Source organism: Heterodontus francisci, chromosome 7 (assembly GCF_036365525.1).
Source record: "Heterodontus francisci isolate sHetFra1 chromosome 7, sHetFra1.hap1, whole genome shotgun sequence".
In the NCBI taxonomy this organism is placed as follows: domain Eukaryota; kingdom Metazoa; phylum Chordata; class Chondrichthyes; order Heterodontiformes; family Heterodontidae; genus Heterodontus; species Heterodontus francisci.
In genome coordinates this window covers 80,595,045-80,883,402 of record NC_090377.1, presented here as the reverse complement: position 1 = coordinate 80,883,402, position 288,358 = coordinate 80,595,045, and the positions used below count along the sequence as shown (strand labels likewise).

The following is a 288,358-nucleotide window of genomic DNA, read 5'->3' as shown; positions in this document are numbered from 1 at the left end:
CTTGCTGAATTTGTGGAAGCACTTGGTGTTTGGAGGAGTTCATATAAGTTGGTAAAGTCTTCAGGGAGTGTACTGAATGTGTCAGAACGCCAAGACCACTAGAATTATAGAATGATTACAGCACAGAAGGAGGCCATTTGGTCCATTATGTCTGTGCCAACTCTCTGCAACAGCAACTCACCTCGTTCCACTTCCCCACCTTTTCCCCGTGGCCTTGCAAATTTTTTCTCTTCAGATAATCATCCAGAGCAGCAGTGATGGGAGCACAAATGCTATCGTCCTGCGAGACAGCAGCTAAACAGTGCCAGTGCCACTACCTTGTGGCAGTGCCTTAGCAATCCGAGCAGTATATTGGAGGAGAGTTTGCTGGACTGCTGCAAGACTTTCACGCCTCTTTGAGCACTGGTATCCGCAGCCATGCTGCCAGCAGTCTGGGAGTGTGGCTTCTGCTTGTGCTGCAATTGAAGCTGAGAAAAGAGCAATCAGATGCTGCATCACAGTTGGGTCTGCAAGTGTTCTTATGCAATTGGCTGCCACTTCCACACTTCAAAGGATGGGCCCTAAGCTCTGCTTCATGCTCTTTGACAATGACAATAGGTAATCTCTGGCAGGCGTGCCAATTTACCAAGCACTTCGTGCGCATGTGTCCATCAGCCTTTTTCAAGTCGCCGCCTCATTGAAGTTCTCATCTGAGTCCTTTGCAGCAGAACTCGTGTGAACTCAACCCCTGAAGAGCTGGCACCCACATGATCCTTCCCCCCCCCACCCATGTCCTGGCTGCAGCCCACTTGTGCCCCATGACTCATCACATGTATATCCTGCCTCAAAGATTCACTAAGTGCCAGTATCTGAGCTGGTGGCTGTGACTGTCTGATTGAGTGATGATGCTTTTTGCTCCTCAGTCTGCGCTCTCTCTAGGCCTTCAGCCTCTTGCACCACTCTCTGGCCACGCGGAAGTTTCTGGGTATCAGAAGGCATAAATGCACAAGGGAAGGGCTGGGATGAGGGAACAGAGGGGTGATACGGTTATACCGTATCGTTATACCATCTGCAGCTTGTGCATCATAATAGATTGTGGAAGAAGGATGAGGTGGGCTTCAAGAAGGTGCATTATGCAGGACATACCATCATCCTCAATGGTTTCAGCACCATTTCCTCCAAGGGGATCAACACATGCAGCCATGCCTGCCCCCACCCTCACCGGTTAGCTGCTGCTTTCATCTATTTTAGCTATCTTGTCCTACAAAGGAGAGGGAAGTGTGTCAGTGAGTGTGGTGACATGTGTTTGGGTGATGTGCCTGCAGCAGTTGAATAGCTGCAGTGTGTGCAAGCTGTGGCAGTGCAAAGTGTGTGAGGGTGAGGTGAAGCATGTGAATGTGAGATTTGCGTCATGGTTGATATTGACAGTTGGTAGGTGAGTGAAGGGTATTCAGTGAATGAAGCTAGTGGTGTAGTTGTTAGGATATGGTATGGAAGGATGCATTCACTGACCTTGGCAACCTGTGTGAGGTCTTTAAACTCTTGTGGCACTGCATCCAGATTCTTAGGGCTAGACTGGTGGCTTTGTCCACCATGGCCGCCTGCTCCCCACTGCCTTCTCTACACTTGTCTGGAGGGCCTCCTGGCTTCCTGGGGGAAGAAAACCTCTCTCCTCCTGTCATACTTTTAGCATGGCATCCCAAAAACCTTGGGGTTGCTCTCCAGCCTGTTGTGACATTTCTGTTGAGCCCTCCAGGTCTTCCACTGCTCTGCAACCAGTTTCAGCCCCTGATGCAGCCAGCATGTACTTCGTTTTTAACAGGTACAGTCTGGCTTTAAGTAATGCAGGCGAGCTTTAAGTGGAATAAAAGCAAAACACTGCAGATGCTGGAAATCTGAAATAAAACCAGAAAGTGCTGGAAATACTCAGCAGATCTGGCAGCATCTGTGGAGAGAGAAGCAAAGTTAACATTTCAGGTCAGTGACCTTTCATCAGAACTGGCAAATGTTAAAAATGTAATAGGTTTTCCCGTCGGAGAGAAGAGCAGAACTTCCTCGAGGCAGGCATTCCTGAAACAGAAGTGGCAGTGAATCAAACACTAAAATAAAAGCAAAATATGGCAGATGCTGGAAATCTGAAATAAAACCAAAAAATGCCTATCTTGAAGAATAATTCCCAATAAATAATTATTTTCCAAAAAAAAAGCAGGAATTGCTTTGTTGGGGTCTAGCTATTTCCCCAAAAGCTCCTTTAAACTGTGGTATTTGGAGCTAAACAGAGTGGTGGAAGCTCCCTTTAAACATCATGTAAAATTCAATTTCAATGTAATTTTTTTTTCTTCTGCTCAGTGTCAATAATGCAATACCTGGGACCATTTAAGAAATAGAAAGCTGCTATAATTTGGAAGTAGCAGGATTGGTACCTTGGATGAAATGAAAAAGACTGCAGAACCACCTTCATGTGAACTTGTGATTCTGTATGTTATAGCTACTGATCACCATTGAGTTATCTGTGGGCAGAATCAAGTGGAGACAATGTACTTCGCGTGGCAAGGAAGCGCAAGTCAACCTATACTGCTTTTGTGCACTTCAGTTAGAGCAGGGGTGTTCAAACTTTTCGCGTCGGGGGCCGCATTACAATTTTTGTCCTACATAGTGGGTCGGTGAGAACATTTCAGAAAGATAAAGGCATTGAAAATCTATCTTACTATCAAAACAACAAAAAATGTACATTTTTGTGAAGAAGCTTTAAATGAAAAGACTAATTTATTGACTTACTTTCTCATCACAATGTTGAACACTGATTTAGTGACATACTTGGCATTGTTTTTACTTGCATAAGTACTCAGTCTCTGCCCACGCACTTAATGTAGTGATGTGGAGTATTCCAGATAGATGTCCATCTGTCAGGAGTGATCTTGATCACTTTCTCCCCTCTCTCCCCCTCTATCTCTCTCTCTCCCCCCTCTCTCTATCTCTCTCTTCACCCCTCTTTGTCTCTCTCTTTCTCCCTCTCTGTCTCTCTTCTCCCCACGGTGTGTCTCTCTTCCACCGCTCTGTCTCCCCCCACCTCCCCACTCCCCACTGCCTGCTCTCCACATCCGCTCCTCACCCTCTGCTCTCCACTCATCGTTGCCTGCTCCTCGCTCTCCGCTCATTGCTGCCCACTCCTCGCTCTCTGCTCCTCGCTCTCCACTGCCCACTCCATGCTCTCCACTGCCTGCTCCTCTCCACTCCCCACTGCCCGCTCCTCACTCTCCACTGCCCGCTCCTAGCTCCTCGCTCTCCGCTGCCCACTCCTCACTCTCCACTGCCCGCTCCTCACTCTCCACTGCCCGCTCCTAGCTCCTCGCTCTCCGCTGCCCACTCCTCACTCTCCGCTGCCCACTCCTCACTCTCCACTGTCCACTCCTTGCTCTCCGCTCCCTGGGCCTCGCTCTCCGCTGCCCGTGCCTCGCTCTCCGCTGCCCACTCCTAGCTCCTCGCTCTCCGCTGCCCACTCCTCACTCTCCACTGCCCACTCCTCACTCTCCACTGTCCACTCCTTGCTCTCTGCTGCCCGTGCCTCGCTCTCCGCTGCCCGTGCCTCGCTCTCCGCTGCCCGTGCCTCGCTCTCCGCTGCCCGTGCCTCGCTCTCCGCTGCCCGTGCCTCGCTCTCCGCTGCCCGTGCCTCGCTCTCCGCTGCCCGTGCCTCGCTCTCCGCTGCCCGTGCCTCGCTCTCTGCTGCCCGTGCCTCGCTCTCCGCTGCCCACGCCTCGCTCTCCACCCCCCATAAACGTGCATTGTACAGGCAGGCTGTGAACCCCGCCTCTCAGCTGTGCACAGACATATTGTGTGGAAGCAAGGTCCTAACAAACCTAAGGTTGCCCGCCGAGGTGCCTGACATTCCAGCAGTCTACATCTGCAGACCAGATGGAAACCTTTGGAGGGCTGGAATGTGGCCCATGAGCCATATGTTGCACAACTATGAGTATCATGACGAAAACCTGACAGAGGGATGTATGTCCAGTTCAGGTGGAGAATAATGTGTAATGCAGAGAATCTACAGAGAAACAGAAAAGCAGAGGGTTTAAACTAACTTGGCAGGAATGTGGGAACCAGGAGGAAATATCAGAGAGGAATAACAATGTGCACCGAATACTCGGAGAGATAGATAGCACTAGAGAAGGGTTATTAGGTAAGTTATTAGGTGGGGTCAGAGTAAGGGGGAAAGTAACAAAATCTAAATCAGGGTTAATGTGCATGTATGTGAATGCATGAAGTGTGGTAAATAAGATTGATGAGACGCAGGCGCAGATATTCTTGGGAATGAGGTGGGCCAAGTGGATCCAATATCAGTAGGAGAACATATAGGGGACAATGATCATAGTATCATAAGGTTTAGGTTGGTTATGGAACAGAACAAAACAATTTAGAGTAAGAATAATTAACTGGGAGAAAGCCAACTTCAATGGGGTAAGAGTGGAGCTGGGCTGAATAAATTGGAATCAAAGATGGACAAGAAAAACAGCGTCTGAACAATTGGCTGAGTGACAGGAAACAAAGAGTAGTGGTTAATGGATGTTTTTCGGGCTGGAGGAAAGTTTGTAGTGAAGTTCCCCAGGAGTCAGTGATGAGACCATTGCCCTTCCTTAACAATATATGAATGACCTAGACCTTTGTGTGCAGGGCACAATTTCAAATTTGTGGATGATATGAAACTGGGAACAATTGTGAACTATGAGGAGGATAGTGTAGAACCTCAAAGGGACATAGACAAGTCGGTGGCATGGGTGGACAAGTGGCAGATGAAGTTCAATGCAGAGAAATGTGAAGTGATTCATTTTGGTCGGAAGAACATGGAGAGGCAATATAAAATAAAGGGTACAATTCTAAAGGGGGTGCAGGAGCAGAGGGACCTGGGTGTATATGTACATAAATAATTGAAGGTAGCAGGACAGGTTGAGAGAGTGGTTAATAAAGCATACAGTATACTAGGCTTTATTAATAGGGGAATAAAGTATAACAGCAAGGAGGTTATATTGAACATGTATAAGATACTAGTTTGGCCTCAGCTGGAGTATTGTGTCCAGTTCAGGGCGCCGCGTTTTAGGAAAGTGTGAAGGAATTGGACAGAGTGCAGAAAAGATTCACGAGAATGGTTTCAGGGATGAGGAACTTCAGTTGTGAAGATGGATTGGAGAAGTTGCGACTGTTCCTTAGAGAAGGGAAGGCTGAGAGGAGATTTGATAGAGGTATTCAAAATTATGAGGGGTCTGAACAGAGTGGATAGGGAAAAACTGTTCCTACTCGTGAAAGGATTGAGAACGAGGGGGCACAGATTTTAAGTAATTGGCAAAAAAAGCAAAAGTGGCATGAGGAAAAGCATTTTACACAGTGAGTGGTTAAGATCTGGAATGCACTGCCTGAGAGTGTGGTGGAGGCAGGTTCAATCAAGGCTTTCAAAAGGGAATTAGACTGTTATCTGAAAAGGAAGAATATGCCGGGTTATGGGGAGAAGGCGGGGGAATGGCATTAGGTGAATTGCTCATTCGGAGAGCTGGTGCGGACACGATGGGCCAAATGGCCTCCTACTGTGTTGTAACTATTTAGTGATTCTGTGAAAATGAATTAAGAATGTGTGGGTTACTGGGGCGATGGAGATAGTGAATAACTAAAGTTTCACCTTTTCTTTCAGAAAAGGAAAAAAATTACTATTTAATACTATATGCAGATCCCTTTTTCATTGTGAACTAAATGATTTATAGCCAACGTTCTACAATTTTAAAGTTCTTTCTTTAAATTATTTGTGTTTCAACAGGTCTCATATATGTAGATGGGGATTGATTGAAGTGAGTCATTAACAGTAGTAGGTTTACACTGATATTGCAGGCTAAGAGTTTGTTGCAAATATCAGCAGAAAGACTTACTAGTAGATAAATGACTAAGTAAGCCTTTCTCTTGGATGCGATGAAGTCTCCTATATTTTATTTATCAATATAGCATGTGTGCTACAATTATGTATAATCTGGGCTGATGAATGCCAACTGCAGTATTAACATGGACAACAGATTAGCGTTTTCTTGTCGTTTTATACCTAATTGTCCAACAACTGGATTTTTGTATAAATTAAAGCAATACACTGATCAACGCTTTACACATTGGATATTACAACTGACAATGCTGCTGCATATGTGTAGTTAATTTCTTTTTCACCAAGAAGTAATTTAGTAATTTAAAACTAATCAATTGTGATCCTAATGCTGCAGACCTCTTTTCTCAGAGAAGATATCTATTCACAACCAAAAAGACTTTGTTTTGTGTTCCCTTGTTTGTGCAATCTGTGTCTACTGTTTTCATGGCTTGCTTCACTATTGCCAACACAGTGAGCTGTATCCAAGATGGCTAATTGGAATGAAACAACCATGTGTTTTAGATACATCTTTGTATGTACCAGCCAAATTTTTCTCATACAAAGTATATTTTTACCAGTAGCACTGTGGTCGACACAGTCACTCTGTATCGTTGCATTAGTGGCATGCTTCCTGTAAGTTTCTTTTGTTTGAGGAGAATGATGTTATTAACTAGATGAGTTAATACATATCTTTCAATAGAGGCACCTACTTAGCATTTTAATTGCTTAAAATATCGCTAGTGATTTTCTGGCATAGGCTGTTTGTGGCTGGTGCCTATTATTGAAAGTTTTTCTGTATTATCGCCCATAAAGTTAGTGAAAGTATGAGAAATGAGCCTGATTGCACGGTTCATTTGTTCTCCTTTGTAGAGCCAAGCCGAGGCGCACTACAAAGGCAGTAAACATGCCAAGAAGCTCAAAGCACTGGAGGCCACGAAAAATAAGCAGAAAACTGCTCCTACCAAGGACAGCACAAAGGCCATCACCTCCTCCACCACAACCACTGCAATCACTCCCAACAGCTCTGAAAAAACAGGTTAAAAGAAACTTTTGTTCTTCTCATTCATGTTATTTCTTTATTTGTGTCGTATGTTTGCATGATACTGCTTATTTCTGCTTTTATTGCTACATGTTTTATTAATGCTGTTTGCTTGATCACAATGAATGGCTGACTAATTATTTAATAATGATGGAACAAATGGCATTTTAAATACGACCGTAATTAATTGCAACTGTAATTTGTTCCATTGAGTCAACTGGTTTGGCTTTATTCAATAAACTATTTTTGTTCTATTGAAATGGCAAATTATACCTCAGGCTACATTTCAAAGACATTGTGGTTCTTTGCACAATATATCAAGGTAGCTCCACTTTTTGCTTCTTTTTCCAGTCACTCATGCTGGACAAAGCAATCTATTAGAGAATCAGAGATGAAGCCTATCCAAAGTCTGGAGTGTTGCAAAATATGTCAGGAATGTTCATTGCCCTCTGTGGTATTGGAGTGGTTCCTTAAACAAACTAAGGGTAATTTTACAAGACATTGTGGTAGCACAAACTTTGAATGAGGGCCAGCTGATCTAACGTAGTTCATTGAAAAATCGTATTTAATATGAGTAAATATGTCTAGTTTCAATCAGTTTAATGTGGCACAGTTGTGATATATTATTTGCATGGATCTGCTAAAAAAAATTCCTGAATGATGTATCAAATGTGCTTAATTGTTATATTGAAAAAACAAGCAAATTAAAAAATAAATTCTGAAGTTAATGTAACAATTTATACTTTCAGAACTTTGTTTTTTACTTTTTCAATTCAATTTATCAACAGTTGCATTCTTACAATCTGCAACTAGGAAAATAACTTGCAAATTTTAATTAACAATGGCATGTTTAAAAAGTTAAAACTATACAGTCAGCTTTTTAATGTTATTCTTTAAACCCCCTTCCGCTGATAGTGTTTTACAAGAATTCTCGAGCACAGTATTCTGTTACACTTACTTCTGCCTGATGAGGTTTCTAGCTTAGATTCTCAGAATAGCTGGTGGATAACTGAATATTTCTAGCAGCAACTCTAACTTATTATTCAGCAAAGAGATTCTACAAGGAATTAATAATTACAATGTTTGAAAATTCCATTGTGATTGTACTTTCTGATATCTTTAATTACAAAGATGCAAGATGAGAATATTATTAACCCAGTGAATGAAGTGCAGTTTTAATTTGATTGTCTTCCTTATTTTGTTTTTGCTGATAGTTTATTATTTTGCACTTCACAGAATACCAATTTTCTTGAACAAATTATTATCCTAAATAGGAAATAAGGCAGTTCTTTAGTGATTCTTTCTACATTCTATGGAGGATAATGGTGATGCTAAGCCCCAGATGCCCACAGATGTTATTATCACAAAATTATACACAGATGAGAGAGGTCATTTGACCCAATTACCTTATCCTTCTGTAGAAACCTACTTTTCTTCCCTCCTTCCATCACACTGTCTAATTGCCTTTTGAATTAATCATTTTTTTTTGCTCTCCTCCTGTAAGAAAGAAAAAAGTATGTTAGTGATGGTCTTGTGAGCTGTTTTGAGATTGTGCTTAAGATGATTGAATAGCGTTGATGTTGGGTACACGATGTGAACTGTGGAGAAGTGAGGGATGCCATAGTGGTGCAAGTAGGATATACAGAATGTGTGAGTAGGAGGAGAGGGAGGTGGAGTGAAGTGTGATGCAGTGATTGTTGGAGAGTGAAGAGAAGTGGGTGGAGAAATGTTATTCATATAATGGCTGCAGGTGTGAGGAGAGTCTAATTGAACATAGGACAAGTAATAGGAGCTGGAGTAAATCATATGGCCCATCGAACCTGCTTCATTCAATATGATCATGCCTGAATTTCTGCCTCGACTCTATTTTCCTGCCCACTCCCCATATGCCTTGATTCCCTGAGAGACCAAGAATCAGTCTATCCCAGCCTTAAAAATACTCAACAATGGAGCATCCACAACCCTCTGGGGTAGAGAATTCCGAACATTCACAGCCATTTGAGTGAAGGGGATTTTCCTCATCTCAGTACTAAATGATTGATCCCTTATCCTGAGATTGTGCCCCCGTGTTCTAGATGTCCCAGCTACGGGAAACAACCTCTCAGTGTCTACCCTGTCAAGCCCCTTCAGAATCTTGTATGTTTCAATGAGATCACCTCTCATTCTTCTAAACTCCAGAGAGTATAGGCCCAAATTACTCAGCCTGTCATAGGACAAACCTCTCATCTCAGTAACCAATCTAATAAATCTTTGCTCTATGTCCAATGCAAGAATATTATTACAACCAGGTGAGAAAGGTGTCTAGGGATCCCTTTTAGCCTTCACCTGGTCTTACTCTAACAGGATTTTATTTTTTAAACACTGTGTTTTGAGCTCCCCCTTGGTGAATCCTTGTTCACCGCTTTCCAATTATAAGGCAAAGAAATGAGCACAAAGATGCTTTCTTAGGTTTAAAGAAGAAAAGTGAAATTTAGTAAAACTTAAACTCAAATTTGGTTAATGCCTACGGATACACGCCGTGCGCACATTGGCATGCACACCGCGATACTCGTGCAAATAAAGACAGAAAAGAGCAGAAGAAAAATAAAGTAGAGGTTTGAGGCAATCTCTGAAGAGGGGTTTTTGTTACTGTGCTTCGAGGTTGCTGTAGTCCTTGCTTGTAAATAGATCTTGCTTTTCATTGGGGCCCAGTATTCTTCTTAAACCTTGTTCACTGTAGGAGACTTTTCTCTTTCGGGGTTCATATGTTTTTAATTGAATCCGAAGCTGGTGAGAACGAGATGAGAGCAAACAGGAGAGAGGTCATTTCCAGTCCAGGAGAGAGGTCATTTCCAGTCCAGGAGCAAACAGGAGAGAGGTCATTTCCAGTCCAGGAGCAAACAGCTTTCTGTCTTCAAACACTGTTTCTCCAATTTAAAACTCCCCTAGTTGGCCAGCAGGTAGTCACATGACTGACTGGTTTGACCAGGTCTCTTCTGTGTATTGGGAGCATCTTAGCAGTCAACCTGGAATGCTAGCTTTTCCACCTTCAATCTGAAGTCCATTGTGCATTAAATTGGAGCAGGGAGTGGCCCCTTTGTTCTTTCCAAGTACTGTCTGTTACTATTCAAATGTTCTTCCAGTCAAGGGTCTGGTGTTTTTTTTAAAGCAAGTTCTTTCTTTACTCCAGTAACAATTTAAAAATCAATGTTCATGTAGCGAAATTAATGTGCCTGATTCTTGGCAGGTGTGGGCCTGCATGACACCTCCACACCCAGGGGAATGAAATGCTATTTGAAAAACAACAGCGCATTTCATTAAAAGGATTGAGAGAAATATAAGTTGCAAAAAGAAAAAACATGCAGTTCTCTCATTCATTTCCATTCATAACTCTTAATGCTGTCTAAAATTGTCTTTTCTGGGTGCCAGGGCTGCTTTAATTTCCTCTTTTTAGCATCCCAGTAACCATGTGGCTCTTTGGGTAAGCTTTTCTTCATTTTGACCATTGCCATGAAGGGTTTGTTCCTATTGAGGTAATGTATTTTTCCAGGAGAGTTAGTGGGTGGGTCTATCCTGAACTCTCTTTCAGTGCTTTGCTGAGTCATGCTTCAGGTGGTTCCCTTTTTCTCTGACTGTGAGGGAGTATTCTGTTAATCTCTCCTTTGGTTTCTGGAACACTCCTACCTACAGACTTGACTGCACTCTCCTGTGGCACTTCGGCTAGGTGAATCATCACCTTCACAGTTTCTATGCCCCCTAGAGGTCTCTCTTTGTCTCTGCAGGTTCCTATAAATACAGTTAGCAACTCTGGTGGGGTGCTTCTAGAGTCTGCATTTACATTGGAGGATGTGGGGTCTAACATTTCAAATTTTTCAGAGTTGGCTGACCAGACAGTAGGGGTCTTCATCCAGGATTCCTCCCGGGCTTCCTTTAATCTGCCCTCTTGGTCACTTTTTCCCCTTCTCTTTTGCCAGCCTTCTGCCTGCCTGTCCCCTTTTATTCTCAGTGGGTTTCCCTTGCAGTTCACCAGCCCTTTGCTGGAGGTTCCTCCTAACACCGGTACAGGACTTAGGGATGCAGGTTTCACTGTAGGTTCGGGTTTCCCCTCAACCTGGCACATGTGGCAACTCCTGCAGTACTCCACCACATTTATGTGGAGTTTGGGCCTGTCAAACTGCTGTCTTATGCGGGCTTTGGTCTTTTGTAGACTAGCATGTACAGCCACTGTAGTCTCATGGGCCCTTAATATTTCTCCCCGGTACCTCTGTGGCACCACTAACTAGTGAACTACTATCCACTCCTTGCCCTCAGGTCTGTGAGGAGAAATCCATTTCCTCATCAGTGCCTCATTCTTTAAATCGTAGCAATCAAGGACTCCCCCTGCTTCACTTTAAACCTGTACTAACTCTCGCAATACTGCGTCGGCTCGCTGAGCCTCAGCCAGGGAAAATCCATTTAATTCATTCCCTGGGGTCTCCTAACTTTCCTAACTGGGGTCTCGGACAGGCAGACCTCATGGTCATCTGCCTGCAGTGCCAATGCAGTCTCCTCTCGGGGAGCTGGTTTGATCATGGCTTGACCCACTACACATTCAGGGACACTGCAGGGGGCCGTCTCCTGCCACTGCCCTGTCTCTCTGACCACCTGCGGTCTTTCTTTCACTATTGGGTGGGCTACTACCTTCACCCCGGCAGATCATTACCTCGGAGCAGGTCACCCCGTCCGCAGGCAAACTCGGGACAATCCCTACAGTCACCGGTCCCGAAACTAGGTCGCACTCCAGGTGCACCCGGCATACAGCTACAGGCATACACTGCCCTCCAATACCATTCACCATCATTTTGGTGTTTACTGCACTCTCTGGGGGAATGGTCAGGCCTTTTCCCAGTAAAAAAAGATCTAGTGGCCCCTGAGAATCACTGTGGGCTTGCTTGCCCTGCTCAAAGGGTATGAGGTTACTTTCCCTTCAGACACGAAACCCTGATAACCTTCAGGAATCTTATTAACTTTTCCTGCACTGGTCATAGTAAGCTTCCTGGGTTGCATTCTTACTGCAGTTAAAGCCACAGCTTGTTCTGTGCTTTCCATCAGGGTCCTGTCTTCACTGAGTGGATGTGCCCTAATTAACCCTACCAGTTTTCCCTTTAGTTTCCAGCAGTCAGTTTTTAAATGCCCTGCCTTATTACAATAGAAGCACACAGGTCTCCGGGTCTCACTTTTGCTCACAGCACCTTCCTTTTTCGCTGGAGGAGTGCCCACTGTGTCTCCTACTTTCCTTTCTCTTCCAGGACTGCCTGAGCGGATATCACCATCCCACCCTTTGCCCTTTTCGGATTTGTGGGGGTGATTAGGAAAGGTTCTCATCGACCAGAACACCCGCTTGCCGGGCTCCCTGAACCCGCGGCTTTTCTACATGGGTCTATATTGAGAGTGGAAGAGAGTGTTTAAATCCCTCTAACAGAATTACTTCTCTGAGAGTCCCATAGCTGAGTTGTATTTTAAGAGCCCTCGCCCACTGGTCAAGAGCCAGCTGCTTACTTCTTTCAAACTCCAGATAAGTTTGATTAGCTTGCTTTTTGAGGGTTCTAAACTTTTGATGATAGGCTTCGGGTACTAATTCATATGCTCCAAGGATAGCATTTTTGGTCAGTTCATAATTTGATGAACTCTCATCTGGCAACAGGGAATAAACCTCAAGGGCTTTTCCAGTTAGCTTGCTTTGCAGTAAAAGAGACCAGGTCTCAGCTGGCCATTTTAGCTGCCTTGCCAGTTTCTCAAAAGACACTAAGTATGCTTCCATATCTTCCTCATTGAATTTTGGAATTAATTAAGTGAGTTTTAGCAATTTTGTACCCAGCCCTGAATTCTGCTCCTCAATATCGGCCATGCTTTCACTGGAGTTACTCTGTCAACCCCCCGTTAACTCAAGCTGCTTCAACTCTCTCTCTCTTCACATTCTTTCTGGAATATTCTTTCTTTCTCTCTCTCTCTCTCTCTCCTGCCTTTCATTCTCTTCACATTCCTTTTCAAAGGCTCTTTCTTTCTCCCTCTCCTGCCTCTCTCTCTCTTTCCCTGTCTTCTAATTCAAGTTTCCTTTGTTCCAATTGTACCTTTGCTGGCAGTACCCTGTCTGGGTCTACTTCTAACACTGCTTCTGCTTCTTCAGATTCAAGGGAAAAATGGTTGGCCACAAGACTTAGGAATTCAGACTTCCTAGCCTTGCCATGTACAGTGATCCCACACTGTTCAGCCACTTTTCTCAACTCCTCCATAGTCAGTGCTTTTAGCTTATGCAAAGTTACTTCACCCTGGCTTGGAGAGCTACTCGCTTCAGTTGCAGACATGTTAGCATTCAATCACACACAACCGCAAGAAACCTGTAATGATCTTGCTCTTTTTTTGATTGGGAACAATTTGGCTTCCCACTTCCAATTTCTCTTGTTTGTCTGTGGGTAAAATCCCGGATGCTAGCACCCAAATTTCTGTTACGAACAGGTGAGAAAGGTGTCCAGGGGTCTTTCTCAGCCTGCACCTGGTCTTATTGTAACAGGGTTTTGTTTTCAAACACACTGTGTTTTGAGCTCCCCCTTGGTGAATGCTTGTTCACCGCTTTCCAATTATAAGGCAAAGATATGAGCACAAACAGGCTTTCTGAGGTTTAAAGAAGAAAAGTGACATTTATTTAAACTTAAACTCTAATTCGGTTAATGCCTACGGATACATGCCATGCCCACGCTAGCATGCATACGTGATGCGCACATTCAAATAGAGACAGAAAAGAGCAGAAGAAGAATAAAGTAGAAGTTTGAGGCAATCTCTGAAGAGGAGTTTTTGTTACTGTGCTTCGAGCTCGCTGTAGTCCTTGCTTGTAGGTAGATCTTGCTTTTCTTTGGGGCCCAGTATTTTTCTTAAACCTTGTTCACTGTAGGAGACTTTTCTCTCTCGGGGCTCATATGTCTTCAAAGGATTCCGTAGTTGGTGAGAACGAGATGAGAGCAAACAGGAGAGATGTTCTCAGCCCAGGAGCAAACAGCTTTCTGTCTTCAAACACTGTTTCTCCAATTTAAAACTTCCCTAGTTGGCCAGCAGGTGGTCATGTGACTGACTGGTTTGACCAGGTCTCTTCTGTGTATTGGGGGCATCTTAGCAGTCAACCTGGAATGCTAGCTTCTCCACCTTCAACGTCTGGTAATAAAAAGTCCATTGTGGATTAAATTGGAGCAGCGAGCCCCTTTGTCCTTTCCAAGTACTGTCTGTTACTATGCAAATATCCTTCCAGTCAAGGATCTGGTGTTTTTTAAAAAGCAAATTCTTTCTTTACTCCAGTAACAGTTTAAAAATCAATGCTCATGTGGTGAAATTAATGTGCTTGATTCTTGGCAGCTGAGGGCCTGCATGACAATATCCTCCCTTAAATATGGATACCAGAACTGCACACTCCAGATGTTGTCTCCCCAAAGCCCTGTACAATTGTCGCAAGACTTTCTTATTCTTGTATTCCAATCACCTTGCAATGAAGGCCAACATGCTGTTTACCTTCTTAATTGCTTGCTGTACCTGCATGCTGATTTTCTGTGTTCCTTGTACGAGTATACCTGAATCCCTCTGAACACCAACATTTACAAGTTTCATACCTTAAAAAAAAATACTGCTTTTCTGTTCTTACTACCAAAGTGAATAACCTCACACCTTCCCACATTATACCCAATCTGCCATCTTGTTGCCCATCCATGTAACCTGTCTATATCTCTTTGCAGCCTCTTTGTGTCTTCCTCACAGCTGACACCCCACCCAGCTTTGTATCATCAGCAAACTTAGATACATTACTCTTGGTCTCTTCATCAAAGTCATTAATATGGATGGTAAATAGCTGCGGCCCCAGTGCTGATCCTTGTGGCACGCCGTTGGTTACAGCCTGCCAACTTGAAAATGCCTCATTTATCCCTACTCTTTGCTTCCTGTCTGTTAACCAATCCTCTATCTGTGCTAACACATTACCCCCAACTCCATCTGCCCTTGTCTTGTGTATTAACATTGCGTGTGCCACCTTATCGAATGCCTTTTGGAAATCCAAGTATACTACATCTACTGGTTCCCCTTTATTGACCCCACGAGTTACATCACCAAAAATTCGAATAAATTTGTCAAGCATGATTTCCCTTTCATAAAGCCATGTTGATTTGTCTGATCATACTATGATTTTCTAAGTGCATTGTTGAGACTTTGTTAATAAGTGGCGCAGTGGTTAGCACCGCAGCCTCACAGCTCCAGGGACCCGGGTTCGATTCTGGGTACTGCCTGTGTGGAGTTTGCAAGTTCTCCCTGTGTCTGCGTGGGTTTCCTCCGGGTGCTCCGGTTTCCTCCCACATGCCAAAGACTTGCAGGTTGATAGGTTAATTGGCCATTATAAAATTGCCCCTAGTATAGGTAGGTGGTAGGGAAATAGAGGGACAGGTGGGGATGTAGTAGGAATGTGTAGGATTAGTATAAATGGGTGGTTGATGGTCGGCACAGACTCGGTGGGCCGAAGGGCCTGTTTCAGTGCTGTATCTCTAAACTAAACTAAAAAAGATTCCAGCGGTCAGAGTTAGGATTCTTACCTTTAAAACTCTTTTGAGGTCATGAAATGTATTTTTGGCATTCAGTCATACCCTGGGAGCTAAATTTCGTGAACTGATCTCCTCAATCACCTCTTCCCACTCCTGCTGAAGAGCTTTCTGCCCCACCGTCTCCTCCCTCACATCCACCACCCACCCCCCGCTCCAAAAAAGGTGGGGATTGGGGAGGCTCTTCTTCATCCTGCCCACTGCCTGGACCAGAGCCTTCGACATTGCATTGGAGAATTGGGTTGTCCTCTCTGAACAGCTTGCAGCCATTTTGCACCTTTCTGAGCCTTCCTGCTGTCAGCAGCCACAGTGCTCCTTTACGAGAACACGGCTGCCTTTAAGTGGTGTCAGAGATGCCAGATTTGTTTCCTACCCGCTCCCCTCCCCCCACACCCCAAGGCGTGTAGCCAATAGACAGCATGCATCCACAACACACGATAATTAGAGCCCACTACAAATTTTACATGGTCCCTACACCCATATGTACAGGCACATACAGCTTGTGTGTCTCGCTTAAATTGAATTTGTTTTATATATATATTTGTTCATGGGATGTGAGCATTGCAGGCAAGGCCAGCATTTTATTGCCAATCCCTGATTGGCCTTGAGAAAGTGGTGGTGAACTACCTTCTTGAACTGCTGCAGTCATGTGGTATAGGTATACCTGGAGTGCAGTTAGGAAGGGAGTTCCAGGTTTTTGACCCAGCGACAGTGAAGGAACAGCGATATAGTTCCAAGTCAGGATGGTTTTCCCCTGTTGTTGGTTCGCTCACCACCTGCCTCGGGCCCAGTCTGACAGGTATGTCCTTCAGGATTCGACCAGCTCAGTCAGTAGTGGTGCTACCGAGCCACTTTTGGTGATGGACATTGAACTTCCCCACCCAGAGTACATTCTGTGCCCTTACTACCCTCATACTTCTTCCAAGTAGTGCTCTGATTGGAGGAGTAGTGACTCATCTGCTGAGGGACGACGGTAGATGGTAATCAGCAGGGGTTTCCTTTCCTATGTTTAACCTGATGCCATGAGATTTCATGGGGTCTGTAGTCAATGTTGAGGACTTCTAGGGCAACTTCCTCTTGACTGTATACCACTGTGCCATCGCCTCTGGGATGGCGATGGAGGAGTCTGGGACATTGGCTGTAAAGTATGATTCTGAGAGTATGACTGTTAGGCTGTTGCTTGACTAGTCTGTAGGACAGCTGTCCCAATTTTGACACAAGTCCCCAGATGTTACTGAGGAAGATTTTGCAGGTGTGCTTTTGTCAATTCTGGTGCCGAGATCGATGCCAGATGCTCTGTCCGATTTTATTCTCTACTCAACTTTTCTGTAGTGGTTTGATGCAACTGAATGGCTTTCTAAGCCATTTCAGAGGGTAGTTAAGAGTCAACCACATCTGGGTCTGGAATCACACATAGCCCAGTAAGGACGGCAGATTTCCTTTCATGAAGGATGTTAATGAATCAGTTGGGTTTTATGACAATCTGGTAGCTTCATGATCGTGATTAGTGATACTAGTTTTTTAGCGCTGATTTATTAATGAATTGAATTAAAATTCCCCCCATTGCAATGGTGGGATTTGAACTCTTATCTCTGGAGCATTAGTCTGGGGCTCAGCTAATATTACCACAATGCTACAATTCCCATTTCTAGGCCAATCAATCAACTACCACTCTCTTATTTCTTTCAATCTCTTTCCGAGCTAGTTTAAAGTTATTCTTTGAGAAGTATGTTAGTATTTTTTCTACCAATGTTCTGGACCTTGTACCTGTATTGAATTTGATCTGACATTTTTGTAATTTCCAGCTGCTTCCTTAGAGTCTATTATCGCTTGCATCAGTTTAGTGTTAATTGCAAATCTGATCACTTTACTCTATTTTTCTGAATCCAGGTCATTTATGTAAATCAGGGGCATCAGCAGCAATCCCTTGGGCAATTCTTTTTCCTAGCCTAACCTTATTTCCCTAACTAAAACATACTGCATCCTTTCAGAGATGTGAAAACTGTTAATCAGTATCTTTGAAGAGTTGTGGGTTTGGAATGTAAGGTGCAGGAACTTACAGAGGAAAAGAGAGTGAGTCAATTTTTGAGGGCAAGTGGATTCAGAAAGTGAATCATTTCTAGTAAGTGATTTGGCCAGGTTAGCATCAGAATACAAGAAAATCTAAGGGATTGGAGCTGGAGATCAGTACAGTCAGGAAGAGAACTGTCATGCAGAGAGATAAGTGTTGAAGGAAGTCAAGGAAATGGGGATACTGGATGAGCTAAGGTTCGTAAAAGTAGCAAGAAAGATAGGAAACCCTATGAGATCACTTAATTTATATTAGTGAGAAGTTATCAGGTACTGTCCAACACTACAGAGTATAATAAAGTCTCAGAAGTAAAAATTAGTTCAGAAAACCAAAGACGAAAGCCCGTATGAAGGCACAAGTTGCATATTAACAGGTGATTATTTGTTTCAGAAAATAGACCATGTGCATTGTGAAGACAATATTTACTGGATGATGAGCTGTCTACCTTAGACTAGAGCAGTACATATTGACGAAAGGTTAGAAAGGATACTCCAGGGTTCAGATAGGGTTAAATGGCATACAGAGAAATAACGTAGGTTACCTCATATTATTCTCCTGCTCCTCTTTATAGTTCACATCAAGAATGGCATTACAGTCTCCAAATAACATGTCAACTGCACCCTCTCAGTCAGAGAATGGTGATCCAAAGAGAAGGGAGGAAAGAAAGGAGAGGTCAGAATAATTCTTAGGGGTTTTCATAAAACAGGAAATTGAAACGGTCCTTCAGGCAAAGAGATTAGCTGTACTGAAGCAATTGTTACTTTGCACACAAAGAAATGTATAAAACTAATGAGCTCACCACCAATCTAGATATGAAATATTGCTGAATAATAAGAAAAAGTGTACCAGTTCTCTCAACTTTTTAATTATGATGCCAAAGCTGACTTGAAATAAAATTGTATCATTTCCAGTTGTCCTAACAATTCAGTGGTCATTTGCAAGTGTCATCTGATGTTTATTTTAATATCTGAAACTTGCTGTGATTCCAGCAGATAGAACCTACTTTGTGCAATTTTAGATTAAAGTAATGCAATTAACAAAGTTTCCATTTAATATTTATATATATGATGTTCCATGACTCCTTTTCTAATGCACCTAATCTGAAACTAGAAATTACCTGTTAAGTGTCAGGAATCATGTATCCAATGGGATATATTGGAGTCTGTTAGTTTTTCATCCTCTTAAAGCATTTCACCCTTCCTTCCTTCCCTCCCTTTCTTGCTTTCTCTCCAGGTTTAAAGGTCAGGGAAAGAAACAAAGGCCCAATCAGCTAGATATCCTCATCCTTATGTTGCTTCAAGGTTTTTGGGGTTTACAGGAGGAAGGGAAAGGGGAGCAGAGTTGGGCCTGTACCAGCAGTAAGTACAGAGCTGTTGTACTGTTGCAACTGAGGCAGGAGAGGGTGTTCTTGGGCTCCTGCCCAATATACTTAAGCCAAAGTTAATGGGCTCCAAAATAATATGGTGCTATCGGCTGTCCTCAGATTTTCACTGACTGGAGGGTTTGAGGGGGACTAGGGGAAGGCTGGTAGAAACCAAAACAAGATAGTAGGTTAATTTAGGAACACTGACAGGATGTCTGCATGCAAAGGTGTCCTTGTAGCTACTGATCTCCATTAACAGCAAGAAGACCCTGAAATCAGTGGACCAATACGTAGTTGCAGGTTTCTTAGGAGAGCAGCTGCAATAAAATTTTCTGCCGCTTCTGTTGGTGCTCCATTCACATGACAAGAAATGCTTGTACTCCTGAACCTTGGGAGGATGGGTGAATTTCAAGTCCACAACTGATGTCCAGCCAGAGTAGGGGCCAGCCAGAGAAACTAGTCCTCATACTTTTTAAGAACGCCTTCAACTTTCAGACCTGAATTGAATCCATCTGGTACCCAAATGAGATCTTGATTACTCTCTTTCGCTCTCTCCATTCCCCATTTTTGGCGTATCTAATTATCAATCATAGTACAGCTCTCAACATAAATTTACAAGTTAACTGATCCTTTTCTGTATCAGCTCAGCAGTTTTATTTAAAAATAAGACAAGGACAGCAATTATGGATAATGGAATTGTTATCCATGTCCTCTGCCTGAAGTATATTATCAGGGTATTATATCTGATTTTCTGATTTTTCTATTGGATGCAAAGTGAAAAGAATTCTTGACAAGCAGATTATAATAGTCTGCAGGTGCAACACCTCATCTTTGAGTTCACTGTTATCAGTTTATTTAGACATTAATAAAGTACAGAATTTACTTTTTCTACTGTGGAACCATATTCTTATGTATAAAATTAAACCAAAACCTTAAAAAAAAAATTCATCATGAACACACACAAATAACTTGAACCTGATTGCTTGACCTATCATCATAAAAACTAAAAGCCTGTTTTATGCCCTGTGAAAGCCTGACACGATTTAGTTATAAGACTAGGATGGAATTATGACATGAAGCAGTTTCAGATAGCAGCAGTTTTATGTGTTTTCATTGTATGAAGGCGATGTAATCTGTTAAATCACCAAGATCCAAAAACTACAAAATTCTAAATGTTATGCATGAAGAAATCTATACATTTGCGATTGTATTTGATGAGTTTTTTGCAATGAAGTTCCACTTCTGTCTTGTTATGAATGGTGGAAAACTATGTGGATAAAGTTTTAATTCATCATGTAACTGGAGCGGACTTCAAGATATCACAACAGAATAGTATGGCAGAAATTGGCTGCTTTAGACTGCCAGCAATAAGCAGTTCTAAAGAATTAAACTGCATAACAATGAGTGACACAGTGTTACGACCAGGTGAGAAAGAGGTCTAGGGGTTCCCTTTCAGCCTTCACCTGGTCTTACTGTAACAGGGTTTTGTTTTCAAACACACTGGTGAATTCTTGTTCACCGCTTTCCAATTATAAGGCAAAGAAATGAGCACAAACAGGCTTTCTTAGGTTTAAAGAAGGAAAGTGAAACTTATTAATCTTAAACTTAGATTCTAATTCGGTTAACGCCTACAGATACATGCAGCGCCCCACGCTAGCATGCATATGCCATACGCACATGCAAATAGAGACAGAAAAGAACAGAAGAAAAATAAAATGAAAATGTTTGAGGCAATCTCTGAAGAAGGGTTTTAGTTACTGTGCTTCAAGCTCGCTGTACTCCTTGCTTGTAGGTAGATCTTGCTTTTCATTGGGGTCCAGTATTCTTCTTGAACCTTGTTCACTGTAGGAGACTTTTCTCTCTTGGGGTTCATATGTCGTCAATGGATTCCGAAGCTGGTGAGAGAGATGAGAGCAGACAGGAGAGAGATGTTCTCGGTCCAGGAGCAAAGAGCTTTCAGAGTTCTAATTCTCTGTGTCAAGTTCAAAAAAACCCTCCAACAGCCAGTTAGTCATATGACTAAACTGGTCTGACCACGTCTGTTTATGTATTTGGCCATCTTAGCAGTCAGCCTGGAATGCAAGCTCTGCCATCCTCAAAGTCTGGTAATCAAAAGTTCAATGTGTCAGGGCATGGTCTTTTGTCCCTTTGAAGCACAGTCTGTAAATATGCAAATGTATTTCCAGTCAAGGGTCTGTTTTTTTTTAAAAGTTCTTTCTTTACTCAAGTAACAGTTTAAAAATCAATGTTCATGTGGCGAAATTAATGTGCCTCATTCTTGGCAGATGGGGGCCTGCATGACACACAGATACCCAGGTAATTGTCCACAGAATTATGTCACCAAAATATACTTGCCTTTTAACCAAGTGAATCTTTGCAGTTTTAACTGTCTTCTGGAATTGTTCAAGATTAGCAAGTTAAAGGGAGAAGACGCATCTTACAGAAAATGTAATACTTTGCAAAGTATTTCAAAATCAATAATTTTGTCATTTGTTGGAATTTTAAGTATTTTTGCTTAGAAACAATATTGTAAAGAAAAGTTAAAGACAAATATTTACCTTTTTCATTTTTAATTTAGCAAACATTAATTATAGGGAGACTGTGAGGGGGTAGGGTGATTTTCAGTTTACAACTTTTTGTTTTGGTCTCCTAATTTTGTTTGGGATCTGGTACACTTAGTGCCCATGAGAAGCCAGAAATGCTCCCAACACCATTTTGAGTTGACCACTCTTTAGTTGTCCAAGGTGCCAGCTTGAAACTAGTGGATGCCTGATGAGTAAGGATCCTGCGCCTGTTTCAGCACCCTATTTCTATTTCTACTTCCTCCCATTCACCCATTCTAAAACCTGGCTACAAATGCTGGGTGGGAACAGTTGGGAGGGATACTGTACCAGTGTTACTTAAAGGTATCTATAACTACAGTTAGATATGTACCTGGTTAGTAACCGATAGTGGACTTTTAGTGCCTATTTATGGCTCTGTTGGTTACTTTAACTGGTTTAAAACTTTTTGGTTATTTTCTGAAGCTTTCCTTTGGCAAAATGAGTGTGCTTCTCAGCCCGCTATTGTGGCTCGAGGACCAGGAACAACAAATAAGAATGAAGAAACCTGCAGCTGCAAGGTGAAGAGGAAAGGAGGTCTCAGGAAGCTATATGCCATCTGAATTTACAGGACAAGAAAATCATATCTCCAGTTATGAGAGATGCAATGCTCCCAGAGCTCATGTTTACCAGGGAGGCAGCCACAGAGCTGTATCGCCTGCTGTGGTAGCAATTGGAACTCAGCACCAGGTCATATGCTTCAATGTCTGTGGCTCTGCACATCTACACCTCAGGGACATTCCAGGCTACAGTAAGTGAACGGCACACCAACATTAGTCAATTTGTGGTTTGTGCTTGCATCATGCAGATTACAGGTGCATTGCCAAAGCAAACAACTTTACTTCCTTCTCAATGGAAATAGGGCTTTGGGCTTCACTAGAATCACAGGCTTCCCCCAAGGTCAGGGCATAATTGACTGCCGTTACACAGCCTTGCATGCTCCAAATCAGCACACCAGACTATGTATAAACAGGAAGAACTTCCACTCACTGAACATGTAAGTGATGTGTGACAATAGGCAGCAAATTATGCAGGTCTGTGAGTTGTCATGATGTCTTTATACTGTACCAGTCCTTAACCCCCCTTCTCATCCATCAAGTGACAGGCTGGCTATTTTGGAACAAGGGATATTCCCTGAAGACATAGCTTGTGACACCTGTCGGGAACCTGCTCATAGATGCAAAGGTGCGATACAATCGGATCCACACCTCTACCAGAACTCTTATTTAGCAAACCATTGACATCTTGAAATAGAGGTTCCACCAATTGGATCAATCTGGATGCATCCTGTAGTACTGGAAGAATTTCCACATTCACTGCATTTTGCTGCACTTTCCATAACTTTGCCTTGCAAAGGGGAGAAGCCTTGCAGCCATCGGTGGAGAAAGATATGAAGATACAGGAGCAGGAAAAACAACAGGACAGTGAGGATGGCAAGAAAGAGCAAGGACCACCAATCCTGGCATATATGAGAGATCTACACCATTAGATCATCAAGGAATGCTTTTGCTGATTCAACCCTCTGCTCTGCTGCTCTATCCCCAAACTATTTTTCAGCTACATGCTCCTCACCTCTGGACACTCCAAACAAGCAATCACCTGCCTGCTGTCCTGTATTATCACTTCTTGATTTTGTTCTTTGTTGATTTGTTCTCTGACTCCTGCTGACTCCCAGAAACACTCTCTCCCGCTGCCTCCCCACTTTTACCTGTTGGTCTCCAGCACTGTTTCCCCTCAGACTCGCACTTTCTGACTCCAGCTGACCCCCACAGGCTTGCTCTCTCGATTGCACTGCATTCGACAAGTATTTGTATCCAAGTTTGTATTCACAAAGGCAATATTCTGAAATATTTAACATTTAAACCTAAACTTCAGGTTTCTATATAGAATTAAACTTAACTGGCCTATGATCTTTGAAATATCAGATGCAATCTAGCAGTTGTCTTATTTATTGATCAACACTGAGAGAAACACTGTTGTGTTATATGAATTAAACATTTTCTAGTCATCTTGGGGAACTTGCACAAAATTAGATTTTCTGGACTACATTGTATCATTGTTACTGTTCCAAGAAAAATAAATCATTATTTTGATCTTTCATGGCATGGATACACACAGGAACAGTGCGTGTTCAAGAATAATGAGATAGGTCTAAACAGTGTTTGAAATAACTACAACAACTTCTTTATTTTTTTATTCTTTTCATGGGATGGGGGCATCACTGGCAAGGCCAGCATTTGTTGCCCATCCCTAATTACCCTTGACAGGGTGGTGGTGAGCTGCCTTCTTGAACCGCTGCAGTCCTGGGGTGCAGGTACTCCCACAGTGCTGTTAGGAAGGAAGTTCCAGGATTTTGGCCCAGCAACAGTGAAGGAATGGTGATATATTTCCAAGTCAGGATTATGTGTGGCTTGGAGGGGAAATTGCAGGTGGTGGTGTTCCCACATGTCTGCTGCCCTTGTCCTTCTCAGTGGTAGAGGTCGCAGGTTTGGAAGGTGCTGTCATAGGAGGCTTGGTGAGTTGCTGCAGTGCATTTTGTAGATGGTACACATTGCTGACCCTGTGTATCAGTGGTGCAGGGAGTGTATGTAGATAGGTTGCTGATCAAGCGAGCTCCTTTGTCCTGGATGGTGTTGAGCTTCTTCAGTGTTGTTGGAGTCGCACTTATCCAAGCAAGTGGAGCATATTCTGTCACACTCCTGACTTGTGCCTTGTAGATGGTGGACAGGTTTGGGGAGTCAGGAGGTGGGTTACTCGCTGCAGAATTCCCAGCCTCTGATCTGCTCTTGTAGCCACAGTATTTATGTGGCTTCTCCAGTTCGGTTTCTGGTCAATGGTAACCCCCAGGATGTTGATAGTGGGGGATTCAGTGATGGTAATGTCATTGAATGTTAAGGGGAGATGGTTAGATTCTCTCTTGCTGGTGATTGTCATTGCCTGGCACCTGTGTGGTGTGAATGTTACTGGCCACTTACCAGACCAAGCCTGAATGCTGTCCAGGTCTTGCTGCATATGGACACGGACTGCTTCAGTATCGGAGGAGTTGTGAATGGTACCGAACATCATACAATCATCAGCAAACATCCCCAATTTTGACTTTACAATGGAGGGAAGGTCATTGATGAAGCAGCTGAAGATGGTTGCGCCTAAGCTTTCCTCTGTATTTCTATACTCAGCTTGGTTCTGTATTGTATAATGAACCATACAATTGCCAAAAGCCTCCTTTTTCTGTCTCATTTTACCCTATATGGATGGACTTTTCCCAGGCAAGGAGAGGTGGAATTGCATGCGTGTGGGTAGATAAATCCTGAACTTGGTGTCAGGTTGGGATCCCCACATTATCCCACCCTCTTCCAGGTCTTTCCAGATTGAAGGCAAGCAGATTGGATCTGTCGAGTGAGTAATTAAGGTAATTAAAAACCCAATTAAGAGCTGAGTTTATATTCAATTCTGGATTTCCCAGCAGGGAACCTGTTTCTCAATCTGTCAGCAACTCGCCAGGGTCACCAAGTAAAGTGCACAGCGGGAAGAGCTCCTTCAGTAAAACTGACAAGTTGGGAAGACTTTGATCAGTGAATCTGAACAGCTCCAGCCATGGCCAGGTGAGAGGCTGGTGTTCAAAGTTGTTCTTCTTTGCTAGTCCTCTGACTACTTGGCAGGTGTTTGCCAACTTCTTGGATGGCACTTCTGTGGTTAGCACTTCACTCACCTTCAGCTGCAGTTCCCTGCTGCCAGCCTTCACCACAGCATGGGAACAGCTTATGTAGCTGCACCTTGCACTTCTGATGAGGGGCAAGAGCAGAAGCGACAACAGGAGCAACACCAGTGGCAGCACAAACTATCTTTCACTCAGTCGCATGCCCCTCCACATGGCAAAGGAATGGACACCACGATCCAGCTGGAAGGAGGCAAGACTCCCATCACATGCTGTACAAGTAGAAGATCAGCACTCTCGACATGGTTGACTAATGCCACAGGAGGCTCAGGCTCTCATGACAGGTCACTGCTGTTACCTGTAGCCTCCTGGAACAAGACCTCCTTCCCAGTGGAGTAGATGGGAGTACATTGCCAGTAGCCGATAAGGTGTCTGTCACTGGAGGGCCATTGCAGCACTTTGCCCCACACCGCCCCCGGGTCTCTGTTTCATGTTGTGTGTTCTCTTCTGCAAGGAGAAAAAGAAGAGAGGTGTGAGCGTTCATTTAGGCTTATGTGGATAGTAGGGAAGGACAACATTTGTGGAGGGTGACACTGAGACATGGGTGCACAAGGGCAATAGGGTGAATGTGAGTGTTGACTGTTCAGATGGGGATGTGTGGTGCTTTGGAGAGAGAGCGGAATGAATGGGGCTGTAAGGTTTGTTGGTCTAAGGAGTGTTGTGTAGGAGAATGCTGAAAAAATCAGAGTGTGGAGCTTGGCACATGAAAGTGTTATGTCACTCACCTATCCCGTCTTCCTGAGGTCCTGCATCCTCAGTGCACTGTCACCAGATTCGAGGGACCACACTTCGGGCTACTGACTTCCTCAGTCACTTCCATCCACGCCTGCTTGGTTGGAAAGGTTGACCTCTTCCTTCCATACTTGGGAAAGATCACTTCACTGCAGCCCATCAGATCCCACAGCAGGATCTGCTGGTAAGCGTGAGAGATATGGTCAGCAACCTTCCCATGTCTCCTCTCCATTCCTTTGGCTGCTGCACCCTCAAAAATCCAAGTGTTGTAACCCATGCTGTGGTCCCTTTAAGTAGAAATCCCTCCTTTGACAGAATGGACACGTCATCCTGCCTGGCCTCCCTAATTGGCCAGGGAACCCAGAGGCAGGATGCCTCTGGGAAAGAGCCTTGACAAAGCCTGCCGATTTGTGAATGGATTCCCAACCCACAAGTGATCCTGTGTGCAGAAAATCTGCCCTATATCTTTAGTCATCCGGCGAGCTCTGGCTTTGGATGCCCTTCCTTTCCCCCTCATGACAATGTATCTACTCCGTACCCAAACCATCCCCTCTTTGAAGGCCCCCTATTGTTCAATTACTGTTTTGCCTACTAATGTTTGATTCCAATCCACTGGGCCAGGTCACTTTTCAATTCATTGAAGTTAGCCCTCCTCCATTTAAGTGGTTATATACTTTGCTATCAAAATTAGGATATAAGTGCTGTAACTATAAATGTTGTGTAAATGCTTTATGTAATAAGATTAGGGAAAAGTGTAAAATGCTTGCAAACTAATATTTTGAGTTTTTTTCCTTTATTTATTGAGTACAACAACAACTTGTTGTAACAATATAGCACCTTTAGTGTAATAAAATATCCCAAGTCGTCTTTCAGGAGTCTTATAAAGCAATATTTGACACCGCGATATGGAAGGAGACATTAGCGCAGATGATCAAAGAGGTCAGTTTTAAGGAGTGTCTTAAAGGGGGAAAGTGATCTAGAGAGGTGGAGAGATTTAAGAATGGAATTCCAAAACTTTAAGCCTTGGCAGCTGAAGGCATGGCGACCAATGGTGCAGCAATTAAAATCATGAATCCTCAAGAGGCCAGAATTAGAGGAGCACAGATATCTCGGAGGGTGGTATGACTGGTGGAGATTACAAAGAGGGAGGGGTGAGGCCATGGACGGATTTTAAAACAAAGATGAGAATTTTAAAATTGAGTCTCGCTTGAGCGGGAGCCAGGATCAGTCAGCAAGCACAGGGGTGATGGGTGAATGAGACGTAGTGCGAGTTAGGAGATATGCAGCAAAGTTTTGGATGACCTGAAGTAAACAGAGGGTAGAAAGTGGGAGACTGGCCAGGACTGCATTGGAATAGTCAAGTCAAGTGGTAACAAGGCATAGATGAGGGTTTCAGCAACAGAAGAGCTGAGGCACATATCAAGTTGAAATACTGAGTGGAAATAAGCAGTCTTTTTTTTCCTTTTTATCGACTTTGTAACGGTTAGATACAATTGAATGGCTTGCTAGGCCATTCCAGAGGGCATGTAAGAGTTAACCACATTGCTGTGGGTCTGGAGTCACATGTCCAGGTAAGGACAGCAGATTTCCTTCCCTAAAGGTTTTTACAACAATCGACAATGGTTTCATGGCCATCATTAGACTAGCTTTTTTAATTCTAGATTTATTAATTAAATTCAAATTCCACCTTCTGCTGTGGTGGGATTCGAACCCATGTCCCCAGAGAAATACCCTGGGTCTCTGGGTTACTAGTCCAGTGATAATACCACTACGCCACCGCCTTCCCCCTGAGTCTTAGTGATGGCGTGGATATGTGGCCAGAAGCTCATCGCAAGGTCAGATATGACATCAAGGTTGCAAACCGTCTGGTTAAGTCGGTATCTAGGGAACAAAGATTGTAGCGCGGCAGGAAGACAATGGCTTTTATTTTCCCAATATTTAATTGGAGGAAATTTCTGCTCATCCAGTACTGGCTGTTGGACAAGCAGTCTAACAATTTAGAGACAGTTAAGGAGATGAGAGAGAGGGTGGTAGTGAAGTAGAGCTGTGTGCTGTCAGCGTGCACGCAGAAACTGATGCTGTGGCTGGGATTTTGCGTGAATCAGTGAGGAGGAGAAGGTGGAGCTGGAAGCGGGTGGTGCTGATGCTCCCACTCTGATCTTGGCAAAATTTCAAGCTGGCAGGCGGGAGTGGTGTGAGGGTTGGGAGCAGCCATTCAGTGGGCTGGAGGCAGGGACTGAGGTGGCAGCCATGTCGTTCGCTGACGCCGGCAGATGTGCTGCGCCATCTTTAAACAGCTGCCAGCACCAGAACACAACCAAAGGCCTCCTTCAGACCTGCTTCAACCAGCCCCTCAAGACCTGCTTCAGCCAGCACCTGAAGACCTGCTTCAGCCAGCCCCTGAAGACCTGCTTCAGCCAGCCCCTGAAGACCTGCTTCAGCCAGCCCCTGAAGACCTGCTTCAGCCAGCACCTGAAGACCTGCTTCAGCCAGCCCCTGAAGACCTGCTTCAGCCAGCCCCTGAAGACCTGCTTCAGCCAGCCCCTGAAGACCTGCTTCAGCCAGCCCCTGAAGACCTGCTTCAGCCAGCACCTGAAGACCTGCTTCAGCCAGCCCCTGAAGACCTGCTTCAGCCAGCCCCTGAAGACCTGCTTCAGCCAGCCCCTGAAGACCTGCTTCAGCCAGCCCCTGAAGACCTGCTTCAGCCAGCCCCTCAAGACCTGCTTCAGCCAGCCCCTCAAGACCTGCTTCAGCCAGCACCTCAAGACCTGCTTCAGCCAGCCCCTCAAGACCTGCTTCAGCCAGCCCCTGAAGACCTGCTTCAGCCAGCACCTGAAGACCTGCTTCAGCCAGCCCCTGCAGACCTGCTTCAGCCAGCCCCTCAAAACCTGCTTCAGCCAGCCCCTCAAGACCTGCTTCGGCCAGCCCCTCAAGATCTGCTTCAGCCAGTCCCTCAAGACCTGCTTCGGCCAGCCCCTCAAGATCTGCTTCAGCCAGTCCCTCAAGACCTGCTTCGGCCAGCCCCTCAAGTTCTGCTTCAGCCAGCCCCTCAAGACCTGCTTCAGCCAGCCCCTCAAGACCTGCTTCAGCCAGCCCCTCAAGATCTGCTTCAGCCAGCCCCTCAAGACCTCAGCTAGCAATGCAGCCCTGCCAGTAGGTAAAGGCCAAGAGGTCAGTGAGGTAGGTATAATGAAGGCCAGCAGGGAGAGGTGCAGTCTTCGCCGACAATGCCACTCTGACATCTGGAGGTATCTCATCATGTGTCTGTATATCCTTGCTACAGGGGAGCTTCTTCACTGCACTGGCAGCTGCTCGTGGTCCCTTCTGCCGCTTCTCCATCCTGAGGTTATCCTTGCTGCTGGCCATGAGGTTGCTGCTATCTGGATCCCTATGGTTGCCTCCCTCTGAGGTTCTCCTCCTTGCTGGAGGACCTGCCTATGGCATGTGGGCACTACCAGATGCTTCCTCCAAACATCCCACCCCACCCCCTCTAAGCTCTCTCTGAATGAACCCATGTACCAGCAACCAGATGGTAGTCTGGAGACTCGAACCCAAAACCCTGGCACCTAACTCCCCCTTCCTGATGCAAATTGCTCTGGCTACACTGCCCCAGCCGTCCTGTGAAGGCACACTGCCTCACCCCACAGCTTCCGAATGCAGCAATGACCTCAGCTGTTGCCCCATTGCCGCCCTTATACCTGCTAAGGTCCCGATGCTGCATGGCCCCAGTGCACTTTCCAGAAAATTTGAATAGGCCCATAAAATACCATTCAAATACAACTTCAGTTATCTTAACTACCTTTTAAATGCTGTTTTATCCAACAGCACGCGCTGTTCACTCTTGACTTGCCATGTGCCGCTGGTAAAATCTGGACCTGGCATGATGACGTTAGACGTTTGTGCCCATGCACCCATTGCGATTTTTGACCCCCCAACCCTCCATGCCTCCAAGGCCATCCTCAAAGGCTCAAAGGGGCTGGAAAACCCTGGCCCGTTACTTCATATGATGTCACCAAAGGGCAGCATGTAGATGAGAAATAGGAGTACTCATTAATGTATATTGTATGAAGCTATCCTACATGCATACGTTCACATTTTGTGAAGCCACTGTAAAAGTAAATGTGTAATGACGTTTTTTATGAGATTGTACATTTAGGTGTATAATCACACATGCTATAATGACTTTTAAATACATAATATGTCCCTTTGCATCTTGACTGCAAGGTGCCTTCAGGAGGAATGCACTGCAAAGTCAGGCTGCTTGCACTAGTAGAGTTGCAGATCAAAGGGCCGAAGCAGCTTGCTTGGCCTCAGTTCTGAGAGTTATTTAAGTTTAGGGTCATGAGGAGTGCCCTGGATTCTGGTGGTCATGTTGGTTGGGTAGTACACCTCATGACCTGTGGGTGGATTACCGCACTCGGGTAATTTGTGTTGAGTGGGTCTCCAAGACTGGGCTGCAGGCTTGTCTGCAGTTCTGTCAGTTCCAGGCAGAGGCCAAGCATCAACTGCAGATATTCCCACATGTTTCCGATTTTAAGACTTTTAAATTTATAATGCTTTTCCATATCATACAATAGACTGGTCTTTGAAGTTATAATGGAATGTAATACATTGTTGTGAATTTTTTTTGCCTATTTAGATTTCTACGTGCCAGGTGTTATTCTCAGTCAAAGATGGCAAACAGACTATACATTTTTTTATTGGTGTCCACTAATTATTTTCTCTCATAACAAAGTGTGTCATCTTTGTTCAGTTTCTCCTTTTGGCAGCCCATCTAAGATTGAGTGCTTATCAGGTTGGGAATGTCAAACATGAACTTCAGTCCTATTACTTCAAGATTTTGCAAAAAAAAAAAATGGCCCTGTTTCATCCTGTAATACATTTCTGCTTTTCTGCCCTTTGTTATCAGCATTTTTAATTCGTTATATTTTTACTCATAGTTCTTCTGTGGACTCATAGAACTGAATCTAAAGTCTAGTTAAGGAAGGATTGTGACCTTTGCAAGGAGGTGGAGATTAAAAATCACAGCCTAGTAATCTGTTTCATTCATAAAACTAAATTATGCTGGCTGATGGTGGAAAGCAAGAAAGCTTTCTTAAGATTTATGTATCATTTCACGAGTAAATATTACAGTGCATTTATTATTTTCAATATATTTTATCTCTGATGCATTGCATGCCTTTAACACTCCACTCACTACCCCCACCCCACACATTTCTCACTGCAGCCAAAATCATTGTCCACATCTTTATTGCTTCAAGGTTTGACTTTATTGGCTGTTTTATTCTTGTGTGCAAGTTTATGTTTGGGATGAATTTTGTCTTGAACAGTATCGCAAAAAAGGTGACAGCAATTCAGTTGCTCATTTTTCACTGCAGTTGAAAAATATTCAGCCAAAGTGTTAAATGAGCTGGCACTTCACTCTTGCCCATTTTGCGATACCACCCAAGTGGAATTTCACCCTCATTGTTTCTGTCTTTCCATGAATGTTTGCTTTGTGTGTAGTTTGTTTTTTGAGAAATATGCAGAGTTTACTTTGGTTAGATGTGGGATGATCATGGAGAGGGGAAATGAAAATAAAAATACCTTGCCCTTCTTTACTCTTTGACCTCTTCAGACAGTGGCACCACTGAGAACCATGTGTGCAAGAAAGCACCAATAATTCACTGTAAATTATTTAATTGCGTTTCAGCTGGATGTTCACTCTTTTGCCACTGTAATGTGATATCAAAACATAAGTACTGTAACAGGATGCTATACTTAATTATTTTCCATCCTTAGCTGTGGAGTTCAATTAAAACATTTTAAATACAGAGTTCTTTAAAACAATGATAATTGTTGATTGACAAATACAATGTTAGCATTAAGCTTGAAAATATAATCGATTTTTTATTGTTTAATGATGGAAACAAGGCAATACAAATCATTATTTTCGAATGAATTCAAGTTACCTGTCACGTGTTCTCAAGGTGATGGAGTGTTTGTGAGAAGCATATGAATAATGGAGCTTTCAAATAAGTTGAAGGTCAAGATGCAAAAAGCACATATATAGATTTAAGCAACTTCTGGTTCTAAGAAAATTTAGTTTTTACACAGTTACTTTCTTTAAATACATGCATAGAGAATTTAATTAGACTTGATCATGCATGAAATAGTGAGGTCATAAGATCAGTTGCTGTCTGTTAGTGACTAGGAATTTATGTTCAGTGCTGTTACAATTATTGTTCAAAATTAGCAGAACTACTTTTCTTTTACTCACAGATGCAGTCAGGCTGGCGTTCAACAGTGTAACTGTGAATAATGTACTGATACATACGAGTGTAGGCACTGAGCTGCCTAAACCCACTTCAGTTATAGGAGAAACTGGAAATCTGAATGCACATGCAACAAAAACAGTGATATCAGTGGCAGCAGTAAGCGTTGATGGCACTGCAATCACTTCCTCGGAGTCAGAGGAAGAAAAAGCAAAAAAGCTTCTCTACTGTTCACTATGCAAAGTAGCTGTAAATTCATTGTCACAGCTGGAAGCACACAATACAGGTTGGTACTATCATGATAATCAGTTTGGCAGCAAAAACTGCCACGCTTTCTTGTTACTTTTTGTAATTGTTCCAATGTGATCCTTGTAAAAGAAAAATTAAGGGGAGATATTAATTATGTGGCACCGACAATTTGCATCGATGGAAAATGTGTTGTTTCCCAGACACCATTGTAAATTAAGGCACAGTGCCAGCTTAAGTAAGAAAAAAAAATTCCAATTACTGTCAGTTCAAATAAGTACAAATGTGCCTGTCAGCAGACATGCCAGGGAGATTACCAATGTACATAGCTATTCCGAAAATATCTGTGTTGGCATATTTTAGACTTTTTTCTAAAAGCATAGCATCTTGAAACAATCTCTGCTTTTTAAGTTAGTGTTTAGCAGAAAAACATTTATATTCACAAAAGGATTGATGAATCTTTCATGATGCTAGTCCAGAAATCATTCATGCTAATAATTGTTTAAAAAAAAGCTTCCATAAAATTATCTATTCCTCCCTGTGGCCTTTCCTTGCAATTCACACATAGAACAACCTATACTTACCCATTATTCACACACAGCACCACATATGCAGTCTGCTGAAAATATTCTCTTTGTGCTACATGGCACTTGGGTATCATTGTACCCAGATCTGGCACTAAGGTTTTGATAAATAAGTACACCGTTCAATTTATGTGGCTCTCTAAATTGCAATGTGTGTATTTGAAGTATGCACTCATTCTCTCCTTGCCTCCAGGAACTCATGCTCTTTTCCCCTTCCAACTGCTTTATTCCCCCTTCCTATTCCCCCTTCCGCTCAGCTTACCCTCTGTAATTTGTTACTCAATTCACCCAGCTGCTATTGTTAATTGCTAGTGCCAGAATTCAGCATCAACACGGTGGAATTTTTATACTTATTAGAAACTTTTCAATGTTATTATAGCAGGTGGGATATTCCTACCTTTAATTGCATTTCTTGCTTTGCCTTTCTGGAGAATGAAAAGCAGTAATGATGTTTCTGAGCAATGACAGTGAACAACAGCAGTAAGGCAGCAACCAGATAGACAAAAATGGTAAATTCTCACAAAATGCAGGAATAATGGTAGCCCTAGAAATACAACAGCACAGCTGTATGTTGAGCTGGGAACCGTCAGTTTTTAAACCTAGATGTGCTCTATATTTCCCATACACCATGAATGATTCTTTCCTACCACCCGTTTCCCCCTCAGCCCCGCAACATAAAGCCATGTAGTATACATTAACAGATAATTTATAGAATTCTAAATTTGTTATGTTATAAACAGGTTCCAAGCACAAAACAATGGTTGAAGCTCGGATTGGAGCTGGTCCTATTAAATCTTATCCCAGACCAGGATCAAAAGCTAAACTTCAAAATGGTACAAAGGGTTCAGGATTGCAAAACAAGACTTTTCATTGTGAAATCTGTGATGTTCATGTCAACTCAGAAATTCAACTCAAACAGGTAAATAGTAAATTATATCCAAAAAAAAAAAGCTACTTACAAAATTATTGACTTCTTTTCCATTATGCAGATCAGTGCCTTATAATTTACTGCAATCTTGATATTTTATCTGTTGCAGCACATTTCCAGCAGGAGGCACAAGGACAGAATAGCAGGAAAACCATTGAAACCTAAATATAGTCCCTATAACAAACTGCAACGCAACTCAACTATCCTGGCAGTAAGTCTATAACAGTTCCATTTCCATTCAATGCCGAAAATTGCAAGGTCTTCCACCTTTGTTAGTGGTTTGGGTATAATGTTAATGAAACTATAATCAGTGAACCTGTAAACCCTACATTTAAGGTACTTCTATTTGGCACTTGTCCCTCGCTATTACACTCAAAATGGAAACCAGGTCTGCAGGTACACTGGATTTTACTGTTAATACCAAAACCGAGAGAAGAAGCACACAGAACCAGCTCCCTATATTTACATTATAGAAAGCAACAGCCTTATCCAATTGCAGAATTGGAGATCCAGATTGTCCTGGGTTACTATCCTGTTGGTACCAAAACCTGGATTTGTTTATACTGTGAAGTGCCACCAATAGCCTGCAGCTATGCAGTTGGTTGCACTAATGTTGTACAAAAGTTCCTTAAAGATGCAAATCTGTAATGCTGACAGCTCATAATATTAATAGTCATTGAATATTCAGATTTCATATGCTTCAGAACCAAAGACCAACTCCACATGTTTTCAGTCAAATTATTAAAAAAAAATTTTTTTTAATTCATTCATGGGATGTGGGCATCGCTGGCCAGGCCAGCATTTATTGCCCATCCCTAATTGCCCTTGAGAAGCTGCCTTCTTGAACCGCTGCAGTCCATGTGGGGTAGGTATACCCACAGTCCTGTTAGGAAGGGAGTTCCAGGATTTTGACCCAGTGACAGTGAAGGAACGGCGATATAGTTCAAAGTCAGGATGGTGTGTGACTTGGAGGGGAACATGCAAGTGATGGTGTTCCCATGCATTTGCTGCCCTTGTCCTTCTAGTTGGTAGAGGTCACGGGTTTGGAAGGTGCTGTCCAATCGTTCAAAATGGCAACAACTTGTCCGTCAAGCTGCATTATGCTTTGAGTCCAAATGCCTTAATGATGAGGCAGAGCCTTGGTGCGTTGCTGCAGTGCATCTTGTAGATGGTACACACTGCTGCCACTGTGCGTCCGTGGTGGAGGGAGTGACTGTTTGTGGATGGGGTGCCAATCAAGCGGGCTGTTTTGTCCTGGATGGTATCGAGCTTCTTGAGTGTTGTTGGAGCTGCACCCATCCAGGTAAGTGAAGAGTATTCCATCACACTCCTGACTTTCATCTTGTAGATGGTGGACAGGCTTTGGGGAGTCAGGAGGTGAGTTAATCGCTGCAGGATTACTAGCCTCTGACCTGCTCTTGTAGCCACGGTATTTATATGGCTGTTCCAGTTCAGTTTCTGGTCAATGGTAGCCCCTCAGATGTTGATAGTCGGGGATTCAGTGATGGTAATGCCATTGAATGTCAAGGGGAGATGGTTAGATTCTCTCTTGTTGGAGATGGTCATTGCCTGGCACTTGTGTGGCGCGGATGTTACTTGCCACTTATCAGCCCAAGCCTGGATATTGTCCAAGTCTTGCTGCTTTACTACACGGACTGCTTCAGTATCTGAGGAGTTGCGAATGGTGCTGAACATTGTGTAATCATCAGCGAACATCCCCACTTCTGACCTTATGATTGAAGGAAGGTCATTGATGAAGCAGCTGAAGATAGTTGGGCCTAGGACACTACCCTGAGGAACTCCTGCAGTGATGTTCTGGAGCTCAGATGACTGACCTCCAACAACCACAACCATCTTCCTTTGCACTAGGTATGACTCCAACCAGCAGAGAGTTTCCCCCCGATTCCCATTGACCTCAGTTTTGCTAGGGATGTATTAAAATGTATTTTAACAAATCAACCAAAGGTTTTTACAGAATATCACCAGTATTATTTTAGGGTAGGGAAGTAACTTTCTGAATCACCACACTATTACTAGACAAGAACTGCTTACAATTGGTCTGTGTTTATTATTAATTGTGTCAAGTGAAATAGTAACTCGCACTCATTACGTATATGATGTAAGAAATAGGTTACAATTGTATTGAACTGTATTAGTCACTTTGAAACTTCAGTAAGACCTTTTTTTGTCTTTCTTATCACCAGGCAAAGATAGCATTTCAAAAGGATTTAATAAAGCCGTTGGCACCTGGTTTCCTATCAAATCCTTTTGCAGCTGCAGCTATGGCTGCTCCACTTCCTCTCCACCCACGACCTGCTACCTCGCTGTTCCAGACCACTGCATTAACACCTGCCCTTTTAAGGCCAGCACCTGGACCCATCCGTGCATCACCTGGCTCAATTCTGTTTGCACCTTATTGATTATTTCCTTTCATGGGACAACATGAGGCCAGTAGAGACAGAAAAACAAACAGCTTTTTTTTTCTTCCTTGTGTTTGTCCATGCTGTGAAGTGTACAGACTGATACCTGATCATAGGATCTTCCATGGACAGTTTTGAACTCAGTGCTGGAATTACTAGATTTTTCGTTAACTTACCAATGCCAGGTTGTGATTTACAAGGGAACTTTAATGGGGTTTTTGCCCTTAAAATATATAATTGTTTTTATTTGGATTGAGTCTGTCCACAGATGGAATCCATCTACAGACCAAGAGCAAATAATTGATTCCTGTTGCTGCAGACTTGAAATCGAGAGTCTTCCTAATAAATAGAGGTATACAAAAATATTATTGATGTAAATGAACATCTCCTGGTACATAATGTAATCCATTATGTAGAAAATTGTGAATAACATATGAACAACTGATTCTGTAGTTTGAAATAATGTTGTGCTGTCAGGGATTGTGAAATGCTGTTATATAGACCTGAGTACAATACTGTTGTAACTTGTGTAGTGATAGAATTGTTTCAGGTCTAATTTAAAACTCGAACAGTAATTTATGTTTAGTTGCAGTGTAGGCGCTTGCAGATATTTACAAAACTTTCTGTGAACATTTTCTTTTCGCTCATTGTTTTGTCAGGGTAACGTACCCCAGTAAGTTCCTAACATGCAGATAGTATTGGCTAGTGAGATATAATTCACATTTTGATGTTTTCATTTTCGCTCTGTGCTAAATTTGTTTTAATATTTTGGTAGCAATTTTTGACCGTTTTGCTGCTAAATAATGTGAACGATGCATTTGAAGTATCAGCTCAGTGTATTGCACAATTTATGATAATTCTCTTGCAAAACTTTTCAAAGAAATATTTAGATCTTTTTATTTTACACGCTCTTTGAGAATCCCTTCTGCATCGCAGACTTCTTCCATTGTCATGTTTAGCTGTAACGCTGCTGCATTAATTTGTAGCACTTCAATGCAATAATGTACAGAAAATAAATACTTTTAGAGAAAATATAATTTTAGGCTTTACTGAACGTGTTGCAATACCATTTGCCTTGAAAATAAAGGCTAACGAGATATGCAGTGCATAAAATAAGTTGCTGTTTGTATTTTTCAATAGTCAGAAGACATAACATATGATGCACATCAATCAACTCTCAGTAACTTTCATCAAGTACTCCTTGTAAAATGTCCAGTGCTTAATACATGTCGAAATAAAACTAACACTGTGTACCATTTCAGAAACAATTGATTTTTTTAAAGATCTATTAGATTAAAAATTGTTCAAGAATATTTCTTGTAATTTTCAAAATAGTGCCTGTCCCAAATACTTTGATTCTTTGTTTCAATAGCAGATATTTATAAAGAACTATACAACTACAGCCTATGAAAGTTAAACAACTGACAGTTTAAATGTATCGAACTAACTTTCCTTTAGGTTTGACATCTTGGTCCCTCTGTAATAATGCATGCAGAAGAAGTGAATTCCAGTTTTTGTCATTGTTTTAATGTGCAGTTCATAAACCTGGGGATTAAGCATTACACTGCATTATTTCAAACCCCCACTGCTCCAGGTGCAGAAGGCATTAACAGTTGGCAGAGGCTCATCTACTCAATTAACAGTGAGTTTCTCCCTTTTAGTAATTAAGGAAAGAATGGTACAATGACTTGGTAATAGCCTTTAAGTTAAATATGTATTGGTTCTACAATAGCAACAGGTTAATTAGACAAGGCACCTCCAAGGTGGGGTGTACAAATTGTTCTGATGGAACAGTGTAAGACTAGGATGGGAATTAACTGAATTTATTAAAAAGATTTGTCAAAATGTGTTTCTAGAAGGCAGTCAGGTTTAACAGTTGCATCAGTTCTCTAATCTCCCTGTCCTTCATTTAAAAACAAACTAAAAGGTTGCAACTAACCTTCAAACTTCAGGCTTATTCAGCTTATTTTTTTTAAATTCATTCATGGGATGTGGGCGACGCTGGCCAGACCAGCATTTATTGCCCATCCCTAAATGCCCTTGAGAACGTGGTGGTGAGCTGCCTTCTTGAACCGCTGCAGTCCATTTGGGGTAGGTATACCCACAGTGCTGTAAGGAAGGGGGTTCCAGGATTTTGAACCAGCGACAGTGAAGGAACGGCAATATAGTTCCAAGTCAGGATGGTGTGTGACTTGGAGGGGAACTTGCAGGTGGTGGTGTTCCCATGTATTTGCTGCCCTTGTCCTTCTAGTTGGGAGAAGTTGCGGGTTTGGAAGGTGCTGTCTGAGGAGCCTTGGTGCATTGCTGCAGTGCATCTTGTAGATGGTACACACTGCTGCCACTGTGCGTCGGTGGTGGAGGGAGTGAATGTTTGTAGATGGGGTGCCAATCAAGCGGGCTGCTTTGTCCTGGATGGTGTCGAGCTTCTTGAGTGTTATTGGAGCTGCACCCATCTAGGCAAGTGGTGAGTATTCCATCACACTCCTGACTTGTGCCTTGTAGACGGTGGACAGGCTTTGGGGAATCAGGAGGTGAGTTACTCGCCTCAGGATTCCTAGCCTCTGACCTACTCTTGTAGCCACGGTATTTATATGGCTACTCCAGTTCACTTTCTGGTCAATGGTAACCCCCTAGGATGTTGATAGTGGGGCATTCAGCGATGGTAATGCTGTTGAATGTCAAGGGGAGATGGTTAGATTCTTGTTCGAGATGGTCATTGCCTGTCACTTGTGTGGCACGAATGTTACTTGCCACTTATCAGCCCAAGACTGGATATTGTCCAGGTCTTGCTGCATTTCTACACGGACTGCTTCAGTATCTGAGGAGTTACAAATGGTGCTGAACATTGTGTAATCATCAGCGAACATCCCCACTTCTGACCTTATGATTGAAGGAAGGTCATTGATGAAGCAGCTGAAGATAGTTGGGCCCAGGACACTACCCTGAGGAACTGCTGCAGTGATGTCCTGGAGCTCAGATGATTGACCTCCAACATCCACAACCATCTTCCTTTGTGCTAGGTATGACTCCAGCCAGCAGAGGGTTTTCCCCCCGATTCCCATTGACCTCAGTTTTGCTAGGGCTCCTTAATGGTTTCATGGCCATCATTAGACTAGCTTTTAATTCCAGATTTATTAATTAAATTCAAATTCCACCTTCGTCTGTGGTGGGACTCGAACCCATGTCCCCAGAGAAATACCCTGGGTCTCTGGGTTACTAGTCCAGTGATGATATCACTACGCCACCGCCTACCCTATTGAACAGATGAGTAAGATAGCTCATATGTCTCAAACCCCATCTTCTCATCCCAATAGGATATCCTAAAGAGAAGGCCAGGATAATCTTTTCCTTATGTATTTTGTAAAATAGAATTACACTGCTAGCAAGCTCCTAGCTTTGCTTCACCATACATTAGCAATTTCCTCCATTCCTGTCTGCCTCACTCTGTGCATTGTTCACTCCTCTGACAGGTTTACTATTCTGTCAACTTGATCATCAATGGGTGCTCCTTCACACTCCTGCCCTCTGAAACTCCCTCCCCAAACTTCTTTGCTGCATCCCAGCCTGCTTTCAAAAGACATCTTGGCGTGGAATCTCCGCTTGGTTGCATTGGTTTTTCGGTGCAATTGCCCTGTTTTCGGTGTAACGAACGCAAAAGATCACGGAATTTTAAGCACAGATTGCATCCAGCACAACTCAAGTTTCCACAATCTTTTGTGCTTGTAGCAAGCCCCGCCCATAAAACTGACCATGTGCCCCAGGGAGATTTACTTACCACTGGAAGTTTCTGCTAATTGCGCTCGTTTGCAGCCTTCAAGGAGGCTCCAGAAATTAAGCTGCAACTTTTAGGCGCAAGGACACTAATAGATACATTTTGAAAAGTTTCAAATTTTTTTTTTTATTTGTGATGTGAAGGAACTGAATTATGTACCCAATCTAACTAGGAAGTAGTCTTGCACATTTTTTTAAAGTAATTTTTAGCAATTTAAAATTGGGTTACCCACAGATGGTAGATGAACAGTGATTTAAAATGCTTAATTTTTTGTGATAAACCCATTTTCAGCTGTACTAATCAAACTTTCTGAAGTTACCACTGTTTAGTGTATCAAGGAATTATTTTTGAAGCAAAACCTTTTCCAAAAATTTTGCAGTTTAAAACATTGCCGGATTGCATTGGTTCATGGCAGATTTTGTGTTTGGTGACATGTAAATGTTTGAGTGAAAACTCTGGTGAATAAAACACTTTCTAAAATTTTGGCCGCAACTTGTCTCAGAGTTGCCAATTACACCCATAGTGGAAACTCTACTCCATTCTCTCTGCCTCTCTGACTGACGTTCAAAGCATTAAATATATACAGACTATCTGGAACGCATAAGAGTAGATCTCCGCAAGAAGTAAAGTTTTGACTAGTATTTTCAACAGTTGTATTAACATAGTTATTGCACCTGGGGATTGGAGAGGTTATTACATACTATTGATTTTTCTACTCAAAGAAAGTTTGAGACAAAGATGATGGACTGTAGACAAGTTATTCAAACACACATTTTATGAGATATTATTACTGTTCATCTGAGGAACAAAGAGGTTATGAAAGGCCACCTAATTTTAAAAGCAATACACCATGTCTTGCTCATCTACTGAAATTGATTGAGTAGGTAACTCTTCGTCCTTGAGAAATAAACAGTAGATACAGAGTGGTCTTGAACTTCAAGCAGCGAGATGCTGTTATTTATGCTACCCCAGCCAAGTCCTTAACTCTACCTGTTCCTGATATTAATTCTACCTGTTCCTGCCTTTATCATTGTCATTTTGCAGTTGCCTGCACCTATACAAAATATAGAGGAAGAGGAAAGTCTAGGATGTTCCTCAGGGAAGTTTGATCAAAACTCTTTGTAATACTTTGGTAATGCGGTGTTTGAAATACTTCAGTAAAATCTTGTACATCCTTTTAGGATGCATTTCAACATCTTTCTTTCGTTACCTTCTTTAAATTGTGAATCAGATGATTTTGTTATTTTGTAAAAAAAAAAATGTCCAGAATTTTGCCTTGATTTCGTTGCTTGAGGTTCAGGGAGAAATTTTGCAGTGTCATTTCTGGCAAAAAAAATTTCAAAATATGGTCGTACCTTGCTAAAATTGTTCTTTCCTCTTTTTTTTTTAGCCTCCTTCCATTAACAGTCCAGTAGGTTTGGCCGACTGCATCATCTTGTTCAGTAATCTTGACAGAGATATCTTCCAAGATAATTGAGTCTTGGTTGTTGAGCTGTTGATCTCAAGCATGAACCTATTAAAACATACTATAGGCTTCAGTGTAATTTAGATAGCTTTAATCATTTTGATCAAGGTAGTCGTCTCAAAATAAGATAAGCAATGGGTTGTTGGCCTAGAAAAAAGAAAGTTAGTGAAAGGAGGAACTGCAGATAGATATGCAACAGAACATTGTGTGACTGCACATTCAATGAATACTTGTTGAGGCACCAATTTCAATGACAGTGCCCTGAATTTCAATCTCCTGTCTCTTGGTAAGTCATTACATTGTGCATTGGGCTGTGACAGAACTGTCACTAGAGATGCAACATTGGAAGAAGATGTGACATACACCATTTCCTTTTGTTCCGTACAATATCAGGCTGAAACAAGACAAAATGTTATTCGCAGATCAACAGCTCTCCAATAATGCTTCTGATAATAACTGTTCTACAACAATTCAATTGGATTTTTCTTAAAAGCACAGGATATTTTTACACTCAAGCTATATGATCCCATCACTTGTAATACAATCATATTATACAGTCTTCCATGTTTTGTTCTGTGATTTGGGTGGCTGATTGCTGAGTACATTCAAAGGAAATATGAAAATATATGAAAAATTTTGTCTTTTTTTTTTGCCTCGTTACAAATTAAGGTCTGCCATAGGTACTTTTGCAGTTCAGATGCAGCCTCATGGGAGTGGTAGTGGTAGTGACGTGTTGATCTCAGGATATCATGTTTCCTCTTTTCTCTCCCTTTCAACTAAGGCCTGACCCAGTGCCAGAAAGCCAACTTGGCTGACTGCCCTGGCAGCAGTCAAGAAGCAGCAGTTTGCAGCCAGGCTCAAGCTCCCAGAGGTCAACAACCATGAGATTTCAAGGGTTCTCGCTTGAGTATCAGCCGCCTTTCTGAAATCACTGGGGGAGCATCTCACAGGATGATTTTTTAAAAATTGAAGAAAACGACTGTGAATGACAAACGATAAGGTTATTATTGTGTTAGCCATTAAAGAAGTCACTTTTTTTGACCTTTCAACTTTTCATTATGGTTTCATGCTATGTCTCATATATATGAAATCTGGCTCAGAGATTGGCGGTTCTTCACTGCAAAGTACAAAGATAGTGGTGGTACTAAGGACTGTTAATGTGAAGGGGAGGAAGGTTTGAGGGGAATGAGTAGATCAAGTGAAACAATTATCTGTAGCATCTCTGGCTGAAAGCTGTTTCTTTTCACATTCCCACTACTGCACCTTCTTCATCAGATGTGGGAAGGACCCTTGCTGTTCTGACTGAATGTACATTCCATGTTCCATAGTGAGGCTATGCACAATTTTTTTTAAAATTTATTCATGAGATGTGAGTGTCACTGGCAAGTCCAGCATTTGTTGCCCACACCTAATTGCCCTCGAGAAGGGGGTGTTCAGCCACTTTCCTGAACCACTGCAGTCCATATGGTGTAGGTACACCCACAGTGCTGTTAAGGTCTAGGATTTCGACCCAGCAACAGTGAAAGAATGACAATATATTTCCAAGTCAGGATGATATGTGGCTTGGAGGGGAACTCGCAGGTGGTGGTGTTTCCATGTGCCTGCTGTCCTTGTCCTTCTGGATAGTAGAGGTCGCTGGATTGGAAGGTGCTGTAGAAGGAGCCTTGGCAGGTTACTGCAGTGCATCTTGTAGATGATGCAGACTGCTACTACTATGCGCAAGTGGTGGATAGGCTGCTGCTCAAATGGGCTGCTATGTCCTGAATGGTATTGAGCTTCTTGAGTGTTGTTGGAGCTGCACTCAACCAAACAAATGGAGTATTCCATCACACTCCTGACTTGTGCCTTGCAGATGGTGAACAGGCTTTGGGGAGGCAGGAGGTCATAGAATTTCCAGCCTCTGATCTGCTCTTGTAGCCACAGTATTTATATGGCTGGTCCAGTTAAGTGTCTGGTCAATGGTAATCCCCAGGATATTGATGCTGGGGATTCAGCGATGGTAATACTGTTGAACGTCAAAGGAAGCTGGCTAGATTCTCTCCTGTTGGAGGTTGTGAGGTATGATTTGATGAGTATGACTACATCATGCTGTTGCTTGACTAGTCTGTGGGACAGCTGTGCACAAGTCCCCAGATGTTAATAAGGGTGTGCCTTTGTTGTTTCCAGTGCCTACGTCGATACCAGATTGTCCGTTCAGTGTTGTTATTCTTTGACTTTTCTGTAGTGGTTTGGTACAACTGACTGACTCGATAGCCCATTTCAGAGGGCAGTTAAGAGTCAACCACATCATTGTGGGTCTGGATGCACATGTAGGCCAGACCGGGTCAGGACAGCAGATTTCGTTTCCTAAACAACATGAATGAACCAGATGGGTTTTTACGACAAAAAGGCAATTTCATGGTCACCATTACTGAGACATGATTTTATTCCAGATTTATTAATTAATTGAATTTCATTTCCACCAACTGCCAGGGTGAGACTTGAACTCATGTCTCCAGAGCATTAGACCAGGCGTCTGGATTATTAGTCCAGTAAAATTATCACTGTGCTATCAATCCCAAACATTGCAGCACACAACTACAATGTGGAGACTCTGTAAGCTGTATTGCAGTCAGTGGCCAGGCCTATCCAGGTACCAAAGGCTCTGCTTGAGAAGCCTGATAATTATTTCCATGTCTCTACTTGTATCTCATCTCTGTACGTGAACTTGGATTATGGAGAGATGTCATGAGCCATGTTTGAAAAGGGTAAGCCTTATCCCCTAGCATCCATCCTCTGATATTCTGAGCTGTATGAAATAGTGGTGAATAAGTTGACTAGCACAGGATAATAACATTGTGATAGTCGGCATGAAACTGGGCACAGGCCTGCATAATAATATTGCAGTGATCACTTTCCAGCTGCACATTGATTAAAGGGTAAACATTTCTTGTGATGGAGGCTGCTGGCTCCAACCAACAATCGTTAGTTGACCAAAAGATACATGTATGGAGTATATGAAACCTTGCACTGGTGGGAAGTCAGCCCTTTCATGCTGTCTGCTGGCATCCACTGATAACCTGATGTGAATAGTGGCTGTAGCAAAGATGGTATTAGTGAGCTGGTTTATACATTTATGGACTGTAGACTGATGTTAGTGATGTCACCTGTCGAAGCCTTACCTTGGGGGTAAATAAATTAAGGACCACGGTGACGTTTACTGTCACGGGCAACATGTGGCCACCTGTCTAGGAACATAGGAAGATAGGAACAGGAGTAGGCTATTCAGCCCCTCGAGCCTGTTCTGCCATTCAATGAGATCATGGCTGATCCACGGCCAAACTCTATATACCTGCCTATGGCCCATATCCCTTAATATCTTTGCTTAACAAAAATCTATCTATCTCAGATTTAAAATTAACAACTGTTCTAGCTTCAACTGCTGTCTGTGGGAGAGAGTTCCAAACCTCTACCACCCTTTACATGAAGAAGTGCTTCCTAACATCTCTCCTGAATGGTCTGGTCCTAATTTATAGACAATGCGCCCTAGTTTTAAAATCTCCAACCGGTGAAAATAGTTTATCTTTATCTAGCCTGTCTTTTCCTGTTAATATCTCGAAGACTTCAATCAGATCACCCCTTAGCCTTCTAAATTCTAGCGAAAACAGGCCTAATTTGTGTAATCGTGCCTCGTAACTTAACCCCTGTAGTGCGGGTATCATTCTTGTAAACCTACCTTGCACTCCCTCCAAGGCCAATACATATTCTTCCTTAAGTGTGGTGCCCAGAACTGTTCGCAGTACTCCAAGTGGGGTCTAACCAGGGTTTTGTACAGCTGCAGCAAAGCCTCTGTGTTTAGTTTAGTGATACAGCACTGAAACAGGCCCTTCAGCCCACCGAGTCTGTGCCGACCATCAACCACCCATTTATACTAATCCTACACTAATTCCATATTCCTACCACATCCCCACCTGTCCCTATATTTCCCTACCACCTACCTATACTAGGGGCAATTTATAATGGCCAATTAACCTATCAACCAGCAAGTCTTTGGCATGTGGGAGGAAACCGGAGCACCCGGAGGAAACCCACGCAGCCACAGGGAGAACTTGCAAACTCCACACAGGCAGCACCCAGAATTGAACCCGGGTCGCTGGAGCTGTGAGGTTGCGGTGCTAACCACTGCGCCGCCCTCAGTGTCTTTATACTCCAATCCTCTAGATATAAAGGCTAGCATTCCATTAGCTTTTTTGATTATTTTCTGCACTAGCTCGTGGCATTTTAAAGATCTATGCACCTGAATCCCCAAGTCTCTTTGGACATCCACTGTACTTAACCTCTTCCCATTTAGAAAGTACCCTGCTCTATTCTTTTTTGGTCCAAAATGGATAACCTCACTCTTGTCCACATTGAAAGCCATCTGCCGCAGTTTTGCCCATTCACCTAGTCTGTCAATATCTCTTTGCAATTTTATGCTATCATCTAGACTGTCTACAATGCTGCCTAACTTTGTATCATCAGTAAATTTGGATATATGACTTCTTATGCCATCATCCAATTCGTGAATGAATAATGTGAATCATTGAGGCCCCAACACAGATCCCTGCAGGACACCACTAGTTACATCCTGCCAATCGGAGTATTTACCCATTATCCCCACTCTCTGTCGCCTACCACTCAACCAACTTTCTAACCATGTCAATAATTTGCCCTCAACTCCATGGGCTTCTATCTTAGTTAATAGTCTTTTATGTGGGACTTTATCAAATGCCTTCTGGAAGTCCATATAAATAACATCCATAGACATTCCCCTGTCCACTACCTTAGTCACCACTTCAAAAAATTCAATGAGATTTGTCAGGCATGACCTTCCTGTCATGAATCCATGCTGGCTATCCCTGATTAACTGAAATATTTCTAGGTGTTCAGTCACCCTATCCTTGATTATAGACTCCAGCAACTTGCCCACCACAGATGTCAGGCTAACTGGTCTGTAATTTCCTTGGTTCCCCCTTTCACCCTTCTTATAAAGTGGAATGACGTGCAACTTTCCAATCCAGAGGGACCACTCCTGAATCTAGGGAACTCTGACAGACTATAGCTAGGGCATCCACAATGTGCTCCCCTACTTCCTTTAACACCCTCGGATGGAAACCGTCAGGTCCTGCGGATTTCTTACTCTTTAATTCCATTAATTTCCTTATTACTGATGATCTACTTATGTTAATTGTATTAAGTCCCTTTCCCCTATCGGCAATTAATTTTTTCGGGACTTCCGGCAAGCTATCCTTCTTTTCAACTGTAAATACTGAGGCAAAGTAATTGTTCAACAAGTCTGCCATTTCCCCATTATCAATGACAATATCTCCAAATTCAGCTTTTAATGGGCCTACATTGCTCTTGACCACCTGCGTTCCCTTTATGTAATTATAAAATTTCTTCTTATTGATTTTGATGTCCCTTGCAAGTTTCCTTTCATAATCTCTTTTAGTAGCACTTATAAGCTGCTTTGTGACCCTTTGCTGGTCTTTGTATTGATCCCATTTGACCGGATCTGTGCTGCATTTTGCATTTTTGTAAGCCATTTCTTTTTGTTTTATGCTATCCCTAATCTCTTTAGTTGTCCATGGCTGTTTTTTTCTGTGAAGTGGAGCTTTTTCCTCTCAGGGGTATATACTCGCTCTGTATTTTGTTAAATGTTTCTTTAAATATTCTCCACCGTTCTTCAGTCATTTGACCCATTAACAGATCTACCCAGTTTACTGTGGACAGTCTCTGTCTCATCCCGGTAAAGTCAGCCTTACCCAAGTCTAAAATTCTAGTAGCTATTAGTGCTTTTCACTTTCAAACGCTACCTTGAATTTGATCATTTTGTGATCACTATTTGATAAATGATCACGCACAGCTAGGCTACTAATTAAATTTGGTTCATTACTCGTAATTAAATCTAATATTGCCTGTCCCCTTGTTACATCTAGGACATATTGCTGTAGGAAACTATCCCGGACACATTCCAGAAATTCACTACCTTTCTGACAGGTGCTAGTCTGCCTCTCCCAATCTATGTGTAAGTTAAAATCCCCCATTAATACTGCTCTGCCTTTGTTACACACTTGCCTAATTTGTGCATTTATACAATCTAACACCTCAGAACTGCTACCAGGGGGTCTATACACAACACCTATTACAGTTTTCAATCATTTTCTGTTCCTCAGTTCCACCCATAAGGTCTCCACTGGATGCTTTCCCCTCATTATATCCTCCCTCACCAATGAGGTGATATTATTTCTAATCAGTAAAGCTACTCCACCCCCTCTGCCATTTTCTCTGTCCCTCCTGTAAACTTTGTAACCAGGTATATTTAGTTCCCAGTCCCGACCATCCTGCAGCCACATCTCCTTAATGGTCACCACATCATAATCTTCCATTTGAACTTGCGCCTGCAGTTCATCTCGTTTATTTCTTACACTCCGTGCATTTGTATATAGAACTCTTATTTGGGCAAATCCCCTAACCTGTCCCTTAGCACTGATGCTTTATCTGCCTGTTTATTATTTCTCTCTTCTGGTTTAACCAGTATACTTCTTGCAGTTTGGTAACAATCAGCCTCACCACTAACCTGCACTCCTACCTTCTCCTTTAACTTCCTGTTTTTCCATGCAACTGAACCCTCCACCGCACTATTTAGTTTAAAGCCCTATCTACAGCCCTAGTTATATGATTTGCCAGGACTCTGGTCCCAGCATGATTCAGGTGGAGGCCGTCCCATCGGAACAGCTCCCTCCTTCCCCAGTACTGGTGCCAATGTCCCATGAATTTGAACCCATTTCTCCCACACCAATCTTTGAGCTACTTTAGGTCTTGTTACAGGAGGCTGCACAGGTCTATGACAGCCTGTTTGGAGAAGCGCAGATTCCTCACTCACTACTCCTTAGGTAAGGGACGCCAGGTCTGTAGACCATATGGGGTGTGTAAGGCCTTCTCTGAGTGGCCAACCTCATGTGTTATTTCCTGAGAGGACCAGCTACTGCTCCTTGTGGTTGCCCATACTGCTGTTGCTGCTCCTGTGGCTCCTCTTTCTGCAACCAAACTGAAGTGCCCAGGATGACACCTCTCTTGAGCCCTGTACTTGTTGAGGGTGTAGAAGCAGAATAAATGTTCAGGAAACCAATCTTCAAATCAAGGTCTCTTGTGGGAATTCAAACAAAGCTATAGGAAACAGTGCTTGTAGGCGAGTGGCACTTTAAATACAGTTTCTGCTTTTTTTGGGTGTTCAGAATTTGGTGGAACATCCACTCTGTTGACTTAAAATGGACTTAGGGCTTAAATGGCACCTAAGAACCCCATTTTGAATGCTCGAGTCACTCTGAACAGGCTCCAGAAGCTGGCCGAGCGCGTCTACCCTGAGGCACAGTGTGGCTTTCGTGCAGAGAGATCGACCATTGACATGCTGTTCTCCCTTCGTCAGATACAGGAGAAATGCCGCGAACAACAGATGCCCCTCTACATTGCTTTCATTGATCTCACCAAAGCCTTTGACCTCGTCAGCAGACGTGGTCTCTTCAGACTACTAGAAAAGATTGGATGTCCACCAAAGCTACTAAGTATCATCACCTCATTCCATGACAATATGAAAGGCACAATTCAACATGGTGGCTCCTCATCAGAGCCCTTTCCTATCCTGAGTGGTGTGAAACAGGGCTGTGTTCTCGCACCCACACTTTTTGGGATTTTCTTCTCCCTGCTGCTTTCACATGCGTTCAAATCCTCTGAAGAAGGAATTTTCCTCCACACAAGATCAGGGGGCAGGTTGTTCAACCTTGCCCGTCTAAGAGCGAAGTCCAAAGTACGGAAAGTCCTCATCAGAGAACTCCTCTTTGCTGATGATGCTGCTTTAATATCTCACACTGAAGAGTGCCTGCAGAGTCTCATCGACAGGTTTGCGGCTGCCTGCAATGAATTTGGCCTGACCATCAGCCTCAAGAAAACGAACATCATGGGGCAGGACGTCAGAAATGCTCCATCCATCAATATTGGCGACCACGCTCTGGAAGTGGTTCAAGAGTTCACCTACCTAGGCTCAACTATCACCAGTAACCTATCTCTAGATGCAGAAATCAACAAGCGCATGGGTAAGGCTTCCACTGCTATGTCCAGACTGGCCAAGAGAGTGTGGGAAAATGGCGCACTGACACGGAACACAAAAGTCCGAGTGTATCAGGCCTGTGTCCTCAGTACCTTGCTCTATGGCAGCGAGGCCTGGACAGCGTATGCCAGCCAAGAGCCACGTCTCAATTCATTCCATCTTCGCTGCCTCCGGAGAATACTTGGCATCAGGTGGCAGGACTATATCTCCAACACAGAAGTCCTTGAAGCGGCCAACACCCCCAGCTTATACACACTACTGAGTCAGCGGCGCTTGAGATGGCTTGGCCATGTGAGCCGCATGGAAGATGGCAGGATCCCCAAAGACACATTGTACAGCGAGCTCGCCACTGGTATCAGACCCACCGGCCGTCCATGTCTCCGCTATAAAGACGTCTGCAAACACGACATGAAATCGTGTGACATTGATCACAAGTCGTGGGAGTCAGTTGCCAGCATTCGCCAGAGCTGGCGGGCAGCCATAAAGACAGGGCTAAATTGTGGCGAGTCGAAGAGACTTAGTAGTTGGCAGGAAAAAAGACAGAGGCACAAGGGGAGACCCAACTGTGCAACAGCCCCGACAAACAAATTTCTCTGCAGCACCTGTGGAAGAGCCTGTCACTCCAGAATTGGCCTTTATAGCCACTCCAGGCGCTGCTTCACAAACCACTGACCACCTCCAGGCGCGTATCCATTGTCTCTCGAGATAAGGAGGCCCAAAAGAAAGAAAGAAAAGAAGAATGTGGCTTCAGGATCTTACATCAGGTGGGTGCCTGGGTTGCCGATGAAAACCTCAGAGGCAATAGGGAGACAGACAGGAAACAAGCAGGAGCAGGGTGGTAAGTCAACAACTGCAATTTTAACGCCACTACCATTCCATTTCCACCAGACAGAGGGAGTTAAAATGAACACTTCTGTTTCTTGGCCAAAGGAGCCCAACTGACAATGACCTCCAACTTATGTAGCCAGGACTGAAAAAGAGTCCTACTTAGGAATCGTTATGCTTACATTTACCCTAATTATTCCAATAAACAACTATTTTAATCCTTGAGGCATCAGCTACTTATTAACACAGCCCTCTATTATTTAAGTGAAAAATGAAGATTATGATCAATTCATATCTCACCAATGCAACTTTATAATATCTTCTACCATCTTCCTGATGTTCCTCAAATCTGCCCTGTAACCTAAAAGGAGAAGAATGCAGCCTTACTATTTTAGTCAAATATTAAGCTTGTGATGAAACTTAAATAAATCCTAGAACTTTGACTGAAATATTTGTGTCTTTGTCTTCTAATTTTAATTTAAGACTGTTATTATAGAATAGCGTCTGCAGATTCCACAGATGTAATATATAATTTCACTTCCCATAATTATTGGCTGCCTGTAAAAGTGTCTAGGCGTTCCTCTGATGGGTTTCATTAGTTGAAATTTAGGTTTCTATTTCTAGTTCAATACACCACAGACTGAAGATTCTGAAATGCAGTGCAGTGGCAGTCAGGAAAACTGCAACACAACCACTGTTTCCCCCTGCAGGAATACTGGAACAGTGTCAGAGAGCTTCTCTGTTCACAGCAACTGGAGAAAAAAAATTGGTCCATTAATCACTGGACTAGAACATTGGCTTGGCTTTTTGAAGCAGTGTGCTGAATCAGTTCAACTAAATTTTGAAATTGAACCTTTTTTTTAGTACCAGAATAGCTGAACTTAATTGGGAATTAAAAAAAGAAAACTAGTTTATTTAGGTTTGTGCCATAAATGTACGATATAATTTTTTGTTAATGAACACAGTTCTTGCTAAATTTCAAATTGGCTTAATCTCAGACAGCTGCACTGTACATTAAAACTTTAACCCTCAAATATCTTGATACAGAAGCTAGAGATCCTGGCCAATTCCTTTAAAGGTTAGCTGGCTCAACCTTCTTCATGTGATGCTTATGTAAAAAGATAGTGTCACTATCTTGTATAGCATACCAACAACCAGAGCAGATTTAACAGATGTTATTGTGATATTCTTCGAAAAATTATTACAGAATGGGTCCAATTTAGGCAAAAAATTATTAATTTTTCATTAACATTAGCACTAAAGACATACTACTGTCCTGACATAACCAATTGTATGAAAAATGGATAGTAAGGAATTTCATGTTGTCAGAGGAGATCTCTACGGCATTCACTTGAGTCCTACCTGCTCTTCTTGTATCCATCTGAAATGGTACAGCTATTTGCTGATCTGTTGAAAGTTAATACCCGTGGCACATGGCACTATTTTAAGAATCCATGTCTGTAAGATTGTCATGTAATGTACAATGTGTAAACTAAGCACACTACTGGTGTTTGACTAGAAAATTGGATCAGCTCATTTGAATATTTCTGTGATACTCCTGGTGCATAGCATATGATACATTGTGAGTACCAAAGGATCAGAAGACAGGGCTGCATAGCTGCTCTTGAAGTGCTAACGTTTTTTATTAACGGAGTGGGAAACTAAAGGCCTCCTTCAGGAAATAGCCATTGAAAGTCAAGTAATAATAAGGCCAGTGAAGAGTTATAGAGTCATTACGGCACAGAAGGAGGCCATTCAGCCCATTGAGTCCATGCCAGCTCTCTGTAGAGCAATCCAGCCAATCTGATTCCACCGCTCTATCACTGTAGCCTTGTAAGATTATTTCCATCAAATCCCCATCTAATTTCCTTTTGGAAATCATTCATCGTCTCTACTTCCATCACCCTTGTAGGCAGCGAATCCAGGTCATTGCCACTTGCTACATAAAAAACTTCTTCCTCACATCCCCCTGTATCTCTTGCCCAAAACCTTAAATCTGTGTCCCCGAGCCCTTGTACCATCAGCTAAAGGGAACAGATTTTCTTTGTCCACCTTATCTAAACCTGTTATAAACTTGTACACCTCTATCAAATCTCCTTGTACACCTCTATCAAATCTCCCCTCAAGCTCCTTTGCTCCAAGGAGAACAACGCCTGCTTCTCCAACCTAATCTTTTAGCTAAATCTCTCATTCCTGGAACTATTCTGGTAAATTTCCTCTGCACCCTCTCAAGGATCCTCATATCTTTCCTAAAGTACAATGACCAGAGCTGGATGCAATATTCTAGTTGTGGCCTAACCAGAGCTTTTTAAAGATTCAGCAAAACTTCCTTGCTTTTGTCAAGACCTCTATTTAGGAAGCCCAAAATCCCATATGCTTTACTTATTACTCTCTCAATATGTCCTGCCACCTTCAAAGATCTATGTACATGAATCCCCAGGTCCCTCTGGCCCTGCACACTCTTTAGAACCATCCCATTAAGTCTATGTTGCCTCTCCCTATCCCTTCTGCCAAAATGCATCATCTCACATTTCTCTGTACTAAATTCCATCTGCCACTTGTCTGCCCATTCTACTAGCCATGCAGGCTCTCCTTAATGAGCTCAAACTTTTCCAAGTGGTTGTTGATTTTTTTCCCTGATGATTGTTTCTAAAACCTTACCCACCACTGATGTTAAACTGACTGGCCTGCAGTTACTCGGAATGTCCTTACACCCTTTCTTGAATGAGGGTGTCACATTTGCCACTCCCCAATCCTTTGGCACCTCCCCCGTATATAGGAAAGATTGGAAGATTATGGCAAGCCCTTCTGCTATCTCCACTCCCACTTCCTCGAACAACCTGGGGTGCAAGCTATCCAGACCAGATGACTTAGCCACTCGAAGCATAGCCAGCCTTTCCCATACAACCAGCCAATTAATTTTCACCCCTTCCATTATCTCTACCACTTCCTTTTCTACCGATATTTTGTCAGCATCCTTTTCTTCAGTAAGCATCGACATAAAGTACTCATTATGTATTCTAGCCTTGCCCTGCATCTCAAAGCATGTATCACCATTTTTGTCCCTAATAGCACCCACCCTGCCTCTTACTACTTGCTTACTCGTTACATGCCAGTAGGAGATGTTAGGGTTCCGTTTTATGTTAACTGCAATTCTTTCTCATATTCTCTTTTTGCCAGTCGTATTTTTCTCTTCACGTCCCCTCTCAACTTATTTATTTATTTGATCTGGTTCTCGCTTGAAGAATTCACTTGACATGCATCATGCATCCTCTTTTTGTTTCCTCATATTCACTATCTCACTTGTCATCCAAGAAGCCCTGGCTTGGCTTCCCCTACTTTTCACACTTGTTGGAATGTACCTAGCCTGTAGCTGAACTATCACTCTTACCCAAATGTTCCCCCACAGACACTTAGCCCACCTCATTGCCCAGCACCAGATCTAGCAATGTCTCCTCCCTGGTTGGATTGAAGACATACTGGTCAAGAAAGTTCTCCTGATCACATTTCAGAAATTCCTCCCCCACGGGTGCCATTGAGTGGTTAGAGTTAGCGGAACAGGAACTCAATGAGCGCTCGGGCGGGGTGGGGGGTGGGGGGGTCATCACCCTCCACGTATTGTGGGGCCATTAGAAAGGGGTCCAGTAATCATTGTGAGTGCAGCTGACTGCAAACAAGAAAACAGCTGGATTTGGGATTAAGGTATCCAGAGATGGGGTCGAATAGTGATGAGGATCTACATCCTCAGGAGCAGATGCAGAGCTCCGGGCATGAAGAGGAACGAGGGTCAGGAAGGCGATGGAAGCCATACCCGCAGTATCAAATGTACCGCTGAACAACAAGCTACCTGGACATATCAAAGAATCAGTGCCACAGGAGACTGTGCTTATCTAGGCAGCTGGTAGCTGAGATTTGTGCTTTTGTTCATGAAAACCTTAAAGACCTCACAGTACTGATTGGCATGCCGTGCCTGTAAACATGAAGGTCACTGTGGCATTGAAGTTCTTCACCTCTGGCTCCTTCCAAGGACCAGTAGCAGATCTTGGTGGCATCTCTCAAGTGGAAGCACACCAATGCATTTTGCAGGTCACTGACATCCTATTTGTGAGAGCTGAGCAGTTCATACAATTTCAAATAGATGGGGCCTTACAGGCACAAAGAGCAGCTTGATTCACCTCCAACACTGGATTCCAGCAGGTGTAGGGTATCATTGATTCATATGGTCATTAAGGCACAGAGTAAGAGGCCAGTGAGATTCATCAACAAGTAGGGCTTCCACTCCCACAATGCTCAGCTGACCTGCAATAAGAGCTTTATGCATGTGTTCACTCGCTATCCTGGCTCTGTCATAATGTCTTCATCCAACGGCAGTCCAGAGTGCTGCAGCTCTTCATTCCACCACCCAAATTTTGTGGATGGATTCTAGAGGACAAGGGATAGGCCTTGACGACATGGCTATTCACCCCTTTTTGTGATCCTGAGACAGAACCACAGAGGTGCTACAACCGAAGGTACTACAGTTAGTTACATTTTTTCTGCACATTTGAATGCTTTACATGCAGTGAGATAGGCTTTTATCAATGTTGAGGATTCGGAGAAAATTCGGAGAGCATTGAGGCACCATATAAGACCATCTGTGACAGAATTTAATTTATGAGATCTGGTGTATTATAAAAGAGACGAACATAGGGAATGGAAAGGCCGTTGTAAGGTAATAGGTCATGATGGTAAGACAGTACTTAAAAAACGTGGCAATCAAACTGTTAAGGTTCATTTATTTAGAGATACAGCACTGAAACAGGCCCTTCGGCCCACCGAGTCTGTGCCAACCAACAACCACCCATCTATACTAATCCTACATTAACCCCATATTCTCTACCACATCCCCACCATTCTCCTACCACCTACCTACACTAGGGGCAATTTACAATGGCCAATTTACCTATCAACCTGCAAGGATTTGGCTGTGGGAGGAAACCGGAGCACCCGGCGGAAACCCACACAGTCACAGGGAGAACTTGCAAACTCCACACAGGCAGTACCCAGAATCAAACCCGGGTCGCTGGAGCTGTGAGGCTGCGGTGCTAACCACTGCGCCACTGTGCCGCCCTAAACATGATTAATTAAAATGAATTACAAAATCTTGGACTCAAAGCAGCTGATAGAAGTAAACGAGGCATCTTGTACCTAAAATGCTTATGTGTTCTGTGATGAAGATTCTGAGCAACAGAATATGATCGATCAAGGGCTGGATAGTCGTAATGTGAGTGATCGTGACACACATGACAGAGCTATCAAATCCATCGGCCAATTTCCCAGAGTGAGAACTCAAGTAACACATATTCCAAAGGGGTCTCGTGAATGGAATGATGCAACAATTATAGGATGTGCAGGAAAAGTGACTGGCAAGTTTAAGATAGTGGGTGAATGTTCAGAATGATGGCCAAGAAGCGAGGTCTAAAGGACCTGCTGTAAAGGAGCCATTAGGAAATAGTGACCACAATATGATAGAATTTTACATTAAGTTTGAAAGAGATACAGTTCATTCTGAAACTAGGAAACTATAAAGGTATGAGGGGCAAGTTATCTATGACGGATTGGGAAAATACATTAAAAGATTTGACTCTAGACGGGCAAAGGCTAGTATTTAAAGAAGTATTACTTGGTTGACAACAAATACACATTCCTCTAAGACACAAAAACCCAACTGGAAAGGTGAATCAACTGTAGCTAACAACAGAAGTTAAAGATTGCATTTGATCAAAGGAAGTGGCTTATAAGGTCACCAGAACAAGTGGTAAGCCCAAGGATTCGGAGCATTTTAGAATCCAGCAAAGACGGACCAAGAAACTGATAAAGAAAGGGAAAAGAGAATATGAATGCAAGCTAGCTAGAAGCATAAAGGTGGCCTGTAAAAGCTTCTTTAGGTATGTGCAAAAGTTAAGATTATCAAGGACAAATGTGAGTCCATTACAGGCGGAGACAGGAGAATTTGTAGTGGAGAATGGGGAAATGGCAGAGAGACTGAACAATTACTTTGTGTCTGTCTTCACGGAGGCAGATGCAGAAAATCTCCCAGAAATATTAGGGAACCAATGGACTTGTAAAAATGAGGAACTGAGAGAAATTAATATTAATAAAGAGGTAGTACTCGAAAAATTAACTGGATTGAAAGTTAATAAATCCCCTGGACCAGATGAGCTACATCCCAGAGTATTGAAGGAGGTGGCTGTCGAGATCGTGGATGCATTGGTGGTTATCTTTCATAATTCTATAGATTCTGGAAGGATTCCTGCTGACTGGAAAGTAGCAAATGTAACCCCACTATTTAAGAAGGGAGCGAGAGAGAAAACGAAGAACGACAGACCTGTTAATTTGATGTCAGTAGTAGGTAAAATGTTAGAATCTATTATAAAGGATGTGATAACTAGACACTTGGAAAATAATGATGTGATTGGGCAGAGTCAACATAGATTTATGAAAGGGAAATCATATTTGACAAACCTGCTGGAGTTTTTTGAGAATGTTACTTGTAGCATAGATAAAGGAGAGCCAGTGGATATGCTGTGTTTGAATTTTCAGAAGCCTTTTGATAAGGTCCCACACAGGAGGCTAGTGACCAAAATTAGAGCACATAGATTTGGGGATAATATACAGATATGGATTGAGAATTGGTTAACAGACAGAAAGCAAAGTGTAGAAATAAACGAGTAATTCTCGGGATGGCAGGCTGTTACTAGTGGGGTACTGCAAAGATCAGTGCTTGGGCTACAGCTGTTCACAATCTATATAAATGATTTGGATGTGGCGACCAAATGTAATATTTCCAAATTTGCTGATGACACAAAACTAGGTGGGAATGTAAGTTGTGAGGAGGATGCGAGGAGCTTCAAGGAAACTTAGACATTCAAGTGAATGGGAAAAAACATGGCAGATGGAATATAATGTGAATAAGAATGAGGTTATCCACTTTGGTAGAAAGAACAGAAAGCAGAGCATTTCTTAAACGGTGAGAGGGTGGGAAGTGATGATGAAGTGCAAAGGGGCCTGGTTGTCCTTTCTCATGAGTCACTAAAATCTAGTATGCAGATGCAGCCGGCAATTAGGAAGGCAAATGGTATGTTGGCCTTCATTGCAAGGGGATTTGAGTACAGGAGTAAAGATGTCTTGCTGCCTTGGTGAGACCACACCTGGAGTATTGTGTACAGTTTTGGTCTCCTTATCTAAGGAAGGATATAGAGGGAGTGCAGAGGAGGTTCACCAGATTAATCCCTGGGATAGCGGGATTGTCTTATGAGGAGAGATTGCAGAAACTGGGCCTATATTCTCTAGAGTTTCAAAGAATGAGAGGTGATCTCATTGAAATATACGGAATTCTTACAGGGCGTGACAGGGTGGATGTGGATAGGATGTTTCCTCTGGCTGGTGAATCTAGAACCAAGGGACACAGTCTCAGAATAAGGGGCAGGTCATTTAAGACTGAAATGAGGAGGAATTTCTTTACTCAGAGGGTGGTGAATCTTTGGAATTCTCTACCCCAGAGGGTTGTGAAAGTTCAATCATTGAGCATGTTCAAGACAGGAATCAATAGATTTCTGGATGCTAATGACATCAAGGGATATAGGGATAGTGGGGGAAAATGGTGTAGAGGTAGATGATCAGCCATGAGCAGGTTCAATGAGCTGAATGGCCTAGTTCTGCTCCTATTTCCTATGTTCTTATGCTCCTATGTCTCTGGACAGGCAGAATGATGTGAAAGAGTGGAGAGTAAGAAAACACAGTGCAAGTGTTGATAGTGGGTCTGGAAGTGATTTTCAGAAAGTGGGTCAGAAAATTGTCATGTACCAGAGAAAGATCCTCCAATAGTGCCAGAAGGAGATCTCGCAGTAGTAGTCCCAACTAAGTCAAGGCCATCCGTTAAATATATTAGACAATGAAATAAAAGCTACAGAACAGTGTCAGAAAAGGACTAGAAGCAGAAATTCTCATGATCATGAAGTTTTTGTGGCTATCAATAAACTTGAGGATAAACTAATAAGAGAAGCAAAACAAAGGGAATTAAATTGTTGGAGAGAGTTTGGAGTTTATTCTGAGGTACCAGATCAGGGGCAGCCAGCCTTGTCACATAGATGAATTTGTACTGAAAAAGTGAGTCTAGTTGCTAGGGGGTTTGAAGAGCAAATGGGTGATACTGTTGTAAGAGTGGACTCTCCCAGAGCTGGAAAAGTAATTTTGAAAATCTTTTCAGTTCTTTTGGCCACATATTTACAGGAGTGCAGATCAATCAACATAAGAGCCACATTTCTGCAGGGTGATATTTTTCAGAGAGTAGTGTTTCTGAAACTGCCCAAAGAGGCAGCAGAAGGAAAACTATGAAAACTAAACTAATGTGTCGATGGCCTGAATGTTGCTTCTAGGTTGTGGAGATCTGTTTTGTTGAAAATAGGTTGTGTTCAACTCAAAGCAGATCCTGCAATGTTTTATTGGTATAATAAAGGAAAGCATTCAGGCATCTTCATGATGCATGTTGATAATTTCTTATGGGGTGATACTGTGGAATTTGAGAAATGTATTATTCATAAGATTAGAGTAGAATTTAAAATTGGGGTTCAGGCTTGTGGGGCTTTTAAATATGTCACTTTAGGTATTAAGCAGAGTAGGTCTGGAATAACTTTAAATCAACATTCCTATTTATAGTTTTAACTGCCATCCCAGTTAATCACACTAGGTCTTGACAGAAAGCTGATGTTATATCTAAAGAAGAGACAAAGCAATTGCAAAGCTTGATTGGTCATTTGAACTGGTTGGGCACTCAGACTACAGCAGATGCTAGCTTTGATGTGTTGAAGTTAAGTACTATGATGAAACAGCCTAAAGTCGAGAATATTTTAAAGGCAAATAAAACATTTAAAAAGTTAAACTTGTAGCAATGCGTACTTCAGTTCCCATCCATAGTGGATCCAAAGACAATGAAACTAATTATTTCACATGCTAATCTTTCTGATGGATATTCTAGTGCAGCTGGTTTCATAATATTTCTTTTGGGTGAAAATTACAAATGTTGTCCTTTGGCTTGGGAAGCTAAGATAATAAAAAGTGTTGTTAAAATTATTTTGGCTGGTGAAACACTGGCTCTTGTGGAGGCAGTGGATATGGGATTCCATTTGTCAAAAATTTTAAGTGAGATTCTATGCAATGGACGTACTGAAGATAATACACCCATTGAATGTTAAGTCGAGATTGTTCATTGTGAGTTAATGTATACTCTACGAAAAGTGTGAGTAAAAGACGATGGGAACAGCACCCCCCCCCCCCCCCCCGACCCCCCATCTCCCACTCAATTTGATGCTCCCTGCCCCCACCTCCTCACCTCCAGCCCACTCCTGCAGGGGGTGTAAAATTCCGGCCATTAACTCAGTTTCTCTCTCCACAGTTGCTGCCAAACCTGCTGAGTATTTCTAGCACTTTCTGATTTTATTTGTATCTGAACTTAATATTCTCTCCTTACCACAAACAAAGCGTACTCATACAATATAGCTCATATGATGCAGCTGTCAATTATTGAGATAGTTCACCAAATTCTACTTTGCACAGACTACAGTCTTAGACTACTACTAATGTTATGTTTACTTAAGTTAGTAACATGTATTGTTAGTAGATTTCCCATGGGTAACTGTCACAACAAGGAGTTGTTAATCTGGCAACAACAACTCCACTCAGATTCAGGCCTGCGTAGTCTTTAAACATACAAATTTTATGCATTGACTCATAACAATATGAGGTTTTATATAACTGTTCTACTATATCACATCAAATGGTAAGCAATTAATGCAACCTGCTTATCTTTCCATGAAGTCTTGTTCAAGTTGATAAGACTTGTAAGGGGGAATTTTAGGCTGTCCGCTGTGGTGGATTTGGTGGCGTGCGGGGTAATATAGTTAGGGGGGAGGTTTTTATCGACTTCCCAACGGCAGGATATTTTAGAGGAATTAAGTCAGCGTCAGGTTTGTGGCGTTCCAGGGATCCCCCAGAGCAGTGGCAGATTGTAGCTGTGCATTCATTTAAATTAACATGAATAGTCATTACCCTACGCATTGTTACAATTTAGTACAATCTGTCAAATTAAGTGAATGGCGAGTGATATTCCCATGCCACCTCGTTCATGAATGGTTCAACGTGGCGTGCAGTAGTCGGATTTGTGCAGTTGAGTCTCAGGACTGTGCTCTGCTCTCTTTAACTCATCACTAAACTAACGCCAGCATTGGAATGGATGTTTACTTTCATACCAGCATTTGAATGGATGCTTGCCTCCAGGCTCAGCACTAGCAAGGGTGAACCATCTCAGGGGATGGCAGCTGCGGCATGGGCGGGGGCAATCTGGAGGAGCAGGGCAGGATAGTTGGAGAGGAAAGGGTGGGGTTGATCAGGTGCGTGGAGGAGCAGGGGAGGGTAGTCGGGGAGGGAAGGGTGGGGTTGATGAGGTGCATGGAGGAATAGGGGAGGGTAATTGGGGAGGGAAGGGTGGGGTTGATGAGGTGCATGGAAGAACAGGAGAGGGTAATCGGGGAGGGAAGGGTGGGGTTGACCTGGTGCATTGAGGAGCAGAGGTGGTTGGAGTGGAGCATCCTGGTTATTGAATGGTTGATATTGATAGTGAAGATGCATTTTGTTGGCCGCATAGGTGGTGGGTGGATTAGCTCAGTACTTTGTAAAGATATTTGGCAAGGGCCTAAAGGTATGGATGAGTGCTGTTGACATCAGGGAACTGTGGGGCAAATTGAGGGTATTGGCAACAGAGGGAATGGTCGAAGTCATGGGGAGCAAATGGATTTGATAGGGGGAAAGGTCAAGACTAATGGGTGGGAAATCAATTACTTCAGATAGAGGGGAATGGAACCGGGCAACAATGGTCAGTTTCATGTGAGGAGGTTCAAGGATAAGAGTCGGCATGTCGATAGTAACAGGAGTAGAAACAGGGGGAAGGATGGCTTCAATACGTTGATGATTACACTGTGCACGGCAATGGGGAGAGGCTCAACGGTAACGGAGGGAAGAGTAACGATAACATTGGGTGAGTCAAGGGCGATGGGTTCAAGCTTGAAGGTTGCAGGAGGACATTGGAAATTGGGGAGACTTGCCCTGAATTCCATGTGCACCATTTTCTCCAACAATAATGGAAACCACATGGACACTCAAGGAGAGAGGGGGGAGGCAAACAACACTTGGTGTATCTTGTATCTAGCTGCAACTTGAAGGCAGATATAAGGGAGCTGTTCATTGCCTTGATGTTTCAGCTCACTAGCAACAGAGGGCTGAATCGCCACACTCTGCTTATTTATGGTTCAGGAAAGCCGCAGTGACATTGGTCTCATACACCAATTTGTCTAGTACCACAGGAAGAAGAATAAAGGGAGAGACTAAGGAGGGCTCTTTTCCCTCAACTCGTGATGCCTGAGTGCCAGCAACAGGCAGGACAGGAAGGTGAGGATGGTCCAAATGATAACATCCAGGAACGGCCTTATCAAAGACGGACACTGACACGTCATTCCATCCTCAGGACAAGGACAAATACCCTACAAATGTCAGAGTGACAAAGCCAGAGATGCCCAAGGATGCCACATGAAATGGTCACAGAAATGTGTAGGATCCAGTGGGATGACCTGCAGTGGCTCGGCTTCAGTGGGAATCCCATGCCAGTTGCCCTCAAGGTGACTGCTGCACTCAATTCTTTCTCCAGCAGCTACTTCCAGGAATCCACAGGTGACATATGTGGCATCTCGCAATCTACAACTCATAGCTGCATCAAAGAGGTGACCAATTCCCTTTATCAACGTGCCAATGATTTCATCTACTTGCCTGTAGATGAGGACAGCCAGGCAGCAATGTCTGCGGCCTTCAGCGCCATCACTGGCTTCCCTAGAATGCAAGGGCTTCCCTAGAGTGCAAGGGCTTCCCTAGAGTGCAAGGGGTGATCAACTGTACTCATGTGGCCATTAGAGCTCCCTGGGGCCAGCCTGCTGTCTTTGTTAATCACAAAGGTTTCTACTCTTTAAGCATGCATCTGGTTTGCGACCACAGGAGAAGATCATGCATGTTTGTGCATATTTCCCAGGAAGCTGTCATGACTCCTACATTTTGAGGAACTCCCAGCTGCCAGCAGTTTTTGAGGAACCAGCTGAAGTGGACAGTTGGATCCTGGGTGACAAGGGTTACCCCCTTTGTACATGGTTCATGACACTGGTACTTCATCCCCAAAGCGCTGCTGGAGAGAGGTACAATGCTGCACATGCATCCACCAGAGCCATCATTGAACACACCATTGGCATGCTGAAAATGCGGCTCCGTTGCCATGATCAGTCTGGAGGGGCTTTTCAGTATGTGCCACAGAGGGTGTCATGAATAATCATTGTCTGCTGTGCCTTGCACAACCTTGTAATTAGACGTGGCAATATTCTGCAGGCGGAGGAACAGGAGGAACACCAGTCCTCCTCAGATGAGGATGACTATTAAGAGGGTGAGGCGAACAACAATGCCATCATCGATTATGAGGGTCATGGAGAGACATGCAAGGGACATCAGGCAGAATCTCATTTATATACTTTTCTGCCAACAATAAGCCACATCATCAAGGAATATTGAGAGGAGAAACATAACAATTGCCCACAGAAATTGCCTTTTGCACAAAGTCTTATTCATCTTTGCAATCTTAACAAAGCATTGCTGCACTTTCATGTGATTGGCATTTGAAATCATTTATGGGCTGTGATGAATGCGACGATACACCACTGCAAGCAGCATTAAGTTATGACCGTCGAAAACAAAAATAAGGCATGACAGTATTGGAAAAAGTCATTAATCATCAATAGGAAAACAGCCATCTTTCAAGAGTGAAGGCTCAAATTCCAATAAGATATGGACACTGGACATTTCCTGAGATGCTTTGCAAGCATCATAGCGTTCCTGTTAAAGGCCTCCAAAAAACCTCTTTGTATCCATCCGTAACCAAGCAAATCATTACTGAGAGTGGATCAAATTTTGCATGACATAAAAGTGTATTAATAAATCTGCAATCGTGACAATTTGTATGGTCCCTGTGCCACCTTCATGATCAAAACTGTTTCAATTTCCTTTTTCTCCCACTACGTCTAGGTATTGCCTCCTCATTAGCAGCTGAGGTGGAGGCAGTCTGTTCAGTTTGCTGCCCCTTTGCTGTGGATGGCCAAGATGGGGCCTTGATGACTCCATCCTACTGGGGGTCTGCAGCAATGGTGTTTGAGCATCCCCTTGTGCTCATCTGCTGGAGGTAAGTGTTCAATGTCAAGGGGTGGGAGGGGGGAGAATGAGATGCTGCTTACGCTGGGTTGTCCAGAGAGGAAGGCCCCAGGGCTGTTGGCACGCGCTCCTCCTCGATCTGTGAGGATCATGGCCCTGCCTGTCTCCCTGAGGGAAAGGAGCAACTTGGGGGAGGTCCAGGTTCCTCGTCCCCCTCTCGCTTAGAGCCATGGAGCCAATGGCTACAGCAATGGACTGCAGGTCAGATCACATATGGTTTGAGTGGTCAATCAGACTTGCCACAGAGCTCAACAGACTCTCAACTGAGAAAGCCATACACTCAAATGCCTGGGATATGCAAATGTCATAGCTTGCGTGGACTCCTCCATGGCATGCACAAAGCCATGCATGACCTCAGGCATCTCTGATATATTTTCCACCTGGCTTTGCTGCACCTCCAGCAGACTTCTCGTAGCAACAAACCGAGGAGCGTCACGAGTGTGAGGCTGAGTAGGGGCCTGGTCCCCAGCAGTTCTCCGATTGTCAGGGGAGGCACCTACTCCCTCAGCTGCTGGGACATGTCTATATCATGACCACCAGCTTGTGACCCTGCATTCCATGTGGATGTATCTGCGCTGGCAGAGGTGGAAGAAGAGGCAGGTGATGGTGCACCCTCTGGGTTTTTCTTCCTCCCTCGAGGAGGATTCTTTGGCCACGGAGCGTTCTGTGACTCTAGTTTAGATTAGTTTAGAGATACAGCACTGAAACAGGCCCTTCGGCCCACCGAGTCTGTGCCGACCATCAACCACCCATTTATACTAATCCTACTCTAATTCCATATTCCTGCCACATCCCCTCCTGTCCCTATATTTCCCTACTACCTACCTATACTAGGGGCAATTGCTAATGGCCAATTTACCTAGCAACCTGCAAGTCTTTGGCATGTGGGAGGAAACCGGAACACCCGGAGGAAACCCACGCAGACACAGGGAGAACTTGCAAACTCCACACAGGCAGTACCCAGAATTGAACCCGGGTTGCTGGAGCTGTGAGGCTGCGGTGCTAACCACTGCGCCACTGTGCCGCCCTAGTGTGGGCAACTGTAGTGGAGGCACAAACAGAGGCACTTTAAGCCTGTGCTTCAGAAGAATTCAAACAATTTCCTTCAAGATTTTACATATATGGCTGCAAAAGCAGAGATGACACTTCATCCTTACACCTGGTAGCTTCTGCCTCGCCACCTCCGCTTGTCCTGCCTCCCTCCTCTCTCGCGATCTCCAACACCTCCTCCTCAGCCATGGTCTGCAGCCTTGCAGGAACCCCTCCTCCGGTCTTAGCATGCTCACACTGGTTGTGGCTTCATTTATCCTGCAGCAGACAGTACAGATTTAATGACATGATTCCTTAACCAATAATGCTACACCCCCTCCTTTTTTATCCCCCTCTCTATTCCGCCTGAAAACTCCATATCCAGGGATGTTGTGCTGCCATTTTTGTCCCTCCTTAAGCCAGGTTTCTGTTATAGCAATGATGTCATGTTGCCATGTGTCTATCTGTGCCCTCAGTTCATCGGCTTAATTTACTATACATCTTGCATTTAAATAAATGCCTTTTAACACTGCCAAATTCCTGGGCTGCACACTTTTTAACCTTTGCTTTTTCTGTCTTTCAGAGTCACTCGCTAATTTTCTGCCTCCCATTCCCTGCTCTGAATTTGTCCTATCTGAAATTGCCCTCAGGTTCCCATCCCCCTGCCAAACTAGTTTAAACCATGCCCAACAGCACTAGCAAACTTTCCTGCAAGGATATTTGTCCCAGTCCTGTTCAGGTGTAGACCATGCATCTTGTACAGGTCCCACCTTCTCCAGAACTGGTCCCAATGCCCCAGAAATCTGAAGCCCTCCCTCCTGCACCATCTCTCCAGCCACACATTTATCTGGTGTAAAGGTCTGCTCAGGTCAGGAAAAAGAACCCGACCCGAACACGACCGATCCACAGTGGACCTGAGCCCAACCCTGCCCGAGTCCCTCCAATTTCACCCCGCGCCCGACCCGGCCCGAGCCCAACCCCGACTCGACCCGGCCCGAGCCCAACCTGACTATCCCTTTACTTACCTTCCGACTGGGAAGCTCCACGACGCTGCAGCGCATGCATGATGACATCATAGTGATGTCACTCACTCACTGGGCAGACTCAGTTTCGGTCCCGGACTCCCAGCTCAGGTAATTTTTTATTTTTAATACTTAGCGGCAGAGCACTTACCATGTGAGTCTGGCCTGACCTGGACCCGGCCCAACTCAACCCAAGCCCGAAAGCCGAGCCTGGAAGAGGGGCCCAACCCGACCCAAACCTGACACATGTCATCAGGGCCCATCGGGTTCGGGTCAAGTAGCAGGCCTTTAATCTGGTGTATTCTCCTATTTCTATACTCACTAGCACGTGGCCTTGGGAGTAATCCGGAGATTACTACCTTTGAGATCCTGCTTGCTAATCTCTTTCCTAACTCCCTAAACTCAGCCAGCAGGAGCTCATCCCTCTTTCTTCCTATATCGTTGATACCAATGTGGACCACAACCTCTGGTTGTGCACACTCGCCCTCCAGAATGCTCTGTCGTAAAGGCCTGTTCGGATCTGCAAATGAAATCCGATCCGAGCCTGACAGAACCACATCCAACCCAAGCCCGACCCGGCCCGAGTCCTTTGACTTTTTCCCGCGCCCTACCCCAACCTGACCAATGGAATATAATGAACTTTATTGAAGAGGTTGTGCTCTACCTTGGATGGAATCGCTCATTGCAGACTAATGCAGAGTCCAAATGCACATTTCCCGCCTTGACGTCCTGGATGTCCAACCCAGCCCGACCCCGAATGCCGGATCCGGAAGAGCGATCCGACCCGAACCCGACATGTCATCAGGCCCAGTTGGGTTCAGGTCGGGTAGCCATGCTCTACTCTTTAGCCGCTCGGAAATATCCATGACCCTTGCTCCAGGGAGGCAACATACCATCCTGGAATCACGTCTGCGACCACAGAAAAGCCTATCTGTTCACCTAATTATAGAATCCACTACCACTATTACTCCCTTGTCTTTTCTCCTCCCTTCCTGCACAACTAAGCCACCCAAAGAGCTCTGGTCTCCCTGCACTCTCCAGAGGAACTCTCTCTCCCATCGGTACTCGGAACTGAATGCCGGTTAGAAAGTGAGATGCCCTCTGGGGCCTCCTGTAGTACCTGCCTTGATTTTCTTGTCTGTCTGACAGCCACCCAGTCCCTCTCTGCCTGTGCTCTCTTAAGTTCTAGGGTGACTACCTCCCGAAACGTGCTGCCCACATAGTTCTCTGCCTCACAGATGCGCCGCAGTGACTCTAGCCACCGCTCGAGTTCCGAAACCCGGAGCTCAAGCTTCTGCAGCTTCAAGGACACATGGTGCATCCACGACTTCCCACATACCACAGGAAGCACATTCCACTTGGCCGAGCTGCCCTGCCATTACTAAGCTTTACAAACTAATTATTACTCATGTAATAAGTAGAGTAACTTACCAGTTACTTGCCAATCAGCTTCCTCCATGTACCTTGGAGGCTGAAAAGGCAGAAAAGAAAAGCAAGAGACCAAAGAGCACCTCCTTCCTATAGTCAGTGAAGTCCCTCACACACCAACTCGCAGCCTTACGCTCTGTCCAAACAGCACTTTCTAATTAGTAATCATTAATAAATTACACTAACTAAAAACCTTTGTATTACGAACCTTACCACTTACAAGGTAGCTATTTGAGTGTTTAAAAAAAAGAACTTGTTTTTCTCTCTGATTTTTTAAGCTATTTACAGGCAATAACAGCTGTTACCAACCAATCAGCTCAAGGATTTCCCATGATGTCACTATTATTTTTTCCCCACTTTTCAAACTCAGCGCACCCAACGCAGACAGAGCCACCGACTGCCACTCCACTCTTCCAGGTAAGTGTGGGCCTTGAGCCCCACTCTCAATTTTTAGCTCCTGCTCCTTTTCTGGTTCCTCCTAGGTCAGCCGACTGTTGCTCTGCTCTTCCAGGTAAGTCTTCATCATTTAGTGAATGGCATCAAGGCTGCTCATGCATTCCATTGCATCATTGCGTACCCTTTGCCTTAAAGACACAGAGCCATGGAAGAAAACAATGGAGCAGTTTCACTATGACCATGTCTATGAAGACTACATCCCTCTAGGGAGGTGGCAGAGCTGTGAGCTATGTGAAGCAGGAATTGATGCCAATGGGAAATGGCAGACACCCAATGTCTGTAGCCTTAAAGGTAGTGTTGGCGCTCAACCTTCTCACCTGTGGTTCATTCCAGGGATTGTCTGGAGATCTATGTGGTGTCTCTCAGTCAGTGGCCCATCAGGCCAGTCAGGCCAAGAGGGCAGTTGGCTTCTGAGCCATGGCTGGATTTCCCCAGGTGCAGAGGGGTCATTGACTGTACTCATGTGGCCATCAGGGCTCCCTCAGAAGAGCCAGGCACCTTTGTCTACAGGAAGGGGTTCCACTCCCTCAATGTTCAAGTTGTACGCGATTAGTGTACTGGGATCATACAGGTGCGTGAGGTTTCCAGGAAGCTGTCATGCTTCCTACATCCTTAAGCAGTCCCAATTGCCTCAGCTCTTCAGGCCAGCCGAACACCTTCATGGCAAGATACTGGGGACAAGTGGTTTCCACTGAAGTCATGACTCCTGTACGAAACCCCAATCTGCAGGCACAGAACACATACAACCACTGCTGTATGATTACAAGGGCCACCGTTGAGCAGGCCATTGGCCTTTTGAAGAGTTTTGAAGGGTTAGATGCCTTGATCGATCTGAGGGAGCCCTGCAATATGCACCCTCATGAGTAAACCGCATCATTGTCATCTATTGTGCATTGCACAACCTGGCACTCCAGAGGGCAGTAGCGCTGGAGCTAGAGGAAGACACTGGGCAGAATTTTATAAGCCCGCCACCGATTTCAGTGCGGGCTGCACACCAAACAGCTGCCACGATTCCAATTGCGGTGGCTCTTTTAAATAGTCAGGGTGGGCCAGCACCCACATCCCCACCCAGGTCACGTGGAGGGGGCAGGCTATCCGTACCCAGCAATGGCGTCAGCTGCCTGCACACAGGCGCGGACGCCATTTTTAAAAGGCTGTCAGCCCTGTCAAGAAATTTAAATATTTAAGGTTAAATGGAATAAAAACAAATAAATACACCTCTTTAGCCCCTCTCCCCCAATAAGTATTTGCCCCTCCGCCCCAATACATCTGACCTTCCCCACCCCCCTCCAAAACTGCACAAATTTTAAACTACAACCCTTCCCACCATCCTCTACACCCATGATGCAAATTTGACTCTGCTCCCCACCGCCGCACTGATAAACTTAGCTCACCACCCCACCTCCCCACAAGTGTTCCGCCTCGTTTCCTTGTACGGGGATCGGAAGGCGTGGTGTGACTTCAGGAGGCAATGTGAGAGTAATTAATTCAGGTATTTTAATTTATTTATATATTTAAATTGAGGTCCCGTTGCCGAGTGGTGGGAGGCCGCCACAAGGCCTCGCTGCCGCCGGTAATATCGGGCCGGGACCTGCCGGCGTTGAGATCCGTGGCAGGCCTCGTCCGGGGCCATCCTCAGGCCCCGCTGCCCCACCACGGACGCCGACGTCGAGGCCTCCATAAAATCCAGCCCACTGAGTGAGCCACATCAACATGAGGCACCTCAACTGGTGCCAGGCGATGAAGATGGCACTGTGGGGCCCAGCTCACAGGACTGTGACATGCATGACACGCAGATTTGCAACTCTGGTCAGCAGCCGCTTCACATGAGGACAAGTGCAAGGGGCCACTGAACAAAGGAGTTCTCTCCCAGAGAAGGCCTTACTCACCTTTCATCGGAGGTCCTTAGCATCTCTCTGTACCCGTCAGCATTATATGCCAAGTCCTTCTCTCAATACAGGCGCTCATGAGGCCCTCACTTTTACATACCATCCACCTATTTGATTCCACATCTGGTCACTGTCAACTGTTGCATAAAAATAAATACACAAGTTATTATACATTGAATGTCAAAACCTTTAACTCTCATTGAACATTACAGGTTTCTGCAGTTAACAAGTTATCACCCAGTGAAATCCCTAGTGCCATTCCATGCATTTACTCGTTCGCTTAAAGTTACTCCTACAGGCTGCTCCCCTAGCGCCTGGATGGCCATGGCCTGTATTCTCTGGGTGCCTGAGCCTTATTGGGGCCCGGCATTTTCAGGGCCACCTGTATGAGTGTAGGAGCTGCCTCGGTCATCAGGCCAGCATACAGTATTAGTGTCACCATCAAAGGGGCCAAGGATCTGCCTTCAGCTATCTAAGTGTCTTGAGAGGAGCCCCCATTGCCTTCAGCCTGCCCCTCCCCCACTCTTTCAGGTTCCACTTGCACTCCCATGGCTGCCTGGAGTGGTTCAGGCACTGGCAACAGGGAGATGTATAGCTGACCCTTCTCACCCACCCATTGCTCCATAGACCTCATGGATGAGGCCACGCTATGGAAGTCCGTGCGCACCCCCTGCATCCACGGTGCTATGCTGCATATGTCTCTTTATGAGGATTGCCACTCTCTCAATGGAGGATACCATGCGGTCATATACCAGGGACGATGCCACTCATGCCATTGATGGATTTCTCCATCATTTGCACATGGGACTGCACTGCCTCTGGAACCAAAGACAGATGTTCACACTAAAATAAAAGCAAAATACTGCGGATGCTGGAAATCTGAAATAAAAACTAGAAATGCTGGAACCACTCAGCAGGTCTGGCAGCATCTGTGGAAAGAGAAGCAGAGTTAACGTTTCGGGTCAGTGACCCTTCTTCGGAACTTTTTATTACAGATGTTCACATATTTGATACTGCTGCTGAAGCATCTGCTGCTTTGCTGATGACACCAAGTCTTGCCATCTGCATGGAGCTGAACATCGCTGGCCTCTCCTCACTCCTCCAGGGGGAAGTGCTGCAGCTGTCACTGCCTCAGTAACCTCCTCCTCCGCGTCTATGCAATGCTCACCAGACTGAGCAACCCGATCTACACACGCAACGAAGTCCACCAATATGAGTCTATCTGCGCTGATGGCAGGTGCACTGTTATAATGTGATGTAGTGTCTTGAGATGGCATTGCAGACTCTGAGCTTTCCAGTGTAGCAGGAGCCCTGGTGTGTTCTTCATCTGCTGCTGTACTTGTTGGAGAGACATGATTTAAGTGAAACAGCTGGACCTTCAACCTAGCCCTGGTAGCTCCCCTTGGTCAGGAACTTCTTGTGGCATTAAAGGCTCACACAGGTGCCAGAGGCCACACATGGTCTTGGGAATGTTGGGTGCAACCATCGATTTACTCACTCTCCATAGCTTCCACACCTATCTTGCCCTCAGTGACAGACTGCCCTGCTTTAATCCATCTGATTTCCATGGCCTCCTCCTCCATCAGTGTCACCACGGAGATGAAAGGAACTTCACCTCCAGTTTTTTGATGTTCCCTGGCAATCTGAGCATGCTTCTCCTGCAAGCACATACATACGCAGTGTCACTCCTGTCTCATGGCCCATCTGTGCTGGTCACTCTGAGTCACTGTAAATATGCAGCACTGCACTACTGGGATGGCATAGTGAGGTGGCCATTCAGCCATCTCAATGCATCATTCACCCATGACTAACCATGCGGTTCAGGTGCATGTGAACTGGGTGCCTCAATGTGGATATTCGTGCCTGGTGTTTCCCCATGCATGGGTCTACCACCTGGCCTCACATTTCATGGGTACCTTTTAATTCATGGTGGACTTCGAGTTTGCAACTCTGAAGGTCACTCACCTTTCCAGACTGCAGGAGCTCATTAAATCTCTTTCTACACTGGATCCAGGTTCTTGCAATGACACCTTGGCAGCTTATGACAACTGTCACTCTAGCATGTCTTCATGGTGAGAGTTATGACCTCAGTGAGATCGTTAACTTTAAAACTCAAGATATGAACTCCCCAGACCAATTTAAAGAATTGCACTAAAATGAAAGCAAAATACTGCAGATGCTGGAAATCTGAAATCAAAACCAGAAATGCTGGAAATACTCAGCAGGTCTGGCAGCATCTGTGGAGAGAGAAGCAGAGTTAATGTTTCAGGTCAGTGACCCTTCATCAGAACTGGCAAAGGTTAGAAATGTAATATTTTTTAAGCAAATAAGGCGGGGGTGGGGCAAGAGATAATAAAAGCAAAGGTGTTGATAGGACAGGGTCACAGAGAATAACTGACCAGAAGGTCATGGAGCAAAGGCAAACGGTATGTTAATGGTGTGTTGAAAGACAAAGCGTTAGTGCAGAGAGTGTGTTAATGGACAGAAAACTGAACAGCCCTGGCCCAAAGCACAAACATGAAAAAAACAGTGGGCAGGCACACGGTAAGAAAAATGAATGATGAAACAAACTAAAATAAAATTACAATAAAAAAGAAAACAAGAAAAAAGGAAAAAATAACTGAAAATAAAAAGGTGGGGCCCATCACATACTGAAATTATTGAACTCAATGTTCAGTCCAGCAGGCTGTAGCATGTCTAATCGGTAAATGAGATGCTGTTCCTCAAGCTTGCATTGATGTTCACTGGAACACTGCAGCAAGCCCAGGACAGATATGTGGGCATAAGAGCAGGGATGTGTGTTGAAATGGCAAGCAATCGGCAGCTCGGGGTCCTTGTTATGCCTATCTTTTTGTGGGATATGTTGAACATTCCTTGTTTCAGTCCTGATCAGGCCCCCTCCCCCAACTCTTTCCGGTGCATTGATGACTGTATCTGTGCCATTTCCTGCTCCTGCCCCGAACTGGAAAACTTTATCAACTTTGCTTCCAATTTCCAACCTTCTCTCACCTTTACGTGGTCCAACTCCGACACTTCCCTTCCCTTCCTTGACATCTCTGTCTCCATCTCTGGGGATAGGCTGTCTACTAATATTCATTATAAGGCCACCGACTCCCACAACTACCTCGAATACATTTCTTCACACCCTGCATCCTGTAAGGACACCATTCCATTCTCCCAGTTTCTCCATCTCCGACGAATCTGCTCTGATGATACAACCTTCCAAGACAGGGCTTCTGATATGTCTTCCTTTTTCCTCAACAGAGGACTCCTCCCCACTGTGATTGACAAGTCCCTCAACCGTGACCATTTCCCGCACCTCCACCCTCACCCCTTCCCCTCCTTCCCAGAACTATGACAGGGTTCCCCTTGTCCTCACTTTCCACCCAACCAGCCTCCACATCCAAAGGATCATCCTCCGCCATTTCCGCCATGTCCAGCGTGATGCCACTACTAAATGCATCTTCCCCTCCCCTGTCAGCATTCCGAAGGGATTGTTCACACCGTGACACCCTGGTCCACTCCTCCATTACCCCCAATACCTCATCCCCTTCCCACGGCACCTTCCTGTGCAATCGCAGAAGGTGTAATACTTTCATTTTTACCTCCTTTCTCCTCACCATCCAAGGCCCCAAACACTCCTTTCAGGTGAAGCAGCAATTTACTAGTACTTCTTTCAATTTAGTATACTGTATTTGCTGCTCACAAAGTGGTCTCCACTACATTGGGGAGACCAAACACAGATTGAGTGACTGCTTTGCAGAACACCTCCACTCAGTCCGAAAACAGGACCCCGAGCTTCCGGTTGCTTTCCATTTTAACACACCTCCCTGCTCTCATGCCCACATATCTTTCCTGGGCTTGCTGCAGTGTTCCAGCGAACATCAACGCAAGCTTGAGGAACAGCATCTCATTTACCGATTAGGCACGCTACAGCCTGCTGGACTGAACATTGAGTTCAATAATTTCAGAGCATGACAGGCCCCCATTTTTATTTTCAGTCATTTTTTCTTTTTTATTATTTAATATTTTTTATTTGTTTATTTTCTTTTTTCTGTTTTTCTTTTTTTCTTTTCTTTTAGTTTGTTTCATCATTCATTTTTCTTACCATGTGCCTGCCCACTGTTTTATTTATGTTTGTGCTTTGGGTCAGGGCTGTTCATTTTTCTGTCCATTAACACCCTAATGCTTTATCTTTCAACACGCAATTAACATACCATTTGCCTTTGCTCCATGACCTTTTGGTCAGTTATTCTCTGTGACCCTGTCCGATCAACACCTTTGCTTTTGTTATCTCTTGCCCCACCCCCGCTTTATTTGCTTAAAAAAATTACATTTCTAACCTTTGCCAGTTCTGATAATGGGTCACTGACCTGAAGCATTAACTCTGCTTCTCTCTCCATGGATGCTGCCAGACCTGCTGAGTATTTCCAGCATTTCTTGTTTTTATTAATGAATTGCACAAGATTTCACGTTTTAAGATTTTTACAATGACAACTATACTAAAAGAAATCCCCATTTACTAAATAGTACTTTGTAAGTAGCTGATACCCCCAAATTACAGAGAAAGGTATTTTCTTCACTTATTAAAACACTTGAAAACCTCACACCACACTTAATCATTGCACAGTCCTCCTTGTTGGTGAGATCTTTGCAGCTAAAAGTCCCAAACCCCTCCACTTGCAATGTGTTGAATCTCCCAGACCTTTCTCAAAGTAAATATCCTCTTTGCTCACTTCTTCCGAGCACCTTCGACCTGGACTTATGTGTATAAGGCAATCTCTGCTGCTCCTGTTGATCTTTTACTTCTCTGGAAGCCTCAACTTTTGAAATGGGTTCAAGTCTTCACAGCCCTTCACTGTATCAGCAGGTGTCCCCTCTCTCTCTTCAAGGCTGCCACTACTGGCCTGCTTCCAATCTTCCTTAAACCTTCTCTTCCTTACAGCCTGCCTGCCTTCTGAAACTCTGTTAAATTTATCTGGAATCAAAAGTCAATAGCCAATTGTTTTTTCCAATATGCAAAGTCCACAGGTCTGGCGATAGCAGAGCCACCTGGACTTTCCATTGTTTCCAGCTGTTAGCAACTGCCATTCATACTTACATTTTCAGAACCACTGACTGCTTGTTTACGATCTGAAAGTCTGGGAGGGAGAAACCCATTGTTCTTCAGGTGTTATACCTTTGCAGTCTCTGCTTTTCAAAAAGATTTTTGATCTGCGTTCTTTGTTGTCAGGGTAACCAAGATCACCAACTTGAGTTGATGTGAGGTCATCTGACTTCTCTGACTCCGTCTCAGTTTACATTAAAAATCACTGTTTTTAAAATATAATCATGCTACCAAGTCCAGCGTTCATAACAGTGAGGCTTGCTGGCCTCCTTCTTCCATTTACTGGAAACAGGACATCTCTCCTTTCTCTGGATTCTCTTGGATTTTCAGAAGGCTTTTGATATGGTTCCACACAGGAGGTTAGTAAACAAAATTAGAGCGCATGGGATTCGGGGTAATATATTAGTATGGATCGAGAATTGGTGAACAGACAGAAAGCAGAGAGTAGGAATAAATGGGTCATTCTCAGAGTGGCAGACTGTTGCGAGTGGGGTCTTGGAAGGATCAGTGCTAGGACCACAGCTGCCCACAACCTATATAAATGATTTGGATGTGGAGATTAAATATAATATTTCCAAGTTTGGAGATGACACAAAATTAAGTTGGAATATAAGTTTCGAGTAAGATGCGAGGAGACTTCAAGCAGACTTGGACAGGCTAAGTGAATGGGCAAGAACATGGCAGATGGAATATAATGTGTATAAGTGTGAAGTTATCCACTTGGGTAGAAAAACAGAAAGACAGAATATTTCTTAAATGGTGAGAAGTTGTGAACTGCTGGTGTCCAAAGGGATCTGGGTGTCCTTGTTCATGAGTCACTAAAAGCTAGCATGCAGGTGCAGCAAGCAATGAAGAAGGCAAATGGTATGTTGGCCTTCATTGCAAGGGGATTTGAGTACAGGAGTAAAGATGTCTTGCTGCAATTGTATAGAGCCTTGGTGAGACTGCACATGGAAAATTGTGTAAAGTTTTGAACTCCTTATCTGAAGAAGGATATACTTTCCATAGAGGGCGTGCAATGGTGGTTCACCAGGCTCATCCCTGGGATGGCAGGGTTGTCTTATGAGGAGAGATTGCAGAAACTGGGCCTGTATTCTCTAGAGTTTCAAAGAATGAGAGGTGATCTCATTGAAACTTACAAAATTCTTACAGGGCGTGACAGGGTGGATGCAGATAAGATATTTCCCCTGGCTGGTGAGTCTAGAACCAGGTGACATAATCTCAGAATAAGGGGTAGGCCATTTAAGACTGAGCTGAGGAGGAATTTCTTCACTCAGAGGGTGGTGAATCTTTGGAATTCTCTACACCAGAGGGCTGTGGAAGCTCAATCATTGAGCATGTTCAAGACAGAAATCAATAGATATCTGGATACTAATGACTTTCCATTGTTTCCATCACAATATGGCGATAGTGTGGGAAAGTGGCGTTGAGTTAGATGATCAGCCATGATCTAATTGAATGGCAGAGTAGGCTCGATGGGCTGAATGGTCTACTCCTGTTCCTATGTTCCTATTCCTCTGACTGCCTGCAGGAGAGCCTCCAGAGAGGCATCGCTGAATCGTGCATCAGCTCTTGCTCATTCTGAAGATATTCCTCTGCTGCCTCTGTTGCTGCAGACCCCCTCATTTCTTCACCCTGCCTGACAACTGCACATGTGCCTTTAAAAATGGTTGCCTCGTGCAAGCTGCTGGCACTAGAAGCTGCCTGCTACTGTTAATTGGCGGACTCCCCATCTGCCAACCCTTAATTGGCTCTTGCTGGTAAAATCTCATTGTAAGTCCCGTGCGTGCCGCTGACCCACATTTCCGCCCAATATTGGCCATCCGCCTGATTGGTAAGATTCAGGCTATTTTCCTTAAAGTGGTTAACAACAGGTGAATACAGTAAAGGTATTTAGTATTGTAATTAAAACCCATCCAGACACACCTGTGGCTAGCGAACAACACATAGAAGTAACTGCAAATTCAGACGAAAATAACTGCATAGTGATCTCAGGCAGTTGGGTTTCTGTTCCCAAAGGACTAATCATTATATCATATGATTTATTGATTGTTTAATTAACCTGCCAATTCAAACCGTTGTACACATTGTCCAATTGTAATATATACTGGTCCTAGTTAGAACATCATGGGGCAGGATGTCAGAAATGCTCCATCCATCAATATTGGCGACCACGCTCTGGAAGTGGTTCAAGAGTTCACCTACCTAGGCTCAACTATCACCAGTAACCTGTCTCTAGATGCAGAAATCAACAAGCGCATGGGTAAGGCTTCCACTGCTATGTTCAGACTGGCCAAGAGAGTGTGGGAAAATGGCGCACTGACACGGAACACAAAAGTCCGAGTGTATCAGGCCTGTGTCCTCAGTACCTTGCTCTACGGCAGCGAGGCCTGGACAACGTATGCCAGCCAAGAGCGACGTCTCAATTCATTCCATCTTCGCTGCCTTCGGAGAATACTTGGCATCAGGTGGCAGGACTATATCTCCAACACAGAAGTCCTTGAAGCGGCCAACATCCCCAGCTTATACACACTACTGAGTCAGCGGCGCTTGAGATGGCTTGGCCATGTGAGCCGCATGGAAGATGGCAGGATCCCCAAAGACACATTGTACAGCGAGCTCGCCACTGGTATCAGACCCACCGGCCGTCCATGTCTCCGTTATAAAGACGTCTGCAAACGCGACATGAAATCGTGTGACATTGATCACAAGTCGTGGGAGTCAGTTGCCAGCATTCGCCAGAGCTGGCGGGCAGCCATAAAGACAGGGCTAAATTGTGGCGAGTCGAAGAGACTTAGTAGTTGGCAGGAAAAAAGACAGAGGCGCAAGGGGAGAGCCAACTGTGCAACAGCCCCAACAAACAAATTTCTCTGCAGCACCTGTGGAAGAGCCTGTCACTCCAGAATTGGCCTTTATAGCCACTCCAGGCGCTGCTTCACAAACCACTGACCACCTCCAGGCGCGTATCCATTGTCTCTCGAGATAAGGAGGCCCAAAAGAAAGAAGAAAGAAAAAAAAAAAGAGTTAGAAGTGTTTTTTTTCTTGGGATTTGGATGTTCTCATTTTATTATAATGGTGGCTTAATGTTACAGTGTGGCATCTGGCCTTTACATAAAGTCAACAGCCTATCTAACCCTAGATTTCGAACAGATCTAGCAATGCAAAACTGGGCATCCATAAGGCGTTATGGGCCTTCAGCAGCAGCAGAATTGTACTCAACCGCATGTCCCCCACTCTACCATTACCATCAACCTGGGTGACCAACCCTGGTTCAATGAACAGTGCAGGATGGCATGCCAGGAGCAGCACCAGGCATACCTTAAAATGAGGTGTCAACCTGGTGAAGCTACAACACAGGACTATTTGTGTGCCGAAGAGCGGAAGCAGCCTGCGTTAGACAGTACTAAGCAATCCCATAAACAATGGATCAGATCTAAGCTCTGCAGTCCTGCCACATACTGTCGTGAATGGTGGTGGACAATTAAACAACTTAATGGAGGAGGTGGATCCACAAATATCCCATCCTCAATGATAAGGCTGAAGCATTTGCAACAATCTTCAGCCAGAAGTGTCGAGTTGATAATCCATCTCGGCCTCCGCCTGAAGTCTCCAGCATCACAGATGCCAGTCTTCAGCCAATTCCATTCACTCTGCGTGATATCAAGAAATGACTGAAGGCACTGGATACTGCAAAGTTATAGGCCCTGACAACATTCCGGCAATAGTACAGAAGACCTGTGCTCCAGAACTTGCCACGCCCCTAGCCAAGCTGTTCCAGTACAGCTACAATACTGGCATCTCCCCGGCAATGTGGAAAATTGCCCAGGTATGTCCTGTACACAAAAAGCAGGACAAGTCCAACCCGGCCAATTATCGCCCCATCAGTCTACTCTCAATTATCAGTAAAGTGATGGAAGGTGTCATTGACAGTGCTATCAAGTGGCTTGCTTAGCAATAACCTGCTCACTAGCGCTCAGTTTGGGTTCCACCAGGGCCACTCAGCTCCTGACCTCATTACAGCCTTGGTTCAAACATGGACAAAAGAACTAAACTCAAGAGGTGAGGTGAGAGTTACTGCCCTTGATATCAAGGCAGCATTTGACCAAGTGTGGCATCAAGGAGCCCTAGCAAAACTGGAGTCAATGGGAATCAGAGGGAAAACTGTCCGCTGATTGGAGTCAGACCTAGAACAAAAGAAGATGGTTATGGTTGTTGGAGGTCAATCATTCGGCTCCAGGACATGACTGCAGGAGTTCCTCAGGGTATTGTCCTAGGCCCAACCATCTTCAGCTGCTTCAACAATGACCTTCCTTCAATCATAAAGTCAGAAGTGGGGATGTTCGTTGATGATTGCACAATGTTCAGCACCATTCGTGACTCCTCAGATACTGAAGCAGTCTGTATAGAAATGCAACAAGACCTGGACAATATCCAGGCTTGGGCTGATAAGTGGCAAATAACATTCATGCCACAAGTGCCAGAGAATGACCATCTCCAACAAGAGAGAATCTAACCATCTCTCCTTGACATTCAATGGCATTATCATCGCTGAATCCCCCACTACCAACATCCTGGGGGGTTACCATTGACCAGAAACTGAACTGGAGTAGCCATATAAATACCGTGACTAGGTCAGAGGCTAGAAATCCTGCGGCAAGTAACTCGCCTCCTGACTCCTCAAAGCCCGTCCATCATCTACAAGGCACAAGTCAGGAATGTGATGGAAGACTCTCCACTTGCTTGGATGGATGCAGCTCCAACAACACTCAAGAAGCTTGACACCAACCAGGACAAAGCAGCCCGCTTGATTGGCACCCCATCTACAAACATTCACTTCCTCCATCACCAAAGCATAGTGGCAGCAATGTGCACCATTGATAAGATGCACTGCAGCAACGCACCAAGGCTCCTTAGACAGCACCTTCCAAACCCGCGACGTCTACCACCTAGAAGGACAAGGGTGGCAGGTGCATGGGAATACCGCGACCTGCAAGTTTCCCTCCAAGCCCCACACTATCCTGACTTGGAACTATATCGCGTCCCTTCACTGTCACTGGGTCAAAATCCTGGAACTCCCTTTCTAACAACATTGTGGGTGTACCTACCCCACATGGACTGCAGTGGTTCAAGAAGGCAGCTCACCACCACTTTCTTAAGGGCAATTTGGGATGGGCAATTAATGCTGGCCCAGCCAGCGATGCCCACATCCGCCGAACAAATAAAAAAAACAACTGGTGAACCTATATTTGAACTTGAAGCCTTCATATGACATTCTGCCCCCGATGCTGTGTCCCTGAACCAGGTCTTCTGCCCACTGATACAGTCCAATGCTGACACTGCCATAAATAGTGGGGTTGGCTCATATAAATATCCAATAACACTTCAGTATCGCAACTCCTATTCAACACAGGAGTAGTCTACTAGGAGAACAATCTTTAAAAGGCCAAGGAAAACTAAAGGTTGCAGCAACAGGTAAGCAAGAAAGTGTTTGGCTCAGTGAGTTGGACCGCAAAGTAGCTGTAATGAATGGTTCATCTGTTATTTTATAGAGTGTATAAAGCATTTCTTCAAATTGAAAACCGAGTTGAGGCACCCAAAGAAGAAAGCAGAGCATTATAAGGAAGCACAAAAGCAAGGCACACAATTTCAATGAAATCAACCTTCAGATGCACCTGAATGAAACACAGTAAAGGAGAGAAAAACTGGTGTATACCAATGGGATGTAAAATGCCTCATTGACTACCACCAATGTCAACACCAGAACTGCAGAACAGTGATAGAAAAATGCAATGGCCTAAAGAGGGCAAGCATGATTACACAGTGACCAATGTTGGTCTTCTTTGAGCACCAAGGGTACTAATACAATCTTCATTCTGCAGTGTAATTGGGGAGGAGGTGCGAGCGGGTCACTAATCTGAAATTTTACAATATGTGTTGTCATCTCCCCTAAAAATAATTATTGTTTGTGAACTTTAACAGGCTGGTACCACCTCATCCCTTACATCAGCTGTCTGATACCACCGAGGAGGCATTTCTCAAATCCTCACCTAACCTAATTTCTGCAATTCTGTTCCAGAAGAAACTTGCGCATAATGTCTGTGAAAGACATTGGCCCAAAGAGGTCATCCCTGATGTTAGAGACCTCACTTCTGATGAGAACCAGGCCAGTGAGGCATTCTACTCTAGCTATGAGTGAAGGTGCTATCAGTGAAACAGTGAAGGTAATGAGTTATTGGGTGCACACCTACAGGGTCATCATGGATCAAATGTAAAGAAGTGGACTCCCAGATGCTTCCACACCTTTTTCTGTCTCTTTAATCTGAAAAAGCCTTCGTAAATTTATTTATAACCTATGCCCTCCTTCCCTACAGATCAATCATGTTAACATACTGTTGGTGGCGGATCTGAGAATGATGAAGGAGAAGAAGACAAGGAGAAGGAGTTGGAGCTGGAGGGAAGAAAATTACTATATTTTGTGACTTCTATATAATTGCAGTTCTTGTAAAAAGCAAGTCAACTTCTAGTTTTAACATGAATGAAAGGGACTGATAGTGTGGTGCCTTGTATCTTTTGGAGTAGACATGAGTATGGGGTAGGCAGCCAGTGCAAAAGACAACAATAAAGGGGTAACTGTTCATCCTACAACCCATTACTTCCTTTATCTCATGCAAAAATCTTTCTAGTTTCAGGTCATTGGAGACACAGATCTGTTGATGGGAGCTTTTTTTTCCTGTTGAATAATGATTAAAGAATATTGGTAGATGCTTTAAATTTGACAATATACAGGAAATTGGAATGTACACCACTGCCAAACTGTCAGGAAGTATGGACCAGAATAGAAAAAAAAACAATTAAAAACATTTTAGCAGGGTATTTAGAAAAATTTGAGGTAATCAGGCAGAATCAATATGGTTTTGTGAAAGGGAAATCATGTCTAACTAATTTATTGGAGTTCTTTGAAGAAGTAGCATGTGCTGTGGATAAAGGGGAACCAGTGGATATATTGTACTTAGATTTCCAGAAGACATTTGATAAGGTGCCACATCAAAGGTTATTGCGGAAAATAAAAGCTCATGGTGTAGGGGTTAACATATTGATATGGATAGAAGATTGGCTCGCTAACAGGAAACAGAAATGGGTCATTTTCTGGTTGGCAAGATGTAATGAATGGTGTGCTACAGGGATCAGTGCTGGGGCCTCAACTTTTTACAATTATATAAATGATTTGAATGAAGGGACCGAAGTTATGGTTGCTAAATTTGCTGATGACACAAAGATACATAGGATACTAGCAGAAATTCCTAAGACCTGAGTCAGTCCCTGTTAAAGTAATTCGCAGTTCTAACTAGCCACCTAATTAACTAACTGTGCAACTACAATCAGCAGGCAGCTTGTTTACCACTAACTAGTTGTTACGACCAGGTGAGAAAGGTATTTAGGACTCTGTTACTGTCTTCACCTGGTCTTATTGTAACAGGGTTTTATTTTATACACACTGTGTTTTGAGCTCCCCTTTTGTGAAACCTTGTTCACAGCTTTCCAATTATAAGGTAATGAATTGAGCACAAACAGGTTTTCTTAGGTTTAAAGAAGAAAAAAATCTAATTTATTAAACCTTAAACTTAAACTCTAATAGGTTAACGCCTACGGATATACGAAGCGCCCATGCAAGTATGCACATGCAATACACACATGCAAATAAGGAGAGAAAAGAGGAGAGGAAAGTATAGTAGAGAGGGGTTTGAGGCAATTTCGGAAGAGTTTCTTGTTTACTGTGCTTCGAGCTCACTTGCTTTTTGTTGGGGCCCAGTATTCTTAAACTTTGTTCACTTAGGAGACATTTCTCTCTTTGAGGCTCACATGTTTTCACAAGATTCAGTTCCCTGAGAGATAAGCAGGCAGGAGAGGGGTCTTCTCAAACCAGGAGCCAGGAGCTTTCTGATTTCAAACACTCTGTTGGAAGTTTAAATCTCAACAGCTAGCTAGTTATGTGACTAAAACTGGTCTGACCACTTCTTCTGTGTTTCTGGATTCTGCTATCTAAGCAGTCAACCTGGAATGCTAGACTCCCCCCACATTCAACATCTGGTAATCAAAAGTCTATTGTTGGTTGAATGGGTCAGGGCATGGTCCTTTGTCCCTTGTTCCAACTCTGCTAGTTACAATGCAAATGTCTTTCCAGAAAGTGGCTTGCAATTTTAAGTTTTAATGTTCATGTGGCGAAATCATGTATGCCTCATTCCTGGCAGGTGGGGGGTTTGCCTGACACTAATACTGTGAAAAAACCTACAATTTAAGGTTAAAGTCAAATGTAATACGAAATGCAAAACTTGAATAAAGTTTTTTCTTGCACCTGAGAATCAATAACCCCTCCCACCCCATGGAAAAATGATTCCATCTCTCTCAACTTAAATGCCCACGCCTTTTGAAGCAATTCATGATTCATTTACCTCCTCCCAACTCACTATGAATCGATTCAGGATCATTTCCCAGCCCATTATACACTGGGAAGCACATGCCTTCCTGCCCTCTCACCTGAGAAGGCAATAAGCATTTCCCCATCCCATTGAGAAATGGCTTGAAACTTTACCCTCTCCATTGCATAATGATTTCAAAACCACAATTCAGGAGATTCCACTTCTCCAACTTACTGATGAGCAGGTCAGATTCCCCCACTGAGAGGCAGTTGACCCACTTACCAATCAGAAGTATTTTATTAATGATATTTTTTTCTTTTAACCATGTGCCTGTCTTAACTTGTTCATCATGTTTTTGCTTTTGGACAGAGTTGTTCAATATTCTGCCATTAACTCGCTCTCTGGATTCATGCTTTGTCTTTTACTGCAACTATTAGCACTCCCGTTGCCCTTTATTCTGTGACACCTCTGTCATTTAATCTCTCAAGCCCACCACCCTTTCACACACCTTCCTTTATATTCTTCTTGCCCCACTCCCCCCTTTCACTTGCTCAAACCATATTACATTTCTAACTTTTGCCAGATCTGATGAAAGGTCACAGACCTGAAATGGTAACTCGATGGCTGGAATTTTACATTGGGCAAAAGGCCCAGCCCACCAGCCAAAAAGTTGGGGTGAGCCCGCCTCCACCAGGTCTGGGGAGCCACGCTGGGAATTTTTACTCCCCAGGCCCTTAACTGGCCTTGGGTGGGACTTCCACCTCTCTGAGGCAGGCAGTCCCACCTAATAGAGCTGCCGGCCAATCAGCAGGCAGCAGCATCACTGGAGCGGTGACCACTGCTGCAAGAGGGACGACGCTGCTGAAAGAAGGTACGTTTTTGGGGCCTCGCCGGAAACAATCAACCGGGCCCTGGTGAGGCAAGGGGGGAGTCAGTTAGGAAGGGGGCGGGGAGTGTTGTGCAGTGGGTGTGGTTGGGCAGTGGGGGGGGGCGCCCTCTGTGGGGCACAGGGTGTTGGATCAGGAGGCCCCGAGCCAACAAGAGGGCCGCCAGGTTTTACCTGGCACGTTCTGGGGGCCTTTGCTGCCCAGCTGCCGCTGGTAAAATACCAGCAGTGGGGGGAGGAGGCACTTAAGTGGCAACTAATTGGCCACTTAAGGGCCTTGATTGGTCTGGGGTGGGCGGGCCGCTTTCGCTGCCGCCTCGCAGGGGTGGGAAGGCGTTGGGAACGGCAACCCCCCACCCCGCCTCCCACTCAATTTTACAGCCCCTCTGCCGCCAGCCCGCTCCCGTGGGGGGCTGTAAACTTCAAGCCTATTTCTCTTCCCACAGATGTTGCCAGACCTGCTGAGTTTTTCCAGCACTTTCTGTTTTTAATTCTTCTCCTATTGAGAAGCAGTTTAGTAATCTACCCCCAACTGACAAGCACTCTATGCTCTTTGAACTGCCCTTGAAAACCAACTTGGCTCTTGATCTCTCTCTGTATTGAAATGAAACGTATGTACCCAACCCCATCCCACCCCATATAAAAACATGGGATAAAAACATATTCTTTGCCAATCCCTGACTGAGAATAGAACCAGTCCTGCCTCTCTGCCATGGAGACGGAAATGGGCATTGGCCCAATGCAACACCTCCCTCCTCAACTGACAGTTAAATATGAGTCACTGCAGTATAAATTTAACATAGGTCTGCTCCAGGAGACTCTTGGTGCTTACACTAATATATTCTTTAAATTAGTCCGCTTCCTTTTCTGATGGACTCTGCTTCCACCAATGCTTTCAGTTTGACATTCCTCTCTCTAACAACCCCCCACATAATAATAAAAAGATATCTTCCTAACCACTCCCTTCATTCTTCTGGTGCTGAGGTTAAATTTATAACCTGTATTTATTGACTCATTGATGAATGTAAATAGTTATTTTCAATTTACCTTATTAAAACAATTGATAATTTTGAACATCTATAAGGTCAAATCGGATAGCTTGGTTACTGACAACGTTGGCACACCTTATTTCATTTACTACCATGTAAAACAGGAGATGCATGTGACTCAGATCCTTTGGAAGAACTTTACCTCAGAACAGTTAATCAGGAATTCACTTCTCTTCGTGATGCTACTGTGGGTCTGCTGACCCTGTTAACTTATGAAAAAGGAGCCTCTGCCAACACAATACTTTTCAAGGCAAGCTATGTTGTCTCATTCTGTGGATGTGGAGGCATGGCTGCCAGTAGGACTGTATGCTTCTCCTCTCAGTCAGGCCCATTTCCTTGGTATCCCACTGTAGGTCCTCCTTTTCCTCTAAACATGTTAGCCCAGAGAACAACTATGGCCAATTCAGTAATGGCAATAAAGGAAGTTGGGGCCAAAAATAAAAATGACAAATAGGACAAAGGCTTATGAAAGCCTAAAGCTTTCGGGGAAAAAAATGACAAGGAGGGCCACTTAAAGGCCTAAAACACAGTTGAAATCTGTAAATACTTTATAGATCCTCTTGCCTACAGGTCTGGCTGAGGACTCCCCCCGAGATTTCCCTGGGTGAGCTGGGGTCACAGAGACCAGCACGCTTTTTGTCATCCTAAGAAGTACTCCTAAGGCTCTGCATGAGAACAGAGTGCAATACTGATGTCATGCTCTGGAAGCCTCTGTCAATGCTAGCCACTGAAGCCAAAATGGCAACAATCCATGGCAGCAGTGAGAGATTTATATTTCTGTGCTACAGTGTACATGATACAATGATTCTATTGATACAGATGAAGCTGACTTTAATCATCCTGTTATCCACCTTCCTACTTGCTAAAGTAAGCAAGTTCCTCTTATATTTCTTTCCTGAGGACTCCAAACCATTTGTTAATTAAATTTTAATAAGGTTAGCTACCGGCAGTAGCATGTATGGATGTTTTCAAGGTTCAAGTAATGTAGGTTCAGAAAATTGAATCTTCTATCTACATTTGTGCGTTGATTTTTTTTTATTTTACTGGAGTCAGCATTCTGCATTTTAACCCTTTCCACTCAAGTCACCTAACAAGGAATGTCCAGAAAACGTGATTCTGTGGCCTGCCTCCAGGCTCCCATTGATAGCTAGAAGTTTTGCAACACCTAGGGTGGGTGCCACAGACCTAAGACCTGCAGGTAAGCATATCTCTTTCATCCCTTCTACTGGCAGTCACCCTGCCAAAGGCCGGAATGCATCCAGTATATCCCTGGGCTGTGTGCATGGCAGGGGACTGAAATTCCAGTGATCCTGGGGCTAGACAGGAACAGTGCATTTCAGATGTGCTGCTCCTGTCCAGTGGCAAGCCAAGAAAATCTAGTCTTTAAATGCTGTAATTAGGTGCCTGTTTAGTTAGCCCGGTATTAGGCGTTCTGAAGAAATAAACAGACATTATGAAAATACTTCAGAAGTTACAGTCTGGTACCATAAGCTGGTGCCTCGGCTGAATCTTGAACTGTGGCAAGAAACAAAAATGCCAGAAATTGCTGAACAGCCAGTGACTGCTTGGGCCACAGACTTGATGTAACTCATAGGCTTTGCAAAAGGGTCTGTAATTCCCATTTCCTGTGTACAGCACCTTGTGTTCGAGTGTATTATTAGTTTCCATGGTAACTTGCTGCCTGAAGACTTGCAATCAAGGATTTGAAACATCGATCATGACTACTGAATAGTTATTATTAAAATACTCATGTGGAAATGTAACTTGATAGTAAATAATCACTTTGTATTCTGTATATGTTTTGAAATTCTAATAAAGCTATTTTCAAGTATTGAGGGTTAGCCACCCTGCTCCAGAATACAATATTGCTCCAAAGCACCACCACCCTGCTGCTTCTACATAATTTCTTTCAAAGTGGGCTAAATTCCATTTATTTTGTATTGTGTTCAAAAAATATGCTTGTTCCATATTTCATCGAGCAAACAGATTTGGCAATGATACATATTTTGAAAGATATTTTCTTTTTCCTTTGTCTCATTTCAATAGAATTGTAGAATGCTATAGCACAGAAGGAGGCCATTTGGACCATTGTGTCTGTACTGGCTTTTTGGTAAAGCTATCCAATTAATCCCACTCAACTGCTCTTTCTGATAGCCCTGTAATTTTTTTCCTTCAAGTAATAATCCAATTTCCTTTGAAAGTTACTGCTGAGTTTGCTTTCACCGCCCTTTCACAAAAACAATTTCTCCTTATTTACTCTAGATAAAACTGTTTTGAATATCTGTATGAAAATTTTCCCAAATCTCCTCTGCTCCAAGGAGTACATAAGAACAAGGAGCAGGAGTAGGCAATTCAGCCCCTTGAGCCTGCTCCGCCATTCAATACGATCATAGCTGATCTCATCTCGGCCTCAACTCCACTTTCCTGCCCGTTCTGCACAATCCTTCAACCCATTACTAATAAAAATCTGTCTATCTCCTTCTTGAATTTACTCAATGTCCCTGCATCCACTGCACTCTGGGGTAGTGAATTCCACAGACTCACGAACCTTTGAGAGAAGTAATTTCTCCTCGTCTCTGTTTTAAATCTGCTACCACTTATCCTAAAACCATGACCTCTCGTTCTAGATTGCCCCACCAGAGGAAATATCCTCTCTACGTCTACTTTGTCAATCCCCTTAATCATCTTATGTACCTCAAAAGCGGACCAAAACTGCACGCAATACTCCGGGCGTGGTCTCACTAATGTCTTGTACAGTTGCAGCAACACTTCCCTACTTTTATACTCTATTCGTTTAGCAATAAGTGCCAAAATTCCATTTGCCTTCCTTATTACCTGCTGCACCTGCATGCTAGTTTTCTGCAATTCATGCACGAGGACACCCAGATCTCTCTGCACCAAAGCACTCTGAAGTTTCTCTCCATTGTGATAATAATTTGCCTTTCTATTCTTCCGACCAAAATGGATAACCTCACAGCTATCCACGTTAAACTCCATCTGCCAAATTTTGGCCCATTCACCTAACCTATCCATATACACCTGTAAATTTCTTATTTCTTTCTTGCAACTTACTATCCCACCTATTTTAGTGTCATCTGCAAATTTGGCTACAGTACCTTCTATCCCTCCATCCAAGTCATTAATATAGATTGTAAATAGTTGGGGCCCTAGGACCGAACCCTGTGGCACCCCACTAGTTACTTCTTGCCAACTAGAAAAGGACCCATTTATTCTGACTCTCTGTTTTCTGTTGGTTAGCCAATCCTCTATCCAAGCTAATAAATTGCAGTGGTGCAGTGGTTAGTACTGCAGCCTCACAACTCCAGGGACCTGGGTCCGATTCTGGGTAGTGCCTGTGCAGAGTTTGCAAGTTCTCCTATGTGACCGTGTAGGTTTTCGCCGGGTGCTCCGGTTTCCTCCCACAGCCAAAGACTTGCAGGTTGATAAGTAAATTGACCATTGTAAATTGCCCCTTGTGTAGGTAGGTGATAAGGAATATGACATTACTGCAGGGTTAGTATAAATGGGTGGTTGTTGGTCGGCACAGACTCGGTGGGCCGAAGGGCCTGTTTCAGTGCTGTATCTCTAAATAAATAAATTGCCCCTAACCCCATGTGATCATACCTTGTCTAACCTTTTGTGCGGCACCTTATCAAATGCCTTCTGGAAGTCCAGATATACTACATCTACAGGATCCCCATTATCCATTTTACTTGTTACATCTTCGAAGAACTCTTAGCAAATTAGTCAAACACAATTTACCCTTCATAAAACTATGCTGACTCTGATGGATTGCGTTTTGACTTTCTAAATGTCCTGTTCTTACTTCCTTAATAATAGATTCTAACAACTTCCCAACGACAGGTGTTTAACTGGTCCATAGTTTCCTACTTTCTGCCTCCCTCCGTTTTTGAATAAGGGCATTATATTAGCATTTTTCCAATCCACTGGAACCTTTACCGCATCCAGGGAATTTTGGAATATTGTAGCCAATGGATCCACTATCTCCACTGCCACTTCCTTTAAGACTCTAGGATGTAGGCCATCAGGCCCTGGTGACTTGTCTGCCTTCAATCCTAATAGTTTGCTCAGTACTTTTTCCCTAGTGATGATGATTGTTCTAAGTTCCTCCCTTTCTATAACCTCTGCATTACTTGTTACTATTGGGATGGTACTAGTGTCCTCCACCGTAAAAACTGAGGCAAAATACTAATTTAGTGTCTCCACTGTTTCTGTGTTCCCCACAATTAACTCCTCAGTCTCATCCTCCAAGGGACCAACATTCACTTTAGCTACTCTCTTCCCTTTTATATACTTATAGAAGTTTTTGCTATCCATTTTTATATTTTGCGCTAGCTTTCTTTCATAATTTACCTTTGCTCTTTTTATTACTTTTTTAGTAAGCCTTTGTTGATCTTTAAAAGTTTCCCAATCTTTCAGCCTGCCACTGGCCTTTCCAATATGGTATGCCTTAGTTTTTGTCTTTATGTGATCCTTAACTTCCTTGCTTAACCATGGATGTTTTTATCCCTCTTACAATCTTTCTTCCTCTCTGGAAAATATTTTAGTTGGGAGGACTTGAATATCTCCTTAAACATCTGCCACTGCTAATCTACTGTCCTACTTTTTAGTCTTCCTGCCAAGTCCACTAGGGCCAAATCTGTCCTCATACCTTTGTTTAACTCCAGAACGCTAGTGTGGGACTCCAGTTTCTCGCCCTCAAACTGAATTTGAAATTCTAGCATGCTATGATCACTCTTCCCTAGAGGATCCTTAACTATGAGATCATTAATTAATCCCACCTCATTACACAATACCAAATCTAGAATAGCCTGCTCTCTGGTTGGTTCCACAACATATTGCTCCAAAAAACAATCTCTTATACATTCAATGAACTCTCCCTTGAGGCTACCCTTGCCAATATGATTAATCCAGTCCATATGCATATTAAAATCACCCATGATCATTGCTGTACCTTTCTTACAAGCCCCCAGTATTTCCTGGTTTATACTGTGCCCCACTACGGAACTACTGTTGGGGACCTATAGATTGCTCCCATCAGGGTCTTCTTTCCCTTGTTATTTCTTATTTCTACCCAGATTGATTCTACATCTTGATCTCCAGTGCCTATATCATTTCTCATACAGCACTGATCTCTTCTTTTACTAAAAAAGCTAGACCACCTCCTTTTCCTTCCTGCCTATCCTTCCGAAATACTGAGTACCCTTGGATATTCAATTCCCAAACCTGGTTTCCCTGCAACCACATCTCAGTAATCGCCACTAAATCATACCCATTCGTCTCTATTTGTGCTATTAACTCATTAATTTTATTCCGAATGCTTCGTACATTCAGATACAAAGCCTTTATGTTTGTTCTATTGTCAAATTTCCCTACTCTTGTATGATTCCTTGGTGCAATATGGCATTCACATGTTCTGTCCCTACCTTTTATTTTCTGGTAACAATCAGCCTCATCACTAACCTGCACTCCTACCCTCTCCTTTAACTTTGACTTCCTAATTTTCCATGCAAATGAACCCTCCCCCCCGCCCCCCCACTATTTAGTTTAAAGTCCTATCTACAGCCCTAGTTATGCGATTTGCCAAGACTCTGGTCCCAGCATGATTCAGGTGGAGGCCGTCCCATCGGAACAGCTCCCTCCTTCCCCAGTACTAGTACCAATGTCCCATGAATTCGAACCCATTCCTCCCACACCAATCTTTGAACAACCCCAGCTTTTCCAGTGTCTCTACATAACTGGAGTCCCTCATCCATTTATCATTCCAGTAACACTCTTCTGCACTCTCTCTAAGGCCTTGAGATTCTACCAAATGTGTGGTGTTCAGAATTGACGACAGTACTCCAGCTGAGGCCTATCAACTGTTTTATAAAGTTTTAGAATAACTTCCCTGCCTTTGTACTATTATGCTTCTATTCCAAAAGCTTTGGATCTGTTATGCATTTTTTAACGGCCTTCTCAATCTTCCCTGCCACCTTCAAAGAATGGTGTACCCCACCCCCCAGGTCTCTGTTCCTGCACCCATTTCAAAATTGTGCCATTTTGTTTGTATTCTCTCTCCTCGTTCATCTGACCAAAATATATCGCTTCACACTTCCCTGCATTAAATTTCATATGCCATATGTCTGCCAATTTCACCAATCTTGTTTACGTCCTCCTGAAGTTACTATCTTCTTCGTTGCACTACATTTCTGAGTTTTGTATTATCTACAAACTTTGAAATTATCCCCTACATACCCAATGCCAGGTCATTAATACATATAAAAAAGAGGAGTGGTCCTAATACTGAACCCTGGGGAGCACTACTGGATTCTTTCCTCTATTCTGAAAAATAAACTTTCACCACTACTCTCTTCTTTCTATCCCTTAGCCAATTTCATATCCAGGCTGTCACACTGCCTTTAATCCCATAGGCTTTAATTTTGCCACATGTCTATTTTGTGGTACTTTGTCAAATGCCTTTTGGAAGTCCATACATACAAGTTCAACTGAACTATCCTCATCAACCTTCTACTTTACTTCATTAAAGACATCATCAATTTAGTCAAAAATGATTTGCATTTAAAAAATCCTTGCTGGCTTTAATTTATTCGCCCATATTTTTCTTAATGACAATTAATTTCGTACTGGATTATTGGACTGGATTTTGTGTAGGAGGCAGGGCTCCTGGTGCCAGGCTGAAAAGGTGGGGGGAGCCCCGCACTGGCCTTTTCCTGTCCCCAACCCTCACCCGCCCTGGAGCAATCCTCCAGTCTTTTTACATCAAACTTTCACGAGCCGCGATCCCCATCCCTTTAAAGGCGGGGAACCCTCTCCATGAGCTGCCGGCCAATCAGATGGCCAACAGCTCAGCAGTATCGGCAGTGCCAGAGGCCTCTAATCCAGGCCCAGTGCTGGAACCCCGGACCAGAGGTAGATGAGGCAGGGTCGCAGGGCCAGTCTGGAAGGCCCTGGCGAGAAGTTGGGAGGGAGGGGGGCAGTGCAGCACGAGGGAGTTGTCGTGCAGTCCAGGGGGCGGGGGATCCTGGGGGCCTGGCAGAGGTCCTCCTTGGATCACAGATTGCCCACAGGAGAGGGATCCCCCGCCCAAGCCTGCAGGGAGTACACCTCGTGTTACAAGGCGACCTCCCCACGTGGCGGATACCTCCCCTCGCCGCTGGTAAGATCCAAGCAGCGGCAGGAAGAGGCCTTTAATTGGCCACTTAAGGGCCTCAATTGGCTTCTGGGCGGGAAGGCTGTCATCAGCCCATCCCTCCCCTGGGAAGATCACTTGGTGATGAGCCCTCTGCCGCCCCCCCCACATTACTGCATTACTCCGTGCTCACCTGACTCCGACACTGTCTCATGGAGGGCCTATAAAATCCTGGCTGTTGTTTCAAAATGTCTTCCTGTCACTGACATTATGTTGATTGGCCTCTAGTTGTCAGGTTTATTGCTCTCCCCTTCTTTAAACAGGAGTGTAACATTTGCAATCCTCCAGTCATCTGGCACAGTTCCCATACCTAAGGAGGATCGGAAGACTGTGACCAGTGCCTCTCCAATTTCTACCTTACTTCTCTCAGTAACAAAAGATGCATCCCATCCGGACCAGGTAACTTTTCTTTTACTTTGAGGACTGCCAAACTTTTAAACACCTCCTCTTTATCTTTTTTGTCCTATCCAATATCATAGAAATATAGAAAATAGGAGCAGGAGTAGGCCATTCGGCCCTTCGAGTCTGCTCCGCCATTCATTATGATCATGGCTGATCATCTAACTCAGTAACCTGTTCCCGCTTTTGCCCCATACCTTTTGATCCCTTTAGAACCAAGAGCTATATCTAATTCCTTCTTGAAAACATACAATGCTTTGGCCTCAACTGCTTTCTGTGGTAGCGAATTCTACAGGCTCACCACTCTCTGTGTGAAGAAATTTCTCCTCATCTCAGACCTGGAAGGTTTACCCCGTATCCTTCGACTATGACCCCTGGTTCTGGACTCCCCCACCATCGGGAACATCCTTCCTACATCTACCCTGTCAAGTCCTGTTAGAATTTTATAGGTTTCTATGAGATCCTCCCTCACTCTTCAGAACTACAACAAATATAATCCTAACCGACTCAATCTCTCCTCATATGTCAGTCTCACTACTGCCCCTTTCTTTACTACCACATTCTGCTTTACTGGTAATAGTTGCAAAGTGCTAGTTTAGTATCTCAGCCTTGTCCTCTGCCTCCACAAGAATATTTCCTTTTAGGTTCCTAATTGGCCTGACCCTTGCTTTGACTGCCCTTTTACGATTAATGTGTTTATAAAATACTTTTAGTTCCCTTTGATATTAGTCTTTAATCTAGTCACAGACTCTCTCTTTGCTCCTCTTTTTCTGTTTTTAAGACCTCTGTACTTTTTATATTCAGCTTGGTCCTCTACTGTACTATGAACCTTGCATTTATTATATGCTTCCTTTTTTAAATTTTAATCTCTTTATCTTTAGTCAGCAAGGAAGCTCTAGCTTTGGATGCCCTTCCCTTCCACCTTGTTGGAATGTGTCTATTCTTCACCCAAACCATCTCGTTTTTGAACATCTCTCTTGGCTCCATTACTGTTTATCCTAACAATTTTTAATTCCAATCCACCTGGGCAGATCCCTTTTCAACTCACTGAAGTTAGTCCTCCTCCAGTTAATTATTTTTACATTTAATTGTTCCTTGTCCTTTTCCATAACTATTCTAAACCTAATGATATTATGATCACTGTCCCCAAATGCACACCCACTGAAATGTGGTTTACTTGCCCCACTTCACTCCCTAGAACTAGATTCAGTACTGATTCCTTTCTTATTGGGCTGGAAACGTACTGATCAAGAAAGTTCTCCTGTATACATTTCAGGAATTCCTTTCCTCCTCTCCCTTTACACTGTGACTATCCCAGTCTATATCAGCATAATTGAAGTCCCCATTATCATTATGCTGTAGTTCTTGCATCTTTCTGTAATTTGCCTCCAAATTTGTTCCCCTATCTCCTTCCCATTATTTGGTGACATATAGTATACATTCAATAGCATAAGAGCTGCTCTATTTTTAATTAATTCTAACCAAATAGGTTCTGTCTTTGATTCCGCAGCTACATCACCCTTCTACAGTGCTATAATAGCTTTTTGATCAATACTGTCTCCCCACTCCTTTATTTCCTTACCTTTCATTCCTGAGTGCCTTTCAGCCAGGAATATTACATTCCCAATCCTCTTCTTCTTTAAGCCAGGTCTCTGTTATTGCCACTGTATCATAATTCCATGTAGTGACTTGTGCACTCCAGACCCATCTTAAACTGTCTCACATTTCCCACCTGTCTGATGCCTCCTATTTCTAAATTATTCTTTACTCTGGTGCTAGTTGTCTCAGTCCTTTGTGCCATCTGTTTCTCCTCTCTAATATTTCATTGTGGTGCCTAGCCCCCTGCCAAATTAGTTTAAACTGTCCTTCACAACATTAATTAATCTTTGCACAAGCACTTTAGTCCCAGCTCTGTTGAGGTGCAGCCTGTCCGCCTTGAGCAAGTCCCTTCTGCCCCAGAACTAGTCCGTGCCCAGAAATCAGAATTCTTCTATTCTGCATTATTTCTCCAGCCATGCATTAACCTAGATATAAAATTAAGTTGATCCGCAGAGGCATCGATTTTACTTTATTCTCCTAGTATTCTTATACACACTGGCACCTGGAAATAGGAGGAATTCCAAAGATTACTACCTTTGAGATCCTGCTCTTTAATTTCATCATGAGCTCCTGAAACTCTGACTGCAGGACCTCCCTTTTCCCTCCTATGACATTGGTTCTCACATGGACCCCTTCCCCCCCTCAAAATGTTCTGCACCCTGGTACCAGAGAGGCAATACAATGTGGGACTCACATTGGCAGTTGCAGAAATGACTGTCCATTCTCTGACTATCAAATCCCCAAAGAGCACTGCATTTCTAGACATTGCTGTGCTCCCCTGTGCAGTCATTTGCTCCACAGTGCTGTGGATATGCTCTAAGACTTCCCTGAGGTGTCATCATCCTCGCCGGTATTCAGTGCTAAAAATTGGTTTGGGACCGCCACACTCTCAGAGGATTCCTGCACTGCTTTCCCCTTCCTACCCTGCAGTTGGCCATCCATTTACAATATTCCTCTGAAGCTGTGGGGTGACCATTTCCTGGAACATGTCCTCCAGGAAATTCTCAGCCACCCATCTGCCCTGCAGTGACTCAAGCTGCTCCTCATGCTCTGAAACCCTGAGGTTGAGTTCGAGCAACGGGAAGCACTTCCTGCAAATATGGTTATCCAGGTCACATGAAGCATCCTGGAATTCCCACATGGCACAGGATTTGCAGGCAACAATTCTCAGCTGTCCCATAATTTTGCTTACAAGTCTATGCATTTAAAAAAAAATAACATAAAACGTTTTTAGTTTTGTAACCCCATACTCCCATTTAATGTTCAATTATTCATGTATACCAGACTTCTATTTAATGCAGTTTGGACACCTGTGAAATTGGTATCCTTTACTTGGTTGATGTTAATTTTATCCACTTAGATATAATTAATTATTCTAATTATTTACTTATTTGCTGTTGCCCTTTGGTTTAAATTACATAGCATATCCTTCCCCCCGCACCAAATTTTCACTCTCACCAAATTACCATCACCACTCTGTTTAGCAAGCCATTCCGTTTAGCAAATTCTTTCAACTTTGCTCACTGCATTGAGCCAGCAGCATTAATACATCATGCCACTTAATTATTGTTCATGCCTGACATAACCATGATTTTGTAAATATTTCATGCAGAATGGGCATAGCCACAAGTTTCTTATTTTCTTGAAAACTGGTCAGATTTTGAGAACAGTCTTCATGCTTTGTTTTTATTTCATGAAAATGTTCTAGTAAAGTCATCACCATATTTAATTCATTCTGCCACTCAGCCCTTTGTTACACAATTTATTACGCACAGCTCAGATGGAGGTGCAACTGCTCCAAACATTTGTCAGTTTAGTGTTTTTCAATGTAGTCTCTTAATTTTTTCTAATCATAATCATGGTTAAAGCCTGCTACCTGACCCGAACCTGACTACATGTGTTGAGCTGGACAGTGCTGCCTCCGGGAACTCAACGGATCAGGCTCGCCCATGATTCCTCGCAACTCCAGCTGCAGGAATAGCCTGCTGCAGGAACGGATGAACGATATTCATGGTGGGTCAGGTCGGGCGCGATAAAAATTAAAGGGGTTGGGTTCGGGTTAGCTGTTGTCGGGTCGGGCCCGGGTTGGGTTTCAATTTTATATGTGAGCAGGCCTTTAATGCAAATGTTAGTTTCCGTAGCTAAGTCTGCACTCACTATAATTAGAAAGTTGACCTAATTCATCAACGATGCTGAAAATTCTACATTTACGCCCATCCTTGGTTTCCTTGAGAAGGTGGTGGTGGGCCTTCTGCACCTATTTTGCATTTTTGTAACTGAGTGGCTTGATAGGGATTCAGAGGAAATTAACACAAGCAATTTCCTTGGGGCTGTCCTGATCGGCCACAGTAGCTACGGCAGAAAATTGACCAATAGCCTGGAAATACCACATACATGGAGTTTCCGTTGATGGTCCACCAATGTTACAGCAGCTGATCGTGGAAATTCAACCAGAAGACCAGATGGGGGTTGCAGGTTCTCTTTCCTGAAGGACATTAATGAACCAGTTTGGTATTTTCAACAATCAGGAAATTTCAGCCATTTTCTTCCCCCACTGATGTTTACCCGCAAGTTACCAAGTCCTGAGAAGATAGGGTCAGGCCTTCTCCCTCAACCGCTGCAGTCGTTGTGATGATGGTGGCCCCATAATGGTGTTAGGTAAGAAATGAATTTGATGAATGGATGGCAGTATAGGTCTAAGTATGTAACTTGGAGAGGAAATTGCAGGTAACCGTATTCTTAGCCTTCTCAGTGGTTCAGGTCTTGGGGTAGGTGATACTATTGAAGTTAACTATATTGGAGAAAGTAATACTGCAGCCATAATGTGCAAGTAGTAGAGGGGTGGATAGGGTCCCCAATCAAGAAAACTGCTCTGTCCTGGATGATTGCAACCATCTTGAGTGTTGTTGCAGCTGTACTCATCCAGATGAGCTTCTTGTTAGTGGTGACTTCCAAGACATTTACAGTAGGGGACAAGCAATGGTGATGCATTTGGAGGTTGTACTGTGCAAAAACAATGCTGAGTGGATGGTAAAAATTAAGCGATGGAAAGAGGTTCCAGAGAATTTTGTGGTGCTAAATGATGAATATAGAAGAGTTAGTGGGATGAAATGAGAGTAGAAAAGGAGTTACAGCAATTATGAAAAATAGAATGGTAAGGGAATAGGCAGTGAGGAAAATTGAAAGTAATACATATATAATATAAAACCTTCAGAGATTTCATGGTGTATGAGCTTTAAAGAAAGCACCAAGCCAAGAAGAGTAATGAAAAAAGCAGTAGTCTGATTGAATGTTGCAAGTACAGACAGAATGGCAACAAAAGTTAAAGAAAGAGAAACGCTGGCACTGAAACTGGTGAACAAACTAATAAAAGCACAGAATGGACTGAAAACAAAAATTAGTCATATTTAAAAACAGAAACACTGGGAGCAACACTCAAAACAGGAGACAAATAATGGATGAGTGGGACCAAACTTTATGTGCAGGGCCTAAGAAAACATATACACCTGCAGCAAAACTGAAAAAAAGGCCTGAAAAGTTGGAATGGCCTTCAAAATCAGAAACAGCAGGAACAAGATTACACAAGAAACTCTTGCTGCAGTTTGTCCCCCAACTACCAGGTGGAGGCCAGGGAATCCAGTTCTAGTTTGTAAATGATCCTGATTTGGAAACATAGGGTTAAAGTCTGAAGTTATTAAAGTCAATATTAAGGCCAGAGAGCTGCAAAGTGACAGGTAGAAAGACTGTGCCTTGAGCTTATTTGAGCTCCATTATAACAGTGTAGACAGCCGAAGGCAGAAAGGTTGGAGTGGGAGTGCGACAGGGAATAAAAGTTGTAAGCAATGGGGTAAGGATGGGGGTGGAGATGGGGTGGGGGGGGAGGGGGGATGGGGGGAAGGGTGGTGGGGCGAGTGGGGATAGGGGGGAGGGGGTGGGGGGAGGAAGGCGAGATGGGGGGAAGGGGGGAGGAAGGAGGGGGGAAGGGCAGAGGGGGATGGAGGAGGGGGAGAGAGGAGGAGGGGGGGCAGGGAGGGGGGAGGGGAAGGGCAGAGGGGGATGGATGAGGGGGAAGGGGGAGAGAGGAGGAAGGGGAGGGGGTGGGGGGAGAGTTGGGGGGAAGATGGGGGTGAGGGGGAGGGGGGCGAGATGGGGAGGAGGGGGAGGTGGGCAGGAGGGGGAGGGCAGAGGGGGAGGTGGGCAGGAGGGGGAGGGGGAGGGCAGAGGGGGAGGTGGGAGGGCGGGGAAGGGATGGGGGGAGTTGGGGGGAGGGGGAGTTGGGGTGAGTGGGAGGGGGGTGGGGGGCAGTGGGGAGGGAAGGGGAGAGAGGGGTGGGGTCAGTGGGGGAGGGAAGGGGGAGTGGGAGGGGGGATGAGGCAGGGGGAGGGGAGGGGGGTTGAGGCAGGGGGAGGGGAGGAGGGGGGAGAGAGAGGGGAGATGGGGGAAGGGGGGAGAGGGGGGGGGAGAGAGGGAGGGGGAGGGGAGATGGGGGAAGGGGGGAGAGGGGGCAGGGGGGATAGGGGGAGGGGAGATGAGGCAGGGGAGGAGGGGGGAGGGGGAGGGGAGATGGGGGAAGGGGAAGGGGGGAGAGAGGGAGGGGAGATGGGGGGAAGGGGGAGAGGGGGCAGGGGGGATAGGGGGAGGGGGAGTGGTGGGGAGGGGGGATGGGGCGGGGGAGAGGAGGGAGGGGGGAAGGGGGGAGATGGGGGTGAGGGGGAGGAGGGGGGCGCCATGAGGCATCGCTGCCGGGGTGGTACCTTCCCGGCGTTGAGGCCCATGACAGGCCCCTCTCGGAGGTATTTTCCGGGGCCCCCCCCACTACGACCCCCCCCCCCTCCCCCCGTGTTGGGATGGGGGCTGGTAAAATCCAGCCTATTATTTCTTTGTGATGCTTTAGTTGCTGTTCTGCAGTTGATGATTGACTTTGTGCACCTCATTACCTGTTCTTCTTTTCTTGCTATAAAATTGTCCTAAGGCCATCATTACTATTCCGAAGAAGGGTCACTGACCCGAAACGTTAACTCTGCTTCTCTTTCCACAGATGCTGCCAGACCTGCTGAGTGAATCCAGCATTTCTTGTTTTTGTTCCATCATTACTATTGTTTGTTTGTAATAGTCTAAGTTTTCAATCATTCGTTGTTTAGAACTCTGAATGCAATGTGATATTCTACATAATATTCTCATTGTTTTCTTTTCGATACATTGACACAGCCTCTTTAATATGGAAATGTGGACTGTATTGGTGATATTATAGGAAATAAATTGGTATTCACATTATAGTCAAGGTGAGATCAAGATCACAATTTCACAAAAGGTGAGTTTTTTTACATTTATTCATTCATAGAATGTGGGCATCGCTGGCAAGGCCAGAATTTATTGCCCATCCTTAGTTGCTTTTCAGAATATGATGGTGAGCTGTCTTCTTGCAGTCCATGTAGTGAAGGTACTCCCACAGTGCTGTTAGGTAGGGAGTTCCAGGATTTTGAACCAGTGATGATGAAGGAATGGTGATATATTTCCAAGTCGAGGTAGAGTGTGGTTTGAAAGGGAATTTGGAAGTGTTGGTGTTCCAATATGCCTGCTGCCCTTGTCCTTCCAGGTGGTAGAGATTGCGGGTTTAGGAGGTTCTGTTGAAGAAGTCTTGGTGAGTTGGTACAGTGTATCTTGTAGATGATACATACTGCAGCCGTGTTTTGTCGGTGGTGGAGGGAGTGAATGCTTAAGGTGCTTGGTGGGGTCCCAATCAAGTGGGCTACTTTGATCTAGATGGTGTCGAGCTTCTTGAGTTTTGTTGAAGCTGCACTTATCCAGGCAAGTGGAAAGTATTCCATTACACTCCTGACATATCTTTTAGTTGGTGCAAAGGCTTTGGGGAGTCATGAGGTTAGTTACTCGCTGCAGAATACCCAGTTTCTGATCAGCTGTTGTAACCACAGTAATTATGTGGCTGGTTCAGTTAATTTCTGGTCAATGATGACCCCAGGATGTTGATGGTAGGAGATTCAGCAATGGTAATGCCATTGAATGCTAAGACCATCTAGTTAGAGATGGTCATTACCTTGGGTGGCGCAAATGTTAGTTGCCAGTTATCAGCCCAAGTCTGGATATTATTCTGGTCTTGCTGCATGGGGACACAGACTACTTCATCATCTGAGGAACTGTGAATTTGATTGAACAGTGCAATCATCAGAGAACATACCCACTTTTGACCTTATGATGGAGGGAAGGTCATTGATAAAGCAGCTGAAGATGTTTGGGCCGAGGTCACTGTCCTGAGGAACTCCTGCCGTGTTGGCCTAGGGCTGAAATGATTGGCTTCCTACAACCAGAACTATCTTCCTTTGTGCGAGGTATGACGCCAGCCAGTAGAGATTTTCTCCTAATTCTCATTGACTTCAATTTTACTAGGGCTCCTTGATGCCACACTTGATCAAATGCTGCCTTGATATCAACTCACCTTACCTCCGGAATTCAGCTATTTTGTCCATGTTTGGGACAAGGCTGTAATGTTATCTGGAGCCAAGTGGACCTGGCAGAACCCAAACTGAGCTTTGCTAAGCAAGTTATTGCGAGGTACCATTTGATGGCACTGTCCACAACACCTGCCATGATTTGTTGATGATTGAGAGTAGGCTGATTCTGTTAGTTGGCTGGATTGAATTTGTCCTGATCTCAGTGGACAGGACATGCCTGGGCAATTTTCGACTTTGTTGGATAGCTGCTAGTACTGGAACAGTTTGGTTAGAAGCGGGGCTAAATCTGGAGCACGAGTCTTCAGCAGTGTGGACATTGGATGAGGACAAGTTTGAGCCCGCTGATATGCCTTCCATGGTGAAATAGCCTGATGATTTTCATTGCCTGGATTCACACATTGAAAAATGCTCACCAGTGTGAGATACAGCAGGATGCTCATTGAGCTCTTTCAGGTATGATAGAGGCATGAGAATGGTGTCTTGAGATGAAGACAAGTAATACAGTGAAACAACTGGCTGAAAATGCCCCTGGGCAAAATAGGGGAAAATCAGCCACAATTCCTATCACTAATCACAATCCAGTGACTCCTGTTGACAAGATTAGGGTTAGCCCTAATAAGCTTTAATAATTTAAGAATGATCCCAGGGTAAAGGACATCACGGAGAGGATGCAGAATATTTTGCAGGGGGAAAGGAGTGAGCCAGAAGTTGTGGTACATGGTGTTTTTCCAATTGGAGGATGGTAGACAGTGGTGTTCCCCAAGGGCTAGTGCTAGGATGACTGCTTTTTTTTTGATATATATAAATGACTTGGACATTGGAATACAGAGTAAAATTGCAAAATTTGCTGATGATACCACACTTGGAGGTGTGGCAAACAATGAGGAAGATACTTGGCTTAAAGAGGGGCAAGAATGGCAGCTCAACTTCCCTGGATATGGAATTTTCAGGCGGGATAGAGAGGGATATGAAAAAAGAGGGGGTGTAGCATTATTAGTTAAGGGATCAATAACAGCTTTGAGAAGGGATGATATGCTAAATGAATCATCAAACGAGGCCATATGGGTGGAGCTCATAAATAAAAAAGGGGCAGCCACACTACTAGGAGTGTACTATAGACCCCCAAATAGTGACAGGGAGATAGAAGAACATATATGTAGGCAGATTTCTGAGTGCAAAAACTATAGGGCAATAATAATTGGGCAATAATAATTGGGAATTTCAACTACCCCAATATCAACTGGGATACAAACAGTGTGAAGGGCACAGAGGGGACAAAATTCTTGAACTGCGTTCAAGAGAACTTTTTTAGTCAGCATGTATCAAGCCCAATGAGAGGGGGCACAGTTCTAGATTTAGTCTTTGGTAATTAAGCTGGGCAAGTGGATGCAGTAACAGTGGGTGATCATTTTGGAGATAGTGACCATAATAGTTAGTTTTAGCATAATCATGGAAAAGGACTAAGATAAAACAGGAGTAAAAGTTCTATATTGGGGGAAGGCAAATTTTACGAAACTGAGGGGTGACGTGGCGAAAGTGGACTGGATACAGCTACTTGAAGGAAAATCAATGGCAAACCAGTGGGAGGCATTCAAAAGCGAGACACTACAGGCACAGTGTAGACATGTCCCCACAAAGTAAACTGGTGGTACAACCATATCTAGAGCCCCCTGGTTATCTAGAAACTTACAGGGTAAGTTAAAACAGAAAAAGAAAGCTTATGATGATCACAAAAATCTTAATACTTTAGAAAGCATAGAGGAGTATAGAAAGTGCAGGGGTGAAGTAAAAAAGGAAATTAGAAAAGCAAAGAGAGGACTTGAAAATTATTGGCAGGTAAAATCAAGAAAAACCCGAAGATGTTTTATCAGTACATTAAGAGCAAGAGGATAACTAAGGAAACGGTAGGGCCTACCAGAGATGTACAAGGGAATTTATGCATGGATGCAGAAGATGTGGGCAGGGTTCTTAATGAATTTTTTGTCTCTGTCTTCACAAAGGAGAGGGTTGATGCAGACATTGTAGTTAAAGAGGAGGAGTGTGAAATATTAGATATGATAAGCACAATGAGAGAGGAAGTACTAGAGGGTCTTGCATCCTTGAAAGTGAATAAATCGCCAGGGCCGGATGGGTTGCATCCCAGGTTGTTAAAGGAAGCCAGGGAGGAAATAACGGATGTGCTGAAGATCATCTTCATATCCTCAGTAGATACAGATGAGGTGCCAGAGGATTGGAGGTCTGCAAACCATTGTTTAAAAAGGTTGCGAGGGATAGGCCAAATAATTATAGGCTGGTCAGTGTGACCTCGGTGGTGGGTAAATTGTTAGAATCAATTCTGAGGGACAGGATAAACTGCCACTTAGAAAGGCACGGATTAATCAGGGATCGTCAACATAGATTTGTTAGGGGAAGGTCATGTCTTACTAACTTAATTGAGTTTTTTGAGGAAGTAACAGTGAGGATTGATGTGGGTAGTGTAGTGGATGTGGTCTATATGGATTTTAGTAAGGCATTTGACAAGGGCCCGCATGGCAGACTGGTCAGTAAAATGAAAGCCCATGAGATACAGGGGAATGTGGCAGGTTGGATCCAGAATTGGCTCAGGTACAGGAAACAAAGGGTAGTAGTCGACGGATGTATTTGCCAATGGAAAACTGTTTCCAGTGGCATTCCACAGTGCTCAGTGCTGGGTCCCTTGCTGTTTGTGGTATATATTAATGTTTTGGACTTAAATGCGGGAGTCATGATTGGGAAGTTTGCTGATGACACAAAAATTGACCGTGTAGTTGACAGTGAAGAGGATAACTGTAGACTCCAGAATGATATCAGTGGTTTGGTTGAGTGGGTGGAGAACTGGCAAATGCAGAGAAGTGTGAGGTAATGCATTTTGGGAGGGCAAATAAAGCGCGGGAATACACAATAAACGGGAAGATATTGAGAGGGGTAGAAGAAGTGAGAGACCTTGGAGTGCATGTCCACAGGTCCCTGAAGGTGGCAGGACAGATAGATAGATAGAGTGGTGAAGGTAGTATATGGAATACTTTCCTTTATTGGCCGAGGTATAGAATACAAAAGCAGGGATGTAATGCTGGAACTTTCTAAAACGCTGGCTAGGCTACAGCTGGAGTATTGGGTACAGTTCTGGTCACCACATTACGGGAAGGACATAATTGCTCTGGAGATTTACAAGAATGTTGCCTGGGCTTGAAAGTACCATCTATGAGTAAAGATTGGTTCGGCTACGGTTGTTTTCCTTGGAACAGAGGAGGCTGAGGGGTGACTTAATTGAGGTATACAAAATTATGAGGGGCCTAGATAGAGTAGACAGGAAGGACCTGTTTCCCCTAATGGAGAGGTCAATTACCAGGGGGCACCGATTGGTAGAAGGATTAGAGGGGATATAAGGAAAAACTTTTTCACGCAGAGGATGGTGGGTGTCTGGAATTCACTGCCAGGAATGGCGGTTGAGGCAGAAACCCTCAATTCTTTTAAAAGGTACCTGGACATGCACCTGAAGTGCTGTAACCTGCAAGGCTATGGACCAGGTGCAGGAAGGTGGGATTAGATTGGGTGGCTAGTTTCTTTGGCCGGCATGGACATGATGGGCTGAATGGCCACCTTTTGAGCCATAATATTTCTATGATTCTATACCAATTGACTGAAATTGGACATAGATAGGCTAACAGAGTGGACGGATAAGTGGCAGATGGAACTTAATACTGAACTGTGAGGTGATGCATTTCGGCAGAAGGGATCGGGAGAGGTGATATATAGGTATGGCATAGTTCTAAAGTCTGTGCAGGGACAGAGGAACCTGGGGATTCATGTGCATAGATCTTTGAAGGTGCAGGACATATTGAGAGAGGAGTTAGCAAAGCATATGGGATCTTGGGCTTCATAAATAGAGGTATTGAGTACAAAACCTTGGAAGTTATGGTGAACCTTTATAAAGCTCTGGATAGGCCACAACTAGAGTATTGAATCCAGTTCTGGTCACCACACTTTAGGAAGGATGTGAGGGTCATTAGGAGGGTCGGGAGGAGATTTACCAGAATGGTTCCAGGGATAAGGGAATTTAGCTGCAAAGTTATGAAGCTGGGATTGTTTTCCTTGGAACAAAGAAGATTGAAGGGAGATTTGATAGAGGTGTACAAAACTATTACAGGTTTAGATAAGGTAGACAAAGAAAATCTGTTCCTGTTAGCTGCTGGTACAAGGACTAGGGCACACAGATATAATGTTTTTGGCAAGAGATACACGGGGGATGTGAGGATGAACTTTTTACGCAGCGAGTGGTAGTGACCTGGAACTCGCTGCCTACGAGGGGGAAGTGGAGAAGGTAAATGATTTCAAAAGGAAATTGGCTAGGCACTTGAGGGAAATAAACTTTCAGGGCTACGGGGATCGAGCAGGGTAATTGGACTGACTGGATTGCTCTACAGACAGCTGGCATGGACTTATGGATTGAATGGCTTCCTTCTGTGCTATAATGACTCTATAGCTAGGAAATGTTACTGGAAGACTGCTGTCACTTGTAGAGTTGTAGCTTGGCAAAACTCAGTACCTTTGGGAGACAAGAGTAGAAAGCTGTGAAAAAATCCTTTGTGATTGATATTAAACAGAAGTCTATGAAATATCAAAAATACTTTTGTCAAACATTTTCAAACAGTGCTTATGAACTGGACAAATTGAATAATCCTAAGTCTATATTTTGTTGTTCCAAAATAAAGTAAGTGCTGTGTTTAGAGACAGAGCATAATCATGCTCACTAAACATTTACATATTGACCAATGTTATACACAATAAAGTTAATCAATGTTAGTTAATCACTTGGGTTGGCAACACAGTTTAAAATCGATCTTTGATTGCTGTTCATATTTTGAAAGTTTATCAGGCAATATCTGTTATGTCTTGTGGTTCCCAGAGCTCTGAAATACTCACACTTTTTAACACAGATCCTGGAGCTTGCATCTCTTATATTTTACACATCACTACACGTGGTGAAATGATACAATGTGTGTTTGATGCACAGACTGTAATGCAGTAGTGGTTGATGTGGTATTATGGATATACATGTATACATATGGATGAACAATATAGATCCTAAATCATTCTGGGATAATATAACAATATAAAATCCTTCTTTCTTTTTAAAAAGATTGCAATGCCTTTTACTATCAGCATAATTTTTCCAAACATTAGTTTTTTTTCTCTGGCTACTAAAGAAAATTTACAATCAACTTTTACAATTAAACTTGTAATTCTGAACACTTTAAAACTCTTCTATGCTCATTTTCTTTCAAAACATTATTCATGATATCATTCGGGTGGTAAGATGTTGTGCCTCCATCTTGTGGATTTGATTGTTGCCATCCCTCTCTTTAATGAATTGGTGCACTGTACTAGCAGTGTTATACGTGTTGCTCCTGGTGTTATAGAAGTTGTGCTTGATGTTGATGATGCTGTGTCCCTTTTTGGTGATGTTGCTGATGACCTTTACTGCTTTGCCAGTTCTGGTGTATGTCAGATATGGACTCTGTTCCTTCTGATCTGCTTACTGGTTTCAGTCTCGATGATGTATGATCTTGGAGTCTCAACTTTATCAACAACTTTTGCTGGGTTCCTGATTTTCAGGTTTGGGTCCTGTACATGCACAATTTCTCTTCTCAACAACTCAGGCAATGATTTGGCATGTTTGTTGAAGTGCTGACTTCCTTCTCACCTGTGCATCAGTGATTTGTTGTCTTACTTCCCCATGGTTATTTGGAGGATGTATCTTGATTGGCACAGTTGTTTTGTATTTTCCTCTTGTTGGGGAGACTATAATTAGGGGACACCATTTAAGAATGAGGTCTTCCTTTTAAGACAAAGATGAGGAGAATTTTTTTTTCTCAGAGGGTCGTTAGTCTGTGGAATTCTATTTCCCAGAAAGCAGTAGAGGCTGGGGCATTGAATTTATTCAAGGCTGAGTTAGATAGATTTTTGATAGACAGGGGAGTCAAGGGTTGGGGGGGGGGTGGAGGCAGACATGAAAGTGGAGTTGAGACCACAAGCAGATCAGCCATCATCTTATCAAATGATGGAGCAGGCTTCAAGGGCTGAATGGCCTACTCTTGCTCATAAGTCCTATGTTCCTACGCCAGCCTTGAGAGGTGTAGCTCTGAGTGACAATAATGCAAGGTTTGTCCCTCGACATTTTATGAGGGTCTTCTGGACTGTGTTGGATATGTCTTTCTATAAAAACATGTCCCCTTGGGTAATGAGGTGATGAGGCTATGATGTTGAATCCATACCGTTCAGCAAACTCCTTAAAATCTCTGGAAGTGAATTGGGTTCCATTATCACATATCGCCCTTTCAGGAATCCCTTTTTCAACAAAGAGGACTCCTACTGTTGTGGTGATTGCTGTAGCTCTCAAAATTTTTATCTTTCTGATGAATGGGAGTAATAGCCTGATACAATAAGATACCATTCTTGGTTGTGTGTGAATATGTCGGCTCCCACAGTATGCCATGGTCTGGTTGGTACCTCACTAACCATCATCTCCTTTTTCGGCTGTGTATTTCTATACTTCTGGCATACACTGTGTGTAGATACCATTCTTTCAATGTCTTTGTAGATGCCTGTCCAGTACACAGCTTTTCTGGCTCCAAGCTAACACTTCTCCATTCCCATGTGGCCTTCATACTTCTTCTGGAGAAGTTTCTCTGCATCGTTTTGGGTACAATGATTCTGGATCTGGCCAGCAGAACACCATCTTCTGGTGAGATGTCATCTCTGATTGACCAATACTGCTGTCTTGCTATAATAAAAGCAAAATACTGCAGATGCTGGAAATCTGAAATAAAAACAAGAAATGCTGGAAATACTCAGCAGGTCTGGCAGCATCTGTGGAAAGAGAAGCAGAGTTAACGATTCAGGACAGAACTGATGAAGGGTCACTGACCTGAAACGTTAACTCTGCTTCTCTCTCCATAGATGCTGCCAGACCTGCTGAGTATTTCCAGCATTTCTTGTTTTTATTGCTGTATTGCTGGTTGTGTTTGTTGCATCTTATCGGGCCATCCCTAGATCACTTGCTGAGACAGCATCTGTAACTCTTGATTTTTACTGGTCTCATCTCTGTTTTGACTCAATTTTACCCATGTACTGATGTAAAGGCCTGCCACCCAACCCGACCCCGACGGGTCCCGATGGCATGTGTCGGGTTCAGGTCGGGTGGGGTCGGAATTCTGGGTCCGGAATTCGGGCTCGCATTGGGGTTTCCTTTGCACACCTCTATCGCAGTGATAGCTGTGATTTTTTTCAAGCCTCGGTTTGACTCCATCACGTGTGTACACCATTCTGAAGAACTGGCATTCTGTCTGCATTTAGTTTAATCCCAGCTTTCCTGGTTCTCTCCATGGCTTTACGAAGATGGTAGTTATGGTCTTTTCCATCAACATCATAGATCTGGATATCGCCAGCAAAGACTGCCCCTTTGCATCTCCTCTATGTCTCATCTTTTTTTTGCTGGAATACATTCTGGCTCACTTTAAGGCCAAAAAGTAGATGCAGGAATTTGTAGCGTCAAAAGGGTCTGCTGAATGTTGTCAACAGCAAAGATTCTTCATCAAGCTTCATGTTCCAGTAGCCATTTTTGGCATCAAGCTTGCTGAAAACTTTTGCCCCTGCCAGTGCTGGCGTAATAGGAACATAGGAATGTAGGAGCAGAAGTAGGCCATTCAGCCCATCGAGCCTGCCCCGCCATTCAACACGATCGTGGCTGATCATCCACTTCAATGCCTTTTTCCTACATTATCCTCATATCCCCTTGTGCCATTTGTACTTAGAAATCTGTCAATCTCTGCTTTAAACATACTCAATGACTGAGCTTCCACAGCCCCCTGGGGTAGAGAATTCCAAAGATTCACACTCTCGGAGTAAAGAAATTTCGCCTCATCTCTGTCCTAAGTGGCTTCCCCCTTATTTTGAAATTGTGTCCCCTGGTTCCACTCTCCCCAACCAGAGGAAACATCTTACCTGCATCTACGCTGTCTATCCCTTTAACTATTTTGTCGATTTCAATGAGATCACCTCTTATTCTTCGAAACTCTAGAGAATACAGGCCCAGTTTCCCCAATCTCTCTTCATAGGACAGTCCCGCCATCCCGGGAACAAGCCTAGTGAACCTTCAATCTCTTCCAGTGTTGAAGGAGGGTAGTGATTTCTCTTTATTGCTTAAGATCTTTGGGATCCATGCACATTTGTAGCTGTCCATTTGACTTCTCTCTCACAACAATGGAACTTACCCAATCTGTGGGCTCTAAGACTCTGGCAATCACTTTATTTCCTTCCATTTCTTTCAGTTCTCTTTCAAGTTTTCCTTTCAGCTTAACCTGGAACTTAACATGGAGGATGAATCATTGGTTTCTTCTCTGGGTCAATGGCGATGTGATACTCAAAATCTTCAAAGCATCCAACTGTCTCATCAAAACTATCTGGATACATTTGGACCAGATCTTCCTTGCTTTTGATTGGAGGGTGTTTTTTAACAGGTGTGCTACCTTTAACCTTCAGTGATGCATCCTTCATCTCATGATTGACTGAGATCAGCTGCAGCTGTTCGCAACTCCTCCATCTCAGGATAGCAGGACCATTGTTTTCTGTGGCCCAGAACATACAGTCAATGTCTTTTCCTTTGTGTGTCCCTCTGATTTGGATCATTCTCAGCTGTCGAATCGCAGTTCCATCGTATGTCATCACCATGATGTTGCTCAGTTTCAGAGCATCTTTCTTTGGGTAACCATTCTCTTTCAAATTTTCAGGAAAATCTTCTGGCATAGTCTGAGCAGGATTATGTTTCTCTGCTCCAGCATCAAACTTCAGCTTCAGGTTTATGGTTATGGGCTTACTTCTCACCTTCTGTATGGTTGTGTGAATTTATTTTCTCTGGGAACTGTCACATCCAGACATTTCATGAAGGTCTATGATTATAGTTGCTCACTTGGAAACTTAGCTACAAAGACTCATGGACTGTCTCTCCCATGCCTGTAACTTGTTCTCCTTAACTATAAGTATCAAGAAAAGAGTGGTCATCGGACAAGGTGTTGCATCTCTGCCCCTGATCACACTAAATAACACTCCACTGAAGTAGTTAGCAAATTCTGCTACCTTGGGTCCACAGTGACAATCTGTTCCTTGATGCAAAGTTCAATACACGCATAGGGAAAGCAGCTACCACCGAAACGCACATGGGATAACACCAAGCTGACCCTTAGGACCAAGCTGATGGTTTATTAGGTCTGTGTTCTCAGCACCTTGCTGTATGGCTGTGAAACATGGGCAACTTACAGCTACCAGGAAAAGAAGCACAATAATTTCTATCTTCGTTGTCTGCAGCACATTTTGGGTATATCCTGGCAAGACAAAATCACAAATGTGACAGTCCTTTTAAAGGCAGAGCTCGCAAGTGTGTTGGCACTAATCAGAGGTGGCTTCGGTGGATCGCATACCTAAGGACCTTCTGTATGGTCAGGTATCTGGGGCTAGACAACCAGTAGGGTGCCCAAAGCTTGGCTTCAAGGATGCTTGCAAGCGTGACATCAAGGCCCTAAAATGTCAACTATCACACCTGGGAGTCACCAGCTGGCAAAAGAGGGAAATGGGGACATATCCTGTGGACTTGTCCAAGAGAAGATACCCCACCTAAATAGATTGTTTGCTACGTGTCTATCACCTTTGTAGATGGAAGGATCTCAACTAACCATGGTTCCTATGAATATTGTGTCCTCAAATGCCCTGTCATCTTCCAGGGTATGGATGTCTTGGTTATTTCTCATTTGTCCTGTTGCTCTGCCCCTAGTAATTCCTTTACCATTTACTTTCTATGTCCTGCACACCTTCTCCCAGTGATTGGGTTTTCCACAAGCTCTGCAGTTTGATCCGTATGTGGGACATTTCTTTCTGTCAGTGAACTCATGTAGTTGTCCACATCTCTTGCACATCTTTGCCTCTGGTGTGCATTCCTTTGTTGCTGTTCCACTGCATCAACCCTGTTTCCTTTCCCTTGACTTAAGTGAAGGCTCGCCATTTGGGTAATCAGCGTCTTCATTTGTTTACTTGTGGCTTCATGTGCTCTGGCAGTGTCTACAACCTGCGATATTGTAAGCTTGTCCTTTCCAACTAGAGCTTTTTGTACATCAGGGTGTGCAGTGTCCCAAATGAGCTGCTCTTCCAGCCTTCCTTCCATGTCCTCGAATTTACACTTGCTGGCTATGTTTCTCAATCTCATTAAGAAATTGTCAACAGGCTCACCTGATTCCTGTCTCAGGCTCTGAAATTCATAGCAGTGGATCCCATTGTTAGACTTTTGCAGCAGTGGGATCTGATGGCTTGACTTTGGCTGAGGATGTGTGCTGAATTTCCCAAACGTCTTGCCTGGGTTTTTGCTGTTGTCCTCGCTCATTTCCCCGCTTTGAAAAGGCCTGATACTTTCTCACCTGTCCACAAAAGAATGTAGCTAACCTTTTCCTCTTAGTTCAGAAAACTATTGCCAATTCATACTTTTGCTTAAACTTTTCGAGTGCCTCTATGACTTTGTTGGTCTCCCAATTCATCATGGGCTGGAATTGCACGTTTATTGCTGCGGCAGCAGCCATCTTGTTTTTTTTCTACAATCAAATTCAGTATTTAGATCGCTCACAGGACTTGAGTTCTACTCACAAACACGTTGCGCTGCCATATTATATCTTGTGTTTTCCAAAACTCTGAAATAATCAATTTTAAACACAGATCCTGGTGCTTCGTGATGCCAACACAACCAAAGCAGAAGCTTGCATCTCTTATGTTTTACACATACAGTCAGCGGCGCTTGAGATGGCTTGGCCATGTGAGCCGCATGGAAGATGGCAGGATCCCCAAGGACACATTGTACAGCGAGCTCGCCACTGGTATCAGACCTACCGGCCGTCCATGTCTCTGCTTTAAAGACGTCTGCAAACGCGACATGAGGTCCTGTGACATTGATCACAAGTTTTGGGAGTCAGTTGCCAGCTTTCGCCAGAGCTGGCGGGCAGCCATAAAGGCAGGGCTAAAGTGTGGCGAGTTGAAGAGACTTAGCAGTTGGCAGGAAAAAAGACAGAAGTGCAAGGGGAGAGCCAACTGTGTAACAGCCCCGACAACCAATTTTTTCTGCAGCACCAGTGGAAGAGTCTGTCACTCTAGTATTGGCCTTTATAGCCACTCCAGGCGCTTACCCATTATCTCTCAAGACAAGGAGGCCAAAGAAGAAAACATATGGTAGAATGATACAATGTGTGTGACAGTCGTGCAGTAGTGGTTGATGTGATATTATGGATATACATGTATACATACGCATAGATCCTAAATGATTTTGGGATAATATAATATCCTTGAAAACTGAATATCTGGATGTAGCAACCTTGTTGAAAAGAGGAGGAAAGAATTTTGATTTAAAAAGTTTGATCAAGGAAGGATAATTAATTCTATTCACTACTTTTTCTCAACTTTATATTTATTTCCCCTATGTTGTGAGATGTTTAAGGTGAATTTCCATTGATCTCAATTATACGGTACTGCATTGAAAAAGGGGGTGGTGGAAACTTCTGCTTTGTTCTGGCTATTTGTTATGCGTGAAACATTAATTTTGTCAGACGTTAATATGTTATAGACGCTGCTGGGAGCTGCAAGGAGCTTTAATTGAGATTACTTGCAGTGAGAGTGCTCCTGCCCTGTGTGCATTGGTTCAGCGAGCCGCTCGTGTTGAGAAGGGTCTCTTGCATTTCCAAAAAGAAAATCTGCAGCAGAGACAACGGGAGGTCGGAGTGGAAGAGCCGGATTTGCGAGTGGGAGCTGCCGGCAGCCCGTGTCCTGAGGTGAACGGCTGCAGCAAGTTTAGGCAGTGGCCTCGCGCTGATTCACCTGTGCGCGCGGGTAGGATTGTGCGGGAGGGGGAGCGGGGAAGGGAGGAGGAGAAGGAGGCCGAGGGAGGGAATCGGGGAGAGGGCAGATCGAGTCTCCCCGGCCAACAAAGGCGAGCGTCTGCCCCGGGTAGCCGGCGCCCTCCTCTCGGCCGCCCAAACCCCTGCCAGCTGCGGTCGTGCGGGTGAATCGGAGCTGGAGATTTTGTGTTTTTGTTTAAAAGAAATCGCGATTGCGGCGGTTGTTAAGCTGAAGGCTTGAGAGGATTGAGGGGAAAGGTAGGCCTGGGGTGGGTTGGACGGAGCTTTGTTCAGTGGCAGCGCCCACTGCCAGGTCGTGGTTCTTTCGCAATCACTGCCGTTGTCGCTGACTATTTTTAAATTAACGGTTTAGTTTATCTTTCCCTTTGTAATCTTCGATTTCCATTCTGAAAGCGCTGCCCTGATGCTGAAAGTCAGTCCGCACAATGTGCGTTATCTTGTTTGCACTCCAGCCATTTTCAAAAAGACAGGATGAGTACTTCCTGTGGGTTGGGAGAGAATCACAAAAAAATAACTGCTATCTGCTATTCTTGAGGTACCAAATTGCTGCCCTCTGCTTAAAGGTAAATGCAACGCTAGGAAGTGGGTCATTTTCACAACACTGGGCTGGTAAGGTTTGAACGATTTTTCGTCAGTTGTGTGTCTTGATATGTGTAAACCTATCACTATGCTCGAAAAGCCAAACCTATCTATGGAGAAATCTGCCTAAATATAGTCTGTTTACTTGATGTGGAAGGTGTGTGCTGTGGCTCTGTAGCAATGCACTCCACTTTCTTGACCCGAGGCAAGGCACAGCGGGAGGTGCTATGGGTGACTTCCACTTTTCACTTCTCAACTGACTGCAGATAGTGTTTTAGACCTTGAGTGTGTTAGGGATCTCGTAGGATTAAAAAAAGGATAAATATTTATTTTACACAAAAACCAAAAAATGTTCAAGACCTCACCCACTAATCCATTCACACAAGAAAAGATAGAATAGAGTGGTAGCATGCAGTTCGAGTCAAATTGTGGTAAAAGAGTTTGCTGTTTTAAGAAAACCTTTAGAAGCTTTTTGGGAGGAAATCTTTCACTGGTGCAGGCCTGAAAGTTCTCTGTCTTGAAAAAGATGAAGTATGAGCCACAAAAAGTGCATATGTAGGTACAGCAAGTGACAAAGAAGGCTAACGGAATGGTATCCTTTATATACAAGAGGAATTGAAAATAAAAGTAAGGATATTATGCTTCAGTTATACAGGGCATTGGTGAGATCACATCTCATACTGTGTGCAGTTTTGGCCTCCTTATTTAAGGAAGGATGCAAATTCTTTGGAGGTGGTTCAGAGGAGGTTTACTAGATTGATACCTGGTATGAGCGGGTTGTCTTATGAGGAAAGATTGGACAGACTGGGCTTGTTTTCACTGGAGTTTAGAAGAGTGAGGGGAGACTTGATTGAAGTATATAAGATCCTGAACAGTCTTGACAAGGTGGGTGTGGAAAGGATGTTTCATCTTGTGGGTGAGTCCAGAATTAGGGGCCACTGTTTTAAAATTAGGGGTCGCCCTTTTAGGACTGAGATGAGGAGAGATTTTTTTCTCTGAAAGTTGTGCGACTTTGGAATTCTCTGCCTCAGAAAGTGCTGGGGGCAGGGTCATTGACTATTTTTAAGGCAGAGGTAGATAGATTCTTGTTAGGCAAGGGAATCAAAGGTTATCGGGGGTAGATGGGAGTGTGGAATTCGAGACACAATCAGATCAGCCATGATCTTGAATGGTGGAGCAGGCTCGAGGAGCTGAATGGCCTACTTCTGCTCCTAATTCATATGTTGTAGGCTCCTTGTAGTTAATACTTAATCTGAAGTCAATGGTGGAAATCCTGGTTCACTTTCGCAGGTGGGGGAGTTCCAAAGTAACCTTGCAATTTCTCTGCTGCAGTTGTAAACAGGTATTGTCAGCAGGGCTCCTGCTTATCTGGGACTGTCTCATAGCTGTTCTGGCCAGAAAAGACTTCTGGCTGTTCTCTCATTCTCTCTCCAGAGGGATACCTTTTAAGGTAGCAACTTGTCATGTTGGGGTGTTGGTCAGGTGACTAAGTGCTCTGGAGTGATTCACACAGTGTTCCAGGATATGGGAGCCATTGTTCCATGATGGTGTCTGAATGTGGTCCATTCTGATGAATAGGTGCTACTTCACACCTGTTATTTTAGACTTGGCTGTGGAGTCAGTCTATCTGCAAAGGTCTTTGTTAGCTCCATTCCTAAAGATAGGAGTTGTTTGATGGAATGGGCATTTCAATATTTTTTTCGCCTGAGCTAATTCAGGTGTGAATATAAGTTTTGTCCTCAACAGACAGATATGTTTATCGACAGTACAGGAGGGGACAGCTGACCGTTACTCCATTTTGTCTGTGGCAAATGTGTCAATTTTCTTATGGTTCAATTCAACAGTTGACTTTTATTTCATAATTCTTCCAGTTCATTTCATATTTCATCACTGTTCCCTTCGTTAGCGTGACAACAGATTGTCAAAATCAAAGGCTTAATGGTCCTCAAGTGCCCAAAATATAGTCATGGGGTTCAACCCACTAGAAACAGACCAATTACCAACACAGCACTATGTTATTCAGTGCTTATTCAGCCATGTTGGAGCATTATCTTGCAGGGTTACTGGGAAGTGAGTGAGTCGAATCCTGCTCTTTCCCCCACTCTCAGTTTGTTCCTTCTATGTTCCAGTCAATGATCCAAGTTATTTTGTCATTTGCAGATGGTGGCAGATGTGACTCAATGGTAGCACTCTTGCCTCTGAGTCAGAAAGATTTGGATTCAGGCCTCACTTAAGAGACTTGAGCACATAATCTAGGATGACAGTTCTGTGCAGTATGGAGGGAGTGCTGTGCTGTCGGATGAGATGTTTAAACCAAGGTCCTGTCTGCTATCTCTGGTGGCCCTCAACGAACACTTAAGACACATGATCTGGTCACTTCTTTCATTGCTGTTTGAGGGAGTTTTCTGTTTGCAAATTGGATGCTGCATTTCCTAAGTAGAGCAGTGACTATACTTTAAAACATATTTAATAGCTGTAAAGTGCTTTGGGACGTCCTGAGGTTGTTAAAGGTACTATATAAATGCAAGTCCGTTTTCCTTTTCTCTCTCTCTCTCCTGCAAAGTCACAGACCTGAAACGTTAACTCTGCTTTTCTCTCCATAGATGCTGCCTGACCTGTTGAGTATTTCCAGCACTTTCTGTTTTTATTGCAATTATATAGAGCCTTGGTGAGACTGCACCTGGGGTATTGTGTGCAGTTTTGGTCTCCTTACCTAAGGAATGATGTACTTGCCATAGAGGGAGTGCAACGAAGGTTCACTAAACCAATTCCTGGGATGGAGGGATTGTCGTATGAGGAAAAATTAAATAGACTAGGCCTTTATTCTCTGGAGTTTAGAAGAATGAGAGATGATCTCATTCAAACATACATAATTCTTACAGGGCTCGATAGGGTTGAGGCTGGAAGGATGTTTCCCTGGGCTGAGGAGTCCAGAACCAGGGGACACAGTCTCAGAATGAGGGGCAGGCCATTTAGGATTGAGATGAAGAGGAATATGTTCACTCTTAGGGTGGTGAATCTTTGGAATTCTCTGCCTCAGAGGGCTGTGGAGGCTAAGTCATTGAATGTATTCAAGACTGAGATCGATAGTTTTCTACTTATTAAAGACATCAAAGGTGATAGTGCAGGAAAATGGTGTTGAAGTGGAAGATCAGTCATGATCTCATTGAATGGCAGAGTGAGCTCAAAGGGCTGAATGGCCTGCTCCTGCTCCTGTTTCTTGGGTTCTTGTATTTTCTTTTGAACTCAGCAGCAACAAACATGTTGTAATAAAGTCAGGTTATTAATTTGAGTGCTTGCAGAGGCATAGTAGAAAAGAAGCAAAACTGATTTGGTTAAAGTTAAATTTGACAAAGGTTCTAAACAATCTAACTATCCTTAACATATATTTGATATGAAACACCTTTTTGTTTGTAGTGATATAAATAATAGCATTGTTCCAACAAAAGCAGCTATTGACACCAGGATAAAAAGTCTGAGATACTAAATTAATCATCTTAACCTGCTACAAACTCCATCATTCTTCTCATTCTGAATGCAAGCCTTTCTTTAAAGGTGCCTTTATAATGAATTTTAGTCTTGGGTTTCAGGTGTTTTTAAATTAGTGTTCTATAGATTGAATTCTGTGATTTCATTACTGTTTGCTCGATAAACCATAAATCAGTGATTCTGCTCATGGGATTAACCCTAGTATGAGTTTTCTAACTATACATTATTGCCCCATGTTACTGACCCAAAGAAGAAAAGTTGGCATGTCCCAAGTAATTAGCACCTATAATGAGATATTACCAAGATTGTTTATTTTTGCAGTGCTGTAAAAGTTCTGGTAGTGTTGAACACTTGATAATTTCTTTAGTTAACTTCTTTAACTCTGTATTGATATATGAAATAGATTTAGTAAATATACTTAGTACACTGACCACCTCCAGGCGCGTATCCATTGTCTCTCGAGATAAGGAGGCCCAAAAGAAAAAGAAAGAAAGACTTAGTACAGATCTCTTTTTTTCTAAAGGGGATAATATGTGGAACTACTGCGTTTAAGAGATCAGCAAACAGAAGAAAGCTAATGTATAAAATCTAAGTTCTCATCTGTTATTGTGCAAGACCAAAATATTAGCTGCTCACCTTTGAAAATGGTTTGAATTTGTTTCAGTTAATATGCTAGGTCAGTTGAGAATTTCTCTTGTGACATTCCTTATTCCCAGACCATTGATTACAGCCTGCCATTATCAGCAAATACAGTAGTGACCATGGCAATGATCCTCCAATGCAGAGCAAGACTACACAAATATCGAGACAGGGATGGCAGACATGTTTATGTGAACAAAAATTAAAGCAAAATGCTGTCTTAGCTGAATTTAGATTTGCACCAATTGATAGAAAATCAAAAGCTGTTGGTCGCCATCTTTGATTGTATTGGAATTTTCTTAAGCATTGATTTTACTGTTTGGAATTTCTTTCTTTAAATGAATAGTTCTTCAGCTGGTGCAACATAGACTAAATGGTACAGTTCTAAATGGTGCATTAAAAAAAAAAATTGTATGTGGAAAAACTAATAATTAAACTAAGGGCACACTTGAAATACCTTTTCTGAAACTTATGCCACTGTCATGTAAGTGGTTGTAATCGTAGCATATTAGATGATTGCATAATAAAATATATAACCCATAAAGCTACTTAATGTATCAACAGAATATCCTTCCATAGAGTTTATACAATTATTGTGGACTGTACCTTGTAATCACAAATTAATAGATATATATTTAAAACCTTTATATAGTTCCAACATCACAGGAATCATCTGGTCTCTTAGTGTATCTGAAAGTCAATGCTGTAATCAATTTTTTAATCTGCTAATTATCTAACTCTGTTTAAAAGAAAAAGGAGAAATTGACATTTAGAAGTACATATCTACACAAGGGAGGAATAGAGGGGGGATTGATTTCGTTTTAGTAGCTGACCTTGTTTTGAAGGTTGTTAATCTATTTTGTTGAACAGTTGAAATATTAGGTATTTAACCAAATTGCATTATCAGTATTTCTTTATTTTTAAAAACATTCTCTAAGCTTTTAACTTCAAACCCTACAGCTGATCCATCACTGTAAATTCCATAAGAAGTCTGCTTCTGTTATTACCTTTCTTTTCCCTTTTTCCCCTCACTGGAACTGTTATTCCATACCTATGTGGGCTTGACTTCTCCAATGCTCTCCTCAGTGGTATCCTGTGCTCTACCATACATAACTTCCAACTCATCAAAAATTTTACTGCTCCTATCCTGCCTTATAACACATCCCAATCACCTATTACCCTTCTGATTGTTAACCTTCTCTGACTTCTCATTCCCCAGTGCATTGATTTCAGAATCCTCACGTTTGTTTGAAAATTTGTTTATAACCTTGCCCACCTCCCAATTTGCATTCTCTCCCTGTTCCCAATTTTGTCATTGGTGACTTAGCTTTATTATTATGTTTTCTCTTTTAGGGCATGGAGTTGTGATAAATTTTGAGAGACCAATGGATCATGTATTTGCTCACAGAAGTCCTTCAAGTAAGTAGTAATAGTTCTTTCAAAGATCCAAAATGCAAGAATATTATGCATAAAATATTCCATGAAAAGGGGTCAACAATTGGTTAGATAACACTTTTTATATTTTTGAATTTCCTGTCTTTGTTTTGTTTTCGTTTTGTACGTGCTGAAAGGAATTGTCCTGCATAAGCTTAAATTAAGTGTGCACTTTTTCCTATCTTTAAAACCTGTGGCTGTATTAACGAAGCAAATAAGTAAGCCTTGCCAGTAGCACACCTCAAATGACATAGTGTCCCATGTGGCCGTCATTTCAAGAAGATGGAAGCAATACCATTCACGACAGAATCATGGCATAGAAGGAGGTCATTTGGCCAATCGAGTCCATGCTGGCTCTCTGTAGGGCAGTTCAGTCAGTCCCGTTTGCTTGATGGATCCCTGTAGCCCTGCAAGTTTGTTTCCCTCAAGTGCCTATCCATTTCCTTTTGAAATCAGTTATCGTCTCCGCTTCTATCACCCTCGTAGGCAACGAGTTGCCGGTTATTACCACTTGCTGTGTAAAATAGCTCTTTCTCACATCTCCTCTGTGTGTCTTGCCCAAAAGCTTAAATCTGTGTCCCCTAGTCCTTGTACCATCAAGTAATGAGAACGGCTTTTCTTCGTCTACCTTATCCACACCTGTCATAATCTTGCACACCTCAATCAAATCTCCCCTCAATCTCCATTGCTCCAAGACGAACAACCCAGCTTCACCACAACCTCGCAGCTCAAATCCATCATCCCTGGAACCATTCTGGTATCACTCCTCTGTACCCTCTCACGGACTCTCTCATCCTTCCTAAAATGTGGTGACCAGAACTGGACTCAATACTCAAGTTTGGCCTGTTATGACCGAGGTGGGAGGAGTGCACTGTCTTTTCTAGTTCCACAGGTCACAACATATATTTAAATGATTACCCAGTTCCCAATACAGCCAATCATATGCTCTACTTTTTATCCCAGAATAAAATACGTCAACTAGGTTTCTTTAATGAGCAACAAAATTATCAGTTTATTATGAAACAAGACTTAACCAGTAACGATGCAAAGCATTAACACACAAATTGAAATACGAAAGTTTCCTTTTAAAATTCCCCAATTACACACACACATTGGAAAAAATACAGAAATTCTCTCTGCAGAGGTCTGTTCCAAAAAAAGGATGAAAAAGAGTAGCCAAATACTTGCTCATTCTTGATGGAAAAAAGAAAAGATATGGAAGGATGTCAGTTGTCCCTTTTTTGGTCTGGCATCCGGGTATACGGAGAAGGGTCACTGGGATTGTTTCAGAAGCAGTCTTTCTGGAGATGTTGACAATTATTCTAGTAGGCTTTCAGGAGAAATGTGGCATCAGGGTTTTCCACCAGCACACACTTGAATTGCAGGATTTTTTCAACTTCTCAGGAGCTATGCAGCACCAGGGATATAGCTCTCCCACACTGAATCTTTGCAGGATTTCTTCAAAGAGGTAGTTAAAGAGGTGAGCTGGGTGGTTTCTTTTTCCTTGGCAGGAAAAACACCAACTGTCTTCAAACAGTTCACACACAACTAAACTGAAAACAATATCCAAACAGAGAGTCGACCTCCTGACCTCCATAAACCTTGACATTGTGGCTTATCTGTAAACATCTTTCCCCAGTTCACCAATGGTTCTGTTTATTACTGAGCCAAAAGCACATGACTTCCGTCACAGGTGTTTTGTCAAACAGCATCTCAAGTGTCCTTTTGATGAACTTGGTTTAAAAAAAAAACACATCCATGCAATCTTTTCCATTTTAACACAAGTCCTCAAAAAATAAAATATTAAAAATAAAGGAAGCTGTATCGTAACAGACCGAACCAGCGCTTTATTAAAGTTCAATGTAACTTCCCTGTTTTTGTACTCAATACCTTTTTATTCATGAAGCCCAAGATCTCATCTGCTTTGCTAACCACTCTCTCAGTATGTCCTGCCACCTTCAAAGATCTGTGCACATGAACACCAAGGTCCCTCTGTCTCTGTACACCTTTTAGAACTATACTATTTAGTCTACATTGCCTCGCCCTATCTCTTCTGCCAAAATGCATTATCTCACATTTCTCTGTATTAAATTCCATCTGCCACTTGTCTGTCCATTCTTCTAGCCTATGTCCTGTTGCAGTCGATTGGTGTCATCTTCACTGTCTGCCACATGTCCAATTTTGGTATCATTGGCAATTTTACTCTATGTTCCAATATCCAAGTCATTTATATAGATCAAAAAAGCAGTATTAGCACTGAACAAAGAACAGTACAGCACAGGAACAGGCCATTTGGCCCTCCAAGCCTGCGCCGATCTTGATGCCTGCCTAAACTAAAACCTTCTGCACTTCCGGGGACCATATCCCTCTATTCCCATCCTATTCATGTATTTGTCAAGATGCCTCTTAAACGTCGCTATCGTACCTGCTTCCACCACCTCCCCCGGCAGCAAGTTCCAGGCCCTCACCACCCTCTGTGTAAAGAACTTGCCTCGCACATCCCCTCTAAACTTTGCCCCTCTCACCTTAAACCTATGTCCCCTAGTAACTGACTCTTCCACCCTGGGAAAAAGCTTCTGACTATCCACTCTGTCCATGCCGCTCATAACTTTGTAAACCTCTTATCATGTCGCCCCTCCACCTCCGTCGTTCCAGTGAAAACAATCCGAGTTTATCCAACCTCTCCTCATAGCTAATGCCCTCCAGACCAGGCAACATCCTGGTAAACCTCTTCTGTGCCCTCTCCAAAGCCTCCACGTCCTTCTGGTAGTGTGGCGACCAGAATTGCACGCAATATTCTAAGTGTGGCCTAACTAAAGTTCTGTACAGCTGCAGCATGACTTGCCAATTTTTATACTCTGTGCCCCGACCGATGAAGGCAAGCATGCCGTATGCCTTCTTTGACTACCTTATCCACCTGCGTTGCCACTTTCAGTGACCTGTGGACCTGTATGCCCAGATCTCTGCCTGTCAATTCTCCTAAGGGTTCTGCCATTTACTGTATACTTTCCACCTGCATTGGACCTTCCAAAATGCATTACCCCACATTTGTCCGGATTAAACTCCATCTGCCATTTCTCTGCCCAAGTCTCCAACCGATCTATATCCTGCTGTATCCTCTGACAATCCTCATCACTATCCGCAACTCTACCAACCTTTGTGTCGTCCGCAAACTTACTAATCAGACCAGCTACGTTTTTCTCCAAATCATTTATATATACTACAAACAGCAAAGGTCCCAGCATTGATCTCTCCGGAACACCACTAGTCACATCCCTCCATTCAGAAAAGCACCCTTCCACTGCTACCCTCTGTCTTCTATGACCGAGCCAGTTCTGTATCCATCTTGCCAGCTCACCTCTGATCTCGTGGGACCTTTTGTACCAGTCTGCCATGACGGACCTTGTCAAAGACTTTACTGAAGTCCATATCGATAACATCCACTGCCCTTCCTTCATCAATCATCTTTGTCACTTCCTCAAAAAACTCAATCAAATTAGTGAGACACGACCTCCCCTTCACAAAACCATGCTGCCTCTCACTAATAAGTTCATTTGTTTCCAGATGGGAGTAAATCTTGTCCCGAAGAATCCTCTCCAATAATTTCCCTACCACTGACGTAAGGCTCACCGGCCTATAATTTCCTGGATTATCCTTGCTACCCTTCTTAAACAAAGGAACAACATTGGCTATTCTCCAGTCCTCTGGGACTTCACCTGTAGCCAATGAGGATGCAAAAATTTCTGTCAAGGCCCCAGCAATTTCCTCCCTTGCTTCCCTCAGTATTCTGGGGTAGATTCCATCAGGCCCTGGGACTTATCTACCTTAATGCTTTGCAAGACACCCAACACCACCTCCTTTTTGATAATGAGATGACTGAGACTATCTGCACTTCTCTTTGGTGAATACTGATGCAAAGTACTCATTTAGTACCTCGCCCATTTCCTCTGGCTCCACACATAGATTCCCTTCTCTGTCCTTGAGTGGGCCAACCCTTTCTCTAGTTACCCTCTTGCTCTTTATATACGTATAAAAAGCCTTGGGATTTTTCTTAATCCTGTTTGCCAATGACTTTTCATGACCCCTTTTAGCCCTCCTGACTCCTTGCTTAAGTTCCTTGAGCCTTGAGAAACATCAATCTTTACCATCCTCCAGTCTGAAAATCAATCATTTACCATGACTTATTGTTTTCTATCCTTAAGCCAATTTTTATCCAGGCTGATGCTGACCCTATTCCATGAGTCTCAATTTTGTTAGCCAGCTTTTTATGTAGTACTTTGTCAAATGCTTTCTTAATATCTATATAGACAATATCCATTATTTTCCCTTCATTAACCTTCTCTGTTACTTAATCATGTGTTAGTTCGCTTGACTTTGAGCTGGTCTTTACTCAGGGAACAGTGAGACCAAGTGGTCCATCACCACTCATGAGATTCGATGTCTCCTTTCGTTCTTAATAGGTTTCCTGGGAATCATCCACATAATACTTTGAGCAACAAACTAAATGTGGTACTATTTCTCTGCACAGCTCAAGAGGGGGTCTTGAAGATATTGATAGGAAGATACAAGGGAGTTTGTCCCAATTGCATATGCAGTTCTGTTGTGGAGAAAATAACTGGTCTCGAGTCCACGGGATTAAAGTAAATAAAGGTTTATTCAAACACCGGCGTAAGGGAGAAGTGTCTGGTGAAACATCCAGAGGTTTCTCAATGAAACTGAGTCTGTAGTGCAAATTTCTAGAATACAATAACTATTACTCATTTGTCCACACTACCACTCCCCGCCCCCTCGACACATTCCAAAGCTGCAACTTGATCAGTAAACTGAAGTGTATCGTCTCACTAATCATCCCCTCCTGTTGTCTGCTCCCCATTCTTGAGGCTTGGTGTTGCAAAGTCTATAATATCCTGTGCCTCCTGCAATCGCAGTCTTATCTCAAGGACACCATGTTTACACAGATGTAAAGGCAATTAGACTTCTGAATTGTACAGCTTTTCATAACCATTACCACGCATTCCATCATGCCTTGGTTCCCCACAACTGCAGTGCTTCCATCTTCCTTCTAAGACTGTTAATGTTTCCTAATGCTAAATAATATACTAATATTGTCCTACTGGTCCCCCTTTAGTCCCTCCTTTTGGACCCCTGGTCAGGCACACTACCTGACCCAGGTGGGACATTCCGACATCCTCCACTAACCAATTGCTCCAGGGATCCTACTGGAGTTCAATGGGCTTCGGATATCCTAGTCTTCCGTTCTTTTATGGCTTCGCCAAAGTCCTATTGACCTAGGCTGAGCTTGGAACCTCTATCCCATTATATAGTGTAATCTTCATATATGTATTCACATGTTTCATATTCCCTGGGAGAGGGGCTCTGACCGCAAAGGATACTGGGGTGTACCTTTTGTTGGCCAGCATTACCATCTGCACCGCTTGGGATATCGTCCGCCTTTGGTAGCAACAAATACAGATACTGACTACTAGGACCACAATAGACGCAATGGCTGCAGCGATCCTTCCCACTTCCCACCCGTTATACTGCAGTCTTGCCACCTTGGCTCTATTGCTGTCTGAGTCCTCCAATCTCCTAGCCACTCATTTGGCTAGGTTCCCCTGTACCCTGCCCCTCGTGATTGCTTGACAGCTTTGCTCCATAAAGGGCTAGGGCCCTTTGCAACCGCCTCCCGGCTATTCATCCCGGGACGTCGTCAATGTCCAACGATCCATCCCACCAGAGGCTGAATACATACCCTGTGAAGGCCCTGCCCGCACGGTGAAAATCCCCCTCTGTAAAGGAGTTTGTGACCTGTAAGCAGGAAGTGTGGTTATTTTCACCCTCTAATCCTCCATATAAGAACCTTGTCCTGTCCATCAAAGCACCACTGTGTAGGAGAAGTTTGCACTGCCTTAAAGGCTTTTTCAAGAGGGCTGACCGACACCACAATGGCAGAATCATTACTGATGGGTCTCAGAGTATTACGAGCAGATGATGTAACTCTGCAACTCAGTACGACATTCTCATGTTGTCATCAAAAGGATGCCATTTAAACCTGGAGTTATATACTCCCGGGATCCTACTTGATACACCAACTCATCCCTCACCACTTCCAGAGATATGAATTTGTATCCCCAGAATAAGTTCCATTGGCATGTTCTTGAGTTATAATCATCAGGAATTTGATTGTGTTCTCCACTAGCCTCCCCCCCCCCCCCCACCGGTTATGTCATGTAACTACCAGTTCCTGTCTTTCCTCATGCAAATTAATAAGGTCTAATCTTTTCACAGCCTGATGTATGTTTCGGAGGGCCGTACCAAATCTTAAATCTTCAATATCCCAAACAACATTATCTACCAAATCCTGAGCCAACATGTCACAGGCCCTTCAATTTGAGTTCTCAAACAAATGGAGGCAGATTAGTCCACCTGCCGTGATGTTCAGTCTGGTGTTCGACGCCCTCGAGGTGCTCCCTCTCGGTAGTTTTGTGTACTGTCCTGGATGCAGGCAGGTGCTTCTGTGGATATTTACTTTGTCGCAGTTACCAGAAGGGTGATCACCTTTGCTGCTACCCACCGGGTTGCCATTGTTCAAGTGGTTTACCTGAAACAAAATAGTTAGGAGATCTGCTGCTGGGCCCTCCTGTTGGCAGAAACAGAATGTGAGTCATGCAGTTTGACTTGAGACCACTGGGAGTGGTGTTATCCCATGCGGCATTCCTGGAAAATAAAATACCAACCCCATCACTTTTAAGAGTTTTCCTTTATAATCTATCTGTTCAGGATATACCTGTACCAGACCTCAGAGCTGATACAGTGATGTTGTTTTCATGTTTAGTCCAATATTTACTGTTGTCCAAGCAGAAACCACCGAGACAGTGTGTGTGGTTTTATTGTTTCCTAGAATCTCTTCAGATTTCAACTCAAATTAATTAATTTAATTCATCATCTTCAATTCATTGTAGATATCTGATCAAATTCCTGAAGCTGTCGGCAATCTTGTTGCAATAAATTTTGAAAATTGTATGGTTAGCTTAAACTGATAGCGGAAAGGGTTGACTTTCGACAGTCTGAAAGGGGGTGGGGCGAATGTTCTCAGATGGGCTAGTGATGATGTCACCACCCCTTTACCTACGAAGACAGAACAAACCATGAGCTATGGAATAGTCTAAGCACATACTTTTCAGACAAATAAGAAATTTCCCAATTGGCAGTATCCTACATTAAAAATTACCCTGTTCTCATGTGTGTGAAATTATCTCTAGATTAAAATTCCCACGTTTATCAAAATACAGTCAGGTGGTGATTCATGGCCAGAAATTTCAATTCGAATCTTATAACTTAAACATTTAGTTTGTTTACATCTTCCTTTTGATCCAAGTCATATTTCTCATTGTGAAATTACTTTTTTTTTTGTGCTGATACCCCTTTTGTACAACCACCCTTTAAGGAAGAAAGCATATTAAAACTTACACACAGATATTATCCACACAATTTCTGCAACAGTCATTCAACTTACAACTTAAGATGAAAGAAAACAAAAGAAATAAAGTGCATCAGTGCTCTTGGTCCTTCATTTAAATCTACCAAACTTCAAACAGCGGCCTCTCACAGGCGTGGGGGAAGGAAAGGGCGGTCTTTGAGTTTTTCATCCATGGGAACAATTGAATTGATGGTGCCGAGTATCATTATCTATTGTCCCCCCTTAAAGGGGCCCTTCTCTCACTCCCCTTGCCAAAACAAAGTGTGTACTTTAACAGCTTCTCATCCATTTTATACAGCTATCAAAACTTTAGAACATCATGCAGGACCAGGCCACTGAGCGCTAATAAGCTGTTAGTTCGGTGGCACTGCCAGAGCTAACTCGGAGAGACCAGGGGATCGCAGTGCACTAATATAATATACAAGCAGAAACTATGTACACACAAGTTTTCTTCCTTTGTTATCTTTTCCGACAGCATTTTGATTTACTGTGGTGTTTGTAAAATGATAAAACAACCCCAAATTATTCACTGCCGACCTTCTTACATCATTTATCTTTACTCATGACTGCTACGCACCACACACCCACTCTCTTGACCTTATGTGCTCATGACAGAGAGCTACAATTTCCTTTTCTGTTTTATCCTTCATCTATTTGTTTGTTCTTTATCTTAGATGCCATTTTAGTTTCTTAAAAGTAACTTGCTAAATTACACTGGACTTTTTGCATCTCAAAGTTAATCCAAGTTCAAATAACAGTGTTGCTGGGGTGACAGGTTTAGTTACTGTTCCATTGATTTCTTCCCAAAAGCAACATTTCTCTATATTCATAGAAATCACCTAGAATGCTTGTTTTTTTAGTTTGTCTAAATTTGATTTTCTCCATAAGCTTGAAAACATCTCTATCAGGGAAGACAACATTTTAGATTAAACTCCAGTTGTTTCCCAATTTTTAACATTTTGTAAGAGGTTCCTACCTCAAGGAATTTTTAATACAACAAAGATGACTCCAAATTCCAATCACAGCACTAAACATTTTAAAGTCAAAACTGCCAATCTTCTGTACGAGTGAGCCGTATCTCTGGAAGGGTCGCGAATGAAATTCCAGTCTTCCCAACTTAACAGGTCAGTTAACCTTAATAATTTAAATTTAATTCAAACCAATGCTTATTATCTACACATAGTTCAGAATAATACGTGCTCTTTTAAAATATAACATTCTTAAAGCAAAAGAACTAACACCAGCTTCTTGAAACTTCAGCAACTTTAAACAGACAGAATCTTTCCTGTATCTCCTTTGTTTATCCTTCTCTCCCTTAAGCCAGTATCCAATTTCTGACATTTGCTACTTCAAAAAAGTCAGTAAGACAAGTCTTTAATTTCAACTGCAAAAAAACAAGAATAGATTTTAAACTTTGGTCCAATTAAAATAGTGTTTTAAAGCTCAAATTGGATTTCTGCCAGACATCTTCAGACGTTCAAGGCTGAAGATTATCTCTTAGAAAATTGTTCATTGCCTTTTCACAGTTCCAAAACCAACTTTTAAAACAAAAATAAAAACTTTAATTTAAAAATATAATTCAATTTTTATATCCCATTTCTCGGTGCACAATCTTAAATTGAAATGAACACACTCAACAATCACTTCACACTTATTTAATTCCAAACAACTTAGAAAAATTGATTCCTGTAATGGATTATGAATTCAAAGTACCAAAAATCTGCGTTAAATTCCCAGTCCCCAGCCCAAGGAACACACAGGTTCAACTAGTTCACACCCAAAACATGACTCAAGGTTCCCACAGAAATATACATGTGCAGGAATGGAACAAGAGAATAAGTTAACAGACTGATACTTTCAACATTAAAGCCAGACAACAAAGAGTTAACGACTGTCAGCTCCACATCATACAACTACACAGAAATTGGAAGCTTCCAACATTCATGCAGACTCGAACAAAGACACAGTAACTTGTTTTTACTCACTTTTAAATTTCACTGAAGCATCTTGTTTAAATAGTCCCTCTTACCTCAGCCGGGTACCTCTCTCTTTCCCACCCTGGCTCTCGCCGTTCTAACACTTGTAACCTGTCTCTTTTCCTGAATTAGCCTAGCTAATTCAGACTCTTCAGACTGACACATGGTAAGATAGCACTTGCATAATATAGTTATTCCCTTTTGTCTGTTCTTTCCACCATTCTTTATACTTATCTGGGATCCTCGAGTGATCCCAACCTTCCTGATCATTTTATCTAAAGTTCATCTTGTTTTTGACTGCTGAAAATTTGGTACGTGATCCTTCGGGTCCCCACTCTGGATCCTTATTTTCCATGGCTGATGTTTTATAGTCTGACTGTTGTTACTCCTGATGTGGGTACGGACCTCTTGCTACCCTACGATCATTCCTACGTGGGAAACGGACCTCTCGTTCCGCTCCGATTGTTCTTACTTCCTCTCTGTGGGAAGCGGACCTCTCGCTTCCCTACGGCAGTTCGCTACTTGTGTGGATACAAACCTCTTGCTGCCCTACAGTCGTTCCTGTGTGGGAAACGGACCTCTCGTTTCCGCTCCGATCATTTTTACTTCGCCTGTTTAACCCTGAGAACGATATTAACTCCTTGTTTACCCATGGAACCGTGATCCTGGCGCTGCGCTGTCTTTAGTTACTCCACCTGTGGGCCCGTCCTTTGGTTTGGATCCTCAAATCGGCCCGCCAGCTTCCCATACCGAACACCGATCTCCCTATCTAGTGGGTGGTAAAGTAAATGTACTCGCCTCTCTTAGGCCAACATTCGACTGGGCACCGCGACTGAGCCCTGAGGATCCTGCCGACTACACCGAATTGTTGTGGAGAAAATAACTGGTCTTGAGTCCACAGGATTAAAGTAAATAAAGGTTTATTCAAACAGTGGCGTAAGAGAGAAGGGTCTGGTGAAACATCCAGAGGCTTCTCAAGGAAACAGAGTTTGTAGTACAAATTAATAGAAAACAATAACCATTACTCATTTGCCCACACTACCACACCACCCCCCCCCCCCCCCCCCCCCCCCACCCCCTGACACACTCCAAAGCTGCTGCTTGATCAACAAACTGAAGTGTATTGTCTCACTAGTCATCCCCCCCTGTTGTCTCCTTCCCATTCTTGAGACTTGGTGTTTCACAGTCTATAATATCCTGTGCTTCCTGCAATCACAGTCTTATCTCATGGGCACCATGTTTACACAGATTTAAAGGTGATTAGACTTCTGAGTTGTACAGCTTTTCATAACCATTACCACACATCCCATCATGCCCTGATTCCATCTTCCTTCAAAGACTGTTAACATATCCTAATGCTAAATAATATACTAATATTGTCCTACTGGTCCCACTTCAATTTCTGTATGTATTGGTTGTGGTGAATTTTAGCTTTAGCTGCATTCTTTGGTCTTATTCTGAGACTGAGCAAAGGGCACTCAATGTTCTTTTTCCTCTTCAGTTATAATGAAATACTGAGTAAAGTAGTGTAGTGGTTATGTCACGGAGGCCTAGACAAATACTGCAGGAAATGAGTTCAGATCTCATTATGGCTGTCGAGCATTTGAATCAGGTAATTAAAAGCTGCTATCAGTAAATGTGACCGTGAAGCTGTCAGATTGTTGTAAAATTGCAGCTGGTTCACTAATGTCTTTTAGGGAAGGAAATCTGTTGTCCATATGGTCTGGCCTGTATGTGACACCAGATCCACACCTGCATGGCCGAGTAGGCCACTAAGTTGCTGAGGGTGGGCAATAAATGTCAGACTTGCCAGTGACACCCAGATCCTGGGAATGTTTGAAATCCTAATGCAAGTTAAACTTTTGGCATACAAGTCTACAAACAATTCTTCATCTAAATAAAAATAGAAGATCTCCTGGAAATGCACTGCACTTGCATTGAGAAAAAACTGCTTGTTACAAATTTGGGTGCGCCAGATATCTTCTCTGGTTCAATTGCGTCATTTTCTCTTGTAAGCATTCTGAATGCCTTATACATTGACGATGAAACTCAGCATCGCCTCCAGTGCAGCCTTCAGTTGTCTGAGGAAAAGGGTGTTTGACAACAAAGACCTCAAACCTGGCACCAAGCTCATGGTCTACACGGCCGCAGTGTTACCTGCCCTTCTGTATGCACCGGAAACATGGGCACTGTACAGCAGAGAGAGATATCACAAGTGGTGCCTCCTTGCAAGATCCTGCAAATTCAGTGGCAGGACAGGCGCTCCAATATCAGTGTCCTCTCAGGCCAACATCCCCAGTATCGAGTCACTGATCATGGCTAGTCAGTTATGCTGGGCAGTCCACATTGTCTGCATACCTGACACAGGACTCCCAACACAGCTTTCTACTCCGAGTTGCATCATGGCAAGAGGTTACCAGGAGGGCAGAGGAAACGTCCTTAAAGCCTCCCTGCAAAAATGTGACATCTCCACCAATTTGTGGGCATCTCTCGCCCAAAATGGAGAATAAGCATCCGCGATGGTGCCAGCCAGTTTGAACAAGGTCGACATGCCCTGGCAGAGACCAAGTGCAAACAGCGGAAGGAGCATTTGGAATTTCGAGCATTCCAGTCACTGGCGTCACCAAACACCACCTGCCCCACTGTGACAGAGTGTGCAGATCCAGAATTGGACTATTCAGTCACCTAAGAACCCTCAAGCCTGGAGTGGAAGGAAGTCATCCTCGTTCCTGAGGGACTGCCTAAGAAGAAGATTGTAACTGGGGGATGTGACAATATTACTCCCTTCTGATCTGAAGTACATATTTGTGCTGTATATTTACTTCTTCAGTCTCTTCGAAGGCAGACTGAACACTTGGTGAAATTAGGCTTGATAAATCGATGAGTTGTTTTTAAGTTGAACATACAGAATTGTAGTAATGATTGGGCTTGCTTCGTTCAAACAGTGCAGTTTATGGTCTAATAATAAAATGAAGAATGCACCATACTTCCCCACATTTAGTCATTACTTTTGACCATTTTCACCTGCACTCCAACCTTTGCTGCTTGGCTATCTGTGTCGGGATAGCCATAAAGGAAAGCCTACCAGGCCACATGCCAAGCACCCATGTCCAGTGACTCCCCAGCACAGTGGCCTTAAGGTGTTAATTGATTACCCAGACAAGCTAACGAATTGCTTCTAATGTACAATCTATAAAGGAACAACATTAATGCTAGCTTATTGGCATCTTAACTATCTTCATCTCAAGACTTGATTTTTACCTTGTGGGGATACGCTCTTTTAAAATACAATTTTTAGAGTAACTCTTCAAAATACATTCTATGAAAAATTGTCAGAAGGTTTTTAACTATGACACTATGCAATTCTTTTTCATAATTATCAAATTTACTCAGTATTTTTTGTATATTTATTTATCAGGTGTGGACACTGCTGGCATGGCCTGTATTTATTGCCCATCCCTGATTACCCTTGAGAAGCTAGTGCTGAAATGCTGCAGTCCGTGTGATGTACCCCACAATGCTATATAGTTTTATGTAGCGTTTTGATAACAGTGAGTGGCTTGCTAGGCCATTTCAGACAGTTTTTAAGGATCAAAACACATTTTTCTGGGTCTGGAGTCATATATAGGCCAGACTGGGTAAGGATGGCAGATTTCTTTCCCTAAAGGACATTAGTGAACGTGATAGTTTTTTTGCAACAGTCCAGTAATGGCCACCATTATTGATTCTAGCTTTTTATTCCAGATTTATTTAATTAACTGACTTTAAATTCTCCAGCTGTTGCGGTGGGCTTTGAACTAGTCTCTTAACATAACCCTCATGCTACCGTTTGAGTGGACCCAAAAATTTTTTTGATTGATGCAAGCAAACCTGTTGTCAGTTTTCAGCATTTCTGTTATTAGTTTGAGCTTTCCAGCATTTGCAGTTGTATTCTTGTAGCTCTTGTTGATGATTTGGAATATCTAGATGTGTAACAGAATATCTTTCTTTGACCTATATATTAGATCAAGGACCAATGGCCAAATAGGGAAGCAGTTGGAAAGGAGAATTCTGACCTACATTAAGTTGGCACTCAGTAGCCTGCAAGAGAAGTCAGCCTCTCAATCAGCTTGTCTCTTTGCTAAAACCCCTTATTAGTGGACCTAGGTTAACAAATTGGGGATGTGTAAGGGTGCTGGATTGTATTGGACTGAAACACACATCCATGCCCTGCTGTTCTATGCTTGACATGAATATCAAGGTTTCTGTCATGTCACAAACTGTTCCGTCATTGCACCATTATGAAGACATCTTTCGATCATGTAGCATGAGGAAGCTGAGGCTTGGAGCTACAGCTGATGGAAGTCGTATTAACTGGAGGCAAATACATTGCCATATATTCAAGGTTTGGTTTTATTTGAATTGGGTTGCTGCTGAAGTTCTTCCCTTCCAATAGAAGAACCATTATTTAATGGGATATAGTGTGTGTTAGAGCTATGGTCAGAAAGATGGTGACAATTTAGTTGCACTTTATGGTGCATTGTGCTACTGGCCATGCTGCTTGGGAGAATTTCCTCATACCTCATTTCTCATTAGTAGTAATATATAGCTAGAGAGGTGGCCTGCAGCCCAGTAGGAGGGATGTGAAATTCAGCCTCCATATATTTTGACTTTTCCCAAAAGGGTTTCATTTCAAGATGAGTCTTGCATGGTTTATTCTTGTTTTACTAAAAAGATTAGAGTTCATTTCTGCACATTGGCTGTGGTAACTTTGCTAGCTGAGAGTTTGTTGTACTACTTTTGATCTGCGCTGGTTGACTAATCTAAGATTTATATTGTAGATCTAATTTGGTAGATTTACTTTTTTCAAATAGTGCTGACTTAGTAAATGTTTATCTTGCAGAACTGTAGACATTTCTGACCATTCTAGTTCTGAAACAATGGAAGCCACAAGTCTTTTGCCTATACTGAAGAAAAGGCTGGCCTTTCTCTCAGGTATAGTATTGTCTATGTTTCTTGAGGGTTGCACATGTTGGGTAGAGTTTTAAGAAAGATTACTTTGTGTTCCTAATATAGCTTTGCTAAACCTGTTAATACTCTAATCTTGCTTTGTGGTTGTCATTGCATACTTTCCTGCCTTTATATTTTGAATCCTATTAATTGAGCGTGTACAACAGGCTGGGATTATAAAGAAATTGCTGAAGTGTGCATTACTGGTGTCTTCAATAATCAGTTTCTTGTTGTGGTCACTTCTGTTAGAGTTCTTGAGTAGGTATCAGAAAATGTATTGCTAACACTGCAGGAACATAGGTCAGCTTTTTTTTTCAGTCAATCCAGTTGTGGCTATCATATGATTTATAATTAGAGACTTTCTGTTGTCACTTTATTTGGTAGCCTAAAATTTGAATCAGATGCTGCTTGATTTTTGGATGGAAAATGGGGCTAGCGCCATTCCACTTTTTTGCCATAATTTTTGGTGGATAGTGGTGCCCATTGTAAAATGGCCAGTCGAATTTAAATGAGGCTGTAATAACATGGCATCATAAATTCCATTTTCTGGCAATTCTTTATGATCAACAGTAAACATGATGGTATCAAATTTCAAGATAATTAAAAGACCATTTTCTTTTCTTCCTGACAACTGACTTGCCATCTGCCTTTGTGCTTTTTTGCTGTGGGGATCTCCTCCCCTCAGACAGGGCACAATGGGGACTGGGGATTCCCCTTTTACCTTGAAAGAAGACGAGGAGGAACAGTACTTGCAAGCAAGGTTAGGCTACATTGTAGATGCGTGATGTCCATCTGCAGAGTACGCCGGAGTGGTGCTTGTACATGCATTTAATTGAAGGAGCAGTGCAAACAGAGACTTCACTTTATAAAAGACACCTGTCAATTATGCCACATGCTGTAAGAGGACCTGCCTCAAGTATTTACCATATACACTTCTCTGGTGCTGGTCGTTGAGGACACCCTGCCATGGAGTCATTCCAGGCTGCCACTCGGGACATCTAACATAAACCAAACAGCTGTGCGCCAATGCATTAAACAAATCACAGACGTATTGTCCTCTCGAGCAGCAATTTAACATCTTCCTTAACATAATTATGAAGGAACACTGCACTTTAACTGAGCGACAAGATTCCCCGAGGACCAAAGAGTCAGAAGTGACATCTTTGTGTCCATAAAGGGTTTCAGCACTTATGTCAGTGCCGCTTACGTTTAGAGAAACATTCAAAATCAACCATTTTATAGTGAGATAATGATATGAAAAAAGCCAACCATTTTTGTGGTTTCCGATCTTTTGTGTTTATAGCATTTTCAGTTTTATTATTGGTGAGAGCTGTGAATGTATTGTTAAATGGTTGTAACCAGGTAATAAATAGTAAACATGCAAAATGATTTAGGGAAGAATCTGCTCCGAGAAATTTTCTTCATTATCTCCTTGTCATCAGCTCCCTGATATGAGCATCAGGCTGTATTGAGGCAATACAGGTCAGCATTCTACTTGGTCGTGGATATTGATCTGGGGCCTTCAGCAGTTAGTGGCAAAATTAGAAATTACTGGAAATGCACAGCAGGTCAGAGAGCATCTGCAAAGGGGAAAAAAGACAAGCTCTGTCCTTTTGGATATACACGCTTCATAAAGCATACCTGAAACGTCACATCCTGCCTTTTTTCGATTTGCAGATAATGGCTGATCAGGATTTCCTGTTTTATTTGAATTCCAAAATTTATAGTTGCACCATTCTAATTTAAAAAAAAATAGTATTAGTTTCACATTGACTGTGGGAAGGAAATAGTGTGGAACCAGTGGACAGTAACAGGTGATACAATGAGTAGGAGTACCTTTTCCAGCCTTTATTTATATTCTACCTCTAACTTTAAGTTTATGCAAGTTAAATTGCTAAATTTTGTCTACACATTAGTTTGCTACATGAACGTTAAAGCTTCCAATAAAAACATGCTGCTGAAGACTGCCCTTCTGTTACTATTTTGCAATAACTTTGAAAAATGCAATTAGTCAGCACGTCTAGCTTGTTTATGTAGGAAATTGCTTCAGATTAGCAGAAACTAAATACAATGAACTTGATTTGTCTTTTTTTTTCAAAAAGGCCAAACAGTAAGCTGTGCAAATAATTTTTTTTAACAGTTCACAGATTACACAATTCTTATTTTGTTTGTAGTTCTCTCATACAAAAGACTGTTGTTGGCATTGAGTCTATGAGTAAAATGAACTCATGTATGTTTAAAACAAAGAAATGTTCCCGGAGGTACCATATACTTGTTCTTGCGTAATATAGATCTGAATCTTTGCAGTAGAGTTGAATGGCATTGTAAATAAAGGTTTATTTCTCTATCTTGTCTTGGCTGATTTTTAACGCCTTTCAATTCCTGTGTTAATTTCATTTCAACTTCATTTTTGTGTTTTTAGAAAAACTTCAGAGGAAGGGTAGGTCCACTGTCCCTGATGGGGTCATAAAACTGGGAGACTTAATGTCCTCTGCATGGAGTGGAAACAGAATATATTTTCTAAATTGTTTTGCCAAATGGGGATTGCTTGGTATGCTTCCCTACATGATTTCTGGAGTGGATCTCTAATTTACTACCATCCAGTCAGCAGAACAGACATTCCACCTTCCCCTCCTACCTGTTCCTTTCCTGCTTTCAGACCAAACCATGTCACTGTTAAGTTAAATTTTTTTAGAGCTTGGGAATACCAGACCCCTCTTTGAGGATAATTTGAGGACAATTTCTTCATATCAGCACAATACTGAGGTCCCTCTGCCACTCCCTTTACTCACCCCCCCTCCCCCCCCCCCTCCAACTCCCCCACATACACAACCACCTCCCTAGGGTAAACTCCTAGATATAGCTGCACTCCTCTTGCCTCTTTTTCCAGGTCTTTATTGTTTCCTACCCTTAAAAGTCTCTTGCCTTTTTCTCAGAACAATTTCTTTATTCTTATGCAATCCTTGCATTGATTGGAGGTTCATCCTCAATGAATTTAACCTCTACCTAAATTCCATTTGCCCTTTTCTCTAACTTCCTGAAATTCTATCCAAAGAAGGAGATTATAGAACAGGTGACCAAAACAGATGTGGGTTTTAGGGAGGATCTTAAATGAGGAGAGCAGGGCTGTGAAGTTTAGGAAAGAAATTCTAGATTTAGGGCGCAGATGGATGAAGCAGAGTCACCAATGGTGGGTAAAGAAAATGGGAGATGGACTAGAGGTCTGATTTGGAGAAACATAGATTTCTTTGAGAGTTGTAGGGCTGAAGGAGCTTACAGAGATAGGGAAGGGTGAGGCCATGAGGAATTGAACACAAAGATTAGATGTTTAAGATCGAGGCCTTAGGGGACCAGAAGGCAGTGTAGGTCAGTGAGCACAGACATGATGAGTGCAGGACTTGGTGTGAGGTAGGATGTGAGCAAGTGTATTGGATGAGCTTAAGTTTATGGAGGGTGGAAGCAATGAGGCTGGCCAGGACAGCATTGGAATAGTTGAGTCTGGAGGTAAAAGCATGGATGATGGTTTCAGCAGCAGTCAGGCTGAGGAAGGAGTGGAGACCAGTGCTACTATGGAGGTGGAAGTAGGCAGCATTGGTGATCGGGAGGATATGAGGTTGGAAGCTCAGCTTTGGGTCAAATAGCACTCTGTGTAGGGACAGTGGCTAGGCAATGGGATGAAATCGACGGCTGGGGAAAGGAGTTTGTGGCAAACAAGTTATTAGTGCTGACATGATGCCTAAGTTGGGTGTGCAAGCTTGCTATTGTGATGCTTCGGGAGGATTGTGATGTGTCCCTCACTAGTGTTTTGTTGAAGTTTCGGTAGGAAACTAGTGTCTGGGGTTTATGTGGGAGTTGATACAAACAGAAAGTAAGAACTTTCAATTTTAAGATTTTTGTATTTTTAAATGCCTTTTTACAATAATTTTTGTAGCCCATATTAAACCTAAATGCTTGCATTCTTAGAAGTTACAAGTGCCAGTTTTCTTGGTGCTCCCACCTCCATCTCTATTACAGCACTGGATGGGAGCAGTACAGTTAAGGTATGCTGCTTCTGTCTGTGTCCAGGAGCACTCATATTTCCTCTGCAGCCATGAATATGGTTTGGGGCCCTGCCCCCTAGCAGGGCCTGAGGGTGACATTGAGCAGGGAATTCAAGTTGCAGGCTTCCTTGAACCCCAAGATAGGGGCTTCTTACTGTCGATGGAGAACAGCAAGCCAGAAAGTTCCAATTTACCTTAAACCATCTTGGGGTAGGACGCAAGTAACAAAGGCCACATTCAGTCTGTCTCCAGGACTGCTAAAGACCAGCCAGTGTACCATATTTTAGACAATATCCAGTAAATGTTGCAGCAGAAATATGAGGCAGGCGACTCCCAAAGGCCTAGGACAAGATGAAAGGACAGATCTAGCAAAATAGGATCAGCTCCTTTCTCGTGATTTTTGCAATTTTGGACCCAGTGGTAAGGGTTAGGAAAACTGGCCCTATGCCATTCTTCTGAAAACAATTGCAGCAGTGTTATATTGTGAGATGTGTACTTGCCACCCCATCCAAAAATCATCAAACTAATTGTTTTTTTGTGTGTTAAAGAAAAGTAACTTTTGTTCTACAAATAAAAATTTCTTTCTGGGCCAGACATTCTGGGATTCAGTACTGCTGCACGATTGGTGTTACTGTATGAAAAGTAAATGGTTGGTTGCCAACATTAAAGTAACACCAGTCATAATCAAGACAACAGTCAATTGATTATGGCACCGAAGAGTGCTAGCAAAATTGAGGGAAAGCTTATCAGGTGGGTGGAGTTACACCTGATGCCTAGGAAGATGATCATGGTTGCAGAAGTCCCAGCATTTGCTGCAGTAGTTCTTCAGGACAGTGTCCTTGACGTAAATATCTACATCAGTGATCTTCTCTCCATTATTGAGCCTGTTGGCTGAAGATTCCACATTGTTGGGCTCCAATCACAATTTTTCCAATAAGGGAACAACTCTTGCCAGCTTACAGCAAGATTTGGATGAAGTCCAGGCTTGGGGTGGTAAGTGACAGATAACATTGTCACTTGTCACACAAGTGCCAGTGCCATTACCAATAAGGAAAAGCCTATTGCCCTTCCAACCATCAACAGTACTATTGTTGAGCTGCACACTATCAACATCTTGGGGGTCACTGTTGACCAGAAGTTTAAATAGACCAGCCATAACACTATGGTTACAAGAGCAAGTCAGAGGCTGGGTACACTGTCATGACTTCCGCACCTCCTGACCCCCCCCCCCCCCACACCCCCAAAGCCTTGCCACCATCTACAAGGTTCAAGCTTGGAATAAGATGGAATACTTCCCACTTCATTCATTTTGTACAATACTAAAGGAGCTTGACGCGCTCTACGACAAAGTAATCTACTTGATGTGCACCATTACCACTAGAATTCATATCTATTTTTTTATTTATTTTATTTTATTTAGAGATACAGCACTGAAACAGGCCCTTCGGCCCACCAAGTCTGTGCCGACCAACAACCACCCACTTATACTAACCCTACAGTAATCCCATATTCCCTACCACCTGCCTACACTAGGGGCAATTTATAATGGCCAATTTACCTATCACCTGCAAGTCTTTGGCTGTGGGAGGAAACCGGAGCACCCGCCGGAAACCCACACGGTCACAGGGAGAACTTGCAAACTCCACACAGGCAGTACCCAGAATCGAACCCGGGTTCCTGGAGCTGTGAGGCTGCGGTGCTAACCACTGCGCCACTGTTCCACCTCAACTGTATTATACAAGATACACATATAAATTTGCCAAGCTTTGACGGCCCCTTCTAGCTTGACAATTCTAACACTCAGAAGGATGAGTGCAATGTCATGGGAGCACATTCAAAACAGGAGCAGTCTTATGTGAACTGGATTCCCTCAATATAATTACATATGTTGGCCACTAGGTGGTGGGGTATCTTATCTTTTCCCTTAAATTGGCCAAAATACTTCCTTAAAATTTTTCAATTTATTTTCCCAACAGTAACTGAAATTTCTAATGTCCACGCTTAAAAAATGCAAGAAAACTCTTCGTAATTGTGTAGCATGATTGAATTTAGCCATTGAATTATCCCATGTGGCTTTTAATGCCTCCATTAAAGATTTTATTTGCACGCCCAGTCACCCGCAAAAGTCTGGTCAGGGACCTGCTATGTTTGCTGAATTTGAATTGTGCGGTATAAGCACATGAATGTGTAGCCGATTTCCCAGGATGTATCTCTCGTTTAACTGTACTGTTCAGACTTTATTTTGAACTTATAGCGATTTCTTATCAGTATTCTTCAAAATTATTTGAAGAAAAGCCACAGAACAAATTTAAGATTTTGGAGATAAAGTTCATATTGGTGCTTTTTTTAAAGCATAGAGAGTATGTTTCCAAGTGAGAAGAAGGTCAGTAAGAAAAATCCACCTGTTGTAGCTTTTGTTTTTGTAATACAACTTAAGAAAATGTATAAATGTGAGAGAGTCTGTAGTCATGGTAATTTTTTTAGAGACAAATTTTGAAACCAGCAGAACACCTATAATTATCTCATGAGTTTTGTTAATGGTTTGAACATGTTAAAGTTCTAATTGCTAACATTTATGAGAGATAGAGAGAGCTAAGCAGGCAGACAGTATGTTTTGAAAGGAATAAAATCTCTAAGGGAAATGGATAAAAGGGAAGGCTGCAACTGTTCGTGGTTTCTTTCCCTGCCATCTTATCTACCATCTCCCGTCCAAAAAAAAAACAAATAGAAGAGGACAGAGAGCGAAACAAAAATAATTAGGGAGGAGGAAGCAGTAAAGAAGGCGAAGTCAAACAGAAGGGGCTGGAGTTTGTCGTGTTGGCAGGGCTCCCAGCGTGGCTCAAAAAGGTGAGGGGACCACATGCCTCGGTCTTTCGGAGCATGCCCCCCCCTCCCCCACCCTCTGCGACAGCATGAGGAGGTCCTTAAGTGGCTGGTAATGGGCCACTTAAGGGCTTCAAGTGGCTTCCGGGTGGGAAGGCAGTCCTCGGCCTATCCCGCCCCTGACAAAATTGCATTGTGATAGGGAGGCCTCAGGCCCTTCACCTCCTGTTGCAATTCTGTGGTCCCCCGGCACCGAACTTGTCCTTGAAGGGCCCATAAAATTCAGCCCAAGAGGTGAGACAGAATAAACACCAGTAATATGAAGACAACAGGGACAGGTCAGAGAGACAGCATATACTCCCTCTTGCTGTGTAGAACACTGCTGGTGAGATCCACTAGCCTATTAAAATTTATATTGTGAGTGAAATTTTACATTCATTTAACTGAGGGATGACTGGATTAAATTAAAGCATTTATAAAGTCTGACTATGCCATTGTGTTTTCTCCCCCATTTCTCATAACACACTCTTGTGGTTTCTTTAACTGCGATCACTAATTTAGTGCCCATTCTTTTTGATTTTTGTTCTGTACACCCACTTCCACAAGGATTGAGTTTAAAACTAACCAAATCAAGCTCCAGAGGCAGAAATATTAGTTAATCTTTGGTGTATTACATAGAGAAGGGAGTAGTACAATATCGGATAGGAGCTGACTAAGAAGGACTACGAGGAATACAAAGACAGGTTTAGAATGCATGCATGTATGTAAACACACAAAATGTGATGAATCAGTATGGTGAACTGCAAGCACAAATAGTTGTGTGAGAATGTGATGTAGTGGCAACAACAGAAACGCGGCTTAAATTGATGATGACGGGGCACTTTATTCAAGGAATAAGAACTGTTCATAAAAGATAGGAAAGGGAAAAAGGGAGGTGGAGTGGCAGTACTGATTTAGGAACGACACTAGTGTTGAAAAAGATGTCCTTGAGGGTGCAAAGACAGAATCCATTTGGTTAGTTAGAGTTGGGAAGCAAAAAGGGTATTTGATCACTCGGGTTTTTTTGTAGGCCTCCAAAGAGAGAGATAGAGGAACAAATCTGCAGGGAAATCACTGAGAGTTGCAAGAACTATAGAATGGTGATATTAGGGGTCTTTATCTCAATCAATATTGGGTAATTAATGTTAGAGTAAAGGATAAGGAGGAGTAGGAATTTCTGATATGAATTCAGGAAAACTTCCTTCTTCAGTGTGTTCTTGGTTCAACTCGGGAGGAGGAATTGCTGGATCTGGTGCTGGGAATGAGGTGAGCCAATTGCACCAAGTGTTTGTGGGAGAACACTTGGATAAGAGCAAGGGACGATCTGAAGTAGAGCTTCTAAATTTGAAGAGGGCAACTTCAGTGGGATGAAAGGTGTTCTAGCCAGGGTAAAATGGAACTAAAGATTGACAGGAAAAACTGTAAAGGAATGTCATGAAGACCCCCACCTGCCAAGAATGAGGCTTATTAATTTCGTCATATGAACATTAATTTTAAACTGTTGCTGGAGTGAAGAAATAACTTCTTGTACAGGAGATCACCAGACACTTGGCTGGAGGACATTTGCATACTAAAAGACAGTGCTTGGAGAGACAAAAGAATTGCTCATTGATTCAATTAACAGAGATTGGGCTGGGCAGTGGTGATCCACATCTTGTCAGGGTGGGAGACAACAGTACACCCCCTCGCTGTGAGCTTTGAAATCCACAAATGCAGGAGTGGTTAAACTAGCTGGTTACATGACATGGTCCAGGCTTTTGAACTAGACACAGGACACTTTGGAGTCAGACTGCAGATTGCAACTGAACCTGGAACAAGAGAGCTTCTCTCCTGGCTGGCGCTCTCTCGCTTTCTCACGAGCCTCCGGACCCACGGAAGGCACGTAAACCTCAAGAGAAAAGGCTCCTACATCGAAACAAGTTAAAGCGTGCACTGGGCCCTAACGACCAGCAAGACTTACCGGCAACCAAAGACTCAGCATTGAACTCAAAGGACCGTAAATAACTACCAGATATCGCCTCAAACCTTTCCCTTTATTGTTTCTGTCTGCGTGTGTTTATCGCATATGCATGCTAGCGTGGTCGCGTTGCATATTCGTAGTCGTTAACTGAATTAGAGTTTAAGATTAATAAACTTCCACCTTTCTTGTTTAAATCTAAGAAAACCTGTTTGATTTGATTTATTTGCCTTACAATTGGAAAGCAGTGAACAAGGATTCACTGAGGGGGAGCTGAAAACATAGTATTTAAAAAAATTAAACCCTGTTACGGTTAAACTAGGCAAAGGCTGAGAGGGAACCTCGACCCCTTCTCACCCAGTTGTAGCAGGAGCCACGGTGTCCTTTAAGGCGGAGAAGTTCCAGGTACAAATTAGGTACATTCCAACAAGAGAAAAAGGTAAGGGAACCAAAGCCAGGCTCCTAGGATGACGAGGGAGATGAAGAATATGATGAAACCAAAAAAAGGGGGTGTATGATGCATGTCAGGTGAATTCTTCAAGCAAGAACGAAACCAAATACAATATGTTGAGAGGGGAAGTGAAAAGGAAAATAAAGCTGGCAAAGAGAGAATATGAGAATAGAAGGGCAGTTAACACAAATGAGAACCCAAAAATCTTATACTGGCATGTAAATAGTAAGCAGGTAGTAAATGGTGAGGTGGGGCCTATTAAGGATAAAGAGGGTAGAGGACAAGGCTAGAATATGTAATGAGTACTTTGTTTCAGTGTTTACTAAGGAAGAAGATGCTGACAAAATATTGGTAGAAGCGGAGATAATAGGATTAATGGATGGGGTGAAAATTGATAGGAAGGATGTACTGGAAAGTTTATGTGTGCTTAGAGTGGATAAGTCGCCTGGTCCAGATGGCTGGCAACCCAGGTTGCTCAAGGAAGTGGTAGTGGCGATAGCAGGGGCTTGCCATAATCTTCCCCAGATACGGGGGAGGTGCCAGAGGATTGGAGAGTGGCAAATGTGACACCCTTATTCAAGAAAGGATGTAAAGACATACCTAGTAATTACAGGCTGGTCAATTTAACATCAGTGGCAGTTAAGATTTTAGAAACAATAATCAGGGAAAAAAGTCAACAGGCACTTGGAGAGGTTTAATTTAATTAAGGAAAACCAACACATTTTAATAAAAGGCAGACCGTGCTTGACGAATCTAGTTGAATTTTTTGGTTGATGAAGGGAAAGCAATGGACATTGTCTATATGGACTTTAAGGATGTGTTTGATAAAGTACCACATAAAAGGCTGGTTAACAAAATTGAGGCTCATGAAATAAGAGGGTCAGTATCAGCTTCAATAAAAAAAAATTGGCTTAAAGAGAGAAGACAGTGAGTCATGGTGAATGGTTGTTTTTAAGACTGGACAATGGTAGATAGTGGTGTTCCCCAAGGTTCATGTTAGGACCACTACTTTTTAGATATACATATAAATTATTAGGATTTTGGAATACAGAGTAAAATTTCAAAATTTGTCGATACCAAACTTGAACGTGTGGCAGACAGTGAGAATGATACCAATTGACTGACTGCAACAGGATATAGATAGGCTAGCAGGATGGGCAGACAAATGGCAGATGGAATTTAATACAGAGAAGTGGGAGGTGATGTATTTTGGCAGAAGGGATAGGGAGAGACAATATTGACTAAATGGCACAGTTCTAAAGAGGGTGCATCAATCTTTGAAGGTGGCAGGAGAGAGTAGTTAGCAAAGCATATGGGATCTTGGACTTCATAAATAGAGGTATTGAGTACAAAAGCAGGGAAACTATGTTAAACCTTTATAAAGCTCTGGTTAGGCTAGGTATGTTGAGTCCAGTTCTGGTCACCAGACTTTACGAAGGGTCCTTGAGAGGGTGCAGAGGAGATTTACCAGAATGGTTCCAGGGATGAGGCAATTTAGCTACAAGGTAAGGTTGGAGAAGCTGGGGTGGTCCTCCTTATAGCAAAGGAGATTGAGGAGAGATTTGATAGAAGTGTACAAGATTATGACAAGTTTGGATAGGGTAGATGAAGGAAAGCTGTTCCCATTAGCTGATAGTACGAGGACAGGGGACGCAGGTTTCAGGTTCTGGGCAAGAGATGCAAGGGGGATGTGAGGAAGAACTTTTTTATGCACCTAGTGGTAATGACCTGCAACATTTCTACCGACAAGGGTGGTTGAAGCAGAGATGATGAATGAATCCAAAAGGAAATTGGATGGGCACTTGAGGGAAATAAACATGCAGGGCTACGGGAAGAGAACGAGGGAATGGGACTGATGGTATTGCTCCACAGAGAGCCAGCATGGACTCAGTGGACCGAATGGTCTCCTGTCCCTTAATGACTCTATGACAAAGGTGGTGCAAAGTTTGGACTTAAGAAAAGGTGGTAGCTTTCTTCTGCACTTGTTAAAATCTGATGGGTAGCATTTACTTAACAGCATAACCATGATCTAACAAGGGTTTGAGGGTTTAATGTTTCTTCCAATGGTGTTTTGATAAGACTTTGATTGTTTTTATAAGGACAATGTACTGACAAAAGTTATTCTCTCCTTTTTAGGAGGCAAGGACAGAAGAAGTGGCCTTATCCTGACCATTCCATTATGCTCAGAGCAAACGAACATGGATGAGCTGAGTGTAACTCTGGATTATTTGCTTAGCATTCCAAGGTGATTCTTCTATTCATGCTTTCAAGCTCTTATTTTAAAATGTGATGATATTTGTACAAACATTGCTCGATCTGTGAACTATTGTCACTAATGATAATTGAGTCTGTTTTGTCAGATGCGTCTGTTCAATACACTTTTATGGAGATTATTTTATAATGAGTCAAAAATATTGTAAAATGCATTTTATAACGATCTATTGTAAGTACAATTATCAATTAAAACTTTGACTTCTTTTAGTAATCTGAGTTAAGTATTGCAAGAAGAAAATTTTAAAATGAATTGAGCTGTAGGGATTTTTTTGTGACAAATGCTTTGCTTGTGTTTCAGCCAGGGATGATGAATATTACTGATATTTGGTAGCATACTAGTTTTTTAACCTCCTTGCTCACTTATTTACCTTGTTACGGCCACTTGGTGCGATGTAGGTGGTTTCCACTCACAACTCCCCACCTGACCGCAGCAAGTGTGTTTTGCTATTGGAGTTTAACCCCTTGGTGTTTTATTTGTCGAATAAATAGACAGTGACAGATTTTCTTATAGGGTTTTAAAAACAGAAAAATCAGTTGTTTATTGATCAATACGCCTTAACCCAAAATTGTCACAACCGCATCCACTCACGCATTCACGCGCATACGCCCACATGCAAAGAGACAGATAAAGAGGGAAAAAAGGAAAGTGATTTTTAATGGGGTGGGAGGTCACGATAAACCTGTTGAATTCTCTTGGAAATCAAGTTCTTGATCAGTGCAGGCCTGAGATGATTGTAGATTTCTCTATCGATTAAAAGTTCAGTTGAGGTTGGTGGATCACTTCTAGTTCACTGCTGTCTAGTGTGGACGTAGGATTCTACAGCAAGGCACGTGCCTCTGGCTTGCTGGAAAACAAGCTGCTGAATATTGCTCTTTCTCTCTGGCTGTCTTTTTTAAGGTAAAGTTGTGTTACTTCTCCTCCTGGTGGGAGAAGCTCTGGTCTCTTCCCCATGGTGATTGCACACGGCCCAGAACATGACTGCTTCACGCCTTTTTTTCAGAAGAAGATATTCAATTCTGGAATGTTTTAGGATGGGTTCAGTTGATACCTCTTAGCTTTGAAGATTTGTCCTTTGTCCTCGTCAGGCAGTTTGAATCCATAAAGGCCAAGCTTTTGTCTTCGGCAGTCATTTTGGATGCCTGTTCACTTTTAAAAATAAAGTTTGATTTTTAAAAGACAGTCAATTTTTATAACTCTTCAGAGTTTGTTCTTGATTGTTCTATCATCGCACTTCTGATGTGCGTGCCAACCTTTTATGCATATTTATGAATTGTACACAGGAAATGGCGTTCATGCTTTTGAAATTTAAAACAAAATGGAAGGCAGACTTTTAAATTTACTTCCATTGCAAAAAAGACTGCCAGATTGTACTTCAGATATGTAAGGGTGGAATTTCTTGTGTATTTGTGTCCAGGGATACATGCAATTGGGGACTAAAGCAAATATATGGTGTAAAAGATTCAGGAAAATTGGGAGTCAGAGAGTTAAACCTGTAATTATGTTACTCCTGAATTTCTTCGATCTTTAACACCTATCTGTTAATCTCTGTGCCTGAACACATCTCGTCTGATTATGATGGTTCCAACCCAAGTGACAAAGCTGTGAATTTCCTGTAATTGCGATGGTTCAGAAGCTCTTATAAAATTACAACCTGATTTTCAAGTGTACAGGCACTCATAGTCACTTGAACCAGCTGCAAATCAGCAATTCGAGGAAGCATTGTAACCAGTCGTCTCCTGAGAATCCTGACGCCTATTTTCCAGTCCTTTTTTAGAAATAAAAATGGCTCTTTTACTGGCACTATTCTGCTTGTTGTTGTCATTGAGCAGGAGGAAGAGAACCAGATAAAAGAGTCCTGAAGAGTCAAGCACCACAAGCAAAGACTGCACCCCTCATGCATTGCCCACACACATGACAACCCAGGAGAGACAGACATTTATGGAGATATTAGATAAGCTGACTGTGCAATGGCTGCACTTTTCAAAGGAGACCATCGGCTGACTCTGTGACTCGCTCCAGAATGAGTTAAAGCCCCAATCCAAATGCCACAGAGCCTTAACTGCAGAAATGAAGGTCACCACAGCCCTCAACTTTTACAGGTTGTTATGAAAGTCTTTCCATTTTAAAATATTTTTTGAGGACTTGTTTTGGAATTGTGGAGGTGGATTCATTGGAGGACTGAATTAATTCCATAGATGCTGGACTTTTATTTTAAGGGTCATTGGAAGGACTCTGTTTAAAAACATTTGCTGGATGTCACATGTCTTCAGCTAAGTAAACAACAGTTGCCTTCTGACTATGGGAGTTTACAAGAGCAATGGCATGTCAAGATTTATGGTGCTCAAGAGTGGGTTTCATTTTTGAATACTGTTTTGAGTCAGTTGGGTTTGTAGCCTGCTGAAAGAAACACCCATCTCATCTTTTCTTCGCACCTCTGAGAAACCCTGAAAAAATCCAATGTGTGATAGTTGTAATGCCTGATGCTGCATTTCTCCTGAGAAGCTTTTGGAAGACTTCCTCTCAACATCTCCTGAACGAACTGCTTCCAAAAAGATCCCAGTGATCCACCTACATGTACTCGGACGCCAGCCTATATGCCATCTGGAACAGAACATCTTATCCTTTTCTGTTCAAGAATTAACAAGTACTTTGGTCAAAGCAGCTTTATTTTTCCTTGAACTGGGGTGGGGGGGGGGGGTGGGTGGGGGGAAGGGTGGTGTTTGTGTGTGTGTTGGATACTTAGAAGGGAATGTATATATTTACCATCATATTTCAGACTGTGTGTTAAAGCTTTGCATCTTCATTGACTTAATCTTGTTTTATAATAAATTAATAGTTCTGTTATTTGTTAAAGAAACCTGGTTGGTGCATTTTATTTTGAGACTACAATAAATAGAGTATATAATTGGCCGCATTGGTAACTGAGTACACATTTAAATATATGTTATGACCTGTGGAGAAGTGGAGCTAGAGAAAGTGCAGGAGGCCCAGATTGTGGGATTAATGAAAACTTGTATTCAGCACGTAACTTACCACCTTTTCCCCTGGGGGTTGCAAAATTCATCAGGTTTGTCATGTTCGTGATGGGGCAAAGGCGGAGGGCATTAAGTTTCTACAGGACTGTTGGCTTCTTAGGAGTGCGAGGGGTGACTGAGGAAGCACACATTGCAAATCTCTGCCCATCTTTCCTGCAACTACATGTTTGAACCTCCAATCAGATTGTCTCATCATCTGAAAATGTTTGTTTCCATACTTTTGCTGATGTCCAGCTCTACCTCACCACTTACCTCTTTCTACCTCTCCACTACCTTTATGTTGTCAGACTGCTTGTCTGACGTCCAGTCCTGTATGAGCCCAAAGTTCCTCCAAATCAACATTGGGAAGACTGAAGTCATAGTCTTCAGCCCCCATCACATATACTGTTCCCCAGCCACTGATTTCATCCCCCTCCCTGTCCAATTTTTAACCAGACTCTGCATCCTACCAGACCCTGATCTGAGTTTCCAAGGCTGGCTACTTCCTTTTTCTTTCTTCTTTGGCCTTCTTGTCTCGAGAGGCAATGGGTAAGCGCCTGGAGGTGGTCAGTGGTTTGTGAAGCGGCGCCTGGAGTGGCTATAAAGGCCAGTTCTAGAGTGACAGACTCTTCCACGGGCGCTGCAGATAAAATTGGTTGTCGGGGCTGTTACACAGTTGGCTGTCTCCTTGCGCTTCTGTCTTTTTTCCTGCCAACAGCTAAGTCTCTTCCACTCGCCACTCTTTAGCCCTGCTTTCATGGCTGTCTGCCAGCTCTGGCGATCGCTGGCAACCGACTCCCACGACTTGTGATCAATGTCACAGGACTTCATGTCACGTTTGCAGACGTCTTTAAAGTGGAGACATGGATGACCGGTGGGTCTGATACCAGTGGCGAGCTCGCTGTACAATGTGTCCCTGGGGATCCTGCCTTCTTCCATGCGGCTCACATGGCCAAGCCATCTCAAGCGCCGCTGGCTCAGTAGGGTGTATATGCTGGGGATGTTGGCCACCTCGACGACTTCTGTGTTGGAGATACGGTCCTGCCACCTGATGCCAAGGATTCTCCGGAGGCAGCGAAGATGGAATGAATTGAGACGTCGCTCTTGGCTGACATACATTGTCCAGACCTCGCTGCCATAGAGCAAGGTACTGAGGACACAGGCTTGATACACTCGGACTTTTGTGTTCCGTGTCAGTGCGCCATTTTCCCACACTCTCTTGGCCAGTCTGGACATAGCAGTGGACGCCTTTCCCATGCGCTTGTTGATTTCTGCATCGAGAGACAGGTTACTGGTGCTAGTTGAGCCTAGGTAGGTGAACTCTTGAACCACTTCCAGAGTGTGGTCGCCAATATTGATGGATGGAGCATTTCTGATGTCCTGTCCCATGATGTTCGTTTTCTTGAGGCTGATGGTTAGGCCAAATTTGTTTCAGGCAGTCGCAATCCTGTCGATGAGTCTCTGCATACACTCTTCTGTGTGGGATGTTACTACAGCATCGTCAGCAAAAGGAGTTCCCTGATGAGGACCTTCCGTACTTCTTGATAGAGCCACCTTCAAATGGCTCGGAACGCATACTGTCCATCCGACTGCTCACCACCTCTTGTCCAGTACACCTACTCCGCATCTATGCTCCAACACTCTGCTCCCCACCCGAAGTTAAAGACCAGTTCTACGAGGAACTCCTTCATAGCATTAGTCGCATTCCTAATACCAAACCTTTGTTCCTGCTGGGGGACTTCAACACCAGGGTTGGGGCCGACTCATGGCCCTCCTGCCTTGGGCGCTATGGCATTGGAAGGATGAATGAGAATGGACAGAGACTGCTGGAGTTGTGTACCTATCACAACCTCTGCATTACCAACTCGTTCTTTCATACTAAACCCTGTCACCAGGTTTCTTGGAGGCACCCAAGATCACGTCGTTGGCACCAGCTGGACCTCATTGTCACAAGGTGAGCCACTTTAAACAGCGTTCAAATCACACGCAGCTTCCACAGTGCGGACTGCGACGACTACCACTCCCTGGTGTGCAGCAAGGTTACACTCAAACTAAAGAAGCTGCATCACTCCAAGCAGAAGGGCCGCCCGCACATCAACACTAACAGAATTTCTTATCCACAGCTGTTACATAAGTTTCTAAATTCACTTGAAAAAGCCCTTCAAAACACTCCTACAGGGGATGCAGAGACCAAGTGGGCCCACATCAGAGACGTCATCTATGACTCAGCAATGACCACCTCTGGCTACTTCCACTTCTGTCATATTGCTGATCTCTGCTCCTGCCTCTGGCTACTAAAACCCTCATCCATGTTTTTGTTAGCTCCAGACTCAATTATTCCTGTGCACTTTTGGCCGACCTCCCATATTTCACCCTCCATAAGCTTAAGGTCAACCCAAAAATTCTGTTGCCTGTATCCTAACTTGTACTCTGTCCCACTCACACTTCACTCTTGTGCTTGCTGATCTGTGGTGACTCTTAAATCTTGAATGCCTCAATTTTAAAATTTTCATTTTTGTGTTCAAAAACTTCACCACCCCCATCTCTATAACCCTACAACCCTCCGAGAACTCTGCATTTCTCAAACACAGGTCTCTTGTCCACTCCGTATTTCTCTCACTCCACCATCAACTGGGCCTTCAGCTGCCTAGGCGTAAACTTTGGAATTCCCTCCCATAACCTCTATGCGTCTTTTTCCTCCTTTAAAACCCTCCTTAAATCCCACCTCTATTTCCTAATGTCGTAATCTTTGGCTCGGTGTCAATTTTTTTCTGCTAATGGCAACCACCACTGCTGTGCCCTAGTTATTTGGCGCTTGCAATAATGTTGACATTTAGCTAATACCATGTATGACCTTATTCAGATACTTGGCATGATGCAGGTTATGCTGAGATTCTTCCACCTAGGATCACCAAACTCGCCCCCATCCCCACTCCGTTAGTCTACTCTCAATCATCAGCAAAGTGATGGAAGATGACATCGACAGAGCTATCAAGCGGCACTTACACAGCAATAACCTGCTCACCGATGCTCAGTTTGGGTTCTGCCAGGCCACTCGGCTCCTGATCCCATTACTGCCTTGGTCCAAACATTGGCAAAAGAGCTGAACTCAAGAGGTGAGAAAGATTGCCCTGGATATCAAGGCAGCATTTAACTGAGTGTGGAATCAAGGAGCCCTAGCCAAACTGAAGTCAATACGAATCCAGGGTAAAACTCTTCGCCGGTTGGAGTCATATCTAGCACAATCGAAGATGGTTGTGGTTGTTGCTGCAGGAGTTCCTCAGGGTAGTGTCCTAGGCGCAACCATCTTCAGCTGCTTCATCAATGACCTACCCTTTATCATAAAGTCGGAAGTGGGGAAGTTCGCTGATTGTACAATATTCAGTACCATTTGCAACTCCTGAGATACTGAAGCAGTCAGTATCCATATGCAGCAAGACCTGGACAACATTCAGGCTTGGGCTGATGTGTGGCGCAAATGTTACTTGCCACTTAAGTGCCAGCCAGTGATCATTTCCAACAAGAGAGAATCTAACTATCTTCCCTTGACATTCAATGGCATTACCATCACTGAATCTTCCACTGTCAACATCCTGGGGGTTATCATTGATCAGAAACTGAACAGGAGCAGCCACATAAATACTGTGGCTACAAGAGCAGGTCAGAGGTTGGGAATTCTGTGGCGAGTAACCCACCTCCTGACCCCCAAAGCTTGCCCACCACCTACAAAGCACAAGTCAGGAGTGTGATGGAGTACTCTCCACTTGCCTGGATGGGTGCAGCTCCAATAACACCCAGGAAGCTTGATACCATCAGGACAAAGCAGCCCACTTGATCAACACCCCATCACCACCTTAAGCATTCACTCCCTCCACCATCAATGCACAGTGGCAGCAGTGTGTACCATCTACAAGATGCAGTGCAGCAACGCACCAAGGCTCCTTCGACAGCACCTTCCAGACCCGCGACCTCTACTATCTAGAAGGACAAGGACAGCAGACACATGGGAACACCACCATCTGCAGCTTCCCTTCCAAGTCACTCACTATCCTGATTTGGAAATGTATTGCTGTTCCTTCACTGTCATTGGATTAAAATCCTGGAACTCCCTCCCTAACAGCACTGTGGGTGTACCCGCACCAGATGGACTGCAGCGGTTCAAGAAGGCAGCTCACCACCACCTTGTCAAGAGCAATTAGGGATGGGCAACAAATGCTGGCCTTGTCAGCAATACCCACATCCCATGAAAGAATATTAAAAAAAGCTACACTTTCAGTGCTGTTAGGTAGGGAGTTCCAGGATTTTGACGGGACAATAAAGGAATGCTGATATATTTCCAAGTAAGGATGGTGTTTGACCTGGAGGGGAATTTGCAGATGGTGGTGTTCCCATGTGCCTGCTGGCCTTGTCCTTCTATTTTGTAGGTTTAGAAAATGCTGTTGAAGAAGCCTTGGCATGTTGCTGCAGTGCATCTTGTAGTTAAATAGTAGCCTGGGTGAGGAGTTCACAGAATGCTTTGGAGATAGTTTCTTAGGGCAGCCCATTCTGGAACCAACCAGAGAGCAGGTTATATTAGACTTGGTATTGTGTGATGTGACAGGATTAATTAATGACCTCAGAGTAAAGGCACCTCTAGGTAGCAGCGACCACAATATGATTGAATTTTACATCCATTTTGAAAGAGCGTAGAGTGGGTCTAAGACTAGTATTTTAAACTTAAATATGTGTGCATGGAAGCTGAGCAAGCTGAAGCAGACTAGGTTTCTAGGCTAGCAGATAGATCAATGGAGAAGCAGTGGCAGACATTTAAGGGGATATTTCAGAATACTCAGAATAAGTATATTCCTACTATAAAGAAAAATTCTAAGGGGAGGACCCACCATCTGTGGTTAACTAAAGAAGTTAAGGAAAGTATCAAACTTAACGAAAAGGCATATAATTGTGCAAGGATGAGTGGCAGGTCAGATGATTGGTCAGAATATAAAGAATGGCAGAGAATGTCTAAAAGGTTAATCAGGAGAAAGAAATTAGACTTGAGAGGAAGCTAGCTAGAAATGTAAAAACAGATAGCAAAAGTTTCTACAGGTATTTAAAAAGGAAGAGAGTAAGTAAAGTGAGTGTTGGTCCTCTAGAATGTGAGAATGGAGAGTTAATAGTAGATAATGAGGAAATGGCAGATGAAATGAACAAATATTTTGCTTCTGTCTTCACTATAGAGGATACAAAAAACATTCCAGTAATGGCTGTAAATCAGGAGGTGGAAGGAAGAGAGAAACTTGGCGAAATTACAATCACCAGGGAAGCGGTACTGAGAAAACCGATGGAGTTGCGGGCTGACAAGTTGCGAGTCCCGATGGGCTTCTTTCTAGGGTCTTAAAAGAGGTGGCTAATGAGATAGTAGATGCGTTGTTAATTTTTAAAGATTCGCTGGATTCGGGAAAGGTTCCATCAGACTGGAAAATAGCAAATATAACCCCTCTATTCAAGAAGGGCGGGAGGCAGAAAGCAGGAAACTATAGGCCAGTTATCTTGAAAGCTGTCGCGGGAGGTTTAGATTCGATCATTAAGGATGCTATAGCTAGTCACTTCGAAAAGCTCAAGGTAATCAAAAATAGTCAGCATGGTTTTGTGAAAGGGAAATCATGATTATCCAATTTATTAGAGTTCTTTGAAGGATTAACATGCACTGTGGATAAAGGGGAGCTTGTTGACGTACTGTACTTGGATGTCCAGAAGGCATTTGACAAGGTGCCACAGAAAAGGTTACTGTGTAAAGTAGGAGCTCATGGTGTAGGGGTAACACATTAGCATAGATAGAAGATTGGCTGGCTGGCTGGCAGGTGGAAAACAGAGATTATGCATAAATGAGTCCTTTTCTGATTGCCAGGATGCGATGAGTGGAGTCCCACAGGGGTCTGTGCTGGGGCCTCAGCTTTTTACAATTTATTTCAGTGACTTAGATGAGGGGAGTGATGGCATGGTAGCTAAATTTGCAGATGATACAAAGATAGGTAGGAAATTATGTAGTGAAGAGGACATGAGGAGGTTACAGACCGATATAGGTTGAGTGAGTGGGCAAAAATCTGGCAGATGGAGTATAATGTGGGAAAATGTGAAGTTGTTCAGTTTGGCAGGAAGAATAAAAAAGCAGAGTGATACTTAAATGGAGAATGACTGCAGATCTCCAAGGTGCAGTGGAATTTAGGTGTTCTAGTACATAAAGTTAGCATATAGGTACAGCAAGTAATAAAGAAGGCTAATGGAATGCTATCCTTTATTATGAGAGGAATTGAAAATTAAAGTAAGGATGTTATACTTTAGTCATACAGGGCATTGGTGAGAGACCACATCTCGAATACTGCGTGCAGTTTTGGTCTCCTTATTTAAGGAAGGATGTAAATACGTTGGAGGCGGGTCAGAGGAGGTTTACTAGATTGATACCTGGAATGAGCGGGTTGTCTTATGAGGAAAGTTGGAAAGACTGGGATTGTTTTCACTGGAGTTTAGAAGAGTGAGGGGGGACTTGACTGAAGTATCTAAGATCCTGAACGGTCTTGACAAGGTGGATGTGGGAAGGATGTTTCCTCTTGTGGGTCAGTTCAGAATTAGGGGGCACTGTTTTAAAATTAGCGGTCGCCCTTTTAGGATAGAGATGAGGAGAGATTTTTCCTCTGTGGGTTGTGCAACTTTGGAACTCTGTCTCAGAAGTTGGTGGAGGCGGGGTCATTGAATGTTTTTAAGGTGGAGGTAGATAGATCCTTGTTAGGCAAGGGAATCAAAGGTTATCGGGGATCGATGGGAGTGTGGAATTCGAGACACAAACAGATCAGCCATGATCTTATTGAATGGCAGAGCAGGCTCGAGGAGTTGAATGGCCTACTTCTAATTCATATGTTCGTATGATACACATTGCTGCCAAGGTACGCCACTGTTGGAGGGAGTGACTGTTTGTTTAAGGTGGTGAATGGCGTGCCAATCAAGGAGGCTGCTTTGTCCTGAATGGCGCTGAGCTTCTTAAGTGTTGTACATTATACAACACCCAGCTCTGCATCAGCACCACCTCTCTTGACTTCTCCACAGTTGCTAAATTATCAGATTGCTTGTTTGACATCCAGCACAGAAAATTCCTCCATCTAAACACTGGGAAGACTGAAGCCATTGTCTTTGGTCCCTGATACAAACTCTGTTCCATTGGTACTGACTCCAGTCGTTCTTCCTGGCAACTATCTGAGGCAGAATCAGACTGTTCACAACCTTGATGTCATGTTTGGTCCCAAGGTGAGCTTCTGACCACATATCCACATCATCACTAAGAATGTCTATTTCCACCTCCGTAAGTTGGCCCAACTTCGCCCCTTCCTCAGCTTGTCTGGTGCTGAAACACTCATCCATGTATTTGTCTTGACGATTCGAATGTGCTGCTGGCACATTCTACCTGCTGTAAATTAGAGGTTGTCCAAAACTCTGCAGCCATATCCTTACTCGTGCCACAAGTCCTGTTCACCCATCATCCCTGTGCTCATTAATCTATTTGGCTGCCTGTCAAGCAATGTCTCAATTTTAAAATTCTCATCATTTTTTCAAGTCACTTCATGGCCTTGATCCTCCCTATCTCTGAAATCTCCTCCAGCCCCACAACACTTTGAGATATCTGCACTCATCTATTCCCGCTTCTTGAGCATCCCAATTTTAATTGCTCCACTATTAGTGCCCATGGCTTCAACTGCCTAGACCGTCTGCTTTGGAATTCCCTCCCTAAACCTCTCTGCCTCGCCACTTCTTTTTCCTTCTTTAAAATACTCCTTAAAACCTACCTCTTTTGACCAAGCTTTTGGCCATCTTCCCTAATATCGCTATATGCTACTTGGTGCCCAATTTTGCTTCATAATGCTGCTGTGAAGCACCTTGGAATGTTTTACTATGTTAAAGGCACTTTATAAATACAATTTTTGTTGCTACTGTAGTCATCCAGGTGAGTGGAGAGTTTGCCATCACACACCTGACTTGTACCTTGTAGATGGGGGAAAGGTTTAGGGGAGTCAGGAGGTGAGTTACTCACCATAGAATACCCAGCCTCTGACCTGCTGTTGTATCCAAACTATTTATGTGGCTGGTTCTGTTAAATTTCCGGTCAATGGCTGCGACACTATGCAAGGAAAGTTCAACTATCTGTGCTTATAATTTTATTTACCTTGTAACAATGTGTTGCAAGTAGATTAATTTCTCTTTTGCAAGTCTATTCAGGTAAGTTTTTTTTAAATTTCTATTTTCCCAGTGTCTATTTTTTAACATTTGAAGTGCTGTTGCCTTTGTCAGCTTGCCAACCCATAGGTACTGTTCCAAACCAGCTGCCATGGGCAGATTGATTACCTCCTTGTCACCCATTCCCGACCTACAGGTACCAGTTTGGTTCTGTCAATGACCCCTGTTTGATTCCACTACTACTCTGTGTTTTGGCACTGCCCCGTCCCACTCCAAGTTGTTGTGCTCTCTGGCCTATGGCAGGTCTCCAACTGCTTCTCCTATTTTCTGGCCTTCAATTATTTAGATAAAGGTATGTTCTGTAAAACCTTTGGGCTCAGCCTGTTGGGGGTCTGAAAGTCAGAAAATGGGTGGGATTGGTGGGTGAGGCATAATGGCATAGGATGGAAGCTGAGGCAGAAGCCAGCAACCCCATCCTTACTGTCCCCAAGCTTTACTGTCTCCCTGTACCCAAGAGAATTGTCTTAAGATTCTCACCTTCACCTCCGATACTTTGATGGCCTTTGCTGCTTCCTATCTCTGCAGTCTCCACAAGCTCTATGTCCTTTCATGCACCCTGGACTCCTCTTCCATTGACTTATTTCTCTCTCTCTGTTCTAATAAAACTGACCCCATGGGGGGATTTTTCCCAGGCCCTTGGAGATGGGAGTGGAGGAGGAGGTGGGAAAGTTTTAAAAAAAAATGAGGTTGAAAGGTATCCTGACGTATTCCCATCTCATTTCGTCTTTCGCTGGGTCGGTTGGTGGAGAGGTCACGAACCCCTGCAGCTGAGGTGGGAAGCCAATTGAACTAACTAAGGCGCCCAACGGGGAAGCAATCTCCTGCTGTGTCTCTAAGCTGGCAGTTAAGAGAAGGAAAGAGCACAGCAGGAGGGACTGCCTTAGTGAAATTAACCAGCTCTATAGTCTTGATCAGTTGCAATGAAAAGCTGCCGAAATGGACAGACTGAGAGGCTACGTTGTAAAGTGCCTCTTCTGCTAGAGAGTGCTATCACCGCTTGACACTTCACCCGACCAACACTTCAGCTGCATTTTCCTGCTGTTAGCCTTCAGAGCAGCACAGGAACAGCTTATGCAGCTACACTGTCCCCCTCTGCTGAGAGTCTAGGGCATTGTGCTCTCCACTGCAAAAGCTGCAGCTGGAGCAACACCAACAGCTGCACCAGCTGTTTTCTCCTCAGCCACATACCCCTCCACAGGACAGAAGTGCAGGTAAAAGGAGGCGAGACACCCAACGGAGGTTCTACAGGCAATGGACTATCTATCTCAACATGTGTGAGCGCCAATGCCTATTGAAGCTCAGGCTCTCATGACAGGTTGCTGCTGATACCTGCATCCTCATGGTGCAAGACCATCTTCCCTGTGGATCAGGTGGGTATGCATTACCAGTGCCTGACAAGGTGCCTGTCACTGGACACCCCCCCCACCCCCAACACCCCTCCCCAAATGCCTCCTACAACCCTGCGTCTCTAAATCTTACCAAGTTGTGCGATCACTTTTCCTGCAAGGGGAGAAAGCAGGGAGGTGGGAGAGTTAGGAATGGTTTATGTTCAGAGGAGTGAAGGACACCATTTGTGTCCGGAGACTGCCAGGCATGGGTGCAAGAGGGCAATAGGCTAAGGGTGAGTGTGAATGTAGGCTGCTCAGATGGGGATATGAGGTGCTTCCCGAGAGAGGAATGCGTGGAGCTGCAAGGTGTTGACCTGAGGCGTGCTGTGCAGGAGAATGCTGTGCAAGGCAGAGTGTGCGGTTTAGCAACTATCAGTGTTATGCCACTCACCTGTCATGACCCCCTGAGGTCCTTGATCCTCCTGGTCCCTGTCTCCAGATTAGAGGGGCCACACTGCTCGCTTCATCAGCCATTTCGATACATGCCTGCTTGATTGAAAAAATAGTCCTCTTCCTTCTGCCCTCAGGAGAGCTCACTGCACTGCAGCCACTCAGCTGTATTCCTAGGAAAGAGTGGGAGACCTGGGGGCCAGCCTTCCCAGGTCTCCTCACCATTCCTTTGGGTGCGACAGCGTGAAAAGTCCAAGTCCTGGTGAGTTTCACTTGACTCATAACGTAGTTTCTGTAATTAGAACTCCTTCCTTTGACACAACGGTTGTGTGGTCCCGCCTGCCTTCCCTAATTGGTCAAGATGCCGGGAGATGGGCTCTTAATTGGTTTGTCCTGGCAAAGAGCAACCAGAGGGCCTGCTACTGTGGCAGTCGGGTTCGCAACCCAAAAATGGTCCCGATGCCCTAAGTTGAGAAGATTCTACTCCATGTTTCCATTTGAAGTTACCAGTGGGAGACGTGAATGATGAAAAGGAAGGAACCATGGATGGCACCTTGGGGAGCAACCGACGTGACCATGCAGGACAAGATGTCATGGGAAATGATGTAGTTTCCGGAATGTGATAATTGGGTAGAACTATGAAAGAGCAGTGACACAGAGGTAGACTGTCGATGACAGGCACTTTCAGCCACGATGTTCCCACCCGTTGGTGGACCTTACCTCATCATGTTCCCTCCTTCCTTTCAAAAACCTCTTCAATAGCTCTTCAACCATGTTTTTTCCCTTTCCTAACTCCTCCCTCTCTCGCTTTAAAAAAAATTCATTGATGGGATATGGGCATTGCCGGGAATGGCAGCATTTATTGCCCATCTCTAATTGTCCTTGGGAAAATGGTGGTGAGCTGCATTCTGCAGTGAAGGTACTCCCACAGTATGATTAAGAAGGGAGTTCCAGGATTTTGACTCAGGTACTCCCAAAGTGCGGTTAGGTAGGGAGTTCCAGGATTTTGACTCGATGATGATGAAGGAAAAGTGATATATTTCCAAGTCAGGATGCTGTGTAATTTGGAGGGGAACTTGGAGATGGTGATGTTCCCATGTACCTACTGCCCTTGTTCTTGTAGGTGGCAAAAGTTGTGGTTTTGGGAGTGCTGTGGAAGAACCTTGTCAAGTTGCTGCAGTGATCTTGTAGATGATGCATACTGCTGCCATAGTGCACCACTTGTGGAGTGAGTGAAGGCTTAAGATGGTGATGGTGTTCAAATCAGGAGGGTTGCTTTCCCTGAATAATGTGGAGCTTCTTGAGTATTGTTGGCAGCTGCACTCATCCAAGCAAGTGGAGAGAATCTGTCTCCACTTGGAGAGGCAAAATTTGATTAGGAACAGTCAGCATAGCTTTGTCAGAGGGAGGTCATGCCTAACAAATTTGATTGAATTTTTTGAGCATGTGACCAGGTGTGTAGATGAGGGTAGTGCAGTTGATGTAGTTTGCATGGATTTCAGCAAAGCCTTTGACAAGGTCCCACATGGGAGACTTATCAAGAAAGCAAATGCACATGGGATACAAAATTGGCTTAGCTGTAGGAGACAGAGAGTGATGACAGACGGTTGTTCTAGTGACTGGAAGCCAGTGTCCAGTGGCGTACCACAGGGATCTGTGCTGGGTCCCTATTGCTTGTCATTTATATAAACGACATAGATGACTATGTGGGGGGTAGGATCAGTAAGTTCGCGGATGACACAAAGGTTGGCCGAGTGGTTAGCAGTGAGGTTGAGTGTCTTGGGTTACAGGAAGATATAGACGGGATGGTCAAATGGGCAGAAAAGTGGCAGATGGAATTTAACCCTGAAAATTGTGAGGTGATACACTTTGGAAGGAGTAATGTGACACGAAAGTATTCAATGAATGGCCTGACACTGGGAAGTTCTGAGGAACAAAGGGACCTTGGCGTGTTTGTCCATAGATCTCTGAAGGCAGAAGGGCCGGTTAATAGGGTGGTGAAAAAGGTATATGGGACACTTGCCTTTATCAATCGAGGCATCGATTACAAAAGCAGGGAGGTCATGTTGGAGTTGTATAGAACTTTGGTAAGGCCACAGCTGGAGTACTGTGTGCAATTCTGGTCACCACATTATAGGAAGGGTGTGATTGCACTGGAGGGGCTGCAGAGGTGATTCACCAGGATGTTGCCTGGGATGGAACATTTAAGCTGTGAAGAGAGGTTGGATAGGCTTGGGTTGTTTTCACTGGAGCAGAGAAGACTGAGGGGTGACCTGATCGAGGTGTACAAGATTATGAGGGGCATGGACAGGGTGGATAGGGAGCAGCTGTTCTCCTTAGTTGAAGGGTCAGTTACAAGGGGACACAAGTTTAAGGCGAGGGGCAGGAGGTTTAAGGGGGATTTGAGGAAGAACTTTTTTACCCAGAGGGTGCTGACGGTCTGGAATGCACTGCCTGGGAGGGTGGTAGAGGCGGGTTGCCTCCCATCCTTTAAAAAGTACCTGGATGAGCACTTGGCACGTCATAGCATTCAAGGCAATGGGCCAAGTGCTGGCAAATGGGATTAGGTAGACAGGTCAGGTGTCATTAATGCATCGGTGCAGACTCGATGGGCTGAAGGGCCTCTTCTGCACTGTATTATTCTGTGATTCTGAGAGCATTCCATCATACTCCTGACTTGTGCCTTGTAGATGGTGAACAGGCTTTGGGGAGTCAGGACGTGAGTCACTCACCTCAGAATATGCAGCCTCTGACCTGTCCTTGTGGCCACAGTATTTATGTGGCTGGTCTAGTTATGTTTTCATTCAATGATGACAGCCAGGATGTTGTTGGTGGGGGATTCGACAATGGTGATGCCATTGAATGCCAAGGGGAAGGTGGTTACATTCTCTATTGTTGGAGCTGGTCATTGCTTGGCACTTGTATGGTACGTACGCCACTTGCCCCTTAACAGCCCAAGTCTGAATGTTGTCCTGGTCTTGCTGCATGCAAGACTACTTCATTATTTGAGGAATTGCGAATGTAACACCATCATCATAAGCAGTTTTTTTGATTGTGGAATGGTCTTTGATGAGGTAGCAGAAGATGGTTGGGCCTAGAACACTGCACTCGGGAACTCCTGCAGCAATGTCCTAGGGTTATGATGATTGGCTTCCAACAACCACCACCATCTTGCTTTGTGCGAGGTACGACTCCAACCATTGGAGAGGTTTCCTCCTGATTTTCATATACAGTAATTTTACAAGGGCTTCAGCAAATCCAAAATGAGCATTGGTGGGCAGGTTATTGGTGAGTAAGTACTGCTTGACAGCAGTGTTGACAATCCCTTCCATCACTTTGCACTGCTCTGCACTGTGAAGAAATCCAAGATATCTGTCTCTAGATGAACACTATAGAATTGTAAATTGGTTAGAGAAAGTCCTTCATTAAATTTAACCAGAAAGTCAAGTTTCCTTTTGGTACTCTGTCTATAAATGTTTCTGTGCTGTTAAAATGTAGACTCATAACCTCAATGCATTGAAGACTTTGGTAAAACCTAACAAATGACTTCCTGTTGTGAAATAGTTGAATTCATTTCAAGTTAAATGATGAAAGAGGATGAAGAGGAGATGGCAAGCTGATTTGTTTGGACTAATTTAGCAACCTAAATTTAGTCATTGCACAATGTGCTCCATCCAATATCCAATTGCATATCGAGTTAAACTCAGGCCTTATCCTCAGAATTGGTATTTTATTTGCCTGTATATTTGCTTCTCATGACAGTTTCACTGTTTTTGAACGATTCCCAGAACCAGTCTTTGCAGGGGATTGTTGCTCACGTTACCAGTTAGTTCAAAGATACATTGAAGCTCCGAAAAACGTTTGAGAATATAACCTCGGATTTTTATTTCTAGTCTTGAATATATTTGTGACATTTTTCTGCTTAACCTTCCATGTTCAAGTTGATTTTTCTTGTCTTGCAGTGATAAGTGTAAAGCCAGAGGTTTTACGGTTATTGTGGATGGACGGAAATCTCAATGGAATGTGGTCAAGACAGTTGTACTGATGCTGCAGGTGAAGTTTCTTAATGACAAAAGATATGCATGCAACTCACTTCACAACATATCCAAATCGTTAGTCTGTTCTAGTTTTATTCATTTCCATTAAAATTTACATGATGGTGCAAAAGGCATGTTACCATATCCCTCAAATGCTAATACCTCTGTAAAATTGGTGCTCTCCAGAGGAAGGCTGTGAAAAGAAACTGGACATCTGAATATTTGCCAGAATGTGAATGTTTTTGTAATGGCTGAACATGTAATTTTCACCCTCCCCCTCTGCCACCAATGTATTTATTTCAGAGCATGTACTCTTTCCCAGTTGGCTTGGTAACTTATTGAAAACGTACAAGTTAGATTACAATGTGAAATTCATTTAAAAGTTTCCTCTGTGTTACTAGGGCTACAAAAACAGAAAAGAGAGATTTATTTGGTTTTGGACTGAAGTATTGATGTTTTAGCCCAAGTCTTGCTTATTTGGCTGCTGTGCTTTAGTGCTGGGAAACTTTGAGCTGTAAGATTTCTTGGCTGCACAACATCCACAATTATCTGCCAAAATTCCACCTCCTAATCACTTTTTAACATTGGACTTTATGTCGTATTTTGAACCAACTCAAAGTCTCTGAGATTTGTAGGATCCATTGTGTGTCTCAATGGGGAAATTAGTGAAATTGCAGTAACCGTAAATTCTATTTGTGCACATAAGCAATGCTTCGTTGCTTATCTGAACTAAAGTACCAACAAAATTAACTGCATGGTGATAAATACACTGGGTTCAATTGTCAACCTCTATTAAGTCGGTCTTTTATTATCGAAATAATAAATATCAGTCTTTTGGGTCAGATATTCTATTTGTACGAGTAGTAGTTGTGTTCTTGGTCTTGCCAGATTTAACAGAGCAATAAAGGCCACGCTCATAAATGAACAGTTGCTCCCTGTGAGCAAGAGTGTGACCTTAAACACACAATGGGCTGAATTTTACGCCGCCCCAGCGGGTCAGATGGTGGCCTGGGGGGTGGCGGTGTAAAATTGAGCGGGAGGCTGCAGGAGGCCTAGCCGCCCCGCTCCTGCCTCTGGTCAATTTTACGGCGATCGGGAGGGGGGGAGAAACAGCCGGCCCACCCGAGGCCAATCAAGGCCCTTAAGTGGCCACTTGAGGGCCCTCGCCCGCCTCCATGGGTATTTTACCCGTGGCAAGCGGGCATGCTGGGGATGTGAAAGGCTGCCCAGCGATAGCTGCCGGCCTTTCTGCTTGCCGTGGGGGCGGCCATGGCAGTTGGGCACAGGGTGCCTGATTGAGGGCAGCCCCCGCCTCCCAACCTACCCCCAGGACCCAAGACACCCCCCCCACATGATCACTCCAGCATCACCAGGGAAGGACCGACCTCCCTGGTGAGGCAAGCCCAACTTACCTTCGCTCCTGGCTCCATGGCGTCAGCTGGACTGTAATCCTAGCAGTGGCCACCGCTGCTGATTGGCCGGCAGCTCACAGAGGCGAGACGTCCTCCCTCAAGCAAGTGTAAGTCCCGCCTCGGGACAATTAAAGCCCAAGGGACCCGTAAAATGCAGGACGGATCCCCTGGTTAGGCGGAAGCGGGTTCGCCACCGACTTTTACGTCCAGCCCAATATCTGGTAATGAGCATTGTTCAGAATTTGAACCAAAAACCTTGTTATTGTAATTAGATAACTGAATTGTTGCAAGCCACATCCTATTTTCTTAGCTTTTGGATAACAAAAGAATATACACTATAATTTATAGCTTGTACTAGAAATTACATTTGGATTTATTATAAGTAGAAAATCGGTACAATAGATTTCATTTTATTATAAATTTTGCAGCTCCCGAGTTACACAGAAATGTTAACTGCAAACTTTGCTAACTCTAGGCAACACTAAAGCTAGACTAGGAACCACAACATTAAAAATGATACCTGAAGAGTTATCTCGAGGCTAAACCTAATGAGGCTCTCCCCACTATGAAAAGTCATTTATTATTTAAGTGGCACTGTTCAAATAAAACAGAGCATTCTATGGTGTTGATTATTACGTTTTCTGGAGAAAAGAGGGGAAGGATTCTCTTTCACCCCTCTTTTTTTCTCTCCTTTGGCACCTCCGACAATCTCTGTTTGCTAAACCCTCACATCTCTCCTACGACAGCTAACCTCTGTATTCCCTTCTTGTAACACTCCCTGACTACTTCTAATCTGAGCATCTGTGCCTTTCCCTTCATTTCTCCTATTGCCTCTTTCTGTTTCTCTCCCTAGTGCCCTTGATTTCTCTACTTCCTTGTGCCATTTACTGTTTGTTCTCTCCTGAATGCTAATGCATTTTCTCCTCTTGGCCGTTATGGTCCTGCTTCAAGCCCTATTACCTATCTCCATCCTAACATATTTTGTTACATCTAAATTCCCCACCCCTGTCAAAATTCTGCATTGCTGTACTGATATATCCACACCTCGTAACTTTTTCTTTTCTCTTGCTTTTCCCTTCGCATGTTCACATCCTGACATCTCACTCTCATTACACACTGGTAACTCCAGATCCTGAAATTTTCCTTCCAGAACTCCCTTTGCAGTGCTTCCAGATACAAACATCACATTCCAGCATTACTCTCAAACTGTCAAAGTGTAGAATTCCAATTCCACTAATGCCACATTGAAGCACCAGCTCCAGACCTTAGTACCTGCCTCTGCTCTTTTCGTTTTTCCCACTATCGCCATCATCCTAGTGCTCTCACTCACTCACAGTGTCTCTGTACTCTGATACTGCAGTGCATATTTTTCCCTGTGCCCCCACATTCCTCCTAATCCAAGCCCCTCCCAATTCCTCAAGACACTGTTATCCTCTTACTTTGAACACCAGGACTTTCAGCATTGATTTCCTTTCTTTAAATTGGCTTGGCATCCGGTTGCGGTTGGGGGAATGGCTTTAAAGAATTCTGTTAGCAGTGGAGGAGCCTGTATTACTTTAAGTAATTCTGAATGGCCTCTAGGGCAGGTATCAGGTCCAATCATGTTGAGATAGGATGGCTACAATGATGTTGAGCACAGTGGGTCTCAGTAGTTGGGGGGGGGGGGGGGGTGCGGCAGATCTGGTGAAAAGGTGTCATTATTGTCCACTCCCTGCTACACACCTACCTGTTGAGCAACTAGTACCATTAAACAGTACAGGAGGATAATTTTTTAAAAATTTGTTTTCATGGGATGTGGGCGTCTCTGGTGATGTCAGACTTGTTGCCCATCCCTAATTGCTATTGGGAAGGTTGTGGTGAGCTGCCTTCTTGAAACATTGCAGTCCTTTGCGTAGTGGTTTTGTGCAACTGAATGGCTTGCTAGGCCATTTCAGAGGACAGTTAAGATCAACCACATTGCTGTGGGTCTGGAGTCACATGTAGGCCAGACCAGGTAAGGGCGGCAGATTTCCTTCCCTAAAAGACATTAGTGAACCAGATGAGTTTTTTTACGACAATCATTGTAACCATTACTGAGACTAGCTTTCAATTCCAGGCTTTTGTTAATTAATTGAATTTATTAGTTAATTAACTTTAAATTCTACCAGCTGCTGTGTTGGGATTTGAACCAGTGTCCCCAGAGTAATAGCATGGGTCTCTGGATTACTAGTCCAGTGACATTACCACTATGTCACTGTCTTCCCTTAAAGCATAGGAAGTCAGAGAGATGACTGGAGGGGCATCAGAGGCATGGTGGTGGGTTGTGAGGCTGGAAAGATGGGGGTGGTGATTTGCTGCCCAGCTTCCCCAATGTTGCCAGAATCCTGAACCTGCCATCAACCATTGAGATGACTATGCCTTTCTAGTGCTGGCAGACTGTTTGAGTGCTGACAGATTGCATGGCTGCATCCCTGTGATTTTCTTTTTGCTTCAACATCTTGGGACTCTCTCCCTCAATGCCCTTCCCAACCACTCCCACCTCAGATTGGTCTACTACACCATGTGATAAACTCACCCAGCAGTCAGCAGCAACTTATATTTATATAAGGCCTTCAATGTAATAAAATATCCCAAGATACTTCAAGGACCCTGCAGGAGCACTATTTAAAGGGCTCATCACTTCCGTATAAGTTGGATGCTAGCTTGTCCTCTTGGGTTGGTGGTTAACTTCTGAGTCTTTGGGTATTTTCTGCTTTCCATAGAGGAATTCTGGCTTCTATGAATAGTGCTGGTGCTGCAGTGCTTTTGAAACAGTTTTATGCCAGTCATGGGTGGTCTGATAGGTCTGCCTTTGGGCTAGCGGGGGAGCAGCAAAGAAAAAGGAGAATGCAGAAGCAACTGAGAGAAGGGGGAAGAGGAGGAGGACGCTGTGTAGGATGCCATATCCACAGCAGGTCTTCAGTGAATACATCTCATATCTCAGCCTCATTGAGGAGGCTGTCACCAAGCTGTAACAACTATCCAGATAAGAATAAGGGCCAAATACATTTACAATGCTTAATCATCACAATACAGAAGGAAAACGTTGGCCAATGATTGGCTGCAATGATGAGATGTACTATTCTTCAAAAAGAACCTGCAAGCTTTCTGAAAATAATTATGTCACAGAATGGTGTAGAGAAATGGAGGAGCTTAGGCAGAGAATTCCAGAACATATGGCTTAGGCGGCTGAAGGCACACCCAACAGTGGTGTGAAAGGAGGGAGGGATGTACAAGAAGCAGAGGAATAGAGAGTTTGGGCAGTAGGTGTTGTGCAGCTAGAGGAGATAGGGGGCTAAGGCCATGAAGGGATTTAAATGTGAGGAGAATTTTAAATTAGAGACATTGGGAATGGGGAGGCAATGTAGGTGAGCTGGAACAGGGATAATGGGTGAGTTGGACCAGTTGTCGGATAGGAGACAGACAGCAGAGTTTTGGAGGAACCGAAGTTTAGACTGGGTGGAGGCTGGCAGACTGGCAAGGTCACATGGATGTGGGAAAGGCATGGTTGAGGGTTTCAGCAACAGATGGGATGGGACCGAGACACGGGTGAGAGGAACAGAAGTGGCAGCGGTAGAGTTGGAAGTAGGCAGTGATAGAGTGCAATTGGGTCAGAAGTGTGGCTTGGGGTTGAGTAGGACACTGAGATTGTGAGCCATCTGAGACAGTGGCCAGGTAGGGGAATGGAATTGATGAGGGTAGAGAGTTTGTGATGGAGATTGAAAACAATGGATTCACTCGTCCTAGTGTTTAAATGAAGGAAATTGTAGTTCATTCCTGATTGAATATTGAAAAAGTAGTCTGACAACATAGGAATAGTGGAACGGCAAAGAGGGAGGTAGAGCTGAATGTTGTTGGCAATTATATGGTTATATGGAAGCAGACCCCATGTTTGCAAATATAGTTGCCAAAGGGTGGTGTGTAAATGAGGAAGAGGAGGGGGCCAAGGGTAGATCCTTGAGGAACTCTAGAGTTGGATAGAGTAGCGATTGATGGAAATGCTCCAGCTCCAATCGAATTGGCAAGAATGAAACCAAGCGAAGGCAATTCCACTGAACTGAACAGTGGAGGAAAGGCATTGGAGGAGGATGGTGTGCTCGACCATGCCAAAAGCTGCGGAGAATTTGTAGAGGGATTAGGAGGGATAATGCATATGACCATAGTCACAGGGGATATTACATGTGACTTTGATAAAGGCTGTTTCAGGTCAGTCACGGGTGGAATTCTAATTGGAGAGATCCAAATATCATCTTGCAAGAATAATTGCCACAAATTTAGAAGTTAACAAAACCTTCAGGGGAAAACAAGGTTAGAGATGGAGCCCTAGTTTGCAGTGGGTCAATGATGAACTTTTTATGAAAGGGGATGATGACAGCACTTTTGAAAGGAAGTGGTCAGTGCCTGAGAAGCAGCAATCATTTACATGATCAGCTAGCATGAAAGCCAGGAACGGAAGCTGATTCTTCAGTTGTTTAGTGGGAATGGGATCAAAGGAGGAGGAGGTGTGTCACATGGGCAAGATGAGCTTAGAGAAAGCATGATAGGACATGGGAATAAAACTACAGAAAGGTGGGAGTTTCAGGCTAGGCCAGGGTGAATCCCAGGGGTTGAGGTGGCTTGGAGGGCTAAAGGAAAGGGTGGAAGCACAGAGTTTACTAAACGGATGGTTTCATTCTTAGTGAACTCCTCTCGCTTGTGACAGGGGACAGTGGTTCAAAGAGGCAATTGATAGTGGAGAATAGAAGCCAAGGGCTATCTTAGCTCCCCAGATTGATTCTGGAGTATTGGATACTTTTGGCAGAAGAGAGTGAGGAATGATGGAGCTGGATGCCACCTACCCAGATCTGACAATGAATGGTTAACTAGTTGTGCACTCGGTAAGTTCAAGTCTGTGTTCTTTGGACATGAGGGAGCGAAGAAGGGTGCCATATTGGGAAGTAATTGGGATGAGAGACAGTAAAGATTTTGTTGGCAACACAGGCATCAAGTTGGAGGTGAGGGAGTGACTGCAAAGATCAACGGCTAAGAATGTTCGGGTTTAATCCCAATGTAAATGACGGAGAGTTTTTTTTTAGGGATGAACACAGAAGGAAGTTGGAAGGGAGTGTTGATTGTGAGGGCTACAAGGAACTAGACAGGTGGCTTTGATCCAGATTATGGCAGATGGCAATGTTGAATGGGTGGCTGTGAATGTGGGCTGGAAATTTTGTATGGAGGGAGAGATTAGGGGACGGAGGGCAGTGAGATTAGGAGAGAGGGCAAGGGGAGCTGAGATTACCGAAGATGTGGATTCATTCAGTACAGATGCCGAGGGAGGAAAGGAGGGAGGATATCTTAATGAGAAACTGGAGGTGAATTTTAGGAGGCATTAGACAATGAGGATTTTCAAGGACAGTTGACAGGTGAAACAAGGTGACCTGCTTGAAGGCGGCGGAAGTACAAGAGAAATACAGGGAGCAACCAAGATGTGATATAATGATGATGTTCATGCTGCCAACATGGTGATTTGAGTGGGGCATGTGGGAGAAAGTATTGCCAGATGAGGAGGTTTCTGCTGGGAGCAAGCACAATTATCAAGACCCTCCCCGAGTACAATTTTGAAGTTTGCAGATTAAGAGATTCCGAAGGAGACCAAATGAGATGTGGCGAGTATGTTTTAGTTTAGTTTAGAGATACAGCACTGAAACAGGCCCTTCGGCCCACCGAGTCTGTGCCGACCATCAACCACCCATTTATACTAATCCTACACTAATCCCATATTCCTACCACATCCCCACCTGTCCCTATATTTCCCTACCACCTACCTATACTAGGGGCAATTTATAATGGCCAATTAACCTATCAACCTGCAAGCCTTTGGCATGTGGGAGGAAACCGGAGCACCCGGAGGAAACCCACGCAGACACAGGGAGAACTTGCAAACTCCACACAGGCAGTACCCAGAATTGAACCCGGGTCGCTGGAGCTGTGAGGTTGCGGTGCTAACCACTGCGCCACTGTGTTTCATTAATATATTTAGAATTACACATAACAGTCAGAGTTAACAAGCTGACGCACTGGCAAAACACAATCCTAAGTTCAAGAATGATCTGTATTTCAAAAAGTTAAAGCAATTAATAAAACAGACATATTATCCGATTCTGTTGGGAGCAACTTTGATGTCGGGACCCTGCCTTCTGTACTTCAACATATGGAGCTTCTTATACTATTTTATAACTTGCCTTATTTTCTTATTCTTTTTAGTCTAACCATTGTGGGAGATGGATAGCTTGCTAGACCTAATCAAGGACTTACTGGCCTGCTGGAACAGTATGCTGGGATACTTAGCATTCTTAAACGAATGATACAAAACTTGGCAACGTAGTAGTAAGCGTGATGGCAGACTTTAGGAGAACAAGGACAGATTGGTAAAACACACGCAGGTGCATTTTAATGCAGTTAAGTGTGAAGCAATACATTTTGGGAGAAACCATTTGGAGATCACAGAATAATAGTGCAGAAGAGGCCCTTCGGCCCGTCGAGTCTGTACCGATGCATTAAAGACACCTGACCTGTCTACCTAATCCCATTTGCCAGCACTTGGCCCATAGCCTTGAATGTTATGATGTGCCAAGTGCACATCCAGGTACTTTTTAAAGGATGTGAGGCAACCTGCCTCTACCACCCTCCCAGGCAGTGCATTCCAGACCGTCAGCACCCTCTGGGTAAAAAAGTTCTTCCTCAAATCCCCCTTAAACCTCCTGCCCCTCACCTTAAACTTGTGTCCCCTCGTAACTGACCCTTCAACTAAGGAGAACAGCTGCTCCCTATCCACCCTGTCCATGCCCCTCATAATCTTGTACACCTCGATCAGGTCACCCCTCAGTCTTCTCTGCTCCAGTGAAAACAACCCAAGCCTATCCAACCTCTCTTCATAGCTTAAATGTTCCATCCCAGGCAACATCCTGGTGAATCGCCTCTGCACCCCCTGCAGCGCAATCACATCGTTCCTATAACGTGACGACCAGAATTGCACACAGTACTCCAGCTGTGGCCTTACCAAAGTTCTATACAACTCCAACATGATCTCCCTGCTTTTGTAATCTATGCCTCGATTGATAAAGCCAAGTGTCCCATATGCCTTTTTCACCACCTTATTAACCTGCCCTTCTGCCTTCAGAGATCTATGGACAAACACGCCGAGGTCCCTTTGTTCCTCGAACTTCCCAGTGTCAGGCCATTCATTGAATACTTCCATGTCACATTCCATGATACACTCCTTCCAAAGTGTATCACCTCACACTTTTCAGGGTTAAATTCCATCTGCCACTTTTCTGCCCATTTGACCATCCCGTCTATATCTTATATGGAGATGCCATATAATCTAAATGGTACTATTTTGAGGGGGCTGGCGGGATGCAAGGCACAGGGACCTGGGGGTGCCTTTTCACAAATATTTGAAAGGTGGTTGGGCAAGTTGATAAGGTGGTTAAGAAAGCTTATGGGATGCTTGGCTCTGCAAGTAGGAGCAATAGGAGGAGGTTCCATAAACGTCCCCATCCTCAATGATGGCGAGTTCAGCACTTGAATGCAAAAGACAAGGTTGAAGCATTTAAGAACACAACATGAAATGGAAGCAGGAGTAGGCCATTCAGCCATTCGAGCCTGCTCCGCCATTTAATCAGTTCATGGCTGATCTGATTGTGGCCGTAATTGCACTTTCCTGCCCATAACCTTGACTCTCTCTTGTAGATCAAAAATCTGTCTAACTCAGCCTTGAATATAATCAATGACCCAGCCTCCACTGTCTCTGGGGAAGAGAATTTCAAAGATTAACGACCCTCTGAGAGAAGAAATTCCTCATCAGCTCTGTCTTGAAACTGTGCTCCCTAGTTCTAGATTCTCCGACGAGGTTAGCACCGCAGCCTCACAGCTCCAGTGACCCGGGTTCAGTTCTGGGTACTGCCTGTGCGGAGTTTGCAAGTTCTCCCTGTGACCGCGTGGATTTCCACCGGTCCTCCGGTTTCCTCCCACAGCCAAAGACAGGTTGATAGGTAAATTGGCCATTGTAAATTGCCCCTAGTGTAGGTAGGTGGTAGGAGAATTGAGGGGATGTGGTAGGGAATGTGGGATTAGCGTAGGATTAGTATAAATGGGTGGTTGTTAGTCGGCACAGACTCGGTGGGCCGAAGGGTCTGTTTCAGTGCTGTATCTCTCTCTGACTCTATGCTGCTAATGCAAATTTGCAGCCATCTTCAGCCAGGAGTGCTGAGTGGATGATCATTTTGGCCTCTTTCTGAGGTCCCTACCATCACAGATGTCCGTGTTCAACAAATTCAATTCACTTCATGTGCTATCAAGAAATGGCTAAGCACACTGGCTTCAGTAAAAGCTATGGGCCCCAAAAACAACCGATTGTAATGCTGAAGACTTGTGCTTCAGAACTAGCTGGATCCCTAGCCAAACTGTTCCAGTACAGCTACAACATTGGCAGCTACCTGACAAAGTGGAAAATTATCCAGGTATGCCCTGTCCACAAAAACCAGGACAAATCTAATCCAGCCAATTACCATCTCATCAGTCTACTCACAATCATCAGCGAAATGTTGGACGGTGTTGTCGACAGTGTTCTAAAGTGACGCTTATTTACCAAAAACCTGCTCAGTAATGCTCCGTTTAGTTTCCACCAGGATCACTCGGCTCATTACCGTCTTGGTCCAAACATGGATAAAAGAGCTGAATTCCAGAGGTGAGGTGAGGGTGACTGCCCTTGACATCAAGGAAGCATGTGATCAAGTGTGGCATCAAGGAGTCCTAGTAACATTGAAGTCAGTTGGAATCGAGGAGAAGACTTTAATGAGTGGAGTCTTACCTCGCACAAAGGAAGACAGTTGTGATTAATGGACGCCAATCATCTCAGCCCCAGGGCAACACAGTAGGAGTTCCTCAGGGCAGTGTCCTTGGCCCAACAATCTTTAGCACTTCATCAATGACCTTCCCTCTATCATAAGGTGAGAAGTGGTTATGTTCGCTGATGATTGCTCGGTATTCAGTTCCATTCGCAACTCCTCAGATAATGATGCAGTCCATGTTTGCATGCCAGCAAGACCTGGACAACATTCAGGCTTGGGCTGTCAGGTGGCAAGTAACATACAAGTGCCAGGCAATGACCATCTCCAACAAGAGAGAATCAAACGGTCTCCCTTTGACATTCAGTGGCATTACCATCGCTGAATCCCCCCACCATCTACATCCTGGGGGTCACTATTGATCAGAAACTTAATTGGATCAAACACATCTATACTGTGGCTACAAGGGCAGGTCAGAGACTGGGAATTTTGCGGCGAGCAACTTAGCTTCTGACTCCCAAAAGCCTTTGCAGCATCTACACAGCACGAGACAGTAATATTCTCCACTTGCCTGGCTGAATGCAGCTCCAACAACTAGCAAGATGCTCAACACCATCCAGGACAAAGCAGCCCGCTTGATTGGCAACCCATCCAACACCTTAAATATTCACTCCCTCCACCAACGATGTATTGTGACTGCAGTGCGTACCATCTACTAGACTCACTGCAGCAACTCGCCTAGCCGTTTTTGACAAACCTTCCAAACCTGTAATCTCCACCACGTAGAAAAACAAGGGCAGCAGTCATATGGGAACACCATCACCTGCAAGTTCCTCTCCAAGTTGCACTCCATCCTGACTTGGAAGTATGTCATTGTTCCTTCATCGCTGGGTCAAAATGCTGGAACTCCCTACCTAAAGCACTGTTGGTGTTCCTATACCATGCAGGCTGCAGCAGTTCAAGAAGGTGGCTCAATGCCACCTTCTCAAGGGCAATTAGAGATGGGCAAGCCAGCGACACCCATAGCCCAAGAATGAATTTTTAAAAAATCAATACCAAAACAAGAAAGTTATGGTAAACCTTTACAAATTTCTGGTTCGGCCTCAGTTGGGATATTGTGTACAATTCTGGGTGCAGGCTTTCAGAAGGATATCAAGGCTTTGGAGAGGCTACGAAGGAGAGTTGCCAGGATGATACCAGGGATGAGGGAATTCAGTTATATGAAGAGATTGGAGAAACTGGGATTGTCCTCCTTAGAGCAGAGAAAATTAAGAGCAGACCTAATAGAGGTATTCAAAATTATGATGGGTTTGGATAGAGCAAGGTGGGAGAAACTGTTTCCTCTGATAAGTGTGTGTGAATAGCCAGGGGTCATGGATTTTAAATAATTGGCAAAAGAACTCAAGGGGAAATGAGAAATTCCTTCATGTAAGTGTTGTTGATGTCTAGAACACACTTCCTGCAAGAGTAGTGGAATGAAATTCCGTAGGAACTTTCAAAAGTCCATTGGACATGTGCAGGATTGGGCTCATTTCCAGGCTTGTAGGAAAAAGTTTGGGTATGAGACTAAATTGGACTGGCATGACGGGCAGATGGCCTCTTTCTGTGCTGTAAGGTTTTATGAACATGTCACTGTACTTTGAAACTGTTGAGATGCTCTATTCCCTCATTCTAACTGCAGCATAATATTGAGATTGTTTCAAGTATGTGTCAGTGCAAAAATAATCCACCCCTAGTCTACTTGTTTTTGCACTACACATGTTTATTTATTTCGAGATACAGCACTGAAACAGGCCCTTCAGCCCACCGAGTCTGTGCTGACCATCAACCACCCATTTATACTAATCCTACATTAATCCCATTACCCTCTCACCTTCCCTCAATTCCCCTACCACCTACCTATACTAGGGGAAATTTATAATGGCCAATTTCCTATCAACCTGCAAGTCTTTGGCTGTGGGAGGAAACCGGAGCACCCGGCGAAAACCCACGCGGTCACAGGGAGAACTTGCAAACTCCACACAGGCAGTACCCAGAATCGAACCTGGGTCGTTGGAGCTGTGAGGCTGCGGTGCTAACCACTGCGCCATTCTATTCTAGAAGATTTATTATCTTGTTGACCAGGCACAGTAAAATCATACCAGGAAACATGAATGTTAGGTATTTATTGTAGTGAAGAGATGAATCTAGGAAATAACATTGACATTTGATTGCATGACAGTGTACTCTGATAGTGCAGAATAGAAAGACTTGAAAGTACTATATGAGAACAAACTGCATCATTTCCACTGTTTTAAAACAAATATGTTACTTCTTATCAAATTACTCACACTCCTGAGGGGATTGACTCCTTTTTGAGATACCATTCTATGGGCACCAATGTTCTTATTCACATAGGAGGCTTGAATGTGAGTATTGCTAGGGGAAAAGGGCCAACATTACAGCTGAGCCCAATCCTGCCCTCACTGATATCCATGCACATACACCAGCAGACAATGGGGGAGAATAGTAAGGTTATGATGAACAGGAGCAGAAATAGAGCTTTTCCATTTTATAGGATGATGGTGAGGAGGACATTGATTAAGCAGAGAATGTGGGATCAAGTCCATCCATGAGTCCTAGACTGCAATCTTACACCATGCTTCTCTGCCACAACCCCATCATCACACCCCATGTGTCACTTGCATTTTCACTCCCATGTACCAGTTTTTTTTTTACAGTGCAATAACTAGATAAATATTAGTGAGGATGTGCTACTGGATGATCATGGAGCACAAAGGAGTAGCTGAGGAGGTGACACCTTCCAGCAGAGGCTAAGGACAAAATTGCCAATGGTTATGGAGTCGTGCGACCTAGAAATCTGGTGCTTGCCTGAAAAGAAGGATGTTTGAGGAACATTAATCATACCTACATGCAATTCCTGTGTCTTGATGCATGGCAACTGACAGCTGTGACTGGGGCATCTACAGTCCTCATTTACGATAACATCAGAGAAGATTAAACAGTATCGTGCAAAATGGCTTCCAGGCCCTGGTGTCTGGGATGTAGGCTGCTGCAGACTAGGCTTTTAGTATCTGATTACTACCATTAGACCAGGCATTGCACTGATCATTGGGGACAGTGATCTAGGGACCAGTGGAATAAAGATGGCTGGAGTCAACTTGCCTTCCATCTCACAGCGAAGCAGCACGTCTCAGACAGCCAGCCCTCTACTCAGAACCATGCTAGTGACATCCAAGAGGAACACCAGACTGCCCAGACACAAGGTTCCAAGACTCAACCAGCAGTGGGTCTTTCCCAGGAACAAACTATAATGAGGGACAGGTTGCCTCAGTCTGTTCAATAAGACTTGTACCACAAGAGCAGTCGACCTCCTTACAATACTTGCTGTGATCTTACACCTAAGAGAAGTACAAGAATAAGGGAAAGAGAGGCACATTTAGCCACCCAGGGAAAGCACTGTGTCAGGACAGGTTGGCTTCTGTTCACTTTGGAGTTTGTTGTATTAAGAAACTATGCATTTATGTTGTGCTGTGTTATTCCTAAGAAAACTCTTGCTGTTGGTGGGGCATTACGGGGTCTAATTCTTCTGGTGGTTTTGCACTCCCATGGGCAATGAGAAGTAATTCAATGGGTCTTTTTTTTTTGGAATGGCAAAAAAATTACTCTTAAAAAGTAATTCCCAGCTGCAGTTACTGCTGCTCAAACTTTTCAGCAGTCTTCAGGCTTAAAACTCCTCATTTCTGTTAACATCAGTTGATAAAGCACAATTGGAGGGGGCGGCGCAGTGGTTAGCACCGCAGCCTAACAGCTCCAGGGACCCGGGTTCGATTCTGGGTACTGCCTATGCGGAGTTTGCAAGTTCTCCCTGTGACCGTGTGGGTTTTCGCTGGGTGCTCCGGTTTCCTCCCACAGCCAAAGACTTGCTATGTGATAGGTAAATTGGCCATTGTAAATTGTAGGTTGGTGGTAGGGAATATGGGATTACTGTAGGGTTAGTATAAATGGGTGGTTGTTGGTCGGCACAGACTCGGTGGGCCGAAGGGCCTGTTGATAGTGCTGTATCTCTAAATAAATAAAATAAAAAATAAATAAACTTACATTTGAAAGTCGGATTGTGGCCAGTTTTGTGGGTGGAGATTTGTTTGTTGGAAGGTTTGATGGAAAGACATAAAAGATCAAAAGATCAAAACCATCAGAAGAGTTTTGGGTGTATTGCAGTTATGTACATAATTCACCTTGGGCCAAAATTACAATGTTTTATGGCACATAATTTATTTGCACACAGGTTGTCTGTGTATCGGGTGCAAAGTGGAGGAAACTCCAGGCCAGGATTTTTGCAGTTGCAGTGCCACTGTTCCTTCTCTAGATTAGGTACATGGGGATACAGTGGAAATAATCAGATTACATTTGGAAATTCAGGTGCTTTGTTGTGGAAAACTAGAGTAAATAATTTCTGCCCAAATCTGCTAGCCACTCCAGTTGTTTTAGGTCTGAAATACCATAAACAGCATGGGATTTCATGCCCGTGTCTGTAGTATTCTTTATATGATTGGGGAGACTTCTTGTTGGAATTTATCATTTTTAGTTTTTTAAAAAAAAGTAATTTTCCGAGCGTTAGATGAATTAGTATGAGAATAAATGACTTTTTTTGTTCTGTGATTGGCATGGAGTGTCTTTGATTGTAGGTGGCTGTAATATTGTCCAAGATCAAGCACAGATTCTTGTCTATAGCAATTTTTTAGTTTCCTCTCTACATATTTATAGTAGCAAACAGGAGCTAAATATATTATTTGGCTTTCGTTCATTAATTCATTTATGAATCAAGAAAAATTAACTCCTTGACATTTCTAAAGATTATGTGCATCTGATGTTCCTTAGACTTCAGTATTCAGTCACTATTGACAGTGGCTCTTCTGGAAACAAAAATGGCCGCATTGCACTGAACTATCTTAATCCTACTTTTCATTACAGGTATTATGCAATATTTCCTGTATCTCAAAGTCATGGGGCAAAATGTTTTTTTGTTAAAACCTCCACATGTGAAAGTGATACAGATTTTTTCTGTTACGCAGAATGTGATTCCTGCTGAAGTGTCTCTAGTGTGTGTGGTGAAACCAGATGAGTTCTGGGACAAGAAAGTGACTCATTTCTGCTTCTGGAAGGAGAAAGATAGACTAGGATTTGAGGTATGTGAACACTGATGTTCTCCAACTTAGATATTATATTCCTGAAATTGTTTAACCTGGTTTACAGCCTGCAATATTATTATGCATTCATTATATATACTGTCAGTGTAGAACTCAGAACCAGGTTCTAATACTGGTAATCAATATCTGCCAATACAAAATCTTCAGAGTTATTGCCTGTTACATTTACTGATTGAAACCATGATAAAAATTTAGTTTTGAAACACTTGTGGAACATCAACAGCTATTGTTTTCAGGCGGTAGATTATGCACATCTTCTTCCTGCCTTTCTGAAAACAGCATTGTGTAAATAACCTATTGTTATTTATAGCTGATGTGAGAAATAGTATTTTAATAAACTTATCTATGATAATTGACATTTGTATTTTGATATTTTTGTTAAGTGGGCCCACTGGGTTTATAGTTATAGGATTGCTGCTTTGTACATGCCAGGAGTTGACTGAAGTTTACTTTTTCACATTACTTTTCAGGAAGTTAAATAAGGAGAATCCTTAATTTCAAATTTGAAAGAACTAGTATAACTGAGCTTCTCTAAGAAAAATAAATCTATTTCTTATGATTGGGCATTTTAGTTCTTTTTATACTTTGAAGTTGATAAAAGATGGAAGAAAGAAAAAAATGTTTGTCGTGCTGTTACACAAAAGGCTAGATTTTACAGTCAGTGGTGAAGCAATGGCACTCGCTGCTGACTTCGCAAAAACTGCCCCACAAAGATCTGATGGTTTCTGTAGTGCCAGCTTGCCCTTTACTGACGTTAGTTTAAATCTGGCACCAAGTGGAAGGGATTTCCAGGCAACAGTGATATCATCAAGCAGGGTAAGCAGCCAGTCGTATTGACGTATTCTCTCAGACTGCAAACCTTAAATTTTTACAGATAACGAAATTGATGATTGGGGCATATACATGAGATTAAAGTAAAAGCTAAAACAAAGTTTAAAAAGAAAAATTATTTTAGAAATATATGGAATTTCTTATAATGGAGGAATTTGATATTCAAGAAGTTTAAAACGACTCTTTCAGGAGCAGTGAGGCGGTTTAGCAGTAATTATGAACTTAGTATGCTGTTAAAAACCTAGTTGCACCTCATTCAACAAAGTGCAAGATTATCAAGCCTTTTTACAGTGAGACTAAAAGCATAAGAGTGGATGTTCTCATCAGTTCAATGATTTCTAATCAATTGCTTCCAGGGGCTCAACAGCGCATCTTCTGGAGAAGAGTAGAATCACTGACAGCAACTTCTGGGTTTCCGCGTTTAACTGCACATGTGTGGATTCCAGAAGTTGCTGTCAGTTTCAGAGAAGTAATGACGGTGAACGCTTATAGCCTCACCTGTGTTTGTCATTACTACTGCAAAATCTGGGCCAATAAAATATAATTTGACTAAGTAGTGAAACTGCAGTCCACATATAATCAGTTTGCTTTTTTTTTGTCCAAATTAGACTTGGCATATGGTGGGCTGCATTTTGTTGGGAACATAGGAGCAAGAGTAGGCCATTCAGTCCATCAAGCCTGCCCCGCCATTCAATATGATCATGGCTGATCATCCACTTCAATGCCTTTTTCGCACACTATCCTCATATCCCTTTATGTCATTTGTATTTCGAACTCTCTGCTTAAACATACTCAATGACTGACCTTCCACAGCCCTCTGTGGTATAGAATTCCAAAGATTCACAACCCTCATCTCTGTCCTAAGTGACTTCCCCCTTATTTTGAAATTGTGTCCCCTCGTTCGAGACTCCCCAACCAGGGGAAACATCTTAGCTGCATCTACCCTGTCTGTCTCTTAACTATTTTGTAGGTTTCAATGAGATCACTTCTCATTCTTTGAAACTCTAGAGAATACAGGCCCAGTTTCCCCATTCTGTCCTCATAGGACAGTTCTGCCACCCTGGAAACAAGTCTGGTGAACCTTCGTTGCACTCCCTCTATGGCAATAATCCCTAAGGTAAGGGGACCAAAACTGCACACAGTACTCCAAGTGCGGTCTAACCAAGGTTCTATACAATTGAAGCAAAACTTCACTACTCGTACTCAAATCCTCTTGCGATAAAGGCTAATATACTATTAGCCTTCCTAATTGCTTGCTGCACCTGCATGTTAGCTTTTAGTGACTTATTGACAAGGACACCCAGGTCCCTTTGTACATCTACACTTGCTAATCTCTTACCATTTAAGAAATACTCTGCACATCTGTTCCTCCTACCAAAATGGATAACCTCACATTTTTCCACATTATTTTCCATCTGCCAGATTCTTGCCCACTCATAAAGTCTGTCCAAATCCCCTTGAAGCCGCTTTGCATCTTGCTCACAATACACATTCCCACCTAGTTTTGTGTCATCCGCGAACTTGGAAACACTACATTTGGTCCCCACATCCAAATCATATATTGTGATTAGCTGGAGCCCAGGCACTGATCCCTGCAGTACCCCACTAGTCACAGCCTGCCAACGTGAGAATGACCCGTTTATTCCTACTCTCTGCTTTCTGCCTTTTAACCAACCCTTAATCCATGCCAGTAAATTACCTCCTATCCCATGTGCTTAAATTTTGCAACAGGAGCCCCAGCGATGGGCTGGAAAGCCAGAGGCAACTCCGCTTCAACTGTTTGGGGGACCCCCTGCCGCATTTTAGGCCCATCGTGCACTAATTAGATGCCGTCGGGCTCCTGTCTCTTGCAGGGAGGATAACCCACCTCCAAGAGCTGTCAGCCAATCGGAGGGCCCGCAGCTGTTTGTCCCAACAGCGCCACTGGGAGCGGTGGCCACTGCTGGGACTACACCCAACTGGGAGATGCAGCGATGGATGCTGCCCTCAGAAGGTGGTGAGTGGATTTGGGGGTTTATGGGACCAAACAGGCAGGTTCAAGATGAGGGGTTGGGCAGGTGTTAGTGAGAGCAAGGGCGGGTGTTGTCGCGGGGCGGCCGTTGCTGCTGGCGGCTGCTCAGTGGGCCACAGAGTGCGCGATTAGGAGCCCTCCTTCCCTGAGCCTGCAGTGAGGCCACCAGAGTTCACCAGGCAGTCTCCCCATGTGGCGGAGGGCCACTGGTAAAATGCCAGTAGTGGCAGGAAGAGGCCCTTTATTGACCACTTGAGTGGCACAATTGGCCTCTGGGCTGGAGGACCGTCCTCCACGTTCCCCGCTGCTAGCAGAATGCCATGGCGGCAGGAAGGCAACTGGCAGATGGAGTTCAATCCGGGCAAATGCGAGGTGATGCATTTTGGAAGATCCAATTCAAGAGTGGACTATACAATAAATGGAAAAGTCCTGGGGAAAATTGATGTACAGAGAGATTTGGGTGTTCAGGTCCATTGTTCCCTGAAGGTGGCAACGCAGGTCAATAGAGTGGTCAAGAAGGCATACGGCATGCTTTCCTTCATCGGACGGGGTATTGAGTACAAGAGTTGGCAGGTCATGTTACAGTTGTATAAGACTTTGGTTCGGCCACATTTGGAATACTGCGTGCAGTTCTGGTCGCCAAATTACCAAAAGGATGTGGATGCTTTGGAGAGGGTGCAGAGGAGGTTCACCAGGATGTTGCCTGGTATGGAGGGCGCTAGCTATGAAGAGAGGTTGAGTAGATTAGGATTATTTTCATTAGAAAGACAGAGGTTGCGGGGGGACCTGATTGAGGTGTACAAAATCATGAGAGGTATAGACAGGGTGGATAGCAAGAAGCTTTTTCCTAGAGTGGGGGATTCAATTACTAGGAGTCACGAGTTCAAAGTGAGAGGGGAAAAGTTTAGGGGGGATATGCGTGGAAAGTTCTTTACGCAGAGGGTGGTGGGTGCCTGGAACGCGTTGCCAGCGGAGGTGGTAGACGCGGGCACGATAGCGTCTTTTAAGATGTATCCAGACATATACATGAATGGGCAGGAAGCAAAGAGATACAGACCCTTAGAAAATAGGCGACAGGTATAGATAGAGGATCTGGATCGGCGCAGGCTTGGAGGGCCGAAGGGCCTGTTCCTGTGCTGTAATTTTCTTTGTTCTTTGTTCTTGGCACCCTACACCGCCCTTCCTCACCATTTTACAGCCCCCACCAGCCCCTGCCTTGCAGCCCGCCCCTAGAGGGCTGGTAAAATCCAGCCCGTTGGGTGCAAAGCCTATCACTGCTGTAAGTTACTGTGTCAGAAAGATTCAATTATAACATCGTCATGTTGTCAAAGCTTTTCATCTTGCACTTATAAGAACAACTCATCTTACAGTATATGGTTATTGTTTTCCCTTACATTGGCATTCTTGTGGTTTGTCCTGATGAGTACAATACTATTTGTCTCTATTTTCAGCAATACTCAAGTTCTGTACTGCCAAATGACTATTTATAACATAGTCACTGTGTTCAGATGTGTTATTCTGACAGCTTCGAATGATTCAAGAGCTCAGTTCATTCACCTTTTAACTTGTTCAAATTGCATTGGAATACACAGTAACATCTGCATTGAACATTTACTGAAACGGACTGCCTGGACTGAGCTTGTAGAATTGCAATAATTGAGTCCTCTCATTGCTAACCATTGTAAATGCAGCTGATAATCTATTTAATTTATTTTTAGAGAAATTAAACAAGAATTGAAAACTGAATAAAACCGTGTTAACCATTGACAAATACTGGTTCTTTTTAAAATATTGCAAAAGTTTAATTTGCCAAGTGTATTAGGAAAGCATTACAAAGAAGTGAAAGCTTCTTTTGACGGCACTGTCTCTGAGCCATGCAGACCAAAAGAACTCTGTTTATAATCCCTGTTGTGTGTTAAATTATCTGATTTTAATTAGTTAGCTGTAGCATTCCTGGATTAGGGAAGTAAAAGTAGGAAGGGTCTTGTCCCTGATCTCTATTTACTGGCTTTTTCTGGAAATGCAGATGTAGATATTTAGCAAGAGCAAGATTGGGCCAGGTTCTGTAGTCGTTGATGCTTAATTAGCTTGCCATTGCTCACTGTCAAAGTTAACATTAAATTTGTTGTTACCTGAAGGGTGATAGCTGTCTGTGGAATCATATTCTAGCAAGCAAGCCATTACCTTTTCTGGGTGGGGAAAATTGTGGAGGGAAGTGGGGAAGATTTCTTTTAATTCCATTAAGTAATTTAAAACCATATGATGTGTGACAGGATGCTCTGTGTATTTTAAAATGGCTTACTCGTAAGATCTGACATGATTGTACATACAGGACTGAAAACATGATGCAAATATAGCTGTTCCTTACATTACTGCTTTCTTACTCTTTTTATCAAATTGACTCAAAAAGTCAGTAAAATAACATTATTTTTCATGGGTAGTTCTGTAGGCATCTACCCAATTTGCATCAAAAATCTTCTAGCATCACTCACTCTTGAAATGCACCACGAGCCATCTTCAACAGCACTTTGAAAATTACTAAGGTTTGCTGGCTTGCTGCTTCAAAAGGTTTGACAGATTGTAGAAGTAATAGCCACTTATAAACTACAGTTTTATAATGCTACTTTCATGAATAATAGGGATTACTTTCAGAGCAAAAACGACTGGTATGGGAAAGATGGGCTGCACGTAAACCACGTAGGTCCCAAGAGACTCGCAATAACATTGAGCCAGCAATTGAGAACCATTTAAACTAGATAGGTGAGTGAAGGCAGGTAGGTAACTGGATCCCAGATGTGACTCTTTGTAAGTCAGAAGTTGTATACAGGAAGTTGTATACATTGAAACTCAAGATGCACAAATCAGGGATCAGGAAAATAGAGATACTGTGGGTCATGAAAGAGGGCAAATCTACAAGAAGATACTTAAACACTGGAAGCTTAGAAATAAAATGCTGATAATGAAAGGTTGTTAAGCTGGCATCACGGCGCCTTAGCAAAATTGAAGCCATTGGGAATCAGAAGGAAAACCCTCCACTGGTTGGAATCATACCTAGCAGAAAGGAAAATGGTTGTGGAGTTCTTGGTTGTTAGAGGCCAATCATCTCAGCCCCAGGGCATCACTGCAGTAGTTTCTCAATGTAATGTCCTAGGCCCAACCATCTTCAGCTGCTTCATCAATGACCTTCCCACTACCATAAGGTCAAAAGTGGGGATGATCGCTGATGATTACACAGTATTCAGTACTATTCGCAACTCCTTAGATACTGAAATAGTCTGTGCCCGCGTGCAGCAAGATCTGCATAACATTCAGGCTTAGGTTGATAAGTGACAAGTGACATTCGCACCACACAAGTGCCAGGCAATGACCAGCTCCAACAAGGGAGAATCTAACCATCTCCCTTTGACATTCCTTGACATTGCCATTGCAGAATCCCCCACTAACATCCTGGGGGTTACCATTGACCAGAAACTGAACTGGAGCAGCCATATAAATACTATGGCTACAAGAGCGGGTCAGAGTCTGGGAATACTGCGGCGAGTAACCCACCTCCTGACTCCCCAAAGCCTCTCCACCAACTACAAGGTACAAGTCAGGAGTATGATGGAATGCTGTCTGCTTGCCCGGATGAGTGCGACTTCAACAACACTCAAGAAGCTCTACACCATCCAGTACAAAGCAACCCGCTTCTTCGTCACTTCATCCACCACCTTAAACATTCACTTCCTTCACCACTAGTGCACAGCAGCAGCAGTGTGTACCATCTACAAGATGCACTGCAACAACTTGCCAAGGCTCCTTCGACAGCACCTTCCAAACCAGTGACCTTTACTACCTAGAGACAAGGGCAGCAGACACATGGGAATGCCACCACCTGCAAGTTCCCCTCCAAGTCACGCACCATCCTGATTTGCAACTGTATTGCCATTTCTTTGTCGTCACTGGGTCAAAATCCTTGAACTCTCTCCCTAACAGCACTGTGGGTGTAGCGGCTTAAGAAGGCAGCCCACCACCACCTTCTAAAGGCAATTGGGGATGGGCAATAAATGCTGGCCTTGCCAGCGATGCTCAGATTCCATGAATGAACAAAAAATTATGATATATTGGAAATAGCAGAAACGTGGTTAGCACCAGGGGATAGTAATGAATATAACATTCAGAGTGTAGAGCATAAAGCAAAGGTACAGTGGTCAGAAAACATGGTGTAGGCTTCTATGCCAGGATCACCTGAGAAATAAAACTATGAAGGAAGATAAATTGCTCTACAAAGAAATACAAGTATGTGAAAATAGAAAATGTATTTTAGTGAGTGGCTTGAATCAACCAAAAACATACTAGAAAAGTCTTAGCAGTTTAGAGCCAGAGTAATGCATATAATGTAATGCATGACTGCTTCATGATACAGTGCATTAGGGAAACCCTAAGAGACGGTGCTTGTCTTGACCTGGTACTCATTCAGAAATTGTACAGAAAACAAAAGTTGTGGAGCCTTGAGAGACAGCACCACAGAAAGATGAAATTCAATACGATTTGGGATTTAGATATTCTGATGACGAGGAGTCAGTTATATAAGTGCTGACTTCAAGGAAATGAGAGATCAACTCACATAAGTTGCTTGGGGAAGGTTGCTGGCATCAATATTTCAGTTTAGGAGAGGTGGAAAACCTTTTAAAGGATTAAAGCTGAGTATGAAGGATCGGTACATACTGAGAATCAGCAAGCTTAGACTGAACAAGCGTGACCCTAAATGGATCAACAAATAAATTGAAAGTTTAATAGAGGAAAAAATACTTTTGCAAATCTGCAGAGAGAAAGGGGGAAGAAATACTTGGTTAAGTAGTTCAATATACTATTGACGAGTATAATGAGGATGAATGTAGGAATACACAGAGTCATGTTAATGGGGCAGTTGGAGGGCAAACAGAGACAGACCTAGTATCGGAAGTGACAAAACAATATTTAATTCTCTTAGTATTTCCACAGGAAGAAGGTAGTCGGGGAAAAGATGACAACAACAAAAAATGATCATGGGTTGGAAACAGACAATAAGGATGAGATGCTAAATATTCTGAAGGATTACTTACTTCAAATATTCACAAGGGAAGATTTGAGCAACGAGGTCCCCCAAATAAAAATAGCCTTGGCAAAATTAGTGACTTCAAGTAGCTTTAAAAAAACTGAAAACCAATAAATTCCCAGGGATCGATGATAATTGCCCCAGAGTACAATGAGAAACCAGGGAAGACATTTGTGATGTATGATGACGGAGTGACTGGAGACTGAGGTGGCAGCATATTGGAAACTGACCATCATTTGACAAAGTTCTGTATGAAAGACTTATAAATCAATCTCAGAGCTGTGAGAATTCAGGGAAAATGTTAAGAAGGGGTAAGAAATTCCTGAACAAAATGAGTTCTTGTTAAAGAAATTATGTCAGGTGGGGTACATACTAAGCAGGTTTATCCAGGACTCACTGTTGAGACCACTGCTTTTCCTAATCTACATCAGCAACTTGAATTCAGAAACTTTTGCAAATTGGTCAACTTTACAGATAATACAAAACTAGGAAGGGCAGTGGATTCAGGTCATAAATTACAGAATGAGTAGGACAGAATAAATAATTGGGAAAAAAATTGCAGATGAAATTTAATGCAAACAACTTTAAGGTACTGCGTGTTGGAAGGAAAAATAGGTGGCTTATGTACTGTATTGAATTGTGTTGAAATAGCTATGGATGAACTTGAGACATCTAGAAGTCTTAGTAGGCTTGTTGCTCAACTTGTCCAACCAATCTAGAGCAGCAGTCAGCAAAGTAAACTGTGTGCTGAATTATTTAGCCTAAATAGTAGAAATCAAGTCAAAGTCATGATTGAACTATATTGTGCTTTGATCAAACAACATCTCAAGTACTGTGTCCAGTTTTGGTCATTGAGACAAGAGAAATATTCAATCGTTCAAGTGCAGAGATGAACCACTAGGCTGATCCTTAAGGCGGGATTATGGATTGTTTCAGAGGGTGGGTTCTGGGGCGGGCGGTCACTTGACCACCCCCTCCACAACCCCCCGGCCAGGTAAGTGCGCCTATTTCCCCCATACGAGGCCGGCTTGCTCAGATTTTGAAAAGCGCCAACGGAATCCAGAAGAGGCAACCTGCCAGAACTTCTTAGATGGCCACTTAAGGTCATTAATGAGTTTGTCAACTCATTTAAAGGACAGACTCGAATTTTGGTTTTAAGGGTTGTGTTTTATGCGGCGTTAGAACCATGACATGGAAGAGGAGGCAGTGACATAACTGGGAGCGATTTGCAATGATGGGACAGAGGTAAAAGGCAGTATTGAAGATAGAACGCTGAGAGATGTCCCTCATTCACGGGCCAGAAGTTGTGCTTAGTGATGAGAAATATCCTTCATATCTTTCACTCTTCATAAGGGCTTTTTGGGAGGCATGGGGGGAGTGGTTCAGACAGACTCCACAGTCCAATGCCAATGAAGGAAGAACGTATGAGGAAATGGGAACATGTTTCTGTGAGCTTAGTCCAACCAATGCTGAGGAGCTGCATCTGCTGGAGCAGCACCTGCCGGAGCAGAGGTAGTCCCCTGGGCAGGAGGAGCACAGGGGTGAGGAAGGAGGGGCAGGAAGGCTCCAGAGTCTGAACCTAACACAGTCTTCACCAGCTCACTCCATTGCTCTGCCAACCCTCACATCCCATTCTCTGGAGTTTCACTAACATGAAATGGAAACACACAAGTCAGCCTTACTGCAACAGCTTTCCCATTGCTTTATGGTATAACAGTTAACTATTATTTATATCATAAACACCCAAGTGAGCCACAAAGTGGCATTATTGACATGGTGGCCCCTCGGATGGCCACTCCTATGAGCTGTTCTCCCTGTGGCTTAGCATGAGGTGAAGGCAGGCTGCTCGTTCAGGCCTGTCTGGGTCTGAGATGCCTGTGTAGATGTCCTCATCATGGAGGTGCCAGGGGTGGGGTGGGAACCTCCAAAGGCTGCTACACCAGCAATGCTGTGGGGACAGCCTTAGTCACAGGGCATGACTTCACTGATGCTTCGTTCATCGGAGAGGCCCTGAAGGTGGATGATGATGGCAGAGCCTCGTGAAGGGTGACCCCCTCATCAACATCTGTTGCCTTCACAGCCCTTTCATGGTGCCAGTGATTATTGGAGGGGACTGCCAGCTGGGCCGCAGCTGGCATCCACTCCATGCCTCTCTGCGCCACTGACTGGTCAGTGCTGCTGAGACTGGAATGCAACCAGTGCACGCCAGTATGCTGTTCCTGCATTCACTCTGAGTGATGCTGCACATGGCTGTCCAAGAGATTGGCCACTCTGACAAGGGAGGAGCTCATGTTTGAAAGCACGGAGTCATTGTGGAGCACATGAGATAAATGGACTGCTCCATTCTCATCCTGTGACCGTGCACTGCCTCAGGAAACTCTGACACGTGGGCACACATCTCATGCTGGTTCTCCAGGTTGAGCTGTTAGTTTTGTGACTCCTGAGGCACTGTATCTACACCCAGCTGAGCAGGGCTGCACCTTCCCTCCATCCTCCACTAAGGACTGGCCACAGCTGACTCTGCCTCCCCTGAATTATCCAGCTCTGAAGTGGTGGGTGTCATCATCTCTAATAACGTGTGAGGTTCTACTGAGGTGCGAGTGCCTGCGCTGGTGGAGGGTGCGCTAGTAAGATGTGTGACGGTGCAGACTCTGAGGTGTCTCCTTCTTCTGAGTCCTTGGAACTTGTTCTCCGAGCGTGGACTCCTGCCTCTTTGTAGCTGGCCCTGTGGGAAACATTAGAGAAGATGGTAATGAGAGATCAGTACAGTTAATAGCTGCTTCTGCTGCTAAAAATACTGAGATGACAACTTCTGCATTGACAGCTGGTTGCACGTGGAGCATTTCCATGCATCCCCTGAACCTGGAGATGATATGTTTTCACTTTGTCTACAGTGGACTCCCGCTTCTCCATCCCCAGCATCCCTGAGGCTGGACACTCTGGCCTCATTAAGGGCCTGCTCCTCGAATTGCATTAGCACTATGAGCTGTGACAGCCCACTTTCCCGGCATGTCGTCTTGTTCTACTGAGCGTTCAACTCCCTTTTGGCTTGCAAGGTGGCAAATGATGCTGTTAGGATGATGCCTCCTCCCTCTCAGCTTGCAGCTTCTCATTTGCATATGATATTTTAGTCTGCGCTCCAGCCTCCTGACCAGCAGCACTAGCGTTCTGACCTATGCTTATGGGTCAGCAAGGCACCTGAGCACACCCATCTCCCATGGTGAGGAGACCTCTATGCACCCTCAGGATGCCCTTCTCTGTTGCACTCTGACTGGGAGGTATACCATCTGGGTCACTCTTGCCATTCACCTTGCCAGACCACGAAGGTCATTGAAATGCTTCCTGTACTGCAATTAGTTCCTCCTCACTGCTGCTCTGCTGCTGACCTCATGTGTCACCTCCAGCCATGCCCTTGCAGTGAGTCTTGCGGGCCTCTGCTGCCGCGGCAGGGAAGAGAATATTCCTGCGTGCATTTACTGCCTCCAGCAGGATGTCTAGCGAGTCGTCTGAAAAATGGAAGGGCTGCCCTGGCACGGGGGCCCTCCCTGCCCACTGCTTTCTGCTCAGGTTGTGATTCCATTATCTGGGCGAACGGTAGCCTCAGCAATGGCTACCACCTGCCCTTTAAATTGGGTCCACTGTTGCCTTAGTCCCACCTCCTTTCTGTATCCGCCACCATTAACAAGACGTTCTGGAACCAACCCGGGAGCAGGCTATTTTAGACCTGGTAATGTGTAATGAGACCAGATTAATAAATTACCTCAAACTGAAGGATCTTCTAGGCAAGAGTTCTAGGGAAGAGTGATCATAAGATGATAGCATTTCACATTCAGTTTGAGGGTGAGAAGTGTGGTTCTGAAACTAGTGCCTTAAACGTAAGTAAAGGCAATTACAAGGGTATGAAGGTAAAGTTGGTTAAAGTGGACTGCCAAAATAAGTTAAAAAGTAAGACAATAGAGAAGCAGTGGCAGATATTTAAGGAGATATTTCATCTCTCAACAAAGGTGTATTCCATTGAAAAAGAATGACTCTATGAGAAGGGTACACCATCCGTGGCTAAGTAAGGAAGTTGAGGATGATATCAAGTTGAAAGAAAAGGCATACAATGCTGCAAAAATTAGTGGTAGGCCAGAAGATTGAGAAAATTTTAGAAAGCAGCAGAGGATGACTTAAAAAAAAGGGAGAAGTTAGAGTATGAGTGAACTAGCAAGAAATATAAAAACAGACATTAAAAACTTCCACAAATATATATAAAAAAGGAAGAGAGTAGCTAAAGTAAGTGTTGGTCCCTTAGAAGATGAGACAGGTGAATTAATAATTGGAAACAAGGAAATGGCAGAGACTTTGAACAAGTATTTTGTATCCATCTTCACAAAAGGCACAAAAACATCCCAAAAATAGCAGAAAATCAAGATGCAAAAGGAAGGGAGGAACTGAAAACTATCACTAGAGAAACAGTACTAGGAAAACAAATGGGACTAAATGCTGACGAGTACCCTGGACCTGATGGTCTACATCCGAGGGTCTTAAAGGAAATAGCTGCAGTGGATGTATTGGTTGTTTAATTTGCAAAATTTGCTAGATTCTGGAAAGATCACAGCGGACTGGAAAACCGCAAATATAACACCTCTGTTCAAGGAAAGTGCTGGAATTCATTGTTAAGGAAGTAGTAGCAGGACATTTAGAAAATCATAATGCAATCAGGCAGAGTCAACATGATTTTGTGAAAGGAAAATCATGTTTGACAAATTTATTAGAGTTCTTTGAGGATGTGTCAAGCACAGTGGATAAAGGGAAACCAGTAGATGTAGTGTATTTGGATTTCCAAAAGGCATTCTATAAGGTTCCCCATGTAAGTTACTACACAAGGTAAGAGCTCATGGTGTTGGGAGTAATGTATTGGCATGGATAGAGGATTGGCTGACAGGAAACAGAAAGTCTGGATAAATGGGGCATTTTTAGGTTGGCAAAGTGTAACTTGTGAAGTGCAAGAGGGATCAGTGCTGAGACCTCAACGAATTACGATCATATTAATGACTTGGATGAAGGGACTGAGTGTAGTGCAGCCAAAATTGCGGGCAATGCATAGATAGGTAAGAAAGCAAGTCAAGAGGAGGACACAAAGTGTCTGTAAAGAAATATAGATAGGTTAAGTGAGTGGGCAAAATGTGAGGTTGTCCACTTTGGAAGGAAGAATAGAAAAGCAGAATATTATTTAAATGGGGAGAGAGACTGCAGAATGCTGCGGTACGTAGGGATCTGGGTGTCCTTGTACATGAATCACAAAATGTTATCATGCAGGTACAGCAAGTAATTAAAAAGGCACATGAAATGTTTGCACTTATTGCAAGGGGGATGGAGTATGAAAAATGTAGGGAAGTCTTGCTACATCTGTACAGGGCATTGGTAAGACCGCACCTAGATTACTGTGTATAGTTTTGGTCTCCTTACTTAAGGAGGGATATACGCATTGGAAGCAGTTTAGGGTAGTTTCACAAGGCTGATTCCTTGGATAAAGGGGTTGTCTTATGAGGAAAAGTTGAGTAGGTTGGACCTATACTCATTGGAGTTTGGAAGAATGAGAGGGGATTCTATTGAAACGTATAAGATTCTGAGCGGGCTTGACAGGATAGATGCTGAGAGGATGTTTCCCCTCGTGGGGGAATCTAGAACTAGGGCACACAGTTTCAAGACAGAGATAAGGAGGAATTTCTTCTCTGAGGGTCGCTAATCTTTGGAATTCCATTCTCCAGACAGCAGTGGAGGCTGGGTCATTGAATATATTGAAGGCTGAGTTAGACAGATTTTTGATCTACAAGGGAGTCAAGAGTTATGGGGGGCAGGCAGGAAAGTGGAGTTAAGGCCACAGTCAGATCAACCATGATCTTATTAAATGGTGGAGCAGGCTCGAAGGGTTGAATGGCCTACTCCTGCTCCTATTTCTTATGTTCTTATGAATGCGACTCTTGGCCAATTAATTAATTCGCAAATCAAAATAGTGGCGCGTATCTGTTTCTGCGTCAGTGTGGGTGCGGAACCTGGAAGTTGTCGTGATGTCGAGGTTCCGACCCGGGAACAATGTGTCAGAGGTACAAATTGCGAGAGTAGGTTGAAGAAACATGGGATTTCAAGCCTTGAAAGGAGATGCCTAAGAGGTGATCTTCCCTAAATATATAAATAATATTTAATGATTTAGAAAAATTAAATGCAGGAAATAATTTCAAGATAAATTTTATGGTAAGGACAAAGGAACATGGGTTCAGGCGAGTAAAAGACAAATTTAGGACTGATATCAGAAATTCCTTCATGTAAAAGAATTATCAATACATGTAATGGGCTTCCAGATAAAGAAGTAAGGACAAAAACCGTGGTATAATTTAAGCACCAAATGGATGCTGCAATGAGGGCAACTCTTGATTGATGAACCAAGATGGATTGAATGGTCTCCCTCAATCCTTAACTATTTTATGATCTTGTGAACTGTGCTAATTACATTTATGTGACAACGGCATTTTAAATATAATCTCTTTAATATATGAAATATTACTTTCTCTCAATGATATATTTGTAATTTTTGTGTGTAACGTATACTTAGTTATTTTGTAATTGGCTTAATCTGCATAACTGTTATTGACAGAATTGAGAGAGAACTGAAATCCCAGTTCCCTTCCCTTTACTGTCCGTAATCAGTGTATTTTTGACCAGGAAATTCTGTGTGTTTCTTAAACCGAGAGTGTATGGCCAATTTGAATAACCAGCAGCAAACTTTTCTTGGACTTAGATAAAGATTAATTTTATTCACACGTTCACCCCGAAAGTACAACACTGCATCATTTACTCACCTCTCTCTCTCTCTCTCTCTCTCTCTCACAGAGGCACACACACACTCGAGAAAGAAAACTATTACAGAGGGTAAAGCATTTTTACAAATTGCAAACAAAGGAGTAGGTTGTAAATCACGTGATTTGGCTCATCTTGGGGAAAAGGCATGTGTTGTGGGTCCAGTGAAGAAGGCATTTTCACTCCTGAAGGGAAGTTAGATGGGTTTGTTAGCCAGAGTCGTATATTGAAGTCATTGTAGGATTCTCTCGAAGAGATGGATTTTCAGCAGGTCACAAAGTTAGTTGCTTGTAGTCTTAATATTAGGTGGTCAGTTTTCTGTGTTGGTGGACTTGAAAAGGAACAGGCTTGGAGACATTAGGATGTTGTAGTCTCCATTTTTGAAGCATAGGTGTTCTGCCTTTGTTGTTTTTTTCTCCAGCTGTTATCCAAAGACTGCCGAGCTTCTCCCTGATGCTTGGAATAATCAGATTCGTTATTTGTGATGAGTTTCGATCAGGTGGCTGCTTGATGAGTACTTCTGTTGTCTACCCAGAATGATTTGAATGTCGAAGCCATTGTGACACAGTGGACATGGATGGTGGCCATTCGCACCAATTCTAATTTACTGTTTTCTTACAGCTCTCTTTAAGTTTTGAGCTCAGGGACAGTGAGTCTACGAACAAAGAACAGTGCAGCACAGGAACAGGCCGTTCGGCCCTCCAAGCCTGCGCCGATCTTGATGCCTGCCTAAACTAACACCTTCTGCACTTACGGGGCCCTTATCCCTCTATTCCCTTCCTATTCGTGTATTTGTCAAGATGTCTCTTAAACGTCGCTATTGTATCTGCTTCCACCACCTCCCCTGGCAGCAAGTTCCAGGCACTCACCACCCTCTGTGTAAAAAAAACTTGTCTCACACATCCCCTCTAAACTTTGCCCCTCGCACCTTAAACCTATGTCCCCTAGTAACTGACTCTTCCACCCTGGGAAAAAGCTTCTGACTATCCACTCTGTTCATGCCTCTCATAACTTTGTAAACCTCTATCATGTCGCCCCTTCACCTCCGTCGTTCCAGTGAAAACAATCCGAGTTTTTCCAACCTCTCCTCATAGCTAATGCCTTCCAGACCAGGCAACATCCTGGTAAACCTCCTCTGTACCCTCTCCAAAGCCTCCACGTCCTTCTGGTAGTGTGGCGACCAGAATTGCACACAATATTCTAAGTGTGGCCTAACTAAGGTTCTGTACAGCTGCAACATGACTTGCCAATTTTTATACTCTATGCCCCGACCGATGAAGGCAAGCATGCCGTATGCCTTCTTGACTACCTTATCCACCTGCGTTGCCACTTTCAGTGACCTGTGGACCTGTACGCCCAGATCTCTCTGCCTGTCAATACTCCTAAGGGTTCTGCCATTTACTGTATACCTCCCACCTGCATTAGACCTTCCAAAATGCATTACCTCACATTTGTCCGGATTAAACTCCATCTGCCATTTCTCCACCCAAGTCTCCAACCGATCGATATCCTGCTGTATCCTCTGACAATCCTCATCATTATCCACAATTCCACCAACCTTTGTGTCGTCCGCAAACTTACTAATCAGACCAGCTACATTTTCCTCCAAATCATTTATATATACTACAAACAGCAAAGGTCCCAGCACTGATCCCTGCGGAACACCACTAGTCACATCCCTCCATTCAGAAAAACACCCATCCACTGATACCCTCTGTCTTCGATGACCGAGCCAGTTCTGTATCCATCTTGCCAGCTCATCTCTGATCCCGTGTGACTTCACCTTTTGTACCAGTCTGCCATGCGGGACCTTGTCAAAGGCTTTACTAAAGTCCATATAGATAACATCCACTGCCCTTCCTTCATCAATCATCTTCGTCACTTCCTCAAAAAACTCAATCAGATTAGTAAGACACGACCTCCCCTTCACAAAACCATGCTGTCTCTCGCTAATAAGTTTGTTTGTTTCCAAATGGGAGTAAATCCTGTCCCGAAGAATCCTCTCTAATAGTTTCCCTACCACTGACGTAAGGCTCAACGGCCTGTAATTTCCTGGATTATCCTTGCCACCCTTCTTAAACAAAGGAACAACATTGGCTATTCTCCAGTCCTCTGGGACCTCACCTGTAGCCAATGAGGATGCAACGATTTCTGTCAAGGCCCCAGCAATTTTTCTCCCTTGCCTCCCTCAGTATTCTAGGGTAGATCCCATCAGGCCCTGGGGACTTATCTACCTTAATGCTTTGCAAGACACCCAACACCTCCTCCTTTTTGATAATGAGATGACTGAGACTATCTGCACTCCCTTCTCTAGGCTCATCATCCACCAAGTCATGGTTACAGGTTGGTCACGACTGGGAGTTAAATATCCAGGGGTACCAGACTATTCGGAAGTACAGACAGGAAGGTAAGGGAGGTGGTGTAGCCCTGATACTCAAGGACGACATCAGGGCGGTGCTGAGAGATGATATAGGTTCTATGGAGAATGAGGTTGAATCCATTTGGGTGGAAATTAGAAACTCTAATAAGTCATTGATAGGCGTAGTCTATAGGCCACCAAATAATAACATCACATTGGGGCGGGCAATAAACAAAGAAATAACTAATGCCTGTAAAAATGGTACGGCAATTATCATGGGGGATTTTAATCTACATGTAGATTGGTCGAACCAGCTCAGTCAGGGTAGCCTTGAGGAGGAATTTGTTGAGTGTATCCGTGATAGTTTTCTTGAACAGTATGTAATGGAACCGACGAGGGAGCAAGCTATCCTAGATCTAGTCCTGTGTAATGAGATAGGAATAATTAATGACCTCATGGTTAGGGATCCTCTTGGAAGGAGTGATCACAGTATGGTTGAATTTAGAATACAGATGGAGAGTGTGAAGATAAAATCCAATACCAGGGTCCTGTGCTTGAACAAGGGGGACTACAATAGAATGAGGGAGGACTTGGCTAAAGTGGACTGGAAACAAAGATTTTACGGTGGGACAGTTGACGAGCAGTGGAGGACTTTCAAAGCAATTTTTCAAAGTGCTCAGCAAAAGTATATTCCAGTGAAAAGGAAGGACTGGAAGAAAAAGGGTAATCTGCCCTGGGTGTCTAAGGAAATAAGGGAGGCTATCAAATTGAAAAAGAAGGCATACAAAGTGGCCAAAAGCAGCATGAAACTAGAAGATTGGGAAAACTTTAAAGGTCAACAGAAAGCTACAAAAAGAGCTATAAAGAAAAGTAAGATGGAACATGAGAAAAAACTAGCACAGAATATAAAGACAGATAGCAAAAGTTTCTATAAATATATAAAACGAAAAAGAGTGGCTAAAGTAAACGTTGGTCCTTTAGAGGATGAGAAGGGGAATTTAGTTATGGGATATGATGAAATGGCCGAGGCATTGGACAAGTATTTTGTATCGGTCTTCACAGTGGAGGACATTAATAACATGCCAGTAATTGACAAAGAGACGAACGTAGGTGAGGATCTGGAAACAATCATTATTACGGAAGAGGTAGTGTTGGGCAAGCTAATGGAGCTAAGGATTGATAAGTCTCCTGGCCCTGATGGAATGCATCCCAGGGTACTAAAAGAGATGGCGGGAGAAATAGCAGGTGCACTGACGGTAATTTTCCAAAATTCGCTGGACTCTGGGGTAGTCCCAGTTGATTGGAAAACAGCAGATGTGACGCCACTGTTTAAAAAGGGAGGTGGACAAAAGATGGGGAATTAGAGACCGGTTAGCTTAACCGCTGTAGTGGGGAAGATGCTTGAGTCTATTATCAAGGAAGAAATAGCAGGGTATCTCGATAGAAATTGTCCCGTTGGGCAGACGCAGCATGGGTTCATGAAGGGCAGGTCATGCTTGACAAATCTTTTGGAATTCTATGATGACATTACGAGCAAGGTGGACAATGGGGACCCAGTGGATGTGGTGTACCTAGATTTCCAAAAGGCCTTCGACAAGGTGCCGCACAAGAGGCTGCTGCATAAGATAAGGATGCATGGCGTCAGGGGTAAAGTATTAGCATGGATAGAGGATTGGTTGAATAACTGGAAGCAGAGAGTGGGGATAAAGGAGTGCTATTCTGGTTGGCAATCAGTCACTAGTGGTGTGCCTCAGGGATCGGTGTTGGGACTGCAATTATTTACAATTTATATAGATGATTTGGAGTTGGGGACCACGTGTAGGGTGTCAAAGTTTGCAGATGACACTAAGATGAGTGGCAGAGCAAAGTGTGCAGATGACTATGAAACTTTGCAGAGGAACATAGATACATTGAGTGAGTGGGCAAAGGTCTGGCAGATGGAATACGATGTTAATAAATGTGAAGTCATTCATTTCGGTAGGAGCAACAGTAAAAAGGATTATTACTTGAATGGTAAAAAGTTGCAGCATGCTGCTATGCAGAGGGACCTAGGTGTCCTTGTGCATGAATCGCAGAAGGTTGGTCTGCAGGTACAGCAAGTAATTAGGAAGGCAAATGGAATTTTGTCCTTCATTGCTAAAGGGATTGAGTTTAAAAGCAGAGAGGTTATGTTGCAGCTGTATAAGGTACTGGTGAGGCCGCACCTGGAGTACTGTGTGCAGTTTTGGTCTCCTTACTTGAGAAAGGATATACTGGCACTGTCGAGGGTGCAGAGGAGGTTCACTAGGTTGATTCCGGAGTTGAGGGGGTTGGCTTATGAGGAGAGACTGAGTAGATTGGGATTATATTCATTGGAGTTTAGAAGAATGAGGGGGGATCTTATAGAAACATATAAAATCATGAAGGGAATAGATAAGATACAAGTAGAGAGGATGTTTCCACTGGCAGGTGAAGCTAGGACAAGAGGGCATAGCCTCAAGATTAGAGGGAGCAGATTTAGGACTGAATTAAGAAGGAACTTCTTCACCCAGAGGGTTGTTAATCTATGGAATTCCTTGCCCAGTGAAGTAGTTGACACTTCTTCAGTAAACGTCTTTAAAGCTAAGGTAGATATCTTTTTGAACAATAAAGGAATTAAGGGATACGGTGGGAGTGCGGGTAAGTGGATCTGAGTCCACGAAAAGATCAGCCATGATTTTATTGAATGGCGGAGCAGGCTCGAGGGGCCGGACGGCCTACTCCTGCTCCTAGTTCTTATGATCTTATGAAGTCCTTCTCTTTGGTGAATACTGATGCAAAGTACTCATTTAGCACCTCGCCCATTTCCTCTGGCTCCACACATAGATTCCCATCTCTGTCCTTGAGTGGGCCAACCCTTTCCCTGGTTACCCTCTTGCTCTTTATATATGTATAAAAAGCCTTGGGATTTTCCTTAATCCTGTTTGCCAATGACTTTTCATGACCCCTTTTAGCCCTCCTAACTCCTTACTTAAGTTCCTTCCTACCGTCTTTATATTCCTCAAGTGCTTCGTCTGTTCCTAGCCTTCCAGCCCTTACGGATGCTTCCTTTTTCTTTTTGACTAGGCTCACAATATCCCGCGTTATCCAAGCTTCCCGAAACTTGCCAAACTTGACTTTCTTCTTCACAGGAACATGCTGGTCCTGGATTCTAATCAGCTGACGTTTGAAAGACTCCCACATGTCAGATGTTGATTTACCCTCAAACAGCCGCCCCCAATCTAAATTCTTCCGTTCCTGCCTAATATTGTTATAATTAGCCTTCCCCCAATTTCGCACCTTCACCCGCTGACTACTCTTATCCTTATCCACAAGTACCTTAAAACTTGTGAAATTATGGTCACTGCTCCCGAAATGCGCCCCCACTGAAACTTCGACCACCTGGCCGGGCTCATTCCCCAATACCAGGTCCAGAATGGCCCCATCCCTAGTTGGACTATCTACATACTGTTTCAAGAAGCCCTCCTGGATGCTCCTCACAAATTCTGCCCCATCCAAGCCCCTAGCACTAAGTGAGTCCCAGTCAATATAGGGGAAGTTAAATCACCCACCACCACAACCCTGTTACGTTTACATCTTTCCAAAATCTGTCTACATATCTGCTCCTCTACCTCCCGCTGGCTGTTGGGAGGCCTGTAGTAAACCCCCAACATCATGACTGCACCCTTCCTATTCCTGAGCTCCACCCATATTGCCTCGCTGCATGACCCCTCTGAGGTGTCCTCCCGCAGTACAGCTGTGATATTCTCCTTAACCAGTAATGCAACTCACCCACCCCTTTTGCATCCCCCTCTATCCCGCCTGAAGCTCCTAAAGCCTGGAACATTTAGCTGCCAATCCTGCCCTTCCATCAACCAAGTCTCTGTAATAGCATCATATTTCCAAGTACTAATCCAAGCTCTAAGCTCATCTGCCTTACCTGTTATACTTCTTGCATTGAAACAAATGCACTTCAGACCACCAGTCCCACTGTGCTCAGCAACATCTCCCTGCCTGCTCTTCCTCTTAGTCCTACTGGCCTTATTTACTATGTTCTCCTCATTTATTTCACTAGCTGTCCTACTGCTCTGGTTCCCACCCCCCTGCCACACTAGTTTAAACCCTCCGGAGTGACGCTAGCAAACCTTGCAGCCACGATATTAGTGCCCCTCCAGTTTAGATGCAACCCGTCCTTCTTGTACAGGTCCCATCTGTCCCTGAAGAGAGCCCAATGGTCCAGATATCTGAAACCCTCCCTTCTACACCAGCTGCTCAGCCACGTGTTTAGCTGCACTATCTTCCTATTTCTAGCCTCACTGGCACGTGGCACAGGGAGTAATCCAGAGATTACAACCCTAGAGGTCCTGTTTTTTAACTTACTACCTAACTCCCTAAACTCCCCCTGCAGGACCTCATCACTCTTCCTGCCTATGTCATTGGTACCGATGTGTACTACAACCTCTGGCTGTTCACCCTCCCCCTTCAGAATGCCCCCTGTCCGTTCAGAGACATCCTTGACCCTGGCACCAGGGAGCGAACATACCATCCTGGAGTCTCTTTCACCTCCATCGAAGCGCCTATCTGTGCCCCTGACTATAGAGTCCCCTATAACTATTGCTCTTCGCTTTGTCCCTCCCTGCTGAACAACAGTGCCAGCCGTGGTGCCACTGCTCTGGCTGCTGCTGTTTTCCCCTGATAGGCCATCCCCCCCAACAGTATCCAAAATGGTATACTTGTTAGAGAGGGGGATAGCCACAGGGGATTCCTGAACTGACTGCCTGCCCCTTTTAGCGGTCACCCATCTATCTGCCTGCACCTTGGGTGTAACCACTTCTCTAAAAGTCCTGTCTCTGACACTTTCTGCCACCTGCATGCTCCTAAGTGCATCCAGTTGCCGCTCCAACCGATCCATGTGGTCTGTGAGGAGCTGCAACTGGGTACACTTCCTGCAGATGTAGTCGCCCGGAACGCTGGAAGTGTCACGGACCTCCCACATCTCACAGGTGAAGCACTTCACCCCTCTAACTGTCATTTCTATCACTAATTAATAAATTAATTTAAAATAAATAAATGCTTATTAAATCCTTACTAAATTATGATACACTTAACTATGTGGTCCTTCGTGCTAGATTTCTGCAATAAATACTAAATGCTGACTAAATACAGTAATCTCCTCCCTCTGGTTTAGTTACTCTACTTATTAATTAGTTAATTAGTGTTTTAATCAATTTTTATCAGTTTTATTTTCAAATTCGGTACAGATTCCCTACCAGCCAATCAGGTCACAGCTTTCCTGTGACGTCACTTTTTCAGTGTTTTTTTTCCCTACTCGAGGTAACTTACAGGTCTGGAACTCCGCCCTCCGAGTCTTCTCCGTGAAGGTAGGCCGCGAATCCCCGAGGTAGGTTTTTTATACTTACCGGTCTGGAACTCCACCCTCCGAGAATGTAGGTCGCGAATCCCCGAGGTAAGTTTTTTATACTTACAGGTCTGGAACTCTGCCCTCCGAGAATGTAGGTCGCGAATCCCCGAGGTAAGTTTTTTATACTTACAGGTCTGGAACTCTGCCCTCCGAGTCTTCTCCATGAATGAACGAGTCCATAGATATTGAATTTTGGGTCGGACCACAAACAATTGGAGCTGTGAATTCCACAAATGGTTTTGTCTTGGTATGTCCATCCAAGGGAGGCACTCCATCCATGATCATTCAATTAGGAACTTTCTGGAGGCTTGAGATACTTCTGAGTCTGAGCTGAAATTGCAAAAGTCACCTGAGCCTCGGCAGCCATCTTATTCAGCATTTTAATGTCCATTGTGGTTCGTTTAAAAAGAAAATTCAGTTCCAGAAGATTCTGTGCTGAATACAGTCCATGTTTAAAGTTATGAATAGGACATGCCTTTACTGGGCATGACACACCACTGCCGCATGGGAGAAAAATGGAATTTTGATCTTTTTTTCATTGCTTTCCTGGTAAAGTAAGAGAAATAAGAGCACACATTCTGTACACATTCATTCCGATATCCACACACTAATCTTAGTCTGTAAAAGCCAACTTGTCAGGGCTCTATCTGTAAGGGTTTTGCTTAATTGATGGGGTGTCTCCTACATTCACATCGTGAACTGTCAGTGAGGTACGTCCCGGTTGGTCCCTACACACTTCTTTAAACTCCCTGAGCAGGTTGGTTTGTCTTTTTTCTGGTTGTCAGTTGATAGGTTAGCATGGTGTTTAAATCTTCCAAAATCTCTATGTTTACCAGTCTTACATTCGGGGGTGCAGTCTGTGAGTTTTCTAGTTCTCTTCCTCATCTGTCTTGTCCTTGCTGACACTGCTGTCCTCTCTATCCCTACCTCTGGAAAACATCTATTGGTTGGCCGGGTCTCGGCTATATTATCTTTTTAACATGTTAAGATGGCATAACCACTGTTTCTTTCTCTGGTTGGGATATGAATCAGGTAATTTACCTCATTGATCCTTTTGGTCACACTGTATAGGTCACTAAAGTTTGCTCTAATGGGGTCACTTGGTAGTGACAACAGCACCAAGACCTGATCTCCTGGCCGGAGAGTTTGAGTCTGTGTGCCTGTCTGCCTGCTTCTCCATGATTTGCTACGAGGCTTTTAAGTCCTCTTTTGGCCACAGGACAGGCATTGGAGCTGTTCATGAAATGTCGACACATAGTCTAACAGCAAGGTTTCCTCCCTTGACTCAAGAAGTTTTTCTTTTACGAGCTTCAGCGGGCCTCACACCTCATGTCCATAAACTAATTTGAACAGGCTGAAGCCTGTGGATTTATTAGGTGACTCTCTCGTGGCGAACAGCAAGGAACCCAACCCCTTATCCCAATAATGAGGGTATTCAACGCAGTATGTTCGTATCATGGTTTTGAGGGTCTGCTGATACCGTTTGAATGCTCCTTGGGTCTGTGGGTGGTAGGCTGAGGATTTCAACTGTGCTATTCCTGTTCCTAGGAAGAAGATCTTCTTCTCCCTGCTGCTCTCACATGCGTTCAAGTCTTCAGAAGAAGGAATTTTCCTCCACACAAGATCAGATGGCAGGTTGTTCAACCTTGTCTGTCTAAGAGCAAAGACCAAAGTACGGAAGGTCCTCATCAGGGAACTCCTGTTTGCTGAAGATGCTGCATTAACATCCCACACAGAAGAGTGTATGCAGAGACTCATCGACAGGATTGCGGCTGCCTGCAACGAATTTGACCTAACCATCAGCCTCAAGAAAACGAACATCATGGGACAGGGCGTCAGAAATGCTCCTTCCATCAATATCGGCGACCACATTCTGGAAGCGGTTCAAGAGTTCATCTACCTAGGCTCAACTATCACCAGTAACCTGTCTCTTGATGCAGAAATCAACAAGCGTATGGGAAAGGCTTCCGCTGCTATGTCCAGACTGGCCAAGAGAGTGTGGGAAAATGGCGCACTGACACGGAACACAAAAGTCTGAGTGTATCAAGCCTGTGTCCTCGGTACCTTGCTGTACGGCAGCAAGGCCTGGACAACGTATGCCAGCCAAGAGCGACGTCTCAATTCATTCCATCTTCGCTGCCTCCGGAGAATCCTTGGCATCAGGTGGCAGGACTGTATTTCCAACGCAGAAGTCCTCGAGGTGGCCAACATCCCCAGCATATACACCCTACTGAGCCAGCGGCGCTTGAGATGGCCTGGCCATGTGAGCCGCAAGGAAGGTGGCAGGATCCCCAAGGACACATTGTACAGTGAGCTCATCACTGGTATCAGACCCACCGGCCATCCATGTCTCCGCTTTAAAGACGTCTGCAAACGCGACATGAAGGCCTGTGACATTGACCACAAGTCGTGGGAGTCAGTTGCCAGTGATCGCCTGAGCTGGCGGACACCCATAAAGGTGGGGCTAAAGAGTGGCGAGTCGAAGAGACTTAGCTGTTGGCAGGAAAAAAGACAGAAGCGCAAGGAGGGAGCCACCTGTGTAACAGCCTCGATAGCCAGTTTTATCTGCAGCGCCTTTGGAAGAGTCTGCCACTCTAGAATTGGCCTTTATAACCACTCCAGGCGCTGCTTCACAAATCACTATCCACCTCCAGGCACTTACCCATTGTCTCTCGAGACAAGGAGGCCAAAGAAGAAGAAGAAGATTCCTAGGCTGTGGACAACCTGCTAGAACACATGAGACATGAAATTTGTTCCCTGATCCAATTGGATGTTCCTTTTAAAATGTCCTATACGAAAGACTCTAAAATAAGTTAAAAGCTATAGGGTTAGGGTAGAATGTAGGACCTGATAAGAAATTGGATTAGAAAATTACCATGCTGTTGAGAGAAATTTAGGCCTGGATTTTTCTGGGATGGGGAGTTGATTTTTCTGGCGAAACTCAACTAATTTTTGGCAATACAGAGAAATGGGGTTGGAGACCTTCAATTGATACCTCTTCCCAAAGAAATCATGTCATTAGCAAATGGTATGTTAGCCTGTATTGCAGAAAGGTTGGAGTACAGGAGTGAAGAAATCTTATTACAATTATATAGGACCTTGGTGAGACCACACCTGGAGTGCTGTGCACAGTTTTGGTTTCCTTACTTAAGGAAGGATATACTTGCCTTGAAGTGAGTGCAATGAAGGTTGATTGGACTGATTTTTGGGACAAGGGCATGTTCCTACGAGAAGAGAGGAGTAGACTGGGCCTACATTCCTTGGAATTTAGAAGAATGAGAGGTGATTTCATTGAGATGTAAAATTCTTAAGGGGCTTGATAGGGTATATGTTTGGGAGGATGTTTCCCATGGCTGGGGTGTGTAGAACTACCAGTCACATTCTCAGAATAGAGGGTCGGCCATTAAGGATGGAAATGAGGATAAGTTTCTTTACTCAAAGTATTGTGAATCTTCGCAGTTCTCTGCCCTAGAGGGCTGTGAATTCCCAGTTACTGATCATATTCAAGACAGATTGATAGATTGTTGAATAGTAAGGGAATTAAGGGCTATGGGGATAGAGTGGGATGGTGGAATTGAGGTAGAAGATTAGCTTTGATCGTATTGATTATATTTCTTACGTTATTATGTTCTTATGGTCTTGATGTAAGCTTAATCTGCCATTCCGCTGCATATAGATGAAGGTGGGGGAGGGGTGAAACCTTGTTATTTTTGGGAATTCCCTTAGTTTCTGCCCACTATTGGTTCCAGGTAACTCTGCCACAATAAATATGGCAGTGTTGAGATCAGCACAGCTTTCCAGAGGCAGAAATGCACATTAGAGGCTATTTCTTAAAAGATCAGTAATCCTGCAAGTCTGAAAAGCCTATCAGTAACTGCCATTAAAGAAGTCTGTTGATAGGTCAGGAATTCAAAGGTTGTTGCTAGATTCTAACAGTTTAGAGAGATACTTAAAGGGAAGTAATGAATTTCCATCTTGAACTTCCACTGTTCCTCCTGTGTTTGATGATGAGCATAATCAGGGCGTGGAGGAGTATAGGATGGAAGCCAGGAGATTTGAGCCTCATTCATGTAGGCAACATCTAACCTGTTGGGATTGACATCTGAGAGGCTATGGATTGAAGAGGTCCTATCTGGATTTTTTCAATAGGCAGTGTACAAGAAGGCTTTGACTTCTGCTGGAGGCTGTAGATATGCCAGTTGTCAGCATCTGATCTATAGCCTCTTTCTCGCAGGGCATAGCCTTGTCAGTGGCTGTAAAGATGATAACTCTTAAATTTTCATGTAATCCAATGTTACCAGTAACATAAAGCATATAAGCTTTGAATCACTGCATTAAACAGATGACTGATGCCATTTTCAAGCTGGCCTCAGAATTGCTTACCTTCCCCATGCACCCATCAAACCAGAGTGAAAGAGCAATCTTTGTGGGATTTCCTTTAATGCAGAATGCAGTTGTTGTGGTCTATGTGCAAATAATGAAAATACCCTCAAGTTTATCAACGGGAAGGGATTTAATTCACTGTGCGGGTTGTGAATGACGCAAACCATCACATCCTATATGTCAGTTTGTGTTGGCCTAGAATGAGATGGCCAGTAGGAGACCCAGGAGTACTCACTTCAGCCATGGCTGATGAAACTTCTCCAGTGTCCAAAAACTGGTATAATTAAGCAGTGAGTACCACACGAATGGTTATTGAGCAGTCCACTGGAATTTTAAAGTACTGCTTCCATCGCCTGGAAAAGTAATGGAATTTCTACAATCCAGTCCAGTAAGGGTGTCACAAATTGTAGTAACTTGCTGTGCACTCCAAAAATTGATTGGTTCGAAGTTATTGAATCTTCAAAGTACAGAAGGTTAAGAGAAAGTAGGTGCAGGCATAAATGCCCTGATCATGATAAGGGTGTCTCGAAGAGAATGAGGAAGTGGCACAAGACAGCTTGTTGCACATGGTGGTAGACAGGAAATCATCATCTGTTTCCAGTAAAATGTTCATACTTCATCTGCAGATAACAAAATGGTGTTGAAGATCCCTCGCATTGTTCTCAAATAACATTGTTTCACTCTCAATGAAAGTATACCTTCAAATTTGTCCTTTCTCTTACTTACTTAAAAGCTGTTCATCTCTGAAATGTCTGGTTCATCTTCCAGTTCTGATGAAAGGTCATTTACCTGAAAAATTACTACTTTTGCCTCTCCACAGATGCTGCGAGGTGTTTCCATTATTGGTGATGTCAGAATTTTGTGTTCAGAATAACAAGCAGTCTTTGAAAATTGCACGTGATTTTGTGGTGGTTTTCAGCTGGCAGATCCAAACTAAATAAAGGGCTGAAGTATCGTGCGCTGCTGCTGAAACATTGCCCAACACTGTTCTCTGCAACAAAGATGGTGTTAACACTAGGTTTATATGAAAAACTTTAATACTTTAATCTCTTTGTCAGCTTCAGTGTCGGGTGGCAGTAATGAAGCTGGATATTTTTATGATTTTATTGCTGAAGGTTGTATGAGCCCCACAAAACCTGATACCTTCTAATTGCATCAACATAGAATGTTGCTTGCTTGATGATTTTTTTTTCAGAATCCTTCTAAAGTTGCATTCCAATTAGATTATTTTTAGATGGAGCTGGAAGTATCTTCCATAGAGGAATTAAAGTTTGAGATTTGTATCTTAAAAGGAGTCAAAGTTGGAGACTACTGAGACCAACAATGGAGGTAGTTCGCAAAAAATTAGAGTGTAATTTGGACCAAGTCCACTTAAGTCAGATCATGAAAAACAAAAATGAAATTGAATTTTTGCGCTTCTGTAAAATTCAGCTGCAGGCTTGTGGGAGATCTGTAGACTGACTGTATTGTACAAAGGGCTCAATGCAAAAACAGATTATGCAAAAATACTTGAATTAAAATTCTGACTTGTGCTATAAGGTATACACTATGTTTATACAGGATATATTTGCTTAGACTTGTATAAAAATAAAGAGGGGAGTTATAAATATTTACTTTGCTAACTTATTTTTATTCTCAACAGGTAATTTTGGTATCTGCCAACAAGCTTACACGCTATATAGAACCATGCCAATTGACAGAAGAATTTGGAGGTTCGCTTTTGTATGACCACATAGACTGGCTGAATAAAAGATTGGTTAGTATTGTGAAGCTACAAATATTATAAAAGCAGCGCATAAGATAGTAACATACTAATATATAATTAGAATAATGAGATAAAACAATGGCTATTCTGCATATTTTACATTATGACATAACAGATTGTATCTCATAAATTCCCTTAGAAAATGAGAAACAAAATCTGAAATGTCTGGTTCTAGAGCCATCATCTGTCCAGGGCAAAAAGTTGAAAGCTGTTTTCAGACAACATCCTTGACAATTGTGAGCTGTCACAAAAAAAGTGGGCAGTTCAGTTGATCAGTTTACAGTCAGCTCAAAATAGGAGAATGTTTCCTACTTTAGAATAAATAACTTGTCACTGTGTAATTTTTAAAAATTCATTTATGCAATACGTGCGTCACTGGCAAGGCCAGCATTTGTGGCCCATCCCTAATTGTCCTTGAGAAGGTGATGGTGAGTTGCCTTTTTAAACTGCTGCCGTCCGTGTGGTGAAGGTACTCGCATAGTGTTGTTAGGGAAGGAGTTCCAGGATTTTGACCTGGCTATGGTGAAGGAATGGTGATATATTTCCAAGTCGGTTCAAATGTCTATTGATGTATGAAAGGCCATACAAATTTGATAGAGAATTCCAATTTGGCAGGAAATAATCTGGAAAACGACATAAAATGAGTAAGTTGCTGGGGAACTGAGTTGTACTGGGGGTTAGATGCTGGCCTTTTACCATAGGCATCTGCGTTCAAATCCTGCATGAACAGATGGGATTGAATTGTCCTCTGTGACTGTAAAGGCACCTAATGAAATGAGTTTGGCTAATTGCAGTCTAGATCCCAGTGGGCCTGGGGTTACAGTGCAGCTCTGCCCCTAATTTGGGTCCAAGTGGCAATGTCATGCATGGGTGTGGTATTTGGAAAACCACAACACTGGTCCACAAGGGGTGCACATCTGAGAAAGGGGCTGAAACATGTTTTTAGGGAAAAGTGGAGCTGTACTATAAATGATCTCGGGATGCTTGAAGCTGATACTAAATGGCTGAAATTGAAAATGTTCTATTCCCCAGAACTAATACCTTATGTAAATGAATGCAAGAAGTTAGAAAAAAAAATGACTCAAGTGGTCATCGAAGCCATGGGGGTAGGGGGGTGGAATACTATAATTATACTTAGGAAATGTTGGATACAGCCAATTATTAAGCATATTAAGCAGCTAGCTAACAGTAGCCACAACATTGCAGGTTTGGGTGGTAAGTGGAGTTCAAAATAAGACTTAGTAGAAGAAGGTGGGAAATACAACTGAGATTTTTAACTTTTGGAAGGCATACATTTAGCGGATGAGGAAGAAATTAACAGTGATGCTTTGGCATACAGTATTAAAGATAAATGAAATATAGTTACAGGCATAATTAGGAAACTGTAAAACAAGTACATGCAATCTTGCAAAATATGCAGCATTGAATTGGTTGTACATAATTTTGAAACAGAAAGCAACAGCTAATTTAATTTTTCTGAGAGCCATAATTAACTATTTGTTTATATAATGTTTTTCCCCAAATGACATATATAGCAAATGAACTGAAAATGCAACTTTTAAAAACTTTTGGTTTTCTTCAGAAACCTTTAGGACATACCTGGTTGTCATTGATGAAGGTTTACTTTTTTCAGGACTGGTAGCAATTCCTTTTTTGAGATGAGATAAGGATGTTTCCAGGTCTGAATACAGTAACCGTATTCCTATCACTGCATTTGCAGAAGATTTTGGTGATAAAGTGGGGTTGAAATTTTGACAAGTTTTACAATAACAACTTGTGTTTATATAGCATTTTAACATAGTAAAGTGTCCCCAAGTGCTTCACAGAGACATAAGTGAATAAAATGGACACTAATCCGAAGAAGGTGATGCTAGGAAAGGTGGCCAAAAGCTTGGAAGTTCAGCATACCTGGCAATATTTTGATTAAGGAGAAGAGTCAGAGAATGCAATGTTCGAGACTAGGTGGGGCAGGTTGGCGGGGAGTGAACTGTTTGAAATTATTTAGGGTTTTCACACAGATGTGTTAGTGTTGCCTGCAGTGCAATATGAGTTGTTGTACATAAGCAGATATGATAGGTTATTTAGTGATATGGTTTGCTGGTGATAGAGTAACATAATACATCAGTCCCTTGATCTACTCAATTCTTACTGCAGATTTTAAAAAAAGTAAGAAGACCACAATGGATGAATAAGCAGGTAAAAGTATAGATAATTGTAGCTGATATGCAAATAGGTTGCCACTTGAAACCAGAAGGCGGTGACTTAAAAAGCGCTTTGCGGAGATTAGCGACTGATATAGTTCTGTTGAAGTTTGTTGTGTCACATGAAGTGTAAGCCTTTCTTCTATTAAACAGTCACTCAGGCTTATAGTGCACAAAATTACAAGAGAATAAATTGATGAATCCATTAAAAGGTTATGCATAATACAGTTAGTTTATTGGTACCCAGGATTACAGATTTAAGAAAAAAGATAATTAAAAAAAAAACAACTTAACTGCTTTAATAAAAGCAAAATACTACGGATGCTGGAAATCTGAATTGAAAACAAAGTGCTGGAAATACTCAGTAGGCCTGGCAGCGTCTGTGGAGAGAGAAACAGTTAATATTTCAGGTCGATGACCTTTGACCAATTTCTGTATCGAAACTGTTTTGTTACTTTACTCCCAGCAAATGAATGCATCAACACTACCTAGCATTAGACTGCTCAAATATATTACCAAATAGTCATACAATCACCTGAAGTAGCCAGCTCCCATTGATTGCAGACTCTATTTCCAGCATTCTGTAGGCTTTAACCTTCTGACTGCAATGCTGGTCTCTTGCAACCTTTTTTAGGGAAGAAGGAAATCTACTGTTCTTATCTGGTCTGGCCTACATGTGACTCCAGACCCACAGCAATGTGGTTGACTCTTAACTTAGCTTGTACAATCTTTATGTGGCCATGCGGTGCCACTCTTAGTGGGAGCTAAGACAGACAATGCCATGCCATGCCACGTAGCTGCAACATGAAAGCACCTGATGTACCAGTCAACATCAATCTCTGCCCTGTCCGGAACCTTCAAAGAACTGAAGGAACCGAGTTGAATTGCCACTTGAAGATGGGGATAGTTCACCCTACATTCATTGATGCGCTTCTTGAAAGGATCCATATGCACCGCAGGCAAAACCAACAGGCAGTTGCAGCCCACATAGAGGCCACCAGTCGTGAGCTCACCACTACAGATCGCCGTGCATTTACAGGTCCCGCATGACATACCTGCAGATGTCAGAGCGCCAGTGACAGAGCCAACTGCAGATGTGGAGAGAGGCAGTGACACATCTCTGTGCCCTGCTGAATGACGACCTGCAGCCCAGGGGTTTCGGGGGATATCCTATGCCAGTGGCTCTCAAAGTGACAGCGGTTCTTAATTTTTATGCTCCTGCATCATTTCAGGGGCCCACCAGAGACCTTTGTGGGATCACACAGTCAGCAGTGCAACGCTGCATCAAGGAGGATGTCACCAATGCCCTGTTACGGAGGACTGGTGACTATATCCGCTTCACGACGGACCCTGAAAGCCAATCACAGAGGGCCACAAGTTTCGGCTCCATTGTGAGATTCCCACAGGTGCAAGGGGTCATAGATTGCACCCATGTGGCCATCAAGCCCCCTGCTGGACGACCAGTTGAATACGTAAACCATAAGGGCTTCCACTCAATCAATGTGCAGCTCGTATGTGATCACCGGAAACGATTTATGCAAATCTGTGCCCACTTTCCAGGCAATTGTCATGATGCCTTCATCCTACGCCAGTCCCAGCTGCCGTTGCTGTTCACTGAATTAGCTCAGATGGAGGGTTGGCTTCTTGGAGACGAGGGCTACCCCTTGCATACGTGGCTCCTGACACCAGTGGGACACCCCACCACATCTGAAGAAGAGAGATACAACGCCAGCCACGGAGCTACAAGAGCCACCATTGAGCAGGCGATCGGCGTGCTGAAAATGTGATTCTGCTGCCTGGATAGATCGGGTGGTGCCCTGCAGTACGAGCCGGAAAGGATAGCTCGCATCGTTGCTGTCTGCTGTGCTCTGCTCAACTACACACTCAAAAGGGGGGAGACTTTGTACGATGAGGAGAGACATGAGCAGGACTCTTCCTCGGACGATGAGGATGCTGAGAACTTACAGCAGGAAAGGCACATGAGAGGACAGAGTGCATCCAGGCACTGCATGCAGGGCGAGCCGCCAGCTAGGGATGCATGGCAGTGCCTCATTGATCAAAGGTTCTCCACACCACAGGAACCATTGTGGGCTTTGTACGCCACACAGCACCCTTGTTCACCTGTTGTACAGCAGTCCACATCCGCAACATCTTTGCGTCCACCATTACTGGCAGCAGAATGCTGAGCCATTGTCCATATTACTGCATCCGTGGAGACGCACATGAGTGATACTGGCATGGCAATGATGTTATTCCATACATTGGCAGTTCTGAAAGGCCAATGATGTACTAGGAGGAGCCATGATCGGTACATGCAGGCACACTTCATTCACACAATAAAAGCAACGCTCATGTTAGTGAAGATGATTTTGTTTTCGGCCTTTCTACATTGTTGTGTCACCCATGCAGACTCATTTGTGTCACAATGCTTTTTGGAAATGTTTGCGGTTGCTCCTACACAATGCCCCTTCTACTCCAGCAGCCTGACAGTAGGAAGGCTGCTGATATGATGACCCTTTGGCTGTGGATAACTTTGGCAGTCGTCCCCTGTGTGCACAAGGCCTAGAGGGCCCTGGCTTGCTGATGAGTGATGGTTCATCCCCTTCTGCCATTGGACACTTTGACACTGGATGGCCCCACAGCTACTCACCTCCTCTGCCATCTCCAGCCAGGTTGCCTTGTTCAGGCGGGAGGGCCTCTTACTATCACTGGTGAAAAGAACCTCCCATCTTGCCCACACAGCCGAGAGGAGAGTGACCACAGAGGCTTTGCTGAACTGTGGGGCCTCCCTAGAGTACCCCCTGTCATCCTCAACTTTTGGTGTGGTCCTTTAAATGCAAAGGTGACTGCACCCTGTAACTGCTTTAACTTCTGGCTGCAAGTTTGTCATGCACATGTTTGATAACTAATGCAGGACTAGTGAGAAAATCTGTGCTGTTGTCATAGTTTTTCAACTATTACACATCGACATATGTTAACGAACACTGCTTCTGCAGCAGCTGTTCATAGTTAATGGTGTCATATTTCTAGTTGGCAATGCAGCTAGAATATGCACATATTTTCCTGTTATTTTAGAAAGATCGTTTAATTGCAGTTACATATCTTTTCACATAATAGCAGAGCAATGAATACAGATTCCAAATGCATATTAGTCTGCGACTTTTCGCAGTCAGATGATTAGAAGCCCATAGTATGTAAATATTCTTCAATTGTGGTTTTATTTCTGTTGTGTATTTGCCTTTTATGGTACATTTAAGTCTCATTTGGATGCTCTAACTCCACAGCCTTCTGCATAGTCTTTTTTCTTCCCCTCACGACCTGTAACTTTAACCTTCCTCTTTCATACTTTTCTCTCTCTTGTTCTTCTAACAATTGCTTGACAGGAGCCACCTGATCATTAGCTTTTGTGTTCTTTTCCTCAATTTCTTTTCTTGACCTAATCTTTTCACATTAATCATCTTTAAACTGTCTCTGGTATGCCATAAGCCAAGCAACTTTTAGCAAACCAGGGTGGCAGGTAGTTCCTTGCATCTATTGTTTTGCTTCACACATTCCGCTTGGCATTATTCAAATCCAACCTTCATCTCAAGGTAACCTTCCTGCGTAACGCAGGCCCACCCAAAGACGCCAGTTGGAAGTCTGTCTTGTTTTAAACTCTCACTCAGGCTTAGAGTTAGTTTTGACCTGCCAATTACAAGGGAATAAACTGATGACTCACGCAAAAGATTCTTATGCTTAATGGGGTTAGTTTATTTGTACTGACGATTACAGATTTAAAATGATTACAGAAAAATTAAATGGTAACAGAACATAATTACATATTTAAGAGGTTGAGAAAAAAAGAAAAGAAAATAACAAAAAAAAGAAACTGCTTTGTAACTTTATTCCCCGCAAATGATTGCTTCAACAATATCTAGCATTAGAATGCTCAAGTATAATATCAACTAGTCATACAGTGACCCGAGGTGTCTAGCTCCCATTGATTGCAGACTTCCGAGGCTTGGTCGGGCTTCCAAAGCTCATCGGGTTTCTCCTGACTGCAATGCTGGTCTCTCGCGATTGCTATGAAGATCTCCGATGTGTTCAAACTCTTATACCCTTTTTCAGGGGATCGGCCTGTGATATTACCTTGATAGGCCACACCATCCTAGGAAGCTTCGGAAGCACAATACCCAATTATATTCTGCGCTCTTTGTTTAAACCATATGGTTTGAACTTGCTCAGAAATCTGTCCGTCTTTCTTTCACTTCAGTACTGTTCTGTTATGTGAAGCACCTTCCAGCCAATGTTCCAGAAAAATATATTTGTATTTTGCTGGAGTACTCTGCTTCATCTTATCAAAGTTGTACCGTCTTCCCAAGGCTTAGTCTTCATAAATTCAAATACCAGTGCTTCTCACTTACCTGCACTATCTGTGTTGTTTTTCATGATACCATTTGTTTTAGTCTCACAGTTCAGCAAGTTTATTTTAGAAAGACGGAAATTTGCGCAAGAGATTTTGTTTTCAATCCAGTTTGGTTCGTTAGAGGGCATGACGAGTCAAAGCTTTTTCTGTGAATTTGTTTAAAAAGGGTTTTTTGTCCTACACATTATACATGAAGTATATGAGGGGGAGTGCTTGTAATAGTAATGTTATGAAGTTTGCTAATAACAGCAAGTTGTAGGGCCAAATGACAACTATAAGGGAGACCAGTTACATTCTAAAGAATCTGATTAAGTTGATGGGACAAAGCAGGAAGATTTTCATGTGACTAGATGTAAGATCGGCCACTTTGGTAGAGAAACATGCAATTAATTTGTTTCCATTAAGGGTGGGAAACACAGGATTTGAATATGCATATCAGACTGATATTTAGATGTGAGACATGACTGCTAAAATTTCATTTTTTTCCCTAAGCCTGTATCATTTCTTCTCAGAACATACTGCCAGTAAACAATTGAAGCCAGTTTTGATTCCCGTGCTACATCTAGATCTGTTCTCTGACCTTCATAAAAACTCCATTGTTCTTAGTTTGAGAGCTGTAATTGCAATTGTCGTCTGCAATAAATTACACCATAGATAACTTAAGTATTGCTGTTCACTTTCTTTGAAAATGTAGCCTTTAAGTATAGGAGCAAGGGAGTATAGGGTACATTCTGTAAGTAACAGAGAAACCATACCAAGTTGTAAACATTCAAACTTGTTTAAATCTGGACTGGGATTCAAGGGGCATGGCAAGTGCCCTCTCCTACCCCGCCCACCCTCATCTGCATGTTGCCAGTCAACCCCTGCTCCTCTTGGCCCCACAAGGAATATAAACAAAACTTAGCTTAAGTGGTCTCTTTTGTTCAAGGGTTCTTTTCCTACTGTCACTACCAAGTCATACAGCCACAACAGTTTCTTTGTTCAGGCCACAGTTAAAATTGCAGTTGGGGCTGGATGATGTAATTGTTGGACCCAGTCTACATATTTAGGGAGGTGGCCTTGCTGCCTGTTCAGAATGGCAGGTTAAAAGTCAAACCAGAAGGATCCATGCAGGATGTCATTGGGTAAGTCACTTAGCCAATTTTAATTGCCTGCCCAGTAAAATTAAAATCATCCCTTCAGACTTCAATAGGGTCAATAGAGTTCCGAAGAAGGGTCACTGACCCGAAACGTCAACTCTGCTTCTCTTTCCACAGATGCTGCCAGACCTGCTGAGTGAATCCAGCATTTCTTGTTTTTGGGTCAATAGAGTTGTTGCTTCATCACCCTTTGTAAACAGTGGGAATTATGTTGACGTGTTATTTATATTTAAATGTAGTATGGTTGTAGGTATTTTGAAATGTTAGCCCTATCTTACAATTATACATTTAAGACATCACAACTAAAGACGCAGGCAGTCCCAAATCAACCTAGGGATGCAAAGTGGGTTGATGATGTGTCATGCTGCCTACTTTGTCTCCTTATGTTGACATACAGAAAGCATACAATTTGAAGTGCTTTAACACTGAAACAAGACCTCAACTGTGTTGAACTAAATACACTCAACTCACACATTCTCACTGGCATTCCAGCACTTCTTGTGGGACTGTCTCAAGTTGATGGATTTTCAGAAAGAAACACTTCAGGCTCCTATCACCTTGCTGATAGGAATACCTCCAGTTGGAAACATGCATTGCTTATATTATCAGAAGACATGTGCATCTCAATAGCATTAAAGAAAAAGGACCTGGCATATATTCATACCTGGTTTTGTCTCCTCTGGGAGACCATTGCAGTGTACTGTTTGGTGTATTCTGTGCCTGTGGCAAGAGTTTTTAATCTAATACGACTTTCAGTTTTTAGAGCAATGTGGATCTTTTCTTACCTCCCAACTTATATTTCTGAGAAATGCAGCCATTACCCAAGATACTACTTAGGTTGTTTTCCTTTTTGCTATCTTGGTTGTTTCATTCTCCCCTAGATTGCTCACCTGGAACTTTCCCTTGTTCATTTTAATAGCTCATTGAATTGCTTGCATTCATTGATATTTCTTCAGGGAATTCTGGTACTCTATGGGATTGTAGCCTTTCTCATTCATTCAAATTCCAAATGCAATCAGGAATTGCTCTTATTCTACAATGGAAGTATCACCAGGGACCCTGTCTCATTGCAGAGCTTGCTGACTTAGCATGCTTATTGTTCGATACATACATTGCATAGATTGCCTCACAGCTTGAAGTCCAGCATCTGTCAACAAAAAAGTAAGGTATGTTTGTACCTTTTACTGTCTTGTGCTACATGTAATAAATGTTTATACAATGTTGATGAACTGTAGCATGGGAGTTGCTGGGATTTCATTTTGTTGATTCAATCAAATTTAAAGATTTCCCAAGCTGATGAGTATAATTTAGGTAACTTAAATTTACGTTGTGCAAACTCAGTCATTCATGTCACATATGTCCTGAGTTTGAGCACCCTTATTCTGTCGTGGTTAGAATTCCAGGTGACCCGTGAACAATTCCTTATGTGCAGTGACAGGAAATAGACAAAATACCCCTGTTAAAAATTCCCTCAAATCGTCAAAGACAGCAACTTTATGTGAAGTGCAAGAGGAACATTCACAACAGTAACCATAAAGTTGGACTGATGTAATCTGTTGAGCTTTTACAGGTTAAAATACTTACGATTTAAAGAGCACAAGGGAGCTTGGAAAGCAGTTTAAAATTAAATAATACTAGTGATAAACCAATCATAAAGGCCAGTTTATTGTCCACAAGGGACCAATTATCCTTTGGAATCTTCAACTGAACAAGCACAAATAAACAATTACAGCACAGTTACAGTGAGTGAGTCCTCCTTTTCTCTCTCACTCCTGCACAATCGTTCTTTTGAGTTAAACTGTCTCCCCTGAAATTCAGCAGTTGTCCCAAATTGGAAAATTTAACAGTTTTTGAATTTTATTTTCTTTTGAACTCAACAGTTGCAAACATGTATTAAAATACAGTGGCGCAGTAGTTAGCACCGCAGCCTCACAGCTCCAGCGACCCGGGTTCAATTCTGGGTACTGCCTGTGTGGAGTTTGCAAGTTCTCCCTGTGTCTGCGTGGGTTTCCTCCGGGTGCTCCGGTTTCCTCCCACATGCCAAAGACTTGCAGGTTGATAGGTAAATTGGCCATTATAAATTTCCCCTAGTATAGGTAGGTGGTCGGGAAATATAGGGACAGGTGGGGATGTGGTAGGAATATGGAATTAGTGTAGGATTAGTATAAATGGGTGGTTGATGGTCGGCACAGACTCGGTGGGCCGAAGGGCCTGTTTCAGTGCTGTATCTCTAAATAAAAATAAAAATCAGGTTATTAATGTGTGTACCCATTGAGACATCATAAAAAGAAGCAAAACTAAACTAATTTTTATCTGAAAGAATCCACATAATAGTGAACTAACTTTAACAGTATCAAGTATGAAACACCTTTATGTCTGCAGGAATAGAAATGAAGCATTGCTCAACAAAAGCGGAAGGGATAGATCACTTAAAACACTAAGCCAATCTTGTTGACAGGTTTGCAGTGATTAAGATATGTTGTTCTTTAATATGATTTTGGTGAATCAAATAAATTTTTCAGATACCCTTTGATATTTTGCTGAATGCAAGTAGCTTAATGATGATGTAGCCAGATCATTATTGTTGAATCCAAATGATATTCTGCATCTATTCTGAGCAGGGTAGTTTTAACTTGCATATCAGTTTGAAAGGGAAATATTTTAGATCTGAATATTTTGGGGAAAATATTTTTGTTATTCAACTTAGGTCTTTGAAAAATTCACAAAGGAGTCTACATCATTGCTGGATGAACTAGCTTTAATTAACAATGGATCCGACAGAGGCAATCAACAGGAGAAAGAAAGGTAGGAAGAAAATGTGTATATGATTATTTTAGTTTTATTTAACAAATACTGTGATGTTTGTTTTTTTAATCTTCTTTATGGTCATGTGTTACAAGTGTTTCCACTTTTTGTTAAAATTTGTGAATTTATATTTTAAAACTGAAAAGGGATTCCACAGATGCTGGAACTTCAGGTGTCTATTTTTTTTAAAAAAAGGTTACTGGAAGATTTGGACTGAGTTTGAACTGTAAGCAGTTACGGGAAGGCACTTGTTTTCAAATAAAAACCCAGCAGGGGTTGTTTTGCCTTGGAGAGATGTTTACGAAGAAGTGACAAGCCAAGATTTATAGATGTCAGGAGACTGGGACTTCTGGAAAGTTTTGGTTTCATTTTGAACTGTTAAAAAGCCAGTTGGTGTTTCTGCCTGCACAGAAGAAGACAGCTCATCTCTCTCTCTAGAAAAGAAACCCTGTATTTCCAGTGTCAGATTCCTATTTCCTCCTGTATTAGAAGAAATCCTGCATGTTTGCAGAAGCCTTTGCATGTCAAATGTGTGGAACTAAAACCTTGTTGCTGCACTCCTGCTATAAGACCTATGTGGAGCCTCATTAGCTGCAGCTCATGGAAAGCCTACCCAAACTGATCATCAACATCACCTGGAAAGAACTGTTCCAGGAAGATTCTAGTGACGGTTGCCTATATGCATTTGGGACGCCTAACCAGAACAAAGGACTTCCTTCCATACCTTCTTTTCAGCCTGTTTTTTGTTTATTCCTATTTCTTTGTAACAGCTGTAAACAAAAATCCCTTTTATTATTTCCGCGGTTAACCTGTGTGTATGCGTGTGTGAGGGCTAGGATAAATAAGGGGCTTTAATGTTGCAATTTGTGTGTATGCTTTACTTTATTATTGGTTAAGACTTGGTTTATAATAAAAGGATAATTTTGTTCATTAAAGAAACCTGGTTGGTGTGTTTATTCTGTGGAAAAATAGAGTATATGATTGACTATTTCGGTAAGTGGGAAAATTTAACTATATGTTGTGACCTGTGGAGAAGTGGGACTGGAATAAACAGTGCACTCCTCCCGCCTCAGTCGTAACACGTATCTAATTACACTGTCTCAACCTCAGATTCCTTTAAGATTTCTAGTTGCCCAATTATATTTTTTCCTCTTGGATTTGAAAATGTTCTGTTAATCTTGAAAGTTATTATTCTGTTTCTTCCTGCGATATGGGTTTTGGTCTCTGTTATTTTCAGATCTATAGATGTTAAAGAATATGAGCAGGATTTTCCTCATAGGCTTCAGGACCCCGCCATTAGGCTCAAATGGCAGTTAGAAGCCTGCATTGTGTAGGGAACAGTCACTGATTTGTGATTTTTCCTGAATTGGCTAATTAGTGGCTAGAGGGCAGGCTCGTTGTCCAATTAAGGATAGCAGGTGGGCTCTCGACGCAGGAGGGCCAATAGGAGTCTCTCCAGCACAGAAGGAGCAGCAGGATGCCTTTGCAGGTAAATGAGGGAGAAGGCACCCCAAGATGGAGGTGTCATCTCACCAACCTTTTTGAATTTAAAATAAAAAATGGCCTCAGCAGCCCTCCACAGACAGGATGGCTTGCAGCAGTAGCTGAAGCCAGGCAGGAAGGAATGCCTGTAGGCCTGTCTGGAGCGCTGGCCCTCTGCTCTGCTGCCTCCAGGCAGTTACACTGTTCCCCAGTACCTCTGGGGACCTGGAGGCTGACAGGCCCTTAACTGGTTGAGTCAGCTACCTGCCGTTTGCTGGCAGGTAGTCCTGCCAGCTCCCCATCCCACCTCTGGGAAAATGGCCCGGGGAGCCAGATGGAGTTGGTGAACCGGCACGCCAGCTGGTGGCATGAAATGCTGTGCCTGCGTGTCTCCATACTTGCCCCTATCGAGGGCTAAAAATCCTCCCCTACTGATGGTGATTATGGTCTGTGACTGGGAGTCTCAGTTTTAGTTTGTTTTGTAGACTGTGGATACCATGGTGCTAGATATTGAGGGACTAACGTTTTTACCAAAACTTTTCCAGCTCAACTGACTCTAAAGGATCGGTTGTCATTGGGTGCTTGAAACAGCATTATGTAGAGGAAGGAGATCCCAGGGGAAATACTTATTTGTTTAAAGTACTAATCACAGATCTGAGTAAAACTTGTTTTTAAACAAATTACTGAACAAATTCTTCTCTGCCCATTCATAGTGGCATTCATGACTTGAAAAACTACTGTTCTTTTAAATGTATTGAGTTTGCAAATAACGTGAAGACTCCTTCCTTCCAGTGAATTGAGGTAAAAGGTATCTGAAAGATTCTTTCAAATGAAGCCTAGCTTAACTGATTCAGGAGAAACTAAGGGCTCATCATATACATAATTTATACATAGGATTATATTCGCTGGAGTTCAGAAGAGTGAGGGGGGATCTCATGGAAACCTATAAAATTCTAACAGGATTTGACAGGGTAGATGCTGGAAGGATGTTCCTGATGGTGGGGGAGTCCAGAACCAGGGGTCATAGACTAAGGATACGGGGTAAACCTTTCAGGACAGAGATGAGGAGAAATTTCTTCACCCAGAGAGTGGTGAGCCTGTGGAATTCGCTGCCACAGAAAACAGATGAGGCCAAAACATTGTATGTTTTCAAGAAGGAGTTAGATATAGCTCTTGGGTTTAAAGGGATCAAAGGGTATGGGGCGAAAGCGGGAACAGGTTACTGAGTTGGATGATCAGCCATGATCATAATGAATGGCGGAGCAGGCTCAAAGGGCCGAATGGCTTACTCCTCCTATTTTCTATGTTTCTATAAAATGTTGCCATTACATTGTATTGAGCGAATGGCAGACTTTGTCTTCTGCATTGAATAAAATTCCAGGACATTCTGGCTGAACAGTCCTTAGCATTCACCCAAGCTATCATTGGGTGAAGAAATTATCTCATCATTTTCATGTGCCAGCATGGGATAGAATTTGTGTATTGTTGTAAATGTAAATACTCGTGCAGACCTAAGTTACTGCATGTCTAATATCTGAAAAGTTACTGGAAATCTTCAAAAACATATATCTCATCCCCACCATCTGCAACTAAAATGTTAGAGGTGCTTTTGAAGGAGCCTTGGTGAGTTGCTACAGTGTATCTTGTATATGGTATACACTGCTGCCACTGTGCGCGCTGGTGGAGGGAGTGAATGTTGAAGGTGGTGGATGGGGTGCTAATTGAGTGGACTGCTTTGTCCGAATGGTGTCAAGCTTCTTGAGTGTTGTTGGAGCTGCACCCATCCAGTCAAGTGGAGAGTATTCTCTCAGACTCCTGACTTGTGCTTTGTAGATGGTGGACAGGCATTGGGTTCCTGGTTCCCTACGCATGTAGTTCACATTTAATGGCATCACGTGTCCCCTAGGTTCCCCTCACCCTAATTCTGAACCTGTATCTCTCTCCAGTTTCTCTCCCATTTTTCTCTAAGCTCAACTTGTCCATGAGACCCATGTCCTGTTCTCATGTTCTCGCTAAACTCCTAACCACCAAATTCTCCTTTCTAACCTGCAAGCCGGCTGACATCGTAAATGATTCTCTTTCCTCAGTTACTGTTCCCTCCATTTCAAACCACTATTGTGATTCCCTTCTTAGAAAGTCCACTCTTGACTTCTCTATCCTTGTAATCTACTGTCCCATCTCCAATCTACCATTCCTCTCCAAAGTCTTTGAATGTGTTGCAGCCTCCCAAATCTGTGCCAATCTGTCTGGAAACTCTCTGTTTGAATTTTGCAAGTCAGGTTTCTACCCCTACCACAGCACCAAAATGGCCCTAACTAAAGTCACAGATTACATTCTCTCTGACTCATGATGTGCTATCCCTCCTTGTCCTCCTCGACGTCCATACAGTCTTTGACATAGTCAACTGCGCCATCCTCCTCCAGTGCCCATTCTCAGTTGTTCAATTTAGTGGAGCTGCTCTTGCTTAGCTCCACTCTTACTGTTCAATTGTAGCCAGAGCATCTTCAGCAATTACTTCTTTTCTCTGCTCTGTACCTCTACCTCTGAAGTACCCCAAGGGTCTATCCTTAGCTCCCTCCCCTTTCTCACCTACATGCCTGCCCCTAGGTGACCATTCACAAACGTGGAGACAGCTTCCACATTTACACTGATAAAACTCTCCCTTTCTGCCCCCTTTCACGGCCCCTGCACCTACTCCGTGTGGTCAGACTTCTTGTTTGATATCCAGTCTTGGATGAGCCACAAAATTATTCCAAATCCATTGCCCCCCCCCCACCCACCCCACTTGTTTCAAGCTGAACCAGATTGTTCTTCACCTTGGTATCCTATTTGATTCAGAGCTTAGATTCCAACCCCATTATCCTCTTCACTATCAAAAGTTCCTTCTCCAACTCCATGACATTATCCACATCTGCCCCTATCTCTGTCCACATCTGGCCCTATCTCAGCCCAGCTAATGCTGAAACCCTTAATCTATACCTTGTCACTTCTAACGTTACTATCTGAATGATTTCCTGACTGGCCTCCAGACCTCCATCCTCTGTAAACTTCACCTCATCCAAAACTCTGCTGCCTGTATCATGTCCCACGCAAAGTCCTGTTCACCTGTCACTCCTGTCCTTGCTATTGCCTCCTGGTGCCCCAACATCTCAAATTTAAAATGATGGTCCTACTGTTTAAGTATCCTTTCATGCTTTTGCACCTTTGTGTAAGTTCTTCCAGCTGTACAAACCTCTGCCCCTCTGGATTCTCTGTTCCTCTTACTCTGGCCTGTTATGCACCCCATTTCCCTTTGCCTCACCATGTCACCTGGCCCCAAGCTCTGAAAAACCCATTCTCAACCCCTTTGCCTCTCCACCTCCCTCTCTTACTTTAAGACCCTTCTTAAATCTTGCTATTTGCCCCTTCATGTATTTCCTCCTTTGGTTCAGCTTCCATTTTATTTGATTACACCTCTGTGAAGAACCTTGAATTGCTTTTTTATATTAAAGGCACCGTATAAATACAGATTTTAGTTGTTGCCAAGCAAGCCACTCAGTTGTTAAGACCGAAGACCTTCCACTACTTACTCAGGGAATAGGTAGTATGTCTGGCCTTAACCCCATCATCCACATTCCGAGAATTAAAAAAAAGGTAAAAGCACTATCAGAATTGCAATAAGAGTTTAAAAAGCCTCAGATTCGTCAAATTGAGCAAGTGGATCAGCTCCCTCCATGTCATGCTCAGTGACCGCATATTAAGGGCTGAATTTTACAGGCCCTCCGCGTCAGGGGTCATGAGGGTGGGGCCTGGAAAATTCTTCTGGGAGAGGCCTGCCATGACAACACCGAGAAGGCTCCACCACATTTTACCAGCAGCAGCGAGGCCTCGGTGCGGCTTCCCTGCCACACGGTGACAGAGCCCTCATTTGTATATTATAATAAATGCTAAATAACTTACCTGGACTGTGTGGCTGTCCCATGGCAATATTCCGGCCAGTGGCCAGAAGTTCCGTGCCGTTGGATCCCCGTTTGGGGAACCGAGGAGGGAGGAGTGTAATTCTCAGGGTCGGCGGTGGTGGGGATAATGGGGAGAACTATTGTTGTTGGTTGTGGGGATGATGGGAAGGGGTTGAGGGTCGAAGCTGCTGAAGTCGGGTGGGGGAAGTTCAGAATATCAAAAAGTTTTTTTGGGGGGATATGTCAAATTATTAAATGAAGACTCAGTGGGGGGGGGTGGAGAGGGGAATCATAGTAAAATTAAAAGTATTCTGCAGTTTTCTTTGAAACGGGACCTTTAAAAATTTAAATGAGACTGAATGACCTGAAGTTTTTAAAAAATGTCGCTGGCGTCTGCGCGGTGGCACCAGTTGTCGCTGCCGAGGGCGGAGTGGACGCCCCTCTACATCATCGGGGCAGCCACCCCGCCGCCTCCATTTAATTTAAATGAGCCTCCGCGCGAAATATCGCAGGGGCTCAGTGACGGCGCATCCGCGCAGGAAGAACACTGACATCAGAGCGTGCCGCCACGATTTGTGGCGCACTGATAAAATTCAGCCCTGATTGTCAACAGCTTGAACCTTGTTTGACCAAGGTTTGCTCCCCTCTCACAGACCATTAGGGCTGATTGTCTCTCATAACTTCAGTGGAAGAGTTGCAGTAATTTTTCTAGGGTTTCCACTGCTCCTTGGAAGTTACAACAGGCAAATGGGAGAACTCCCACAGAAATTAATTTCCATTATGTTCAGAGCTACCTATGGCTTTAGATATGCAGCATTTTCCAAGATTCGCTCTTCTCAAACAGCCTGCAGCAGTGAAAGTATGAAGTCATTTAGATAATTTTCTTTTTTCAGAGTAGTTTTAATCGGTTTATTCACTGCTATATCCTGGGTTTTACTGGGAATCAGTACTGGGTATATTCTGGGTTTTTTTGTTGTTTTCTTTTAAGGGAATGTATCTGACAGAATTCAGGGTGAGAACATTTTGCATTAGGCAGAGTGCCAGGTCCAACAGTCCAAACCAGTCTTAGAACATTGTTATCCACTTTTTAGGATGTACTTCCACAAATGTTCCTTGGAAATCTTTTCATAAACACCGTCTTCTTAAATTTATACATTAGCAGGTAATGTAGTTTAATTTATCATACAGACAAACATTATAGTGAACTGCAACCTGTCGTAATGATGGAAATCTATCTGACACCCTCTAAAATACTGGTATATTTGTATGGGATATTAAGTATCATCAACAACAGTAACAACAGCTTGCATTTAGATAGCGCCTCAGCATGGTTAAACAGCCCAAGATGCTTCACAGGAGCAATATCAAAATTTGACTCTAAGCCATGTAAGGAGATATTAGGACAGATGCCTGGTCAATGAGGTAGTTTTTAAGGAGAGTTCTAAACGAGGAAAGAGAGGTAGGGAGGTGGAGAAGGTTAGGAATTTCTAGAGTTTAGGGCCTCGGCAGTTGAAGGCGCGGCTGCCAATTGTGGAGCAATTAAAATTGAGGATGCACAAAAGACCAGAATTGGAGGAGTGCATATAACTCAGAGGGTTGTAGTGCTGGAGGTGGTTACAGAGATAGGAAGGCTTGAGGCCATGAAGGGATTTGAAAACAAGGATGAGAATTTTAAAACGGACGCGTTGCTTAACTGGGCACCAACATAGATCAATGAGCACAAGGGTGAAGGGTGAACAGGACTTAGAATCATTCAAGTCATAGAGTCATTTATTTACGACATGGTGCAAGTTAGAGTATGGACAGAAGGATTTTCATGGTTTCTAATGCAGGACAGTTTGAAATTGTTATTTTGCACTGCTCCAATACGAAATCTTGAAACTTCAGTTAATTTTCAAAGTCAAAATTTAAGATTTATGTGATGCAAATGCACCATCTAATATCATTTTGCCACAGGAATTATTCCTCAAAAACATTAAATGATATGCTTTACTATTTAGCCAGAGCTACAGCTTTCAGTTTTTTTTGATCATGCTGGCACTAGCTCGTCCTTCTTAACTCTCACTGACCCACACCATAAGCCTTTTTCCAGTTCAAGCAAAGCTGTTGACCATTTGTGTTTAACTGCTTGTTTTTCATACGATTCTCTCCGATTCTTTTTTCAGAACCTCACCACAATTACATTTTAGCTTCATTCACATATCCCATTTTTCAGATCCAATATCCTTGACCTTGATTAGAGTAAAAATTCACAAAAGATTAACATATTCACTGGAACTTTCAGCTTCAGGGGGGATGTAAAACGGGTTGTATTGGATTGGTTGCCTGTTAGAGTATTTCCAGCACAAAAACAGACCATTCGGCTCAACAGGTCCATGCTGGTGTTTGTGCTGCACATGAGCCTCCTCCCACTTTTCTTCAAACCCCATCATATGAACATATCATTTAGGAGCAGGATTTGGCCACTCTACTCCTCGAGCTTGCTCCACCATTGAATAGGATCATGGCTGATCTGATTGTAACCTCAACCCCACTTTCCCGCCTACCCCCGATAACTTTTCATCCCTTATCAAGAATCTATACCTCTGCCTTAAAAATATTCAAAGACTCTGCTTCCACTGCCTTTTGAGGAAGAGAGTTCCAAAGACACTCAACCCTCTGAGAGAAAAAAATTCTTCTCGTCTCTGTCTTAAATGGGCGACCCCTTATTTTTAAACATTGTCCTCTAGTTCTAGATTCTCCCACAAGGGCAAACATCCTTTCCACATCCACCCTATCAAGACCACTCAGGATCTTATATGTTTTAATCAAGTCAGCTCTTACTCTTCTCAAGTCCAGCAGATACAAGCCTAGCCTGTCCAACCTTTCCTCATAAGACAACTTGCCCATTCCAGCTATTAGTCTAGTATACCTTTCTTGAACTGCTTCCAATGCATTTACATCCTTCCTTAAATAAGGAGACCAATACGGTGCATAGTACTCCAGATGTGGGGTTACCAATGCCCTGTATAACTGAAGTATAACCTGTCTACTTTTGTATTCAGTTCACCTTGCAATAAATGATAACATTCTATTAGCTTTCCTAATTACTTGCTGAACCTGCATACTCACCTTTTGTGATTCATGCACTAGAACACCCAGATGTCTCTGCATCTCAGAGCTCTGCAATTTCTCACCATTTAAATAATATGCTTCTTGTTTATTCTTCCTGCCAAAATGGACAATTTCACGTTTTCCCACATTATACTCCATTTGCCAAATCTTTGTCCACTCACTTAAACTATCTATATCCCTTTGTAGCCTCCTTATGTCCTCCTCACAACTTGCTTTTCTATCTATCTTTGTGTCATCAGCATCAACATATTCTTCTATCCCTTTTGTCTTGACGTGTTTATCTAGCTTCCACTTGGTCACGTGACTAACCTGCTGGCCAACTTGGGGAGTTTTTTGAATTGTACAGACAGTTTGAACTCAGAGAGACTGTTCGCTCCTGGACTGAGAAGACCTCTCCTGTCTGCTCCCGTCTCTTTCTCACAAGCCTCTGGACCCACTGAAGACACATGAACCTTGAGAGAAAAGTCTCCTATGTCAAAGAAGGTTTAAGAAGGATACTGGACCCCAACGAAAAGCAAGATCTACCTACAATCAAGGAGTCTCCAGCGAGTTCGAAGAACAGTAACCAAAACAATCTTCAGATATTGCCTCAAACTTTTCCACTTTATTTCTTCTGCTCTTTTCTGTCTCTATCTGCATGTGTGTATCGCGTATGCATGCTAGCGTGGGTGGGCCGCATATCCTGAGGCGTAAACCGAATTAGAGTTTAAGTTTAATAAAGTTCAGCCTCACAGCTCCAGCGACCCAGGTTCAATTCTGGGTACTGCCTGTGTGGAGTTTGCAAGTTCTCCCTGTGTCTGCGTGGGTTTCCTCCGGGTGCTCCGGTTTCCTCCCACATGCCAAAGACCTGCTGGTTGATAGGTTAATTGGCCATTATAAATTGCCCCTAGTATAGGTAGGTGGTAGGGAAATATAGGGACAGGTGGGGATGTGGTAGGAATATGGAATTAGTGTAGGATTAGTATAAATGGGTGGTTGATGGTCGGCACAGACTCGGTGGGCCGAAGGGCCTGTTTCAGTGCTAAACTAAACTAAACTAAACCTTTCTTCTTTGAAACTAAGAAAACCTGTTTGGCTGGTTTCTTTCCCTTACAATTGGAAAGCAGTGAACAAGGATTCACCAAGGGGGAGCTAGAAGCACGGTGTGTTTAAAATTAAGCCCTGGTATGGTAAGACGAGGTGAAGGCTGAGACCTTCTCACCTGGTCATAACAGTGACTCCCTTGTATTGCAGCCCCGAGTTCTGGTCTTGCCTGCAAATGGAAACATATTCTCTACGTTTAACCCATCAAACCCTTTAATAATCTTGAAGATGTCTATCAGGTCATCCCTCAGTCTTTTCTAGAGAAAAGAACCCCACCCTGTTCAATCTTTCCATTGGAAAGGAAAATCGAGTAGGGTGTTTAATGGCTAGTCAATCCGATGTTGCCCATTTTACACCCACACCAATGATGAAAGTTCTGCCCATTATTTTGAGTCTTCTAAAAGTATGTGTTACAGTGTGCAGTGTTTTAATTTTAACCCATCTAAATTACCTTGTGTCTGGCAGTTGGCTGATGCTAAGCCTGTTGCTAGTTAGCAACAGATAAAAGTCTAGACAGTTTTCACAAGTAGTATTTAATAGTAATAATGTGGTTCCCTTAATGAAAATCATTACAGGCCAAGGCCAATAATAATAAAGCAATGCTCCAGATATATTCTAATACAGATGGGTATAAAGCCGTACCTAAATGAGTTTGGTGTCAGATGACAGAATATGTTCCATAAGCATGGTACTAGAATATAATAAAAATAAAATGCAATGAATTATCAGTTATAAATTATTCAGTCTGGATTGTACTTTTATAAGTGAAACTGAATACTATTCTAGAGTAGAACATCATTGTTTTAAGAAAAGACCACTAGTTCCAATGAGCCCATTTGTTTATCATGAACTAACCCAACCTATGCACCTTCTCATCATATCCCTCATTCGCTTCTCTTCAGGCGCATCCAATTGTATTTCAAAAACTCATATTGTTTGCTTCAATGGATTTTTCTGTTAAGTTAAACCTCAACATATTGATGAAAGGGTTCCATATGATTCATTTTTATACTTCTTCCTAATTTTGAACTTGTTCAATGATAAACAGTTTGCATGGATCACAAAGAAAAATGAAAATGCTGGCAATGCCCAGCTGTTCCATCAGCAGGTGAAAAGATGGATTAACATTTTGGATGGAGACCCCTCTATATAGTGTTAACTTCCTTCAGATGTTGACAGACTCACTGCGTCTTCAGTTTGCCTAATTTATTTTTGTCAATTCTCATCATAATCTTTAAACTTCAGTTGGTTGATGGGTATGCAGTATATTGGGAAATGTATGTGCGGTATTCTTGAACCTTTGATCCATTCCAGAAAAGTTTTTAAAAAACTAAGCTTCAGTGTATGCAAATAGTACCACATGCAATTGTGCCTTCTCAGGATCTCTTGCAGACATATGATTGTACTAATTTAAATTCTTAGTCTTAGTATATTTTCAGACTTAAGCCAAGGGTTTTAAACAAAGAAAATATAGATGCCTGATTTGATGTATCTCGAATTGAGGTACAATGTTTACTTTCACTGAGGCCTGGGTCAACTTGTGAAGTACAGAAGAAATGATACAGTACCAATCGTTGCCACTAGATGGGTTTGTACTATGCACAGATATCCAAGGGTAAACTAAGGTAATATTGCAGTAATATAGTGCTAACTCAACCCATGTAAAATGTTGAAGAATCCAAATTTTATTTTTAAGTTCCGCAACTGCTGTGTCTGTGATTTTGTTTTGCCCCTTTTATGGCATCTAGATAGTTTAACATTTTGTTTATTTTTATAGGCCTGTGGAATACAGTTTCCTTCCTTCTGTGGATCCAGAAACAGTTTTACAAACAGGTAGCTTTTGTAATAAATATAAGAGTTTGAAAATATTTTAATTGCCATAGAAAATACTAAATGTAATTATGCATTGAGCTTTTTAAACTGATCAATTCTGTAAAATTTGATCTAAGTCGTATCTCTGCTTCTGTTTTAGATCTTTTGCGCATAGGGTAGCAACTTAAATACCAGTGCCACTTACAAAAAATGATTTCACTTATTTTCCTCCAATAGAATAATACACTTATGTGTCATATGTATATATTAGCATTGTGATATTGGACTTCTGACATTTTTAAAAGGAGGAACTCCATGTTCCTGCACAAGTATCCACGAAACACAATTATCACATCAATTACAGTGGCCACATTTTTTAGAACATCCCCATTTTTTTTGGCAATTAAATAGTTTGTTTATTATTCATGTATCTTCCAAAAATAAGAATTGGGTCATTATTACAAATGGGGACATTTGCTGTACCTGCTGCCATGCTCCAGCAATGTCTGTCCCAACTCCTCCATTTTTGGTTCCTGCTGGCAGCATTGTTTTACTGCTGTTAATCAATAGAAAAAAATTACATTTCATATCAGCATTGATTAAGGATTCAGTTCATAGTCAGAACAGATTTGTTCTGATTCCTCTACTGTTCTGTTAAATGTTTACATTTCCTCACACTGCAACATTTTCTTCCGATTTTCCGAGGTGTATTTGGTTCCATACAGATTATGCTGTTGTGATGCATTTATGGTGACAGGTGTTCATCTCCAGCGTTTTCTTTGTCTTCCAAAGAAGCAAAATTTAAGAATAGCATGCTGGTTTCTGTCAGAGAAGGCTCCTCAAATTTCCAGGGATCTCTGTGCTTCATGAACTTGCTAACCTCGAGTAAAAGTTTGAACATAAGCTTCTGGTCCAGCGCTATCAATTGTACACAACCCATCCCAATACTGGCTATGTTACTTTGAGTAAAACTTTAAGCTTAGACCTCTGATGCAGCACTATCAATTTGTATGCAATCCATCCCAATACAGGCTATGTTATATCTATACTTAGAATGAAAAAAGCCCATCAGGCCTGTTCTGCTCATTTTCTTGCTGAATTCAACTCCATGTGTCCTTCCTTTCCCCCAGGCGTAGAATAAGTGGGGCTTGAGAAGTTTATAAGGTCTCAGCCATGGTTCAGGTGGTAGCACTCACCTCTGTATCAGAAAGCTGTGGATTCAAGTCCCACTCCACGAATGAAGTACAAAAACCTAGGCTGTGCAGTATTGAGGGAGTGCTGCAGTAATCGGCATTGCCATCTTTAGGGTGAGACTTTAAACTGAGGTCCCATCTGTTTTCTCGGGTGGAAGTAAAAGATTCCATGAAACTATTTTGAAGAAGAGCGGGGGAGTTATTCCCAGTGTCCTGGCCAATATTTATCCCTCAATCAACACCATGAAAACAGATCTTCTGGTCATTATCACAATACTGTTTGTGAGAACTGGCTGTGTGCAAATTGACTTCTGCGTTTTTTACATTACAACAGTGACTACACTTCAAAAATATTTCATTGGTTGTAAAGCACTTTGGGATTTCCTGAGATCATGAAAGCTGCTCTATAAATGCAAGTCTTTTTTCCTTATAATCTCCATAAACATTCTTAGTGGAGCAGAGTTTGACTTTTTCTGGTGCCTGAATGGTTTTTGATTTTCTAGCCAATCTCCTTTGTATTTAACTTGCTCACAGGTTAATGGAGGCTTTATTTTAAATAAGGCTCACTATATTCTTCATTGTGCTCTGATCCAAATTGCCACTATGACACCTCTGCTTTTGTGGTATAGTTTATCAAGTTTGATGAAGTGTTGGGAGAGTGGGCTGAATTCTTTATTGTTGATGCCTGAAACTTTCTGTAGTATAAATGGGGCATTTGCATGATGTAATATGAACACTCAAATCCAAATAATATTTGAATTGTATTGTTACTCATGTACTAAATGAAGTTACTTTTTTTTCCAAAATATACTTATTCATAAAAATCTGTTTAAAAAAATGCATTGCAAAACAGTTCCAAAAAGCACCAAGTCAAACAATGCAAAGAGTGCAAAGGAGATCAGTTTCCTTCAATACAGGAGTGAGTTGCCTCACAACCCTTCCATTTCATTTTACATGCCATGTACATTTTATAGCAAACAAATATTTTCTGGATACAGTTTGAGGGGTTTTCCATGGATCCAGCCCCTCAGTTCACCTTGGTGAGGGGAGCCTTACACAGTGGTCTTTCCCCATTGAGCCTTTGCTGGAATTGCCCCAAGCTTTAGTGCGTGTAAATGAAGTCACAAATGTGCGAATCCTAATCACCCAAACAAGTACTTTCTTAGTTTGGCATTAAGCATTAAGATGTCAGATTCTTCTGAGTGCTCCTTTAGGTCAGTCTCTGTAGTATCTCAGTAGTAGGAGTTTACATAACAAGACTTTATTACCAATTGGATTTGTGGTACTATCTGTGTTATGCACATAAAGCAGCAGTCATTTTGCTCACATCTGTGCCTGAGAAAATATTCCCTTTGATCAAACAGATGCCTATTAACTATCTATTTAAAAGTTTCATCTTTCAGTTTTGAAGTGAGAGATGCTTGCACCAGTGGCACATAGTATAGAGATTGCATTATGATTTGGTATTTAAATATTTTCTGGCATTACTCAAAAGGTCATGAACTACTATCAGAATTGCAACAGCGCCGCTTTAATGGGTTAGAAGGAGGTATGTCATGGTCCCCAATGGATGACGAATTGTTGGCTCAACCCAAAGTAGTGAAACTATTGGATTCTCTACGAGAACAATACACTCGATACCAAGAAGTCTGCAGACAGCGTAGTAAACGTACTCAACTTGAGGAGATACAACAAAAGGTTATGCAGGTGAGCAATAATTCTGAATGTTATGCACATTTTTACAAATTGTAATGGTTTGATCTAAAGACTACTGTGCTCACTACTTGTGGAATTGAGTGCTACAGGCCAGAAAGATTGCAGATATGTGCTGGCTTACTTACTTTTATCTAGGTTAACAGTAGCGGTACTGCAATTGTCCTTGGGGTTCCCTGAGTTAGGGAGGGGAGCAATTAGCAAGTGTGTCAGCCATGCCTCTGAGTCAAAAGATTGTTATTTCAAGCCCTACTTTAAAGACTTGAGTACATATTCTGGATTGGTATTTCAGTGTAATCTAAGAGAATGCTGCACTGTTGAAAATCCCATCTTTCAGAAAAGATGTTAAACTAAAGCTTCTCAGCTGCATGTAAAAAACAAAATCCATGGCACTATTTGAAGAACAGCAGGGGAGTTACTGGCCAGCATCTACTCCTCAACTGACAAAATGAAAAATCGATTATCTAATCATTTATCTCATTGCTATTTGTGTGATCTTGCTGTATGCACACTGGCTGCAGCGTTTCCCGACATACAGCAGTGACTTCAAAAAAAATTACTTAATTGGCTGTAAAGTGCTTTGGAACGTCCTGAGATCATGAAAGGCAGTACATAAATAATTCTTTCTTTCTTTCTCATTGCTGATCCTTATCCAGTGAGTCCTGAGGGAGCATGTGCATTTGTAGACTTCAGGTAAAGGATTTGATTGTGGTGTTTCCACATGGTGAAATAGTCTACGATCGTTTCCTTTCCAGGTTCATAAAAAGGGCCTTTGGGCAATGTTAATGGTGGCTGGTGACACAGAAGGCATGGCCGCCAGACTTGCTAATTGCTCCCCTCCCTAACTCGGGGAACCCCAAGGACAATTGCAGTGAAAATCAGGGCTCTGAAAAAGGTCAGAATTGGAGGAGAGCAAACATCTTGGAGGGTTGTAAGGCTGGAGGAGGTTACAGAGATGGGGAGGGACAAGGCCATGGAAGATTTTTAAAACAAAGATGAGAATTTCAAAATTAAGACATTGCTGGACCTGGAGCCAATGTAGGCCAGTGAGCACAGAGTTGATGGGTGAATGGGACTTGGTGCGAATCATAGAATTTTACAACGCTGAAGAAAGCCATTCAGCTCAATGCACATGTGCTGGCTCACTGAAAGAGCTCTCCATTTAGTTCCATTCCCTGCCCATTTCCTATATTCTTAATTCTTTTAAATGATATATTTGTCCATTTCCCTTTTAAAAGCTAGAATGATTTGTGTTTTATTGCTGTTTCTAGTAGAGTATTACGTGTCGCAACAACCTGCTGCATAAAGAATTTCTCCTAACCTCTCCATTCTTTTGGTGAAGATCCTTAAATTCATGTCCTCTTATGACCTCTCCTTCAAATTTTTATCCAATTTTCTTTAAAAGGCTGCAATGGTTTCCACCTCAACCATTCCCTGAGGCAAAGTATTCCATGCTGTAACAGCCCTTTATGTAAAAAGATCTCTCTTAACTACTCTTGTCACTTTCTCGGTGCCCATTTTAAATTGATCATCTCTCGTCAAAAGGTCTCCAACCAGAGGAAATCGCCTTTCCCTATTCACTGTATCAAAACCCTTCATAATTTTAAAATCTCGTTAACCTTCTCTGCTCTCGTAAGTCCTATCTTTTATCAGAGATATAGTTTCCCATCCCTGCGATCATCTAGTGAATCTATTCTGCTCCATCTCTATGGCTTTAATGTCCTTTTTAAAAAAGTGAAAGTCTTTAATTTCTGTAATGTCTTTCATGACCTCAGGATGTCCCAAAGTGCTTTACAGACAATTAATATTTTTGAAATGCATTTACCGTTGTAAGAAACGCGACAGCCAATTTGTACACAGCAAGCACCAACAACCAGCAATGTGATAAAGACCAGATGATCTGTTCCTATGATGTTGATTGAAAGATAAATATTGGCCAGGACATTAGGAATAATTTCCCCTGCTCTTTTTCAAAGTAGCACCATGGGCTCTTTTATGTCCACCTGCGAAAGCAGACAGGGCCTCAGTTTAATGTCTCATCTGAAAAATGGCACCCCTGACAGTGCAGAACACCCTTAGTACTGCACTGGAGAGTCAGCCTCAATTTTTGTTTTGAAGTCTCTGGCGTGGGATTTGAACTCACAACTTTCAGACTCAGAGGCAAGACTGCTACCAACTGAACCACAGTTAACATTGCTAGTGCGGTGCCCAAAGCTGCATACAGTACTCTAACTTGGCACAATTAATGCTTTATATCAACATATCATACTTTACTCTTGTATTCTGTGCTTCTACTTATAAAAATCAAAATGTCGTCGTCCTTTTTGTGGCTTTACCTACCTGTACTTGCACTTTCAGGATTATTATGTATTTGAAACCATAGATCTGTGCTTGTTCACATCCTTCAGTGTCTTTCCATTCCTGGATTTTTGCTCCTGAAACACAATGGGTGTAATTCTATGGGCTGTGCAAGAGCGAATTTGGTGACGTGACGGGTGATATAATTAGGCGGGAGGTGTTTATTCAGATTCCCCATGGCAGGATATTGTGGAAGAATTAAGTTGGCGGCGGGTTTGTGGAATTCCAGGGTTCCTGCAGCACAGTGGCGGATTGCAGCTTTGCATTCATTTAAATAAAATGAATATTCATTACCCTACGCATAGTTACAATTTAGTCCTGCCTGCCAGATTAAGTGAACAGTGAGCGATATTCCCGTGCCACCTGGCTCACAATTGTTTTATCATGGCTTGCAGCAGTCGGATTTGTGCAGTTGAGTCTCAGGTCTGTACTCTTCTCTCTTTAACTCATTCGCTAAACGAATACCAACATTGGAATGGACGTTTGTCTCCAGGCCAGCATTGGAATGGATGTTACCCTCCACACCAGCATTAGAATGGATGTTTGCCTCCAGGCTTGGCACCAGCAAGAGTGAATCTTCTCAGGGGATGGCGGTGAAGGCATGGTGGGGGCTACATGGAGAAGCAGGGGAGGGTAGTCGGGGAGGGAAGAGTGGGGCGATTGGGTGCATGTAGGAGTGGGGTGGGTGGTCAGGGAGGGAAGGGTGAGGTGTATCGAGGAGCAGGGAAGGTTGGAGTGGGTTGGTTGCTGTTGATAGTGAAGATGCATGTTGTTGGCTGCGGGGGTGGTGGGTGGATTAGATTAGTATAGTGTGAAGATATTTGGCAAGGGCCTAAAGGGAGGGATGAGTGCTGTCAACGTTGGGGAGCTGTGGGGCAAATTGAAGGTACTGGCTAACAGAGGGAACGGTCACAGTCACAAGGGGCAAATGGATTCTGTAGAGAGGAAGGTCAAAATTAATGGGTGGGAAATCAACAACTTTATATGGAGGGGAACGGGACTCGTCAACAATGGTCAGTTTGATGTGAGGAGGTTCAAGGGTAAGAGTTGGTATGTCAATAGTAATGGGCGTAGGAACAGTGGGGAGGGATGGCATGAATACACCGTGCATGGTGATAGGCTCATTGGTTATGGAGGGAAAGGTAATGGTAACATTGGGTGGGTTAAGGGTGATGGGCTGGAAGGTTGCAGGAGGAGGTTGGAAGGTGGGGAGATCTGCCCTGAATCCCACGCGCACCATTTTCTCCTACAACAATGGAAACCACATGGACACTCAAGGAGAGCAGGGAGAGAGGGAGGAGGCAAACAGCAGTGGGTGTGTCTTCTACCTGGCTGCAATTTGAAGGCAGATATAAGGGAGCTATTCATTGCCTCGATGTTTCAGCTCAGTGTCAACAGAGGGCTGAATTGCCACGCTTTACTTATTTATTGTTCAGAAAAGCCACAGCAACATGGGTCTTATAGACCCAATTTGTCTAGTACCACAGGAAGAAGAGCCGAGGGAGAGACTAAGGAGGGCTCTTTTCCCTCAACTCTTGATGCCTGAGCTCCAGCAACAGGCAGAATAGGAAGTGAGTTTGCTCCGAATGGTAACATCCAGGAACGGCACTATCAGAGACGGGCACTGGCACGTCATCACATCCTCAGGGCAAGGGCAAATTACCCACAGTTGTCAGAGAGGCAGTGCCAGAGACATCTAAGGATGTCATGTGAAATGGTCACAGAAATCTTTAGGATCCGGCGGCATGACCTGCAGCCGCACTGCTTCGGTGGGAATCCTATGCCAATTGACCTCAAGGTGACTGCTGCACTCAGTTTTTTTGCTAGCGGATCCTTCCAGGGATCCACAGGTGACATTTGTGGCATCTTGCAATCTGCAATCCACAGGTGTTTCAAACAGGTGACCAATGCCCTATTTCGACATGCCAATGAGTTCATCTACTTACCTGTAGACGAGGACAGCCAGGCAGCAAGGTCTGCGGCCTTCGGCACCTCGCTGGGTTCTCTAGAGTGCAAGGGATGGTCGCCTTTCCTCATTTGGCCATTAGAACTCCCTGGGGCCAGGGGCCTTTGTCAATCGCAAAGGCTTCCACTCTTTAAACGTACAGCTGGTTTGCAACCACAGGAGAAAAATCATGCATGTTTGCGCACGTTTCCCAGGGAGCTGTCACGACTCATACATTTTGAGGAACTCCCAGCTGCCAGCAGTTTTTGAGGAACCAGCCAAAGTGGACAGCTGGATCCTGGGTGACGAGGGTTACCCACTTTGTACATGGTTCATGACACCAGTATGTCATCCCCAAAGCGCCGCTGACGAGATGTACAATGCTGCACACACATGCACCAGAGCCATTATTGAATACACCATTGGCCTGCTGAAAATGTGATTCCGTTGCCTTGACCGGTCTGGAGGGGCTCTTCAGTACATGCCACAGAGGGTGTCACGAATAATCGTTGTCCACTGTACCTTGCACAACTTTGCAATTATCTGTGGCAACATTCTGCAGGTGGAGGAACAGGAGGAATACCAGTCCTCCTCAGATGAGGATGACTATGAAGACGGTGCGGATGAAGACAACAATGGCAACGATGTCATCATCAACATGAGAGCCATGGAGAGACGTGCAAGGGACATCAGGGAGAACTTCATTTATGCACATTTCAGCTGACAATAAGCTACACCATTAAGGAACATTGGGAGGAGAAACATAACAATTCCCCACAGAAATTCCCTTTTGCATGAGATCTTATTCATCTCTGCAATTTTAACGAAGCGTTGCTGCACTTTCATGTGATTGGCATTTGAAATCATCTATGGGCTACGATGAATGCGACTACACACCACTGAAGCAAAATTAAGTTATGACCGCAGAAAACAAAAGAAAGACGTGATAGTATTGGAAAAAGTTGATAAACATCAGTAGAAAAATGTCCATTCTTGAAGAGTGAAGGCTCAAATTCCAATGAGGAATGTGCACCGAACATTTTCTGAGATGCTTTGAAAAATCATTGCGTTCCTGCCATAGACCTCAAAAAAAATCTTTGTACATCTTTGAACAAGCAAAACATTACTGAGAGTGGATCAAATTTTGCATGGGATAAAAATGTATTAATAAATCTTTTCTATTCTCACAATATGTACATCACCCATGCCACCTTTGTGCTCAAAACTCTTTCAATTTATTTTATCTCCCACTACGTCCAGGTTCTACCCTTACATTAGCAGCTGAGGTGGAGGCAGTCTGCTCAGTGCGCTGCCCTGTTGCTGTGGATGACCGTGGCGGGCATCCTCTGGAGGAATGGTGCCTTGATGGCTCCATCCTGCTAGGGTTCTGCAGCAATGATGCTTGAGTATCCCCATGTGCTCGCCAGCTGGAGGTAAGTGGCTCAATGTCAGGGGAGGACGAAATGCCTCAGGGGGTGACCTGAGAGGAAGGCCTGGGGCAGCTGGCACGTGCTCCTCCTCCATCTGTGTGCACGATGGCACCTGCCTGTCTTTCTGAGGGGCAGGGTCACTTGGTGGGAGGTCCAGGTTCCTTGTCCACCTCTGCTGTATGGAGCCAATGACGACAGCAATGGAGTGCAGGTCAGATCGCATATGGCTGAAGTGCTCAACCAGACTCGCCACGAAGCTTGTCAGACTCTCTATTGAGGAGGCCATATGCTCAAATGCCTGGGACCTGGCAGAAATCATGGCTTGCATGGACACCTCCGTGGCACATGGAAAGCCACACGTGATCTCGGGCATCTCCGACATATTTTCCATAAGGCTTTGCTGCATGGGACTTGCAAGTTCCCCTCCAAGCCACACACCGTCTTGACTTGGAACTATATTACCATTGCTTCACTGTTGCTGGGTCAAAATCCTGGAACTCCCTTCTTAACAGCACTGTTGGTGTACCTACACCCCAAGACTTGCAGCAGTTCAAGAAGGCAGCTCCCCACCACCTTCTCAGGGCAATTAGGGATGGGCAATAAATGCTGGCCTAGCCAGTGACGTCCACATCCCCCGACCAAATGAAAAAAAAATCCAGCAGACTTCTTGTAGCTACAAACGGAGGATCATCATAACGTGGGGCTGAGCAGGGGCTTGGTCCCCAGCAGGATTGTCAGGAGACCCGACTGACACATGCTCCCTCAGCTGCTGGGATGTGTCTATGTCATGCACATGAGATTGTGACCCACATTCTAAATCTATACACCGATTTTTTCCCCATCCTCCCCACCGCCATCCCTGCAGACCGTGTGGATGTATCTGCGCTGGCAGAGGTGGAGGAAGAGGCAGGTGACGGTGCACCCTCAGGGGCATTGACTTCTTGTTCCTTCCCAGCGGAAGATTCTTGGGCCATATGATGTTCTGTGACTCGAGTGCAGGCACCTGCAGTGGAGACACAAATAGAGGCAGTTTAAGCATGTGCTTCACATGAGTTCACACAATTTCCTTTAGTGTCCACATATGGCTGCAAGAGTGGAGATGACACTTCATCCTTATGCCTTGTGGCTCCTGCCTCACCATCTTTGCTCGCCCTGCCTCCCTCCTTTCTCCTGAGACGCCTTATCAAAATCTTTGCGCAAATCCATATACACTGCATCTATGGCATTTACTTGTGTGTTTTTAAACTCGAGTTGAGAACCACAAATAGCAGTTTATGTAGTACTGATCTTTAAGGGCTGCCTAGTGTGGTTGGTTAGATGATGAAAGAAGTTGAGAAGTTAGATTAGACTTTGTCATGAAAATTATCTCAGAAAGGTCGCAGAAGTAACCATTCTGTTTGTAGAATGGGAAGAAATCTACATTTGGGAAGATCATGTCTTACAAACTTGATTGGGTTTTTTTTGAGAAAGTAACAAGGAGGATTGATGAGGGCAGTGCAGTAGAAGTGGTCTACATGGATTTTAGTAAGGCATTTGACAAGGTTCCACATGGCAGACTGGTCAGTAAAATGAAAGCCCATGGGGTACAGGGGAATGTGGCAGGTTGGATCCAAAATTGGCTCAGTGACAGGAACCAAAGTTGACAGATGTTTTTGCGAATGGAAAGTGGTTTCCAGTGGCGTTCCATAGGGCTCAGTGTTGGGTCCCTTTGTGGTATATATTAATGATTTGGACTTCAATATGGGAGGCATGATTGGGAAATTTGCTGATGACACAAAAATTGGCCATGTAGTTGATAGTGAAGAGATAGCTGTAGACTCCAGAATGATATCCTTGGTTTGGTTGAGTGGGCGGAAAAGTGGCAAATTGGAGAAGTGTGAGGTAATGCATTTGGGGAGGGCAAACAAAGCGAGGGAATACACAATAAATGGGATGATATTGAGAGGGGTGGAAGAAGTGAGAGACTTTGGAGTGCATGTCCACAGGTCCCTGAGGATGGCAGGACTGGTAAATAGACTGGTGAAGAAAGCATATGGCATGCTTTCCTTTATTGGCTGAGGTACAGAGTACAAAAGCAGGAGCATCCACGAGGCGCAAATTATCGTGAATAACACATATAGAGAGGTGGTCACACCGTGACCACCAGGCAGAGCAAGAGGACTAGGCAGGCAGTTCAGGAATCTCCTGTGGCTATTGCCCTGCAAAACAGGCATACTGCTTAGGATACTGTTGGGGGGAATGGCCTCTCAGGGGAAAGCAGCAACAGCCCAATTCGTTGCACCACGGTTGGCTCTGCTGCAAAGGGGAGGAGTAAAAATGTGGGAATGCAATATTTATAGGAGATTCAATTGTAAGGGAATAGATAGGTGTTTCTGTGGCTGCAAAAGAGACTCCAGGATGGTATGTTGCCTCCCTGGTGCTAGGGTCAAGGATGTCTCAGAGCAGTTATAGGACATTCTGAAGGGGGAGGGTGAACAGCCAGTGGTCGTGGTACACGTTGGTACAAACGACATAGGTAAAAAAAAAAAGGATGAGGTCCTAAAAGCAGAATATAGGGAGCTAGGAAGTAATTGAAAAGGAGGACCTCAAAGGTAGTGATGTCAAGATTACTACCAGTGCTAGTCAGAGTTAGAAATAGCAGGATATATCAGATGAATACGTGGCTGCAGAGATGGTGTGATTCCTGGGGCATTGGGACTGGTTCTGAGGGAGGTGGGACAAGTACAAATTGGACGGGTTACACCTGGGCAGCACCTGGACTGATGTCCTAGGGGGAGTATTTGCTAGTTGGGGAGTGTTTAAACGAAAATGACAGGGGGATGGGAATCTTTGCAAGGAGTCAGAGGAGGGGGGAATCAAAGACAAGAACAAAAGACAGTAAGGGGAATAGGAAGAGTGATAGGCAGAGAAATCAAGGGCCAGAATCAAACAGGGCCACAGTGAAAAATAGTGGGAAGGGGACTAGTAATGTTAAAAAGACAAGCCTTAAGGCTTTGTGCCTTAACGCATGGAGCATTCGCAATAAAGTGGATGAATTAATTGCGCAAATAGATGTAAACGGGTATGATATAGTCGGAGACATGGCTGCAAGGTGACCAGGGATGGGAAATGAACATCCAGTGATATTCAGTATTTAGGAAGGACAGACAAAAAGCAAAACGGTGGAGTTGCATTGTTGGTTAACGAGGACATTAATGCAATAGTGACGAAAGATATTAGCTCTGACGATGTGGAATCTGTATGGGTAGAGCTGAGAAACACTAAGGGGCAAAAAACATTAGTGGGGATTGTATATAGACCGCCAGACTGTAGTGGTGATGTTGGGAATGGCATTAAACAGGAAATTAGAGATGCATGCGATAAAGGAACATCTGTAATTATGGGTGACATTAATCTGCATATAGATTGGGCAAATCAAATTAGTCACAATACTGTAGAGGAGGAATTCTTGGAGTGTATATGGGATGGTTTTCTGGACCAATATGTTAAGGAACCAACTAGAGAACAGGCCATCCTAGACTGGGTATTGTGTAATGAGAGAGGAGTAATTGACAATCTAGTGGTGTGAGACCCCTTGGGGACGAGTGTCCATAATATGGTAGAATTCTTCATCAAGATGGAGAATGACGTAGTTGATTCTGAGACAAGGGTCCTGAATCTTAGAAAAGGAAACTACGAAGGTATGAGGCAGGAGTTGGCCATGACAGATTGGGAAACGTTACTAAAAGGGATAACAGTGGATAGGCAATGGCAAACATTTAAAGAGCGCATGGATGAACTGCCAACAATTGTTTATCCCTGACGGGAAAGGTAGCCAAACCATGGCTTACAAGGGAAATTAGAGAGAGGATTAGATCCAAGGAAGAGGCATATAAATTTGCCAGGAAAAACAACAGAGCTAAGGATTGGGAGCAGTTTAGAATTCAGCAAAGGTGGACCAAGGGATTGATTAAGAAGGGGAAATTAGAGTACTTGTGGGGAACATAAAAACTGACTGTAAAAGTTTCTATAGGTATGTCAAGAGAAAAAGATTGGTGAAGACAAATGTGTAGGTCCCTTACAGTCAGAAACAGGGGAATTTATTTTGGGGAATAAAGAAATGGCTCACCAACTAAATGCATACTTTGGTTCTGTCTTCACAAAGAAGGACACAAATATCAAACCAGAAATGTTGGGGAACACAGGGCTTAGTGAGAGAGAGGAACTGAAATATATCAGTATGAGTAGAGAAATGGTGTTGGGGAAATTAATGGGATTGAAGGCCGATAAATCCCCAGGGCCTAATGGTATGCCTCCCAGAGTACTTAAGGAACTGGCCCTAGAAATAATGGATGCATTGGTGGTCATCTTCGAAGATTCTATCGACTCTGGAACAGTTCCTACAGATTGCAGGGTAGCTAATGTAACCCCACTATTTAAAAACAGAGGTAGAGAGAAAGCAGGGAATTATAGACCAGTCAGCCTGACGTCGGTAGTGGGGAAAATTCTAGAGTCCATTATCAAAGATTTTATAGCAGAGCCCTTAGAGAACAATGGTAGAATCGGGCAGAGTCAGCATGGATTTACGAAAGGGAAATCATGCTTGGCAAATCTACTAGAATTCTTCGAGGATATAACCAGTAGAGTTGATGAGGGGGAGCCAGTGGATGTGGTTTATTTGGACTTTCAGAAGGCTTTCAACAAGATCCCACATAAGAGATTAGTATGTAAAATTAAAGAGCAAGGGGATTGGAGGTGGTGCATTGCGATGGATAGAAAATTGGTTGGCGGACAGGAAACAAAGAGTAGGGATAAATGGGTCTTTTTCCAAATGGCAGGCAGTGACTAGTGGGGTACTGCAGGGATCGCTGCTAGGACCCCAGCTGTTCACAATATACATTAATGATTTAGATGAGGGAACTAAATGTAATATCTCCAAATTTGTAGATGACACAAACTGGATGGGAGGATGCAGAGAGGCTTCAGGGTGATTTGGACAAGTTGAGTGAGTGGGCTAATGCATGGCAGATGCAGTATAATATGGATAAATGTGAGGTTATCCACTTTGGTAGCAAAAACAGGAAAGCAGATTATTATCTGAATGGCTATAAACTGAGAGAGGGGAATATGCAGCGAGACCTGGGTGTTCTCGTACATCAGTCGGTGAAGGTAAGCATGCAGCTCCAACAGGCGGTAAAAAAGGCAAATGGTATGTTGGCCTTCATAGCGAGAGGATTCGAGTACAGGAGCAGGGATGTCTTGCTGAAACTATACAGGGCCTTGGTGAGGCCACACATGGAATATTGTGTGCAGTTTTGGTCTCCTTATCTGAGGAAGGATGTTCTTTCTACAGAGGGAGCGCAGCGAATGTTTACCAGACTGATTCCTGGGATGGTGGGACTGACGTATGAGGAGAGATTGAGTCGGTTAGGATTATATGCGCTGGAGTTCAAAAGAGTGAGGATCTCATAGAAACCTATAAAATTCTGACAGGACTTGACAGGGTAGATGCAGGAAGGATGTTCCCGATGGTGGGGGACTTCAGAACCAGGGGTCATAGTCTAAGGATACAGGGTAAACCTTTCAGGACTGAGATGAGGAGAAATTTCTTCACCCAGAAAATGGTGAGCCTGTGGAATTCACTACCACAGAAAGCAGTTGCGGCAAAAACATTGTATGTTTTCAAGAAGGAGTTAGGTATAGCTCTTGGATCTAAAGGAATCAAAGGGTATGGGGCGAAAGCAGGAACAGGCTCCTGAGTTGGATGATCAGCCATGATCATAATGAATGGTGGAGCAGACTCGAAGGGCCGAATGGCCGACTCCTGATCTTAGTTTCTATGGATGTAATACTGGAACTGTATAAAACACTGGTTAGGCCACAGCTGGAGTATTGGGTACAGTTCTGTTCGCCGCGTTACAGGAAGTACAGAATTGCTCTGGAGAGAGTACAGAGGATATTTACACGAATGACCATAATTCCATAAGTTTTAAGGTACTTGTGGATAAGGATAAGAGTAGTCCTCGGGTGAAGGTGCTAAATTGGGGGAAGGCTAATTATAACAATATTAGGCAGGAACTGAAGAATTTAGATTGGGGGCGGCTGTTTGAGGGTAAATCAACATCTGACATGTGGGAGTCTTTCAAACGTTAGCTGATTAGAATCCAGGACCAGCATGTTCCTGTGAGGAAGAAAGACAAGTTTGGCAAGTTTTGGGAAGCTTGGATAACACGGGATATTGTGAGCCTAGTCAAAAAGAAAAAGGAAGCATTTGTAAGGGCTGGAAGGCTAGGAACAGATGAAGCACTTGAGGAATATAAAGACAGTAGGAAGGAACTTAAGCAAGGAGTTAGGAGGGCTAAAAGGGGTCATGAAAAGTCATTGGCAAACAGGTTAAGGAAAATCCCAAGGCTTTTTATACATATATAAAGAGCAAGAGGGTAACCAGGGAAAGGGTTGGCCCACTCAAGGACAGAGATGCGAATCTATGCGTGGAGCCAGAGGAAATGGGCGAGGTGCTAAATGAGTACTTTGCATCAGTATTCACCAAGGAGAAGGACTTGGTGGATGATGAGCCGAGGAAGGGAGTGCAGATAGTCTCAGTCATCTCATTATCAAAAAGGAGGAGGTGTTGGGTGTCTTGCAAAGCATTAAGGTAGATAAGTCCCTAGGGCCTGATGGGATCTACCCTAGAATACTGAGGGAGGCAAGGAAAGAAATTGCTGGGGCCTTGACAGAAATCTTTGCATCCTCATTGGCTACGGGTGAGGTCCCAGAGGACTGGAGAATAGCCAATGTTGTTCCTTTGTTTAAGAAGGGTGGCATGGATAATCCAGGAAATTATAGGCCAGTGAGCCTTACGTCAGTGGTAGGGAAACTATTAGAGAGGATTCCTCGGGACAGGATTTACTCCCATTTGGAAACAAACAAAACGTATTAGCGAGGGACAGCATGGTTTTGTGAAGGGGAGGTCGTGTCTTACTAATTTGATTGAGTTTTTTGAGGAAGTGACGAAGATGATTGATGAGGGAAGGGCGGTGGATGTTGTCTATATGGACTTTAGTAAAGCCTTTGACAAGGTCCCGCATGGCAGACTGGTGCAAAAGGTGAAGTCACACGGGATCAGAGGTGAGCTGGCAAGATGGATACAGAACTGGCTCAGTCACAGAAGACAGAGGGTAACAGTGGTTGGGTGTTTTTCTGAATGGAGGGATGTGACTAGTGGTGTTCCGCAGGGATCAGTGCTGGGAACTTTGCTGTTTGTAGTATATATAAATGATTTGGAGGAAAATGTAGCTGGTCTGATTAGTAAGTTTGCGGACGACACAAAGGTTGGTGGAGTTGCGGATAATGATGAGGATTGTCAGAGGATACAGCAGGATATAGATCGGTTGGAGACTTGGGCGGAGAAATGGCAAATGGAGTTTAATCCGGACAACTGTGAGGTAATGCACCCTGGAAGGTTTAATGGGAGGTATACAGTAAATGGCAGAACCCTTAGGAGTATTGACAGGCAGAGAGATCTGGGCGTACAAGTCCACAGGTCACTGAAAGTGGCAATGCAGGTGGATAAGGTAGTCAAGAAGGCATTCGGCATGCTTGCCTTCATCGGTCGGGGCATAGAGTATAAAAATTGGCAAGTCATGGTGCAGCTGTACAGAACCTTAGTTAGGCCACACTTAGAATATTGCGTGCAATTCTGGTCGCCACACTACCAGAAGGACGTGGAGGCTTTGGAGAGGGTACAGAGGAGGTTTACCAGGACGTTGCCTGGTCTGGAAGGCATTAACTATGAGGAGAGGTTGGAAAAACTCGGATTGTTTTCACTGGAACAACGGAGGTGGAGGGGCGACATGATAGAGGTTTACAAAGTTATGAGCGGCATGGCCAGAGTGGATAGTCAGAAGCTTTTTCCCAGGGTGGAAGAGTCAGTTACTAGGGGACATAGGTTTAAGGTGCGAGGGGCAAAGTTTAGAGGGGATGTGCGAGGCAAGTTTTTTACACATAGGGTGGTGAGTGCCTGGAACTTGCTGCCAGGGGAGTTGGTGGAAGCCGATACGATAGCGACGTTTAAGAGGCATCTTGACAAATATATGAATAGGAAGGGAATAGAGGGATATGGGCCCCGGAAGTGCAGAAGGTGTTAGTTTCGGCAGGCATCAAGATCGGCGCAGGCTTGGAGGGCCGAATGGCCTGTTCCTGTGCTGTACTGTTCTTTGTTCTTTGAATGTTGCCAGGGCTTGAAAATTGCAGCTATGAGGAAAGATTGGATAGGCTAGGGTTATTTTCCTTAGAACAGAGGAGGCTGAGGGGTGACTGAATTGAGGTATACAATTAAGAAAAGGCGGGTTTTAAGCAGGCACTTATAGGAGGAGAGGAAGATGGATGTATTTACGAAGGGCATTCTACAGCAAAGGGTCCACATAATTGATGGCACAACCACTAATGATGAGGTAAAAGCAGCGGGGGTTCAAGAATCTAGCAGACTTGCAGAAGAGGCTGGAATCAGGAACAGTTAGTTTGAGGAAGGGTGAATTATAGACCCATTTAGGTCACAGAAGGAGGCCATTCGGCCTATTGATTCTATGCCAGCTCTCCGTAGAGCAATCCAGTCAGTTCCATTCCCCCACTTTATCCCCGTAGCCCAGCAAGTTTATTTTCTTTCAAGTGCCCATCCAGTTTTCTTTTTGAAATCATTGCTTGGCTCTACTTCTACCACCCTCATAGGCAGTAAGTTCCAGGTCAATACCACTTGCTGCGTAATAAGGTTCTTCCTCACATCTACCCCTGCATCTCTTGCCCAAAATCTTAAATCTGTGTCCCCTAGTCCTTGTACCAGCAGCTAATGGAACATTTCTTCTTTGTCTACCTGGTCCAAATCTGTCATCTTCCACACCTCTATCAAATCTCCCCACAATCTCCTTTGCTTCAAGAAGAATAGTCACAACTTCTCCAACCTAACCTTGTAGCTACAATCCCTCATCCTTGGAACCATTCTGGTAAATCTCCTCCGCACCCTCTCATGGACTCTGTCATCCTTCCTAAAGTGCGGTGACCAAAACTGGACGCAATACTCTGGTATGACTTAACCAGATCTTTATAAAGATTCAGCATGTACTCAATACTTCTATTTAGGAAGCTCAATATCTCATATGCTTTGCCTAACCACTCTCTCAATATGTCCTGCAACCTTCAAAGATCTATGCACACGTACCCCCAGGTGCCACTGTTCCTGCACACTCTTACGAACTGTGCCATTAAGTCTAATTGCGTCTCCCTATCCCTTCTGCCAAAATGCATCACTTCACACTTCTCTGTATTAAATTCCATTTGCCACTTGTCTGCCCACTCTGCTAGCCTATTTATGTCCTGTTGCAGTTGATTGGTAAACTCCTTGCTGTTTGCCACTCCTCCAAGTTTTGTATCGTCAACACATTTTGAAATGTTACTCTGTATTTCAAGTTCCAAATCATTTGCGTATGTTTAAAAATGCAGCGGTGCTGGCACTGACCTTGGGGAATACTGCTGTCTACCGTTCTCCAGTCTGAAAAATAACCATTTTCCATGACTCGCTGTTTTCTGTCCTTAAGCCATTGTTTTATCCAAGCTGACACTGACCCTCCTCTTCCATGAGCCTTAATTTTGTTCATCAGTCTTTTATGCAGTACTTTGTTAAATGCTTTCTTAAAATCTAAATGGACAACGGGCTGGATTTTATGCGCTGTCATGGTGAGGTTGACGGTAGGGAGAGCATTTAACCTGGTGGGATGGTGGCAGGTGGGGTTCCCTGCCACCTTCCCGCCTCCACCCCAATTAAGTCCATGGCGGGAAGGTGCCAATTAAGTCCGTGCCTGATTGAGGGACCCAGCATCAGGAAGGGGGATCCTGCTGAGAGCCACACCCCTGCCCTTGCTGCCCCCCCCCCCCCCCCCCCATGAAACCCCTCCCATCATCACTCACCAATGGCCTGGGTCCATCGACAATCCTATGGCTCTGGTGGGTGCATTACCAGCAGCAGCCAGCACCTCTGCAGTGGCACTGTTGGGTAAAAGAGCTGCCAATCTCTGGCTTCAGTTGTCAGTGGACAGGACTGATTGGCACATAATGCGGCGGCTTTCCCGCAAAGAGGTGACGCGGGCTCTCTTCAGCCGGTGGGCGAGACCCTCGTGGCCTCCATTAAATACCACCCAACAGCCATTGCTTTCTCTTCATCAACCTTCTCTGTTGCTTCATCAAAATATTAAATGAGGTTAGTTCAGCATAATCTGCCTTTCATAAATCTGTGCTGGCTCTCCTTAATTAGCTCAGACGTCTCCAAGTGCCTGTTGATTTTTTTTCCCTGATTATTTTTTTTTAAATATTACACACCACTGATGTTAAACTGGTTGGCTTGTAGTTACTAGAAGTGCCCTTAACACGCTTCCTCGAATAAGGTATCGCATTTGCCACTCTTCAGTTGAAGCAGAGTAGGAGGTTTCGGCGATAGGGAGGGATGAACCCATGGAGGGATTTACAATTGAGGATGAGAATTTCAAATTTGAGGCATCATGTGACCGGGAGCCAGTGTAGATCAGTGAGAGCAGGTGAGAGTGGGGCTTGGTCCAGACTAAGATATGGTTGTCAGAGTTTTGAGTCTGAACGTGAAATGTTCATGCATTTCAAGATTTCTGTTGCAATACTTAAAACATCTGTTTTATAAATTTCTTCCTTTAATTTTTCATGGTCAGTGGCAGTCGACAACAGTCACTTAGTATCATGGAACTTGGCATCTTATTAGTCCTTGCTTTGATGCAAATGAGAAGTGGCACAAATCGAAGTGCTGAATCTTTTGCAGGTTGTCATCTCTCAGATGAGCTGACCTGCAGGTTCATTAATAGCACTGTATGCAGAATATGTCCAGAACAATTCACAATGAATAAAAGATTTCAGACTTGCTCGTCAAGGAATAAAACATTTTATATGTTAAAAAATCTTCCAAGTATGTTGCTAATTCTAAAAAGATGTTCTGATTTTGGTTGTTCAAGAATCACGAGTTTCTTTTTCAACATTGTTGGTGTAATCATGCAATAATTGGCAAAAATGGAATTTTTGGTGCATGTTAACTTTACTTCTTTTTGGGTTGGTGAACAATTACTGTTGTCGTCTTTTCGCATCCTTGATTTAAGCAGCTTTCCTGAGAGACAGGCAATGTCTTTCAACTAGCAGGTACACATGAGCAATGAATGTTGAGTCTCCATACTATTTTGTTTTGTCCCTCTCCTCCCTTTCCCATTCTGTCTTTTGTAGAAAAGCCCTCCTCCTCTTCTGAATCTCCACCAAATGACCCACTTCAATTGGAGAATTATTTAAGGAATCATGAGTGAAGACTGGCAGGCTGAGCCTCCAGGGTACAGTGCATTACTGAGCTACAATACAGTATCAGCAGATCATTCACGATAATTTAAGTTTTAAAAGAAGCAAAAATTGGTTTGATAAATAGTTGATGTGAATGATGTAATAACTGTGAAAATATTAATTCCTAATTGTGTCCCAGTCCCTATCTTCTTGTACCACAGTTGCTTTTTATTTGCATTGCTCTATTTCACATTTGAGAGATTTTCGGTAATATTGCCTTGATGAAGATTTGTCATTCAATTCAATTCAATTCCTAAAACTATTTTCTCACTTCAGGTTGTGAACTGGCTAGAAGGACCTGGATCAGAACAACTGAGGACCCAGTGGGGAATTGGGGATTCCATTCGAGCTTCCCAAGCCTTGCAACAAAAACATGAAGAAATAGAAAGCCAGCACAGTGTAAGGGATTGTTTTCGCGTGGTTTACAAAATAAGTATATTTAGTGCATACTAGTTAATAGATTTAAGAATGCTAGAGAGTTCAAGGCAACAGATTGTTTCATTAGAATTTATAAAGGTACCTATTATTTTTGTTTGGAGGGGAGTGAGATAACTTTGGAAAGGTAATGAGAATTAAAAACAAATTGCTGTGATAAAGTATATTTATGAAGTGCTCCTTTCTGTAACAGACAGTTTTCCCATTAAACATAGGTGGAACAAGAGGCCAGTAGCCAAATTACCTGATTGGTATTTTACTGAAAACTGTAAAGTATTGGAGAGTATCAAATGAATACTCTAGGGAATGCTTATGAGACTTATCCTTGCGTCTGACAGCTGCTGAGGTTAAAAATTAATTTTAAACTTAACCATATTGTAATTTTTTGTAGCCATTGGCCCATTCTCACAGTACCTGTCAGAGCACTATGATGCTGCAAAATGAGGGATGATGGGCTGCTTGATGCTGAGTTCATGCACTGAGCATCACTGATAGAAAATAAAATGTCTCCTAAAAGTCAAAAAGCCTGAGGGCAGTGTAATCTTTTTAATTTTCAGCCTGTGGTGAAGTTGGAGGAGTGCTGAACCTGGCTTCCCATGTCATTTTGCATCACTTTAGAGTGGTATTGCTCTCCAAAATATAAATGTGGAAACAGATTAAGGGACTGGTTTACGGTGCTTGGCACATAGGAGAATCCTAGGTGGATTGCAGTCTAACAGTAGCCAGATAGTGAACTGCAACTCACAAATAAGATTTATAAAAGGCTTTCCATGAGTATTTAATATGTAGGAGTGCCTCCAGATCTGTTAGTTAAACTCATGGATAATCATGAAGTTACAGTAAAAGATGCAGTTAGAAGTTTGTGTAATTGAATGGAACTTGGCCTTTTCAATTCAAAACTTACTTCAAAAAAATATTTTTGCATTTGTAGTGCTTTCCAACAAATGTACCAGTAGTTGATCTTCAGTGGTGTTGCATAAGGGAGTCAAGATCAAGTGTAGTCTCCAGGTGAAGCAGGGATGACTATGGATAATTGAACCAAGACATGTAAATGTAACTCGGTCCCCATTTTAAAATCATACATGCTGTTATTTTTATATACTTTGGGTTTATATTATTTGTAATAGTTAAACAGCAAAACTTACAGCAGTTTGGAAAAGTAAAGAAGTCGTATTGGTTAGAGCAAGGAAGTTTATCTGCAGTCCAGGCTGTGGATTTGGGAAATGCAAAACCAAAGCATTATAGCGTCACCACTGGTGGAAGGGTAGAATTATAGCAGAGGTTTAGGTAGGTGGTTTCCATTATAAATGTGGATGTAGGAATAATGGAAAAAGTTGGCCAGAAATGTACATAGATGTCAGGTTTTTAACCTGATACATACTCACATACAAGGTGATGTTCATACAGATGATTCTCCTCTCACAGTTACTCCTCAAGCTTCCATCCAAAAACCTGGAGAAAATCCATTATGGTTAGCATTATAAAGCTTCTATCTATCAAAATTATCACCTTCATGTTGGCTCACATCCAGAAGTGCCTTAGTTAATAGGGGCACATTGGGTGAAATGGCTCTGATCTGATGACGTGGGTATGGGTTGCAGTATGTACAGACAGAATATACAGGTTGGGTTTAATTTAATAGATCAGTTTGTACTGGAACCATAGTATAGTATAAATAAATAAATCAGCATTAAGAAAGAACCCACATGTACTGTTTTTGTGTCCCAAACTGCTTATGACCCCCTAGCCATATTTCATGGTTGCAATCAATTTTAAAAGTAATAACAGTCTGGGAAATCAGAACTTGCCTGGCTATTCTAACACTTTTTTTTTTACATAATTGGGTTTTAAGATTTTAATGAAGTTCTCCGGCAACATGCTGAGTGATAGAATACTGATTCTGAATCCTGCAGTGTCATTCTGGAACAGTCTTAACACTGTGATTGCCACAGCCACTGTTAATTCAGCAAATTTGAGCTTGCCATTGATTTTAATGGGGGTGATAATGAAAATTCATTGGTCAACATTTTCAGCAAAGATCTCTGTGGAGCTGTGCAACAGTGGCAGAAAATTAAGACATGGCGTATGTAATGTCATAAGTCACTCATTCCTTAATTTCCGAAAATTTCTGCATCATAATAATGACATATGCATGTGCCATTATAATGATGCAGGTTTTTAGCAAATTCCGGCCCTTTGTTTCCATGTAATTTTTATTTATCCTGGGAAAGATAAATTCAAATAATGGAGAAAAATTATCCTGCTGCAGGTAACCTTAATATTGTATACCTTATTTTGGCCTTTTCCTTAATTTTAATAACTTTCTTTTCCTGTGTATTATAGGGAATTGTGGAATATTACTTGGGTATTTTACACAGATCCTGGGCTCCTAGTGTAGAGTCATGCTGAAAGGGAACATGGTTCATTGAATCAATACTGCCATGTGATAGCCCCAATTCCAGTGTGTGCTGTGTGTTTTATTTTGATACTGGTATGCATTGCTATAAGATAAATATTTCTGTTTTAGTAACCTAAAACATGCACTGCAGTGTTGCCATAATCCTAAACTATACATGCAATATTTCTCATCCATAAATTATATTTTATGAACATAAAGTAAATAATAAAATCATCTTTACATATAGGACACTATCACAATTCATCATGAACTTGTGCTTTATACACATGTGATCCAAAGAGGGTGCTTTCAGTGTGGAAGAGCTCTGATGGTTTCCCAGCTATAGAATTCAGTCTACAAATATTCATGTCTGGTGGGATGAATCTTTTACTGACATTGTACAGATAATGGGACAGGGGAGGAGAAAATTATTCAACCAAGTTTTCTCCAAATGCAAGTATGCAAATTGGGTATAAGATGCTTCTGAAAATTTTCTTTTGAAAGTGAGTGCAGCACATTTCTGAAGAGATCTGGAGGAGTTTAGAAATAGTACTGTCTATTCTTCAAAGTGTATACTTGTGAAATACCCTTTACTCAAAATCAAATAAATTGTATGTTGGAGGAGTATGTATTTATTCAATGATTTCGTATAAAATACTGTAACCACTTATTGTGGTACTTTTTGACAGTAGTAATGGAAAAAGAAGGCTGAATGGCCTCCTCCTTTGCCACATATGACTCTATGAAAATATTTTTTAGTTATTCTGGGTGCAAACTAGAAAATGGATGAATATGTTTACAGAATGCCTCAGTTAACTATACCCTCAAATTGGCTAATCCAACTGGCTAATTAGCAACCTGTGGGAGTAATTATTTATGGGATGGATATGATAGTCAACTAACCATAGTTAGAGCTAAACACTGAACAGTCTGTACCCTAGGCTCTTGCACTTAGCTTTGTGAAGTAGTTTTGGATTAGATACAAGTACAGTGAAGACTTTTGTTTTAGAGCTTTGCAGTACAGACCTAATTCTTCTTTCAGGAACTCCTGACCTATGCTCACAATGTTGCATTCATTAAAGTACTGTTGAGAACTGTTTAGAGTATATTGCCTAATTACCCATATCTTCTTACTTTTCAGTACTATTTTAGTGTGGCATTTGAGTTTCAAAAACCTGTTGGGAAAATATCCCATTATTGTAGCGATTGTAATAAAATATTAAATATGATTCAAGATGGAAAATTGCCAACATGCTTTACTTCTGGAAATGGAAATTAGCCATAAAATTGTTTCTAGGTTAAATACACTCCAAAAATATATTTTTGCTTGGAATCAGAATATTCTATGCTTTCAGTATTAAAATTTATTGTTTGACAGTCGTCAGTATGCTGTAAGAATACAGGAAAGTACAGATCCCTAATTACCCCTCAATCTTCCACTCTGTGATTTAAAATACAATGTATCCCAAATAAACACACAAACCCAATTATAGATTATTACCCTATTGTGTTAATTAATTGGATTCGTCTGTGCATAATTAGCAGTGTAGATTGCTGCAGAATGCTGTTTATCATTATGATGGTTGGGCAGTTCACTGAAAGTGTCTTTAGTCAGGAACTGGTACAATTAACTATGGTAATTTACCTTAATCTAATGACTCAGTGAATTGTTTCAGTATTTGTTAAATTTAGTGGTCTATTCTGGAAAGCTAGTTGGTGAAGGGTAGAACTGGAGCCAATCTTTACATATTTTTATATTTATTTAAGAGTTACACATTTCAAGCATACACCTCCTAACTCAACAACCACAGTTTCAGTGTGTCTATTTATAGGGGCTCAAGCAAATCCCCAATTAATGTCCACCACCTGCATACAATTAAAACTAACATCACTTCTGTAGACCACATTTGAGATTAAAAAAAGATTTAATTGTATTACAGGCCAGTAATATACCAAATGATTCAGTACTAAATGTACCAAATGTTTGTCTCAAATTAAATCTATAAGGAGTTTCTCTTCAAATGAATGGCGTACTCATAGAATAGAATCTGACAGAACAGAAGAAGGTTATTTGGCCTGTCGTGCACAATAGTGAGAATCTATTAAATGTTGGTGTTCAGGGGAATTTGGGTGTCCTAGTACACAACACATAGAAAGTTAACGTGTAGGAACAAGCAATTCGGAAGCAAATGGTATGTTTGCCTTTATTGCAATGGAGCTAGATTACAAGAGTAATGAAGTCTTGCAATTGTATAGGGCTTTGGTGAGACCACACCTGTGTACAATTTTTGTCTCTGTATCTAAGGAAGCCTTGGAGGGGGCGAAACAAAGGTTCACTGTATTGATTCCTGGGGTGAGAGGATTGTCCAATGAGGAGAGATTGAGTGGAATGGACCTGTACGCTCTGGAGTTTGGAAGAATGAGAGACGATCTCATTGAAACATACAAGATTCTCAGAAGGCATATGACAGGGTGAATGCTGAGAGGCTGTTTCCCCGGCTGGAGAGTCTAGAACTACCCTCAGAGTAAGGAGTCGACCATTTAGGCCTGAGGTGACAAATGTCCTCACTCATCGGATTGTGAATCTTTGGAATTCCTGCTCCAGAGGGCTGTGGATGCTCAGTCATTGATTCTTGGAATCTAAGGAAATCAAAGAATATGGGGATCAGGTGGGAGTGCAGAGTTGAGGTCGAAAATCAGCTATGAGCTTAATGAATGGCGGAGCAGGCTTGAGGGCTGCATGGCTTTCTCTTGTTCCTCTTTCTTTCTGTGCTCGAAGGAGAACAATCTCAACTTCTCCAATCTCAACTTCTCCAATCTCTCCACATAACTGAAGTCCCACATCTCTAGCATCCTGGTCAATCTCCTCTGTACCTTCTTCAAAACCTTGACATCATTCCTAAAGTGTGGTGCCCAGGTTTGTAAAGGTTTAGGATGGTCATCCTTGTTTTTGTGTTCAGTAGCTCAATTTACAAGTCAAATACTCCATGGCCTTTCTTAACCACGGTATCAACATGCCCTGTCACCTTCAATTATTTGTGAATATGCATCCCCCCGTCCCTCTGCTCCTGCACCACACCATCCCCAAATAGATGATATTGCCTCTCAATGTTGTTCCTCCCAAAGTGCATCACTTCACACTGTTCTGCATTAAATTGCATTTTAGCATTCTGTCTATGTCCTCCTGAAATCTGCAGCTACCCTGCTATTTACTAGTTGCTTAGTTTTGTACCATCCATAAGCTTCAAAATTCTACTCCCTATGCGCAGGTAATTTTATATAACAGAAAAGCAGTAAGCCTAATGCTGGGTAAACCCACTGCATACATCTCTCCAGTCAGAAAAATATCCAGTCACCAGTCCTCTGCCTGTTATCAATTAACCAATTACATACCCAAGTTATCACCTTCCCTTTAATATCATATGCCTTTTGAAAGTTCTTATGCACAACATTTGTTGTGCTACCTTCATCAACCCGCTCTATCACTTCCACAGTTGTATTCATGCTATGACTGTGATTCATACTGAAGTTCACTTATGCCATGGGATTAATTTTGAAGTGAGATTGTGGTTCGTTTCACAACGTCTTATAGTGAAATAGTATATCCTGCACACGATCAATGTACTAGATCTTTGTAATCAACTGCATATTATCATAACTTCACAACTTCTTGTTCTTGTGCATGTTGTGCATCATAGTTTTCTGTTTGCTCTTCATAGTGCTCAGGGGCTAAGTCCCTTGGCTTTGGAATTGAATTCAGAAGAATAATTATTTCTGAGCATGGAGAGTTGGGGGTATCGCCATGCGTGATTAATCTGCGGCCATTCATAGCGATGCAGGTAGCATGCAAACCTCATGTTCCCAGCTAATTTGACTGATGGCGGCGTGAAGCCTGTCGCTAAGCGCACTGCTGAGTGGCTGCACTACTTAGCAGGGGGGCCACGTTTGTGCGAGGTGAGCACCACATCAAGCCAGCCTTTACCTCTTAAAGGGGAGGTGCATTTTGATTGGGCGAGCTGCTACAAATGGTTAAAGAGGAATTCATGAGCAGAAAGAGGGGTGGAAATACAACAACAGTCCAGAGAGCATGCCCCAGGTGATCTATTCCAGAAAGCCTTTTCGTGAAGGATAGAACTGGAGCCAATCTTGGCACACTTTTAAATGGAATCTCATATCCACTGCCTCCACAAGAGCCAGTGTTTCAGCAACTAATGTACTTCTACCAATTATTTTTATTTTCTTAGCTTCCCAAGCTAAAGGACAACATTTCCAATTTTATCCATAAGCTGCACTAGAATACCTATCAGGAAGATTAGACTCATACTATTCTAGGGAGATTAGCATGTGAAGCAGTGCTAAAAATGACTAGTTTCATGTCTTTGGGCCACCTAAGGGTAGGAACTTTACTCATTTCTCCAGGTTTAAAAAAAAAATGTTTTATCTACCCTCAAAGCATTCTCTACTTTAAGGTGTTTCATACAAAGCCTGTCCACCCATCTACAAGGCACAGGTCAGGAGCGTGATGGAATACTCTTCCACTTGCCTGGATGGGTGCAGCTCCAACAATACTCAAGAAGCTTGACACCATCCAGGACAAAGCAGCCCACTTGATTGGTATTCCATCTACAAACGTTCACTCCCTCCACCGCTGACGCACAATCTTAACAGTGTGTGCCATCTACAAGATGCACTGCAGCAACGCACCAAGACTCCTTAGACGGCACCTTCCGAACCCGTGACCTCTACCACCGAGAAGGACAAGGGCAGCAGATGCATGGGAACACCACCATCTGCAAATTCCCCTCCAAGCCACACACCATCCTAATTTGGAACTATATCGCCATTCCTTCACTGTCGTTAAGTCAAAATCTTGGAATTCATTTCCTAACAGCACTGCAGGTGTACCTACCCCACATGGACTGCAGTGGTTCAAGAAGGCAGCTCACCACCACCTTCTCAAGGGCAATTAGGGATGGGCAATAAATGCTGGCCAAGCCAGAGACGCCCACATCCCAGGAACAAATAAAAAAAATTTATAGTTCTTAACTCCAGTGCATCAAAACAAGCATCTGGTCTAGTCTGAGTGCCGAACTGGTTCAATTCACCAATCAAGCTTTGCAATTTCTCTGTCTCTTCTTTAGATACAACATCATCTTTCTATGATGACCTAGCACAATTAACCGGGATGGGACTAAACGTCTCTAAATAGGATTGTTGATTTAAAGTTATTCCAGACCTATTCTGCTTAATATCTAAACCAATATATTTAGAAGTTCCACAAGCCTGACTCCCAATTTTAAATTCTACCCTAATCTTATTAATAATACATTTCTCAAATTCCACAGTACCACCTCAAAAGAAATCATCAACATGCATCATGAAGATGCCTGAAAGTTTTCCTTTATGGTATCAATAAAACATTTCACGATCTGCTTTGAATTGAACACAACCTATTTTCAACAAAACAGATCTCACAGAAAAATACCACAACTGGAAGCATCACTCAAGCCATAGACACATTTGTTTAGCTTCCATAGTTTTCCTTCTGCATCTGCTGTAAAGGCCGGCTACCCGACCCGAACCCGACGGGACCCGATGCCATGTGTCGGGTTCGGGTCGGGTCGCACTTCCAGTCCGGCATTCGGGATCGGGTTGGGTCGAGCATGCTCTGTCACCACCTCCGGTAAGTGGCTCTAATGTTAATATGCTTTTTGGACTTGAAAGGTGGTTTTGTTACAGTTATTTTAAGCTTGTGCAGATAAGCAACAAAGTGAAAAAATGAAGGTAGGTTAACTGATGGTCGGGTCGGGCATGGGAAGAAATGAAAGAACTCGGGCTAGTTTGTGCTTGGGGTCGGATGTGGTTCTGTTAGGCTCGGCTTGGGTCGGGTTTCATTTGCAGACCCGACCCGGCCTTTAATCTGCTGCCTCTTTGGGCAGCTTCAGAAACACTTCTCTCTGAAAGGTATCGCCCTGCAGAAACGCAGCTTTTATTTTGATTGATCTACAGTTCCATGAATATGTGACCAAAAGAACTAAAAAGATTTTCAAGATTACTTTTCCAGCTGAGAGATTCCACTCTAATATCTGTTTCACCCAGTCACTCCAGTACTACTAGCAACTAGCCTCTCGCAACTTTAGCGTTATAAGTCTCATTTGCAGGGACTTTTTCAGTACAAATCCACCTTTGTGACAAACTCCAACTCTTGCTTTTCCTCTTCTTCCTGAGCTGCTCGCTGTATCCCTGGTGGCAAATGTTGTGCCCTCACATTGCCCAGGTGTGTGGAGGATGCAACAGACCACCACGAGTCAGGACACAAGCTCCGTTGAGTACTGAAGGGCTCCTCCAAAGTAGTCCAGGCAGCAGAACTGTTTCCTTAGCACCCCAGTAGTCTGCTCTACAGTGTTTCGCATGGCAACATTTATTCTCCTTGTACTCATTGCATTCTGGTCATGCGTGATTGGGTTGAGGAGCAGAGTCATGATCCAAGTGTAAAGCAGATAGCACTGGTGGACCAGCTGCCATCCTCTGGTTAACCTGACTAAAGTCTGCAAGAATAGCGGACTGCCGCAGAATTAAACCATTATGACTGCTGCCAGAATAGGAGGCATTCACCAGCATGAGATGCTGAGCATAGTTGCACACCAACTGCACATTCAACGAGTGGTAATCTTTGCAGTTGCAGAACTACTCCACGTTGAGATGCGATGCCTGCAAAGCCACATGTGTGCAGCTGATGGCATCCTGCACTGTGGGAAAGCAGGCTGTCCTGGCAAAGCCACGCTCTGCCTGCTTCTCTCTACTCAGTGGGACATAAAGAGTGTGTGTCACCTGTCTGATCCAAAAGTGGGCAGCAAACTGGGAGATGTTACATATGCCACCTGCTCCAGCCTGGAACAATTCTAACATGATGAAATTCAGGGTCACAGTCACCTTCAGAGCCAGTGCTGCCCTTGCCTTGCTCTGGTGTTGCAAGTCTGGTTGTAGAATTCTGTGACCACCTCCTCCGTAAAGTATAGGCAACACACACACTGCACCTGGCTTAGGTGGAGGGAAAAGAAGCGCTGCCGGAAGACCCAAGGTGGATAAGGCCTCCTGTTGAGAGAGCCCTTCTCAATCATTCCTTCTCCCTCTGGGAGCAGCTTGTCCAGCCCTTTGCTGCCTCTGCTGCAGCTCCATCTCATGCTGCAGCCCAAGGAGGATTGCACCTATGGCTGACAAGAACCCTTGCATTCACAACCATGGCCTTTCCCTCGTACAGCATCACTCCCTGTCAACTTCACCAACTTTATATAACTCTTCAAACCACAAGGACTTCCACAAACTCAAACAGAGCCAACAGAGATTAATCAACTACTAACCTGCAAGTTGTTGATGATGCCGAGAGTGCTAGTGGGGTATTCTTCCTGCTGCTGAACTCATATTCAGTTGTGCATATTTAAGAGAGAGTATTAGCTGGAGCGGCAAGGTTGAAAATGGCAGTTCTAGCATCATATCAGCTTTACATGCTAACTGATGCCACAGTCTGTCTACTCTACATAGGTCTGGTGCACGCTTCTACTGTCCATGCTGATGCCCTCACCAAGACGGTGTTGGCACGCAGTGCACTGGAGATGTTCTCGTGTAATATGGCGCCATTTTCGTACCGAAATAACACCGGCAGCACTGTACCTGTGGACGCTAACGAGCCTAATTTTGTGACCAGTGTGTGGATTTATAGAAGGCTGAAAATATCATTTCCATACTTACAGTTTTTTTAAAAATTGTTGATCGATAAACTGCAAAAAAAAAAGTGAAAATCCGGAGGAGGTAGAAATCGATGTCACGGAGGAAATAATACTTTTGTGGGAAAAAGACCTAAAAGCTGTTCCTCATGCCGATCTCACACTGCAATTTAACATTTGTGTTCTAGGGCTCTGTAAAATTACAACCTTCCAAGCTGCATTGAGAAAATTATAAATGATAAAAAGAATTGAAAATCAGAGAAAAGAATTGCAATCCTAATTTGAATAAAAGCAGTATCAAAAAGAAATAAATGTTTTTATTAGCAGTGATGCATTCCAGCAGGGGATAGTAATTGAGAGCAGAAGAACAAGCTGAATTTTATTTTCCCTAACCAGGGGCATTGAGGCTGATCATAGAATTCTTACTAGGTTAAGGTCAGCTATTTCACTGCAAAAGTAAGTGACTACTGCTGTTGCAAATGCTGTGCACAACTAGCTACCTCACAGCATATATAAGAACAGTTATGGAAAACTAAAGATCTTAATGAGTAGTGGCATTTATTAGTATTATTTACTACAATACTGGATTTATGTAACAGAAATGCTTATATAGTGGAATGGAATCAACACCACCATTGGCAAACACAGTTCATGTGCTGACTAAGGAAGATCCATAGAGGCCAGCAAATAGAAATATATTATTGAGCTGAGCGCTGGTGGCAACACTGATTATAGTTTTACTTACTGCACTGTTAATTGCCAATGAGACCAGGTAAATCACCTCTTAAATAAAAACCAGAAATGCTGGAAATACTCAGCAGGTCTGGCAGCACCTGTGGAGAGAGAAGCAGAGTTAACTCTGCTTCTTTCTCCACAGATGCTGCCAGACTTGCTGAGTATTTCCAGCATTTCTTGTTTTTCTTTCAGATTTCCAGCATCCGCAGTATTTTGCTTTTATTAAATCACCTCTTAAGATGGTTCTGTACTACTTTTGAGGCAACAGCATTGCCTTATTGACTGTACAGCTTTGCTTTTGAAGTTGTAGCTGCTGCTAAAGGCAGCATTGTAATATACAGGGGATGTAATTAATATAAGAGTGTTTTCAAGGTTGTGAGCTAATTTGTAAATGGTTCAAGCTTCACTCTTTATTCATGAAGTCATCAAAACAAAATCCTAATTATTTTCATGTAAAATAATGCACAAAAACTGCAAACATGCAGTAAGTCAAGGAAAAAATCTTTACTTTTTAGTGCCCTCTTGGGGAGGGAGGGGGTGGGGGGGGGGGGTGCCAAAATAATTTTAATCAAGTGATATTGTTTGCAGATCATAATTCCAATTGCAAATAATTGGGAGATGTGTTTTCTAATTAATAATGCCTATTCCTAAGGCATAATTTTAGTTATGTTGCTGCTAAAGGCAGGGGAAAAAATACTTAAGAACTATTAGCCTCATTTTTCTGATTAGTGTTATTTTAAAAACAGTATGAAATGGATATCATTAAAATGCTGTTGATCAGAAAACGTTTGCTAATGTGTGTCAGAGTAGGTCTTTATAATGGGACAACTAGAACATAATGCAGTTTTAAAAAATATTTCATTTATTAGAAATTGCTGCCTTTCGATTGGCTAGTAACCAATGTGTTGCATCATGAACTGAGTAGCTGGGGCTTCTTCTGCCATCTTTCCCCACATTGTAATTTCACAACTGCACCTGGGTGATAAAGCACTTCCTTCCGGGCATGGGATAGAAGGCAAGTCGATCAGCCCCGCTGCCCTGCAAGTAGAATGAAGAGATCGGGCAACAAGTTCTTTTGCAAGGAGAAAGTTGACTTTGTTTCTATTGTACTGCTCAGGTGAGGACAAGCAGGTCTCAGCACACATCAGCTGGGATGCTTGAATGGAGTACTGATTATTTTATTAAACATTATTATGATTAAATCGCTAGTTTGATCCCAGATGGAATGTTGTGTCTAATTCTGGGCACCACACTTTAGGAAGTATATGATGGCTTGGAGAAGTTACATAACAGATTTACTAGAATGGTTCCAGGAATCAGGGATTACTGTTGCATGGATACATTGGAGAAGCTGGGGTAGTTCTCCTTGGAGCATAAGAAGGCTAATAGGAGATTTGATCGAGGTGTTTAAAGTCATGACGGGTTTAGGTAGAGTGAATAAAGAAAAACTGTTTCCAATGACTAACCAGAAGGCTCAGATTGCAGTTGATTGGTAAAAGAACCAGAGGTGACGCAAGGAAAAAGTTCTTCATGCAACGAGTGGTTAGGATTTAGAATGCACTGCCTGATAGGGTGGTGGATACAGATTCAATAGTAGACCTAAAAAGGAAATTGGATAAATACTTGAAGGAGAAAAAAAATTACAGGGGTTTGGGGAAAGAACAGGGGATTGTGACTAACTGGATTATTCTTTGAAAGAAGCAGCACAGACTTAATGGGTTGAACAGCCTCCTGCGTTGCATTATTCTAGAATTATATCTTTTTGTTCAACTTTATCATGAAATTGCTAACGATTGAAGAGAATTGATGGAATGGTTAGTTTTTAAGTCATTAGCTATTGGTGTGTGATACTGTAGGCCACCTAAGTTTATTTTAAGATTTCTAGCTGTCTTTCTTTGCTGTCAAACTTCAGATTTATGCAAACTTCCTATCATTAGAGTACGCATTAACCTATAGTATGTTAAACAAAATAATTGGGCGATTCTGAAAAAGAGCATGTTATGTTTGATTTTGAGGGTAGGATTTCTGTGTCTCTTACTGTACTTTGTTTCTCAATTTATTTGTAGGAATGGTTTGCAGTATACGTGGAGCTTAATCAGCAGATTGCCGCGCTGTTGAATGCAGGGGATGAGGAGGATTTGCTTGAACTAAAGGCCTTGCAACAACAGCTAAGTGATGTTTGCTATCGACAGGCCAGCCAACTGGAGTTCAGGCAGAATGTGCTGCAGACAGCACTTGAATTCCATGGTATTTCTCAGGATGTAAGTTACTTGTTAATAAAATTATTTCATATTTCGGGAACTGATATCAATTAAGTAACTATAATAATCTGCTTTAGATTTAGTCATGGCACTGACAAGGATATAATGGGAGTATGGTACTACTATGTAGCAAAGTTAAGGATACAGTTGATTAGTTATACTTTTAACAGAAATGTACTTGTCTAAGATGGAGCAAAGAGAAAACATAAGCTGAAAATAAGCACATTCTCTCATTTCCCTTTCTCTAATTACCCCCTCTTCGTAGGAGCCACCACAACGCATTCTACAATAGCTGAGGAGGGTAGGTTAGAGGTTGCCACTGTCAAGTTGTGAGGAGTCTGCTCTTCTAATTGGAGGTGACGTCAAGGCGTTTTACGACAGTTAGACGCATTTGAGGAGGGTGCTTTCGCTGTCAAGTTAGTTTTGCAGCACTGGCTAGGGTTGCCAAACCTCAAGAATTGTCATGTAGTCTCCAGGAATTAAAGATTAATCTCCTCGACATTGTGAGCAACTTTGGAATTTTCATGGGGGTAGTAAAAATTTTTTAAACTTTCTTTGAACACTTTAATTAGTTATGAAAATATCAGAGATTCGGGGGGTGGGGGAACGGGCTCTTCGACAACCCCAGTTCAGTAATAACTGCACTTTCAAAGTGCCAGCTGTCTAGCCTTTGACCCTCCATTTGCCACAACATTTCTGCAGCTACTGATTTCCTTAAGTGCACCCTGAACTCCACCTTTGATGCCCCAGTCCCCAATAAAACCATTGTTCTGTCTGACCCTGGCCATTCCCCTGGTACAGCCCTCATCTTCACTCCCTTAAGTCCGAGGGATGCAGACTTGAAAGGTATGATGGACAACAGGCTTAGCCTTTCACCACTAGATCTGGCTAGACCACATAAAGTACTATTGGGTCCTGTTCTCGTCTCTTAAAACTGCTCACTATTCCAGGATCATCCTGGAATGCAAAGGTAATCCCAGTTTTTTTTTTTCTGTACTGCAAACTGTTGTCTTAAACACCTCTCCTCAACTCCTCCACCCTCACTTCCAACAATAAGTGCAAGAAGCCCATGGATTTCTTTGTCACTAAGATCAAAACCATCCAATCAGCTGCCACTTCCCTCCCTTCCACTAGCCTATCAGGCCTTACTTCCTCTAAAGTTTCCCCCTGCTTTAGTCCTGGATTTGGCATTATTCTCTAATTTCTCTCCTATTTTCCCCTCATGCCCTCTCCAAGCTCATCTTGCCCATGAGACACACCTCCTGCTCCTTTGACCCTATTCCCACTAAACTGCTGACCACCTGACTTTCCCTCTGGGTCCCTATGTTAGCCGATACTGTTAATGGTTCTCTCTCTTAAGGTTTTGTCCCTCTCTCCTTTAAATCTGCTGTCATCACTTCTCTCCTTAAAAAACCAACCTTCCACCGTCTTTGCAAACTAACTCCCCCACACCCATCTCCAAGCTTGCATTCCTCTCCAAAGTCCTTGAGCATGCTGTCAGTTCCTAAATCTATGCCCACCTTTCCTGGAACTCTATGTTTAAATCCCTCCAATCAGGTTTCCACTCTTGCCACAGTACCAAAACGGCTCTTACCAAAGTCACAAATGACGTCCTATGTGACTGTGATAACAGTAAACTATCCCTCCTCATCCTCCTTAACCTGTCTTGTAGTCTTTGACATGGTTGACAACACCATCTTCCTCCAATGCCTCTTCACTGTCGTCCAGCTGGGTGGGACTGCTCTTGTCTGGTTCTGTTATCTATCTAATCACAGACAGAGGATCACTTGCACTGGTTCCTGTTCCTTCTCCCATACCATTGCCTCTGGTGTCCCCCAGGGAACTATCCTTGGCCTCCTCCTGTTTCTCATCTTCACGCAGCCCCTCAGCAACATGTCTGAAAGCACAGTGTTAGTTTTCACATGTACGCTGATGACATCCAGCTCCATTTCACTGCCAGCTCACTCAACTCTTCCACTGTTGCTAAATTATCAGACTGCTTATCTGACCTCCAGTACCAGATGATATGATTACCGTGGAGATCAACAAACCAAAAGAACCAAGTTTACAGAATGACCCCCAATAAAAATACAAATTGACAAGATTTCACTTTTATAATTTTTACTTTAACAATCAAACCCAAATTAACATAAATTACAAATGTATTAACAGACAAATCACAGTCAATATATATTGCAAATTGCACATTCACTATCAGACAAAACAAAGATAGATTGCATGGATTTACTAGACAGTCCACTCAGCATACATGGCAGCAATTCCAGCTACAAAGTTCTTCATAGCTCTGAACTTCCTCAGGTAGATCTCCAGCTCCTGTCTTCCAAGATGCAGCCACCGATTCTCATCCAACACCAGTTCCCCTTCAACCCTAACTCCATGAGCACAGTCGTCACCCAAAATGGCGCACTACACCAGAACCTCCTCAGCTATGCTCACAAGAGTCTTTATTGGCATGGATCCACCAGTATTACCTTTATTTGAGCCCTTCAGTGGCAAACCTCTGCACTGTTTGACCATGTCTGCTTAATCAGTTACTTCAAGTAACAAACTACTCCTGGATCCAACCTTTACTTACTTCAGCCTGTTGGCACTCCACTCCTGCAAAATCTGAGCTCCAGTGGCTCTGTGTCCTTTTTTCTGCTTCCAGCAGTTTCAGTTTCCCCAGAAACCCGAAGTTTTGGTTTCCGTTTCTGTTACAGTCTCTGTTTCCATGTTAGTTTCCCTTTCAGTTGGGATCTGTCTCAGGAAAAAAAAACAAGCTTTGAAACCAGGGTCTTTGCACCTTACGAAGCATTTAGCAAGTCATCTGTTCAGACAAGAGCTCACACACGCTCCCCCACTGGTTGAGCAGAAATTTCCTCCAATTAAATATTGGAAAGACCGAAGCCATAGTTTTCGGTCTCTACTCCAAACTCTGTTCCCTTGCTACTGGCTCTATCCCTCTCCCTGACAACTGTCTGAGTCTAAACTAGAAAGTTTGCAACCTTGGTGTCATATCTGACCCCAAGATGAGCTTCCATTTATGCCATCACTAAGACTCCCTATTTCCACCTCTGTAACATTGCCTGACTTCGCCCCACCTCAGCTCATCTGCTGCTGAAACCCTCATTCATGTCTTTGTTACCTGTAGACATGACTGTTCCAACAGGCCCCTGGCTGGTCTCCCACATTCTACCCTTTGTAAACTTGAGATCATCCAAAATTCTGCCACCCTTGTCCTAACAACTATCAACCCCTCTGCTTGCTGGCTCCCAGTCAAACAGTGTCTTTATTTTAAAATTCTCATCCTTGATTTCAAATCCCTCCATGGCCTCGCCCCTCCTTGTCTCTGTAGTTTCCCCCAGCCTCACAACCCTCCAAGATATCTGTACTCATTTGATTCTGGTATCTTGAGCCTCCCCAATTTTAATCGCTCCACCATTGGTGGCCATACTTTCAGTTGCTAAGCCCCTAAACTCTCTATATGTCTCCACCTCTCTACCTCGCTTTCCTCCTTTAAGACACTCCTCAAAACCTACTACTTTGCCCAAGCATTTGGTCTTCTGACCTAATATTTCCTTACCCAGCTTGGTGGCATATTTTGATTTTTAATGCTCCTGTGAAGCACCTTGGGATGCTTTATTACGTTAAAGGTGCTGTATAAATATAAGTTGTTTTTGGGCACAGTGATTGGAAACAGGTGGTCATGTGATGAAACCTCCAGGCAAACCTCCAAACTTTTTGGCAATTCTAGCACCAGTATTATACATGATTGTAATAATTTTTTTTAAATTCTAATGATTGAGAAGAGTTCATGTTGGAGAATTCACTAACAGTTACAGGTTAGTACTCCATGCATGAATTTCCAACTCCCTGCCATTTTAATTCAAAAGGAATTTATGCAGGCAGTGCAACTGCAGTTGTTCACTCACATTGCCTTTCAAATAATGTTTAATTGGACATAGAATTCATGGTGTCTTTACTTCTTGTCACAACATCTGCCACATCATGTGTTACTGTAAAATTGTCAGATCCTGTAGGCCTGAGACACTAATGCAGCAGTGTAAAGTTACTATTTTAATACCTATTCTGTAATGATAATGCAGATGTATTTTCTTAATTAAGTTTTTACAATCAAGTTTATTTCAAGAATTAATTTTTTTAAATGTTGAACCTTTTTATTTTTTAATTTTAATTGATGAATATTGTGAGCATTTAATGCCATATATTTGGGCAGACTTGAAAAATTGAATCATGTGAATGGATCTTTCACAGTTGTCCCAGCAGCTGGATGGGTTACTTGGGATGCTTTGTGCTGATGTGGCACCAGCTGATGGAACTGCTATTCAGCAAACATTAAAACTTCTGGAAGAGAAACTAAAGAGTGTTGGTAAGTGGAAGAAATTTGTATTATAATTTCTGAAAATTAATGACGATATCATGAATTTTCATTAAATCTAAAGATATTGAGCACTGTAGGATTGTATTGTGGAAAGGGTCTGCAGTACTCATTTTGTGTGTGTAACAATTAACATAATACAAGTTTGGTACAGTTAAAAATAAAGATTATGTTACAAGCTGTAAATGGAAATTTAGGTGGATAATATAAACTAAACCTGAAGATGTTTTTTTACAGCCTTCAAGTATGTTCCATTGTTTGCTTTATGTAAATATATATGAGACACAGTTTTTGAAGTGCATATTTTTGTATGAAAGTATTAGTGTGAAGGTGATAACCAGCAGTAAACTGTTGGTTGAAATAGACTTTCAGCAAATTCTTAAGTGAAGTGATGTATCATGTGCCTCAGATCGGGCTATGATTATGTTTAAATTCATAATTTATATACTGGTAAACCCAACATCCTTTCTTCATAAATATAATACTGCAGCGCTGTGGAAATCATTTTCTGCAAAATAATATTATGTTGTACTTTCCTTAAACCATTAACTACTTGAGTTTTATTGACAGAAACTTGGATACAAAAAAGTACTTCACAGTTTATTCCTTCCAGCAGTAACAGGTGCTTATGCTGTTCTTGTGGTTAATACTGAGTAAATTATGTCACAGTTAATTGCAAAGAGTATGAATGCGTGAAGAGGTTGTCATAGGGGATTAGCACTTCATTACATCTTTCCTCACTTAATCATTCTGTCTCATGTATTTAAATGAAAACTGCAAGTTTTTATTCAAGTCATGAAGGAAACTTACTAGCATGGTTTTCAGTTATATCATGATCTGAATAGGTATGTAAGGATATATTCACTACCATAAATTGAATAAAGGATTTTGAATAAAATTTTAAGCTTCTTCTATTCTAGCTACCAATATTCTATGACTCAAAATAATTTTTAAGATGCATCTTAATGTTTAGTGGAGTAGGAAATTTTTTTCCATCTCAAAACTGAAATTGCCAAAATTCTCGTATCAGTTTAGATTTGAATCCATAGATTTGAATGGAATGCAAGTGTCTGGGAGGATTAAGGAGAGGAGACTTGGAGTGCAGGTGATATGAAGTATGACAAATTGAAGGGTGACTGGAGTCTCAGGAGAATATATATGAGACCTTACTCTGACCTTTAGCTGCCAACCTCCCACATTACCTCATGTGAATACATGTGGAAGGAATGCATGGACACTTAACCAAAGACACAGATATCTGGAGGGGGTGGGGGGAACAAAAGCTTGGTCAGAGTTGTGTTTTAATGAGGAGAGAGAGATGAGCAGGCAGGGGGATTAGGGAAGGAACTTCAGATTGTGGGGCCTAGGTGGCTGACAGCATGGCTGCCAATGGTGGGCAAAGAGAGAGATGGAAAAACAATAGTCCAGAGCCAGGAACACAGTGTTCAAGAAAAGGGATTTGTAACATTGGTAGGGATAGGGAGGGGGAAAAGGCTGTGGAAGGATTGAAACACAAAGGTAACGCTTTTAATTTGAGATGTTGGAGCCTGGGGGGCACTGCAGGGTAGTGCGGATAGTGGTGATGAGTGAGTGGGACTAGGTACGGGATGGGCTGTGCGCAGTAGAATTTTGGATGCACTGTGGATTGGAGGCTGGCCACAGAAAATTCCAACAGGATGGATGAGCGTTTCAGCTGCAGCAAATGGGCTGAGGAGTGGTGGAGGTAGTCAATGCTATGGAGGGGGAAGCAGGAGTCCTTGTGATAGAGAGGATATGGGATCAGAAGCTTAGTTTGGGTCAAATAAGATGCCAGAAGTGCAATCAGAATGTTTCAGCCTGAGAAATTGGCCATGAGGCGGGTAGAGTAGTGATTTGAATACAGAGATTATGGCAGGGCTGCACACAATGGCTTTGGTCTTATTAATGTTTAGCTGGAGAAAATTACAGCATAACCAAGACTGGCTGTCAGATAAGTGATCTGACAGCAGAGAAAGAGTGGAGGAGTTTGAGAGAAATGGTGGCGGGACAGCTGGATGTCATCACCATAGTAAACCCGTGCCTTCAGATGATATCACCAAGGGGCAGTACATTCATAAGGAGAAAAACCACCACGAATAAGTGCTTCTGGGGCTTCTGAGGTGGCTGTGTGGGGGTGGGCAGAGAAGCTATTGTTAGTGATGCTCTGGATATTATTAAATAATGGAAGAGATGGAAGCAAGCAATGGCATTCCACTAAACGTGACAGTCCAGGAGAATCATTGGAGAAGGATTGTATGTTTGATCATGTCAAAGGCTGCAGACAGACTGAGCCAAGATAATGCACCACAGTGTTACGATCTCAGTGAAACCGTTAATGTTAAAAACACGAGATATGAACACCTCAGACCAATTTAAAGACTTACATGACAAGATTTCACATTTTAAGACTTTAAGACTTAACAACTAAACCAAAATAAATCCCATTAGTACTTTGTAATTAGCTGATACCCCAAATTACAGAGAAAGGCATTTTCTTTATTCATTAAAACACTTGATAAACCACACAGCACTCTGATACAATACACAGTACTCTTTGATAGCAAAATCTTTGCAGTTAAAAGTGCCAGATTCCTTCCAATTGCAATGGGTTGGATCTCCCAGACCTTTCTCAAAGTCAGCGTCCTCTTCGCTCACTTCTCCGAGCACTTTTGACCTGGACGTCCGTGAATAAGGCGACCACTGGTGATCCTGTTGGCCTTCTACTTCTCTGCAAATTTCAACTTCCAAAAAAGTTACAACTCTTCACACCTTTCACTGTATCATTCTTCTGAGAGTAGGTGTTCCCTCTTTCTCTCCCTTGAGGCTGCCACCACTGGTCGTCTTCTTTACAGCCAGTCTGCCTTCAGAAAATTTGTTGAATTTATCTGGAATCAAAAATCAATAGCCAATTGTCCTTTTCCAAAATTCGAAGTCCACAAGTCTGGTTACAGCAGAGCCACCTGGGCTTTCCATTTTTTCCAGATGTTAGCAGCTGCCATTCATTTACATTCTCAGAATCACTGACTCCTTGTTTATGATCTGAAAGTCTAGGAGGGTGAAACCCATTGTTCTTCAGGTGTCATATCCCTGCAGTCTCTGCTTTTCAAAAGAAAAGTCTTTGATCTTTGTTGTCCTGGTAACCAAGATCCCTGTCTTGTCTTTAAGCAAAGTTAATGTGAGGTCACATGACTTCTCTGACTCCATCTTAAACTACACTAAAAATCACAGTTTTTAAAACCTAATCATGCTACAAAGGCCAGAATTCATAACATACAATCATATAATAGTTAATATCATTCAGGACTTTGGTTAAGGCCATTTCAAAACTATGAAGGAGTGGAAAGCTGATTGGAGAAATTCAAACAGGGAATTGTGGGATAGATGGGCACACAGCTGGAAGACAATAACACTTAATGACTTTGGAGAAGAAAGGGAGTTGGTAGTTTGCAAGAACTGAGAGGGGGGTTTTGAGAAGGGGGTGATGATGGTGGTTTTGAAATGATGTTCGAGAATACCTGAGGGGAAAGAATCATATACAGTATTAGTTTACATGGGAGTCAGGTGGGAAGTTGTTGGAGTTATAGTCGGCTCAAAAATGCATCAAATGAGGTGTCAGAAATCAATTTTTTTTGTTTGGTAAGGTATGCCTGCTGACATCTTCCAGGTAATAAGTCTCATGCTGTCAATATTCTTACTTCCTGAAAATAATTGCTAAATCCACCACGATCGTTAATTCCACTTTCGTGTTTTGCAGTAAAAAAAACAAAATTACATTTCCATGTCCCACTGCAATTTCAGCATAACTCCTTGGGAATCATTTTAACTTTTGGTAATGGTGTAAAATGGGTGATGTCAGATCAGCCGCCTGTTATACATCCTGACAATATTTCTTTCCATTTCAATAAATGGAAAGGAAAATCCAGCAGGATGTCTAATGGATGGCTCATTTTGATGGTGCCCATTTTACACTATTTACTCAGAGTTGGGAGTTCTGAGTCAGAGCAGATAACTTTTGAACTGCCAATTGATTTTTTTTCTCTCATATTGCACTGCAATTACAGCAGGAAAATTGATCTTAAAATGTATTTGTATTGTAGATGCCACTTTGCAGAGTTTGCAGGAAAAAGGCCAAGGTCTTTTAGACCAAATAACATCCCAGGCTCCGTGGACATTTGGAAAAGATGTTTCCATTGAAAATAAAGACAATATAGAACACATTCAAGGACTTATGGAAGATATGCAGCTTCGAAAACAAAGGTACAGTTTAGCAGTTGCATATGATAAGTTATGAAGCTGCGGGATGTGAATTGGGAATGCCAGTTTGGCCCAAACAAAGTGAAAACCAAGCTGTGTACTTGATGTTAAAAATCAGTGAATATCTGCAAATCAGAGGTAGAATTATTATCCTACCATTTTATGTTGAAGGTCACATGAAACATAGTTTTTCATGAACTTTTGAAAGAAATAATTGGAATTGGATTTATATCGTGCATTATCATGTTTCAGAAACATATCTGAGTGCTTCAAATACAAAATAATTTGCATTTATATAGTGTTATTACCCTAGATTTACTTTCACAACAGTGTACGTTAAAAATGAACAGCAAACTTAAAAGGATAATTTGGGGTGGGAGTTGGTTGAGGGAGGTGACCAAAATCTTAGTCAAAAAGGTGGGCTTTAAGAAGGATTTTAAAGGCGGAAAGGAAGATGGTGAGGCAGAGGGGCTCAGGGAGAGAATTCCAGATCGTGGCACCTAGGCAGTTGAAGGCACTGACGCCAATGGTGGTACAAAGTGGGTGGGTGTTGCATAAGAGGCCATAGTCAGAGGAACAGAGTTCTGGGTGGTTTGTAGGGCTGGAGGGGGTTATAGTGGGGGGAAGAGTAAGGCCTTAAGGACTTAAACAAAACAATCAATGTTTTAAATTTGAGCAATTGTGTGATGAGTGGTCAATGAGTAACTGCTGACCGTTTACTGGTTCTTCATGGAAATGATCATTCTTCAGTGAATATCAGCTATATAACTGTGAAGGGATCACTGCCAAGCTGATATTCAGTGAAGCATGTTTTTCAGAAGGTGCACTATGGTGAAAACCTGCCTTTTTCTTCTCCTCCCTAGTCCAGGCTGAGATAACCTATCTCAGGCCAGGGAACAAATCTGTACTATTACCTTGGAATCACATAATTTGCATTCATCAGTTCAACCACTAGAGGAATCCCAGCATAGGCTTGTAAGTAAAATTCCAAATTAGTCACCAGAAAGGAAAAAAAGAGATAAACAGTTAAAGTAATCCTTTTTTCTCGTCAAGGTTCTAATTTCTTGCTAGGGTATGTCACCTAAATGAACATGGTGGCGTTGAACAGAATTTTGTCATCCCTCCATACTTATCTTTGCTCTCCAGGATGATCCTGGAGTAGTGGGCAGTCTTGACATAGGAGAGTGAGGCCTAATAGTACTTAATTGGTTCAGCAGATCTAGTGATGGATGGTTAATCCAGATGTGTGCTAGATGCCCTTGCATTATGTCTGTTAGACTTGAGGGAGTGAAGATAGGGGACGTACCAAGGGAAATTACCAGGTTAGAGAAACATAGGTTTTACTGGAAACAAGGATATCAATGGTGGATGTGAAGGAGTAGTTGAGCAGATTGACAGCTTTGGAAGTATCGTAGAAGGTTTAAAGATCAGGTAGTCGGCTGCTTGAAAGTGCAATTTTAAGTAATGTAGGGGTAGAGTTTTATCCATGGGTGACACAACAAGATGTGTGGTTGGAAGGGGGTAGGGGAATGAGGGTGGTGAGAGATACTGGCGGCCATTCCTTCAACTGTCTTATGCCTTGAGCTCTGGAATTCCCTCAGTTAATGTATCTGCCTTTCTTCCTTGCTCCTCCTTTAAGACATTCCTTAAAACATATCTCTTTGAGCAAGTTTTTGGTCACCAGTCCTAAAATTTCCTTACATAGCTCAGTGCCATAATTTGCCTGTTAGCACTCCTATGAAGCACCTTGAGATGTTTTGCTATGTTAAAGGCACTATATAAATGCAAGTCTATGATTGAGATTGTGGAAACACTGAAGACGGAAAGGTTGAAGGTGCCACTGAATATTAGTAGGAGATTTGATATTCAGGAAAAGGTTATAAGGAGGACAGAAAGACAATGCAATCATTAGAGAAAGGGTAAGGAGAGCTGAGATGGAGATTGATGTCACTGAGGATGAGTAATGGAAGTCTCGCGTTCCCTTCCCCAAAGAAGACTGAGCAATAGTTTCTGTTATCTAAAAGTATCAAGGGATCTGGATCAAGGGGATGTCAATGAAACTGAGGTACAGATCAACCTGATTAGATTGAGTGACATAACAGGCTCGAGGGACTGAATGGCCTATACCTGTCCACATTTATGATGAGGAATTGCTCAGTGCAGAGACTAAAAAAGAATGGAGAGAGGATATCACGTGGGAGCTTGATGGAGGTCAGTAGACATCGTGCATTGCTGAACTAATCAATCAAATGAACTGTTTGAAATCTCAAAGATCTTCGCTAAGTGTTATGGAAGTATAGTTATTTTTCTGTTTAAAACAGTGTGCCTTTAAGACTCTGTTTAAAAACGGCGTGCCTTTAAAAGCTAAGTGGACACAGTGTGTCAGCTGCACCTGTTTCCTAGGTCACAGCAGGAGAGAGAGGTCACATAGTGTACTATAACTCTTAACTGTGTGTAAAAACCAGTTAAAACTAGTTTGAACTTGCGACAAACGAAGCGTGCTGTACACAAAAGAAGCTGTCTATATCTCAGCAGAGAAAATCTACAGTGAGCTCAGACTGCTTGCCTAACGAGGAATAAACCCCTGAAAAAAGAACAATTTGCATTGTTCTAGGTAGAATTCTGTTTTATTTCGAAACTCTAAGAAGTTTGTTACAGAAGTGACTCTCTCTATTGCCTATTTGTGTTTTCTGGAATTCTCAGTAAAGCTTTTACCAAAAGACTGCCGATTTTAAAATCCAGGTAGACCTATTGCTGTGCTTCTCCTTGAAAGAACTGTGTGATGCCTGCTGCAGTTGAAATACTTATCTATTAAAAACTGTTTCGTCGAATTCGCCAAGACACTTTGAGTGGCATCTGATTACTCTACTCTGGGCCACCTCATCAACCAGGAACATAACTCACCAGGACTTACAACCCAGCTACTTATTTTATTCCTGAGAAATACTGTTTTTAAAACTGGTTAACCGTTAGTTTCTGAATGTACGTGTGAGAGCATGGAGTTAGGTTAAATAAGAAGTTATAAGGATTTTAGACATAAATTTATCCTAATAGTGTTAAGATTTAGTTTATCAATAAATAGTTAATTTGTTGTCTAAAGATACCTGATTTGGTGTATTTTATTCTGGGGGTTATTAACATGTTTAATATGGCTAATTTCCAGTTAGATGAGAAAAACTTTAATAATATGCTGCAATCTGTGGCGTATTGGGACTGAATTGACTGCATTGCTCCTGCCTTAGTCGTAACGTAAGCGATTTGTAAAACAGTATGATTAAATCATTTTTTAACATCAAGCTTTATCTCAATAGTGACGGAGTTATGTTCCCTAAAACACATTTGTATTTTGCAATTAGTTGCTGAATTATTGATATTCTCAGGCTACCACATTGAGTGTTATGAGCAGGTTACATGCAACATTAATTTAAGCATCATTTTATATTGATGTAATCTGTTTAAGTTATTAATTTTTTTAAGTAATTTAAATTGCAGCATTCGTTGTGCTAACTGTATGGAACTCCTGTTTATTTAGTGGGATAAATGTATAAAAACTGATTTGTTTTATAGAGCTTTATGTTGAACTCCAAAATAAATAGATTGGAGTTTACTGATTGAACTTAAAAGCTGAGACAGAGTACTTATTTATATGATCAGCAGCTGTTGTCTTTTCTTTCTGTTCTTATGGATTTACAGATGTGAAGATATGGTAGATGTGCGGAGGTTGAAAATGCTTCAGATGGTGCAGCTTTTCAAATGTGAAGAAGATGCTGCACAGGTAAATTATTAAATAGTTTAAAATAAGAATCTGGGGGGAAAAATGTGGAATGTTTATGGAAACTTACGGGGTGTCAAACTATATTTTGGAAAATACTGCAACTCAGTTGGGCAATAAATCGTTTCAGATAAACATGTTTTTTTCCCCTTCATATATAAAAGGCAGTTGAATGGTTAAGTGAACTATTGGATGCTCTTCTGAAAACTCATATTAGACTAGGAGATGATGCACAGGAAGCCAAAGTTCTCCTGGAAAAGCACCGCAAATTTGTTGATGTTGCCCAGGTATGTTGATGCACTTAATGCTGTAGCTATTTTATATTCACATAGGTCGCAAGTAATGATTAGATGAGTATGACAGAATTTTAGCTAATTGACTAGTCAATAATTGTTGCTATCAACAAAAACAGCTTTCATTTATATAGTTCCATTATCATAGAAAACCTCCCAAGGCACATCACAGAGGCTTAAGGAAAAGTTGGACACCGAACTAAAGAAGGAGGTATTATAAGGGTTGACTGAAAGGTTATTCGAAGAGGTAGGTTTTGAGAAATTCCCTCACTAAATCCCAACATCTCTCCAACTCCGTCTCTTCCTTTAAGACCCTCCTAAAACCCAAGCATTTGGTCATTCCTCCTAGTATCTCCATTTCTTCCTGCGCGTCAGTGAAGTACCTTGGAATGTTTTTCTATATTAGAGGCACTATGTAAGCCCTTGTTACTGTTACTACTACTACTTAGAATCTTTTGTAGTTCAGCTATTCAACTCTTACTATAAGAGGGAAATATTCTTCTATTTATATTTCATTTATTATGCTGCATTATTGCACTATTTACAATTGTATACCAAGAATAATGTGATAGTTATGTGCATTGTTTGTCAAACAACTTATTCTATCTCTATTACATATAAACATTGTGACTGTTTCCTTATTACTCTGACATACTCATGCAGGAGACTTTCAGTTGTTTCCATTTTCTTACTGTAGGGGGCAGTGTCACAATATACAGTGAAGTAAGAATTCTACAATACATTTTGCTCATGTGATGCACTGTTTAACCATGGATACAAACAATGTAATGGGGCCAGGGTTACAGGGATATTTGCCCCTTATTACTGCCCGTTGTTGCAGCTTATAAAACTTGCTCTTAATGTGTTGCCTTCCTAACAATATCTGAAAGCACTTATTGAGCGATGGTTTTCCAAACATCTGTTTAAAATTTCTTGAATTTTGCCAGTTATTATTTCATTCATATTTCTACTTTGGCTGCAGGAAATATTTCCAACCATCGTAATTGTAGTGAATATAAAAACAGAAATTGTTGAAAAAAATCAGTATTTGCTGAAGGAAACATGTTAAGGTTTTGGGTGTAGACCCTTCATCAGAACTGGAAACAAGATATTTTTATAGGACTGAATAAAGTGAAGAGAGGCAGAGGGAGAATAGCAACAAACAGAACAAGAGTACGCTGGAAACACTCAGCAGTTAGTTAACTTGTCGCTTCTTGACGGATGCTTATGTTTCAGATGTGACCCTTTGCCAGAATAAGATGTAAGCTGAGAGTTGAGTATCCTAAGTCCTGCCACAAAGGACAACTAATAATTTGATAGAATGAAACTTTTCTTTTTCAAAAACTGGTGAAAATTTTCAGGATGATATATGAAAATCATCCCATCAGGCAGTGAAAAGGCAATAAAAGAACAAAAGGATGCGCAAATAGCTCAGTAAGGTAGTGTAACAGCATGGGAAGAAACAAAATTAAAGTTCCAAAGTTGAGAGATTCAAAATGCTACCTGCGTGTCAGAATCCACCTGAACTTGCAGATGGGACCTGGGATTAACATCTTTTCTGAGAGACAACATCTCCAACAATGCAGCACTACCACAGTACTGCACTAAAGTCTCAACCAATGTTCCCTGTAAAATGTCGTTGTTGCACACAGACAGCTTTCTCAATGTGCAGTATGTTTAAATTTTTTTGCATGGCCACATACACATGTATCTAACCTGGAGCAAAGCCTGCATTTTACCTTAATAAAAGCAAAATACTGTGGATGCTGGAAATTTGAAATAAAAACAAAAAATGCTGGAAATACTCAGCAGCTCTGGCAGCATCTGAGGAGAGAGAAGCAGAGTTAACGTTTCAGGTCAGTGACCCTTCTTCAGAACTGTTCTGAAGAAGGGTCACTGACCTGAAACCTTAACTCTGCTTCTGTCTCCACAGATGCTGCCAGACCTGCTGAATATTTCCTGCATTTTACCTTCCTGGCTGTGCATGGCCATAGCATAGCAGGAACATAGGTCTCAACTTAAATTATGTGCTGAAGTCCTGGTAGGGGTTTGGTCCCTCAACCTGAGAGATGACAAAACTTCTGCTGAGCCAGGCTAACACAGTTCCTGAATTTTATGTTGAACTTAGATAAAATAGGTTAAATGTATAAAAGCAGAAAGATCATAATGGGAATGGGAGCAAGAGTTGAGATAGAGAACCGGATCATGCTTGTGAGCAAAATGGAAGAGTTCAGAAAAGCGGTCATGCAAGCAGAGTTTATCCTCCACGTGTAGAAACCATAATGTGAGCAGCAAATACAGTATACTAGATTGAAGAAAATATATGAAAATTGTCCACATGGAGGAGTATTTGGGGCTTTGGGAAGAGACAGATAGGCATGCTGAATCTGCTGTTGTTCTAGAGGAAAGTGCTAAAAGGTCAGTGGAAAAATTAGTGAACAGAGGCACATTTAAGAAAAAGCCCTGCAGAAAGCAGGGAGTGGAAGGTATGCATTTCTGATAAAAGGATGTCACCTGTGACTTTGGGTGTAATTTTAATCTAACCTGCCCATTTATCATTCCTGTTAAAACCCTCATTCTGACCAAAGGCACACTGTACATGAATTATTGGGAGCAGAACATTGATACTTCTTGATTGTTTAACACAATTGAATTATTCTATGAAGGTATCTGAACTGCTTAATGGATGTGTTTGTTTTGGTAAAGCAAGATATTTGGAAGATAAAGTGCCATTACCCAGAAATTTCTATAATTCTGTTTTACAAGTATTTTGAATTTTAACTTAGTAAAATAAATTGCTATCATTAGAATAGAAATATACTTTGAGTAACATCTTGCTTTCTATCCTATTTAATGATCCTCTGTATCTAGAGTACATATGATTATGGAAGACAGTTGCTTCAGGCCACAGTAGTGCTGTGCCAATCTCTACGATGCACTACGAGGTCATCAGGAGAGACACTACCAAGACTGAACAGAGTCTGGAAACAGTTTACAGTGACATCAGAAGAACGGATTCACAGACTGAATTTGGCTTACACATTCAACTTAGCTGCTGAAAAGGCTTGTGTATTATTTAGTTTTTAGCCTAGAAGTGTTTAGATGTACAGGGGTGCCTCTGAAATTTTTTCTTCACCACTGTGAATGTGATTGTTATTGTTCATTTACAGGCTTGGCCAATGAATATCAGTAAGCTTTTATGTGAGGTGGGCATTATAACTGACATTTATGTGTACACTTTACAGAAGGGTCACTGGGTGCCAATCAGGAATGGGAAGCCTGGATGATTTTTTTTTACCTCTCCTGACCTGAGGGACTGATGTCTGTTGTAGTATCAGACTGGCATCAAGGTTGAAATTAGCTAAATCAGCATAGATCTGAGTTTGTAACAAGAATTTTCCTGCTATGTATGAGTCAGTACCATTCTAGCACAACAATTGCCTACTCAGCCATTGTAGGAACACTGTGTCCAATTTTTTTTTGTTGTGTGAAAGAGGAACTTCAGTGTAATGGGAACTATTAAGAACTGGATGCACTTGCTTCTGAGTAAATGTCTGCTAACCATTTTCTAAGGATATTGTCAAATAATCCTAGTTCTAGTTCCACTGGATTCAACCATTTTGTTGAAACAGATGCACTGGAGTGTTGTGGGATAGCATGTTCACTCCATTATATTAATGTGAATGATGGTGACTGATGTGTGTGCATTTATTTCCAGTCTCTCTTGAGTATTCATGAAAAAAGCCAACACTCTGCAGTGACTGGGGAGAAGAGAAGTATACTTCTAATTAGTCTCTAAAATGACCAGTCCACTTACATCCATGCAGCACATCCACTCTTCCAAATTAAGTGATTCCACAAAAAGCTGTGTAATTAGAATTATTTTAACAATTAATTGTTCAGAAAACCTAGCTGCCACCTACCTAGGGTTCATACTTAACCCTAAAAACTGTTTATTTTTGATAAAATATCAGCCAAAATAGTTAATTTACTTTATAAAATGTAATGGTTTAAATAAAATTACACTTTAACATCGAGAGAGTTTTCATATCACAAAATGATTACTTTTTATCCAACTTTTACAATATGAAATTATCTTGCTTAGTTTTTATTTTTTTTAAATCATGTAGTGTCATGACTCTCTTTTCATATGCATAGCTGTGATAAATGTGTTTAATTTTATTTAATTTTAATTTCATCTACTTGACTTCATGCTTGTGTTTTAGCAAGTAGGTGAAAAGTTAAGTGATTTCCACAGTAAAATAGTTTGCTGTGCTTTGTAAACCATATTGGGTTGAATTTTCGCCACAGAGGTAGGAAACAGGAGCCGGGTTTGTTTTCCGGTCAGGAACCCGCCTCCCGTGGGCAACTGATTAAAGTTAAGATTTTCACGGGGGTGAGCCCTTAACTGATATGGAGATGGGTTTCCTGTCTACTTTGAGCCAGTGGGGAAGGAACAGAGGTGGGTCCGATGAAGTGTGGAACTGATTTAGACTCTCCACGGCAGCCATTGCTGAGGCAGCTGGTTGTCTTAAGGAAGAAATCTGCTGATAGTGCCAAAGCCTTCTGGAACACAGGAGGGAAATGAGATGTCACAGGAGAGCCTGAGGCCTGGCACCCGGGGCAGGGCAGCCCCTTGCTTCATCATTGCCGACCTGGATCTAATATTGGAGGCCATGAGGGAGCAGGGGCACCTCTCAGTTCAGCATCATCTCCCTCCACTTCCAATTCCTCCCACTCTCTTACCTCCTGCGCGTTCCCCGATGAACTGTCTCCTTCCAGGGCCTCACCCTCCTCAAGGTCCACACCTCTCTTGAGGGCCATGTTATGGCGAGCACATCAAACCAGCAGCAGGAGCACGTCTCTGTCCACCATCATCTCGCTCTATTTCCAGTTCCTTCTCCTCTTTTACCTCTTGTTCCTGCTCCTCCCACCGATGAGCTGACTCCTTCCAAGGCCATGTTATGGCAGGCACAGCAGGCTACCACAATGACAGGGACCCTTGCAGGAGGGTATTGAAGGAACCACCCGAATGGTCCAGGCACTGGAATCGCATCGTCAGAAACCTGATGGCCTGCTGCACGTTGTCCCACTTACCAAGTGACATTGGTTGTATCGCCTCTGTGCCTCTCTGGGGCTGCCATAGAGGGGTGAGTAGCCGTGTCTTCAAGGGATATCCCTGTCCCCTAGGATCCATCTGGTTACTTTGGGGATTGGAGTGAAGATCTGAGGCAGCATGGATTGGCAGAGGGTGAAGGAATCATGGCAGCTGCCAGGAAAGTGAGCGCATACGCGGAGGAAGCTCTTGTTGTGGTCACAGATCAGTTGGACGTTGAGGGAGTGGAAGCCCTTCCTGTTGATGGATCTCACTGGCCGGGCATTCAGTGCCTTGATGGCGACATGGGTGGAATCAATAATGCCCTGCACCTGGGGGAATCCAGCGACGGCGGCGAAACCCGATTACCTCTGTCCCTGTGAAGCCGCATCTGTCGTGAAATGAATGTAATGTCCAGCTCTGGAAAAGAGGGTGTGGTGCGCAGCCATTTGCTAGATGCCACTATGGTCCATAGGTGATCTTTGGAAGGAGCCAGAAGCGAAGAAGTTCAAGGCCATAGTGACTTTGACAGGCATGGCAACCAGTGCTGCAAGGTTTGAGGTCTTCAGCAACAGGTTCACAGAGCTCTGTGACCATCTGCCTGGAGAGTCGCAGTCTTCTGTGGCACTGGGTCTCGGTTATCTTGGGCGATAGATCCTCTGTTGAGGGCATGACCTCTGTTGCCTTCCAGCCCCTCTTTAATCTACCATGCTGTCCTGATGCCTGGGGTTCAGCTGTTCCTGTGGGAGGGCGTTGCCGCACATCACCACTGGGCTCAAAATCTAACTGCCGTGTCATCAATGCCAGCTGCGGCCTTTCTTTTGGACAGATGGCTGTCCTATTGTGATTGGCAGCTTTGCCCAGTCGATGCTGGGGGGTGGGGGCAAAGTTCAGTGCCCAAGCCCCGAGTGCCCTCTCTCCCAACCACCTGCACAGCACCACAGGCACCTCCTTGCCAAGTGCTGAGTCCCCCTTTGCCCCGCTGACTCTGTTATGGGGCTGGGGTGGTGCCCTGGGCTAGCCATGACTGGCTCTCCACTCTCTACCCACCTCCCTTCACTTAATCTGCAACAGCCACCTCCTGAAACCCATGTGTCCCCTTCTAAATTTCACCCTCCCCCTCCAACAAGCTCATCACGAGCTTTTTAAATACTTTAATTGGCCTCAATAGGGAGGAGAGCTGGATCCCGGTCCCACCCTATGCCCGTTATGTTCAACATTGCCAGCACTGGGAATGAAATCCTGAAACCGACATGTTGGCAGGCGCCAGTATTTTCGCGTCCCCCACCCCCTCCATTCCCGAAAATTCCACCCATTATATATTTTCAGTCAAACTTATAACTCAAAATGACACTTATTTGGTCAATTGGATACCTATAATCTAATATTTTGACACATACTTCCTCACTACATCTTGTGTTTCTTAATTAGAAATGACTGAAATTTTATTCAGAACAAGGTTATACAACCACCTTTTTGTTTCATAATTTATAATTATTTTTCTTCAGATGCTAAAGGATAACTCTCAATTAGAGGAGCAGACTGAAGCCTGGAAGGAGTTTATAGAAAAATTTGATGAAGTTGAAGTCACTGGGAAATCTCTATTAGACAGACTAACAGTGCCTGTGATTTATCCTGATGGGTAAGATTTTACATTATTGACATATATCCGTGCACTATATCCTTCCAGCTAAGTTGGGCAGTTATGACCATCTAATGATCACTAATGCACTGCACCGTCTTGGGTGAATAGATTTATTATGCTGATCCTCGCACCTTTTTCAAGTGGAAACAAATTTTATTCATATGGTGTCTATATTGTAAAAAACATTCCAAAGCTCTATCCAGGAAAGGGGTGGGAAAAATAGATCATAGGAACAAATAAATGGATGATATATAATGATGGGAGATATAGGAGAGGCAGCTGAAAGTTTGGCTACACATTGCAGAGACAGAGAGGTTTGGGGAGAGAATTCTAGAAAGTAGGGCGAAGGCAACCGAAGGCGCTGCCACCATTGTTGGGAGGAGAGAATGAGAAAAAGGCCAGAATTGCAGGACTAAAAGGTATAAGAGAGCAGAGAAAACACATTGTAGAGATAAGGTAGGGAAAGACTTAGAGGAATTTGAAGAAGAGGGTTTTTTTAAGTTCATTGTATTCAGGGACAGAGAACAAATGAGAACATCGAGGCCAGGGGTGATGGGCAAATATGGTTGAATGTGGGACAAGGTACATGGAGAGAAGCTGAATTTTCAACAAGTTGAGTTTATGGATGTTGATCAAAAGGATGATTAAGAAATGTCTAGAGGTGACAAAAACATGAATAAGCATTTTGGTGTTGGGTGTGAGTTGGAGCAGATGTGGCCAACATTATGGAGGTGGAAATAAGCCATTTTGATAGATATGGGTATGGTATCTGACTTTACTAGTGTATGCTATGGTGATCTTGTTGGCACAGTGGATTTGTGGCTTGAATTTGAGCCAGATTAAAAACGAAAAGAACAACCTGTATTTATATCACACCTTTAACATAATTAAACATCCCAGGACACTTCACAAGGGCATTATGAAACAAAATATGACACAGAACTACATAAGAGCTTGGGACCCAGGCCGCTGAGAGTACGGCCACCAATGGTGGAGCAATTCAAATTGGGAATGCCCAAGAGGCTAGATTTCTTGTAGGGTTCTGGGACTGAAAATTATTGAGATAGGGCTAGGCGAGGCCATGGAGAGATTTGAAAAAGGAAGAGAATTTTAAAATTGAGGTGTCGACTAACGGGGAGCCAATGTAGATCAGTGAGCAGAGCGATGGGCAAACAAGACTTGGTGCAAAATAGGACATAGGCGGCAGAGTTTTGGATGATGTCAAGTTTATGGAGGGTAGAACATGGAACGCCAGCCAGGAGTGCGATGGAGTAGTTAGGCTAGAGTTAACAAAGGCATGAATGAAGGTGTCAGCAGCAGATGAGCTGAGGCAGGGGCGGAATTGGGAGAGGTGGAAAGAAGCAGTCTTGTGGTCTTAGTGATGGTGCGAATATGTGGTCGACAGCTCATCTTGAGCTCAATTATGACACCAAAGTTGCAAACAATATTGTTCAGATTCAGACTGTTGCCAGGGAGAGTGGCTTGGGAGTGGAGTTTGAGGCAGGGACTGAATTCAACGGCTTAGTCTTCCCAATATTCAATTCAAGGAAATGTCTGCTTATCCAGTGCTGGATAAGCAGTTTGGCAATTTAGAGACAGTGAAGGGGTTGAGAGAGTTGGTGATGAGGTAGAGCTGGGTGTCATCAGCATACATGTGGAAAATGACTTGTTTTCAGATGATGTTGACAAGGGTCAGCATATTGGTGGAAAATAGGAGGGGCCAAGAATAGATCTTCGGGGGACACCAGAGATAACTGTGGAAGTGGGAGGGAAGCCATTGCAGCTGATACTCTGGCTACGATTAGATAGATATGCATGGAGCCAGGCGAGTGCAGTCCAACCCAGGTGGATGACAGTGAAGAGGCTTTGGAGGAGGTGAGTGTGTTCAACCTTGTCAAAGGCTGCAGACAGGTCAAGAGGTGGGGGAGGCAGTGGAGTAGTGGTAATGTCACTGGACTAGTAATCCAGAGCTCAGGCTAATGCTCTGGGGACATGGGTTCGAATCCCACCATGGCAAATGGTGAAATTTGAATTCAATTAATAAATCTGGAATTACATGGGAAGAGAGGAAAGTGGCAGAGGCAGCTGATCGGATGGTCTCAATCTTCATGATAAAGAAGTTTGTGAGCTCCTCACATTTGTTGGAAGTGAAGATGGAGGAGACAGGGGAGAGGGGTTTAAGAAGACGGTTTGCAGTAGCGAAAAGAAGCCTGGGGCTACCGTTGCATTCCAGGATGATTCTGGAATACTGAGCCATTTTAACAGACAAGAGCAGGATTGGATAGTTCCTTGTGTTCCAGGCAGATCTGGTATTAAATGGCTAAACCAATTGTCCACCATATCCAATTTTGAAAGTGCAATTGCAAGTTAATTAGGAAAGAGTTTTTTTTTCAGGGAGTGGAAATTGAAGGCAGTAGGGTTTGGAGGGGGAAGCAGGATGTGGCTGGGGAGCAATACGAGAAAGTGATCAGAGATGGCCTTAAATGTAATTGTTACTATCGGAGAAGCGAGGCTACGTCCGATGGCAAGGTTAAAGAGGTGGCTGTGAATCTGGGTTGTGGAGTTTACATGGAGAGAGAGATTAAGGGAGGATAGGAGACCATGAACTCAGAGGAGAGAGTGAACATGATGAACTGAGGCAGAGGTTTAATTTATTGATCAAAAGTCATGTGGTACAGAGGCTGAAGGAGGGAAAGGAGTGAAGTTAGCTCAGTGAGAAAATTGGCATGGTACTTAGGTGGGCAGTAAAGATCGAGGATTTTAAATGAGCACTAAAAGAGGTAGAAAAGATGGGATGCTCAAAAGACTAGAAAGTGCAAGAGGAGTAAAGGGACAGACCAAGGTGTGATTTAGTGATAGGAGCCATACTGCCACTATGACAGTCTGGGTGAGGCAGTGGTGGAAGGTAGAGCTAGGTGGAGAGGTTTCAGTTAGGGGGAAGTGTCATCACCTCTCAGCCCAATTTCTAGCAAGGCCGTGATATTGATGCAATGATCTGCAATAAGCTCATGGATTGCAAGGGCCTTGTTCCCAAGTGACTGCACATTCTGGAAGGAGACGTGAAATGGGCCGGTTAAGAGCAAGGGCTGAATTTTACCGGGCTCGGGGCGACAGTATTGGAGGTGGGGGAGGGAGGGGGAGGTAAAATAGCAGCAGAACACTTCGGAATGGAACCCCGTCATGTTCCCGTCGCTGATCAATTTTTCATGAAGCTATTTTGAGGAGGTTTATAAATTTTACCAGGGGCACACGGGATCCACAGAGCTTCAGCAGCTCACCAGCTATAAGGAGGCGAGAGCTCAGCGGTAGCTGAGTGGTGGCCGAAGGTGGAAGCCATTGAGAACAGCAGCATTTCAACTTAGGAAGGGTGAGAAGCATTAAAGGATGGACAGAGAAGTTGGAGGTAGTGCAAAGTGGGCACATACATTGGAGGCAGTTTATGGGAAGGCTCTCTCTGATGTGCAATTCATACATGCAGAGTTATGAAATTGAGAGGCTTTGAGACCTGAGCACAACAATTAACAATGAGTCTCATGCACTCAGATTTTGACTCCTTCATTGAAAAGAATGAGAGAGACAGACAGGCAGGTGCAGGCACAGGAAGCTGGGCTGCAACATCCAGAGGAGCAGCAGGTTCATAAGGGTGAAAGGGGACACGGACAAGGAGGGCGGAGACTGCCACGATTAGAGGCTCATGGTCGCAAAAGGCAGTACCCAACTGAAAGGGTTTACTGAGCGAAGAGTAAAGCGCTTGTGTCAGCATTTAAGGTAGGCTGAGGTGAAATGTGTCTGCATGAGTGATTCACATATCTCCTTGGCACACGTCATTATCCGTTGGCATCGGACCCTTAGATGTATTGCCATTGGCTGCTTTGTCTCGAGCCCACTCCAGATCAGAGGAGGAGGAGGCTGTGCGCTCAAGGAGATCCTCATTCTCCAAGGTTACTCTCCACTGGAATACCAGGTTGTGCAGAGCACAGCATGCCATAATGATACATGAGCCCCCTGATGGTGTGTACTGCAGGCCCCCCCCTCCCCCCTGGCAGACCAATCCAGGCATTGGAACCTCATTTTCAGCAGACCTATGGCCTGCTCAATGGTTGCCCTTGTGGTCATGTGGCACGAGTTGTAGGTGTCCCTGTCTCTTTTGGGGTTCCGCACATGTGTAAGGATCCATGTTTTTAGAGCGAAGCCCTGCTCACCCAGTATCTATCCACAGAGTCATTCGGGTAGCCTAAAAAACTGAAGCGCCCCAGGATTGTCTCAGGATGTAAGAGCCTTGACAGCTTCCCGGGAACCTTGTATACACCAACCGTTTGCGATGATTGCATACTAGGTGTACATTCAGCGAGTGGAAATCCTTTTGGTTAGTGAAGCTTTCCTGGCTGCTCTTTGGAAGCCTTGATGGCCACTGCGTGCAGTCAAATAGCCTCTGCACCTGGGGGAATCTAGTGATGGCCCCGAATCCAACCACCCTCTCAGCCTGACTGGCCCGATCTGTTTGAAAGCCAATAGTACAAAGGAACTGTTACCAGCTTGATGTTGCCCTGGGCAGTTGACTCAGAGATCCCACAGATATCTCCAGAGGATCCCTGGAATGATTAGATTAGATTAGAGATACAGCACTGAAACAGGCCCTTTGGCCCACCGAGTCTGTGCCGAACATCAACCACCCATTTATACTAATCCTACACTAATCCCATATTCCTACCAAACATCCCCACCTGTCCCTATATTTCCCTACCACCTACCTATACTAATGACAATTTATAATGGCCAATTTACCTATCAACCTGCAAGTCTTTTGGCTTGTGGGAGGAAACCGGAGCACCCGGAGAAAACCCACGCAGACACAGGGAGAACTTGCAAACTCCACACAGGCAGTACCCGGAATCGAACCCGGATCCCTGGAGCTGTGAGGCTGCGGTGCTAACCACTGCGCCACTGTAAGAGTTAACCCTCACCACTACACTCAAAGGGTGGTCACCGCATCCCACTGGCCTCAAATCCTTCTCCAGTATTGCTCACACTCCGAGATAGGAGATGGGGACATTTTGTAATGCATTTGTTACTAATATTGCACAGGATGATTTCAGTCACTCAGAGTTCCTTACAAAAGTGCATCACAGTTTTTTCATTAATTGTGATTTTTTTTTCTGTATTTCTGTAATTCTGCTTTTCCACATTTAAAAGCATCATCAATATTAATTTTCCAGAACTGAACAGTACTTCGGAAGTCCAAGTGACATGGCCTCTACAGCAGAACATATTCGAGAAAAGATGCGATTGGTTAACCAAAAGAAGCCACAACTGCCAGAGCCTATCACAGAAGACAGTTAATAGATCAGTCCTTTACCATATGGCCAATAGTAAGACTGGAGTCCCATACTCAGTACACTATTCAGATACTAAAAATTTGTTTTGCATATAATGATGCCATTTTACATTGGAAAATGGGTGCACAGTCTAGGTGTGAATAAAATGTGAAATTTTGATAATCGACCTTGAAGCAATTTTTGCATATAACGTGCATTGTTAAACATTGGAAAATAGGCCTGACACCCTTCTGTGCATTATATGTCTAGAATGATGGTAGAAATATATCCTGCAGTTGAGGGAAACAGAGACTCCATTCCATGCATATTCTGCACAGCTTGAATTTGAATACAGGCCATTGTCAGCTTTGACTGTAGAAGCCATATTGACTAATTAAAATTGCTGCAATGATATTAAGATCTGATAACATAAGAGTGGAACATAAAGCATTGCACTGAACTGAATTCCTACCCCTAGAGCTTTACAGTCTGTCAACTATTAAATTTAGTGGTTGGCACAAAAGCTTAATGGTGCTACAAAATCTTTTAGAATGTCCATGGACTAAGCAGTCCCTTTTACTGTTCTTAGACAGGTACTGTGGTACTTTTAGGCTTTTAATATATCTGTTAGTAGATGTTGATAAAATGTTTCCCTTACAATTATGTCTTAATTTTTGATTTTTTTTAAGTTGCTGCTTTACTTCGTGCCAATATGAAATGTACACTTCAAAGCCTTTGATGTATTTCTTTGTTTTTCAATACCTAAGTTGTTTTACATATTACACTAATTAATATTAAATGCTACTTGCAGATAAGAAACTTTAAAAATACAGATAAACGATTATTTGTTTTGACAGTCCAACATTTTAAGCAGCAATTTTGCATTGGAAAGTCGTGGTTCTCATCCTTGCAAAATAAAATGCAATATGCACACTGTGTATTACTGACGTTTGTCTCCTTCGTACTGGTATGAAAAGTTTTTTTTTTAATTGAAAAACCTGGGTGAGAGCAATGATTTACAAGGTTCAAAAGAGATGCCTTGGTAAATCAAATAGTAGTAAGTGATGTAAAGCTTGGGTATAAATCTTTTACAGAGTAGGAAGGAAGAAAGACTGAGGGAGGTAAGAATGAATTAGAAAAAGTAACAGTGCAGTCTTTTTTTTTATTCGTTCATGGGATGTGGGTATCGCTAGCTATGCCAGCATTTATTGCCCATCCCATTGAGAAGGTGTTGGTGAGCTTAATTTTAACATAATAAGAATGCAGAGAAGAGATAAAACTATGTGGGACAATAGATCTCTGATTTGAGGTCGAAAGTCATTTGGGTAATTAGATTGAGAAATTGGATGCTGTGAATATGCAGGTGAGCAAGATCAGTAGAAAGTATTAACTAACAAAAAGCCAATCTGTTCTACCCCTGCGTCTAGCTTTGATCGTAAGTGGCTGAAAAGAAAATGAGCAAAAATAAAGCCTTCTGTTCAATAATATCAAGATCTTGTGAAGATAATCAAGAAGCTTGTGCATAATTGCATGAGGGAGAGTCCTGGAAGGGAAAGATATGGTTATTAATTTGGGTCTGCCATAGATATTGCCTTGTGTTCAATGACATCAGTCACATCCACAAGTAGTGTGAATGGATTACTTGTAAGAGAGGTGGCTCACAGTTTCCAAATCTTTTTGTGCGATAGCATGATCTAGAGGTGTAATAATCATGCCTCCATGTGATCTGGACCTAATGCGGTGTCCTTCTAAT

General features: G+C 43.1%; 2 protein-coding genes across 11 annotated transcripts in view; both read left to right on the top strand.

Moving 5' to 3' along the window:
• znf385b (zinc finger protein 385B) overlaps positions 1–37,654 on the top strand; it is a 325,574-nt gene extending 287,920 nt beyond the window's left edge. For all 7 annotated transcript variants that reach the window (XM_068035530.1, XM_068035527.1, XM_068035528.1 and 4 more), the window contains 5 exons: positions 6,743–6,908; positions 32,239–32,517; positions 33,802–33,980; positions 34,099–34,200; positions 36,194–37,654. In XM_068035530.1, coding sequence (XP_067891631.1) covers positions 6,743–6,908; positions 32,239–32,517; positions 33,802–33,980; positions 34,099–34,200; positions 36,194–36,409 — 942 coding nt within the window. In that variant the 3' untranslated portion in view covers positions 36,410–37,654. The remainder of the gene's footprint in view (positions 1–6,742; positions 6,909–32,238; positions 32,518–33,801; positions 33,981–34,098; positions 34,201–36,193) is intronic.
• Positions 37,655–112,550: 74,896 nt separating this feature from the next.
• sestd1 (SEC14 and spectrin domains 1) lies at positions 112,551–287,555 on the top strand. Of its 4 annotated transcripts, none has more exons than XM_068035522.1 (19): positions 112,551–112,768; positions 118,916–118,981; positions 133,335–133,426; positions 144,888–144,996; positions 162,043–162,133; positions 177,451–177,564; positions 206,148–206,261; positions 216,723–216,820; positions 228,215–228,270; positions 230,938–231,149; positions 248,538–248,660; positions 261,620–261,814; positions 266,090–266,204; positions 270,329–270,488; positions 274,179–274,260; positions 274,422–274,544; positions 277,422–277,613; positions 281,154–281,287; positions 286,507–287,555. In XM_068035522.1, exons 3-19 carry the CDS (start codon positions 133,372–133,374, stop codon positions 286,628–286,630), a joined length of 2,097 nt encoding a protein of 698 aa, XP_067891623.1. In that variant the 5' UTR covers positions 112,551–112,768; positions 118,916–118,981; positions 133,335–133,371; the 3' UTR covers positions 286,631–287,555. The 4 variants fall into 4 exon arrangements, with proteins under 4 accessions (XP_067891623.1, XP_067891626.1, XP_067891624.1 ...); XM_068035525.1 differs by lacking the exon at positions 112,551–112,768 and adding an exon at positions 112,802–112,826; XM_068035523.1 differs by lacking the exon at positions 112,551–112,768 and adding an exon at positions 112,860–113,092.
• The last annotated feature ends 803 nt before the right edge of the window (positions 287,556–288,358 follow it).

What these genes read in the sequence shown, in the direction of transcription:
- sestd1 (XM_068035522.1), top strand. Translation starts at nt 133,372, where the DNA reads ATGGAAGCCACAAGTCTTTTGCCTATACTGAAGAAAAGGCTGGCCTTT. An exon ending in TATTTGCTTAGCATTCCAAG is followed by an intron (nt 144,997 to 162,042) that starts GTGATTCTTCTA and finishes CTTGTCTTGCAG; the next exon opens with TGATAAGTGTAAAGCCAGAG. An exon ending in CAGTTGTACTGATGCTGCAG is followed by an intron (nt 162,134 to 177,450) that starts GTGAAGTTTCTT and finishes TCTGTTACGCAG; the next exon opens with AATGTGATTCCTGCTGAAGT.